Source organism: Dermacentor variabilis, chromosome 4, assembly GCF_050947875.1.
Source record: "Dermacentor variabilis isolate Ectoservices chromosome 4, ASM5094787v1, whole genome shotgun sequence".
NCBI classification, from domain to species: domain Eukaryota; kingdom Metazoa; phylum Arthropoda; class Arachnida; order Ixodida; family Ixodidae; genus Dermacentor; species Dermacentor variabilis.
In genome coordinates, this window is record NC_134571.1 from 109172151 (window position 1) to 109436176 (window position 264026).

A 264026-nucleotide genomic window follows, 5' to 3' on the forward strand; every position below is an offset into this window, starting at 1 on the left:
TGTATACATACAATTATAATAATTAATTGAATTGCGTACAGCCTCATAATTCAATTAAAGCTTAACACTTCTGCAACGATGCGATGTCCCATGCGAGGCAATGATAATGGATAATGGATAATCCCTCTCAGGGATTATGAAGAATGATGCACAACAACGCCTCAAGCAAAGACGTCTCCCTGTATGTTCTGCAGGCTACGCAGACAAACAGCAGTGACGCACGTAAGGTAACGTTTAGCATCAACTCACCACTTTCGTATTGGATTAAAGGCTAAAGAAATTACACATTCGCAGCCAAGATCACCGCTAGTTATCGTCAATCAAAGCAAACAGCATACAAAGCTTCGCTTACACCGATTCCCACAGTGCGTGGGATTCGCAGGTTTTATGCAAATAAAGCACAGAAGGAACAGGAAGACCCATGTATTTCTCCGTCACTCCGGTTTCCCATTTTTCTCCCTTTCTGGTTTACAAAAACTTACATTTCGTTATTATAGAAGCTTTCTTCTTCAATCTAGCTCGAATTAATAGTTTTGTTTGGTGTCTCTTTACTGAACATGGTAATCGTAACAATTTCAGGCGGAAGTTCACTATGGCTTCAAGCTCTTTAATAGCGTGTTCCTTACGCCATTCCATTGTCACGTCTGGACAAGCTCTTTACTACAGCGAATACTGGAACCGTCCCTAGACAGAGAATATCAACAGTCACTGCAGATTCATAAAGTATTTTACAGTGTATACACTCTAACACGTTCCAGTTCCTTTCCCGCATTTTTCCTGCAAAAATTACGGCAATATGCCTGTACTCAGAGAAAACGGCGAAATCCCATTTATAAAGTTTGTGTCTTCGTCAGCCAAGCAGCTACTGATGTGTGACTATACTTTAAGTTTGATGACGTTTTGAGAGTGGCGCTTATTTTAGAAACTTCGGCGCAAGTGAAGTTAGAAGCGGTACTTTGCCTTTGTAGTTCAGCGCACGTGCTCGCCGAACTGGGTGTTGGTTTTGCGTGCCCCGAGCACATGTAGGCAGTGATGCGGCATATCGTTGGCGTTATCTGACTGCTATGCTATCGTTTTGATTGTTCGCGTAGAATAGCGCAAATGTTTAGCATTATATTATTTCTTTTAGTTCTGTCAAACTGCACCAATATGTGTCTTCGCGCCCATTTCATTGTTTTGTGCAGCGCTGTGCGTAAATCCGAGCATGCTTCAATGATTTCTTGTATTTGCGCTTTATGTCACGCAGGGGAACTTTGTGTGTGAGAATTTGCAAGTTTCAAGCAGCCACACTTGTGGGGCTATATGCTCGTCAGTTCGATAACGAGAGCAGTTCCACGAAAATATTTTGCATTTTTGCATTCATCTGCTCTCGCGAAAGTGTGGCTTATGCGCTGCAGGGGCGCGGTCATATTTTTGACATTTACAAAAACGAAGTTCACGAATGCAGTTGTTCAGGCTTGGCCATGTCTGATCGAGTGTGGTAATAATGATAAAGCGCCTATGTTATCGAAATTTTTTTCAGCAGAAGGGAGTTTCGAATTTTGTTCGTCTCATATGAGAAATCTCAACTTCTCTGCACCAATGGGAGGTAAACTAGGCCCCTCACTGTAGCTTTAGCAACAGTTCAGCGTAAGTGTATTTAGCGCAAATGCAGAGGACATTGCAATCTTCACAGCATCAGCTGTCTGTCTTTTTTCCGACGAAGCGTTGTTTCTTTCCTGCGCATTGTTCTCTTTCGTTGGGCTTGCTACAAAGAGCTGAAATATTAACATGTTGCGGCGTATATAACAAATTTAAGAGCTTTGGCTTCAAGATTCTTTTCTGTTTCGTTTAACTCCTGGCAGAGCACTTCTTGGCATCAACCCAGGTCGTGGAACAATATCAACAGCAGAAGGCACCTGGTCGCAAAAAGCTGCTAAACCTTCAGCATAGAATCTTAGAAATTACTTGGACATTTTGGTACGATATATTTTTTCGATATCAAGCATCATTGTTCGAGTGTCAGAACTCAAGTGCGTCGTGAGGTAGTGAGAGCTCACTGCGCAAAAATAATTTTCGTTAGCGAGAACGTAAAGCCTGTGTTCATTTTCTGCCCCACAGCTCAAGCATCCTCTCATTCTCCGGGGTGCATTTCACCAGTATTGAAACTGCAGCCTTAAAAGCGCTTCTTTCCTCAGCATTTCCAGCAAGCTGTTTTGTGCACTAAACCAGTTACTCTCTACCTTCTCACTAAATTCATGTCGTATTTCATGTCAACAGCCTTTCTGCTGATGCAAACGTCACTCTTCAGTATTCCAGAATTAACTGCTTGTTCATCCTTTGTTCATGTCCATGATTCCTGCATACCAAGCTTGCTGTCTACCTTTATTCTAGTCTATATTATAGGGTATTAAACATCTAGAATTACTGCCAAGAAAGACCAGTAAAGTAAGGCGTTTTGTATTACGTGGTTTTGGTGCGTATACAGACACATTAACCAGCGTTCTAAGTGCATACTCGAACATAGTTTGCCAAGCAGAGGTATTAGTATTTATTAGTTCACAGTAGCCTCTCACTGGACAATAGCACTTGTTCAATATTTTTTCAATAGATTTGCTTTGTTTATTTGTTTACGTGGCTTCCTGTCTTCTTCTTTGAGCTACAATGACTTCTATGTACTTGAAATAAGGGCTAATATGCATTCATGTTGAAATCAGCTATGGCGTTGGTTTTCATGCCAGCCACTTTTTTCCGGGTGCTTTCAATTTTTCTTGCTTCATATGAAATGTATAACTAGTATGCTACAAAGTACCTTGTAATACAGGAGGACTCTGCAGCAAGGCCAATAAAGGAAACTGTTCGAGTAAACGTAATACTCAAATAATGATGAATGTGGCAGGTCCGTTCTTTATCGAATAGAACAGTACGAGAATTTGCACATCTGCTGAAAGTGGCCTAAATATGGCGGCATGTTATCGTGACACCGTGCAATTAAATTACAGAGGCCCGTATTTTTAACGGGAAATTGATGTAAATATGACGGCCTGTTATTGCGGTGTCATAGAACGAAATTACGGACGTTTGTATGTTTTACGGGAAACAGTTGGCAGCCGATGCCGCTAGGAAAAGCCCAATAAAAACAACAGCGTATTTTCTGCAGTGCATCTGAATACAGTTTCAAGTTGCACATTGTTCATCATGCTTGCGGCACATCCGCGCTTGTGAACGGAGAAGATTTCACCAATGCGGGACAAGTATTTAACCTGACAGGGTCCGGTCTCGGGACTTCTGCATGATATTCGGGACAGCCTTTGAACAATCTCAGAAGGCTTCATCATCAGATAGACAGAATGGATGGAATTCTCGTACAGTGGCCATATTCAGTGCTGGCGCTATTCACATATTAATGAAGTTCTTAGAGTATACACCAGCTTCAGCGACGATTTGTATAATCCTGCTGTGCGTCCTCTTGCGTGATCGCAGTGTCCGTTCTCTCCCACTTTTCTGCTTCCCTTTTCCCTTTTCTTTTGCCCCCTTGTAGGGTTTCAGACCGGGCGCTTAGTTGTCTGGTTGATCTCATCGTCGTTGCGTTCCACGCTTTCTTTCTCTCCCTCTAAACAGTCTCGCGAACTCCAGAACGGTTGGCGAAACCCTTGGGCCGGTGGCGATCGAAGAAAAGTCGGCAGACATGGAAAGAATATGGAAGGCGCCCAAAAAACGGTAGTGAAAGCACGCCTATGACGTTCACGTTGGATGTGACATTTAAATGAAGGCACCAAATTTTCTACGCTGTGCCTTGATAATCCGACGCTGTCAGCCGGCATCCATGGTGAAGTAAAGTGATGGCCGTGCGGCGTACGCGTGACGCACTTAATAACACTTGACATTCTGGACAGAAACCACGCCGCCAATATTTTTCAAAAAAAAAAAAAAGAAAAAGAAAACCGCACGTTCCGTTTACACTCGGAAACTTCTTTCTCGTAGCACCGCTCCCACACCTGTTACGCTGTATACGTATACAAGACCGCGGTAACTTTTTTCACCAGTCTGCAATCGCAACCAAGTGCACGCATCGATGTGGCCCAGCCAGGTCGCCATATCGACTCGATCTAGAGTACGCAAGCTTCCGTCGCCCACCGCGTGGTTCAAACTTGCTTCAAGCGCACCCCGTTAATAATCAATGCAGCATCAATCGGCGCCGGTAATAGCCGTCTCCTTTAATGAAGGTGCACGCAGGGAATGGAGAATCCTGTCAGGTATACCCGGACGCTTGCATATTATTCCGCGTACACCTGGTACACACGCATGCAGCAAACCGCAGCTCCCTCCCGCCGCACCGTGTGCATCGGTTCATCCTTGCTCGCATCCCGACCCGCGCTTCCCTAATCCCGACGGTTTCATTAGCGCTCTCGTGCCGCAGGTGCCCAGCGCGCGCTCCAGCGCTTGCGTGTATTTTGATTGCCACCTCGGAGATACGTGCTGCACTAACCGCGCCAAGCGGCAGCCGCTTTGCATCTAAGCGGCTCGCACGTGGCTGAGCCGGGGCATTTGAGGAAACGATGCCCTCGGGGAGGTGGGGGGGGGTGCACCTGAGCGCAACCACGGGAACCAGCTAATTATTTCTGAGCTTGGAAGGGACCACGTTGCTTTGCTTTGTGCATATATGCATGCTTCATATGAAGTGTACACTTTCCCCATGTCTCTTGGGGTTTGGCTTACTGAAGAAAGCAGCGAAGTTTACTTCCAACGAGATCCATATGCTACAGACGATTCTGGAAAGGATGGCAACTATACTGATTCTTCTGAGCGAAAAAAAAAAACAATAAACTGAATCTAGCACTTTACATGCTAGAGAGAGAGAGAGAGAAAAAAAATAATGCAGAGAAAGGCAGGGAGGTTAACCAGAGGTAGTTCCGGTTGGCTACCCTGCGCAGGGGGAAGGGTTAAGGGGGATAAAAAGAGAAACAGAGTGGAAGGGGGAGATAGAAAGGAAGACAAGCACGCACAAAGCGCGTACACTACAGATCGGTAGGGGGCGGCATTCTTAGAGTCTGTCGTGAAGCCCCGTAGACCGCAAGAACCTTAATAGCGCGAGTAAGGCCTTCAACGCGGATGTTCTTTCGGAGCATTTGCCTAAAGCTTTTAGTTCTGAAAGTGGACGATTGTCCAACTGGTCCAGCACTCTGCACATCACTTGACTCTGAGCACTGTATCGCGGGCAGACACAGATAATATGTGCGAGCGTCTCGTCGATGTTACATGTGTCGCACGCGGGGCTGTTGGCCATTCCAATGAGGAAAGCATATGAGTTCGTAAAGGCAACGCCGAGCTACCGACGGTAGAGCATGGTCTGTTCACGTCGTGGTAACCCAGGCGGGAGGTGAATCCGTATGTCCGGAGACAACGAACCCAACCGACACATGGTGAAAACATTTGAGTCCCATAGGGGCAAAGTACAGTCACGGGACATCAATCGCAGCCACGATCTGGTTATGAGGCACGCCGTAGTGAGGGATTCACGATTAAGTTTAAGAACCTGGCTTTCTTTAACGTGCAGCTAAATAAAAGTGCACGAGTGTTTTTGTTTTTCTTTTCACCCCCTTCAGAGCCTCGAACTGAGCACTCTTTTAAATGTGTAGGCGAAGTTCAATTGACTATCACGACGTGATCGTCTTGGCTGGCATAATCGGCAGTGTGTGCTTGCACAACTGTCGCTATGCGCACTATGAATTAGTTACAGCTATTACGCAAAGAAAAAAAGTGCAGGGAGAGAAAGAAAGAATTTATAAGCTTAACGTTCTTGAAAGGTTAAAGCTGGCAATGAATAATTGCATTTTTATGGCGTAGCGGCCGTGAAGGCCCTTATTAATCTTGGTGCAGGTTATAACGGGGACGAACACTCTTTATATGTGATAACGGCGAATCGCCCTCCGCGAGACATGAACCAGGTGTCTCAGGTGGGAGTAAAGTCACTTTGGGCTATGGGTTTCACACACGTAATGCTCTCAGACGTACGCGAAATTAAAACCGTCTCTGACATTTTAACGGTCTCGGTTGCTCTGTGTTCATGTGCCTCCGACCAAATAAATAAATAAATAAATAAATAAATAAATAAATAAATAAATAAATAAATAAATAAATAAAGGATGGAAGGAGGACGACAATCTAAGCGGACGTAGTCTCATCGTTTGTATTATCCCTACGCCCACCAACCGTCATAGGCCAGTGATTCAGCCAATACCAGTGTTCTCAAACCGGGCATTTGCTTAAAGCATGTTGTATTCGTCTGTATCACCGTAATACTGGTTCCAAATCAGCTGGCGGCAGCGACGCGAACGTTTAGCTGTTTGTCTAAATCACTGATGATGCGTCCATTTGTTTAATTAATGCGCACAGCAGTCATGAGTCTGGACGTGGGCTGAACATGTCGAAGAAAATACATATGTTTGGAAATAGGTTCACGGCAAGCACTGACAGACCGTAGTTTTCGCAATTTATCGAGCAGCGAAGGTTAGGTGTGCATATGCCGCCACGCCGAAGCTCGTCACCTTCGGGGTTTGCTCCACGTCTACGACATTGCCCTGTACCGCGTCTTCGCTGCATCATTGCACGCTCTGCAGTGAACACGTAAAACGAAGCAAGTTTGGATAGCCGACAGCGAAGAGCCCGTTACAAGAACCCAATTGAGTGGACCTGTCCACTATATCGTCCCTTAGCAGCAATAGTCCCTTTTGACACGGCACTGAGGCTTCTCACGTCGGAGGCGTGCCGTCTGGTGCAAAAAAAAAAGAAGTTTTTCTCTTGGTTTAGGACGATGAGTCTTAAATATAATCCGCAGCTAGTCTTCAGAGATTCCTTCGACTCTGAACTTCCGAAGGAATCGCTGAAACCGTAGGAATCTGAGGGATTTCTTCCTCTCAGGGCAAGGTTTCGCTCTTGGGAAAGTTCTTAGTTGGTCATTGCTAAGCTGTTGGTCTCGAGCTGTCGCTTGAGGCATCAAATGAGTGACGGGTCCGAGGCGATCTGGACCTGAAATAAAATGTTCTGAACATGCGCATTATGAAACCGATGGTACGAAATCTATCCGGTTTACGCTGCGAACCTCAATGTCACCGTTGGTCTTCATACGTTAGAAATAAGGCCAGCTGAAAGTGCTTGAACCGACAGAAATTATTTGCAACTAAGAAGGAGGAGGAGGAGAAGGATGATGCAAGCTCCGAGTGGATCTGGCCTTGCAGAGGCACTCCGGGAATTTCTCCATGTGAGCCTCTCCTGTTACCGTGCGCGCATAAGTATGCACATGAGCGCGCAGTTCACCGCAGCGTACACTTCACTCCGTGTCCAATGAGGCTATCAACTGCATTGCGCGATTGGTAAAGCTTAGCGTTAATTGGTAAGCTTCACAATTAGTTGAATAAGGTGGTGTCCGTAAAAAACTTTAGGAGGTGAAAGACCTCTCTCCCGTAAATCCGGTATCCTTGCTGGAAGACCAATTCATCCGCGGTAGCCTGCGGTTACACTTTATGTTTCATTACGTCAAGTAGAGTCTAGCGCTTTTGCAGGAATTCTGGGAATTCTATCAAAAAATGTTTCTTCATCACCATGGACGTGGCAGAACGAACACATTGGTGCGGGCGACATGCTATCTTGTGTCGCCACGCCGGCGTTCTTGCTGACCGCGTGCGAAAGACAGTTTAGTAAGGACGAATCCGATAGGCTAAGTCAAGCATGAATGATATGGTGGGTACCCTAATGTGTGAAAGGGTGGAAGAGGAAGACGACGCTGTTCGAGCTGTTGTCACCTCAGCTCTGTAATTTTTGCATAGGTTTTGCTATTGATTAAGTGAGTTATTTATATCCTTGGAAGACGGCCGCATTCTTAAGGCGGTACTGTCCCTGTGGGAAGGGTACGGCTGCACCAGCGCCGGCATCTTTAAAGGGACAGCGCCATCCGAAGGAAGCCAGCGTGGCAGAGGCGGCCATGGCCTCGCAAGGTGTGGAGCTGCCAGACATCAGGGACGATAAGCAGTCCAGTGCGTCATCATCGCTCAGTGGGGACGACACAACTATCGTAGGCCCTGACGAGGAAGTGGCTGATATGGCGGAAGTGGACAGCGACGGCTTCAAGGTGGTCAGTCATCAGAAGCAAAGAAAGGTCGGAATCCCAGTGATAGTTTTGCCAACAGAGAAAGGTGTTGATTTGAGAGAGCGGAGCCCTATCAGGCTCTTCGAAGCCATTAAAGTACTGCTGGGATCTGCCCCGATTCGTAGCCGCTTCACAACGCAAGGTGCTCTTTATTTAGATATCGCAACGGAAGAGCAAGTTGACATTCTTCTCCGGTGCTCTCAGATTGGTGACATAGGAGTTAAAGCCCGGCTGCCCCACTCCTACATGGCTAACACATGTGTTATTAGGGGAGTACCAGTGTGGTATTCGGAAAGCGACCTTCTTGACTACTTGAAACCGCAAGGTGTTCTGCACGTGAAACGTCTGATGCGCCGGGTGGAGACTCAAGAAAAAGAATGGGCAGCGAAACCTACTAACTCTGTTGTGGTAACGTTTGCTCCCAACACCGAGCGCCCCGAAAAAATTGACCTCGGTTTTACCAAGCATGCAGTTAAAGAGTTCGTTGAACCTCCTCCCCAATGCTTTAGGTGCCAACGCTTTGGGCATGTGGCAAAAGTTTGCATCAAAGATCAACGTTGCAAACGATGCGGTGGCGCCCACGATTACAAAGCCTGCAAGGCTGATTTTGCTTGCGCTAATTGTGGTGGTGACCATCCAGCGAGTTTCGGTGGCTGCCCCTTCCGTGTAAGCGCCTTACACCCCGTCGATTGTCCTTCATTAGTGGTCCCAAACCACAACCTACTGAGAAGCGGATACCTGGAAGTGACGAGTTCCCGGTGTTAGATTCGGAAGTTGAGTTCCCTGCGTTAGAGTCGGAAGTTCGTAGCGTGGTAACAAGCAACGTCAGTGAGCGACCTGAGCCTAGCAAGACGGTAACGTCCTCTGTGGGTGAGTCGGTTGTTCGATCTGCTGCAGCAAAAAGTGTCCAAGATTCTCAGCGACCAGATCACAGCCAGACTCGACAACATGGAGGACATTCCCTCGCCTCAAAAGTGAAGAAGAAACCAGCTGCAGTGGCCAAGAGTGGATCCCAGTCCGCAACTTTTGTTGAAGTCGTGAGACAGTGTGTACAGCAAAATAAGGAGCTCAAAAATCAGGACCTGTCCGACCTTCTGCGAGTTTCTTTTTTTGAAGTCCTGCGTTCATATGTTCAAGCGATGCAGACTGGCACCCTGAAAAACTTTCTACAGCTCGTTCTTTCCTTTGAGTCCATGATTACCACCTTCGCAGCGACCTTTACCTTATAATATGGCCACTCCTCTTCAACCTCGCGCAACTAAATATCACCGAAAAGTGCCGTTTATTATGCAATAGAACTGCGCTGGGATTATAAGTCGATTAGCAGAACTTAAGTTATTGCTGAAAGATACGCGTGTTCCAGTATTGGCCCTCTCGGAAGCTGGCCTACCAAGCGGGAGATCTTTGACTGGATATGTCGCCCATAAGAATTGCAACATAAAGTCATTTCCCGCGGGAAGTGCCGCCCTTTACGTACGAAGAGAGATTCCTCATGTGGCTTTGAACGTCACCGATCTTTGCACCGAGAGTATTGAGGTAGCGGCTGTGAGGATACGGCTTGGCTTCCGAACACTTCCTGTTGCATCCGTATACGTGGCTCCACGGTAGAAGGTAGCAATGTACTTGTTTCTCCAGCAGCTTTGTGACCGTTGCCCAGCGCCCCGAATTATCTGCGGGGACTTCAACGCCCATCACTCTGTCTGGGGTGACAGGAACACAGATTCCCGCGGACGCAAGCTTGTAGAAGTTATCGACAGTTTTGGCCTGTGCGTGGCCAATGACGGAAGTACGATTTTCTTCCGGCCCCCAGCCTCAGCCACATCTATAGACCTAACCTTGCATTCACCTGACGTCCGCGAGAAGTGGTCAACTGCACCTGACCGCATGGGAAGTGATCACTATCCAATTTTAGTGTTTACTGCCGACTTCCATATATGCGCGGTTCTAAAATTAGCCATGTTGTTAATTGGGACAAATACAGGGAGCAACTTGCATGAGTTTCTGGTGATGCGATAGACAAAATATTTTGACAAAAAAACTTGACCGCTGCTACCACAGCGGTCAAGTTGCCTAATCATTTTCCGACTCCGGATTTAAAACTCAGGAACCTTTGTGCAGCACGCAGAAGGGCGGAGCGACAACTGATGCCGAAGAAGGACGACAGATCCTTGAAAACGACCTTCAACAGGCTTAACTCTGCCATTCGACGCCATACGAACAAGCTCTGTAGGTCGCAGTGGGCGTTCTTCTGCGCTAGCTTGACGGTTTTCTCACCGATGACGAGAATTTGGCGAGTCATTGGCAGTCTTGCTGGTGATTCTCGTCCTAGTAAACATTTCGAAGCGCTTGCACTGCGCAAGCAGAACCTCTCGTCTGCTTGGCAGAGGAATTTACAGATGCATTTGTAAGTGCGAGTTCAGGAGTTCATCCCTACGCTCTGCCTGCAACATCTACGTCTGTGATGGACGCCCCGTTTACACTTCGAGAGCTAGACAGCACTCATCAGCCTGCGGCGTCGATGTGCACCAGGTCCTGACGGCATCACCAACCAGATGATGCAGAATCTACCTCTGGAACACCGGAAGGTGCTCCTGAGCTATCTCAATCGAGTGTGGGAGACTGGCGACGTTCCTCCTTCATGGAAGGTGGCTTGTGTTGTCCCACTGCTGAAGCCCGGCAAAGAAATGACAGACTTAGCCTCGTATCGTCCTGTATCACTGATGTCGTGCGTGGCTAAGCTCATGGAGAAGCTGGCAAGTAAGCGTTATTTTGGTGGCTCGAAGATAGAAGGGCTCTGCCAACATGCATGACTGGATTCCGAACAGTTTTAAGCGCGCAAGATAGCATCTTGGACTTGATAAGCCATATTGAACATCATAGAGCTTTCGGCCTTTCAACACTAGTTATTTTCCTCGACGTATCAAAGACTTCCTTCATAGCGTCCTTCAGAGCTCAATACTAAATAGTTTGCAGGCCATGGGCGTACAGGGCTATCTTCTGCGATTCATTCACTCACTTATCAGTGATCGTAAAATTCAAGTGCGGTTAGGAAGTACCATAAGCACCGAAAGGGCGGTATCGAGATGTGTGCCTCAGGGAAGTGTTCTTTCCCCGAAGCTGTTTAATGTTGTAATGGCTGGTCTTCCCGCTGAAGTGCAAAAACACTGCAGGCATGTCCATATGTCGATATACATGGACGACATTTGTCTTTGGTTAACCAAATATCAACACAAGCGTTTAGCTCTGATTGCTCGACAGGGATTACTTTCAGTTCAAAATTACCTTCAAGGTGTTGGGTTGACTCTCTCGGAAGAAAAATCTGGCTTCATCATGTTTCCAGGTAGAGGAAGAAGGTATGCGCGGCTGAAGATAGACCTTGATCAATCTTGCCTTCAACAATTGAAACACAAGCGCTTTTTGGGCGTCATTATTGACTACCGCCTACAGTGGCGACAAGCTGTGGACTCGGTTGTGGCATCGATATCTTCGCGCCTCAATGTGATCCGTAGAGTTGCAAGTGAGCAATGGGGAAATCACCCGTTTTCAATGATCAGGTTGCACGATGCACTAGTGACGAGTCGAATAATGTATCAGCTCCCTTTAATTTCCCCCTCGATATCACAGCTGGAACGACTTGAGGTTCTGCACAGTAAGGGCCTAAGAAGGGCTCTTGGCGTTCCGCAGTCTGCTCCTAACAATGCAGTACTTTATGAATTTCTATCGAGACCTCTTAGCCTAGTCGCTTCACAAAGGTTATTGGTGCGAATTGGCCGCCTCAAACAGACGGCAGCCGGCCGAGCTCTTCTACAGCGCCTTCGAAAGAGATCTGAGTCCCGAGCGTACTTGGCACTAAATGCTCTTGGTTACATGGGTCTTGACGCTAGAGGTCGAACTAAGAGGTTGAAACCACCTTGGTCATTCGCGAGCCTCAATTGTTCGTTGACAATTCCTCACGTACGCGCTAAGCGGAGTTCTCCTCTGGCGGCAACGCGTTCGCTGGTACTGGAAAATCTCGAGACTGAATATGCACTTCATCTTCAAATCTTTACTGATTGCTCTGTGGACAAGGTCAAATGATCTAGTGCAGCTGCTTTTCACATTCTCTCTTTGAAGTATGATTTTTCTGTTCGTTTCAATGCAGTCGTGTCCTCCACAACAGCCGAAAGCGTTGCCATTGAGGCAGCTCTAAAGAAACTACGGTTTTGTACGCCTCAACCCGTTGTCATTCTTACAGATTCAAAATCTGTCCTTCAACGGTTAGAGCACGGGCTCCCTACTGATGCCTTATGTCTTAGCTCCCTACGCTCGGTGCACAATCTCCATACCAAAGGCTTCTCCATACGATCCCAATGGGTGCCCTCGCACATAGGTATCATAGGCAACGAGATGGCGGACAGCCTCGACCATAGAGCGCTGTCCGGGAATCCATTGAGAAGAGTGCCTCAAGAGGACAACAGACTCTTCAGAGAACCGGTGTTGTGTCACTTCAGTTCTTTGTGGAGCTCACCTCACTAGCCATCAAGGGTCTCAAAAGAAACCAAGCCACCTTACTGCTCCGCATTCGCACGGGCTCTGCTCGTACCCCTGCGTGGATGTATGAGACTAGCCTGGCGTTATCACCATTATGTTCAACGTGTGGTGTGTGCGGTGACAGAACATTACCTAATGTGCTGTACTGTGCATAACGCGGAAAAGAGGGTGTTATTCGGGTCCCTCAAGAAGACAGGAGTATCTGACAGTTCTCTTCAGGACATTGCTTTCCCGCGCGGGAACCGGTTGTGTAAGAAGGAGGTCTCTCGCCTTCTTTTAAATTACCTACAGGACACGGATTTGGCCTCCACATGGTGAACTGAGGAGTGACCATTTGTAATTGTGAGGTCTGTGGCTGGTCATGTGATTTATTTATTTTAAATGTCGCTACGGTGGAGCAATTACCGGCGGCAACTGCAAGGCTAATCCCACCAGTAGCCTACAACAACTCAACTCAACTCAACTCAGCAACAACCCCTAAGGTGTGAAAGTGGTTCAAAATGATCAACACAGCTAGTTGGGTCGATTGTTTCAGCCTTGTAGGCATGTAGGCACTTAAATGCGCCTAACAGACAAGTATAGTGAAAAAAGAAAAGACAACACACACTTAGAGCATCGGCTCACAACGGTCGCCTTTGATACCCGCTGGATTTCTTGTGATACTCTCACCGTCAGTCTGTACGTGTGTGCCTTGCGTGAAAGACCGTCAGCATGTTCATTTCCGGATACGCCTATGTGCGATAGAAGCCACTGAAAGTCCAGGTGAAATCCTAAACTGCGTAGGTGCTTGATGTTGCGTAAAGTCCGCTGTGCGGAAGTCCTCGCTGGAACAGCTGGAACCATAAACAACATACTGGCATAAACTGTCGAACTCTAGTTGCCTGAAGCCTTGGAAACTGGAGGAATAAATCGCCAGAACGACGGCAAGTCACAAAAGCACCATTGGCGCTCACAGCTGACGCTGGAAAACAACGTCTGCGCGCACACGCCACATGGAGGAGAAGTGTGGCATGCCGGGCTATGATTCTTCGAGTTCAATTAAGTATATACTCTTCTCACGGCGAAAACCGCCCTGACGTTTCGTGTTTGCCAATTTTGATAAACTCGCGCATAAGATGCGCACTCATAACCTGAGCGCATCTAGAGTCAATATTTTTATTTCGGTGCAAAGATCCAGTTAGATTACGTTCACGCATTATGCAAAAGTGTAGCGTGATTGCCATCGCAGTGATATTAAGACAGCATTCGTTATTCATTAGACTTTCCCAAGCATAGTGCTTCAAGTTCCTTGGTTATGCATCGGCAGTTACAACAGACTAAAAATTTCGAAATCTCTTAATTTTTCTCCTCTAAGGGAATCCGCAGTAAAAGAAAAAAAATGAAAATGAGCGACTTAAAGAGCGGTCTCTGCCGCGATGAACCGCAGATGTTGGAAAGTATAGTAGACATATAGGGAAAAAAAATGAAAGCCGTTTAACGGCTTTAGTGAACAACATGACGTATACGCGCCGTTTGCGAATTTGTGGGCGAGAAAATTACCGTTGCTCAATGCACGCAACGTGTGAAAAAGCAAGCTCCGGGGAGCACCGCACTCATCTTTTCTACTACGTCCATAGCTCAAAAACTTGGCCAGCCTTCCGCAGGGCGTTGATGAGCATGACCACACTAGGGTGGGAAGATGCTCCCACTCGTTGGCTGCCGTAGCGATGGCGCACATGCGTTGGCAGACAACGCGCATTACCGAGCTCGAAATCCAGCAAACGCACGCACCGCGGCGTCGGATTTGGCGAAAGTAGGGGCGGAAACACCGCGCGCAAATGGATGGCGCTTTCGAAATTGATTTGATGGCGTTCCAAATGCCGTGCGTCTCTTAAATGTCCATCTAATCTGCTGTATATTAAGCGTTTCTTTTTTTCAGTTTTGTTTAACACTTACGAATACCTGAGGCCAAATATACCTTAAAACTATTTCATTATGTTTTTATTCCAATCTCCTGACGTCAAATTTGCGTAACCGCCGACGCAAGCATCGGGCGGTGACCCCCAGGGTTGTCTGAACAGACCAGTCAAACGCTGTCCTAGTTTATGGATGTCACTTATGTTTGGTTTAAAATGAATAACATTGCCTACACTGAGAGGCTTGTCTTATCTAATGGGCTGACAAGGCGATGAGCACGCTCAAGTGGAGAGGCATTCGATGGGGCTGAGCCAGCGCACTGAAAATCGATAACCAGATGAAGAGGGTGATGCCGACGTCTGCGATTAGTCCGCTTTCCCTTACTTAGCTTGCGGTGGCTGGTCGAAAATCGCGGCGGCATGCAACGGAAGTTAAGAAGGCCGCCAAAAAGGATCCTCAGTAAAGAAGAGTTGGCAGAGCGAGATCCTAAACGTGCTGAAAGTGCTCGAAAATGCTACACTGCCACGCAGAAAGTTTTAATGTACGTGAATAAAGCCCAAGCTCTCCGGCAGGTGCGAGTAGCCAGTGCCTGAGTGATTGGCGGCAGCAATCTCTTATTCCTTTCAGAACGGGGCAGCCTGCGGCTATTCAGAAAAAAATTCAGTTTTGTTCGGCATATTAGCGCATCTTTAACACGTACACGTAACTTTGACGTGGTGAGTTTTCGCGCTTTTGTGACGTCGCGCGACAGGCAGGTGAAGTGGGTGCAGCCCGAAATCTTTTGACCAATAGCCGAGGGCTAATGGCGAAGAGGCGTCGAATCAGAAATAACTATTTTTCTTTCGTTCGGTCCAGTCAAGCATAATCAGTCTGGACACATCATATCAGATGGGGAACTATCGTGGTTTTCGTGACGTAGCGTGACCGACAGGCGAAGTGGGGGTGGTCCAAAAAAGTTTTCACCAATCGCGCAGGGCTGATTGCAGAATTGAAATAGAAAAGTTTGGAATAGCTTTATGTTATAGGCGCCCCTGTTAACATTTGACAGCTACACGGCTTTCTGATCACCGTGTTCCGACACTCTGTGCCTGCGTTACGATATGTCATGCACTGCGGCCACCGCATTTGGATAGAGGCGAAAAGGAAACGCACTCGTGCACTTTACTTATATTTGGACGCACGATACGGAACCCCTGGTGGTCAAAATTTAATACGGATTGCCGCACTATATATCGTGCCTCACAACCAGATCGCGCTGCTGAGCACAAGGTCGCGGGATCGAATCCCGGCCACGGCGGCCGCATTTCGATGGGGGCGAAATGCGAAAATACCCGTGTGCTTAGATTTAGGTGCACGTTAAAGAACCCCAGGTGGTCAAAATTTCCGGAGACCTCCACTACGGCGTGCCTCATAATCAGAAAGTGGTTTTGGCACGTAAAACCCCAAATATTATTATTATTACAACCAGATCGCGGTTCTGGCGCGTAAAATTCGTGAATTTAAACAAATAATTTAGCGATAAATTGGAGATTGGCGCCGGTGAGTTGCCTGAGCGGCCTGATGGATCCGCAGGATACGATTATATACAAGGTTACACACAGGTGGTGCAAGCGAATTTCATCGCGCAAATTATTCTAATTTCTCCTTGCTGAAACCTTCGATGTGCACTCCAATAATTCCGTATGCTTTCCATACGATTGTTATGAAAATCAATAAGAATTATGCAATAATTACACGAAGGTCATACTGAACTATTGGAATGGCATACGGAACGTTATATTAGGACAATTGGTCAATTTCCTACCAATACCGAAGAGAGAGAGAGGGAGAGAGAGAAAGAGAAACCTTTTTGACAAGCACGAAATGGTGTGTGCAGATCGACAAGAGCGTTATATTTTGGCACTGCATGAATACATTTTCCAACATGGATTTCAGCGGGGGTCTCAGCAGGTTGTCTCGCGCCAACACTGGCTCAGTTCGCACGTGATGCATTCGAAGTGGTCCATGTTACCAGATATCAGGGAAGAGTACTATAAGGTACGCTTCTGTGTATACCATCGCATCCCGCTGGGGTAGAGAGAGAGATAGCAAAGAGAGGAAAGGCAGGGAGGTCAACCAGACGAGCGTCCAGTTTGCTACCCGACACTGGGGGTGAGGGAGGAGGAATAGAAAGAAGAAAAGAGGAAGTGATAACTGTGTGCAATGAAGCACCGTCACACCAAAGTGGTGTTCCATAGGTGGTGATCTGCGCTGCTGACATCTGGGACGACCAAAGGGCCAGTGGTCGTTGCGCGAATAGGAGGCTACGGGTGAGCTATGGCGCTTACTCGATAGTTGCAAGCACTGGATTAAGAGCATCCAGTACTTGCACTGCACTTCCCGCTGACGGAGTACGCAACTTGCTGAAAAGTACACGAGCGGTATTTATGAGGGACCGAAGCATCACAACCACTTGCTGGTCTTCTTCGGACAATTTATCGGGAGTTGGCGCTGTGGACTCTACCGCCGTGCGCTATATCTCTTGATGCCATCGGAGCCACGACTGATGCCACAGCCGATGCCACAGCCGATGCCACAGCCGATGCCACAGCCGGTACCACAGCCGGAGCCACAGCGGGAGTCACAGCCACTGCGGTACGTATTCGGAAAAAGAACCTGCTAATAATGCTCCTGCGATTTCAGCACGAACCTTGACTTCTCTGTCAATACCGTACGTGTGCAAATTCCGTGAGGCTCGGTTACTTATATGGCACCACCCGCAACGCCTCACACCCGTAAACAGAAATTTCTGGACATTGCCACGAAAGAACGCTAGAGTTCAAGGTGCTCGCATCGGGTGCGGTAATGCGCCACATGCATCGCCAGCACCGGCAAGGTACTTCGGGTTTCGCTTGTGGGTTCTGCAGTGAAAACCTTGAGCACGCGCTTTTGAAATCCTCGCTTTCGGCATGTCATCGCTTTGCAGTGCTTTGTAAGCTCGAAGAACTTGGCCTGACACGACCTTCATCCCATTTCTATTTCCAAAAGATTGAGGCTTAGGTTATACAGGGTATCCCTACTGTCGTGCACAAAGAGTTAAAAATATGCATATGCCACGTAGCTGGACAAAAGAGGGCTAATGTTGTTTGCCTTCGCCTGGAGATACGGTGTTTTCCCATTCCGCCTATTTACATAATTAGTCTGAATTAATTCATTAATTTCTCAAATATTTTAATTCAAAGAAAAGTGTCAATGAGAAACTTCTAGAGCAACATGAAAAACTCCCGGTACACCTTTCTGTTGCTCAGTACGGGCTACATAAAAGTGTTTTCCGAGTGTGAAAAAAGTCCGCGAGTACACGCAAAGCGCCTGTAGCGGCCAGTTGCACGGCAATCTTGCGTGTATTGGCGGCCTTCTCTCTTTATGCCTTGCTAGGTTGAGTGATTGATGAAGCTGAACTTGCCGCTGTGCTTCCCAGAATTGGTGGGGACGCTGGAATTGGCGGACCTTTAGTGTTAAGCTCAGTTGTCACTCTGGCTGATATCGTGTTCGATGGCTGCAAAGTCGAAGACTGTTTCACAGCAACCCTTGTGGGTGTAACAGATTGCGGGGCCTTTGAGGCATCCCCTAGCGTGCTCTTTCTGGCATATTTAGTGCTGTTGCTAGACGCACTTGGAAGCGCAGTACCAGCTGTAGCAGACGGTACCGCACGCTTCTGGAGACCCAGCAAGCGCTGTTGACGTCGCACAAACTTTGCGCTGTCAAAGTGCCGAAAAAACACACGAGGGCTGGCAGGACGGTTTCTTTCGAGGTCAATGGGGACCTCCTCGGTCCACAGCCGACGAGTCTCGTCGTCCTGGGGAATCGGAAACAACAACAGGCCGTCCAGATTACTCAGGCCCCGCGACGCACAGTTCCGTACACAGCAGATGTACCTGGACCCGTGAGTGGTGGGCGTGTGCTGTGTTATGTTTGAATCTTCCATCAAACTGAAGCCTGGCTTCACCACCGTGTTTATGGTCCCCGAATATGGTTTTCCAGCTTGTTTGAGTGGGACAGCAGCCTTCTTTGGTGGTTTGGCTGATAAGTCGGAATCATTAGACGTGCTTGAGCTGCCTGAAGAAGGCCGACGTAATCTCTTAGTCGGTGTGCGCTGTGGCTTGTGGTGACTCTAAGGCTTCAACATGGAGTCAGGGTCATCAGGGTCATCCATGCTGTCGGAAAGGTCATCCAACATGCCACTGATGGCCTCTTGGGAGAGTCGCCGCACTGAAACAAGATCAGCGCATTTCCGGTGTGGCCTTGAGGACGCATTTCCTTCCTCCATGGTATCCATGGCAAAACGCACTAAAAGGGCACCTGCACAACCCGCACACAAAAAGCGCGCACTAGCGCGCACTCTCATGCTTGGAAAAACAATTTTACTTAGCACGTATTGAGCAACAGAAAACTTTCCTACTTTTCAAGCGGGCGGGTGTGGTGCCCTTTGGAGGCAGCAGTTGTCAGCTTGCTTCTCCCTTTTTCGTGGTGTTTGTATGTTAACACTAACGCCACATCTCTCAGATGTTGTAAAAGCCAGGTGAGCTGCCCTTCAATGTGTTCGCGAAAATACCACTTCCCGATATTTCCCTAGTATTAGCTTCATCCCCTTCTCTCTTGAGCTTATATTAGCTAGAACTTGTATTCTCTTGAGCGTGCAAGTACCAGCAGGCAGTAAGCCAGTCTGCGAGTATTGTCGCAGTTGCAGCAAGAGGTCCTTGAGCTGTAGTACATAGAACTGTGCGCTGTCAGTAAAAGAAAGGAATATATTTCTTGCGAGTTTTTGCTGCCATGTATGTGTATATTATAAGCGCCGAAAAACAAACTGAAATAATCTAGTCGAACATAACGCCCCATCTTGTACATCAATGGTACGATTTCTTCTTCACTGAATATATTCCAATAACAAAACCGTTAGCTGACCCGACTACTACGATGACGTCAGCTCATGGCTCCACAGGATCAATCCGGTGCATTCTTTGTTGCAGTGTTATTTAGATGGCATTTGACGTTGCCACAGGAAACATTATTTAAAGCTATTATTTCTTTCTTTCTTTTGGTTCAGCGTGCAGCGACGTACACGTCTAAAGTTGGAAGGGAACGTAAGTGCTACCACTGTGATGAAAAACGTCGTTCATTCTCCATAACAGGGTTATAAAATCGAAATAAGGATGATTTGATGGAAGTGCTCCGTGGGGAGCGGGGGGGGGGGGGGGAGGGGTAGAGGAGAACGTGACTGTGTTACAGGCGGAGTTCATGCCGGCGCAACGAGATGCGAGTGGTAGCCTTTATATATGTGGTACGTTGCGCACGAAACTTGTCGCTTTATATTTCTTGGGATAGAATGAGAAAGCTCCTCCTTTATTTTTTTAATCTTTGAACACAGTGATGTATTTTTATAAATATTTATGTAAGCGTCAATGGGCGCTATAGCGTAAAGCGATTCCAAACTGCTTTTATATCATTTATCTAATCAGCCCTCCACGATTGGTCAAAACTTTTTCGGGCTACCTCCGCCGCGCGCCTGTCTGTCACACGACGGCACCAAAACCGCGCAAGCTGCCAATCTCATATGACGTGCTCACACTGATTATGCATGATCCGGCCAAACAACACAAAATATTTCTTTTTGATTCGAAACTTTTTTTGGCCGTTATCCAATTCTTGCCAAAATTTTCGGGAAGCTCCCACTTGACTTTTCTGTCAGCGACATCACAACACCGCAATAACTCACCGCGTCAAGGTGACTTGCACGCATTAAAGATGTATTAATATGCCGAACAAAACTGAGGATTAGCCGGAGACTGTCCCGTTGCGAAAGGAAATAGAAGACGTTTGCCTACCAAACGCTCTGAAACTGGCTGGTCGGAGCTCCTGGAGAGAAAGTATTTATGTGCGTATATTATTTTTTTACGTTGCCGTTATAAGGTTGTCGAGCCCTTTCGACAGGTACACAACGCCACTCTGTTAACTATTCTACTCCGAGGAACCGTTTTAGCGACATTTTTACAACGAAGCTGTTAGTCTCTAGTTGGTCGGGATTTTTCGCGGCGTCTTCCTCCGGAAAAAGAAAGACCTTCAGCAGTTGAAGCGAAATATGCATACATTCTTTGAGATCACGTGTTCAGCATACAGAACATCATTCGTTTCAATAAAGAACAAGCAGAAAACAAGCACTGAACCACATAATTGATGATAAGGTGCTCCTGTTAACACTGCGAAGCACGTAGCGCTCCCAGCATACGTTTCCCGGTAAAGATTACGGTAGTGTAAGCTGCCGCGGCGACGGCTGCTTGCGACTTGAGGGGTGACGTCACTAGCCATTCATATATAAAATAACCAGCCTAGCAACTGATTTCATTGTGCTGCATCATCGCTTTGGGTAGGCAACGCATACTTAGGACTCCCGAGGAGCAGCGTGAGTACGAGAAGCGACAAAGGGAAAATAAATGGCAATACGAGGAACAGTGGCGTGCTGCCGCTGGTCGTTTTGTCGTGGAATTTCAGCACAGGGGAGTACTGCCCGACCATATTCTCCTGTAGGTGAATAATGCGCCGGAGGAGGAATTGAGCAATAAAGCATTGCATACCCTCCGGAACAGTTGTAGTGGTAGTTTTCAACAGCTTCGCTGGACACCCACTTTTTAACCTTCCGTTGCACGCCGCCAAAATTTTCGAGCAGCCACCGCAAGCTAAACAAGGGGAAGCGGACCAATCCCAGACGCCGGCACCACCTTCCTCATCTGGTTATCCGCTTTCCCTGCGCTCGCTCGACCCCACCGAAACCCTCTCCCTTTCTGCGTGCTCCTCGCCTTTTGTCAGTCAATTAGATAAGAAAAATCTATAAAAGGTGGCAATGCTATTGGCTTTAAAATAAAACGAAGGTGACCTGTTGTAAACGAGAAGAGCGGTAATATTATTGGTTGGTTCAAACAACGTGCCGAGTCAGCGCACAATACTTACGTTGCCGGTTACGCAATTATGACTTCAGGAGATGGGAGTAGCTTTACGTTAAGGGGCTCATTTACAGAGTGGAACGGTGCACTGCGAAAACTTTAATGAATTTTTTCCAAGTAGCTAACTTTTGTGATTGCTTATTTCTTAGTTGGCCACAAATATGACTCCCGAAATGAAAATTCTAAGTAGCCGGGCTTAATCACAAGACATCCACTGGAGAGATGATAGATAGGCCATTTAGAAGCTGCAAAGAATTCGTTCCTGTAGAACACTCGAGCACTCATTTTAAAAATGAGGTAGACATTCAGCGAGGTCATATTACAAGCTCCGCATTCAAGTTATTAGCCTGTTAGAGCACATTGGTTTTCACTTCGTGTAAGTATGGGGCTATTTCGGGGAGATGAAACATTTCCAAGAAGTATGAGTTGCTTAAACAAATAGTTATTATCTGGCCCTTGCGCCATTAAATACTATACATCATTATCAGAAAGAGTACTTCTCGCGTTTTCTCCCAGGTAAATTGAAAATTTAGAAAAAAAGTTAGGAGCCTGACAAAACCTGCATACACCTCATGTATTCGTGTGCTCCAACGACACGAATAGTTCAGCAGACTTCAGTGCTTCATTTCGCACTGAACTTGTTGACGGCGACAGCAGCAGCCGCTCGAGAAGAACTTGTCGAGAACAACTTATTCGCGACGCACACAGCCTCGTGCTATCCCTCTATGGCATCGAGTGTTATGGCCCCCAAATACATGTGGAGACACCATCACTCTCATAGGCCGCGTCGGACTCAAGACTTTGCACAAATTCTCAAGTACAAATGTCGCATGGTAGCGCATTAGTTAGCGCGCTCATTACCGCAGGCCAATGACGACAACCGTCATCGATCACGCCAACTCGTTGCCCTCGTCAGCGTAACGGAAAGCTTTGATGGACGGCGGAGGGCAACAGCTTCAAGCTTATAACTTCTGTCCATCTTCGTAGCCCGAAAATCTCTTCTCCGACGGAACGTGCATGGGCTATAATCTGCCTTCCCCCCCCCTCACCTCCCATGTGTCTTCTCCCTTCCACGTGATCTAACTAGGGTGGAGGAAGTCTGTCTCAAGAGATATCGGGCTGCTAGGGGCCCTTACTTCTTCCGTAACCTGTGCCTGGGGCCCATCACCTGAAGACCCTGTGAAGTGTAGTGCCTCAAGTGTCCTTTGCCAGCGTCTGCAGCAGATGTTCGACATCAGCTGTGATTCTGTCCGGGGACGAAGGCCACAAGAGAGAGTGCTTAAGGGTGCCGGGATACGGACAGACCAGCCAAGAGACTACGAACAGTTACTTGCGGACCATATAAGCTACACAGGCTACTTATGAAGCTTCTTCACGAAGGATTGCACTTATTTATTTGCCGCTTGTAATCCTTATGGGCAACAGTGAGATTAAATTGAAACTTCTTTCGCAGTAAGATAAATCGACACCAGTAAGGATGCCAAATTAGTGCATGGAATGAATGGCTGGTTCTGTCGCAACAAACAAAATAAATGTGGAAATTATCCAAGAAATAACTTCGTATCGCATTCGTCGTCACTTGATGGGGCAAGACGGCCAGAAGCGTTGGTTGAAGCCGTCTCAACATTCATGTGCACGTTACATGGCACATATCTGGCCTTCGTAGTCGCTCACCTGAGGCCCTGTTGAGCAGCTTTGAATGTTTATTTCCGAATTCAGAACAGTTCAGTAAACTGGCAGATGATGGCGATACTACTTGCGGTAGCCGACATGCCTAAGGTAGGGGCGGTTCACTGGAGCAAGAGCCTCGCCAGCAGATCGATGCTGGGACATGCGTTGCCAAGTCCCCCATATTACATTCCTGGACTATATTCGTGTGAAGTTTGGTCCGGTACAGAACTATGGGAAATAATCATAAAACTTAAATAGGCTGGTTCTAAAACGCAACAAAAATTTTGTCACCGATCATTCGCATATCCCGTCCGCGTATCGTTAACGTTAGCGTAATGCGTTGGTGCCCACCAGTATTTGGGAGTCCATTCTTAGGCCGGCGCGCCTTACAACTACACTCTAAGAAACGTTTACACCCTTTGGAGTGTATATTTGCCACACAGCAATAATCGTCATCTGTCTTGCCCGCATTTCCTTTCTTGAAAACGCTGTGCTCGTTGCTTTCCTGTCGGGAATGCTATGTCATGCTGATAACGCGCATGCCGTTCGTTACTGGAAAGTACCGGGCTCGCCGCATTAAAGAAAGCAAATGCGGACGAGACAGATGGCGATTATTGTTGTGCGGCCTGCATACACCCCAAAGGGTGCAACTGTTTTTATAGTGTAGGTATTAAACAAATGCAGCATAACTATGTCTACTATTTCCGTGTATTTCAGCTAGTACATGCCGCGTTAAGCTTTTCTGATAAGTGGTGACGACAGCAGTATGCCAAAACTATTCGTTCAGAAACTGGCGCGGCGCGCTGCTTGGTGCCAGAGGCCGTACACAACTGTTGCGCATGCAGAGCTTCGCCGTAGTGTTATAACGTCGACCCGTGCTTGGTAAACAAAAAGTGATTGTTTGCGTGCAGCTTTTAAATTACTTTAGTACTATGCCCAAGCCTGGCACTAAAGCAACAGATGCACCAAGCAAGAGCTGAGCTGAGCAAGAGCTGTACCAACTTTTTTGTTGCTCCTTTTGAGTGCTACGTGCCATTGGCTTCCTTTACTTGAGAGAACAGTTGCTCAGAGGTCCAGATGGCAACAAAATCAGTCTATAAAACTTTAAAATTGCATCAGAAAATTGCGAATATTTTTTTTGTTTTTATTGTTTACTGCAAAAAAAATTGTTCTTTTGAAATCTTTTCTTCTTTTTTTGCATGTCTACATGTAGTGACCAACTTTGGTGTACGTAAAAACTGCGCACTTGATGAGCTCTCTCAAACCACCTCGTGCCTGCTGCCACTGGTAGCACAAAGACCACAAGCAGACGCCTTGAAGAATGGGTGTTCTTTGATTTTAACCAACATCACGTAGGTCACAAAACAGGTACACATACGATGAATCGCTATACATAATATTATATCGCGTGTCGTTCCAACAACCAAACGCACCGACACGCACATACATCGTGTTCAAGCGTGCCTCACAACATGGCAAGACGTTTATCACGGCCAATTAAAGCTCGGCTCCCGGAAGGAAGCAAAGCAGTGCCTTCTTTTCTATTATTTTTTTTTTTTGGGGGGGGGGGCTTTAAGACCTAAGCCCACCAAGAAAAGGGAACGGATTCATGCCCCGTAGCGTGATGCGCTAAGGCATTTTTTGGCTTGGTCAGTGTCAGACGCGAGAATTCTCCGCAAATTCGCACTCCCGGTACGCTCGAAAGACATAAAGTAATACCACGCACGCACGCACGCACGCACGCAAACACAGCATGTGTTTCACGAATTCAGACGACAGCAGTCGAGGCAGCTGTACTCCAGGAACGGTATTTCTCAGGAGGCACCACAAAAGTTCACCACGCTTCCACAAGGGTACACAGATGTCGGCCGGTGTGACTTCGTCTGTCACCAGTGTTTTATTTTTGGCATCCTGTAACATCGGACGGTAGTCACCGCCCAGCGTTTTCTGATACGGCCTCGGCCAAGAACTTCTAAGTATTTGAAGAAGCTTCACGTTCCACGGTCAACCTTTGCATTTCATCTTGATAGTGCCGCGCATTCTGGAAGGCCCTCTTGTCAGTTTTGGTTTCCTCTGGCATCTTACAGTATATTATTTACTCCAAATGAACGTGGCATTTCAGACCAACAAGGTCGCAGTTGTGCAACAGGTGTGTCACGACAATGGAGAGGCGTACAGCAGACCTCTTTGCGGGAGAATCTTGAGACCTATTTATTTTTATGCCTGTAGTTTGGCTTAAACTCTTCTAGCTCACCGGAGGATTGCTGCCTTCTATAAGCACTTCGTGGTCAGCTGTTTCCTCCATTTGGATATTTAATGCCCACGGCCATATCCTCATCTCCCACTTCCCACATAAGTGGCTGTAACGGTGAATGGTAAGTCTTTGATACTGACAACGACGCATCAATGAAAATCAAACGTTTACCGACGGTCCAGACCGGTGTTGCAGTCTGGAAAGAACCCTAAATGTTCGTGAGGCACAAGTCACCTGCGCTGCAGTTTTGTTTCATCAATGACTTTCCTGGCTTTGTTCGTGGTACACTAAGCAGATCGCTTTGTTCAATAGGGCTCGTCAGGGTTTCCTTTAAGTTGATCACTTTCACCTGGTAGCCACTGGCGTTCATTCATTCTTTTCTTGACAGATTGTACACGTTGCGGCATAATTGTCTTCGCTATACTGCTATGCTAGGTAGGTATGGTCCAAAAGAAGCAAGTGTATGCGACACCGAGTGAATATTTCAAAATATGGATCCGCTGAGTTTACTGAAACTTCTTTGGTCTCTGAAAGAACGTGTGGAACATTCACCATGCACCTAAGGATGCAGGTTCGAAATTTCTCGCGACCTGCTTAATAGTTAGCATGAAACATCAAGTTGTGCCTTCTTTCTGTGTTAAGAAAACCTGACTTTGCCCGTCAAGTTAAATATCTTTTCTGAAGACCCCAGGAATCATGCAGCATGCCGTACTTCAAGTTAATGCGCGAGTCGGACTAGCGTTTAGCCTCATGGACGCTGAATAATTTTGCCTAATAACTCAGTCAAACTTCTGCAGCCGCGTCTGCGAGGACGCGGAGCCAGGCAGTTACTTCCCGTTCACAAAAGTGAAGCCGGATTCGCAACGGCACGCAACTTTCGAAAAACTTGATTAGCAGGTGGTGTTGACCTTTCAGCATTATGTCAGTAATCACCTCGCCTTAGAGAACGGCTACGCGTCTGATGCTAGCTGAGAAGCGAAACTATAACCCGCACAACCAGCATGACCGCGTCGAGAAGGAACAGGAACACCAGAATACCCAAATGGATCGTCAAGCCTCAGAGCCGCTGGGAAAAATGTAATGTACATAGCATCTAGAAATCTATTAACAAGCCTCAACAGGCGAGCTTAGGGAGGATGGCACCCGTAGCTAGCATCCTCCTCTTCCTCCTTTAGGCGAGTTTGATCGATGCGGTGATGCATTATATATACTAAAGAACCTAATACGCTGACAGAAAAATAATTTGTTGCACAAGACATACAAGCTGGCTAAAGATGCTTCCCAAACTGGCCGCTGTATTTATGTGCATCTCCGCCAAACAGCTCGAAAACGGAAGCTCGCTGAAAAACAGGTCAATGATGGCTTCCCTTATTCTGTCCGAACAGCGTCTAGATGTGGACCCATGATAGCGTGGGTAAGCGCGACTGAACGAGAACGCAGAAAGAAGTGGATACACAGAGACAGTGCTGTAATCTGTTTCTTTCTACGTCCTCGTTCAGTCGCACTTACACACTCTATCATAGATTCAAACCAAGTAGCCCGCCAACGTGTTTTAGATGTGGACCGTTAGTCAATGAACCGTACGAACTCCCCCTGTGCTTTCTGCCCGGCTTCGTAAACGCCAGCACTTAGCAGCTGTAGGTGTCAGCCATCTGCCGTAGCATGCTAGTCATGACAAGAAAGACTCTCCTCCCCACTTCGATATGGATTACGACGCAGCAAACGCTCTCAGGCTGCCTTTGCTGGCTGCTTGTTGTTGTAGGCGCCGCGGTAGAAGCGCACAAACATGCCGAAAAACAACACAGACTCGGAGAGCACGATGAACGTGTGCGGTCGCGGGTATCCGCAGTCCTTGAATAGCGGTATGGTGCTGTGCACAAAGATGGCAATGAACTGCGCCAGCTGCAGCTGTGTCAGGTAGCGCTTCCACCAGAGGTGCTTCTGGACGCGTGGACCCAACAGTGACAGGAAGTAGTAGGTATACATGATGACGTGCACGAAGCTGTTCAGGCAGATGCAGAACATCACCTGACCGTCAGGCCCGTACGAGAGGCCGAACCAGCCGTTGAAGACCACCAGGACGTGGTGGACAACGTGCAGGAAGGAGACGTGCGAGTCCTTCTTGCGCAGCACGAAGAACACGGTGTCTAGGAAGTCGGCGATGCGCACCAGCAGGTACCACCAGCACAGCGACACCAACTCGAGGGTGCGAGGGTCGGCGTCGAAGCGAATGCCCTGGCAGAGCACGTTGTAGCCGCCGCCCAAGTACGAACGCGACAAAAAGTTGACCACGAAGTAGGCGTTGAGGAGAACCATGGTCGCGTTGTAAAGGAGGATGACGCGGCGCAAGTTGTACGGCTTGCGGTCGCGCATGAAACGCGGCCCGCCCACCTTGACGAGGTACACGTAGCTCAGCAGGAGGGCGCCGATGAGCGGCGGGTTGCCGGCGAGCGGCCATCTTGCGGTGCGCGGGTCCCGGGCCAAGGTGGCGTTGGAGAGGGCGCCGGCATTTGCCGGGGCGGTGGCCGCCACGGCTCTACTCGGTGCACCGGTCAGCAGGTCGACGGCGGCTTCCATTTTCGTTGGCGGGCGCTGGTGTGCCCGGCACTGTGCGCTGCCGGCAGCGGAACGCAGCAGCCGCCGCCTCAGCGAACCTCTCGGAGCTGGCTGCTCGTAGCGGCAACGCTGGCGGTGTATATCGAGTCTGTCGCGACGGCGCACTCTGCCTCCCTTTTCTTTTTTCGTACGAACCGGGACGACTTCATTGATCGAACGCCGCCGCCGGCAACCGTTGCTGCCTTCTCTCCCGTTAGGGAGAGGGAAAAGGAAATCGTGGCCAGTCAGCTCGCTGTTCGGACATGGAAAGAGGCTTTTTCGATTGCAGGAGGGAGTGAGGAACGTGAAGGAGGGAAATAAGGTGGAATTGTCGGTCAGAGGGAAAGCCCCTTGGGAGGGCCGAGGAAAGAGAAGGGAAGCGGCCTCTCACTATTTGTGAACCACCGACGAAGGTTGCATATTCGTGGTGAAGGGAAAGCAGGCGAAATATGCGGGAGGAAGCACTCGCAGCCGCCGAGGCCGTTGTCGTCCGAGGGTGGAGCAGGGAAGAGCGAGACGGTAACGGGAAAGGGTAGCCGCCGTTCTTCGCCACAAGCGCCAGAGCGCGCTGGCGTCTGAGCTCCGGGCCGGTTGGGGTCCACCGGCTCGATCTGCGAGCAAACCCTGTTTCACCATCCTTTCCCACTCCCGAACACTTCGCCGCTCCCTGCTTATACTTTCTGCCCGTTCGATCATTTTCCTGTCCGTGGTGGCGGGAACACCGAGACGACGTCGGCATGCGTGACGTGCCCATCGTCTCGTGTTGCTTACGTTCGCCAGTGGCAACAGCGGGTGGCTTTGCGTGCACAGCGTCGGTTACAGTGGTACATGCATTGATATGTTTCTTTATTTTCTTTATCTACATTAAAGTGGAGGGACGACGCAATGAGCGTGTGGGGTGGTTGGAGGTGTCTAAGGCTTTGGCGAGCCCACCGGCTAGAAAAGCGGAAATTGCGAAGTGGGCGATGTGTGGTTTATTCTAGACGACATTGTCGCTCTCTCTCCTTGTCTCTCTCTCTCTTCGCGCCCCCTGGCGTAGCTGCCGCTGTCCCTGATTAATTGCAATGAGAGACGGCGCCGTGGTTCTGTCTATAGTGCGGCGGGCGTGAGTGGTTTCAAGGCCACGTGCCCACCGATCCTAGCGTTGAGAGACTGGCGGGCTCGGAAACCTGGCGGCACGTCGGAAAGAAACGAAGGAGAAAGAAAGAAAAAAAATTACCGACGATTACGTTACTTCCTAATGCGAAATTTGAGCGCAGCAAATAAGCTGTTTCACCTTTTCGATAGATTGAGGCAAAGAAATCGAGCAACACATGTATGCGCTATCACAGAATTTTTTTTTTATTTTTCACACGTATTCCTTTAACAAAGACTCCACTAACAGTTCTTGACAGTCATGAAGGAAGCTTTGTGGTCGGAGAAATAGACTGATATATGTTCGACTTGGTACACCAATGCTTGATTCTCAAAGACGAGGTCTATACAAGTGCCTCGCGAGGTTGTCACAGCCGTGGGACGCGTTACGAGCGAGAGGAACGGGATGTTCTCCCGCATAAGTGTTAGGAAATTGCTGTTTGTCTTTATGTCAAGCCGCCACCGATCTGGCTCTCTGATTGCCACCGCACAGGGCGAACGGCAGCGGCAATTTCGGCTCGGGCGGTGCACATATACAGATCCGCCGCCACCGATCTGGCTCTCTGATTGCCACCGCACAGGGGTTGCATTGGAGGAGGAGCGAAGAAAGGAATTAAGTTCGAGCCGGCGCTTTGACAACCGGAGACTCGCAGGAAGAGGGGGGAGGGGGGCGGCGTGTATACCCAGCGGCAAACGATGGGGGCAGAAGCGCGCGCAGCAAGCGGACAACACGATAAAGGGAGGAGGGAAGGGATAGCAGCGACTGACTGATGCAACTGAAGAGCACCCTATCCGCCACACAAGAACAGGGGGGGGGGACCCTTTCCTCCTCTTTCTGCATGGCGGCGACGGTGTTCTATGCAGTCACGTTATCTTGACTCTCTAGCGGCGACAGCGGCATCCAGCGGTATCAGTCGGTCGCTGCTAGCGCTGGGGGGATGAAAGGGGGGCGGAGCTGGTTACGAGGCCGACGCCGACGACGACGCGAAACCCAGGAACGGACGCCAAAGAGCTACGCTCTAAAACAACAACAAGGCATGAGAGACATTGATGGCAGCCCGTTCTTCTACGAAAATTAGATGAACCGGAAGCTGAGTTGTGACTAGTGAAGAAAAAGCAAGGCATAATTCACGAGAGTATAGATGCATGCTTAAAATGGAATGAGAAGCACTCATAATGACCATTGTTATGCACATCTATATAGCCTCATTTTAGCCCTGCTTTGTTCATTATTTCATGATGAATCGAAGAGTGAGTGAGTGAGTGAGTGAGTGAGTGAGTGAGTGAGTGAGTGAGTGAGTGAGTGAGTGAGTGAGTGAGTGAGTGAGTGAGTGAGTGAGTGAGTGAGTGAGTGAGTGAGTGAGTGAGTGAGTTTTAATAACAAAGCGAGGAAGTTCGCCACTTGGCCTTATGAGAAACGCTGGCTGCTATCTACCTGTTAGTTGGAAGGACTAAAGGCAAGAATCTAAGAGAAATACGGCTTCGCGATTAGCTGGTGCTTTTTGGCGCAGAAAAATGCTTTTGCAAGAAAATTAGATCGGGTATAAGTATGCAAATAGCTTTAGCATAGGCTGCTGTTAATCGGCAGGCAGTTTGAAGTAGTTTATTTTTCTCCTTCTTTTCTCGCCAGGGAAGGGCTACGTTATTGTGCCAAGTGTTATCTGCATGGTCGCTCATCAACTGCTTTGCGTCTTCAGAAGCGACATTTCCTAGATAAGAAAATATGCGCTGTACCGAAGAAGGCATGCGCGCGCATTGGGCGTATTGTCAACACTTCCCTTGAGAACAGAGCTCACGCGCTCGCTGTTTGACACTAGATCAACATGCCTTGCCTGCGTATGTTCTGGCCCTTGGTTCTGGCATGGTAATTAAACCGTGTTACATACTTGATGGAGGTTGCTAGGCTTTCCCCAACCCTGGAACTCCCCAGTTGGAAGGTGCCGCCCATCATGCCTGACGTCAAACACCACAGCCGGCCTCGCCCACACTTCCATGTTCCGACTCGCTGCTTCAGCGGGATCTAGCTATCTTCAGGGGGTCCGGCCAAACGGCGTCGAAGATTGGCTCTCATCCTACGAACGGGCAAGTGGCCACAACAGATTGGACGATGCTCATCATTTGAAGAACGCGGCCTTCTATACCTCGCAGGTGTCGTGAACGTGTGGTTCCGCAACCAGGAATCTGACTTCCGCACCTAGTCCGACTTCGCGACGAGCTCCACGAAAGTTTGCGGTCGCTCCGCAGTGCGAAGACTTGCCGAAGAGCACTTGCGCAACCGTTCCCCACAGCCCGGTGAGAACTTCACCAACTGCATATAGAAGACGTCGTCGACATTAGCAAGCGCGCCAATGCGTCGATGACCGAATCCGATAACAACCATCATATCTTGAAGTGCATCGAAAATGACGCCTTTCAAATGTTCCTGTATTGAAAAACCCACAAACCTTCGTCAAAGTCACTGACCTTAGTCAGAGTTATGATCAATTCTGCAGACAACGTCTCCTAAGATGCGTCCGTTTCGGTCTTGACCGCTGTTGCCGAACATGACCCTGTGCTTGGCGAGGTCAAGAAGTTCATTCGTGCCGAAGTCGCTCGGCATCTGTCTTTACTCATTGCCGTTCCGAGCCCTACGCCAGGTGGTACAGGAGCAAGTATCTGAGGCTCTTCCGACCACGCGTGCACTGCCGCCGGTGCTTGCCCGGAATTACGCCAAGGTGTTAGCGCGGACCCTGCCGCCGATGTTCTCGCCACCACTGCCCGCTGTACCATTCCGTCCACTTCCTCCCGTGTTTCACGCGAGGTTTGGAACATTGCCCACGCCCGACAATCGCACATTATACTTCTACTGGGGCATCCCTGGTGATGTGGTACGCTTCTGTCGAAGTCGCTTATGGCTTCACCGAGCTGACCAACCTGCACCCTCCTACGCCCTTCCAGTTCCCTCCTTCTCGTCGCCTCCTGAATCACATCCGACTTTCCACACACCCCCAATCCTTCTGCCCAAGATTGCCGCTCGCTATCTCCATGACGCCGTTCGCTTTCCCCAATGCGTCGTCGTCCCACTGCGACCGAAGAAGAAAACTAGTCGCCGCAGTTCCCGAGACAAGAACTGCGTCTGTGTCAAGCGGCACAAGGCACCGCTCTTCTCCGACAAACGTTATCGAAGTATTTGTAGACGGAATTGTTGCACTTGCACTAGTCGACACAGGGGCCGCAGTTTCTGTAATTACGAAGAACTTTCTCGCTCACTCAGAAAAGTAATCCCGCCCTTGTCTGCGATGTCGCTCTGTACAGCAAGCGCACAGCTCATTACCCCTGTTACTTCATGCACTACCCGCATCACCATTCAAAGACTCAAGTACACAATGAATGAATGTGTGGTGTTTACTGGCGCAAGGGCCAGGTATGGCCAAAGAGCGCCAAGACGCTCAAGTACACAGTCGAATTTGTTGTTCTGTATTCCTTCTCAGAGGACATCATCTTGGAGTCGGACTTCCTTGCTGATCACAAGGCCGTCATTGACCGTCCTCGCAGAGAAGTCGAATTTTCGCCGCTTCCTGATGTCCAATTATATGATGATGATGGTTGCGGTGAAAAACTGCTCGTTGCTGATGGCACTACGATACCTCCGCACTCATCTGGGATTGCGACTGCCTGCTCCAACTGTGTTAGAGATACCATTACCATTTTTACGCCGCCGCATATTTTTCTTCATCCATGATGTTATCTTCTCTTCTCCGCCATCACTGTCAACGGTAGCTTCACTCACATCGTCATCTGCAACGATTATTCCTCGCCCCTCACTTTACATCGCGTTGAGTGCCTTGGACGTCTTGAGCCAATCCATTCGACGACCATCCATTCGACAACCACCTGCTCCGAGTTCAGCACATTGGCTTGTTGCCCTACTTGCTCCCTGTCTGCGCCGGACATTTCGGACAGCGCTATGAATTCCTTCCTCAGCCATACACAACGTTGCCAGCTCGTCAACCTGCTTCGCAAGTACTCTTCTACATTCGATTGTCAACAAGCGACATTGAACCGTACATTGACGGTGTATTATGCCCCAACCACTGGTACGCGTCGGAAAGCTTCGGCACGCGCCGAAGCGTCAAAAGCATAGGTCGGAAACACGGCGAAGCGTGACGACGCGCAGCGATTATGTCTACTGCCGATGCTCGAAGTTTGCCGATGCGAAGCGGAGCTTCGCCGGCGTGCACCAATGAGAGGCTGCGACGCGTCGCAGGCGTCAACCAATCGGAGGCTGCGAAGCCTCCGGCTGCTATGCCTATGATGGCCGCCTATGCGAAGGCGCCGGCACCAACGATCGTCCGAGTTCTTTGGACGCACGACGTGCGCGACAGTGTTCCTTAATAGACAGTGTTGTACGAGAAGGCCAACAACGACACCAACGACGACCGTGGGTTGTGGCAGTGTGACGTGGATCCGAAGCGACTTCGAACGATGCCGACTAATCCAACCTGCCCACTGGGTTCCGCCGGGCTCAGTGCGATCGCCTGCTAAAACAGCCAACCGAATCACGGTTGCCGCAACGTCTCTGCTTTTGTATGTGTATTTTGTTGTGCTCAAAATAAATGGAAACATGTTTACGAGCTTCGAAGTCTGGATAATCAGCACTCGCCTATCGCCGATGTTGTTTACGTTACGTGTAGGCCTAGCGCGTCCATCGAGTTCGTAACTGGCGAGTGAACGAGCCCAGCTGAGACACTGTGTCGAAGGAAAGGAATTTTCAGTTCCGTTAGGTGCTGCAGTGATTTAAAATATGGCACTCCTGACTTCGTGTGATGTGTGATGGGGTGAATGAACCGTGTGGAACTTGAGGTGGTCAACCACGGCGTGTTTCGTGTGGTGTCGGGTTACTCAAGTTTAACGGGCAAGCTCTGCGCTGTTTCCAGGGGCAAAGATAATTTTAGAAAGCGAAAGACACTAGTAGCCCAACTATAGGAAGTACTTACATAATCAGCCATGCCGCCCGTTTCAGCTGACAGTGCGCTCTTCTATTAGACATGTGAAACCAGTTCAGTACAAGTTTACTGCATTCCTTCACTCACTCCTTTCAAGTGCATCCGTTTTTTGGGCTAGTTGGGGATAAATCGCTCGTGCAGCACTCAAGAACACTGACGCACTGAAGCATACGTGACAGCGCAGTCATGGGGCCGTATAACGTAAAACTATTCCAATTTTATTTTAATACCGAACTCCTGATGTCAAATTTGCGTAACCACCGACGCAAGTATCGGGCGGAGATTCGCAGCGTTGTCTGAACAAACCAATCAAATGCTCCCCTCGTTCATAGGAGGTCACGTTTGTTTGCTTGAAAAACGAATAACATTGCCTGCACTGAGCGGATTGTTTTATCTAATTGGCTCACAAGAGGCGAGGAGCACGATCAAGTGAAGAGGGATGCTATGGGGCCGAGCCACTGCACTGAATATCGATAACCGGATTAAGAGGGTGGTGCTGGTGTCTGCGATTGGTCCGCTTTCTCTTACTTAGCTTGCGGTGGCTCGTCGACAATCGCGGCGGCATGCAACGGAAGCTTAAGAATGACGCTAAAACGGATCCTCAGCAAAAAAGGAGTTGGTAGAACGAGGTCGTAAACGTGCCAAAACTTCTCGAAAACGTTACACGGCCACGCAAAAAGTTTTATTACACGCAAATAAACCCATGCTCTCCGGCAGGGGCGAGTAGCCAGTGCCTGAGTGACCGGCGGCAGCCATCTTTTATTCCTTTTGGAACGGGGCAGCCTGCGGCTATTCAGAAGAAAATTCACTTTTGTTCGGCATATTAATGCATCTTTAATGCGTACACGTCACTTTGACGCGGTAAGTTTTCGCGGTTTTGGGACGTCGCGTGAGAGGCAGGTGAAGTGGGTGCAGCCCGAAAGCTTTTCACCAATAGCCGACGGCTAATGGCGAAAAGGCGACGAATCAGAAATAACTATTTTTGTTTTGTTCGGTCAAAGTATGCATAATCAGTGTGTACACGTCACATCTGATGGGGAGGTTGTAATGGTTTAGCAGCATGGGTCGTGCTTTCTACCCAAGATTGCCGAGCTCCGCTCAAGCAACGCCGTCCGGCCCAGGTGACGAAGTGCGTCTGCAAGTCGCCAGTGCCACTTCAAGCTCCTCCACCGAAAACATTGCATTCATGCGGGAATCCCGTGGCACAGGAGTGGCACATGGTGTAAGTGCGCATTGGGGCTGCAAGCTGGCAAGTCTTGAGCAAAATTCTTCAGCAAATGTCAATTTCTCTGCGGCCTTCGTGCAAAATTAAGCGAGAGATTTGAAAGGAACACACTGTTGCGGTGATACGAGAAGTCCACGCACGGTTCTCCATATCAGAGATAAGCGCTGACGTGGATCCAACGGCTCATAGAAACGTTTCCATCTTTGAGATTGTAGTGCATCAATGCGGCGTTGAATCTTCTTTTGCATCCGCCTTGCCTCTCTGAGATCGTGGATGGATTTAGTTCTCTTGTATCTTCTTTCAGCCCGCCGGCGAATCGTTCGTAGTCGCTGCAGTTCGGCTTCAAGTTCTTCATATTTCGGGAAAGGCTGAAAACCGCGCGTAGCCTCTTGCATGGCTTTTTGAATTTCGTGTTCCAAACTTGAATGGTTCTCTTGCTGACATACTTTCTCCTTGTGTGACCTAAACGCCGTCCAATCAATTCGCCGGAGGGTCGTGGAGGAGTAGTTAAATAGTCCCTTGATCTTCAGGTATGTGAGAATATGCTCGCTTCCATGTGATTCGATGTCTGGGAACCATGGCACATTTCTTTCAAGACGCCGAGAAACGACGGTAAAGCCTAGGCAGCTGCTGTATTAAGCCCCCGTAAATATGTCGGGCTACCATCGTTGTGGCAGTAAAGGTCGTGCTGTGTGGAAAGGGATGCTAGTCTCCTTCCCCTGGAGTCCATCTTCAACCTCCCCCGAAGCGGATGGTGAGCATTAAAATTTTTGGTGAGAATCGTAGGGCCGAGTGTTGCTGAGAGCACGTCGTGCAGCCGTTTAGAGTCGAAGCAACTTGAAGGAGCAATGTAAAGAGCGACAACAGTGAACGTAAGCTTCTTCGTTTATATAGTTAAACATACGTGCTGGTTGTCGTCGTGAGGTGGGACTGGGTGCAACACGTATGTCAGATCACATCTAATATATGCATGACTTGATGAAGCATGAATGGCATTGCCGATTTTTTCTTTGACATTCGTGCTCTTAGTGGAGACAGATCGAACAGGAGGCGGCGTTACCGGACGAGACATCTCCCTTGAACCCGAAGAGCATTTCGTACACTTTTGTTTCCGGAGCGATGTCGCCTTATCGCAGCAGCAGCATCTCTGTGTGATGATCAGTCTCTAACCATATTTCTCAAGATTTTTTGCTCTTTCTTTAGGCGTGGACAGTCTTTTGAGGATGCAGCGTGCGAGCCTTGACAATTTGGACACTTGAGTTCTGTTGCACGGCAAGTATCAGTGTCGTGTTGTTCGGAGCGTCGTGGACATATTGTTGTATTTCGGCAGACAGCACTCACGTGTCCAATTATTTGACAACTTCTGCCCTGAAGTGGTTTGGATGATACAAAAGGCCGTACCCCATGCCGAAAGTGTCCGACCTTTACATTTGATGGTAGGCAGTAACCTTTAAACACGAACCTTACACAGGTCGACTTGCCAAGGCGCCGAGCTTGCAGTAAGGCAAAATCATCTGTCGCAGGTTTGGTTAAAATTGTAGGTCGCTGCCGCTAATCGATGTGGCAATATCATAACACCTGCCATGGTTTCGTTGTCCTGCGGAATGAGGTAGTGGGCACTGATGTTGTCCAGGAGCTTTACTGCCATCAAAGCATTGATTGCACTTCGGTTATGGACATCAATAGCCAGGACGTTTTTTCGATTATTATTGCTGGTATCCTTGATTTCTCCTAGGACAAGAGCCTCCAGAGAAATGGAAATCGCTTGTCGATTAAGGCGGTTGAGGTTGATGCCAGGTGTGTCCGCCTCAAAAAGAATTGTGTGCGCCGATGATCTTCGCTTAGGCATGACGGTTGACTTACTTGACCAAGACCGTCCACTGATGTTTCTTCTCTTGGCCTTCTGGTGTATCACTCTTTTGAAGCATTCGTCATCTGAGGCGCCATCGCTTGAGCAGGAGTACAACACAGTGTCGTCGCTGTCACCTTGACTTGGAGGGCAATTTCTGCTTCTCGGGCCGGTTACTGCCGAACTACTCACGTCGCGTCGGCATTCTGCCGAGTCCACTCCCATCGCCGTGGCAATGGGAGTGGCGTCTCCCAGTAAAACACGGGAAAAAGCCGAAAATACTGCAGCGCGGAGGAATAGTGATCTCTACCTTTGAACGGATGATGGTGGGATAATATATGATACGCGGGAGTGAGAAACATAAACATATGAAGGTAGTGAGCCGTGCGGTGGTGAAGAGGACGCCGACTCTTGGCAAATACCCGCGAGTGGGTACACACACGATGCAGGCCTCGTTCAATAATCAGATTAAGCGACTTAAAGAAGCACGCTTCCCTGACTCGTTGGTGACCTCAGTCACCGAAAGCCTTTTGCGGAAGGTTAAAGGTACCAGCGCCACAAGGGAGGAAGATAGAGCCACAACCGTAAGACCTGCAGTGATTCCTTATGTTCATAAGGTTTCCGATAACCTCAAGAAGGTGGCAGGCCGGTATGGTGTACCCATTGCCTTTTCTGCCCCCGTCAAACTGGGTCGACTCTGTTCGAAAACCACACGCGAGGAGACCGGTTCGCAAGGCTGTGGCAAGAAGCATAGCACGTCCTACGGGAGATGCGCTACAGGCGTGGTGTATGAAATTCCCCTTCAGTGTGGCAAGTCCTACATAGGACAGACTGGACGCTGCATAAATGAACGAGCCAGGGAACACGAACTAAATCTAATGAAAGATGGCGTGGCACATTTGCCTGCGCACTGCAAGGCCTGCATGTGCAAACCACCGTTTTCTGAGATTAGGATTCTTGGCAGAAGTAGATTTCAAACAGCACGTGAGCTGATGGAAGCCTGCTATATAAGAAAAGGTACAAATTGCATTAGCGATACATCTATCGTGCTCTATAAATCAGAAACTAGATTGTTTGACCGCTGGGTTACGTAGACCTGTGAACAGCCAGCGCATGCGTGTATGTATATATATATTCTTGGGTCACAGCCCAAAATAAATCAGTCGGAAGTGCCGCCCGTGTTGTCTTTATGTGTCTTCCTTTTGTGAGTGTTCAATTGCGGCACAAAACATGTCTTTTATATGTGCTACCAATTGAACTGCTGCGGCGCCGTTTCCCCATCCACTTTCTTGAGTATTTATGTGTCTTAGTAGAACCCTGGGAGTGTTAGCCAGCGCCACCACTCCCAGACCTTGGCGGCGGACGTGAAACGTCCTTTCTACCGCAGGCGTCACGAGAACGTAATCTTTTTGGGTGAAGGCAACTGGTCAAAAAACTCACACATGCTACCTGAAGGCATCAATGTTGCCGGATTCGAGACCCTCCTTTTGTAGTAAACGAGAAGAAAGGGGGTTAACCGAGTGGCCCTATTTTTATTAGTCATATCATAAGAAGTCCACAAACTCTGACACCAAGGACAGCATAGGGGAAAATACTTGTGCTTAATGAATGAACTAAAGAAACGATAAAGTATTGGAAATGAAAATGGATGAAAAAAACAACTTGCCGCAAGTGGGAACCGAACCCACAACCTTTGCACTTCGCGTGCGATGCTCTACCAATTGTCTACCGCGGCGCCGTTTCCCATCCACTTTCTTGGGTATTTATGTGCACTGGGCTGGACGCACGCCTTTAGAGATACCACAACTCTGTGAATTTGTATATACGCATCTCTTCCTTATACCATCATCATTCATCAGCCCTTTCCCTCCCCGTCCCTTTTCCCCAGAGTAGAGTAGCAGGCCAGAGCAAGTTATAGCTCAGGCCGACCTCTCTGCCTTTCTGTAAATAAATTTCTCTCTCTCTCTCTTATGTGCACTGGGGTGGGTAGGAGCCATACGTGTGACAGTCTACAACAACAAAAACACCTCAGCGATATTTTGAACTCATTTACACTGACAGCAGCACGCTTTCACAGCGGACGCTGGGTATCTTCGGAACAACTTTGCGGCGCACACGAAGCTTCACCTTCGTTTCGGTATTGCCTCTCGTGGCTTTCGAAATTCAGTATAGTCGCCACAATTCTCAGAGCCCCGAGCAAATTACCAAGCGCCAAAACTGCGCGGCAGCGCGTTGCAATAGAAACAACTGATCACTGCTTCGTAAACTTTTTTCAATTCAATTCAATTTCTTTATTCACCAGAAAATATTCTGGCTGGACTTCTGGGCTAAAAGCTGCAAGAAAACAGCTTGACGGGGTCCAGGAGACCATACATACATGGCGACATGTGACAGGTAAACTGATAACAGATCTTTACAAGCATCACAAACGAAAGTTATTTACACAGCTAGTAGAACAGACTGTATACGGATGCTGCGTTTTTCTGGGAAAGTGGACAGAAAACGATGAAAGTAAGCATACCCGTACGCATCGCCCTTAGTTGTGTATAATGTAATTACCCGGTTCACTAAAGCTTCGCTTCAAGTAAGCTTCAATATGTTCGTTGGATCTGCGTGATTTTCTTTCATTGCCGTTGTGACACGCTTTGAAGTCATAACGACTGTACGCTTTCGTTGTGGAGAGAAAGCCTATCTTATGGTCAATCCGTTAGTGACTGCATAAAGCTGCCAGGTGCGTCTTCTATTGGTCACTTTCGCGCGTCGTCAATAAGCAGTGAGGCAACGATGTCAGTTATGCGGTCGCACTTGATGATCATGAGAAGCCTCAACAAGCAGGAAAAAAATTAAAATGATTGTCATGATCCGAAAGGCAGTGGCGCTTAGCCATTAAGAAAATTTAACCAATGCCTGGGTGGCGCTTTTAAATGTATTAGAGAAATCAAGTTGTGTGTCTGCGCCAGTGCAACCACTTAGTCGCTCGTCCTTCTGTCGTTTCTGTTCTTTTTCTTTTGTTTTCGTTGTGTTGGCTTAGCACCGTTATGATGCTTCAGTGATGGCAACTGTTCGGCAGTCGGCCCTTCGCGGCATAAGCGAAGCAGTGCTGAACTTTTATTACCTAGTAACGTCTTATCGTTCTGGTTATATACTACGGAGTGCACGGTCACCGGTTTCGTTATACTCTCAGCACGTAAGTTTAGTTAACAAATTCGCCGGTCTATAGAGCTTTCTTTCAAGCTGTCATTCTTCTGTTTATTGGGATACTTTCGGACACGTATTCGTTTGTAATTAGAGTGACCTGAACTGTTTTTTCCTTCTTCTTCTTTTTTTTTTATTACTGCGTATTTTTCTGTTTCTGTTCCTGCACTCGGCCTCAATTCTTTGTCGTTGCGTCACCTTAACCTTTGTGACCGGCCATCTGGCTGGTTCTTTCCTCTTCCCTTGCACCTTCCTCTCCTCTACTTCTGTTTCTACCCCCTCCTTCCTAAAGAGTAGGCAAGGGCTGTGCTGCTCTCGGTGGGCAGTTGGCAGCCTGCTCCCTCCATATTTCCCCTCTCTGTCCATTGTATATGTGTATTTTCATACCAAACAACACGAGCGCCGGGGAAAGCTTCCCACGACTGGCTGACATGAATGCGAAGGGGATTTTGCCCCTTTCTTTTGCCACATATAAGGTGCAGAATCTGCGTAATATACATGCTTTTCGTACTCCAACATGATCATTACGTTCACTTTATCACAAAAAAGAAAAAGAAAGAAAAAGAAAGTTCCGGCATCCCCGGGCCTTACTTTTCTGTGGCAGGGTAATCGCAGCGTCTCGCGCCACACGCAGTGCGGCGGAAACATGCGCACTCAGTGAGTAACTCAGTGAGAACCGAAAAAGCTAAAGTGAGCGTGAAACCTGGGACATGTACCTGCAGCGAGTGAGTGGAACGGGCCGCTTCGAAAGAGGAGTGTGTGCACACGCCGATCGATCAGGATTCGGGAGATGCCGATTTCATTAGCGTATACACGCGTGCTGACTCGGCGCAGGTCTGGATGCGGTAGGCCGTTCCCTTCGTGCGCGTTCCGATTAGCTCGGAACAGGCCGGAAGTGAAGGCCCACTCAAACCCTAGGCGCATGCAGGTTTCGCTTTTCTATTGTAGGCTTAAAGAGAGCTTTGCATTCGCCGCAAATTTGCGTGCTGCGCGTTCGTGTAACGCGCTTTTTCGGAGTGAAGTTAGAGAGGGTGACCTCGTTATGCCCTCGATTCCTTTACTAGGATGGCATTTACAACCTAGCAAAATTAGATTGCCACACTGCGAGATTGGCCTATCCGTCCATCCTTCTGTTACGCCGTCGTCCTAATGGCATTAACATCGTCGTAGTGCCGTTGCCGTCAGGCCACCTCCCCTGCTTTAGAGATTTTGCTTGAAAAATAAACAGGCAATTACGGGGTAATGTTTTTTTTATCGTTTCTTCCCAGACATTAAAAGCTGAAAGAAGAAGTGGTCAAAATTTAGCCCATTTTTATTCTTCTATGAATTTACTTCTAAAAATCAGGATTCCCTGTGATTAGTTGACCTAGTTAAATGTACTCCTTCACAAACTCTAGAGGCTGACTGGCTATATCCTGAACTCTCGTTCCCTTGCCCGGCCATTCATCATTATCTCTGTCTTCTGCATATTAATCTTTAACCCCACTCTTACGCTCTCTCTGTTTGTGTCCTCATTCGTTTGTTGTAATTCGTCTGCATTGTTGCTGAACAGAACAATGTCATCGGCAAATCGGAGGTTGCTGAGATATTCGCCGTCGATTCTTACACCTAAGCCTTCCCAGCTTAATAGCTTGAATACTTCTTCCAACCACGCAGTAAATAACATTTGAGAGATTGTGTCTCCCTGTCTGACCCCTTTCTTTATAGGTATCCTCCTGCCTTTTTTCTGTAGAATTGAGGTAGCTGTAGAACTTCTGTAGATACTTTCCAAGGTATTTAAGTAAGCGTTCTGTAGTCCTTGATTACGCAATGCCTCTATGACTGCTGGTATCTCTACTAAATCAAATGCTTTTTCGTAATCTATGAAAGACATAGAGAGAGGCTTATTGTACTCCGCGAATTTCTCGATAACCTGTAATGACATGGATGTGGTCCATTGTAGAGTATCAATTCCTGAAGCCAGCTTGTTCCTTTGGTTGACTAAATTCCAGTGTTGACCTTATTCTATTGGAGATTATTTTGGTAAATATTTTATATATAATTCTGAGAGTAAGCTAATGAGTCTATCATTTTGCAATTACTTAACGTCTCCCTTTTGTGGTTTAGTATAATGTTTGCATCTTCCACTTTTCTGGGAACTTTGCGGTTGATAGACACTTCGTATAAAGAGCCACCAGTTTTCTAAGCATTATGTCTCCTCCATCTTTGATTAAGTCGACTGTTATTACATCTTCTCCTGCCGCTCTTCCTCGTTTCATGTCTTGCAATGCCCTTCTGACCTCATCTCTAGCTATAGGAGGAGTTTCTGTATCCTGTTCATTATAGTTCTCAATTGTGGTATCCTGACTCCTCTGTGTATTGTGCAGTTCGGTACAGAATTCTTCTGCTGCATTTATTATACATTCGAGATTGCTGATGATATTACCCTGCTTATCTTTCAGTGCATACGTCTTGGTTTGCCCTATGCCCAAGTTTCTTTCTCACTGATTTCAGGCTGCGTCCATTGTTTACCGCTTGTTCGGCATTTCTCACGTTACAGTTTCGAATATCACTTATTTTAGACTTTTTTATCAGTTTTGACAGTTCCGCAAATCCTATCTTGTCTCTTGAGTTGGCCACTCTCATTCTTTGTCGTTTCTTTATTTGGTCCTTTGCTACTTGGGAGAGCTTGCCTACTGTTTGCCTTGGAGCCTTGCCTCCCACTGCAATAGCTGCCTCTGAAGCCGGCCTAGTTACCGGTTTCATTCATTACTTCTATGTCATCTTGATATCTCTTTTCTAAGGCTGCCTATTTGTTTGCAAATACCAGCCTGAATTTATCTGCTTTTACCCTTACTGCTTCTAGGTTGACCGGTTTCTTCTTGACCAATTTTACTCTTTCTCTCTTCAAATTGAGGTGAATCCTGACTTCACTAACCTATCTATTATCAAGGTATTTCACCCCGCCTAACACTTCTACATCCTGCACTATGCTGGCATCAGCAGAAAGCATGAAATCTATTTCATTTCTTGTTTCACTATTAGGACTTTTCCAGGTCGACTTTCTGTTGCACTACGCTTCCTGAAGAAGGCGTTCATTATTTGCAGCTTATTCCTTACCACAAATTTTACCAACCTCTCTCCTTTAGCGTTCCTAGAATCGACACCATAGTTGCCGATTGCTTGTTCACCAGCCTGCTTTCCTCCCACTTTTGCACTGAAGTCGCACAGGACTACAGTATATCATAAGAAGCCAACAAACACTGACACCAAGGACAACATAGGGGAAATTACTTGTGCTTAATAAATGAAGTAATGAAACGATAAATTAATGGAAATTAAAGTGGATGAAAAAACAACTTGCCGCAGGTGGGAAACGAACCCACAACCTTCGTATTTCGCGTGCGATGCTCTACCAATTGAGCTACCGCGGCGCTGTTTTCCCATCCACTTTCTTGGGTATTTATGTGTCCTAGTAGAACCCTGGGAGTGTTAGCCAGCGCCACCATCACAGACCTTGGCGGCGGACGTGGAACGTCCTTCAAGCCGCAGGCGTCACGAGAACGTGATCTTTTTGGGTGAAGGCAACTGGTCAATAAACTCACATATGCTACCTAAAGCCATCAATGTTGCCGGATTCGGGACCCTCGTTATGTAATCAACGAGAAGAAAGGGGGTTAACCGAGGGGCCCGATTTTTATTAGTCATATCATAAGAAGCCAACAAACACTGACACCAAGGACAACATAGGGGAAATTACTTGTGCTTAATAAATGAAGTAATGAAATGATAAATTAATGGAAATTAAAGTGGATGAAGAAACAACTTGCCGCAGGTGGGAAACTAAATGCGAAGGTTGTGGGTTCGTTTCCCACCTGCGGCAAGTTATTTCCCACCTGCGGCAAGTTGGACAGGCCAAATTAGGTGTATGGCAGATAACAGGTGGTCTATTAAACTTACAGAATGGCTGCCAAGCGAAGGAAAGTGCATTTGAGGACTGCAGAGAAGTAGGCGGTGTGATGAAATGGGGAAGTTTTCAGGCACAACTTGGAATCTGCTAGCGCAGGTCAGAGGTAGTTAAATATCGCTAGAAGAGGCCTTCGTCTTGCTGTGAACATAAATATTGGCCACTGCTGATGATAATGCGTAAATATAGTAGAATATATTTACAATCCGTAAATGTTTGTAAAACACTTTTTTTTCGGAGTCTCAGCAGATCTGCAACCTACGTTTTAGCAGACGACACGCGTGAATTCTAGTTTGTGTGACGTAATAGTTCTGCGGAAACCCGCAAGGTGGAGAGAAGTAACTAATTAGTGGAAATTTGACGTCCACCCAAACGTAGCTAAGTGCTACAAAGGAAACCCATACGGGTTCTTCGAAAGAAAAGCCGCGCAGTTGAAGAAAAATTCGTCCTTGTCCGGGACTCGAACCCGGGACCACCGCTTTCCGGGGAAGCTGCTCTACCATCTGAGCTAACCAAGCGGCTAGCAGATGGCAGGGCGAAGTCGAAGTTGTCGACAACTCGAGGCAAAGGCAAAGGTTTGACGTAATAGTTCCGCGGGAACCCGCAAGGTGGCGAGAAGTCGAATTTGTGTGTCATCTGCTGCACGTGCTGTTGTAAAATGCTGTTTCTTTCTTCATCCGAGTATGCACATACCGGGCCTATATTTAGCACTACGTGCTGTAGCTGTCACTGTTCCGCCCTTGGGCCGGAAATGAAGTATGCTTTGTCAAATGAATCACTAGAAATTATTACAAATATATTTCATTACCGCCCTCTTTCTGACGCTTTCTTCTTGCAACGTAACTGCAGAAGCTTCCGTTGCTTGCGAATGTATGTCTCGATGCTGGAATGTTTACGCCAGCGGCACTTTAGCGTCCGTACCATTCGCTCGTTCACATTTTCAAAAGCACGGCATGCTACGGGCATCCTCAGCCATATTTCATCAAAAGTCTTTACGAACATCCGTGATATGCTAGCGATCGAAAAACGATCCGCTACAGTTCGCCATGCTATTATGCATAAGAAAAACTCCGAAATATTGCTTGTTCCGACGCCGATCAGCTCACGTGTCTAATAGCCGAACGCTTCTATAGAAAGTTATCCGCTTCAGTAAAGTCGATGCGCTTGAAATTGTGTAGTTGCTGCAATGAGTCGTGTTTGTTGCTTCATTGCGTATTTACCTGGTAGCCAGAGCCATTGACCAGTACATCTGCAGCGGTAGTGTAGACTGAGTGCTCCACCACAGCACGCAAACCTTCGGACGCCCCGAAAGTTCTCGCGCGACAGCACGTGCATGTGGCGGAAACGGTTGACGTTCGGCAATGAACGGGCCCCGCAATTCGGTTAGACACATTTGTATGTAGAGCACAACGGATAGACGCATTTGCATCGCTGGTGAACGTCCCACCACCGACCGCAACAGTAATGTACGAAACAGCCAACGAAAGCTATTCGCCTTAAACGAAAAAGAAAACGAAGAGCAGAAAGAAAGAAAGAACGAAGCGAACGTCCCAGAGAAGAAATGTCAAAACTCGTAGAAACTGCACGCGTTGTGAAGCGCGAGAGGCGTGTTATGTGAAGCTGCACGCCGCGTTAATACGTGTCTGGTATGCCTCGGAAGCTGAACGCCGCACCGCGCTATGTACTGCGGCGCGCTCTTTCCCTGTCGTTTTTGACGCACCTCGCGGGAGACCAATTTCCCGGCGAGGGCCACGCATGGGCGCAGACGCGCCAAACTTGTCCCGATGAAGTATACCGTCACCAGCAGCACAACGTGGAATGGGTATTGATCACACGCACATGCGGTGCGCGGCGGCAACAAAGCAAAATTCCGTTCGCTTATAGAGGAAAGCCTTACCAAGCTCGAAGGGCCGGCTTACTTCTTTTATTTGTGAAATGAGGAAGGGAAGAACGGGAGATGGACTTTCTTTCACGGGTGGGTTATCGCGTAGATGAGTTGGTAATAAGAAACACGAGCCTGTACACTTCCTTGCGTTCGACTTTCCATCACACAACTACGTATAGGGAGCGTTCACGTGATACGTCCTGGACGTCATATTGTTGTCCTCTTGGCACGCTTTCCTCTGAAGCTGTGGATGTAAGCTGATAGACATAACTCTCAGAGAGAAAAAGAGAGAGAGAGAAACAGGAAGGAAAGGCTAGGAGTTCAACGAGACGTGTTTTCTGTTTGTTATCCTACGCAGGGGGAAGGGGATTATGGAGGAAAAAGAAAAAGGATAAAACTCGGGGTGTTGTTACGGCTCACTTCCCGGAGGGACGTTCGTTTCACGCGGTCGAAAAACTATATCATTTCTAACTATCACCCTGGCCTGATGAGCGAGTAATGCAGTAATGCTCGTACACTTATATTCAGGTGCCGGTTAAAGAATCTCAGGTGGTCAAAATGAATGCGAATTCCTCCACTACGGCGCGCGTCTCATATTCATATCGTAGCTTTTGCCGCGTACAGCCCCAGAACTTAAATTTAATTGCTCGAAACACGAAGGCATGTCGAACACTTCAAAACGCGGAAATACCCGTGTGGTGTCCGACTCAGGCCGGATGCATGACACCGGACTACACAAGCGCTGCATGTACGTCCATCTTTATTTGTCGCACTCAAGCCGCTTATATGACAAAACATATTGAATGGGAATGACTATATGTACACGGAAATAAACGAAATTGAAACAATAAAGAACGATACAGCATCGTCTCGCGCTTGAAAATGTAAAATAGTAACTCGTAATAATACAGTAACTCGAACAAAGCGCTTATTGCTCAGGTCAAGAGAACCCACATCTTACAGGTCGGCGTACTCTATAGCGTGCCCTATAGCGCTGCGACGCAATGTTTGAGCCACCGCATACTCCAAAGGAGCCGCCAATTCTTTATAAACTTGAGCCCTCATGTCCAGAGGTAGCAACATTTCACGCTGTTCAGCGCCTGCGCCCTTTGTGCAGCTTTCAACCCCAGTGGTACCCGAGTAACCAGGACGAGGTAATTCCAATGCCCCATGTCTTCTTGCTGCCTCTGATTAGTTGCATGGAACCTGAACTACTTTTAGACGCATTCCGGCAACGAACATCGCTCATCAAAAAGTTACTTTTGCCTTTTTTTCCTACAATCTCGAAAAGTCCCATATAGCTTACCAATGCTTTCCCAACGCCTGCTGGCTTGCACATACGAACAAGGTCCCTCGTCGGCTCTTGACACGCCACCATTACCGTGCTTTGCGAAGCGGGGCAGTACAACAGACAAAATATGCAGTGCCTTGCACGTGGACCAAAGTGAACGATTTGATTCAGTCACGAGCCATGTTATAGCATAATTCTGTAAACAGACTTTTCCCCTTCTTTCTACAGTATCCTTCATGCAATCTCTCTCTTTCTGTTCTTTACCCCCATACCACATTCCGATAGCTGGCCGCCGCTACGCTGTCAACAGACTAAGCTACACAGTCAGTTACAGTGCTGCCAGCAGTAATTTTTCAATCCTAAAACCAATTCAATTCAATTATGAGGTTTTACGTTTCAAAAACACTTTCTGATTATGAGGCACGCCGTAGTGGAGGACTCTGGAAATGCGACCACCTGGGGTTGTTTAACGTGCACGTAAATCTAAGTACACGGGTGTTTTCACATTTGGCCCCCATCGAAATGCGGCCGCCGTGGCCGGGATTCGAGCCCGCGACCTCGTGCTCAGCAGCCCAACACCATAGCCACTGAGCAACCACGGTGGATCATCGTAAAACCAATAAGCAACCAACTACAACTACAGTCTTACATATTGTGAGCTCGTCCAGCCGTCTATTCTTCTCACCCATCTAAAGATGTCAGTGGCACCTCAGCTAGTGATCTACAGCGTCGTAATTAAATAAAATGCCTCAGAAATGAACTCAGTCATTCAAAAGAGGAAACAAGAAGGGAAGGAAAGCTTCTATTCTGCTCTTGTAACAATTCAAATCAAGCATATCATAAGGCTTTTGTTTGGGTAGTGCAGTCCAACGCGTGCCCTACGAACGCCACTACAACGAAATGTTCTGTATAACGAAGGATTTGGTATGTCCCGGCCAAATTTCCATCGGCCATGGGTATTGTGAGCAGGTGCAGAAAGGAAGACGGCTACAACGAATTCGCCCGTACAACGAAGGAATATAGGTGTCTCCTAGGGCTGATTTGTTGCTTTACACTGAAGGCGCGCACTGGCGCGCCGCCATTTCCCGCCGTATATAGGTGCCCCAGAGTGGTGGGAAGCATAGGAAAGGCCGGTCGGCAACACAACAAAGACCATGCTGGATGGCCCGGACACCAGTAGCTTTAGACACCTGCCGCTAGTATCGGCATGGTAGATGACGAGTGTCAGCTTAGGTTGAGATATATATGGACATTGTCACAAAAAAGAAACCTACAGCGCGTGACACCTTTGACCTTGTGAGCCTGATGTGGTCTTTGCATCTCGCGTACTCAAAAAACACTACACCAAGAAATTTAAAGGGACCTACAACTTCATTAACCGAATTATTCGGTATCACTGTTTGGTTTAACATAATAATTTGGTCAATGGAACGAAAAATTCGTATCAGTACCAGGCCAAGTATCAAGCGCAATCGGAGAGGTGATCAGCTCCATTTGCGAGCTTTTCTTCTGATGGATCACTTAGAAAAAGACTGTTGTAGTCTGGTTAGAAGGCATATGTTAATTTACTGGCTGTAATCAGAATGTCGTTCGAAAATACATTAAAAAGAAATGGCCCCAGAAGCCTGTCTTATTGAACGCCACATTGGAATAAACGCATGTCGAATATGCAGGCATCAATACTGGCGAGTTGTCTTCAGCAGCTTAAACAGGGGTTTAAAAGTGATAGAGGGATCCCACGAATGTCATATTTATGAAGCTTATACATTATTCTCGTGACATTATTATCTATACATTGTTTTCTCATGATTCAGCAAGTCAAGCGCTTTTTTTTTGGCGTCCACGAATATTCCCAGTAATTAGTTTCTTTTCTTTATTGTTAACTTATATATATATATATATATATATATATATATATATATATATATATATATATATATATATATATATATATATATATATATATATATATATATATATATATTAATTATATATTATATTATATATATATATATATATTAATTGTAATGAAGAAGAAGAGCACAAGAACAAGGCCAGCCAGATCGTCTCTCCCATGCCTGCTGCGCAAGCAGTGGGCCAGCCGGATCACCAGTGCTTGGCACGAGTGTGAGCCGTTCGGGCAACCAGCTGTTCCTGCCCTGCGTCACCTGCCTCCTCGGTTACGAAGAGGCGTTACCCTCGGAACTGTTCAGTGCACCCATTACAATTGGTGGAGGTGCGGGGTACTCAAGAACATCTACAACCTGGAACTCCGGTATCGGACTCTGCCTCCCGTCATGCCTGACTCTCCCCAGCCGACGCCGCCGCCACCTCCCGTTGCCTGCTCTGGCGCTGTCCCGCAACGCCATCGAGCAGTTTTCAGCGGTACGGATGAACAGGACGTCAATGACTGGTTGGCTACGTACGAACGGGTGAGCTTGCACAATCGATGGGATGATGCCGCCAAGTTAAATGCCGTCATATTCTACCTTGCGGGAGTGGCTCACCTGTGGTTTAAAAATCACGAAGCCGACTTTCAGTCCTGGTCCGCGTTCAAGACCAGTTCCGCTGCAGTTTTCGGCCGCCCTGCCGTCCACAAGTTGCGCGCCGAGCAGCGGTTACGAGAGCGAGGGCAACAACCCGGTGAAACATTCACCTGTTATATTGAAGAGGTTCTCGACCTATGCAAACGTGTGGATGCGTCTATGCCGGAAAATGACAAATTGAAGCACATTTTGAAGGGCATCGCCGATGACATTTTCCAAATGTTGATCGCCAAGAGCCCGCGCACCGAACAGAGCTTATAAACCTGTGCCAAAGCTACGACGAGTTGAGGAGGCAGCGCGAGTTGACTAGGCGCCCCTCAGTGGCTGACGAGGCCCTCTCTTCCATGACAGCCTTCTCTGATCGTTCCTCCTTGCTCACACAAATCCAAGCTTTCGTGCGGGAGGAAGTTGCTAGTCAGCTTTCTCTGCTACCCTTCGCTGAGCTACAGCAGCCGCTACCGCAACAGCCTCCTACACAGCTCGCTCCTACGCTCCGGCGGTTTATTGAAGACCAAGTTACTGAGGCTCTACCAATGCAGCATCAGCAGTACCCTGCCGCCGCGCCACTTACTTACGCATCCGTCGCCGCGCAGCCCCCTCGTCGACCACTCGTTGCGGTACATCCTCGGCCGCCACCACCCGTTCATAGACCTTTTCATCGACCTGCTCCTGCCTTTACTAATCCTTGGCGCACGCAAGACAACAGGCCCATATGTTATGCCTGCGGTATTCCCGGCCACGTTGCACGACTCTGCCGCCGCCGCATGCTGCACTCTGATGAGTTTGTGCAGTCGCCTCCCTACGCCAACGTGCAGCCTTTCCACGACACTTATTTTAGTCGGCAGTCGAACAGGCCACCAGCCGAGCGCCCGGTCCTTACACGTCGTTCACCTTCCCCGCGTCGCCGCTCGTTGTCCCCTATGCGTCGGCGCCCTTCGCCCACGCAAGAGGAAAACTAAGCGCCGCAGTTCAGGAGGCAAGAACTGCGTCGCCATCGATCTGTACAAGTTCTCCATTGTCGCCTTCGAACGTTGTCTATCTTACTGTTGACGGCGTCCCTACCGTTGCGCTAATTGATACTGGAGCAGCCGTTTCTGTCCTAAACGAACGCCTCTCTCGCGCTTTACGAAAAGTTATGACGCCACTTTCTGGGTTTTCTCTTCGCACAGCAAGCGCCCAGCCAGTTCAGCCTTCAGCAGCATGCACAGCTAGAGTTGTTATTCAGGGCGTTCTCTATATTGTGGAGTTTGTGGTTCTCCAGTCCTGTTCTCACGACGTGATACTTGGGTGGGACTTTCTTTCGCGAAATAACGCCGTCATCAATTGTGCACGTGCTGAAGCCGAATTATCGCCTCTGTGTGACGTGCCCCTCGTCGGCGCCACTTCCCGCTAAGCTAGTTCTTCGAGAAGACATCGCCATACCGCCGTACTCGTCTGCCGTTGTTCCCGTCTTCTGTGGCGCTGTCTCTGAAGGTGCTGTCTTCTTCACTCCTTCAGAATTCTTCATGACCCGCAAAGACGTTCGCCGCGCTTGACATTTCAGCTGGACTCAGCGCCATCGTTGTCTGCAATCCGCTTCCTACAGCCCTGATGGCTCTTCGCGGCGAAGCACTTGGCCATGTTCAGCCTATTGATGACATGTTTATAACCGATGTACCAGATGCTTCGTATGCAGAGCTCACCGACTTCTGTGCACTTTCCACTTCTGCTCCGCCATCACCTGACTTATTTACACCTTTCATTGCCGATGACCTTACTTCCGAGCAGCGCTCCCAGCTTCTTCACCTGCTTGCCCAGTTCCGCTCTTCTTTTGATGTCGCTCAGCCTACTCTGGTTCGCTCGTCACACGTCAGCCACCACATCGACACTGGCTCCAACGCGCCATTGCGGCAGCGCCCGTACCGCGTATCCGCCAAGGAGCGTCAGGTGATCAGTGAGCACGTGGATGACATGCTTCAGCGCGGCATCATTCGACCTTCCAATAGCCCGTGGGCATCACCGGTGGTTCTCGTCACAAAAAAAGATGGTTCCATTCGGTTCTGCGTCCATTATCGCCGTCTCAATAAGATAACGCGCAAAGACGTCTACCCTCTACCGCGCATTGACGACGCTCTGGACAGCTTGCAAGGCGCTAAATTCTTCTCTTCGTTGGAGTTACGCTCGGGCTACTGGCAGGTCCCGATGTTAGCAGTTGATCGCCCTAAAACTGCAGTCATTACGCCAGATGGTTTATACGAATTTAATGTGATGCCATTTGGCCTATGCAATGCGCCTGCTATACCTTTGAACGAATGATGGACAATATCTTGCGCGGCCTAAAATGGAGCATGTGTTTGTGCTATCTCGACGACATCGTTGTGTTCGCCCCTGATTTCAGCACGCATCTTCTTCGCCTTAGGTAAGTGTTGACGTCCATGACCAACGCAGGCCTGCAACTGAACCTGAAAAAGTGCCAGTTCGCCGCGCGCAAGCTCATGATTCTAGGTAACGTCGTATCACAAGAAGGTATTTGCCCCGACCCATCAAAACTTCGCGCCGTGGCAGAATTTCCGAAACCTAAGACACTCAAAGAACTCCGCGCCTTCATCGGCCTCTGTTCTTACTTCCGACGCTTTGCGCGCAATTTTGCCTCGATAATACCACCTCTGACACAACTCCTAAGTGGCGCCAACGACCTATCCTCCTGGTATCCTGCATGCGACACCGCTTTCTTGACCTTACGCCGTCTCCTGACGTCTCCGCCTATACTGCGACACTACGACCCCACCGCCCCAACTGAAGTGCATACCGATGCGAGTGGTATTGGCCTTGGCGCTGTCCTTGCGCAGCGCAAGTCTGGCTACTCCGAGTACGTCGTTGCTTACGCCAGTCGTGCGCTGACCAAAGCGGAACGCAATTATAGCGTCACAGAAAAAGAATGCCTGGCCATCGTTTGGGCACTCGGGAAGTTTCGCCCCTATTTATACGGCAGGCCTTTCAATGCGGTTACTGACAATCACGCCCTTTGTTGGTTATCCTCTTTAAAAGATCCGTCTGCACGCCTTGCCCGCTGGGCTCTGCGCATTCAAGAATACGACATACACGTCATATACCGCTCAGGTCGCAAGTACACTGACACTGACGCTCTGTCCCGCTCTCCGCTGCCAGCCGACATGGCCTCTCTCTCCACCATTACAACGGTATCCTCGGTCGACATCGACACCTTCGCATCAGAACAGCGCAAGGATCCTTGGGTGGCCTCTCTTTTGGATCTCCTTTCTGGCTCGCCTGCATCTCCCATCTCCCGCTCCCTGCGTCGCCAGGCTGTCCATTTTGCTGTCCGGGATAAACTCTTGTATCGACGGAACTACCAGCCCGATGGTCGCAAGTGGCTCCTGGTTATCCCTAGGACTTTGCGTCCCGACATGTGCGCGTCTTTCCATACTGACCCACAATGTGCACACGCAGGCGTTTTGGAGACGTATGCGCGCCTGCGGCAGCGTTACTACTGGCAAGGAATATTTACTTTTGTCGAAAAGTTTGTCCGCTCGCGCCCACAATGCCAACGCCGCAAATCTCCGCCTCATCCGGCCCACGGATTATTACAGCCGCTTCCGTGCCCTGCTCGCCCCTTCGACCGTGTGGGAATTGACCTGTACGGGCCGCTACCACTAATACCCGCAGGAAAACGATGGATTATTGTCGCAGTTGATCACCTTACACGCTATGCCGAAACCGCTGTTCTACCTGCAGCGGCCGCCGGTGACGTTGCATCCTTTCTGCTCCATCGTTTCATTCTTCGTCATGGCCCACCTCGGGGGCTGCTGAGTGATAGAGGCCGTGTGTTTCTGTCGCAGGTGGTTGAAGCTCTGCTTGCTCAATGCCGCATAGTTCACCAGACCACCACGACGTATCATCCTCAAACCAACGGACTTACAGAGCGTTTCAATCGTACCCTTGGTGATATGCTCGCCATGTACGTTTCATCGGAGCATAAAAACTGGAACATATCCTCCCATTTGTCACATACGCATATAATACGGCTACACAAAGTACCACAGGATTTTCTCCATACTTTCTTCTCTACGGTCGCGATCCTTCCCATACCATCGATACGGTTTTGCCTTATACACCAAACCCATCAGAATGTGCTCCCGTTTCAGCCGTCGCCCGATACGCCGAGGAATGCAGTCAATTAGCCCGAAAGTTCACCTCCGCCGACCAACAACGACAAAAAGCCAATCGTGATGGCGACGCTACGAATCCGAACTTCGCTCCCAGCACCCTTGTCTTGTTGTCCGTGCCTTCTACCACGCCTGAACTTTTGACAAAACTTCTCTCGCAGTATGATGGACCATACCGCATCGTCGATTGGACCTCTCCGGTCAACCATGTCATAGAGCTGCTTACATCGACATCCGACAAGCGCCGCCGTGGACGGGATGTTCACGTGCGCCGCCTGAAACAATTCTATGACCCGCTCGTCTCCACGTCGTAAGTCGCCAGGATGACTCCGCTTTAGTGCAGAGGATTGGATTGGATTGGATTGGAGAAACTTTAATTATGCCTGCAGTTGGGCGCTCGCGCGCCCCGACGAGGGCCTACGTCATCCTCGAAGGTGCCGTTACTCGGCGCGGGTCTCCGCTCGCCGTTGCCGGCTCGCTGGGTCCGTGCCTTTCGAGCGCCTCGAGGACCTGCTGGACGGCCCAGAGCTGATCGTCTCGGTCGTAGCTCTTCGCGGCTGCCTCGAGCCGCGGTGGGAGTGCTCTTGAGTTAGCGTCTTCTGGATATTTAATGCAGTCCCACAAGATGTGCGTGTAGTCTGCGGTCCCCCTCCGGCAGACTCTGCACATATCTGTCGGATATGTCTCGGGGTACATGCGATTTAACAGTTTCGGGCTCGGTAGCGATCCGGTCTGGAGCTGTCTCAGTACTACCGCCTCCGCTCGACTCAGTCTCGGGTGCGGGGGTGGAAGAGTCCTGCGAGCCAAGCGGTAGGCCTTCGTGATTTCATTGTAATCCGTCATGCGGTCCTTGGTTCCGAACCATGTCGGACGGTCTGTCGCCGGGGCGCGGTTGGTTAGCGCTCGCGCCGCGGCGTGTGCCGTCTCGTTATGGTTCTCATTGCGTTCCGACGCGTCGCCCGCGTGCGCCGGGAACCACTTGAGTCGTACTTTTCGTTCATCTAGTTTTACCGCTCGCAGTACGCGCTCAGCCTCCCTGCAGATTCGCCCTTTGGCGAAGTTTCGCACCGCCTGTCTTGAGTCACTCAGCACCGTGTGGCAGTCTGCGTCGGCGATGGCCAGGGCGATGGCTACCTCCTCCGCTTGCTCCGCTTCGGTGCTTCTCACGCTCGCTGCCGTCCTCGTGGCGCCGGTTGACGCCTCTATGACGACCGCTGCGAAGGCGTTCCGTTGGTATTCGGCCGCGTCCACGTACCGCGCGTGTTCGTCGTTGGCATGCTGGTCGATGAGAGCCTTGGCCCTCGCCGCTCTTCTTCCCTTGTTGAACTCGGGATTCATGTTCCTCGGTATGGGGTCGATTCTGGTCTGGCGTCGGACCTCTTCGGGGACGGGGAGCTTCATCTCCACCTCGTTCGAGCGTCTTATTCCCAGATCGTCCAGTATCTTCCTCCCGGCTTTGGTCATGGACAGCCGCTCCAGTTGAGAGGTCCGTTGCGCTTCGGCTATTTCGTCGAGCGTATTGTGTAGCCCGAGTTGTAACAAGCGGGCCGTGCTTGTGGACTCGAACAGGCCCAGCGCTGTCTTGTACGCTCTTCTGATGAGCACGTTGATTTTGTTTCGTTCGTGTTGCAGCCATCTGTGGTAGGCTGCAACGTACGCGACGTGGCCGATGATGAAAGATTGGACGAGCCTAATTAGGCTCTCCTCTCTCATGCCAGCCTTTCTGGAAGTGACTCGTTTGAGGAGTCGAATCGCGTTGGCTGTTTTTGCCTTGAGACGGGTGATGGTTTCGCCGTTCCTTCCGTGCTTTTCGATGACCATGCCTAGGATCCTAATTTTGCCGACCTCGGGGATTACGTTGCCGGATTTGGTCACGATTCTGATTTTTTCGTTTTCGCGTTGTCTAGTCTTGCCTCTGCTGTATTTGGTAGGTGGGAGTATGAGAAGCTCCGATTTGCTCGGCGAACATCTCAGTCCGGTGCCTTCCAGCTGGTCTTCTATTGCGTCGACGGCGGCTTGCAGCGCGCCCTCGATGTGGGCGTCGCTGCCACCGGTCACCCATATCGTGATATCGTCCGCGTAGATGGTGTGCCTGACGTCTTCGATGCACCCGAGCTTTTCGGCCACTCCGATCATTACCAGGTTGAACAGTGTGCAACCAGTGGGCCAGCCGGATCGCCAGTGCTTGGTACGAGTGTGAGCCGTTCGGGCAACCAGCTGTTCCTGCTCTGCGTCACCTAGCTGCCTCCTCGGTTACGAAGAGGCGTTACCCTCGGATCGGTTCAGTGCACCCATTACAACATATATATATATATATATATATATATATATATATATATATATATATATATATATATATATATATATATATACAGTAAACTCTCAGTTTTACGAACGTCGGTTTATCGAATATTTCAGAATAACGAACTATTTGAAAATCCCCGGCAGTTTTCTTATAGATTCTATGCAAAAATGTTTCACTTAAACGAATTTCGGAACAGTTAATATTTCAGTTAAACGAACTTGCTCAGAGGACCAAGGCTTATTTTTGTCATCAGCTGGAGGTCGATAGCAATACTTTGTGTGAAGACTATGCAGAGTGTGACAGCGCACTGATTACCTGTGCTGGACAGACGGATCTGGAGATTGTTTCCAGTGTTCCTCCTGAAGAAGAAGAGTGCGACGAAGAAGAGGAAGCTGTCGAGCCAGTTTCAAGCCCTATAACTCTAGCTGAGGTTGTAGGGTACATCGGAAATTTGAGAGACTTTGCGTCTCAACAGCAAGCTGTGCCAGAAGAAGTGTACAAAAACATTGGCTCTTTGGACAGTTTTGTTACTTCCTGTGCTTTAAAAGTACAAGGGCAGAAGAAGATTACAGATCTTTTTCCAAGTGAGAAAGGCAGCATTATAACTCTTATGAACCTTGCACTTGTTGATATGTACAAAATTCCATTTCACACATTTCTAACACTATGGATGTCATGTCTTTTGCTCCATGAATTGTACTTCTATCTTTTCATTCTGCATGCCATGCCTTATGTTGGTCTAGTGAATATTCAGTTTAGTGAACTTTCAGTTAAGTGAACTATTTCCTTCGGTCCCTCGAAGTTCACTCAAGTGAGAGTTCCCTATATATATATATATATATATATTGCACTAGCACAACTTATTCAGTTGATTTCCGTTTAGTAAACTCAAACTGACACTCTTATAAGTTATGCTAGAAACCTTTCTAATTTTGTTAACATAAATATGCCTCGGCGCATTGCCCTCTGAACATATTACGGACTAGATATCCCACGGTGAAGCCGCTTTTCTTTTCCATCTGTGAGCGTAATTTGAGATATTGAGGGTGGCCGTCCAGACTTGGCAATGCCAACTTTACAATGCACTCGTTAATTTAAGTTCGAGCTTTTGAGCTACGGATGAGTTGTTTGTACTGTTCTTTTTTTTTCGGCCGGCTTTTGGCTCGTACGCTTTTCCTCACGAATGTATGCATCGTCTTGCCTGCTTGCTTTTGTCGTTTTGTCATTTTTTAGATGAATCTCTGATGTTTCTTTCTTGTGTTGAATATTTGCATTGTGTGGCCACGCATGTATGCATCGTTTATTACACTTGCACCGCTGTGCACGAACAGTCTGCTATTCTGTGCTAATTCTTGTACACCACGACGACTTTCTGTATCATCTATTACACATAAATGCAATGTTGTTCTTCACAATGTTTCCGAACATCATACGAAGCATAGCGGCTTGCTTCGCCGCCGTGATTAGCCCGCAGGAGCTCATGTTCTAAGACGATCACTTTGATTGCGTGACGTTTTGTCGTTGCAGGACGACCACTAGTAGGTTTGGTTCGCCATCTATGGGATCAAAAACGAACTGAATGCAGTCATTCGTGCGCGGGTTTCTTAAATGCGCAGGCGGGCTGGTAAACCGGGGGGAGGGGAGCGGCCAACTGCCCAATTTCTTTCGTCTCCACCTCCTCTCCACCCCCACCCCTTCGCTCCGCCTTCAAACCTCTCTCACCCTCTCACATGCTCTGCTTTCATTCCCTCCCCCTCCCCCTTGTGCAGCGCAGTTGAGGCGTCCTCTGCTGAGAGACAGTTGCTGCCCTGCTTTCTACAGAAATTAGCACAGAAGGTTTCCACAGACATTCCTACCGAGTTTTGAAATGGAATGGCTCCTTGCTCCTCGATGGTCTCTCTCAGTACATTCATCAAATCCGCATGCGGTGTTGAATAATACATGTCTTCGATGTCAATCGAGAACTCGTACCAATCATTCCTTTCGTACATTCTTATCTCGGAGGTTAGTTCTTCAGAGTTCCTAATCATGAACGGATCTTCTACCCGAACTTAGGCAATTTGCCTGAAAAGGTGTGCCGAAAGCAGCGATGGCCACTTGTCTGGTTCCGATAAAATGGCGTGCAAGGGGGCACCATTTTTATGGCTTTTTTCACTGAACAACACCGACAGCATGGTAGTTTTTGCTGCTTTAACCTTGCTCCAGAGCTGGCTACCATTACTTGTTTCTCCTATAAGCATCTCGACCTTTCTTTTCGCTTCCTTTACGTCTTTATTTTCTACCTTGCGGAAGTTCTTCTTGATGGCTTCTAATGTTCTTGTATTGCAGCTGCTGGCATCGAATACTACAAATCGCCCCTTTGTCTGAAAATCACAATATGAAGTTTTCTTTTTTCAATTCCTTTAGAGTTTTAACGAAACTGTGCACATGGCGTTTGCATTCTTTTGAACGAGCCAGTGTATTTACTGCTTCAGCCACAAGTCTGCTAGCGCCCTCTTCATTGGCTTTTGCTGCGACTCGTCTGATAATAGCAAGCTTCCCTGCTGAATCTAGTCTCGGGGGAAGCGCAAATTTTGGACCGAGTTCCAATACTTCCTTAGAAGGTTTGAGCGCTGCACCTGTCCTACTGTCACCATTGCGTTCTTGCTTATCTTCTCGTACTCTTTTTGACCTTGTATTGTTGACTTAAAAATTGGCAGGAACCACTTACTCCACATGTATTCAGTTCTAGAACTGCCGCTGGCCAAGTAAAGACGATATGATTTTTTGCCAGAGGATCTCACCTTAAAAGAGTCGGTGAGTAGGCGAATCTGTTTCCACATTTCAGTGCGCAGTATCTTCATAATTCTTCTTGCATGTCCTTGAGAAGGCGACAACATCCAGAGCAGCAACCTAACGTCTTCCACGAAAACATTCTTCTTGATGCAACATGAGAATAAGCAGGCCCGACAAGTCAAAAAGGCAATGTGATGACATATTTGTAGTGAGTCAAGCAGATGCAGGAAACAAGTACAAATGCTCAGAGTGCTGAAAATGAATGTCAAAAAGGTGTTTAACTGGGCTAGTTGTTTCATTCTTTGAGAATTGTAGCAGTAGAACTTAAGGAACACGGACACAGAAAGAACGACTGGATGAAGATGCAGCTGTACTGTCGATTGATTTCTTTATTGAAATTCCCTCTTACTTTTTTCATCGCCATATCTCTTATATATCTGAGGCTGTCTCAAAAAGGTGACTTTCTTTCTTGTCAAGGTCACTGACGGTGTGCTTACACATTGCGCTCCTGTTTTACTTATCTCAAATGCCTCAAACATATCCCGAGTTAGCCTATCATCATTCCTTTTCAGGACTTGCATTTCACGAAATTAGGGGGTGCACATGCTTACTTGACTATCTTGTGTTCATTTTGATTTGACTGCGATTGCATCAGAGGAGTAGTGTTCGCCATCCCCCTGTCCTGTGGAAAACAATAGATAGGGCAAACAGGAAGATGCCTTAATGATCGAACAAGAGAGCACGCACCATCACTTTCAGGGACCCGTGGCAGCAATCTGGCCTCGCATTGCAAACGTGAAATGAACAAGAAGGGACGAGATGGCTAAATAAGCACGTGTACCCCCAAATTTCATGAAGCGCAAGTCCTGAAAAGGAACAACGATAGGCTAACTCGGGAGATTCTTGAGACATTTGAGATAAGTAAAACAGGAGTGCAATGTGTAAGCACACCGTCAGTCGCCTTGACAAGCAAGAAAGTCACCTTTTTGAGACAGCCTCAGATAGATAAGAGAAGAGATATGATGACAAAATAAACAAGAGTGGGGAATTCAATAAAAGAAATCAGTTGACAGTGCAGCTGGGTACTCGTCTAGTCGTTCCTTCTGTGTTCATGTTCCTCAAATTCTGCTGCTACAATCCTCGAAGAATGAACCAACTAGCCCAGTTAAACACCCTTTTGTAAATATAAGATGTTCTGTTGGCTGCTGGAGCATGTAGTGTGTATGTGAGTGTCGAAACCATTATTTGAAGCTGTTGGTATTGCATAGGGATGTGCAAATATTTGGAACTTTGTAATTATGCACCGAATAGTGCCCTATTCGATTTGGTGGTCACTTTTTGTAATTGTGAATATTTTTTCATACCTTTCGGGTATTTCAAAATGGCAACCACACCCACATAAACATTAAATTGGAGAAAAGTATGGCAAATTTGCACCACGACAGGCATACTACAGCCATAAAACATGAGAACTTACGTAGTGGAGCAGGCTAGGTCACTCAGGCAGCCACACTTTATAGGCTCTACAGTGGTCATTTGCATCCTCTGAAGAACCCTGTGTATGCGAATAAAGTACTTGTTTGCTCGTAATGCTCGATTTGTGTTTTTACATTTTGCATTTTTACAAAGCCGACGCTTCAAACATGGCAAAAGATATGCCCACCAAGAAGAAGAAGACCGCATCTGGAATCTGCCGCTTCACCAAGATAACTTCCTGCGTTACACTGACCCAGAAATAAGGCCGAAAATTCCACGACCCCTTCCTCGACACTTAGAGACATTGTACCATCGTCTTTGACTGAACGTGGCGTACACAAACAATTATCTGTACCGCATAGGGCCTACCACTAACCCATACTGTGATAACTGTCGCAATTTAGAGACAATGCAGCACATATTACTAGAATGCCCCGCGTACCGCAATGAGATACAATTTTTTGAGCAACAAATAGACATGATTTGCCACGAACCGTTAATGTTACCGAGCATCCAAGGCCCAATGCCCGGCCCTTTAAAACAGCGACTGGTTTTGGATTTATTGTTCAAATACCTGTCAGAAATTGGTCTAATAAGAAAGCTTTAAAAATTGCACACTTCATATACAAAAGCCTAAATTTACCCGCCATGTCACCTGTAAATATTAGTATCAGGTCCACTCCGACATTTCATATTTATTTTTATTCTCTTGTTCTCCCACTCTCCTCTGGAATCTTTTAATCCCATTCCCCATCCCTATACAGAGTATCATGCCAGCAGTTATATACGCGCCGGCAAAATTATCTGTTTTTCTAATAAAGAGCCCTCTCTCTCTCTTGTGTTCTTCAAATACAATACTTAATAAGGTACTATATGATGACAGAAAGATTCTAACTTCAAAAATACCGGGATGTAAACATCAGGTTGTATTAATTATGATAATGGCTATTCATATTTAAAAAATTATTCCATTCAATATGCTTCTGGTATTATTCTATTCGGTTCCAAAAAATTCCTATTTGCTCACCTCGAATATTGCATCTTTTTTGTGCTGTCTTTCACATGTGCATTGCAAACAAGACTCACATAAATGTGCACTCGGAGCATATTACATATAATTAAAGAAAATTTCCCAGTGGGCTAGTTGGTTCGACATAACACTGTTGCGCAAAGTGACGAAGGGACAGGACTTAAGAGAGAAAAACAATGCACGACACCCAAGTGCAAATTAACAACTGTTTTATTTTTCGGAAAATGAGGCCTTCATATAGCCTACTCGCATGTGCAGGGATGCTCTTACTAATCGAGCGATGCCATCTATTGTCAGTCATTAAGCTAATCTCTTTGCTGAGTGATACAGATGGCACATGGGGTCATCTTGATGTTGTAGGCTTCCATGACTTCTTTTTCTATAGTTACTACATTTCAGCAAGATCAGGTCCCCATCCTGTGGAAGATATGGCATGAAGCGCAATATATGGCAAGGTCTCTGGGTGCTTGTATCAGACTGCAGTTGTATCGATGTTCGCACAGTCAATCATTTACGCACCTGTTTATCTGACCCACGTAATCAGCCCCATGTGTCAAAGGTATCTTGTAGACCACGTCTATCGTGCATTCAATCAATCCTTTAACGTGACTTATAGTGCATGCATTCAGGGTATTCCTATCGCTGGTTTCCCTTTAGCTTTTGTCGTGCTGTGAGGACCACTCTTTCGCTCATTTAACCAAGCGAACGAGTTCAGCAAATGATGAGAGCGAACGCAGCATGCAGTGGGAGATAAAAAAAGTGGCAAGTGAGAAGAGGCACGAGGAGGAAAGCGGAGAGGGAGGTGCAGCAGAACCATGAGACTGTAAGCAGAGGAGTGTGTGTCGAAAGCGTGCGAATAAAAGCGAAGTGCAGTGATGGTAGCTACGAGATGGTTCCAGAGTAGCACGCGATGTCTGGGACGTTTGTTGGCGGTGGCTTTTGTGAATCATGCCCACACGTCACCCATGCGCTGGCTCACGCGATCTCCAGATTAGCAAGGTAGTGGCGCCACACTTCGCTCCGTTTGCAACATGCCATACGAGACTAATTGTCCACACCAGCGAAATGACAACACGTGTAGAGCTGCACTAAAATTTCGTATTAGGGAGTATCGTAATCGTCTGTGATTTCTTTCTGTCAGTTGCGTGGACTCTGAAGTAATAAACATTGCAGAAGCATCGCTGGTCGCTTATGCTCTTATGCATATCAATATAGGTATTGTATCAAAGCAGATTCCTTGCTTTGTACACGTTTGTTTCCAGAGCTGTCTCTGCACATTTTACACTTTATGAAGAGGGGAGGCTAGGGAACAGCTTAGAAGTTGTATCACTGCAGACACCCAGCAGACGGCACAGCGCGATGAACACTTCTTGAAGGGCGTTCAACCTTCCTATTAGCTAAGGAGCCCAGCAGCTTCTCCAGTGCTGCAAGGAAGTAGTGAGATGGAGTACAGCTCACAGAACACATTGTATTGCAATTATTTGTGCTAGGTGTCATCTGCTGTAATGTAAGCTATGTAAATGCTCCTTATGTAATTTTTTACACGTATGACAACACAGCAAATCACCTTCTCTGCCACTGCACAACTGTCGCAATCTGCACACGTGTACATGTGTGATAGCGTTTCCTTTCTGTCACGTGGGTCATATTGTAATCACATCACCCTCGCCCACTATGTGTATATAATCGCTCTGTGTATACGCATCTCTTGACCTAGCAGATTTATCTTTTATGCGACAAATCTGTGCTGTTTTTTCTTGCAAGAAGTCCTTTTACATGTGTCCGCGAAACATTGGCCCTTCATTAAGTTTATTTTTTCTACTACTTTCATGTTTCTTGGTAACAATGTATTGTGCATTTTTGAAGCTCTTCAACAGCAGCCATTATTTCTTGGAAAGCTTCTTTGCAACGACACTCTAAAGTTGTTGATAGACTATGCTAGTAGTTTTTTAATATAACAATTAGTAGCCTTTCATTTAAAACTTATCCTTTGTCCCCAATAGTTAGCTATCTTTTGCATTAGTTGGTTAAGAGGTAGTACCTAAATCTATGGAAATAAATATTGCTAGTAGAAGTACTTACGTCGTCGTGTCACTATTCAATATTTGATGCTTCCTATTTTTGTTCAATTTGTGTTTGAAAATAATTAACATTCGCCCACCTTTTCTTATAAAATGCACAAAGATGCACCCAATCCATATTTATGCTTTCTGAAGTCTTACTTTGCTGCATATAATAGTGGCAACAAGTAGCTTTTCAGAGAAAACTTAATTTTGTTGTTTTGTGTATTCTGTTCTTCTGCCGCAAGTGTTGTGAATCGATAGCTATATCGCACCCAAATACACAGCCTCTCAATGGAACAGACATTTATTTGATACACATGAATTCGCACCCTGTTCATCTAGATTTCAAGATTGTGCTGATTGTGGCCAGCCTCTAGTATCTATATACGCATGTCTACGATGTGGTCTGAGAATACATGTGCAGTGCTATTGTGAAGCTAGTTATAGTTCTCACAGCAATGCACCAAGTAAGATTGTTGCTTAATTGTTATAAAAAAAGACAGCATCAGCTAGGCTGCAAGGGCGACAAAAATGATTTGTGCAAGTCACCAAACATGCAAACAGAATATAATATGGCTACATGTCATGTGCTAGTTTGTATTTCAAGTAATTAGGAGAATGATATAAGGGCTGTTGGGCTAATCAGGCTTATTTGTCGTGTTAAAAAATAGGCTCTGAAGTTAACTTCAACATGTCTAAGTCGTCAACATGTCTAAGTATTTACGAAATTAGGGAGGTGGCAGTGGGACTCCCTGGGGAAGCAATACGCTAGTTGTACTAATGGTATGGCTTGACTATATAGTTTCATCATTGCTTGTTTAGAAATACGACGGTGAGTTAGAACCTATGAAATGCCACAACAGCAAGGCTGAACATCCATCCTTACTTCCCAGATGCTTAAAGAATGATAAACAGCTATGCTTCAGAGAATATTTTGGTAACAAATACATGCCATGTTCATTTCAGTGGAATGTGGAATGGAAAGAGGTGATTGAGCACAGCCATGCTATGCTAGCATGCGTGAAGGAATAGAGGAGAGCCTGGGGGCTAACGTATATTAATAGAGTGAACAGGTAGCTGTGACTTGCAAGATTTTACTCCACAGAGGACGTTGCAGTAAGGTTCGTGCAACTGTAAGCAATACGAGAACGAGTGAAAGATTGCTTGTAATATATGGATTTGTATGACAGATGAGAATCTGCACCCAATTTGCCACTACGCATTTTTTCTATCTTATGTTCAGCACAGAGTGCGAGTCACTATGGCTTCTTAACTGCAAATTTCTGCATTCCGTTTCACAGAGCTTATGGGGTTATCTGCATTCATTTGACTACTTAAGTGATTGGATAATAGAACATGTCCACATTGCAGATTTAGACAGAACATATTATGAATTCGTCACAAAGCTCCACCCAAGAAACTGTCTGTTGGTTATGAAAATAAATATGGAAATAAACATTCCCTTACTTTCTTGTGCTGCCATGCACACGGTGTTAATGAACTAATGTCTACAATGTAGACATTCTGTGCTTTCATTAGAGGTAGGCGCAAGTTGCGCTGACACAATGAATATGCATTCATTGCCTACAGGCTACTCCATGTTGGAATTGGTGTTATAGCAGGCATGGCAAATGTTTTCCCCTACTTGTGTCTTGTGCACCATATGAGCCAGCATTTCATTTCACTGTCGTGTACCTGTTTAAGCTGTTACTGATTAAGAAAGGCACATATAAAACGACTTACCACGCCAACCATTTCACATGCAAGATCAGGGGGATGCAATCGTTGAGGCCCCAAGTACTATGAGGCCTCAACGCTTGTGCCCCCTTAATCTAGATCTCTATAGTCGCTTGATAATCTTGGTTTGCTTTGAGATGAAGTACAGTTACTGTGCACCTGTTCCTCAGCCTATGCACTTTTCTTTTTAATGCGGCTGTGCATTAACTAGCTAGGTTGTCACTACATGAATGGACCATTGAGCCATGCCCAACACAATCAAATAACATTGCTTTGCTATAGCTCACTGACTGTGCAAGCTTCTTTGTTATCTAGGGAAAAGAATAAAAGGGAATGCATGCATAAATGATGTTGACAGCAGCAAACGGTCTCAAGGCTATCGTCCTTGATTGTCACCATTGCTGAGAGAGCAAGCATGCCTGTATTTACTTTGACCACAGGATGTACATTGTTTAAATGCTGATAGAGGTATGGATAAATAATGAAGGAGCAGCAGATTGGCCATCCAGGCCTTTATGCATGGGCATTGCTGCCTTGTGTGCCCCCATAGACCTCTGTCATCTCTTAAGGCATGAATGACATAACACTTCTATTTGCAGGGACATCTTTAGCACCAGCAAGAAATGGAAACGTTACGTGAATTCATGCCTATATGGGGTGTCTTTTCAGCAATATGAATTAATATTTGTTTTCATGCAAACATTCTTCTCTTGAAAATATCTCACAAGCATCTCTGCCTGAAGAAGTAACTATGATATGTACATATCACTTTTATGTCTGTCATAATTGTAAACAATTGCTTAAGTATTATTGGTGGGCTAGTTGGTTAGTCATGACTTAATATGGCAGTGCACTTTGAAACAATGACGTAGCATAGAATGAACAAATACTAGCTCTGTGTGTGTCGCACAGTGCTCCTATAGGTTCGCTAGGTGTTACATCATTGTTCCGAAGTGCGATGCCATATTACATCATGTAATCAATTGTAGGCTCACTATTGACAGCTACTAAAAAGACCTCAGCAGCAAAGTGCAACTTAATCAACAGGCCATTGTTAATGACTCACACGTGTTCTCAGTGATGAAGTGACTTGTCGATCAACACAGCTGTATTCCGTGATAATATGACCATCTGTATAGGAGTATGTTAACAGATAACGCTGCGTCACTTCAGCGTGCTACACTGTTGCTGCGACAGATCCCTTATTCATTGGCTTAGATACACCTGTGTGTTCGTGTATGCGCATTCTTGCAGGCTGTTACGTACAGTGTCTGACCCAATTCGTGAAAGGAATTGCGCATTGGTTGGTGGCAGAAAACAGACCGAGCTTACTTTCTACAAGAGACGCAGATGAGAGCCGCATGTATTCGAGGGGGCAAACTCTCGGTCCCTGTCCAGTGGCCGAGACGCTGGGGGTGATAGAGAATTCGTGGAACTCGACTCGGGGTGGGGTCGCTTCCTGTTTCGTTCGCACTGGTGCTTTGTCCAGCCAAGGAGCGGTGGTGCGTCGCTTGTACACAACACTTTCCTCCCTTAGATGGAGTCACCGTAGTGATCGGGAGGGCGTCGTTCCCGCTGCGGGCATGACTCTGCAGTCGTGTTTGGCAGGGTCTCAGGGGCAGTGCCAATCTCTGGTTTGTTCACCGATGATTGCGAAGGCTCCAGCGTTCCTGCGAGAGTGGCCTCTAACGACGTGGAGTTATCTGCTTTTATCCCAAGCATAAATGGGAGCAGGACACTGCTCGCCGTTACTGTGTCGCCGAATCTTCTGTGGAGTGTCTCAAAGCACCGGGCTCGATGTGGTCACATTGTCATCGCACTAACCTGTTAGGGCTTTTAATGAGCCGCGATCTGTGGCCTAGCTTTTCCAAAACAATTCCCTCCGTCCAGATCAGATTCCCTCCGAAGTTTCGAAAAAGAACTGCTTGTCCGACAGCCACTACTCTCGACTTTGCGTCCCTGTTGCAGTTGGTATGTATTTTGTTCGCTTTTGCTTGGGGCAGAATGCACGTGAGAGTTGTATCCAGCTCACGCCGGAACACAAGTGCAGCTGTCATTTCGCCCGTTGATGTGCAGATGGTGGTGTGTTGCTTTAGCAAAAACTGGGCCAGCCATGACACGAATGTTCCGTCCTTGTTTTCGGCTAATGCTTGTTTTGTTTCAAAAACCATCCTTTCTACGGTGCACTTGTTACATGGGTCAGCCCATTTTTCTTTAGGAAGCTCTCAACTTCTACTGAAACGAAGGATGGTCCGCTATCAGTCACAAGCATTTTGGGGAGCCCAAAAACTGCGAACAGGTTCCGGAGTTCCTCAATCAATGTCGCAGACTGTGTATTGCGCATGGAGCACACTTCTAACCATTTGCTGTATGCGTCCACAACAATTAGCCAGTATTCTGCCTTCTACGGGACCAACAAAGTCTGCGTGAACTGCGTCCCAAGGCGTTCTTGTGCCTTCCCATTTGGGAACTAGTGCCCTTTGGTCTTGACAACAAGTTGCACAGTTTCTAGCGAGCCGTTCGATATCTGCGCCAATGCCTGGCCACCAAAAGTACCTTCGTGCGCATGCCTTCATGGCCACACTTATGTGGTAGTTTGCAGGTGCGAGTTTAAGAAGGTAATTTTCCGCCTTTTTTGGAGTTACCATCCGGGAGCCTATAACAAGGCACCCTTCCTGTGCTGAAAGCTCAGTCTCCAGTTTCCTGCACGATGAAAACTTCTTTTGGCAGTTTATGAACTTCACCGTTTGAGACAGCCTCTAGCACTTGGGACAACACAGAGTCCTCTCGAGTCAATCGTGCTAGTTGACGCGGTGAAAGCTCAAAGCTGGGCATGGTAGCCAACATGAGCATGACTCCTGGTGGATAAGGCTCATCAACTTGTGTCGGTAGTGGAAGTCAGCTTAGACTGTCCGCATTTTGGTGCAGTAGGCCAGGCCAGTACAGCAACTTGTAATCGTACGTTGCTAGTTTAAGGCACCATCGCGTCATCCTTGATGAAAAGACCCGGGGTACTTGTTTTGTTTCACTCACGATTCCAGTCAATGCCTGGCGATCTGTTATTATGGTCACATGCCGGCCAGCTATGTACTTATGAACATGACTGATGCCGTAGATTACTGCTACACTTTCTTTGTTGAGCTGGAAGTAACTCCTTTCGGCACTTCCCAGTGTTCATGAACCGAATGCAATGGACGCCTCTAGGCAAACAGCATCTTCCCGGGCGAGGACGGCATCAACGCCGTACGGCGATGCATCCATGGACAAAAGAAGGGGCTTCGTCTCATCGTAGTGAGCGCGCATTGTAGATGCACAGATCATCTCCTTAAGCACCTCGAAATTGGCTTGATGCTTGCTCTTCCACTTCCATGGCGTGTTTTTCTCTAGGAGCCTATACAATTCCACCACAATCATCGATCTGTTCTTCAAACCGCAGTCGTTGAATGAAATAAGGCCCAGAAAAGCCCTTAGGGATGTCTTGTCAGATGGCTTGGGTGCTTGAAGTATAGCCTCAACCTTTTTCTCCGTGTTGCGAACACTATTGCTGTCAATTCGATGTCCCAGAAACTCAACTGACGTAATTCCGAACCTGCATTTTTCTTTCTTGAGGCGTAAGCCTTTCTCAGTTAGCCTCGACAGAACCTGATTCAGACGCTGTGCATGTTCATTTGCACTATTCCCGTTGGCAATCATGTCGTCAAGGTGAACACTCACCCCTGGAATTTTAGGTATCTTTGTCTCCCTCATGCACTGGAAGATAGCTGGTGCAGCAGAAATTCAGAACGGGAGGCATTCACCCTGAATAGTCGTTTTGTGGTGTTCACTGTGAGCAGTGCTGCAGTTTTTTCATCAACTTTCAGTTGTCGATATGCTTGATAAACATCCAACATTGAGAAGAGCGTTCCACCATGAAGGTTTGCGAACACTTAATCTGTAGTTGGTAGCGGGTACGATGCCTTCTTCGCTGCTGCATTAACAGTACTCCTGCAGTCACCACAGACACTGAATGTACCGTCGGTCTTCCAAACAAGTACCAATGGGGCTGCCCATTTGGTATGCTGCATTGGTTTTAGGATTCTTTGGCGGTGTAGATGATCAACCTTATGTTCCATAAGCGCCTGCAGCGCTGTTGAAATCGGACGAGCCTTGCAAAACTTTGCTGTCACATCGTCTTCGAGTTCCAGGTGAACTAAAGGACCTGTATAGCTTCCAATGCCTTCCTTGAAAACATCTGGGTTTCATCTCAGGACCTCTGTAATTTCTAGTGCTGGCTCTCCAACGTGGTTGATCCCCTTCACCTGAATGTGAAGTGCCAAAAACCAATATCTTCCTAGGAGGTTGCACCCGGTGCCCTTCATAACCAACAACGGCAGCAGATAGTCCTTTGATCTCAACCTCACACAAACTTGTGCGAAGCCCAGGACGTGTACTTCTTTACCTGACCGTGTGCGCAAATCGAGCGGCTCGCATGAAAGCCATGCAGTGTTTTTCTTCCACATTCTGTAGTCCATGTCCTCGCTTATCAAGGAGCATGCCGTACCTGTGTCCACCACAAACTGGACTGGCTTTCCCTCCACTCAAGTCCATGAGGAACTCGGGGCAGTGTGTACGTACGCTCACTGTGTGCAGCTTGCAGCAGGATTTGCTGACACATGGTGGGTTGGCACTGTGTGCCCGTAGCTGCTAGTTGCCCGAGTGTGGTTCCGTGTTTTTCTTTTTCTTTGAGATGCAGGCACGCTCGATGTGACCTTCCTTGTAGCAGAAACGGCACTCGGCTGTCTTGAATTTGCATGTTTCAGGGTCGTGCGAGCCGTCACATCGATATCAATGTCGTGCTGAAGTACGCTTGGCCTCCTGGCTTGATTTGCGACGTCCTGTTAATTTCCCCCGAGTTTTCCAATCCCTTGATATCTCGCTGATGCCTTGACGCGCTTTCCGCTGACAGGGCTAAGTCCACAGCGCGTTGAAATGTCAGGCTTTCTCTACGAACAGTCTCTGTGGAAGATGTTCGTCTCAGACGCCTCGGACGAACCTGTCCCGGAGCATCACATCTTGGGGCGGCATAGTTGGGTTCGCTGCTGAAGCGGTCGTTTGGGTGTCAGGTGACGTTGTCGATATTGTAGCCGAAGGCAGCGCTCCGAAGTTGCAGTTGGCTGTCAAGGTTCCGAGGGTTCCATGCGATTCATGGAACCCTCGGTTCAAGGTTCCATGCGATTTCAGCGTAAATGCAATATTGTGACCGATCGCAACGACCGCCCGTTTTTCACGAACCACCTGCGGCGTGCGGCGATGGGCGGTTTGAGCGGAAATCGGCGCTAGACACATTTCCGCACAGGTTTCACTGACCACGCCGAGGTGAGTGGGTTCTTCCAGACACAGTGCTTGACCCGAGAAGGCGTCTCTTCATCCTAGTGTTGACTCCGCAGACAATGGCCGCCGCGTCTGTCCATGACGTCTAAGCACCGTGAGACGGCCTCAAAATATCTTTTCCCATGATTTCCACCGCTTCTAAGAAGCCGTGGAGGCCACGGCGAATCCATAAATACTTGGACCGCCGATCGCGTTTAGTCATAGCGGCGCAGAGGGGGTGTTGATGCGGCAAACCGTCGTACCTACAATACGAGTCGCCGCGGCAGGTGGGGAATGCTTCCATGGTCGCTTCTGAGACGCTCGCCACCCTCGCAGCTGCGGCTGGCTGGGAAAATTTTGTAGGTCGGTACCCTTGCAGGCTGTTCGTAACAACGTCAGTTCAACAGAAATGCTATATGGTGGCCTGCGCACAACGCTCATGTCAGTAGCGAGAACGCTGCCTTAGCTCCACCACGGAGGTCATTGAGCGTAGTTTTTATGGTACGTCGACTTCGCTTCGTCGACGTTGCAGCCAAACACATTCCGCGCATCTCTGGAGCAAGGAGGTGACAGAATTATGGAGTGGAGGTGGTTCTCTAAAAGTGAAGCCGTGGTCACCGCTATCTTGCTAGAGGCAAAAAGCCCGAACAGGAGTAGCCGCGGCAGCACAGCGTGGTGTGCGTTTGTCGTGCTTTTTGTTGAACTGATTGTGGTATGCTTTCCGAAGGCGTTACATCATCTCAGTAGGTTCATTGTAAGGTTCGTAACAACGCAACACAAGACACGGACATAAGGAACGTAAAAACGACAACACGGTGCTGTGTTGTCGTTTGTTGGAAGAAATGTTGGAAATACCTTTGTTGGAAGAAATTAATTGGCAACATTTAGCGGCCAGCGTAAAGGAAGTAAACATTTTGGATCTACACGTTTTTCTTCACGGCGAAATCGCACAAAGTTGACATGCCGTTCCGGGTCATAGTCTCGGAAAAAGGCAGCTGGCAGTTAATTGTTTCGCGATTTCTACAGGGCAATCTTGTTCGCTTTATAGTTGACCCTTTCTGGATAGCAAATTGGGATACTGTGAGCAATTACCTGAAAGACAGCTCGTTAAACATCCGGTGCGGCTTCAGCGTAGATGTGGGAAACTTATATTACTCGCTTCCACATGCCCGGGTCATGAAATGCGTTAACAGCACCGTATTGTCGTTTTTACTTTCCTTTTGTCCGTATCTTGTGTTGTGCTATCACGAACCTTACAATGAAACCTAACCAACTCGCCCAACTTGCCGTCTTGATCTCAGCACGTCATTCGTCTGCGCCAATCACGTAAACACCCCTGGTTCCCTGTAACCTTCCCCCTTACAACATAAGCTCTCGTTGATGTTCACGACAGTATGACTTGCGTATGGTTGCTTCAGTAGGGAACTGTTAGGAAGGTGCTCGTACGGACACCTATGAAATTTACGCTTCAAGTAGACGCTGGCACGTCACTGCGTGCGGTGTTATACAAGGTGTCCCAGCTAACTTTAGCCAGAGTTTAAAGATATGTGAATGCCATATAGCTGATCAGAATCAAGGTAATGTTTGCAGTCGCTTGGAAATACTCAAATTATTTCTTTGTATTCTGCTTAATTAGCTATTTTTAATTAATTGATCAACTACTCAAATGATGAACACTGTAATAAACTTCTCTTAGATGAACACTGTAAGTGAGGAAATTGTAAAGCGACATGAACAATTCCCGATACAGCTTTCTGTTGCTCAATACGTGCTACATAAAGTGTTTTTCCGAGCGTCAAAGAAGCCCGCAAACGCACGCAAGGTTGCCGCGCGACTGGTCGCTTGAGGCAGACTTTAGTGCCGGGCGCGCTGAGCTTGTACGAGCCGCAGCGTTCTGGCACTCTTCCAGCTGTGCTAAGACAGCGTGCCAGGAACGGCGCTATAGACTCGTGAAATCTCGCGGAAGGGAAAGTATATCTGAAAGTGATCGCCCGAGAATACCGCTCCTGTTTAAGTCGGAAAGGTTTGGCGATGTTTCCCGACAACGCAAGTTGGAACCGTTGTGAGGATCAAGTGCTGCACTCGGTAACACCTAAATTCTTTCTTCACAAATTCGCAAAGCAATGTGGTATTTCTGCGACGGGCACCGCCGGACACCTGTGCCAGCGGCGGACATCAAAACGACCAGGTGAGATGAGCGCATAACAGCTATCGATGTTAACTGTTTCGCAGCCTAAACGTTGAGCACACAAATCGAGTTGGCACGCAACACGCGTGTGGGCTCGTGCATTGACCAGCACAATTCCTGCCCCAACTACGCGCCGCGACTAACAGTCACCACGTTGACCGCATTTATTTCAACCAGCGAGCTTTTTGTGGCTCTCCAGAGGCACTAAGCGGCCGCCTGGCCGATAGCGCATTGGTATGGCTCCAGTCAAGAGCTCTTCCAGCGTGACGGTGGAGGCCGCGTTCAAAGCAATCTGTGGCACGGACAGCAGGAGCCGGGACCTAGGCTCGTTGTCCGGGGCTTCCGGCCCGATGATGACCGCCCACTTTCGCGCGGCACTGATGTGATGAATTGCCGTGAGCGTCATGGACGACGACCACGGTACCGTCAGCGGAACTGGACCCGCTTTAGCCGCTGTGGCTGGCGCGCAGGTTGTGGTGTCAGCCCAGGATTGTTTGCCGTCGCTGCAAGAGTCGAGGACACGTATACAGAAGGCTAGCCCCCTCAATGAGACGATCATTGTGTGTGTATATATATATATAACAGACGAGAAGAAACGGGGTTAACCGAGGGACCCGATTTTAATAATCATGTCATAAGAAGCCACCAAAGACACCAAGGACAACATAGGGAATATTACTTGTACTTAATAATTGAATTAAAGAAATGAAAAATAATGGTACTTGTGACACACGACTTGTCGTTGGTATACTGTCGTGCAGACAAATTCGTGCTCAGATAAGTTTGAGCGTAGTGAACCCTCCTTATTCCCCTAGAACGGTCCATGACACAGTTGGAAGTTCTTCGCAGCATTTTGTCTCAGAACTAACCGTTTCGTAATGGAATTGATCTTCAAAATTAAATACACTGCATTACCTCATCGCAGTCGCAATCTAGTGCTACTCATTCGTCATTTCACGCAATAAATGGGGTTTCCACTGCTCCCGTAGCCATCTTTTTCGGTAGTGTATGATACATCGGTAGCGTTTTTCTTTCTTTTTTTTTTGTCGCTTTCAGATAACTGAAATGTGCCTGATTATGACTAACTGTGACAGGACTGAACTAAAGGGAACTGAATGGAACTGAAGTGAATGGAACTGAACTAAATTGAACTGAACTGAACTGAGCAGAACTGAACTGAACAGGACTGGACTGGACTGGTATGGACTGAACTGGACTGGACTGACATCTGGGATTGGCTGGTTGTGACTGACTGTCACTGGCTGGCTGTGGTTGGTTGTGACTAGCTGGCTGGCTGGCGGACTGGCGGGCTGGCTCGCTGGCTGGTTTCAATGTTTCGAGCACTAGGGCTATGAGAGACGGCGTGGGCATAGAGGAGACTGAGCACAAGCTTTGATTTATGTCGGACCACGAGGGGTAGGATTCTAATAGCCAAGTGTAATAGCGTTTTCGCGCGCAGTTTCTATCGGAGTGCAACGGCCACAGCCGCGAATGAAACCCTCGACCTTGTGCTCCAAGGTATCGACCGGCACTTACCGATACCACCCGACACCTTGTGTGGGTGTGGGCCACAGGCTCCGCAGGGAAGCCCATTCCTCTGCGCTGAAGCACTCTCGCAGCCAGCTGAGTTCCTCGAAAGAACCATAGTGAGCTCTGTGGCGGGACAGCTCATTCTGAGAAATACAGGGGGAAAAAAACAAGCATGTTGTAGACGCGGGCGGCTAACGGGTGTACTCCGACATAGGAGCGCATTTTCCGGAACATCATCATCGTCGTCGTCATCATCATTTTGAGCAAGACAACATCAGCCTTAATTTCATAAACGCGCTTTGTTGTTCTTGTTGCTGTTGTCGTCGTCGTCATCGCCGTATTTGTTGTTGTTGTTGTTGTTGTTGTTGTTGTTGTTGTTGTTGTTGTTGTTGTTGTTGTTGTTGTTGTTGTTGTTGTTGTTGTTGTTGTTGTTGTTGTTGTTGTTGTTGTTGTTGTTGTTGTTGTTGTTGTTGTTGTTGTTGTTGTTGTTGTTGTTGTCGTCGTCGTCGAATGTGACCAGCTCTTGCACGATATGCGCACGGTAAGGTAAGGTGTAAGGTAAGGTGCACGTACAGCTCAGTGCAATGTTTGCATCAAACTCTAAAATGATATCTATGCGTTGTAAGGATAGTAAGAATGTCCAGCTATATAAAGCTACCGTAAAATTGAAAGTAAAAACTAAAAAACGAAAGGCGCACTACATGTACTGAAGTGAATTGTCCGTTACCACTGTTTCTTCGCTTCGGCCAAAATAACTGTTGCTTTTTTCTGCTAATTGACAATTTTACACGAGTATGCACTTGCTTATACAGGGTATCTACCACTTTTCAAATGTTTCATTTGTTATCATGTTGAATTGTTGTTACAAGATGTACCCCACCCCTTATGTTACACGCCTGCCCTGATAAAGGGGCCTTTAAGGAAATAAACTGACCTGACCTGACCTGACCTGACCTGACTGGAGTGCTTTTCCCAGGCAGTTAGACAGTCGGACTGGTGAACTCCGTGTCTAAAGACTGTATATAACGTGCGCGTGTGTGGTGCAGCGGATGACCAGTGGCACTAAAAGTAGAAAAATAACGGTTGGATTTGGCGCGAGCTCGCAGCGCATGGCATTTGGGCCAACAGCAAATTACGTATTCTTGAGGACAGAGAAGAGAAGGAAAAAAAAATCAAGGTCATTCCGTCCTGCGAAGGTGGATGACCAGCGGAGCTGCAAACGTCGTGATAAGAAAACTTGTGGTAGAGACTTTAATGCATCACTCATGGTCACTTAGTAACGACGGTCACAATGGTTTTGTGGTCGCAATGATATACACTGATCGGCATGATTGCAAATGCAGACACATTCTTTGAGAATGTCAAATCGATGCATGTACGCCGCTGGGTGTCCGGTTGGGCCGGATCGGTGTGGCATCGCAAGCGATATGTCTGCAACACGAAACGCGTAAACCACTCCCTTTTCGATCCCGACTATGGCGGCATCACGATCACGAGCAGATTCCCTACTAGACAACTAGGGCCGGGCCATTGGGGTAGTGTAAGCGGCTAGCTAAGCTAATACCCCTGCCACACGGGCACCCGCGAACTCCGTTGACATGAAACTCCCTAATGGAGATTTGCGGCAATGGAGTTGTGGCCGTGCTGCACGGCACAGGGCGAACTTTCGACGAGCACCGCATGGGACAGGAACGGCGCTGCTGCGCTTACTTTTGCGTGCAACTACTCTCTTATAAAGCCTCCGTTAAAGTCAGTGTTTTTTTTCTTTTTTTAGCGCAGTATGTACTCTAACAAAATCACAGCGAGAAAGTTTGCTGTACGTTACCGCAAGATTTGTTTTCCAAGCATACCGAAGTTGAAAGCGATGCTGGCCACACTGCGATCCTGCTTTCGTGCGTGGGCAGCGTAGGTATGGTCCCTAGATTCTAGGGACCATAGCGTGGGGTCACGTTGTTCGACCTGTGCGCTTCGAGTTGTGATTATGTGCTGTGTAATCGTGCTTGTGCGTGTGTTCGCGGTGAGCTCAACTGCTTCCAGATGAGTGACAAAGCGGATAAAAAAAAGAAATGCCGGGACAACATTTCCCCATGCGGCTTGGCGAAACATTGGTGTGGAAGGTACAGGCACTATGTCCTTAAAAACAAATTAACAACTGCCGTTACTGAGCGTATAAACCAAGGCGAAAAATCGGCTGTAGTTTAGCTCTGGTTAAACCTGGTTGAATTGCGAAAGCTAGCCTTTCGGCTACACAGTTTAGCGGAGGCAAACCTGGTGGCATAGGGGGGTACTCATAACCATTAGACACACTGTACAGTGGAATCTTCTCTCAGACTAGAATTACAAGTATTGCACACCTTGACAGTTTCTATAGCCACTACAGCCCAATCTGGGAAGGCTTCACGAAGAGTCACATACATGTTCTCAGTCACCGCTTGCGAATCCCGCTTATGCCACAGTCGATTACATACACAACACACACCTTCAAACGGGTTCTCGGTGAACCTGCGATGGAATTCGCGTGTAGCTGATGCAAACTGAGCCACTCCTTCGATGTAGTCACTTATTTGCACAGGTTCTTCAGTAGAAACACACACATTTTTCCTCCTCCGCTTTTCAAGACGTTCGGCCCGTTGTTGTTCTGTTTTCTGGGCACGTCGTCGTCTCATAGTTTCCTTCCGTCTAGCACGACTAGACTCACCTTCGAAAACGGCTCGCTTAGCTGCTTCGGCTTCTCGTCGTTTTCGCAATCGTTCTTCTCGTTGTTCCCCTGTTTCCTGGGCACGTTGCAACCTCTTTCTCTCTAGAACTGGTACAGCGCAACATACAAAGGAAGAAACAAGCCGAGTCGGCTAGATAAAGGAACAGAGCGCTGAGAGAGGAAGAGCGCTCTGTTCCTTTATCTAGCCGGCTCGGCTTGTTTCTTCCTTTGTATGTTGCGCTGTACCAGTTCTAGAATGCAATACCAAATCGCCCAATCCTCAACCCTAGTGAACTCTTTCTCTCATTCTTCCTAGCTTGCTTAGCTTTCGCCTTAAAATTTAACTGTTCCGAAGCAGTAGAGCAACTAGATTCAGATACAGACTCTTCGTCGGTAACTTCCATGGCGATACTGATCAACCAACGCGTGGCGCACCGCTATATATTCCAGTGAAGCCGCCACGCAGCGAGCGCAAGGCGAGGAGGTCATCATATCAACGGAGAGACTAACCACCTGTTAGGCGCGGCGCCGTCTCTGGGGCCACGGCACACGCGATGAGCGGCTCCCTTCTAGCTGCGGCGGGGAGCAAGCTGACACCGCGCGTCGTCATAGCAAAGGAGAGAGCTGGCGTCACGGCATACGCGACGAGCGGTTAGACCTGGTGTAGTATTGCTTTCGCAATAAAAAAATAACAATGCTAAAATTTGTAAGCGAGCCCGTTAGGGCGATTTTATTAGCGTGTTCTTTGTTTTGTTTTTTTTTTTCGTAGCGCTATCTTCCATCCAGCCGTAATGGTCATTGCCGAACTCCCTTCACCAAAATCTCCACTGAACTTCCTTTGCGCAAGGGAGACCGTGTGACATGGAGCGCAACTCCCTTCCCGTAAAGACGAATGAGTTAAATGGAGTTCGCCCAAACGGCGACGAGGCCCGACATAGACAGTGACGCGCGCAAACAAAGGAGCACACTTCGAGGCGACAACTCGGCAGCCACCCTCCGTGTAGGCGGTAATTGCCGCGAAGACCCCTCTAGCTGAACCTGACCCTGACAAGCTGAACTAATAGATGAAAGGGGCCAACGTCTAAGGCTACCGTGAGAACAGCGTCGACTTGAGTTTCTGAGATTGTGACGTGGTTGCCTCGTATGGTAACATAGGAGGTGGAATGATGCGTCAACATGGGAGGGATATTTAGACCGATTCGACGATTGTGATTGGCCGAGATACTGTCATCAGATTCCCTAGTCTAGTCTCCTAGGGAAGACGACTGTTTTAAAAGCGGATACCTTTGGTGTGTGAGTGTGTGCCGACATGTCCTGATGCGAGTTCAGACGTTTAATATGCTCCTACATGGAGGGGGCTCGCGCATCTGGCGCCAGTGTGAATGATGTCAAACAAACTCTTTTTCCCTCATTCCTACTACCGGACTTACTCATTCCTGCGCCGGTTGGATTCCTGGCCTAAACGCTACCACGAGCCGCAACAATAGATATATGCTCAAAACGGCTGAAGTAGGCAAACAATGCTAATCGCATAAAAAGACAGTTTAGTAGAACCTGCAGACGAAGTGATCAACGCCATGGAACGAATAGAAACCTTTCGCCTCTACATCTACAGCTCTCGCTTCTCTTTCTCGAGTAGTACTGATAAGATAATCTGAACGCAGTTTCCTCCTAGTTACTGCGTCTATAAAAGTAGATGTGAAGACTTCAAGGTATAAAACCAATTTGAATTAGTACTTTCACGATGCTCTGCGTTTCGTGTAGTTTCGAGTGTACAGATTTCTGATGAACGATTTCTCACTGGGAATGTTGAGGCCGTTGTGCGTACGCACGAGAAACAAAAAAAAACATGCGTTCGCTCAAGGACACAACCAAATACAAGCCACATAAAACAAACTATAGCCTATGCTTCCACAAGAAGGTTCAAAGACCGCATACAACGGGTAGCAAAACTGTCACCGTATCAGGGAACAAATTGCCAGAAACAGTGCAGTACTTGCGGAAGTACCAACGACGGTGGTGGACGCTGCTGTAGTTCCATGTCACATCGACTGTCGACACCGGTGTAACGCGTCGGGCTGGATGCAGACGGGCAACCATCGGACGCCCTTTCGGCGTTTGCCAGGCGAATCTCGGTAAAGGACCTCTGGAGTCTGGGACAGGCAGGGTTGGACGCCCTTATGACGTTCGCCAACCTCGGGCTGCCGGAGGGAGCGTGAGGTGACGTCTGTACCAAGGTGACAGCCTGCGGCGACATTGAGCCAGGAACTTGGCAGGCCGCTACTTTTGTGTCCAGGACGCCATCATCTCCGTTCTGCCACGTCTGCAACGCTTGCCGTCTGCTTCCGTATCTTTCCTCACACACTTGCGGGAGAAATAGGTTATGTAGCATTACGTCGCGCCTTACTGAGGTCCCGGATACATGATTTAAGCCACATTCACCACACTGCAAACTGTTGTTCAGGGTCCCACACGACACACGCCTTGCCAGAGGAGCGAAGTGTAACTGACCGTGGTCCGGAGCAGATCACCGTCAATTGTCTTTTACACAATTCGTAGAAAATACAACGTACGTCGTACCCGTCCCTGAATTTGTTCAGAGAAGGGTACGACGATATATATATATATATATATATATATATATATATATATATATATATATATATATATATATATGCCCTAAAGTGTAAACGTAAGGTTCAAGATTAATATGCAGAAGAGAAAGGTAATGTTCAATAGCCTGGCAGGGGTAGAAGAATTTCTGATCACCAGCCAGCCTCTAAAGTCTGTGCAGGATTAAGTTTATCAAAGTCAATTACTCACAAGGTACTCTGATCATGCGAAGGAAATATACAGAATAATAAAAATGAGCTGGAGTGCATACGGCGAGCGTTACCAAATCCTGACTGAGAGCCTACCACTGAAAAGTGTCCAATCATTGCAATTCTACCGGTGCTAACATATGGGGCAGAAACTTGGAGGTTAACAAAGATGCTCAAGAACAAATTAAGGACTGTGGTAAGAGCGATTTAACCAAAAATTTTAGGCTTAAAGTTAAGAGACAGGAAGAAAGTGATGTGGATCAGTGAGCAAACGGGGATAGCTGATATTCTAGTTGACATTAGGAGAAAGAAAGATGGAGCTTGGCTACTAATGTCTGGGAAAGATAAGTCATGGACCATTGCAGTTACAGCATGAGTGCCAAGGCGAAGAAAAGCGCAGTCGAGGACCGCAGAAAATTAGGTTAGGTGACGAAATTAAGAAATTTGCAGGCGCAAGATGGAATGCGCTGGGAGCTTGTTCGTCCTGCAGGAGACACAAAAATACGCTGATAATGACATATATCGTCATACACACCTACATGCTCTTTCTTCCCCTATCTGTCTCTACCGCGTGATTGGCTTCCCACATTTCACACGCATACACTTTCAATGCGTAAGTATTCCTAGGCGACTCACCCAGTAAATCTGTCCGTTGGTCTGTCGGTCTGTCCGTAACGCGTAATGCGATGGACTCCATAAAGAAAACCATAATAAATTTGAAATGAAAATGTTCATGCAGGAACTCCTCTCGGAGTTGTCTAAGTATGCGTTAGCATTGTGCCACTTGCGCATCTCAACACACTCCGGTGTCATTATCAACCCTTATCAAACTTATCGGACATGATCTGACCCTTACCAACCCTTATCGTTCTTTATCAATGTTATCGAACTTGATCCTACCCTTATCAACGCTTGTCCGTGCCTATTAACTTTATCAGAATTTCTCTGGGCATTATAAACCTTTATCGCTACTTAGGACCTTATCTATCCACGGCGAACCATTATGAACCGTGATGACAATTATATAACCCCTTATCACTCCTTATCATCCTTATCAACACATTGACTGCTTACCTGTTTGTTGCGCGGCGTGAATCGTATGAGCCCTCAGAGACCGGCTGCATTTCGCTCGGTGAAGGAACGCCTCAACATAAGGCGCATCCTGCGACCACCGAAGTGCATCGGGGAAGGGGCGTGCTTGGCATTAAACTTACGCAAAATCAGAATTTCCCTGATCTCTACAGTGCTCCAAGTCGGCTCTGCATGTGGCCCTAGAGATGGCTTTAAATATTCAACTTCTTCAACCATGGGTGTTTATAGCGCAATGAGTAAGACGCTGCTTCTCAGCGTGGGGTCGTAAGTTCAAAACTCATCGAAGTCAACCTGTTGCAGCGGAGTTGCATATGTCAACCCTCCCAAACATCTTTCAATGTCCGTGCCTCAAAACTCCCGTGCCCTCTATGAAGAGGCAAAGCAAACAAGTAAGGCATGTGCTGACACCTGGTGTAGCAAGAGTAAAGCTAAGAAACAACCCAATCCATAGTTTCATACAATAATTACTAGAGGGAACTCTGGCGCTAGCGTCTGCGGGAGCTGTGATCGGTGTGGTTCAGCCAACATAGGAATTATGGGAAGTGTACAAGGATTTGCCTAAACTTCATCTTTCTGGCCTTAAGCGTCTCTTCGATTTTGTAAATTCGCCATTTTCAACAAAGCATACTATGTAATAAATAATTAAATCAATGTTATTAAAATCATGCGATGGCAAGATTCGAAAACGGGACCTATTTCATTTTGAATTAATTAATGCGAACGCATTATATGCCCCATTAGGCGAAAACTCGTCGGCGTCGACGTGACCGAAAGATGGTACCAAAAATGGCCGATGGCGCAAAGAGTAAAAACACGTCAAAAGATGCTCTGATTGACGACAAGTTTTTCAGGAAGGTTCCTCTAACCAAAGTAAATTAATGGCTTAGAAAGAAAATTAAGTAAATTTCAGCCTGGGTGAGAATCGAACCCGGGCCTCTGGTGTGCGAGACGAGCAGGTTTCACCGACGCCACCGCGGCTCCTTATTTCTGGGTGGACGGAGTGCGTATACGCCAATACCATACGTCACCTCGCAGCCGTCTGCCTGAGTAAAGGCATTGCCTTGTGTGTGCGTCATTGGGCCCGTCACGGTTCAGCCAATGGGGACGAGGTGGCGCCACGTCATGAGTGAATAAAATATAAAAACCAATAATGTCCGATTGAAGGCGCTGAGCGGTCCTCCAATTTATGAACTCGTCGCAAGTGAGCGCGTTGAGACGCTTGGCGCGTTTTGATTTGGCCTTACCGAGGCGCAGTTAGAACGCAGGTATAAGTGCCTCTGCTGAATTTGTTTGTTTAAAACATTGTTTCTTTTAGCCATTCGTCTCACGCGACAGACGGACGGGTTTCCTCGTTGAGTGGCATGGAGATGCTTACGCATTTAAAATTCGAAGAAAAACGTTGGTGGTGGTGAGTTTGAAACTTACGACCACACATTCAGAAGCCGCGTCTCTTACTTACCCACTGGGCAAACCAAACGCCCCTGCTTGCCGAAGGCGAATATATCTGAATCGGCCGTCGGAGCGATTCCAATAAGGTTGATAACGACCGATAAGGGTTGATAAGAGTCGGATTAAGAGCCGAAACAGATTACAAGGCCAATAATGCACAGGAACCGTCTACAATAGCGGTAAACAACAAACAACATACGTCGCGCCGTATGCGTGGAGATCAGATATATATATATATATATATATATATATATATATATATATATATATATATATATATATATATATATATATACACACACTTTTATTGCGTTAGCATTCGGAGTGGGAAGGAAAGTGGGGAAGAATTATGCAGGAACTCCACTGGAATTGTCCATGCGTAAGCATTGTTCCACTTGCTCATCTCCACGCATACGACGCAACGTATGTTTACCGCTATTGACGAAGCAGTAGACGCTTCCTGTACTTGATTGTCCTTGTAATCTGTTTACTTAAACTAGTAAGTTAAAACTGAAAAGCTCGAGGGTTAGAATTGTGCTGGCTGCCACAGGCAATTTTTTTTTAAATTGGTGCAGCTAACGAAACCACTAAGAAACGTACATCCTTGTTAAAGCCTTCTTGTCCGGTGAGTGCTAGGAGTTTGTCTGCGTGGTGCAGAACCGCCACACACACACACACACACACACACACGCACACACACACATATATATATATATATATATATATATATATATATATATATATATATATATATATATATATATATATATACACACACACACACACACACACACACATATATATATATATATATATATATATATATATATATATATATATATATATGTGTGTGTGTGTGTGTATATATATATATATATATATATATATATATATATAATGTCTTAATTAATATCTCAATATCTATATAATTATCTTAATTATTCAATTAAGGATTTTGATTTCTCCTAGAAGTAATGGCCACCTCATTGAGTAACTTAAAAGCTCGAGGGTTAGAATTGCGCAATTTTTAAAAAATGGTGCAGGCAAAGAAACCACATGGTGTATATATATATATTTCTACGAGAAATCAAAATCCTTAATTGAATAATTAAGATAATTAACCAATGACTGTTCATTACATTACGGCACATATATTCAATCTACGAAGTATAACCAGCGGGTTCGCAAGGCCTATCCACTTAGAACAAATTCTCAGGAGTACAGTAGTTCCGAGATATTAATTTTCAAAGTGTCCGGCAAAATGCGTTGTCATAGTTACTTTTGTGCTTGAATGCATTACACAGCGTTTTCGCAAGAAAAAGTAAGTGGAACAAAAGTGCATGTTTACCGCTAGTTTGACGGCGCGTTTCTCGAAACCGGTTCCATCTTCATAATCCGTTCTAAATCGATATAAGCCGATATGCTTTGCATACTCACTTGCTAAAGGTAGTAAATAAAAATGTGTGCCTTAAATTTATTAGTTAAGGAGTTCTTTATTGTGACTATGTTCATTATTCAATTAACAATTTTGATTTCTCGTAGAACGAATGGCCACCTCCAGTGGCGCAGCCAGCAATTTATTTCAGGGGAGGGGGGGTGTTCCGGCGACAACTATCATTCCTTCCCCTCGTTCAGATCTCTCTCTCTCTCTCTCTCCATCCATATATATATATATATATATATATATATATATATATATATATATATATATATATATATATATATATATATATATATATATATATATATATATATATATATATATATATATATGGCGGTTCTACACCACGCAGAGGAACTCCTAGCACTCCCCGGACAAGAATGCTTTAACAAGGATGTACGTTTTGCAGCCACTTTGCATCAAATGATGATATCAGCCTTATGTTTAAAAATGACGATATTAAAGAAACTAAAATTTCGTCTACGAATTGATGCATTATGGAACGCATGTCGATGACCTAGCTGGTACATGATTTGGAAAAATGAGCAGCCCTAAAAACGGCGCCATACAGGGAAATGCAGCGCACTTTCTTGTCTTCTCGTTTGCAGGCCAGGCTTGTTTCATCCCAGGTTCCAGCCGGACCTTCTAGAGAATGGTACGGCCACGGCTACGTACGAGAAAGGGCGGGCACTATTTTGCAAGTGTGCTGTCACTCAATCGCGCTTCCGGCGTTGTGGGCATGTTATATTATTCTAGACTTGAAAATCCTAAAAAATCCGGATCATCCTTAAAAGCAGACTACAATTTATCAACTCTTTGGTATCGCCGTTGCATCGCCAGCTTATCATTATTTCACAAATTTTTTTGCAGTCCGCTCGCCATCGCACCACACATTTCACCGCCGGCACGAACATCACGCTGTACTGGTCATTCATTAAGTGTCGCTCGCCCCAAAACGCGCGCTGTCACTTTTTCGTCCTCGTTTTTCCCTCGTGTAGTTGTAGACTGGAATGGCTTTCCTTACGACATCGCTGCCATCACCAGTTCATCTGCATTCACTGAAGTGTCATCGATTATCTCACCTTAACTAATATTGTTTTAACTATTGTTGTAATCTCACCCCTTATGTAATATACCCGTGTGGGGTCTTTAAAGAAAGAAAGAAAGAAAGAAAGCTTTGCGATAGAACTTTGACAGTATCATTCACTAACTTTTGGTGACCTGCTGTCCGACTTATTTGGAGACATGTTTGTAAGTAATTTGCAATCATGGTATTGCAGTCATCACGCGACGCATATACATGTTAGGAGAGATGTTTGTAAGTAACTTGCAATCATGGTATTGCAGTCATCACGCGACGCATATAGATGGGAGAAACTCGTTTGGACCTTTGCACCGCGTCAAATGTGCAATTTGCACCGCGTCATTACCCTCTGGAGCTCCCTGGGCGTCGATCGCCTCATTAGCCTCTTGACAGCTGCAATTATCCGTGACACCCCGCAAAACCACTGCAGAAATTGCAGAGGAAAGCTAGATAGTTTGATAGAGAGGAGGGGGGACAGGAGGCAGAAAAGTGGTAGAACCGACGCAGTCGCGAGACGGAACAGCCTTGCCACTCTTCGCTAGCAGTCCCCATAAAAGGGTGCGGGGGAGGTGTGGGGATAGGGAAAAGGTGACGCGAGAAGGCAAGGAAACGCTACTACTATAGACACGGCAGCGATTGCAGGGAAACTGGATGACCTTAAGTTCTAGGTACGGTGACATGACAACCCCTTCCTCTCCCTTCACGCCGCGGCTATCCCTCGCCTTGCTTTCACATCCAAGCTTTGGCTTTCATACATGTGGCTCTTTCGAAGCCCACCTCCTGAAGCTTTCTGTTCCGTGGGAAAGGGGGTTGGCGATAAAATTTGGGGGGGAGTTGTCGACCCTCCCCCACACCTTCCACCCTCTGGCTACGTCAATGGCCACCTCATAGAGTAATTTAGCTATCTGCCACAGGTAATATTAAAATAATTGGCGCAGCTGAAAAAAATCAGAAACATGCGAGCCTTGATATATATATATATATATATATATATATATATATATATATATATATATATATATATATATATATATATATATATATATATAGCGATGACTACGTGTTTGGTCCCCGCATGCAACAAGTTATCTTTGCAACTACTTAGATTTCCCTTTTCAATGTTTGCTTCATTTCAATTTCAACTACAACTAATTACCTCTAGGCTTCCGTTGTCTTCATTGGCTGTTGGCGTTATATGCTAGTGATCAACAAAACAATTGAACTCCTCTGTTTCCCTTCTTGTTGTTCATTCACAGCGAGGAACTCGAACCTGGCAGCCTTGATGCCATTAGTTAGCACACGAGTGTTTATTAGCCACGTGCCTGACCTCTTAAAGGGCAGCTCCGGCGTTTCTCTAACCATATTATGATATTGTCATTTTCAAATTGCATTGCCAGTCCTGTCACCAGTAAAGTGGTTAAATTTGCTTAGAAATTCATCAATAATTTCAAATAACCAATAAACGAGATACCAAAACCGAAACGGGTAGCTGCTTCGTGTGACGTTACGATGAGTCAAAGACGTCAAATCCTACCCTACCACAATGTAAACACGCAGAACGCGTGCTAAAGACGCAGAACGCGTGGCGCTAACGCCAAAGAAGGGAAGCTGATTATGTCTCCTGACGACACAGGGAGCTTTCACAGAGTTCCCGAACTAGACAGCGGCAGTTTAGGCGACGATTTCAGCGACAGCGGAGATGTAGTTTCTGACGTCGCAAACACAGGGTGGCCAGTAGAAAGCCATGAGTCATGAACGCAACCAATCTATAAAATTAAATTTTCAGGAAAACTAGATGACTTGCAGCCATATAGTTTGGCACGGATAATCAAAGTGCAATAGAGAACCTATATTCAAAATTTTGTCCAGATCAGTGGACAATGAAAAATCGCCGGAGTTGCCCTTTAAGTTCACACGTTACAGCATTGCACGAAAAGGGTATTCCACATCCGCCCACCATGGCTTTGAGTGGCACTGGCTAACACTCCCAGTCCTAGGTCTAGTACTATGGACGTCTTAGTAGTACAACTTGTAGCGCATCGCACTCGTAGAGGGAAGGTTGTGAGTGCCGTTCAGTTTCATTTCCTTTTTAAGGCGAAAGCCTTATATACCTATGTTTCAAGGTCGCGTTGTGAGGTACAGAAAAAACTCGCAGTTTCGCCCAAAAGGCGAAGCACCGATTGCGAAATCAAATTAGTAGATAGCTATGCGAAGTAAGGATAGTGGCTTTATCAGCCGTAAAAGCTTCTAAACATTTGCTCACTAATTTAGCAATGACATAATGTGTAAGCTCTACTTAACGAAGACGTAGAAAGAAACACATACAGAAAGAGCGCTATCTCTGCGTATCTGTTTCCACATCCTCATTCAGTCGCGCTTACACATTCTATCATAGATTCAAACCAACTATCCAGTCAAAATGTTGTAACTAAATTAACAAGCATGGTGTCACGCTCATACAGGTAAACATGATGGGCGCGGAAACTCGTTGTCAAAATGCTGGAGTAAGGAATCGCGGCAGCAGCAGCGATCGAATGGACCTTCGTGCCTATCTCACTTCTACGTAAACCAAACGTCGAAAGCACAGCGGATACGAAGCTACCGGCCCTATGCGAACTCTGCACACATCGCATATTGCTTTGAAGGTGAAGCCTGCGTAGGCACTCACTTTGGCTATGTCGCACATCACCTTCAAGATACGGCGCCCGCACGGCCGCGCCGTAAGCAGCAGCCGTCGCAGAAGAACGCCTCCCCCTTCCTCGTCTCACCTCCGTGAATCGCACGCGACAGGAGAGAGCGCGCATCCAGCCCGCCTTCCTCTCTCGCACACCCGAGAATGAGCCCCGTTCGCCGGCTCATCCTCGCACGCTTTTACTAGCACATACAGCATACAGCGCGCGGCGACAATTTTAACGCCTTTGGACTATATACGGAACCTCACGGCGACGCCGACGGCTGAAATGCGCCTGGAGGGGTCCATATAACTGCTATCGCAATAAAACGAAGGGCGCCGGGAAAGGGAAACAGCTGCGCTTGAGAAGGGCTCTGAGAAAGGGCGATGAAGCGGAGTCGGAGAGTTGGGGAAAATGACAGCGCGGCGCCGGAGGGGAAATGGTAACAGCGGCGCCCGTAGAACGAACTGGAAACGGCGGTAGTACGCTCGCAGCGCGCTCGCCCGCCTTGCGTGCGTTGCCGCGTGGACTCAGAGCTTCATTCCACATCGCTATGTGGGATTACGCACCAGCTCCTAGTCTCCGGCGGAGAAGACCGAGAAAGTACGCCACGGCGGAAGAGGCTAGAGCAGCTCGAAATGCCGCTCGTCTTAACCGCCGTCGGAAGAAAGCGGCTACGGATGAAGCTGCGGCAGCGGCCCGACGAGAGCAACATGTGGCCCTAATGCAACGCAGGCGTTCCGGGAATGCAGAAGTGCTGGAGAGAGAGGTCGCTGCCGCGCGTGCGAGAACAAATTTCACAAGACGTGCACGTGCGGTTGCGGCCTTCCTCTCCACCCATTCTGCATTCCCAGAACGTCTGCGTCGCATTAGGGCCGCATGTTGGTGAATGGGAACAACAAAGCCGAACCAGATCAGCAGAAAGTTCAATTAGCAGAAAGTACAACACAAAGTTTAGCAGCAGGTCAACAGAAGGTTGAACTAGGCTTTTCGCATTCGCATTCTTAGAAAATTTTAAGCCTCTCCCGTAATTCTTGTTCATTTTCTACATTTTAATTTCAACCACAGCGAATTACATCTACGCCATAGACTGTGGCTTCATACGCTATAGCTGTAGGTGATACCCTTGCGCCCTTTTGGGGTATAAGGGTGTGACTAATAGACAGATTTACGCCATTCTTCACTTTTATGGGCATAATTTATCTTATGATGTATGATTGAGATTAAGCGGCAGTTTCACTTCCCTCCTCGAAGAGGCAGGACGTCTGTCAAGTGCACTTCTTATCAACGCTTTGCTACGTGGTGAATGCGGTTTAAAACATGAATCCGGGACCCTCAGAAAGGTGCGAATGTAAGGCTATTTAACGCATTTATAGCATTTACCGCTAAGTCACCACTGATATTTCCCTCACTTCGACACTCCTAATGCTAACGCATTAAAAGAAGCACTCGCAAGCGTGCGAGGGAGGATTCGGGTGGAGACGGCGAGCGTGGCAGACGTGGCGGGACGGAGACGGCGTCCAGAGCGCCCTGGGCTACAGGCTCCCCCGTGGACATAGACGCCATTTCAAGCCTCTTTCTGCAGCTCGCGGTTGGCGAACGCCACAAGGGCGTCCAACCCTGTTCGTCCCACAGTCTACAGAGCCTTTCTTGAGCTCCTCCAGGCGAAGACCGAAGCGGTGCAGGCCGTCAATTGCCTGTCCGCATCCAGTCCGGCACGCTACACCGGTGTCGAGCGTCGATGCTGCTTGTAACCACACCAGTGTAGAGCATCGCCGTTGGTACCTCCGCAAGTACTGCATTGTTTTTGGCAATTTGTTCCCTGTTACGGTGACTGTTCTCTCACCAGTCGCATATGGGCCTTTTTAACCTGATTGTGAAAGCGTAGTGTTGTTTGTTTTACGTGCCTTGTATTTAGTTGTGTCCTTGAGCGAGTGTTTCTTTTTTTTTTTTGTCGTGCGCGCGTACAAACGCCCTCGTCATTATCAATGACAAATCGGTCCTCACAATTCTGTAAACACGAAGCGTATAACATCGTGAGAGCACCAATTCAAATACGACGACAGAGGTATAGAAATGAGTTAGCAGGACAAGCGCTTTTCTGTAATTGCTTTATTTTGAGGTCATCGCATCGAAATTTATAGACGCATTACTCAGGAATAAACTGCGTTCAGACAATGCGATCAGTAGTAGTCAAGAAGCTTCCGAATTATTCCGCATTGGTACCGTCATGTGATCAGCAGTACTCGAGAGGCTAAAGCATGCAATTTGTTCCGCGCTGTTGATAACTTCCAACTCTCCAGCTTCTACTAAACTATGTTCCTTTGTTTTTCCCTTCTTGTTCTCTCATATATAAATCTATATAGCGTTCAGATACAGCGATCAACATTTATGTTTTATTTGTATACGGGAACATACTGTCCTGTGCTTAAGCAGTGTTGTCCTCTCTTACCGCGGCGGAATATTGCGATTTCACGCGCTGTTTTTCTATTCTCATTATAGAACCACAGGTCCCTGAAGTAAAGGCAGACAGTGGCAATCTTTTCAGAGAGGCGTACCCTATTGAACCTATTTTTTAGAGACGTTCCATTTAATCCATGTCAGTAGTTATACCCCAAGTTGCTGTACATCGTCTGACTCCCCCCCCCCCCCCCCCTTGAATCAAGACCTACCGCACGCATTACACAAACCTTAAATGTTGGGCCTCCATGAATAATCACTAGTGCTTTCGGCACTGACCAGTTGTGTCCTATTCTTTTTTTTGTCAGTTTCGGACATCTTGGTGCCCTGTTTGCCTTCTTAGGCACTCACACCCGCCTCATTCTGGGCTTTTCTGAGTTGCGTACCCGGCTCCGAGTATACAGCTGTCTCATCGAAGCTTGTCGCACACCTATTACTCCTCGCGCAGCCGCAGCTTCGCTTCCAATGCTATGGTGAACTCCCACGTTCTCAGCTCGATACAACTACGCGTGAAAGCCAGACAAACGCAACAGAGTTCGGTACTCCTTGCACTACCCCTCTCCCTCCATCGCAACGCCTCGCGTATACAGCTCCACTGTAAAGCTGGCTAACTTCTCGTGGACATTAATTCACGATTCTCTCTGAACGTAATCATGAAGACTGCTAACCTTTCGCTGCCTCCGTACGCGGCTTCTGAGCAGCTCGCGCTCGCGGTACTCGGCGTCAGCTCTGAGTCGCCGCTGTCGCTGTGCGTTGCGCGCCCTCTCGGCTGCCCGGTAGGACTCGTCCAGACGTCGGATCCGCTGCCGTTGGGCGTTCAGCGACCTCCTCAATGCGGCGGCCGCCGCAGCCTTTTCCGCGCAGCACTGCTGCCGGCACAGTCGTCTACGACGAGGCCGCGGCTGCTGCTGCAGCAGCAACATAGGGCATGACGCCGGAACGTCGGGCAACGTTTCCACTTTTACCGCGGAATCAGCATGATGAGAAGCAACGAAGGTGCTGGTGCTATTAAGGGTACAATGTTTCGTGGGGAGCGGGCAGTACTTGCAGGCGTGTACCGTTCCCTCGAGGCAGTCGTTGGGGTTGCCGCCGTTTGGGTCGGCGCATCCGCTGTCGCCACAAGAGGAGTTGAGCCACATCAGGAACGCAGCAGGTAGTGTGCACGACCTTCACGATAATAGCGTAAGCAGGCAATGCACCGCCGGCGGCCTGGTTGCTTTCCCGCTGCAGATGCGCCAGAGATTTTTCGGCGAGACCCGATGGCCGGGAGTAACTGCGTTATAGGAACATTTACCGCGGGTAGCAGGCGTACGATTCTTGGATCTGGAGCCGACAGTCGTGGACGCGAACTTGCGGACCAACTAACGCAGCTCGCGGTGATTTGACGACGGCCTTTGAGCGCAGGGCGCTGCCAACAGCCGGAGCTAGGAAGCTGAGCAGATTCAAGAGCATGTAAGCCTGGCTGCTGCAGTTCGAGCCGTGTGCTGCGCGCGTGTGGGCGCGAGCTGTGGTTGGCAGCGTTCATCTTTCGCGCCTTGCAGCGAGCAAGACGGGCGGGAATCTGTCGGTTCCTTCTTGGCGCGGAGACACCAAGGAACAGCACGAACATTGGCGGTTGCATTAGCAGTTGTCTATGACATTGTAAACCTAGAGAGAGAGAGGGATAATAAACTTTAATCGAAACAACAGGCAAGCGCAGCTAGCATGAGTAGCTCCTCAGCTCTGCGGGGGGGGGGGGGGGGGGTCCCTCAGTACAGGAATCCAGTGGCCCTAGCTTCCTTTCTCGCTCGCTCGACCAGTTCTAGCCATGGTCCGCCGAGTCGGAGCTGGACAGCGCTGCCTCGCGTTGCCGTATGATAGAATCTGTTATGAGTGTGAGCTCAGATGTGCTTCCGCGTGCCACGTCATGTGGTAGAGCGTGGCGAATTCGTCGCAGTATGGGCATTTATTTATTAGAACACATTGCAAGGTTGATAGCGTGGCAGAGACTCAAATGTGAATACGTTTTTGTAGTTTCCGCCATACTACGGCTTCCACTAGCGCGAGAGCGTGGTGCATCGGCGGTAGTGTTCTTCGTGACAGGTGGTATGGTGCTGTAGTGTGCCTGTGTATACACAAGCATACTACAGATACCGATACCCCTAACCTATATAGGTTAGCAGTATCGGGTCGGGATGGAACTCCTCCTCGCGTCCCTCTCACGGCTCCCGGCGTGCGTGCACTCGCGCACAGGCATGTGCCTGCTGATTGCTGCCTAAGAACTCATGCCCCGGAGTTCACGATATGTGTACGTATAAGGGGGGAGTTGGTGCGCTACAATCAGAAGGCGACGTGCGGTGCTGTAAATTTTGGGACTGCAATAAATTCTAGATGCCGCACGAGAGTCCTTCAATACTATGGTCCATTCCCTGTGCAGTCTGGTCGTGATGACTAACGCTATCGCTAGTTTCTCCGCCTCCGCAGCACTGGTCCCGGGAATAATATCAATGCGTCATCGTGAACGTATGCTCAGTTGTCGTGGCGAAGGCTTGTTGTTGTTGTTGTTGTTGTTGTTGTTGTCAGTGGGCCCACGTTGCAGAGGATACCTCGCGAACTAACATCGTCTTTCCAAGGTAGGTCTTGATTCTCTCTGGAAGTGTGTATACAAAGCTTTAGATGAAATACACCATGAGTCGCTAAGAAGCTAACGTCCATTTACCACGTACAAAGTTGTTCGCAACAAGCTATGAGCTTAAAATTGATGTTTCCTTTATGACATAACACGTACCCGCGAGGGGAAATCGGCCTAGGTTCACCCTGTAAACGTAACATGGTCCCTTCGTACTCGCTAACTTAATGGACTGTATAATCAAGGTAAAAATAATATTAATTACAAATAGAAAGAAAAAGTTTAAATAACGCCACGATGCCACTTCGTCCGAGTCAGCGCCGACTAATCAGGAGCCTCATGCGACCATCGCGTGCGGAGCGTGTGACGCTCAGATTAGCTGGTTTCAGTCACCACGTCCAGTTTTGCCAAATATAAATTTTTTTAAAAAATCGGCACACACACTTAAGACTGCTTACGTGTGGGAATGCGAAAGCATCATAGTCGCTTTGGTGAAATGACTTTTTTTTCTGCGCGTTCCTTGTCCGCGTAAGCTCTCGCAGGCGTTTTAACTGCGCCTCGGCAATGCCAAACGAAAACGAGCCAGGCACCCGAACGCCGTCGCTTGCCCACGAGCGGCGATTTTTGGTGCCACCATTCGGTCACGCCGCCGACTGCAGCGCCGGATTTTTGCGTAATGGGGCATGTAATAACGCGCTAACTTAGGCTCATTCATAACTTCGAAGGACTGCTCAGCGGAATTCAAGTTGACATCAATGCTTTTTCTTTTTTTTATTTTATACTCATTTTATACACTCATGACGTGGCACCACCTTCCACGCATTGGCTGCGCCATCACGTGCCCAACGACGCCACACGTTTAGTCAGTCAGATTATACTGCAACGCGACGGGCGCAGTGGCGCACACACTAAGGAGGCATTTTATTCAACCAGCCACCATGGTGAGGTGCCTATCCTTACCACCCTTCTAAAGTGAAACCAACATTTCTACCCACAGTATGAACGATACTTTTTTTTTCTGTGTGACTTTCGTTGTGCCTCCATTCTCTGAATATACGCAACTAGTGAATGTCGGGTTGAATGCAACTGTAATAAATACCATGAAAGAACAAAAAAAAAGCAAGCGTGCTCGTCACGCACCCCGGAGGCCCGCGTTCGATTCCCACCCATACCGAAATTTACCTAATATTCGTCTAGTAGGCAATAATTTACTTTGTTTACAGGAACAACCGTGAGAAATTTGACGGCGTTTCACGTATTCGTTTACGTGGTTGTACTCCTTCCCACCGGCAATTTTTTGTCAAATCGTTCGGTCACGCCGCCGACTGCAACGCCGTAATAGGGCGTGTAATAACGCGCTATCTTGGGTTGGCTGGTACATGCCCCGAAGAAAACGAGTTATAACGCTGGACAACGCGACGTGACTAAGAGAGACGAAGCGCTTCGTCTGTTTCATTCATGTACCGTCATCCAGCGCTGTTACTCGTTTTCTTCGGGGCATGTAATACTTTCGCATTAATAAATAAAAGCAAGTCGACAACCCGAAAAACTCCAATGACCGCGATACGAGCACCCAAAGAGTGCTAAAAACCTGCTAGGTGCACAAAAGAATCAGAATCAGGTGCAAATGCTGGTGTATGGCAACTACGTAAAACACGGTCGAAAAATGTTACACTGTACAGAAAGGTAGGTTTCTCTTCGTCCATAATGGATTAGAAGATAAACTTAAATAATCCATATTAATAGGCGCTTTCGTGCGCGAATGTGAACTGCGGGAACTAGTTGCGAAACAAAACTAAAAAAAAGATGCTTACAATCACTGGCCAGAAAACAAGTTGAACTATTGGGTAGTGATTACGATTACAGAAAAGATGTCACCTGTTTCATCTTGGTAAGGTCGCGCGTCCTCTGTGTTATTTCTTCGCTGGCGCGGCTACGCAGTTTGTGCTCGTAGCCACCACTGAGCCTGTAGACCTTCGTACCGATCGTGGGAACAACATGCTCAGGCAGCGTGTAAGTGAAGCAAGGTTTATCAACAATACCTTGATTTGGGGCGAGTTGGTTCAACTTGACAGTGTTCTTAAAGGGACACTAAAGTGAAGAATGATTTCTTCTGCATCAGTAAATTACCTTTCTACAACACCAAAAGCACCATTCTTACACCGATAAGGCGTTTGGTAAGCCAGAAAAAGCGCAAAAACGAAATACGGGTGGCGACGCCTACTTAAGTTCCCGCACCTGGAGGCTGTGACGTCATGGATTTTTATGGCATCTTCTAGGGCCTACTAATTATGTATAGCGGTACAGATTGACTACATTGTGTTCTGAAGGAACCAAATATTAAACATGACAAGTTTCGGGAACCTTTACTAAGCCAACGCTGCCCAAATGGGAAAACATACTTTGGTATCCCTGACGTCACGCTGACGTACCGGCGCTGGGATTTCAGCGCGAAATTCAAATACTGATACTTGGACCTTCATTTTCTCATTTAATAATCAAACTATATTTTTAATAATAATAATATTTGGGGTTTTACGTGCCAAAACCACTTTCTGATTATGAGGCACGCCGTAGTGGAGGATTCCGGAAATTTTGACCACCTGGGGTTCTTTAACGTGCACCTAAATCTAAGCACACGGGTGTTTTCGCATTTCGCCCCCATCGAAATGCGGCCGCCGTGGCCGGGATTCGATCCCGCGACCTCGTGCTCAGCAGCCCAACACCATAGCCACTGAGCAACCACGGCGGGTAAAAAACTATATTTTTGAAATGACTGCCTGCAGGGTTCTGAAACAATGCTTCATTAGTCTAAACTGATTTATTGTTTCACTTTAGTGTCCCTTTAAAGCAGCGCAATAGGCAAGGGCGAAAAGTACACAAACGTTCAGCGCCCGTCCTGCCGTTTGCGTATTTTTCGTATCTCGGTTCATAGCGCTGCTTTGAGAACATTGTCAGCATTTATCGTTCAACGCTCAGGTGGTCCGACAGAGTGGGCGCTCACAAACGTGGCGAGGCGCATTCTTTAGCAGCGGATGACGTCCGAGACTTATTCTGTGGTTCCTGCGGTGCTGTTTGCCTACCGGAAGAAAATGTTCAAGCAGCTCGTAATATGTTTCTTCATAGCAGCGTGCGCGACTAAATTTCCCGAGCTTTGCATAAAGATCTGCTTTGAGATAGCGGCCCTTGGCTCGTCTGGTGTCCCCTGGAACTTCCATCAACCTGCCTCGTACTGCTGGTTCCTCTAACAGTTCCATTCGCAATTTTTAGATGCATTTCACGAGAGCTGTTTAACGAGGCAAACTCCACTTAAGTGCGCGCCTGCGAAAATGGCGAAAAGTGAAACTGCTAAGAACTGCCGAAACTGCTAAAGCTATGCGGTATAGTTGAGAAGAGGCACTGAGGCATGGAAGAAGAAATGCGAAGCGCTGTGTTTGTGGTTGAAGATGATAATTCGCTTTAACTTCCCGACCCTTCATTACGTAGGCTGAGAGAGGTATATAGGTATATTGACGAAAGAAAAAACACGTGAGGAGCTAAAAAACATTAATCTGTGATTTTACTTGCGAAATCCACGACATGAATGAGACACACCGTACAGTGGCGTACAACCGAATTAATTTTGGCCATCTGGGGTCTTTTGGCGTGCACCCAATTCACTGTGCACGAGCGTTCTTGCATTTTGCCCCCCCCCCCCCCAATATGCGGCGGCGGCGACATAGAAATCGAACCCGCGACCTGGAGTTAACAAAAAAGGAACTCGTAAAGCAAATAATGAAGGCCCCTGAAAGTGGCAGGTTCTCAAAGCCCGTGTTTTCTGCATTGTCCGATTCACGAGTAAGCCCTCTGTGGGAAATACGTAGCCACACATTGTGTTTTGAAACACGTTGTTTGAGCAGGTAATGTCGTGAAGTGTCATGGGCTCGACCACCGTTATAGTTCCGCAAGTTTCTAAGGGCGACATAATTTGAGTTCTTTGACGTGGCGTATCACACAGCAGCGCGATGCATGCTGAGCTGCGCAAATGTTTAGTCTCATTTCTTAAATAAGGTCTCGTTTCTTTGTCTCGTTTCCTAAATGAAGAGTTCCTTGCACAGAACAATCATCCCTAGCCACTACACTGACCAGTCACGGGTGGCTTTGGAAATTGGCTGTTTGCGTCGACTTAGCGATCAGCAAGAGTAAGCTGAATTTGAAGGTTCAAGCAGTGGCGCACATCCTTGATGCGGTTCAATGGACATAAATTGCTTCAGAACGAAACTGCTTTTTTTCTCTTTCTTTAGAAGCTGCAGGGGGCAGAATCGGAAGAGAGCATTTCCGCTGCTGTTCAAGGAATATTGCGGAGACTAACACGCCATTTCATTTCCTTTTTGCGACGACAATCGCCGGCTATGTGCACCCCGTTAATATACTTAAAGCTACACACCTATTGCGTCACATTGGCCCATCCATTCCGAGGGATTGGCGAAGAAAGCATGGGCACGTGTCATTATGACATACGCTGTGCAGAAGTTGTCTATTCGGGCACGCACCCAGTTGTCCGATCGGCAAGACAGCAGCCGGCACACACCTTGTGGCCCAAGCTATACAACATGGGTCACTGGGTGAGAGGTTATAGATTCGAACACACTGGAAGGTTGGTAAAGTCGCTGAAGAATGGTTACCGCATTAAAAGGACATCTGAAAAGAACTGCAAGCCTTGCTTTTCGTCCTGTATACACGCTGTTCTTCACCTTCCGCCTCTGCAAAGATGTGTTTAATTGCCAGAATTGTGGCGCACTAAAAGAAGAGAGGCTACAGAAGCAACAGGGACAGGCGCATTGTTGTCCGTCGGTCTTCTGTAGTACCTCGTAATTTGCTGCGACAGTATTGTGGCAATTAATCACGCACCAACTATCGTCCAGAAACAGGTTTTATGTAACTACAAGATGTGTTTCTTTAGGCTGGCGCAATACAATAAAAGTTTACCTGAGGCAACGGTTGGCTCGCTGGATGTATGAATTACGCCACTATGGAAAAAGCTGGGCATCACTACACATCAGGTAGTCACAAGCTGCAATTTTGAACACGCGCTACATGTCCGCTTTCCGCATCTTGTTCCTGTTCCGCTGTAAGCAAAAGCGAATGTCAACCAAATTGCCGAACGTTCCACCTTGTACGGAAGTAGCATTTCAGCGGTGCAGTTAAGTTTGAACAGGGCTAAACGGTGCGAGTTCATGACAATGACGCAGACAGTGATAAAAAAAAGAACCTTTATATCAATTTATATACATAGACACATAATGTAAACACGGCGAATATGTACAGGAAGATGCACGCGCTCGCAACACAAAGACGCGAGACATTCTTGCATTGATTCAACACAGTTTGCAGTACAGTAACAAGTGAACAGTAAACTTCGGGGCGCAATCACAGTTCACCGCCTTAGCAATTACAACCGATCGTCACACATCGAAGCGTTCGTTTTTGTTGCATTCCTGCGGCTTTTACGCGAGAAATAGAGCAATGGTGCTTCTTCGCGAGCTAGAAATTCTAAGTAGTCACGGCAAATATGACCCTACAAAAAAAGAATACAAGTCACTGCTAAACGGTGAACGAATGCCCACACTTCAAAGCCGGCACGAAAACACGAAACGAATTGTGATAAGGATCGTCTCGAGACTTCAGAGAGTTGATCTCATGCACGCAACGCCGTAAGCCTTCACAAGGGGTGCAAGGCTGTAGTCGTACGGAGTTAAAACCAAGTTCGGCCGCAGGGGTCGCGGATCGAAATTTTACGCACGGGAAATGACAAGCAACCTATATGACCTTGACAGCAGTAACTATTCTGACAGGAGTTACGCACGGCGTCAGTCTTCAACCAGAGCCTCAGTGTACCGTGAGACTGGAACAGCGATTTACTGACATTGACTACGACGTTATGGCTCAAGCTAGGCATGTATTGTTAATCGATAACCTAATCTTCTTTTTTTTGCATTTCGGAGATAGAAAGCTAATTCAAGGAGTGTTCAAGTTTTACTAGGATAAGCATTGCGTCCTAATTCCAATGACCAAAAAAAGTTCACTGCAGAGCTGGTCATGTGACTGGAACTGCCGTCTCTTATTCAGCAGCACAGTACAGCAGCCCCACAGCTTATGACGAATACTGAGAAATGCAGGGAATGCTTCTACTTTCAGGATATCGCAATGAGCGCACCAGCTGTATAAAAAAGAAGAAAAAAACCTGACGAAATTTTTGTATCTTTTTATTCTAGGCTTTTATACCGTTCACTAACCACCGAGCAGACTACCATTAGTAGGCAGAGTATGTTTCGTCAAGTTTAACACCGTGTCTGCAGCAAATCCTGTGGGTATATAGAACTCTTCTAGGTGCACCACGATCTTATTTTTGTAACGAGTAAGTTCAAGCCGCAACATCTATCACATTGAGACACAGCTTCGTTTTATCGTAAGCCAACACGATTCAGATGACTGGCGCAGACAGAGATCAGGCTAAACAAATGCCTCGCACGTCGTGAATAACTTTTGATAGCACTGAAGGGCTACTACTGACTGCTGTAAAGCAGTGTTCGAAACGCAAGTGGTAAGGCAAAGCGACCTCCGAACTCCCCTCCTTGCATTGTGACATGACTGGCCCGAACAGCCCAGGAAAGGACAAAGCTACATGCTGTGCCCTCTGAAACTAGCTTCGCTGCACAACGGTAGACACACAAGAAGCGCACGAAACACTGTGTGCAGCATTGCGTCCCGTCTGTTTTTCGTTCAGGTTGCGCGCTTTTAGCGTTAGTTACTATGTCCCAATCCTGAAATAAGTACCAACAGCCTTAACTTATTCGCTAGCTCTGCCACCCGCGGCAGTGTCGAGGCCAGGTTGAAACTCGAACAGCGATGAATAATCCAACAACGTTGCGATTAAAAAAAAAAGTAAGATAAAATTCCTAAACACATCGCATAAGCCACACTGAACTTTGTGAACATTCTTCTGGTCCGCACTTTTTCAATCCGTGCTCGAAGATGGCACTTTTAGAAGCGGCACACTACCGTACCGGTCCAATGTCACAGGCGCATCTCTTTGACCGCTACCCGCAAAAGAGGTATTGGCGAATTACGCCCGGATTTTGGACGAGAGTATGAACGCTTCAGTTCCGGAGGTCGTTACACTTGGCGCAATCGTCCATGACCTCGTGGTACTCCTCGATCTGCAGTGTCAGCTCGAAGATGTCGTAATTGGAGCGGATCATGCGAGAGCACGACTTCAGCACTTGCATGGCGTCTTCGTTCGGCCCTGCACAGGTGTAAACGAAAAAGAGGTGCAACGGAGGCACACAGCGTGCGTTCTGAGGAAAACTATGCCAATCTGAAGACTAATGAAAGATTGACAGGCTTGTTTTACTTATTTATGAAATTGTGGAAGTTGTGCAGGTAAAGCAGGGAGGGACAGGAAAATGCGCAAGTAAATACAAATAGCGGCGCAGTCAGCCATGCTGCAGTGGATAATGAAAAGACCTCAAATCGTAGGTGGCGCTTGTGCATGTGCGCGCTATGTGGTGTCTACGCCTGATGACAAGTGGGCATTATATTGGAGTTTAGTGATAAGTTCATGGTTTTGTAACCTTTAACAACGAAATCAACTATGTTCAATTATATGTTGTTAACAGAGCTTTTATTTTAATCATTACTGAAAATAAATTACGTTTAACGTCCAAAAGCAGCATCCCAATGAGAGACGCCGTAGTGAAATTGAATTGAATTCTGAGGTGTTACGTGCCAAAACCACGATTTGATTACGACGCACGCGTAGTGGGGGGGACTCCGGGTTAAGTTTGACCACCAGGGGATCTTTAACGTACGCCGCAGAGGAGGGCTCTGAATGAGCTTCCATCAGCTGTGGTTTTCTTATAGCATCCAGCAAACCTCATTCACGTGAGTGTTATGTATTCCGCCCCCATCGGAATGCAGTCGCCGTGGCCAGGAGTGCATCCCCCGACCTCGTGTCGAGTGGATGAAGGTCGTAAAGACGGTGAGCCCCTCGTGACATGTCACTTGATCTCGATTAACATGCTTATCACCAGTTTTACCGCACATTTTATGCATAACCTGACGAAATGAGTACTAAAACGACACGCGCCATATTTCTTTAGGGAAGTGGTTATGCTGTCTCTGCTTGGCTACTCGTACATGTGCACAGTTGCACGCAACGTTAATAAGGCATGCGCATTCGTTATATCTACACGTACGTAGCGACCGCTATCAGCATGGCGACATCGTGACGCGCGAATCGAGGACAAATGTACTCACGGATGACGATGTGCGCGGAGAGCGCGATCTTGTCCATGGACAGGGCCCAGATGCGCAGGTTGTGCACCATGTGCACTCCGGGCTGCTGGGCGAGCAGCGTGAGCACCTCGCGGAAGTCGATGCCGCTCGGCTTGCCTTCCATGAGCACGGTCAGGGCTTCGCGCAGGATCGCCATCGTCGACAACAGCACCAGCACCGAGAACAGGAACGTGCACAGCGGGTCCGCGATGCGGTAGTCGGGCTGCGCAAGCACATTCAACGCTTAGCTGGCTGGTACGATATATCCAAGAGGGGTAAACGGGCAACCCGTCGGAAAGAGGGGCTTTTATTCGTTGCGTATTGCAATCACTCAGTTCAGCCCTTAGGCGCGGCCGGGCAGCCACCATTGACCTTTAGCGCAACCACGTGACGTGACGTCACTACAGCCGGAGGAAAAGCTGGGCCCCAACTCGCGCGGTCGCGCGCGGCCGCAGCCACCACCTGACTCCCACTCCTCCCGCTAGGGGCGCTGCGCCGGCGCGTGACGTCACGAAGGAAAAGCTGGGCCCCAACTCGCGCGGTCGCGCGCAGCCGCAGCCACCACCTGACCGCGCAATATGCAACGCATTCTTGGCTTAACCAAGCTAAGCCTGGCAATTTTTTCGGATTGTCGGAAGCAATTGAAAAGTTTTCTCTGGAACCTTGGTGGTTATCTCGTCGGTATAATAAGACCAGATATGCACGACAAATCGGGCGATTTCGGCATACCGCGCGGACCACTGTTAACGGGAACACACACGTGTCGATTGGCCCCGGCTTTGCAGCAGGCACCGGCACCTTTCTCCGCCCCTGTGCAGTGCACTGACATAATTTCGGCCAGTACTTGCAGCTAGAGCGCAAACTAAGTGAGAACCGCGCAAGAATGGTCCCATTAACAGCGGCCAGGACTGTACGTGTGGTTTTGCGAGGCACAGCAACGAGGCATAGCACGAATGAAGGAGACAGAAGAACGCACTACACCCAGCGCGTGTTTCGTTTGCGTCACTGTTCTGGGCCGGTATTTTGTAGCGATGCCTTTTCTGATTGTATGCCTTTTCAGGCTTTTCGCGCTTGGCCAGTGGTCAGAGCGACGGTCTGCCCACATTATCAACGGGATCAGGCGGCCGTGTGTGGTGGATGATAAGAATAGCATAGAATAAGGCATAAGGCATCGCTACAAAATAGCGGCCCTGGGTCTGTTGGTTTTCCAGCGTTCGCTGCTACGGGTTCGTTCGGCGGATCGTAATTTTCACGTTGCGTCATACTGCAAATAACAGAGATACCGAACTGAGATCCAGATACTCAACGAAACGAAATAGTGCGACTTCCTCGCGCAAACGAACAGAGATAAAGAAAGCAGCATTTCGTGTCTGTCGTTAGAAGCTGAAAACAACACATTTGTAGACTGATAGCAAAGTGCGCCAGAAACCAATAGCTTGGCGGCCGATAAACCATACGTTATAGTCTCAATGTCTCCTTATACTTTAGTTTTGGGAGCATTTCCTTGTTTCCATGCCTCATCATGCGTAAATTTCCACGTTTTGTGACATGCATTCATTGATCTGTCATACTCCAAGCCTACACGTTGATACCATCCATGAATATGTATAGTGTTTATGCGTAATTAATCGCGCAGCACGCAGGAGTTAAAGTTAGGAAAAGTTGTTGCCTGCGTAGTACTAATTCCCGACAAATATTTTAAGTATCCTGCAGTATAGTTAGCAGAGCGAAATAATGAATACGCTGCTCTGAGTCGATCACGGCGATTCATTATTAGGAACATAAATGCTGGCAAATTTTGTCAACCCAGCCATCTTGCGATGAGTTACAGAACATGAAGGCAGAACTCTGCGCGAGCTAAGCTCCGAAACAGATGAGATAGAATAGAATGCCCAACGCGAGCAACACGCGTTCGCTTCGTTTCACCTCGCTTCGCTTACACTCTTTCAGTGAAAGAAGCGTCTTTATCCTTGGCATTATGACATTGCCATCCACAAAATACTGAATGGGCGGACACATTCAGGGTTCGCACATTCGGCCTCCTAGTTTGGTGTACTACTTAGGCGTAATATTTGACGATCGCTAAATTTACAACTTATATATACGTCGACAAAATACTATCTTGACCCAAGTCAACCGAACAACCCCACAGTCTCCTCCGTGAAACGAGGGAGAAAAAAATACGTCTAACGTTATAGAACAGAAATCGGTGCCTCAATCAGAGCTGCGTGTGTGTGTGTGCACTTTCCTGCGGGCCGCTGGCGTCTTTCCACTTGCCCATGAAGCGCGCCTTATCACGGGTGTCCCACGCGGTGCACTCACCCTGAAGAAGATGATGAGCGCGGCCACGAAGACGCCCAGACTCTGCAGGAAGTCGCCGATGACGTGGATGAGAGCCGCGCGGACGTTGATGTTGCCCGAGCCGCGGCCCCCGGTGCCGGCCGAGCCGGGACGCGAGCCGCCGTTCTCGAGAACGGCCACGCCGTTGGCGCGGTCCTTCAGGTGGGCGTCGTCGTCGTCGGCCGCGTGGTGCGCGCCGTGCGAGTGACCGTGCGGCACGCCGCCCACTTGCAGCGCCACGCCCATGCTGCGTCGAGAAGGCGAACGATTAATTGGCACGTGCAGGGGCTGTATTCTCAAGTAAAACTCTTGCTTGGGCTAGTTGGTTCATGCTTGAAGTAGTAAAGGCAAGGCGCGAAGACCGCCGGTCCTGTCGTTTGTGTTCTTCGTCTTGAGTCCTGGTCTTCTGCGCCTTGCCTTTACTACTTCAACCAGGGGCTGTACAACCACACGGAGCGTATTTCCAACGTATTTTCTGCGTTGCGTCGCCCAAATAGCGTCGACGCGTCCAGTTCGGCCGCTATGTTACAACCCAAAAAATACGTGCGGTATACAGTGTGCACGCGTTAATCGGTAGCCGAACGGTTACCGAATGTCGGCCTCTATAGACAACGCAGTCGCCGAAAAGCGTCTGTAATGCACGCGCCTATACATAAGGTGATGCCACCGCTTCGAAAGTGCGTCGCAAATACGTTCCATCGTGGTTTGCCGCTGAATGAGGTCACTGGCGCGCTTTCAAACGTTGTATAGTTAAGCCGCCGTGCTATCTACAAAACCTCTGCGTCATGCTGTTACGATGTATCACTATAACGGGAGAAGAAAAGAAACATCGATGGGTTGAAGAGAACGACGTTTGGTTCACGGGCGTTTAGTTATCTCGCTATAGAAAAGAAGTCGGGACACTTTTGGGCACGCTGCAGGTGCATACCGTTTACACCGCAGAGCTGGAACAAGCGTGCCCCCTCTGGACTATTTTGCAACCAGCTGCAAAAAGCTATACTGCTATAACCTGCCCAATATGGTTTAGAGCAGGCACTCAAGACGCCCAGTAAGGCTATCTTCGAAAGTTCCGTAGACTAAAATTTGCTCTCTAACCCGCGTTTACAGCAAACCCACTCAATCTCGGCTCCATCATCATCATCTGTCCTCACGACCGCGCGCGCAGGGACTTTGGGTGCGATGACGAGGCGCAGCCGACGACAAGGCCATGACAAGCGATCGCTGCGACGGCAAACACGCGAGAGGAACAGGTTGAGTGCGATCTCGGCCATTGGTTCCACCATTTCCCACAGTATACCCGACGAAATATGGCTACCACCTAAGATGGCCGCAGATTATCTTCTAGAGACGCCCAACCCGATAAAAAATAAGTTAATTGGGTTTTAACGTCCCGACAGTGCATAGTGTGGCAGCCACGACCTGGAATCGAACCCTCAAATTCGTGCTCGGCAGCGTTACGTCATAACCACTGAACCCACACGGTGGGTACACACATTACAAGGTCGCCTGTGGTTATGGCGAAACAACGCCAGCGGCTGCAGAGAATACGCTGCGGCGGCAAAAACAAACTGCCGAGCGATGCAAGGTGCAAAGAATATATAAATATGCCGCGCGTTCTTTCCGCCTCGCGTGCAACGAACCGTGACTGGCAGGCGACGCAGGTTGGGCCGGCTGCGTGCTCTCAACTGTTTACTTTTCATTTGCACTCCGAGTCTGTCAGCTAGGCTGCATGTCTGTGTACTTTTCTGTGGTCGCGTTAAAAAAAGCACGCGGCCTTGACGTTGCCGGAAAGATCAGTGGTAGCCGCCACAAGTGGCTACGGGAATGCAGCTGACTTCGTCATCCATGTGGGTTTTTTTTCTTCTTTCTTTTTAGAAAAGCGAGCTCGCCTCACTCACAGTCAATCAAGCGCCTTTTGAAGTAATGGGCCACGAAGTTGTGCTTCGAATGTTATTCTATATAGGAAAAGCTAGGACAGCTGTGCATCGCAAGAGCGAACATATAGATATTGCATTAAACAAAAAGATAAGTTTCTATAATTATCTTTTTTTTTATTCTCTCTGTAATAAGCATATTACATTCTGTGGGTTATCTTTGCGACAACTGTCAGTTTTCATCCCGATAACAGCTCAAATTATTAGTATGGTGTGCGTCACATGGCGCCTTTACTCTTCTTTTTTTTTTCCGCTGAGTGACAAGTGGTACAGTGACAACCTCTTCAACAGCTTACAGAATATCTCGAGCTCGTTTGTACATGTGTATTATACTGCGTACACCTTCGGCCTGTGGCCAAGACATGCACAAAGGATTCGGGACACGAATAGTTCATGACAGGGCCACATACACACAATTATATTCCATACTACGGCCCAAAAAATATTTACTGACGGCACGGGAAGCCATAACATGTTTTCGTGTTCATCACTGAGCGCATTTAGGCGCTGACGAGAGAAAAAAAATGTGCTGTCAAAGCCCCATTCCTTTCTCAGCCTTGACATTCATTTCACATTCCTATCTGCATGTTATGTGCCCTGCCTTTATTAAGGTCTGGATTGCCGACGATATGCCGTTGTCGTATTTCGTACCTCAAGCGTCAGACCGTAGGCATATATGCTGCACACCGAAATAGTTGGAATTGCGGTTGTTAAACGCTTTTGCACGGGGACAGGCCTCGCGCCGACTCACATGATGTTGACGAGTATTCCGATGCCGGCAGTGATGAGCATAATGGTGGCGTTGATCTCGTACTCCTGCAGGACTATCCGCTGCACGGCCATGTAGACGAGAACGCCGGTCACCACCCAGATAAGGAGCACTGACGTCACCGCACCGATCACCTCTGCGCGGAGAGGAGGCGGCAACAAGAGAAGCTTATCACGGTCCCCCCGTGCGCTTCTCTCCACAGACTTCAGAGCGCTGCAAGCAGCTATTGTGAAGCGGAAGAACTGAACAAGCTCTCACTAGCAGCTAATACCTCGCCAAAAACGTGGACCATGTATGCATCGACTAAAGAAGTTAAACGCTGGACGCTGCCTTGTCCTGGACGCGAGGACGCTGCCTTGTCCGTGGCTTATTTTTTGTCACAATAGAGAAAGGACACGTCCCGTTAGGTAGAGAAAAAATAAATCGAGAGGTGTAAGGGCACATTCACACCGGCGACTTGAGGAGGTCGCGCGACCATTTGCGACTCGCAATCAAAAAGCGACCGAAGGCGACTGATGTTCACACCGGCAAGCCCGGCTGAGCGCGACCCGCAAGTCGCAATCCCGGAGATTATCGTTCTCAGCGAGAACTCTTGGAATCTACGCGGAATTTGAACGCGACGCCAAAGGAGGACGGATATAGACACACGAAAGATCACTTCCGGTGCACCGCTGATTGGTTTATCAGTTTTGCGACCACGGTCGCGCGACTGAAAAATCGCGCAGAGAGCGACTGGCCCAAAATGGTCGCTTTTCAAGAAAGGCGACCGTTTGCGACCAGTTGCGACTGGTCGCTTTGCGACCAACTTGGTCGCGCGACCACTGTCAGTCGCCGGTGTGAATGTGCCCTAAGGGATGCACCTGCGCGACTCAAGTTGTTAAAATTATTGAGTCGACAAGAACACCACAGAAATAGCTCAGCAAAGATCTCCTTAACTGACGGAGAACGTCATACTCGTAGATGACAGGCTACCAGCGCGTTCGATAATGCGTTTACCTTCATTTCGTCCCAGTGGATTCCAATGTTCAAACACATTTCTTTACTTCTATTGCAGCGTTAGCATTAGGAATGTCGAAGGGTTAAAAAGTATGTGGGTGAAGTGTGGGAAGCTTGTCATGTGGTACAAGAATTATATTTGACTGAGTGAGTGAGTGAGTGAGTGAGTGAGTGAGTGAGTGAGTGAGTGAGTGAGTGAGTGAGTGAGTGAGTGAGTGAGTGAGTGAGTGAGTGAGTGAGTGAGTGAGTGAGTGAGTGAGTGAGTGAGTGAGTGAGTGAGTGAGTGAGTGAGTGGGCTCGCTTGAGTGAGTGAGTGTGCGCGCACGCGATTAAATTTAAAATTAAATTATGAGGTCTTACGTGCCAAAACCACTTTCTGATTATGAGGCACGCCGTAGTAGACTCCGGAAACTTAGACCACCTGGGGTACATTAACGTGCACTTAAATCTAAGTACACGAGTGTTTTCGCATTTCGCCCCCATCGAAATGCGGCCGCCGTGGCCGGGATTCGATCCCGCCACCTTGTGCTCAGCAGCCTAACACCACAGCCACTGAGCAACCACGGCGGGTTGCGTGCGTGTGAGTGAGTGTGCGCGCGTGTTAGTGAGTGAGTGTGCGCGCGTGACTGAGTGAGTGTGCGCGCGTGACTGAGTGCGCGCGTGAGTACGTGAGTGAGCGTGCGCGAGTGAGTGAGAGAATGTGGGCGAGTGAGTGAGTGGGTGAGTGAGTGCGTGTGTGGCGCAATGAAGGTAATCTGCTCAGGCCCATCGTCAGTTGCACTTTGGGCCTCGAAGAGACAGGAAGTGTGTCGAGTGAGCTCCTGGACAGCATTTTCTAATGTGGTGAACGTGGTTTAAGCCATGCATCCGACATCTCAAAGAGGTGAAACATAATGCTCACGCATTTCTCTCGCTTTTACCGCTAAATTGTCAGTGAAATTTTATTTATTTATTTATTTTTGCATAGAGAAGCACGCCGGCTTTCCTTTCTTTTTCACGTTGAACAAACCATTCCAAAACGTTTTTTCTTTTTTTTTTTCATGAGACTGTCCTTATGCTGTGTACCTACTTTGTCCCATAGCAACGAAAATTTCACGGGGGAAAAATAAGAAATGGGTTCAGTGGAACAGCTCTTCGGTTCACTTTGAGAGTACAGATTTGTTATAGTGTATTCGCGCTTCAAGTTCTCGATCGATTTGAACGCCTACTGCCATCTGCTAGCCTGCTAGTTAGTTTAGATGGTAGAGCAACCGCACCAAAAGACGCTGTAGCGGCGGGCTCGATCACCTCGGAGCAGGACGGATTTAGATTCATCTGCAAAGCTTTCTGTCCCAGAAACGCGTCGGCCTTTGCGATTCTTTGCAGCTTCAGGCTACTGAAGGGTGGGTTAGTTTTAACGTTACAGCATTAAGGATCCAGTGTCCTAGAAAATCCGGTGTCGGTGGAGTTGTCCGTGGGCGAAAATTTTCGCATATATTTAGGTATATGTGTATGCCACGCCTTGCTGTATGACATGCAGTATATGCTGGTTAAAGTTGCTCATACCTTGTCTACAAAGTTACAAAGTTATGCCTCGTAAATTTACAGCCCACAAACAAATGTCATGAAACAAAACACCGACAGCACATACCTTTTATGTTAAATCTTCTACGACTTAATAGTGCGAAGCAACAACAGAAACCTGAAAATGACGTAATATTTTCCGGCGCGGCTGTGCACAACCTCCGGGATTGGCCCACGCAAGAGGCCGCGTTTCTACCAGAAAGCTCGCCTCCGTGCATAGCGTTCGCCGCCAGCGTTTCCCGGTAACCATTATGGTTACATAAGCTGCATTTACCGAGAAGCGTGAGAAGCAGTCAGGGATCTTTGAATGTTATCGCGTTACACTCTTAAAAGCGAAGCTTAAACGTCCTCCATGCTTCTTTATTTTCTTTTTTGTGAACAGCATGCGGACTACCACCAGCCCGTTGAAGGTCACACTATCACAAAGACAGAGAATTGTAAACAGACAAACAAACAAATTTTTCGCGAGAAATACGCACCCGCTCGGTACCAGCCGAAGCTCATGCGCTTGGTGGGCGGCCGGTGCGCCAGCCAGATGGAGAACAGGCTGATCATGAAGCTGGCGAAGTCTGTGAGCAGGTGCGCCGCGTCGGTCGCCACGGCCAAGCTGTTGGCCAGAAGGCCGCCTGCGGCAAGCACAAAATGGCAACGGTTATCCGAGAGTAAAGAATGCCGCTTAAAAGATGGTCGAACAGCTATAGGTGGAGCGAAGAGCACCAGCGTTTGCTTACAGCTAAGCATTCGCAAGGCAAGGCAGTTTCTCCCGCATGCTGAAGCAGTGTGAAATTACGAAAGTTATTCTCCTCTTCGTGCTTTTTTTTCTATAGTAAATTTTGCAGAAAATCGTGCTTTATCGTGTGTTTAATGCACGCGACGCCACATTTAAGTTTTTAATAAATACAAAACGCGGGTCATGAAGCGCTGGTATCCACAGTTTCTCATGCATTGAAAGAAGGTAATTTATATAATTGTGATCAGTTGCAAATGAAAAGTGCTGGCCATCTGCAACTTTCTGCATGCTGCAACCTGCATGCTCAACTTCGTAGGCTATTTCAATGGACACTATTTGCGAACGACGAAAGGTTTTTGTCTGAGTGATCCCGAATCGGTGGCGGTGCCATAACGATACTCTAAAACTATGTTGATTGACCCATTGACTCACTCGTCTCACTTCCTTCTTACTCCCGCATTCCCTCCTTCAACCGTCCGCGCGTACCCACCTACGATTTCGAGGATCATGAAGACTAGGCAGAGGATGCTGGCGAAGATGAGCTTCTTTCGTGCCAGGTGGTCGACCTCGACGCCATCTGGTGAGTGACAGTGTTCCTCCTGGCTCGCCTGTGAAGCAACGGAAATCTAAACGCCCGAAAGGTACACTATCGCGGACAAAGTGACTGGCAAATCGCAGACATGCGGCACTGTCATAGCAGATGCCACACCTGCTCAGTAAAGTTTTAATATTATATGTATCTTATATGATGGACGTCTCAAGACAATTCCTGACCAAACGGAACAAAAATACCACGATGAAGCACTTCGGAGCAAGTTCGGCCATTTTGGTTTTGTTGCTATAGCAATCATATGGACACTACAGGCGCACTCCTGCCGCCATTGTAGGCGTCGTCGTCGTCGTGATGTTCCGTATAAAGTCAAAGTGCGATAACACCATGGCCACGCGCCCTATGCTGTACGTGCGAGTGAAATCGTGCGAGTGAGAGCGTGCCATGGTGAGCCGATAATGGTGGCTTGATCTCGCGCGTGCAAGGAAGGATGGCGGGGAGGAAGCACACCATCTTCCACCGCGCGCAAGACACCGGAGGGGGAGGGCTTCGCGTTCTGCTACGGCGTCGGCTGCGTGTGACGCGGCTGAGCGCGGCCGCACGGGCCCCATCTTGAAAGCGGCCTGCGATGAGAACAGAGTCTGGGTGCGCCGAGGGCTCACAGCTTCGTGCGCGCTGTGTTCTCCCCGCTTAGTTCGCGTTGAAGCGAGAGGCAGCACGAAGGTCAATTCGCTCGCTGCTGCTGCTGCTTCTTTTCCTCATGCCAGCATTTTAGCAGCCAGTGTCCACGGTCATTGAGTGAGATGTGTTTCTGCTTGCCGGTGCCCGCGTGACACAATGCTAGCGAATTTAGTTAGTAAGCGAATGTTTACGAGTTTATACGGCCGACAAAACTACTATCCTTACTCCGTATAGTTGTCTACTAATTTTTTATCGCAATGGATGCTTCGCCAGGCGAAACTGCGACATTTTTTGTTTAACGCTGCGCCGAAAACTCAGCAAGCGGGCCCTCGCTTATGGCTTTCTTCGGTGCGCCACCGCTCCGTGACGATGCAACTGCCGCATTCGGGAGTCAAACCTGCGGTCGCGCCATCTGTAGTCGCACTGTGTAAGATCTTGCAGTCGTAGTCGTAGGGATGAACTTGACTCTTCGTCGGGACTTAGGCGAGCAGGATTTATTTACATTATTTACAGTTTAAACAAGACATACATCGACAGTCTAGCGTGACTCCCAAATGGAGCCCGCAAGACTAAGCATACAGCAAACGAGCACACAGCTCACGAGTACATTTCGAGCACAGGGCACGACGACGAGCACACTCTAGCAGCCGACAATCGCTGCTTATAAGCACTTGGTCCCCCCCTTGATTCCAAGGGGACGGAAACGTTCGTCCAGTCATTGTAAACACGCCGCCTCTCGCCGGAACGGTTTACACGCGCGCGCGCGCGCGCGCGCACGCACGCACACACGCACACACACACACACGCACACACGCACGCACACACACACACACACACACACACACACACACACACACACACACACACACACACACACACACACACACACACACGCACGCACGCACACACACACGCACACACACACACGCACACACACGCACACACACGCACGCACGCACGCAGGCGCATGGCCCGGAGCCGACGTCAGAGGGGCTTCGTAGAACTCGGAGCCGACCCGGGTAGCGCGCCCGAGTAGCACATTGTCTTGCGTCTTGGTCGGCGCGTGGGAAGGAGCCTACGACGACGTTCCCGCGGCAGCTCCCCCACCCGTAGCAGATCAGGTCCGCGTTGGGGAGTTCGGTAACAATAGTTGGCCCGCCGAACTCATTCCGTCACAACGGCGACGAGGCTAGAGCGTAACGGTGGCGGTTTCAGCACAAAGCCTGCTTCGTCAAACGCATCCTAGCTGAAGCAACGGAGAGTGGAGGACGTGCGTATTGTTTCCGACACAAAGTCGACTTAGTCACGCCGTGGCTAGAGGTTGGCGGCGGCGTTCCAAGATGAGGTTGCCACCGCTGGCGTAAATGGCTGGCAAACTTGCACTGCAGCTAGCCGTTCTTAACAACCGCTGAGCCACTCTGGCGAACAGAATGCTGGGCTTAACTATGAGAGTAGATTTTCTTTTTAATCAAAAATGCGCGTGCTCTTAGAAATGGCCGCTGCGCGGGGTCGGTGGATGCACATTGCAAAGAAAGGTCCCCAGTGAGAACACTTGCACGGGACAGCAAGAAAGGACCAACACGACACACTGCAGGGGATAGTTTAATATTCGTTTCGACACACAATGTCCAATGCTGTACAATTTTTGCTTGTAACGCTGACAGTCTGTTTCTTAACCTGACCGGCTGGTTTGCACAGGTCAACTTTTTTTTCAGTCAGTAGAACTGATAGTGCACCGATGCATGATTGCCCGCTCCCGTCAATGACCATGGGTTCTCGAATTTCGCCCGTCAGCTTGTTTATATTCTAAAAACGTTGACGTCTTGAAATTGCACAGTGCAACGGGAAAAGAGCATCAATGAAAAGCGGGATGGCCGGCGGGAGGGCCAGGTAAAGAAGCTGCGCGTTCTCTGGTCCTGTTCTTTAGGTCACCTGCCTGTTTGTCCGGTGCATCGTCGGCATCATGATGATGCTGCTACATCGTAAATCGCCCCTTTCTTGCAGGTACCTTTCTTGTAATTTTCTGTACATTTGCCGCTTTTATTGGCATTATACTGAGCCGTTTGCACACTGAATAATCATTGTTTGGTGTCGCTGTGGTTGCCTGTGCCATAATTTGTAGGGTAACTTCTTCCCTGCTGTCTAACTCAGCATTTTCTTCTGGACCTTTTTTGTTTGTTTTTGTTTTGTTTTTTGAGCGTTCTTGAACATGGAAAAGTACCTACGCCTCGGGTATAGCGTTAAATCCGTATTCGAGCTCTAGGGAACGTGGAACGCATACACGTGGTGGTTAAAAAAACTGCGGCTAAGTATAGAGCGACGAAAAACTGAGCAAGTTGGTAAAAGCATTCGGGCTTTGAATGCGGAAAATGCGGAAACTTGAATGCGGGAAATGCGTAGAAAATGCGGAAACACGGGGAACCGCGGGGAAATTATTAGGAGCGAGCTGTTTTCTGTCCGTGGCTGTACGCCTGTACGTGTGTCCGTGGCTCACGGGTTGGCGACCATGCCTTCGCCAGAGCATGCACAGGTAGTCTTTTTTTTGTGCATCTGTAGTTTAGTTCTTTTTCGAAGCCTTTGTGCGACCTTCCACGTTCATATACGGTGTTTGCGCTATTCTTTTGACGCCCGTTTCCCACACGTGGCTTTCCCACACCATGGAGCCGTTTGCTCAAAGTATACGCATTGGAAACATCAAAGAAACAGGGTGGGACGAAGTAAAACCACGCAAAAAAGCAGACTAAGTGTAGCAAACGACAGGACAGAGCGCTGACTCTCAGCTCAACTTTATCGGAAAAAATAACAGATATAGCCCTTCAACCCCGTCACCTAATGGTTAGAAAACACACTGAGAAAATGCAAACGAGGCCAACATTCATATCAACCGCAAGACAAAGCATGTGTTCACATTGTCGCATGCCGTCATGATTGAGGTCCGCAAGAAAACGAAAAGGTTATCTATTTGCTCACTTGCTAATGTGACATGCTGTATGCATAACAGCAGTCTTCTTGAAAGGATGCACCGTTAATGTCGTCATTCTCCCGGCTCAATGCGATGCGAGGCGGGTTTGAGAGGTCAGTGAATTGGTTAGAAAGCGAACACGGGTTTACAACTCTGTTTAATTTGAGCGCTTGACTCGACCAAACGCGATCCAATTATGCCCCCGCCGGTCACGGTGCGCACATTTGCGTAAGCCACTTGTTTCTGCCAGTTCAGTTCAGTCGTACAGTCTAAGAACAGTTTACACCCTTTGGCGTGCCCCTTCTGCCACACACCAATAATCGTCATCTGCCTTGATGCGTTTCCTTTCTTGAAAACGCCGCGCCCGCTACTTTCCTGTCGGGAATGCTATCATGCTGATAACGCGCATGCCGTTCGTTACCGGAAAGTACCGGGCTCGCAGAGTTAAAGAAAGGGAACGCGTCAAGGTAGATGACGATTATCGTTGTGTGGCAGAAGGGGCACTCCAAAGGGTGTAAATTCTTCTTAGAGTGTAGCAAGAAAAAGAAGAACGAGGGGCATTAAGCTGAAACATCTTTCCAAACTCCGCTTTTAACTAAACATTGTGAAGAATATACATTACTACACATGACTTCTTTACCGATATTACTATCGGTAAAGGATTGACAGGAAGTGCAGTAATGCGGAAAGTTGGGCTAGTTGGTGATTGATCATCATACCTTGCTGGTGAAGCAGCGCGCTGACACGGATACAGAGAAGACACGCAGCGAGTGTCGTCTTGTGCGTCTTCTCTGTGTCCGTGCGCTGCTTCAGCAGCAAGGTATGATGACAGGAAGTGAACGAATAATTAATTTGCGCCGTTGGTTTGATCTTATTGTTCTATCTTTCTATGAAGAAAAATTTTACGCTTGATCCACATTTAATTCTGTAATTACGAAGACTCACTATAAAGAAAACAAAAAAAATCCTATACCACCTTGACTTTCAGTTTACTCGACCTGCAGCACCTTGGGATAAAATAATGTGACTGACACATTTCCCTGACAGCCCATCGTAATTTCCGACTGAAAAATATGTACGAAAATCTGACGTCGTTCGCCGCAAGTTCCACCTAACGCGATCGGTACGTGCAAAACCATATGCGCGCGCTTTGTGTGCGTATACTGCGATAGCACACAGCAACGTGACTGCCGCTAGGTCCGAAACACAATCAAGGTGTATACATAAGAGCACCGCACGTTAGTGCAGAGTGTTGCACATACGGTTTCTCAACGTAGCCCGACGTTTCCCATTTCACGCGTGCAGAAAAGGGGCGAGCGGCTGTTGCCATGCGGATAAAAATGCGCCAAAGCACGTCGAGTGTTCGCAGGTAAACACGAAAACAGACAGTGCGCGATTCTGACCGTTTTGCCGGAGGAGACTCGAAGGATCGCCCTCGTGGCGCGACACGGCATAAGCAAATGCGCAGGTTTTTGCTCCCCGAAGTGCGACGCTTAGACTTTTTTTCTTTTTTTTTACCTTCGATACCTTGCGTGCGGAATCAACAGCTTTTATAGCAGCGCCTTGTACCATTGTCATTGCGCGCGTTGCTAGGAAACAAATCACTAATTGCGATCCGTGGACCGTGATACACGTGACTGCGGGGTTTCCTTACGGGGTTTCCAGAGCTCGTCCCCGCACGGCGCAGACCGATGAGGCATTGGTGCAGTTTTTTTTTTAAATTAAGGATTCTCGATGGGGACTCTGGGCCCGCACAGGCGGCCAATGGAAACTGACCTTGGCCACTTACAATGCACGACCGCTCACGAGTGAAGCTAGCTGAGCAGGACTCTTTGAGGAACTACCAGGCATTGTTTGGGATATGATTGGCCTTAGTGAAGTTAGAACTGGTTAGGCTCATACAGTGCTGACTAACGGCCACGTCCTCTGCTATAGAGGTGTCCCAAATAAGAAGAAATACGGGTTAGGATTCCTAATCCATAATGACATTGCGGGTAACATTGACGAATTCTGCAGCTTTAATGAGATGGTAGCAGTTATCGTAATAAAGCTAAATAACGGGTATAGGACAAAGGTAGTACACGCCTACGCTCCAACCTACCGTCACGATGGTGATGAAGTAGAAAAGTTTTACGAAGATGTTGAATTAGGGATGAGAAAAGGGCAAACTCAATATACTGTAGTCATGCGCGACTTCAGTGCAAAAGTGAGGGGAACGCATGCTGGTGAACAAGAAATTGGCAGCTATGATGTCGATTCTAGGAACGCTAGAGAAGAGATGTTGGTAGAATTCGTGGAAAGGAATGAGCTGAAAATAATGAACGCCTTCTTCAGGAAGCGTAGCGCAACAGAAAGTGGACCTGGAAAAGTCTTAATAGTGAATCAAGAAGTGAAATAGATTTCACACTTTATGCCAATGCCAGCATAGTGCAGGATGTAGAAGTGTTAGGCGGGGTAAAATGCCGTGATCATAGATAGGTTAGTGAGGTCAGGATTAACCTCAATATGAAGAAAGAAAGAGTAAAATTGGTCGAGAAGAAACAGGCCAACCTAGACGTCGTAAGGGTAAAAGCAGACCAATTTAAGCTGGTACTTTCAAACAAATATTCAGCCTTAGAACAGAGGGATGAAGATGACATAGAGGTAATGAACGAAACCGCAACTATACTGGCTTCAGAAGCAGCAATTGAAGTAGGAAGTAAGGCACCAATGCAACCAGTAGGTAAGCTCTCCTAAGTAACGAAATACATCACAAAGAAACGACAAATGATTAAAGTCTCCAACTCAAGAGATCAGGTCGAATTGGAAGAATTGTCGAACCTGACCACCAAGGAGAAAGTATGGGATATTCGAAATTATAACGTAAGAAAGACTGAGGGAGCAGTAAAAGATGGACGCAGCATGAAGTCAGCGAAAAGGAAACTTGTAATAGGACAGGCCAAGATGTATGTACTGAAAGATAAGCAGGGTGATATCATTAGCAATTTCGAAGATGTAGTAAAAGCAGCGGAATAATTCTATACTGACCTGTTCAGTACCCCAAGCAGCCGCGATACCTCCATTCGAAGGCGTAATGAACAGGTTAGAGAGGCCACTTCTATAGCTAGCGATGAAGTTAGAAGACATGAAAGACATTGGCATTAGAATTAGAAGGTATTGCAAGACATGAATCGGGGAAATGCGGCAGAGAAGATGGAATAAGAGTCGATTTAATGAAAGATGGAGGAGACATCGTGCTTGAAAAGCTTGCGTTTCTTTATACGAAATGTCTAACGACTTCAAGGGTTGCAGAGAACTCGAGAAATGCCAACATTATGCTAATCCACAAAAAGGGAGACGTTAAAGAATTGAAAAGTTAGACCCATTAGCTTACTTCCAGTATTGTATAAAATATTCACTTAGATAATTTCCAATAGAATAAGGGAAACACTTGACCTCAGTCAACCAGGAGAACAGATTGGCTTCAGGAAAGGAAACTCCAGAATGGACTTATTCACGTCATTAATCAGGTAATCGAGAAATCTGCAGAGAACAATCAGCCTCTCTATATGGCTTTCATAGATTACGAAAATGCCGTTGATTCAGTTGAGGTAGCAGCAGTCGTAGAGGCATTACGTAATCAAGGAGTACAGGAGTCTTACGTAAATGTCATGGAAAATATCTACAAAGATTACACAGCTACCTTGACTCACCACCACAAGTAGAAATATACATGTAAAGAAATGGCTCAGGCAAGGAGACAATCTCTGCATTGCGTGCTTGGAAGAAGTATTCAAGCTTTTAAACTGGGAAGGCTTACGAGTGAGGATCAACGGCGAATATATCAGCAACCTTCGGTTGGCAGATGACATTGCTCTGTTCAACACTGGGGACCAGTTACAACAAATGATTGACCTTAACAGAGAGTTAACAAAGAATGGAGTTGAAGATTAATATGAAGAAAAGAAAGATAATGATCAATAGCCTGGCAAGGAAACAAGAGTTCAGGATCGCCAGTCAGCCTCTATAGTCTGAAGGAGTATGTTTACCTAGGTCAATTAATTACAGGGAATCCTGGCCATAAGAAGGAAATTCACAGAAGAATAAAAATGGGTTGGATCGCATACGGCAGACATCGTAAGCACCTGACTGAAAGCTTACCGTTATCATTGAAAAGGAAGGTATACAATCAGTGCATTTTACCGGTGCTTACATACGGCGCAGTGACTTGGCGGCTGACAAAGAAGCTTGGGAACAAGTTAAGGACCGCGCAAAGAGCGATGGAACGAAGAATGTTAGGTATAACTTTGAAAGACCGAAAGAGAGCAGTTTGGATCAGAGAGCAAACGGGCACAGACGATATTCTAATAGACATTAAGAGAAAAAAATGGCGCTGGGCAGGTCATGTAATGCGAAGAGTAGATAACCGTTGGACCATTAGGGTGACAGAATGGTTACCAAGAGAAGGGAAGCGCAGTAGAGGACGACAGAAAACTAGGTGGTGCGACGAAATTAGAAAATTTGCGGGTGCTAGTTGGAATCGGTTGGTGCAGGAGAGGGGTAATTGGAGATCGCGGGGAGAGGCCTTCGTCCTGCAGTGGACATAAAATGGGCTGATGATGATGATTAGAATTGCGCTATCCGCCACAGGTATCTCTCAAAAATTATATCTCATCTAAAGAAGAAACTCACCCGCTACATGTTCTTCTGTCTGTTTTCTTTTTTCTTTTTTTTTCAGCTAAGCTTAGTTGCAGACCAGCGCTTTGCATGGTCGCCTTTTTCTGTCCGGTATTCAACCATGTTGCTCTCAGTATTACTTTCACAATAAGTGATAGGCCTCGTTCAGCGAAATATTCTGTAGACCAAATGACTCCGGTCTTGGCATATATAGATAACCGTATTCGCGACGAGAAACCGTGACTTCGCCTTCCTCAGATTTGCGTCACAAAGCATGCCGGAGTGGTTCAACCAATCGGGCGCTTTCTCGTTTGCGGAGAAGAATTCCTTCGAGGAAAATGAAGGAGAACACGCAAACAGCTTCCAAGACGCCGTGGCGACTAAACGAACACGCCCCGCATAATAGTGTTCATCCACACTTAAAAAAAAAATGATCAGCGGGAAAGGTCACTTGCAACGTATTTACATGCCATATTAGAATACACGCATCCCTAGTAATCGCTGGTTAGTCCCTCAACGCCCACTGTATAACTTTTTTTTTAACGCTGAGCTCGCTACCTTAACATGCTGCTTTAAGAGCAGGAAACTTTACGCAAGACCCATATAGTAGCCTTTCCGACACACTGAAGCAGAATTTCAGTTGGGCAGAGTGCACGAAACAAGCAACTGCCTAATTAATTCGTACCCTAATTATGTTTTGAAGAACAAAATTTCATGATTTTGGTACCAAAACAAAGCTGAACGAATTTGGTGTAATTTTCATTTATGTGGAATGACGTGTTGGGTTTCTGGGGTTCAAATGAATTCGATGTTCCCTCTTACACTGCCAACGACATACAGAGTTGCATGGGTAGCAAAGAAAAACAGACAAAGGAATCAGAAAAGTGGACTCACGGCAGTCATGGTCGCGGGGCTATGCCGACGGACGGCTTTCGGACAGAAGACAAATCGCACTTGATTTCGCTAGACAAAAAAAACAAAACAAAAACGTTGCTGACGCAACAGCCAGTAAAAATTATCTATAGTGTAGAAACGCACCGCTTCACAAAACTACGGACTGTCCGTGGGGTCGACGCGAGCAGTTACGCAAAACTACGGCGCGGCCGCGTGCCGGACCCCTTCCTCGCCCCTTCGGTCTCGAAGCATCTATGAGGCCGGAGTCGCGCACGGCGCCGTTCTGCGGTCCACGTCCGTCGCCCGATGTGACGCACGGCAACGCGATGCCTCCGGTGCGGGCGCTATGCGCGGCCGAGCATGTGAAGAGACCCGCGCCGGCGTAACGGGACACGCCGTCATTGTGTGCGCGCGCACGCGTGCACCGTTACGCGACACCGCCCTCTCCCTCTCCACGCACGAGGGCATCGGAGTTCCTTATTGAATTCACTAGAGCAAACTGGAGGGCGCTACGATTGGTCAGCTGCCACGGGAACGGTGGTTAGAACAGCTGGATGCCTTTACAACGAAGTGCTTTGGACTCGTTACATAGGTCGCTTCGTTGAAAAAAAAAATCGCGCGCCGTGCTGCTCACTACAGAGCAGGCAAAGCACGGTATATGAAAATAACTGTTTAATGTGAATTTTTGGGGAGACGAAATAAAATGAGCAGGGTTTCTTTTTCCTTTGTTATTTTCGCGCGCACGTCATCCGACGAAATGTGCGACTGCAGCCGACCTTCTTTCACCGAGATATCACGGCGTGCTCCGCAGCCAAACGTGGCAGCGACGCAAGGTAGAGCTGCAGAACGTCGAATTCCGCTATCACCTCATTTGCCCTCGAAAGTTTTGGTTCGTTCACAGCCTTTCTATAATCGCTGCCTCATCGTTGATAACTTGAGTCCTTTCCGCTCTGTAGATTGCTTTTTAGGACGTCGTCGGTGGTCTGTTCTTATACACCGTCATCACATCGTCATTACGGTGACGCATTGGTCAGCAGTCGACACATACGAGTTCAACGCCTCCTCGAGCAGAGCAGGAGGACTGCGACACTCGCTGACATCGGTACATGTTCGTCAAGTGTGTCGCTAGCGCAGCTCAATGGCACCTGCAAAGGGCAGTGGACATGGCCGCTATATATACGTATGGAGTTCGTTGCTTTGTAAAGCAACAAATCAGTTGGCGGGACGGCTAAACTCATTCGTCGTGCATGCAATTTCGTTGCAGGGGTCTTGGTTGTAGAGACTCTCACAATGCATGTGAAGGATATATGAATTATGCCGGAAAATAATTAGCCCTTCGTTATACATGTCTTTATTTTTTATGTAGGCGTCCGTTGTAGAGGCGTTTGACTGTACATGGATGTGTCTGGTCATCGCGCTTGTGGCTTTGTTTACTATACGTTTTATATGCGTTTATTGGCCCAAATATCGACGCAATCCTACTTTTCTAAGTGCTGAAGGCCACAAAGTTCTGTTCACGTATAAGAAAGAAAAAAGCAGAATAAGAAAGTAGCATAGTGGCGCCATAACGCAATGTCTTGCTAAAAGTGATCACGTTGCAATATTGCAAATCTCTGAAGCTAGAACAGCAAAATTTAACCATATGCTTGCAGCTCATGCAGAAACCAGTGCCAGAGTTCCTTGTAGTAATTTTTGTTGGAAACTGTATACATAAGACAGCCTTCTCCACCGTTTTACGTGGTTGGGCACGTATTTGCGTTCCAGACAAGCACCAAGGAGAACCGGACCGAAATGAAACGCGTCTTATATTTCACCTCTGTTCTCATTCAGGCTTCTTTTTTACTTCCGCGTTTACATATATGACATTCTGCAACGCACGAAACTCCGCTATAGCACGAAGTGGCTTCCGCCGAGGTCTGTATATCTATCGCAAATCGGGTGGACCGGCGCAAAAGCACGTTTACCTACACGGCGGGAGCAGATCATACGGAACACAAGGGAAAGACGACGAGCGCGCCTCATGTTCCGATTTGCTCGCGCTTCAGGCAAACATGGCATAGCACAGAGTCAGCGTTGCGTTTTACGAATGGACGACTGAAGCGAACGAAAACCCACAAGAAGTACTTTTGCGTGCGTTTGTATGCGCAGGTGTACACGTCTCCTTTTGTCTTGATTGTGGCGCTATCCGTGGCCAAGACGCTACACCGATCCTCGCCCAAGCTTCGACATTTATAAAGTTGGAAACGCAAGGGAGTCCGTGTACACGCTTCATGCCAGCCATGGGCAAGCATGCACGCTCACACGCGCGCAGCGCACGCTTAATATCGTTCCACATAGGCTTAACGAAGCAAGCGAAGCATTGCGCAGACGTGTTCCATTCGCTTAGTGAAACATACGCGTGGAACAATACCAAAGGCACTGCAGAGAGTGTGCAAGCATCTGACCTGCGAGCCGGAGTTGACGGGGATGTGTACGGACGGCTGTCCCGCACCAGGCTCATCGCGATCGCCGCGGGCCGAGCAGTAGATGATGGACGAGCCGGCGTTGACGATGGACTCGTAGTGCCGCGGCGCTCCGGCGGTGCCCAGGGTGGCGGTCGGCTGGTGCTTCCTGCAAGACGGCAAAGGCGCGTAACCGGCTGAGGACGAGGAAACGGAGCTGAGCCCGCGGCTCGAATTACAAGGAGACGCCGCACCACCGGCGACTGCAGCCGCCAAGTCGCGCCCCAGCCATCGCACGCACAAATCGTCCCGCGACCCGAACGGCATCGTCCAAGCCGTCGTCGCGTGGGACGACTTCGAGCGGCGCGGTCGGCTGCGCTTCGGCGGCGGTGACTGGAAAGCGCGTCACACCGTGAACAACCCCGCGGCCCTCGTAGGGGCCCGGGGCCCCTTCTGTGCGATGATGCCAATTTTTATCATTATTATGATGATGATAATGACCTCGAATACAATGGTGCATACCCACTAAGGGGGCCGTTGGTGCGCACCCACCACATTCGGCGCTGCTTGCCCTGTATTGTATTGACACCAGAACAACAAGTTGCTGGGCCATAGGTGCTCCCTAACAATATCCGCGAAGAAGGTTTAATTCACGCTATTCAGAGTCTCGAGGCCTACGGACCTTCATAATATATAGACTCCGCCCGCTACCGCTCTGTAGTGCACATGGTTACTTGATTCGTGATTGTCTCTCTCTCTCTCTATCTCTCTCTCTATCTCTCTCTCTCTCTCCTTCCGCTCTTTCTCTTTATCTCCCCTACTCTTTCCCCAGTGCAGGGTAGACAACCGGAGCTACCTCTGCTGGTTAAGCTACCTACCTTCCTATTCACCCTTTATCTCTCTATTCTTTATTGTTCATTCATTTTTTCTATTTTTAGTGTTCTGATATTTCTTTTTTATATATAATGTTTAGTTATTCACTTCATATCTGTACCACTAAAGCTTTATTTCACAATTTTGCTTTAGTAATTTTCTTTCAAATTTGTCTCAAAGTTTTCCTTTCCTTGGACCGTGGTACCACCCGATTTATGGCCGATACTGCACAATGGGTTGCGCCAATTCATTGAGGAATAACCAACCACAAGAAGTGGCGAGCAATATTGCCCATGTGACCATATAAGGTTTCAAATTAAGGCAATGTAATGAAAATGTGGCTCTGCGGTCGTTAAATCTCCAGGGGCATCGTTACTAGCGCACAGGTTTCTGCACGATCTGGCTCGGTTATACACAGAGAAAACGGATCGCGGCTTCCTTTGTTCTTCCTTCTGGTTCAGTTCTATTGAATATCAGTCTTGCATCATTTTACTAGAGTGAGTAAGCGTGACATTCAAAGCCAATTCGATTCATCGCGTAGTTATAGTTAAGTACGCGACGAGAAACACACGTCAACACCATCGCGATCCTGCCTACGCACTTCATAAAAGCTGTTCTATACTTACGCTTTGTAAGTGAGCAAAAAACGATGAAAAAAAAAAAGACGCATGACTATAGCATGATAGACCTACACGTGTCGTTCCTTATTGCAGATGTCAAGCTCTTCGTGCTCAGTCTACTACTCCGTTTGCGAGCTTTAGTGGTTTATTTTCCCTAATGTTGCTGCAAACGTTGCTCACATTCCTTCCGTATTATCAACAAAAAAAGGAGATATCGGCCGTCGTCTCGGGGTGAGCAACACCCGTCTTCCAGAACGTGACTCAACCAGACGCGATTATCGACCCCGCCAGTTAGAAAGCCTTCATAAACACCGTCCACGTGCCAAGGGTTTCTACATCCGGCGTGTAGAGAAGCGTTGTACCTGAAGTGATGGGTCACGGCGATTGAATAAAGCTTCTCGAAGATTTATGAGGCAAAACGTTGTAACCGAATACTGTCGACGGCCTACTCGAAAACGCTGAATTCCATAGATGTTCTCAAGCAATCTCTCCTCGCGGAAATCGCCGGCCGACGAGCGTTATGAGATAAAGAAAGGTGCAAAGAAAGGATAAAGAAAGGGAAAAAGAAAGATAAAGAAAGGTGCACCACACCGCTGCTCTCTTCCTGTTGCCCGTCTTCTCCGCGTTGCTCACGGTGCAAGTACAAATGTCATTCCAGCGCGATATCGCGGGGCACACGCAACTCTTGATTCTATGATCACAAAGAGCAACTAAGTGCATTATATACTATACGATGCAACAAAGTGCCTGTCTATATACGACATATATGTGCTTACTATGCTTTACGTTGTTAGAGATCGGGATAGTTAGTATCCCATAATGTAACTTCGTAGCGCGGCAACAAACGACGAGACAGGAGGGAACGGCATGCTCTGCTTGCACGAGAGAAACTAAACAGGTAGTACGCGCTTATGACGAGCTTTCTTTTTTTTTTTTTGAGGGGAGGGGGTAGGGGGAGGGTGACTTCGTTTATAGGCGATAGCCCGCCATGTGTGGGTCCAGACACACAGGTAATAGCGTTACCCGATATCGTATCTGCCTCCACAGTCACTCAGGCACAGCAGAAAGGGCCGCATTCCTCCTCGCGCATTGCTGTGGCCCTCTGCTACAACTAACAAGGTCGTGCGTGCATAGTTTATGCGCAGTTTAAATGAAATCTGTATCGAAGCAGAATGCACATATGCAAGAGTACCGACATATTGGACAAAGGTATAAAGAATTACTAGGTGGCCTATAACAACCATGCGGCTCCCTGTGTGCCGACTGTCCAGCGAACGCCTTTGACTTCGCGGCGCCGCTCGCCACGTGTACACGTGTTCACCTTTATCCCTCTCTGGTCTCCTTATTCACCCGGTGCTTTAACGCTGCTTGAAGGCGACGAAACAGGACTCTCAAAAGCATGCCATCCCTGCCTTCTCTCTCTCCTCTCCTCCTCTCTCACAGCATTTCTTATGGCGCAAGCTGAGTTTTGAGAAGCTGCACAAACAATTCGATCCTCGAACTACATTCTTTTAGAATAACTGAACCAGATTTAAACACTCCATTACTTGAATCCCTCAAAATGCTTCGAAATGCAAGTACATCGAAGGGTAGGCTGATTAGCCTTAACGTACCGAAATTGCGTATACGCCGATACGAACGTCTATTTTGACTAATTCTAGATGAGCAATGTGCAATACATTAGGACAACTAAATTTCATCACGAATGCGATGCGCTTACCAACAACGTCACGTGAAAATATTCCGGATGGAAGGACTTCGTCGATTCTGCCTATATATAGGATTTAGAAAAGAGGTGCATGGTGGTGGTGGTGGTGGTGATGCTATTACAGGCGGTTTCTAGCCTAGCAGACGAGGCCGGCAATTTGTCTGCCTGTGGCGTCTCTTTCGGGAAACAGCTGCGCTGCGTCATCTATACAAGTGCACGCCAGCAAATCGTACGCGTTCGTCGTTTCATCCTCAATACATGCAGCACCAGGCGAGGTCAACAAGCAAACCTAAATTCAAACGAACGTCTATCACGTTACCTCCATGAAACTCCTGCCAGCCAGGTTGTAAATCCCACTCGTTCACACGACTATCACATTCGTTGCTAATGAGCTGCTCTGGCGCAACACATGCATGGGTTGCTAATAAAGAACGGCATGCGCGAGATGGGTTGAAGCGCCTTTGCCACTAGCTCTCACAGGTCCTAGTGCCGGTCTCCTCGAAAACAAGCCCATAATCAATGCAGTCCGTCCCTGCTGACTCATAGTTGAAATAGTGGAGAGATAACGAAGAAAATTCAGACGAACGGCGCAACGAGACAGGAGGGCAGCGGATCGGGCGAGTTGGTGTTCCATGGTAACAATGAAATTCAAACAGCGCTAGACGGCAGGACCAGAAAGAGGAGGAGACAAACACGGCGCTGACAAACAAGCGCCGTGTTTGTCTCCTCTTTCTGGTGCTGTCGTCTAGGGCTGCTTGAATTTTATAGTTACCATGCAACGAGACAGGAAGAGGCCGCGTGTCCGCGTGGTTTAGAATAAAGCGCGTGTTGCCGATATCTTAATCTATATTTAAGACAGTGCGTGGGGTGGGGCAGGCCATGTAACGCGTCTTGTAAAATCTCTATTAACAGTGCAAGAAAACACTCGCACAAACGCACGCACTAACAAGCACAAAGGCAAATTAGCCCCGCGAGACGCGCGTAGAATAGGAATGCGGTGTGGCTGGCCATGTTGACGTGTTACAAACATGTTTTGGTTCCCAGCACAACGGAAGGCGCAAACACGCTTTGCTTTCTAAACTGTTCGCCCGTCAGTCACTCGTCGAGGGAACGCGACAGTGTGCAAGGGTGCACAGGCCAACGGAATGCTTATTTTGACGACGGTGTCGCTTTGCCCTTCTATAGAAGACCTCGTATACGAATTTGTATACAGTACGCTTTAGCGTCAAGGGTGCGCGGCCTCGCGCGCGCTGCATAACGCCATAGGAAATCCGATATCTTTTGCTGGCGCGCTGATGCATTCTCCGTAGGAGTGTTACAGCGCGTACAAAAGAAGGAAAAGGAAAGCACAAGAGCGGACCCTTGTTCTGACCCCTCTTGTTTTCTTGTTACGTTTTGTGCGTGCTCTAAACACTGTTACGTAAAACGTGAGGTATTCGCTGCAACGATCCCTTGTTCCGAACGCCATTCAAGCTGTATGCAGCGAACGAACGTACTACTCTTTTTTTTCAACGTGAACACAAGAGCGCGTGGGTTCAGTACTGCCAGCACAGCCTGATGGCCCCTCAGAATCATTGTACGCATGTGCGGAAAGAGTAGACTTCATCTGCGTTCATTACGTCATCGGAGCGCTCACGTGTCGTCTGCTAGGCGGCTATTTTTTTTTTCTTTCAGCGCAGGTCAGTTAGCTAATAAGCGACGCTAGGCTGCTGCAAGATAAAAAAAATAACGGTGTGTTCCTTGCCATTCGTATCTGGGCTAAAAATCGTATACCCACTTTTCGCTGTCAGCTCTGCCTGAGGTTGAATTTGTTTATTGATATTTAATATCGCAATTAAATATATTGACTCACCCTCCCGGCCCTGCGAAAGTGAATCTCCAGCGAAGCTGTTGAAAACCCCCGCTACTACTGCTGAGGTGGTATCCAATGCTTTATTGCTTTAGAGTAATGACAGTAATGGGATTAATGGTTTTTTGACAGCACGCCGCCGCTGGTCGTACTGTCGATTCTTTTTCCCTTTGCCGCTCCTCGTATTCACGCTGCTCCTCCGGAGTCCTAACTATGCGTGGCCTATACCATAGTGGTGCTGCAGCAACAATGAAATCAGTTGCTAGGCTGGTTTATATATGAAAGGCCAGTGACGTCATTCCCACGTCGCAAGCTGCCGTCGCCGAGGCAGCTTGCGCTACAGCAATCTTTACTGGGAAACGTATGCGGGGTAGCGCTCCGTGCTTCGCGCCTTATAACTTACGCGGTTCGGTGTTTGTTTTACGCTTGCTCTTTATTGAAATAAATGCTGTTCTATATGTTGTACGTGTGATCCCAAAGAATACATGCACGTTTCGCTTCACTTTACTGAGTGCGTGAAGTCTGTTTCACCTCCGCCACGGGTCGGCCCGGTACTGCACAACTGCCGGGATCGGCCCACATTTTTTTGCCCACGGACGACGACACGAAAAATGCCGACCAACGAGAGGCTAACAGCTTCGCTGTATAAGACGAGCGGTGTCAAGGAAGTGGCAAAACATTTTGTTCACGCTTGGCCAAATATTTGAAGGCGCCCTTATGGGCCCTCAATAGCTGCTAACTACAATTTACCGCTGCTAAAATTGCAATGAATACTCGGTCATACGTGCTTCTGCCGCAGCCACTGCTACCATTCTAGACGGCAGTTAATTGTAGAAATCGGGCGCCAAGTTTACGCCAACTATCGGATTCACCCGCTCTTTGCAAACAGATGCTCATCGCTCGCACGCAGTGGCAGCGTAAATTCCCTTTTCTCCCTTTCTTCCTCTTTCTATTCCCCTTTCCCCCACCCCCAGTGTAGGGTAGCAAACCGGATGCTGTCCTGGTTGACCTCCCTGCCTTTCCTATCCTTGTTTTCTTCTCTCTCTCTCTCTCTCTCTCTCTCTCTCTCTCTCTCTCTCTCTGGCTGCATTCGTGCGCCCCTGTAAAATATCCAGTCGCAATCGCAAACGGTTTCCGACCAGCAAAGGCGCAAGAAAAAGTTCGCGCTGCTTCGCAGTTGTCTTGCAATTTAGGGGTGTGACGTAGTGGCCTCATAGAAAAGTGAACGCATGCTTCCACTTTCGCTGCACTACCTGCCGCAATACTTGATCCTTTCAGAAAACATTGGTACCTAAATGAATGTTAAACTGGCCGAGTTGATATACGTATTCAAGTTGAAATTTCATGGCCAATATAAGCCAGGACGAAATGGTTATTACACGACACGAGTGCGGACGGACGAAGCGCTTCGTCTGTCCGCGTCCTTGATCTTTTTTTTTTGCCGGCGTAAAACTCCGCGCAACGTAATCATGAACGCAACCTTTGTTTGAATGGATGGGTTAAGTTAAACGTAGTAATTTTTTTTTTTACTTTATCCCATCTTTTGAAGTAAGCGCTCAATCGCTAGGCGGCGTTCCTGTCGTGTGGTGGTCTTCCTTTCGTCATTGTCTATTATTCTTGGCGCTGAAACTTCATCATTCTCAAGAAGCACACCATAGCGTTTTTTTTTTTGCAATCCCTCTTCGAAGGAAAGCAAAATCCATGGCTGACAATCGAACTTGCGACCTCGCACAGATCGCTTGAGCGCAAAGGAAGAGAGATCCTGCTGCAAAGGCGGGGCACGATATCTGACTAGCTAGGCTAAGAGCTGTTTGTACAGGTTCTTTCACGTAACTTGAACCAATGATTGAAAAAAAAGTGGTTAACCGCAGCCGAGTGAAAGCAACGATGAATGGTTTGCCGTCATGTGGCGCTCCTCAAAGTATGTTTTTATATTCTGCTTAATTGGTTGATTAACTGAGATAAATTAGTCAAACTATTTAGTATTCAGTTTACGGACAAGTGCGTTTCGTTAAGTTGTAGAGGCAATTCAGAAACGACCGATCCAACTTTTTGTGGCAACATACAGGCTGCTTGGTGATATTTTTTTTCGGTGAAAAATAGTCCTCGAAATATGAAATAAAACCACGTGACTGCGCTCATGCCCTAGCGTATTGCAGCGCTTTAAACCGTCCTTCGAGCCCATCGGTTGTCAGGGACGACGGCGCTTCCTTTCCGTGCGTCACCGTCAAAGATGCTTCCGCAGTATGAAGGCAGTGTGAAGGCGCGGTGTGACGTCATACGGAGCCGCGGCCGCTCACTTCTGCACAGTCTGCGCGCGCGGTTCTTTTGCTCCACTCACGGTTAAGAGCGCTGCAATACAATAGCGTATGAGCGCAGTCACGTGGTTTTATTTCATATTTCGCGGGCTCTTGAAGAGCGAAAAACCAACTACTCACAGCAGCACCTTTTCGTCATCCGCAACCATGGCAACGTGCGGAGGGTTCGGTGCGCTCCTGCAAAAGTGAAGAGAAAACATCGAACACGAACGTCAACTTACGAGCCCGTATAGAGAACCTCACGACAAAACAAATATTACTGCAACTACAGATTAACTTGACAGAAAAGCAACAGACTTCGATTTCTAAAACGTTGTTAGGAGACCGACTGCTCGGCACTTGAGCGCTTAGACTTGAATGAACATAAAACAGTGCAGCAGCGCTGCTGGGTAACGATGGCGTCCTTGCTTGACGTCCTTGCCACGATGTAACCATGGTTAACCGTGATTTCCTTGATTTTTCTTTCAGGCGGTGCATAGCCCGCTTTGTGAACATGGGCTTCAAATTAGTCGCACTCTTTGAAGCCGATTTGTCCACGGTAACGGGTTCCGCTGGGAGAAGACCACTTTTCTTATTTGCCTTGGTTTTATAGCCGATAACCATAATATTGAGAGTATTTATTGCAGCTGCGATAGTGCTACATGACATATAACGATGAAAATGATGATTAACGATGACTACGATGACAGTCAACAATAAACGCTATCCTTAATTGAAATTAAAGAAAAGTAAGTACAGATGTGTCAATCGAATTGAAACCTGAGCCTCTCGCGACTTCTATACTGGCGGTCCGCCGAATTCGCCACGTTAGGTTGAAGCCCGTCCCACTGCGGTGACGAAAACGAGGGCACACTGCCAACGCAGACATTCTTTCTTCTCCGGCACTGCTGAACTGAACGGTATACCTTCCAACTGTCACGCTATTCAGCAATGCATTTGAATTAATTTATTGCCATTCAGTAATGATATAAAAGAAAAGGCAGAAGGAAAAAGACGTTGACGATTACTAAGAGCGATAGTGTTTCTTTTCTTTCCTGGTGGCGAAGAACACAGCCAGTTGTCCGTGGTATCTCAGCCATTGCACTTAGTCAGCCACCTAAGCATTGTATATAGCAAAAACCGCGTTACGTCAACTCCTGAGCAACCATTACCGAGACAGCCATGGAGGCACCGTGGCGTTGAACTCTTGTGCCCTTTCCACCCGAACGTGAACTACGTTTGGTTCCGAACTTCCGCACCCCGAAGACAATAAAAATTAACGCCCTCTATGTATATTACAGATGTCTATAGCTACTTATATCTGCGGGTACCCCAGCATGTCAGTGTTACTCATTCCTTTGCAGATCTCAAACCTGAACCACCTGTAATGGGACAGGCAAACAGTGTAAAGACAATAGACCATCGGCTTGCATGACGCCTACGTATATCTGCTTGGTGCAGTTCAGACTACACGAGTGTCAGAAACCGCGAATAAGGGCCCAAAAGCGGTTCGCGATTGGCTACGAGGCTGTATGACATATGTCACTACTGTCAGAGCAGTGCTCCTCCGCGCTGTACTCACTCTTCATTTCGTCGTAGCTCCGCGCGCCATCAGTCATAGAAAGGTACACGAACAAGAGAGGCGAGCCATTTCCTTGATCCAACTGCAGTGCGACAAGTTACGGCGCGTCGCGCACGCTGCTCAGTGACCGCGGAGACTTCCGCATGGAAAGGGAGCGGAGTAAGGTGCACATTTCGAGACGCAAAGGACGCCCATGACTGGGGCAGGGAAGAGTTCAATGAGCTCCTCTGGCCATGCAAACCGATTAAAGGGCACCCCTCGCCTTACCTCAGTGGGAGAAATGGACTGAATACTTTCAGATGGCGTGCTTAAGTGCGCCGCCTGTGTCTAATGCAATGAAAGGGGACGCCACGCTGCAGTGCACTCATCCGTGCGAATGAGATGCGGACAAAGGAGGTTTGAACTACATAAACTCGAAACCAAAATCAGACAAACTGACTTCATCTATAAGAAAAGAATACGACGACTTTTTTTTTTTTTAGAAGTTAGGAAGAATACAAAAGAACAACCGCCACAGTTGTTCTTCCAAGCGTTCATAAAGACCAAAACGACTTCTCCGATAAGCTACTTGATTCGGATGACGCACGACAGCTATAGAGCAGCTTCATACGCTTCTTCCATCCAGCATGCAGCTGCGCAGACATTGTGGGCCACTACTAACACGGCCTTATAACCTATGCAGATGACGGAAGTTTTACGGTGCACATTAGTTACAGTTCTCACAAAGGCCACGTCAATCGACGTCTTGGTTGATATACACAGCTTACGGACCCGGTCGGATCGTCGAGAAAGTTCACAAACGTATCTTTCGAAACCTTTATAGGAAACATATGTTCTCCGGTTTCTAAATGATAACGTTCAGCTCACTGGTGATCTTGATCGGCGTGACGAACGAGCCGACGTTTCTGAAAGAAACGACGATGCGAGACGCCTTGCGAGAAACGCCGAAGCCGCTTTCGTTCGACAAATAGCGCGTTGTCTGCGGGCGGCAAATTTGGTGATTTGCATGCAAAAACCAGGTGAATAATAACAAGCCTGTCCTTTGACGACGGCGGCAACGTGCTCAAACGGACCCTAAAATCATTTCGACGATTGTGTCCGAAGTTACTGAATCAACCGGGTAGGTATTTATCATTTAGAGACATACGTGAGCGCTCCGCGTAAAGCATGTAATTTATTATAAGGTTTTAAAAATGTGCGTCGCTGCCGATCGCCGCGGCGCCGCTACCCCGAATTTTGAGCCGCCCCTTTTGACGCTATGTAGCGTGGGTGTGTGTTGTCACTCGGGTGAGCAATCCGATTGGCTACCCACACATCGTCATCCGCAGTGCTAGGAACATGTAGCTTCATTAAAGTTATTTTTAATACAATACGTATGTTAAGCCGCTCATCTCTCAAACGTGCAGAGTAGGCGACATGGCGCACTAAACTATGCACGCACTCTCTAGGCTTCCTCCCTACCCTTGAATGTGAGAGCGTTGACACCATCACCAAAGGTAGGGGGGAGGGAAGGAGAGGGGCGAGAAGGTAGGGGCTATGATTTCGCACGCCCCTTTTGCCAGGTCGAAATGCCTACGATAAAGAATCCAAATCGCCAAGCACTTTTCACGCGGTCTACGACCTGCGCGGAGATGGGGCCGAGGAAACAGCCCAGTCGTCGAAAGCTCATAGAGGCCAGCATAGTGACAGCGTAAGATCCGATAAAAACACTCCTTAGAAGCACTGCTTGTCAACTGCCGGTGCGCGTGTCAATTCTGGTGTTCTACGAGAGCGGCCCGTGCGGACAAATTATGCAGAAACGTGACGACAGAAATTAGAGGCACTCATGCAGCGAGGAATCGCTAAGCGCGTAGAAATAGGAGAGAGAGAGATAGAGAGCGAGTCATGATGGGATAGGGTGACGGATGCTTGCCCAAAGCCTGACAACTCTTCTGAAGAGATTAGGCACAACCCAGTAGGTGGTGGCTTAAGTTCAGTTGTAACCTCATTGGATAGGGGAATGACGAGGCGGGCCCAGCAGTTGCACCCTCCCTCTCCATTTGTTTACTAAAATGTATTTAAAGGCTGCATAGAACCCATTCATTTCAGTCTAGGCCACAATCATTAAACTGATATATCACTAAGACTCCGTACGGTGCAACGCTAATCTGGGCCGTAACGACTTGGTGGTCGAACAGTGAGGCTAAGTCGGTCATATGAAAGCACAGTCGTCCTATAGGCTCTAAATGAGGAAAAGTAGATGAGTAAGGCGCAGCTTACTTCTGTGTTTATCAGTGTTGTTCTGGAAACTCTGCATTTGACTGTGTAAATATTTTCGGTGCAATATCCTACCTTCAACCTGCCTCCTGCTTCATCAACGCCGATTATCACTTTCAAGAGACTTGCTCAATTTCAAGGAGAAAGAACAGCCTTTACTACGTTTTCATAGTGATTCGCGTAATCTTGAAAATAAGTACACAAGGGTAATAAATCTAGGAGCTTCTTTAAACCAATGGTTCACTTCCGTTTGAAAACATGGACCGTTTGCTACAGCTCAGGCAATGGGGCAGCCTACGAGGCACGGAGGGTTCCTTGCATGAAAACAGGAGCAAGGAAGTCTTCGTTGGCGGCAAAAACATGAATGGCACCAGCGCTTCACTTACCTGGTATATCTTACAACGTGAGAAAACTTCCGCCAGAACGCCGCCGTCTTGAGTTAGACATTAGCGGTAGGGTATGTCTTTAAGTGAAAAATGTGGGCTGGATTAACATCTTTATAAATATTATAAAATAAATGAAACTTCATAAAATAGTTCATTTTAACCCATCCACAAGTCGTTGTTTTGTTGTGTTGTGTTGTTGAGTGAAAACGGTGCCACGGCCTGAGTGGCCGTGGCACATACCCACAGTGGGGGATTGGCCAAGAATCGGGTGGTTCAATTGGGTGCGCTCTAGCCTAGCTCTGGAAGCGCTTTTTCGTTCTTTCTTTTTTTTCTTTTTGCCGCTGAAGGCTACAGAGAAGTCTTGGGAGCGTAATACATTGAGAATGGTAAACGTATGTGTTTAATATTTACATGTTATTAGTCTATTATCAAACCGAAATAATCATAAACGGTGCGGCTGGAGGGGAGGGAACTGTTTATCTACTCGTACCTGTGTTATTAGAGCGCGCTGAAACGAAATGCTTGAGAAAACACTCTTTGAGAGATACCCTCGTTGTCTTGGCGGGCGACAAGAACAGTTTAAGGGACCCTTTAACAAACGGGCGCTGTATACTTCCTACGACGCTATGCGGGGTTTAACATTTGTGCGCAGGGTTAATCAATAAAGCCACAAAATGAATTAATACAGCGCTCGCTAACACAAAGCCAGCCGTGTAGCCTAAGTAAGCAAGGTATTTCTGATAAGCAAATCCGCCAGAAGGCTTCCTTTCTTTCTCTTCCGTGTGCAGCTATCTATGCCATCTGTCATTATTTAGTATGAACATTTTGTTTTTCTCTTTTAAGTCGCACAGAGCATACATCGCAATTTGGCCCGTTCAGTTGGGCTACCTGAAGAGGGGGACGGACGTTCGTTGCTCAACATATTGTAATGTGCAGGTGGGTAATTAAAGAAGATTCGCTGATTAACATTTTTATTGATTCACTTTGAACACGTTTTTTATTATTTAAATGAAAATAAGAAAGAGACGTTGTCACCTTATAATGGTGACGGCTACTCCTTTTCTCATAGCGGAAACAATATAAAAAATATATAGGAAAATGAAAAGAAATCACTTCATGCGGTCAGAAATTCACAGCACAGTCCTATACGCCCACGAACATAACAGTATAAAAGTCAAATGCAAGTTGCACCACAATGAGTTCGTAAACGGTTACACACACACACAAACGGCCGTAATGTAGACTTCGATGAGCATATAAGCAGATGAGGAATTACGCAGTGTTAAAATAATTCACGCACAGAAAGAAAATTATAACACGTAATGTACAAGCACTAATAACTACAAATAATAGAAGAACGTTGTAGTAACATCGTGTGATTATTCAGTGCAACACCTAGTACTTGTTAAGGATGCCTGTTTCTTCATAAAAATGTTCAAGTGCGTTCAATGCTTTTCGCTGTGCTATTTTCGATGGCCATGGGCCCAGCAATATTGCGAGTGAGAAAGGCCGGTGAGGATCAATGGAGTGTAGCTCTTGTTCTAGCTGCCGTCTTTGCATCTGGTATATGGGGCATTCGAGGAGTAGATGGCGAACATCCTCACCGGCGCGGCCACAGGAGCAAGCCGGGGAAGGAGCCCGTTTGATTCGATGTAGGAAATGCTTGGTGTATGCTATCCCAAGGCGCAGTCGAATTAGTGTTTCGGTACTCTTAGAAAGTTGTACATCCAGCTGGTATTTGAGTTGAGGGTCCACTTCGTAAAGAATTGATTCCTTAGTGTTTTCATTAAACCATGCTGACATACACAAGTCTTTCTGTAGTACTCTCAATATCCGTCTTGTGTCCATTGGTGATAAAGGGATGAGTTGAATTTCTGCATCTTTATGGGCCGATTTTGCCAATGAGTCCGCCAGTTTGTTACCTGCTATACTAGCATGGCCCGGGACCCACTGTAATATCACCTCAGGTTTCCTTTCATTAACCTAAGTTAAACTCTTCAGTACTGCGTATGTTATTCGTGCGTGTGGTTGGCTATTATCAATATTTTCAAGACATGCTAAAGCCGATAAGGAGTCCGTTCAAATTACCTGCTTTGTTGGTGTCTCATATATTTTGATAAAATTAGTGGCTTGGAGAATTTCCACTAATTCCGCTATTGTTGGTGACGACATGCGCCCTAGTCGACAAGCGTACTCTACCTCTGAGGATGGTATAACATAAGCTGCAGTCCCCCTTTCTTTGATTACAGAACCGTCCGTGTAGACGTGAATAGATTCCTGGTACTTGTCAAATAGGTCATGTAACGGTAATTGTAGTGGAGCCAGGACTGCTTTGCAGAAGTCTTGACATTAGCGCTCCTTACGATATATATATATATATATATATATATATATATATATATATATATATAACCAAAATGTACTACAAATGCATTTGCGCGATTGATTAAGATCATCCCGAACTGCATAGCATTGGCAGAAGCGCGAAATTAAGCGCAAAAGTGTCGCCCAGTTCGGCGCTGTGTCGGTCGAAGTAAACAGTAACAGATCCGGGCAGTACATCCTCTTGTCGAGAACAGAAAGAAAAAATATTCGCGGTGGAAGTTCCATAATTCTTCTATTCATCCTTTCATTTTATTTTTTGATTAAGCTCTTCTTTTTTACCTCGAAATTTATTATCGCTTTCATCACATTCCTGCATTCGTTTTTTTTTTCTCTAACCCACGCTCTATTTAGTTTCATTTTCGTTAACATCTTATTAAAAACACTTGTAAAACCGGCTATTTCTAGGCCAATCCCCCGTAGTGAGTGTGGGGTATTGTTGAGAAACATAGCATTCCCTGACCGTCGAAGAACCGATGACCGAAGAGAGAAAGAGAAAAATTTGTTTGCAGGAAAGCAGAGAAGTCGGTCTGATCCACAGGTTGCTCTGGCCTGCTATGATGATGATATGAAGGGGAAGTGCTCATATAGACGTTCATAAGGTTGTGGCATCTCTAAAGCCGTGTGTCTAGCCCACTGGCTTGTAGAAAGTCTAAGCGGCACTTGCAATCAAGTTTCCGCTGTTTGCATCAATGACCTTAAAGAGAAACAGAATGGACAAGTGGGCTCGTTGATCTACTTTCATCTTGAAATTGTGAAAGCGCACAAAGCCGAGAACGAAGAGAGAGAGAGAGAGAGAGAAAGAGCTCTTTATTGAAAATGCAGTCTTTAGCAAGCGTATTTTCGCCTACATGCTACTCTGCAGGGAATGTAACGAAGGAGAAGACCCTAGAAGAAGGTGGGCAGAAGAAAAAAGGAAAATAAAATTTAATAAATGCAGGTCGTGTGATGTTATCATTAGCAGGGTAAGTGTCCGATGCGACGCATGTAGACGGTAAATGCAAAAGAAAATAAAATCAGTCTTGATGAGACGACGAGCGTGACTCATAGTTTAGACAGTAAACCGATTGACCCAACGTATGAGCACAAGACGTCCAGGACTTGGCGCTGTGTTGAAGTGCAAGGCCACGGACCCAGCATACGTGTCAATGCCAATGGGCCTTGGTCGAGCTTTTCCGTGCTTATCTTATATTGATGTCGCTCGTCTCTAAATTGGGCACTCAAGCAACATGTGCTCTGGAGATCCTACCGCGCCACAGTTGTCACAACATAGATTTGTGGTCTGACCATTGCGGAAAAGACGATTATTCCTGTATGCAACGTTCAATAAAAGCCGGTGATAAAGGGTCTCCAGATGCCATGGCAGACATTGTAGTAGCCTTGATTGGAGTTCTTGGGCGATGTTCAATAAAAACTTGTAATTGCCTGAAGCTGAAGACCATGTTATACGCCGTTCACCGAGTACATATCGCTTCGACAAAGCTTCAGCTTCACTTTTAGTGAAAAACACTTTTATAAAATTTATGCGATCATGACCTTTACGGGCTGTCTCATCCGCCTTTTCATTACCTATTAGACCGCAATGCCCCGGAAGTCACTGAAATACTATCGCATGTCCAGTGTTAGATGCCAAGTAGTGTAGGTATAGTATGTCCTGGACCAAAATGTAATTTCTTGATTTAGTGCTTTTCGTGCAAAGGCTTTGCGCTGCTGCTTTCGAGTCTGCGAAGAGTGTCCATTGTTGGTGAAGTTGCCGCAGTACGTATCTTAGCGCCTGTTTCATTACGTACATCTCAGACAATGATGATGCCGTTACTCGCTCTAAACGCTATGAAAATGTCTGGCCTGTGGAAGGAACGAAAATACCACAGAAAGGACTATGTTGCATAGAGGAGCCGTCAGTAAATATGTGCTTCGTAGTGGAGTGCTTTTCGCTCTTAAAGGCCAGTGCTGTCTGTAAAATAGCGGCTTGAGGCATGTTCTTCTTGGACTCAATTCCAGGTATGTGCTTTCGAATATGTAGAGGAGATAACATCCACGGAGGGAACTGTAGTGGCATGATCTGTGGTACCTATTTGGGGATAGTGAGCTTGCCCGAAACCGGAATGGTTTTGCATTTTTATATTTCTCAAGAAATGATTGTTTTGGACCACGTGCCTTATATGTATACGGCTGGTTTCCCAAATTCGGAGCAGGACAACTTTAACAGTAGGCCTCGGCTACTGCCCCTATACAAGAAGACCCTTTCGCAAGACCGAGACAAATACGCAGGCTATTATTACGTGCTGCTTCCAAGCTTTTCTTATTAGTTGGGGACAGTCACTGCAGGATAGGAAGGCTATAGCGCAGGAGGCCATCAACATAAGCATTATGAAGAATCGCCATCGGCCGGCAGTCGCTACCCCACCGGGGTCCAGCAAGAAAACTAATTTGGGATGCGCCGGAGATTCTCCCCCTTAACATTTTCACTTCCGGTGTCCAGGAGAGGTTACGATCGATCAAGACACCGAGAAAGCGATGTGTCCGCACGTAGGGAAGGGCTCGATCAAGTATCAGCGGGTAGCCGCCATCCATACGCTTGCGAGTAAAGGCCACAGCAACGCCCTTCTCTGGTGATAGATGTAGCCCCCCGATGTGAGATACGACGACATGTTGAAAAGCGCTTGCAGCAGTCACTGCTGAGTTACTCGACGAGATCGTGACGCACTCCATATACAGACATCAGCGTACAGCATGATACGTATCGCAGTTGGTAGACTCTTTTTCAAGTGAACGAGAGTGATGTTGAACAGCAAAGGGCTAAGGACTGCCCTTTGTAAAACTCCTTTTTCAGAAGCATAGCAAGATGTCAGACCTTCTGGAGTTACCATACAAACCTGCCGTCCTTCGAGATAGCTGGATAGTCATGTATAAAGGTGTCCTTCAAGGCCTGCAGCTTCAAAGGCCTCAAGAAGTGAGGGATGTAAAACCGAATCGAAGGTGGCTTTGATGTCAAGGAAGATGACGATTGGAATATGTCTAGTAGTTAGATGCTCTTCTATGGAGGAAATCAGGGATATTATATTACCCAGTGCTGATCTAGTCTGCCGAAAGCCACTCATTTCTTTAGGATAGATGCCACGCGTTTGAAGGAACCATATCATTCGCTTATAAATCATTTTTTCCATTAGTTTCCCAACCCAGCTGAGTAGGGCGATAGGTCGAAAAGATGCGCAGCTGGTCGGCTGTTTCCCAGGCTTGATGACAGATACAATTTTAGCGAGTTTCCATTCGGCAGGCACTGTACCACTTGTCCACGAGGTATTGTACATTTCCAGCAGTCAGAGACGGCATTGGCAGGAAAGGTGCGCTAAAGCGTGATAGCCAACTTCGTCGAGGCCGGGAGAAGACTTTGTTGGTGTCAGCTATAGCCGCTAAAAGTTATTCCATGGTGAAGGGGAGGTCCCTTGCATCCACAGACGTTCACGAAGGTTGTCTGTCAGCTGGAGACGCGCTGCATGTACAACGACGCCCAGATCCTGAAATAAGCCTACAGTATCCTTCTGTAATTTATATCACGGTTAGTCCTTCGGGTAACGAAAGCGCTATGAAAGGGTATAACTGCTGGGCTGGCATGCGCAATCGTCTGGTGACGCGCCAGCTAATAGCCATGGGTTTACGCACATTAAGCGTCGCGAAGAAATCTCTTCACCATTGTCGACACAATTTCGTGAGATAGCGTCTTATTCGATGCTGTGCTCGTCGAGAAGCACGCAGATCTTCAAGATCTTTAGTACGCAATGCTTTTCACTCCGCACGTCTTCAGATAGCGCGAAGGTACTCATATTCTTCATCATTAGCTGGAATATCCGGGTACCGAAATGTAGTACGCGATGTATTCTTCAGGCAATGGGCACAAGATGGCTGTCTCGAGTTGCAGCTGTGATAGCTCGGCGAGAGGTATCTCTACAAGCATCCCAGTCTGTGCATTTCATTTTTACTTTTAGTGAAGACATTTGCAAACCAGAAGCCGATATCAGAATCGGGTATTGGTCACTGCCCCTTGTCTCGAAGTCAGCGCACCAGTTAAAGCTTTGAACAAAATATGTTGACACAAGAGATATATCAATGCAGCTGGTGACTCATGGCCCCTTCAGGTAAGTAATGTTACCATCGTTCAATGGTTCTATGCGATGGTCCGAGAGTAGATTAGCCAGCCTATAACCTCGCCCACAGATGCGCATATTGCCCCAAATTAAGCTATGGGCGTTAAAATAGCCACAGATAATGTGTGGACCAGCTGTTGAGATAAAATTTTCCAGTCTTGGCGTATCGAATACTGCCCCTGGCTCGAAGTAGGCAGCTATTAGAGTAAACATCTGCTTTCCAATGATTGTCTTGGCACAGAAGTACTCATTCATGTTATGTAGGGAGACAACGGTCTCGGCTACAGGAACGTCGTTGCGGAAGCCGCCCAGTAGCCGGCTGATACCCTTCGTCCACTGCGAATGGAGGAAATGATAACCATTTATCCGGAAGGTCTGGTCTACACGGGCCTCTGATATTACCACAAAAGTAAATTTGTAGGTACGTATAAGGTGCTGAAAATCAGAGTTTAGAATGCATACCTCGGGCATCCACTGAAAAATAGTACGCGATTTTAGACGACTGTTTGTGGTAACCGCTGGATTTGAGGCACCTCAAGAAGTCATTGTTGGTTCAACTAAGAAATGTGGTCTGAGGCGCAAGAGGCTGTCACTAGGAGCTCAAGAGCCATGACAGCCTCAACCTCAGGGAGATTACTAACTGCAGGATTAGCACAAAGAAGAGCTTTGATTGCACCGAATAGCATAGGTACAATGAAATTTGCGATATTAATTTCACTTGTTGTCGAGGGCGCGGCTTGTATATGAGCTTCCCTGGTGTTCCGGAGTGCGGTGGTAGGTTGACTATAGATGTTAGGTCTTGTGAAGTCTCGTGCACTGACTTGGTAGGTTGTCGAGATTCCCGAACAGATGAAGCTTAGATCTTTTTTGGCGTTTGTCCACGTTGTGGTGTGTCAGAATCGACAAAGCTCTTTTTCTGTGTCGCTCCGCGGTGGGACGCGTTGTGGTCGGCAGACGTCGGGCTCGTAAATACAAGCTCTGGATTCGGCGGGGGCCCTCGCAGCGATGGGGGTCTTTCTTGTACTTGTTCAACTGCATGTGCAAGTGTAGCTGCCCTTTTCATCGGGCATCGTTCGTACGACGCCGGATGAATTCCCCTGCAGTTAGCACATCGTGGTTGAGCCCGAGAAACGCAATTTTTGTGTGAATGGGGTCCAGCACATACCCTGCAGCGGATAGTACCTTTGCAGTATTTTGCAATATGACCATGCCTTTGGCATTTGTAACATTGCGTTGCAGGTCCCATGCAGTTAGTCACAGGGTAGCTGCTGAATCCAAGTAACAAGTTTTGGCATGGGAGAATCCTTGGTAAATTCTAGAATCGCTGATCTTCGACGTGCTTCTGTGATGATTTCTTCCTCATTAGGGATGTAGGGAACTTGCCTACGAGCTGACAGGACGCCTTGTCCTGAGAGGTATTCCTGCAACTTTTTGTCAGAGTACTCAACAGGAACTCCTTGAATACGTCCATAAGTGGCCGAGTACTAAGAGAGAGAAAATTATGCATAGAAAGGCATTGAGGTTAACCAGAGGCAGTTCCGGTCGGCTACCCGAGTACGAAGATGGGACGCGAGCTTGCACGGCTGTCCCTCCTAACGTAGTGACAGCGAGCAGGCGATTAGCGGCGGTGTGAGCGACAACACTCTCACCACGAGGCTGCCGTCCTTATTGAGGCGATGACTGAGGACTTTCTTGTGCCGTCGACACGATTGATGATGCTAGAATGTTCGGGTTTACTTTCCACTGCGTACACTCGTGTACACGAGGATCCAAGGTTCCAATCCTTTTCTTAACCTTTGTGTGTCGAACCCGGCTACGCTGGCTTCAGTAATGCGCTTCGTCCTGTCTTGTCTCTTCGTTCTCGTCTGCGTGCTTTCACAGTTTCAAGACCCTAAATAGACTCGTCTGATAGGGGCCTCTTATCGACGTTTGCGATGCAAAAGACCTTTTCCCATTATTCTCGCGCGTACGCGGGACAAATGGAAAATATGTGATCAGCTTCGCTTGAAGGTATGTCAACACGAAACGAAGCATGTCGGACAGAAATTCCTTACGTAAGGATGCAGCGACAAGGACCATCTAGTTTGCCGTGAGACATCTAATGAATGCGGACGAAGACGCGGTGGAGCCTTGGACTGTCTTGATGCCATACAGCTGTACCCGAAGCCGTCTCAATCGGCGAGGGGAGACCGATGCTATGATAATAGCTGCCCGCTCACAACAACCTCGCACAGGCGGCTTGCCGAAAAACTTCCAATACCATCACGTCCAACAAGTAACTCGCTTCCCCACTATCCATGTCCGTCAAGTCTTTCCCCAAATGACTAGAAGCTACGTTGTTCAGTGAGAGCGAAACCAGCATTCCGTATACAGCAGGTGTTCCGCGAAGGGCATAGTAAATGGGAGACAAAGGGAAAAAAATAAAGAGAGAGAGAGAGAGAGAGAGCTACCACCCCACCGTGCGCTCTATTCGTGACCCTAACCAAAATACAAAAAGACATACAACCACAAACCAAAATCTGAACTACGCAGCATACGTTCACATTTACGAACAGTGTTGAACCGTTCATTTCGCGCAGTTGTGAGCTTTGTTTGCGACAGCGTTTCAACATCCTGGCCACGTTTACGGCACTGAAGTGCACACTGAGTTGCTCGACCTTCTGCCTTCGTATATTCGCATAGAAGCTATGCTGTTATGCTCTGCAGAATTTCCCAAGAATATCACGCAAACATGCAGAATGTCATGCTGTACGTTAAAAAGACAGAATTCGCAGAGCCGCCCGAAAGGCGAAGCACCGATTGCGATAGCAAATTAGTAGATAGCTGTACGAAGTAAGGATAGTAGTTGTATCGGCTGCATAAACTTGTAAACATTCGCTTACTAACTAAATTAACCGTGATAGAATCTGTAAGCGTGACTCAATGAGGACGTAGAAAGAAACAGGCACACAGAGACAACGCTGTCTTTGCGTTTCCGTTTCTTTCTACGTCCTTGGTCAGTCGCGCTTGTAGATGCGCTGTCAAACGCTGCGATTGTAGAACCTGTCAAAGTTCAAAGTTCATGACGTCGATAGCGCGCAGGGGGGCATGGGTCCGAAACATGCACCTTCTGTAATTTCTGGTCGAGCCACTTCAATTCGTGGCCGCAACAATGTGAGGCTTAGGCAGTTTGCCTACATATCCCAAAATTATGCGCCCGCGGCCAGTTACTGCGTTTCTTTAGTGTGCTATTTAAGAGTGCGCAGCGCAATATAAACAGGACATGAAGGAACACAGAGCAGCGCCTGTTTACGCCGTTGTGTGTTGCTTCATGTGCTGTTTGTATTGCGCTGCGCAAACTTAGTATGGAAATAAATGCCGATATACGAAGTATAAAGGCAACGGCAGGCACCTATACTAAGTCATAGCCTGCAGGAGTTCTATTAGGAAAAGTCTAAAGAAAAGAAGAAACCCCAGGTCCCTGTGGCAAAATGAGCCTGAGTGCAGCCATCACTGACAAGAAACTTAGAATAAAGGCAGCCGCAACTATATTTATTTCACCACGATCCTTCCGAAGTTCATAAAAAAGCTCCTGTACTGTTTAGCAATATATGAACCCGAAGAAACACCAAACGGCCCAAGCAACACGTGAAGAAAGTGCGAATTCTGCCTGTAAATAGTTTAAATAACTACTTTGTCTGTTTTACTGCAGATGAGGGATATCAGCCAAACGTCAAAAACAGGATGGAAATGTGGATCAAGGGCAAATGGAGCTTATTTTGCTGGACTTTTCCAAAGCCTTTGACCAGGTCTCGCATAGAAAATATTAAAAAACTAATTTATCCTGAGCGAGGGATAAGTTTCTAGACTGGATCTGCAAGTTCCTTACAGGCATAACACATTTCGTAGAAATAAACAAAGTGAGGTCCTTTTTCCTACCTCTGGCTTCCCGAGTACCACAAGGCAGTATTTTGGTGCCGGTGTTATTTCTACATTTTGTCAACAATCTGCCCTAAAATATCAGTTGCACGTTATTCGCAAGCGACTGTCTTTTGTACGAAGAAAGAAATTCCCGCGATGACCCCGCCACAATAAACGCTGCTTTGGAAGCAGTTTTCAGACAGTGTACTGCTTGGCATATAGGCATTAATGTTAAGAAACCCGCCTTGATTATTGAAACCAGAAAAGAAAGCATTCATCCGACTTCAAAAATTCTGTTGATTCAATTGCCCTCGCTAAAGTTAAAGAGCACAAATACCTTGGAGTAGCATTAGCGCAAGACTTGCGATGGGATTCTCCCATTCAGCTTTTATTAGATCATTTGTGTTAAAGAAATCACTCTTTTCGAAAAGAAGCTCGCAAGTTACACCACCGGAAACAATGTTACTTGCCTATAACACATTTATCAGATCCATACTGTATTATCCCAGCGTTGTTTGCTTTCCCTTCTCTAAAGATCTAACCAACAAGCTCGAAGAAGTTCGAAGTGTTATACCCCTTCATTCGGGCGTCCGCGAACTCCATTTAACTCCGTGTTTACGTCAAGGGAGTTGCACTCCGCGTCACACGGTTTCCCTTGCGTTGTTAGATACGGGACCTTTTCCTGAGCCTACTTCGAGTTCACCAAACCGCATCAAATCGTGCCACACTTAAGTAAGGAAAGCAGAAGCACATCTACCACGTTCCCGAGGCGCAGCACGTCCAAACAAATTGGCGTCCCCCACCTCGTGCGCCGCATGTGGAGCTATTCACTACTTGACTCTTCCCGAAGGTGTAGCGGGAGCCTGGCACGGTTCCAGGTGACGTAGGTCTCGAGCAACGCTGCTTTGCGGCTCTGAAAGTTCGCTCGAGAACAAACCGCCTGGCCCCTCTGAGCGCTTGCAAGCCGCGAGGCAAGGCGGCTGCAATGCACCCTGAAGCCCTGGCAGCAATCCCCCGTCCGTCCGCCTTTGTGACGCCAGTTGCAGACCATACCGCAGACAAGTAATCCCTTTAATTAGAGCCCAATTACTTGGGCTACAAGTAATTAGTGCCCAAGGAGCGACCCTCTGATCCGGGTGTGACTTACATTCGCACGGGCGCCTACCATTGCCTGAAAATGACGCCACCTGAGCGGGCTCGCCGATTAACCGAAAACGACACCTGAGCGGGCTCGACGATTGGCCGAACGGGACGTGACTTCGAGACACCGAAGGGTTTATAAGCCAGAGACCGAGAGCAGCAAGAGAGCATTCCTTCATTCATCTCCTTCGAGCTCGCCACGGGCCGCAGCGTTCGAGTTGCTGCCGGCCCGTAATAACTTTATGACTGCTAATTTCTTTGTACTCTCACTGTAAATAATGTAAGTAAACCTCCAGTTTTCATCTCAAAGCCCTACTCAACCTCGGCCAACTCCCGCACCCAACGGCAAGTTCCAAAACCTGGGGGACAGCAATTGGGATTGTCCTCCAGATCCAACAGCGCCAATGAATTAAGTTTAAGAGCACTTCTTGCTGGACAATTTGCTTGGCAAGTTGCTGGGCAAGCGAGTTGGGCAATGACCCCGTAGCTTGCAGGACCTTTGAGTAAAGTTATCCCATCCATCCATTACGGCTGGATGGAGTACTCTCGTTCCCAGATAGCTATAGCTGCGAAGAAAACCATACTAATGAAATCGTCGCCACCGGCTCACTCACATATTTTAGCATTATTATTGTTTGGCTTGGCTTATACGCCGCATAATGGAAATTCGCAATTTGTTTTAAGGACCTAGCGCCTGTACCCTCTACACCAATGCTTCGCCATGTCGCATGGGGACACGTCCTTCCGCCATTTCGTTTGTTCATCCGCTTCGTTTGGAAGTAGTGATAATCTGGAAGCAGTTGCGCTCACCGCGAGCACACGCACGATTACACAGCGCAGAATCACAACTCGAAGCGCACTGGTCGAACAACGTGACCCACGCTGCCCACGCACGAAAGAAAGAGCGCAGTGTGGCCAGCATCGCTTTCAACTTCGCTATGCCTAGAAAACAAGTCTTGCGGTAACGTACAGCAAGCTTCCTCGCTGTGATTTTGTTAGACTATATAGCGCGCTAGAAAAAAAAAGAAAAAAGCTACCTTTAAAGGCGACTTTATAAGTGAGCAGTAGCACGCTAAAGTAAGCGTAGCAGCGCCGTTTCTGTCCCATGCGGCGCCCGTCTAAAGCTCACCATGTGCGGCGTAGCACGGCAGCAACTCCAATACCGCAAATCTCCGTCAGAGAGTTGCATGTCAACAGAGTTCGCGGGTGCCCGTTGTAATGATCGTGGGGCTCAATCCCACCACTCGTAACCAGTTGTCAAGATTGGAGTCGTGCATGAATTAGGTGGTAGCTGGCCCATGCCGTCGTCCAACTTATCCACGCTGAGGACGTTGTTGAAGGGAAGGACTGCTTCTCATCGAGAACGAGGAATATGGGTTTATTTACACTATCTACATAAGGACGTTGCAGATCATCAGTCTAGCATGACTGCGAGAAAATGTACACTGAGCAGTCGCACAACAGCGGTTTATAAACACTCGGTCCCCCCCTCGATCCCAAGGTGAGGGAAACGTTCGACCAGGCACCGTAGACGAGGGCTTACACACACACACACACACACCTCTTTGCGCGAGGTTCACGGTCCCCAACCGACGTCAGACGGTCTTCGCAGAACTCGGAACTGACGTCAGGAACGGCACATCCGATTCCCCGAGCTGACCTCCGCAGCGCGGCCGCCGGTTGTCCATTGTCTTGCGTCTTGAATGGCGCGTGGGAAGGGGCCTCCGGAGACGTTCCCTCGGCAACTCTCCCGCTCATAGCAGATCAGGTCGGCGGTGACGGTTTCAGTAACAATAGTTGGTCCGCCGATCGCGCTTAGTCACAACGGCGCCGAGGCTAGAGCGTAACGGTGGCTTTCCAAGAAAAGTTGACGCCACTGTCGCAACTAGCTGGCAAAACTTGCACCTCAGCGGGCCGTTCTTAACAGCGAAAGCTGACGCCGCTATCGCAACTGGCTGGTAAAACTTGCACCTCAGCGGGCCGTTCTTAACACCGTGTGACAGGGGTGTAAGAGTTATTTCCAAGAACTGCAACCCAATAGATTCCCCCCACAGGATTACCAAAGAAGGCTTACCATAAAGGATATGGCGCAATTGACGTGTCTAAGCGTTGTGCACAAATTACAACATAAGTTAAATATAAACATATCGTTATATTACAAAATATGAATCATCACCCACGCGCAAAAAAAAAAGACCCTGCCATGCTCTTATTTCTTATACCTGTTCAACATGAATGCGTTCAAATGCAAGTTTTCTTCATCTGTATATATATTTTTTTTATTTGGCGACCACAGAATGGTACGATCTGACTCCTTGCACTGTCCGTAGAGCGTCTTTAGATTTCTCTTCGGTACTTCAAACTGATTTTCTAGCCTTGCAATTTTAAACTAGTATGTAGGACTCGTTTCTTCTTTGTCGTCATTGATATCCAGTTTACTATACAAGTGACAGTAAGTGTTTTATTCTTGTTTGACAATGAGTTAATTTCATTGCTTGCAGCCGGAAATTGGCAGCCCTTTGCCATGTAATGTTTTCCCGGCTTCATCCTAGTCTCTAGGTTGCAGCTTTTACTATCGTATTACTGTGTACATCTATAGAAAACGTTTCTGTTCAAGCCGACTTAACTGCACCGCTTATTACAGAATGCAGTCATTGACTTTTTTTTTACTGTTCGTCCTTGTGTTACAATGTGCATTTCAGTGACGAATTCAATGCCATTCCACTCTGTGAAGGTGGACGACCTGCGAAGTTGTTTATAGTGATGACTATATTGATGTAATGTATGGTGCTTACTATATTGATTGAATAAAGACACATACGCGCGACTTCTTAATTTTGCCGTCTTATTTTATTTTGTTACCGTAGTGTTCATCGCTTTATCGTTACTATGACCATGGGTTGAATGACGATGCTAGAAAGATTTTTAGCAAACGTCAAGTCTATACAGGACCTGTGTATAGACACCATTTGGTACCTGTGCATAGCATTGAATGCCGAACCTATCCAGCAGGAACGACACTAACCACTTGCCGTCCGGTGTGGTCAGATCGACGTTAAAAGCGCCTACAATGACGATGGACATACAGTCGACAGAAGTGAACCAACCAAACACGTCGGTCAGAAAGATCTCAATGTTTCTTTCGTACGTAAGGTGGTGGGATGTACACCGTTGAAATGACGCTCCCATCCTCCGTCTGGGCGCCGATCTTCACGGGCACGCCGCTGTTCTTCGTCGGACGCAAGGCGGCTACGCGACGGTCCAGGACCGTCGACCAACGCGCGCTTGGCGTTAGCGGCTTCCCGCCGCCTTCGCGCCTATTCCCGCTTCTGCTCACGCCGTCGCTCCTAGAGCTGCTCTTCCTCAATGCGCACAATACGCGTCCTACCCATAGCACCGCCAGAATGCAACTGCTTAAACGTCGCATAGGGGACGTTGACGTTACAGTAAAGAGAGGCACACATCATTGGACTTTTACAGAATATCTTCCCCTACCCCCCCCCCCCCCCCGTTTGCTGTCCTGGCTCTACCACGGAACCGAATAAGCAGAGCTATATCAATTTCTTGGCCTACGCGAACCTCTTCTAGGCACGCAGAAAAAAAAAACGGAAACCTAGCCATACACAGCTTTGTTGTAATGAATGAATTTATCTAATCAGGAAAAATAGAAATCAGGAGCGTCTTACGCATCTCCACTCTTTTGCCTTTCGTCGCCCAGGCCCCTGTCTTGCGAAGAGGAACAAGCCGGTCCTGGGTCTGACATTGACGAAAGGACACGGACGCTCGGAACCGGCGCCCGCAGCTTGTGTGCGTCAGCAAACGCGTCGCGGTTGGCACGGATGAAAACTTCGGTGTCGAAGACACGCTTTGGTCAGGGCGCGTACAACAGGGCCCGTGCGGCCGTGCGATTCTCAAGTGGTTCGAATGAAGGGCGGGCGGGGCGGTACCGCACGGGACGCACAGTAAAAAAACAGAACTCAACAAATGCGACAGAATATAATGGCGGCCCGAGCGAGCATTCAGCGAGCTTTTCAGACCAGGTGGAAGAGTACGGAGGTATGTAAACGGTTTGTAGATGCGCCGGCTGCTTCGGCATACAGCTGGACGCTGCGCACGACACTACATACATTGCGCCATTCCGCCGCCGGAAACGCGCGGACGACCCGGTTGGGGGGGAGTCGAATTGTGGAGGGACGAGTGCGCGTGTTTGGTTTTTTCACTTCTGCACGAGAGCCATTCGCGTGTTCTACGGGCATATAATTGCCCGAGTCCGCTCTCTATACAAACGAGTGATCTGAAGTTTGTTACGCCTGCTTCGTATGTAGCACAACCGTAAACACACTCGAGTTTAAAGCCACCAACACAGGTACGTAGTATAGCGTCACCGTGCTGGCAGCTGTGCTTTGCTGTGGCCTCTGCGCGCACGTGCCACCTACCCTCTCCCCCCCCCCCATTTCTCTCTCTGTTTCCTTGTAATTCGGCATACCGCTGCACACGGCACGCCCCAGAGGTGCCGACACGAGCGCTTTACATGTCACGCAGCCTAGTATTCTTGTTTTGCCTCGTTCGAGTTCATTTACTCTTTGTTGTTAGCTCGCAAAAGTAACGAAATATGCGATGGCATAAAAGGAGCGCATCGACAGGCCTGACTGCTGCAGAGCTAGCTATAAGTAAGCGATGTCCTCGAGAGAGCACTAAAATAGAGGGTGAAACCGCTAAGCCGAGGCTATAGACTCCCCTTAGTTTGAGTTGCGATGAACGTGTGGAATGCGGCGAACTTGTTATTCGGCGAGCTGGTTCTTGTTTGCGAGGAAAAGATAATTAATTTTGATGGCTCAGTAGCTTAAGAACTTAGCATGGGTGAGGGTCAAAATTGGCGATCATAAAATAAAAAGCAAGGAAACATAAGAAACTACACTTTCTTAACCCGCCGGTCAAGCCAGCCACAAAGTCTTATAAAGAGGTCATATATTTCGCCGGGCGCCGGCCTGAGGGGGTGGCGTGGTCCATGGCTCCGGTGAGATAATGCCGTTGCCCTTGTATCAGCTAGGTAAAGAAATGCAAAGAATTGGAGCAGGATAAAAGGCTCCAGGACTGTTCCTCGAGCAACCTCTTCACGAGCAATTAGCACGTGCATACCGTCACATTATACACCGGCGACGAAGCCTTCCCATGACCTGTGGTTTCTGCGCGGCCTCAAGCGAAACTTACTATTCCCGGAATCACAAAGAAGGTCAATCATCCGTCGCCGGCTCTGAAGCAACTGACGCTCCTATTAATGCACCAGACGTACGACCGCATACACATACAGGCTGCCCCACGTAACTTTACCCAAACATTAAAAATATGCAAATGCAACGTAGCTGCACAGAACCAACGTAATGTTGTTTGTCGTCGCTTCTAGATATTAAGATCTCTTTTTGCATTCCGCCTAATCGCACAATTATTCTTATTACTTCAACTTCTCAAATGTTATAGTTAGACGAAAAGTGTCAATGATAAAATTGTAGAGTAACACAAACTCCCGATACAGCTTCCTGATGCTCAACACGTCCTACGTAAAAGTGTTTTCCGAGCGGGGAAGAAGCCCGCGAATACACGTAAAACTGCCGCGCGACCGGCCCCTCCGCGCACTCAGGCCACTGCAGTCGCACGTTTAATGCAGTTGCCTAGCTCGACAAACAGTTCTTTGGTATTTGAAAAAAAAAGTGAAACAAAGAAAGAACATGGGTATACGACACCGAGAGAAAAGGCGGGCGCGACCGGTCGCGTTATGATAAAGTCAACTGCATACACGATTGTATAGCCCATGTGCCAGGCCTTTCGCTAGGCTAGAGTCTCCAGATATTATTAAACTTTCACTGTCCCTCTCTATCTATCTATCTATCTATCTATCTATCTATCTATCTATCTATCTATCTATCTATCTCTCTCTCTCTCTATATATATATATATATATATATATATATATATATATATATAAGCGAAGAGGCTGTTCGTAGCAGCAGTTCATGGATCTCGAGCCTTAGAAAACACGTACGCAGACAATACTTAGTGGTGAAAGAGTCACTGACTTCGACTGCCTGTATGAATGAGTTGAGAAAGTGAAGTTGCGTAAAGAGCCTTGCGTGTCCAAAGGAGCGCTAGCTGGCCCGAGGATAAAGGCGATGGCAACGAGCATGACGACTAACATGATGACAGCACAATGACCGCGACGTTAGAGCAGCATGACGGTGTCATGACAATGACGCTCCGAAATAATGCATCAAGATTTCTCGGCCGCTGCGGAGCCAGGACAGAACATTGGGTACGGACAAATTTGCCGGCGACTGTTTTAATAAACGTTAAAAGGGCATTATTATACTTACCCACTGGCCTGAACTTCCTGCGCTGCCCGCAGCGTCTGTCATTGCAGTGTTGATCTCCATCGCTTCCGTCAGGATGGCGCGCAGGTATACCCTTGAAATAACCGCCCTGTCACCAGTATTCCGCTCTAACGAGCTTCGCAATCCTACGTGTGTAGCCCCAGGAATGAATGAACGTGCGATGTTTAATTGTGCAAGGGCCAGGCACGGCCAAAGTGCGCCATGCTAGTGTTAATGAGTTCGCGGTGGACTGATGAGTTCTGCGAGGCTGATTTGACGTGACTGTAAATGGGCCTAAAATAGTTGCTGTAAATTGCATAAAATCTACGTGTAATAAGATTACGGCAATGACTAGTGACGTGTACTATGAGCATTCAAATGCATTGCGCAAGAATGATGCAACATACAAAATGTGTGAGCTAAAATTGGCTAGAGCACTACTGCCTCGCCAGAGCCCTTGAAGCTCAAGGCCCTAGAGGCATGTGCTATATAAAAAAAACTATCATAGCGGCATCCTCTGGAAAGAGGATGCGCTACGAATTTAATGGGCTTATAACATGTAGCACATCATCATTCAACAAAGCGAAGACTGCTTTGATCTTAAAAAGCGCTGCTTCACCAAGAACCATAGCCGGATGAAGAGGGACACAATAGCGGTATGCGAGAGGAAAATGTTTCTTCCTGTCTCTTTCGGCTTCCCAGCACTCCAGGAAGACAGGGAGGACGGTCGGCCTCTCACCACATCTATCGCAGGTTGGAGGCTCGTTACCAGTCAAGAGAAAGTTGAGTGCCAAATGTGTGTCCGATTCTGAGTCTAGTGAATAGGACATTTGTTCGTGTTTTCGTAGTTGGGGGCCAGAAGCCAAACAGCGGCTTTACCACGTGAAGCTTATTGCTCGTTTCAGCATCCCACAAGCGTTGCCACAGGCTTCTCAGTTTGTTTCGTAGTAAATGTTTCATGTCTGCAGCAGGGACAGCAGCAGAAAGAATACTCTGCGATGCTATTGATTTGGCGATTTCGTCGGCGCGCACATTACCCTTGATTCCTCTATGGCCAGAAACCCAGCATATTACTACACCTCTACGTGGTAAATTAATGTTGCATAAGCGTGATTAAAGTTCAATAAAAACAGGATTTCTATGCTGTTGTAAAGACATTAACGCTTTTACAAGACTTAACGAATCTGTGAATATGATTTCTTTATCAAGTTTTAATTTCTTTATATGTTTTATCGCAGACAGTACTGCATAGGCTTCTGCAGTCAAGATGCTCGTTAGGGGGTTCAATACGTCAGATTCAGAAAAAGAGGGACCAACAGCAGCGTAAGATACGCCAGCAGGAGCGTAGCCAGGAGGGGGGGGTGGCTTATGGGGCTTCAGCCTCTCCCCCCCCCTCAAATTTTTTCGTGCTGTCATGCACCACCGACCAAAACAACCCCGGGTGCCAGAAATCATTCTGGATTTTGTCTAGAGCGTCCCTTCACACTCGAAAGACATTTCAGCGCGAACATTGCCAAATCCAGCTGGATTTCGCGGCAGCACCCGTGCACCTCGAGTCACATAACTCAAAGAGCCACATCCGAGCACAAAGTTTCAAGGCCGTTTTGATGTCGAGCGGTCTCGTCGCGGCATCTCGCGGAGGCCGCGGAATCTACGGAGCGCATGAATTTCAATTCGGAAACTTTATGGGTATAGAGTTCTCATAATCTGTTGATGCGAAAGGCGCATTGACATTTCCAAGGTCGTGCTTTAGAGTTTCAGTTCGGGAACTTCGTGAGTTTAATGTCCTTATGAATATTTGACGTCAAAAGTGCATTGACTTTTCTAAAGTCCTGCATCGGACCGTACAACGAGGCAAGCCAAATCAACACACTATCAGACAAGTTGACAAAGCGCGCAGCAAGGTCCGATGAGACGAAGCGTTATGGTGGTTTATTTGAGCCGTCCTGTCACAAAAGAATATGAACACTTTTTTCACCTGCGCCAAAGCATCCACATCAAGACACTAAAGCCAGATGTCTACATTCTTATTCATTTTTTCTACTTTGGCTTTTATTCGCGAGGACCACATTGAGTCTCTTCAATTTTCTTGTTCTCGCTACCCGCGGTCTGCCAGAGCCAGCCAGAGCGCATGCGTTTTTCTCGCGTTGCGTCACCACCGCGCGGCGAACGTCGATGCGCGTTCGTTTTTCTCTGGCCGAGGGAATTTTCGCCTGGCAGAGTTTTCGACGCTTTCTAGCTAGCAGACGAGTAAACAAACAATGGTCGCTCGCCGGCATCACTGCGAGGACTCGACGGATTGCAACGCGTTCGCTTGAGCGCAACCTTTCCGGCAAGTCCTACCTCGCCGGCGTATACCTTGCAGAACTCCTTTGTATATGGGCTCTTTGTTTCGACTATATATATAATTTCGGTGCAATTACTTACAATACACGACCGGTGACGGCTGCTCCAGTACAATACATTGTAACAAAGGACAGCGTCATTGAGGTTTTCCACTGGCCGTTCAATATGTACGAGAATGTGAACAAGGCTCTTGAATGAAAAAGTTTCATTAGAATATTTCTTAATATTTTTCATACCAGCGGCATGCACTCCTTTGCTGGTTTCAAACTGATATAGTTCTAAAGTTCGTGTTATATTTTCTTATTAAGTAGACAGAAAACATGGAAGCACTGATATCAGTTATTTCGGACACTATCTTTGAGAAATACGAGTATATGAAAAAAATACATATTTTACTTGTCTTGACAGTGCGTAGCGTTCAATAATTCGTTCGCAGCGTATTTTCCAACGACAATGTAGTTGTTATTCATGTGCTTGATCCCTTGTCAAATTCTTTGACGAGGCCCAGCTGCAACGTGAGCCCCTACCGAACGAAATTTCTGGCTACGTCACTGTATGCTAGCATGTGATCTTGACGCGTCTGTGTAGAATTCGGGGCAGGAGTACTTCGATTGAAGCTCACGGAAATGCATAGCAATTTCAAGCTCAACAGCGTGCTTTATGTCCTCTAAAAGGATACATCACATTCTATCACCTGCCACTCCCAGGGCAGTAATAGCTTAGCTGGAGGCATTAGGTGATGTTCGAGAATCGGGACATCCATTTCATCGCTAAGGTCTCTCACACGAAGTGAGAAAGGTAGTCTCATAGAGGGTCTATTACAAAAAAGTGTTGCGCACGTCAAGTCGATAACAGTTGAAGAACACGGTTGTTCCTGATTAGAGTGTACTTTTAAAAAATAGGTGAAGCTGATGTATGTTCTCTGAAAGTGGAGTGACCACTCATCTGACTCCACGTATAGGCTTTCGACAGGGCTCGTTCTAAATGCACCAGTGGCCAGACGGATACCCAGATGGTGGACAGGATCTAGCATGTTTAGCGCGCTCGGAGCGGCAGAGTGATATACCACGGTACCATAGTCCAATCGCGATCGAATTAAGCTCCTGTAAAGATTCAACAAACACTTTCTGCCGCTACCTCATGTTGTGTGGGATTGGATTTTAAGTAAGTGTATTGTTTTAGACATCTTGCTTTAATATACTTTATGTGTGAAATGAAAGTAAGCCTGGAGTCAAGTATAACACCTAGAAACTTGTGCTCTTTGTTCACAGGTATTTGTTGCCAATACATTTGGACAGTGGGATCTGCAGCAAGACCTTTCTTCCTGGTGAAGAAAACGCAAGAACTTTTGTCGGGGTTCACTTTGAACCCGTTTTCGGCCGCCCACTTAGCGACTTTTTTCAGGTACTGTTGTACTTGTCTCTCACAGACCGTTAAACTGCAGGATTTGAAACTTATATGTATGTAGCCTGCGTAGACGAAATAAAGAATAGCTGGTGGTAATGAGGCACGGAGTGCGTTCATTTTAATGATAAAGAGTGGGCATCTGAGTACGCCTCCCTGAGGTACACCAGTTTCCTCTATAAATGGGCGTGACAGCGCATTACCTATATTCACCCGGAATGTACGATTGTGTTGGTAGCTTTTTATAATCTTGAACATATTGCCGCGAATGCCCAGCGTCGACAGGCCGCGCACGATTCCGTAAAGCCAAGTTGTATTGTACGCCTTTTCCATATCGAGAGACACGGATAAGAAGGATTGTTTATGTACGAAGGCGTCGCGGATGTTTACTTCACTGCACACCAAACGGTCGGTTGTGGACCGTGCTTCTCTAACACCGCACTGATATGGATCAAGAAGTTTGACTCAAGGAAGTGTAAAAGGCGACGGTTTACCATTGTTTCAAAAAGTTTGCATATGCAACTTGTGAGGTGATTGGGTGGTAGCTCCTTACTAATGTGGGGTCTTTGCCTTGTTTCAGAATCGGAAGGACAAGGGATTCTTTCCATGCAGTAGGAAGGCACGCGGCAGTCCATATAACACTGAAAAGTGAGAGTAGCATTATTTGAGTGTCGCTGTGGGGATGTTTAAGCATGTCGTACATGACCCTGTCAGGTCCAGGCGCAGAGTTCTGACATGCAGCCAAGGAGGCTGTCAACTCGGCAATGTTAAAAGGCAGCTTATAAGATTAGTTCTGTCTGCATTTGCGGTTGATGGCCTCCTGTTCTGCTATTGGTTTGTGCTTTAGGAATGCCTCGGAATAATGATTAGAACTGGAAACGCGCTCAAAATCTTTCCCAAGAGCGTCAGCTTGATCTTCCAAGCTGTTCCATTCATCGTTTACTAGGGGCAACGGATTAATTTCTTGTCCATTTAGCCTTCTAAGCCCGTCCCCTACTTTTGACTCTTGAGTATATGAATTTATAGCTGAAAGAAATATCTGCCAGCTTGCCCTTCTTGCCTGTCGTCGCGTTCTTCTTCCCTGGAAGTTAGCCTGTTTAAATTCTAATAAATTTTCGCCTGTAGGGCATTCACGTAGTTTGCCCCAAGCTTTATTTTGTCTCCTCCGTGCCTCTCTACAATCGTCAATCCAGCAGGGGACCCGTCTTTTCAATGAAGTGCCACTTGTTTGAGGGATGAACTTTTCTGCTGCGTTAACGATAAAAGCGGTAAAATATGATACGGCATGATCTATACTAAAATTACTTGTAAAATCTGGTGATATGTAGCTGGATTCCTTAAAACATTTCTAATTAGCCTCGGCTAGTTTCCAGCGAGGCACAGCTGGAGGGGAGCCATGTTTACTAGGTTTAGAGTTACTGGAAAGTGACCACTTCCAAATGGATATTTTATTTGGCAAAAAAATATTCATTTCCAAATATCCAAATGGATTTTTTAACATACGAAGCATAAAGAAAAGCTGGGACCAGTTATGTGCTTATGTAAACACTCGGCAGACAAGAGAAGATGTAATCGTCTTGACAGAGGTTGATCTCGATGAGACTCGACTAAGCTTTTACAGCCTTTCTGGGCACTCTCGGCACGCTTGGTGTCGAGAAAACAGAAAAGGAGGAGGGGTGGTCGTGTTTGTTAGCGATACCTGGTTGTCATATGAAATTCAGGTATCCATAGAAAACGAAGAAATGGTGGTTGTCTCTCTTAGCAAGATGGATACAACTTACATTGTATGTGCAATATACAGACCACCTAGCCCGAACATTCCTTTATTCCTCAAATAACTAAGCTCACTCCTAAAAAAATATATGAATGAGAAGCAGTTTATTTTAGCGGGAGACCTAAATATAGATATAATGCTAAACTCAAGGAGGGCAGTTAGAGACTGCTTAGACCTACTGGCTGAATTTGGCTTAGTTAACCTTATTAATAACTGTGCAAGAGCGGAATATTTAGGTTCCAAGATAACTACATCATGCATCGACCACATAATTGTCCGCATAGCAAACAAACATTGTTCGTCAGGAGCCATTAAATTGAAACTTGCAGACCATTACTTCGTGGCACTTGTAACCATGAAAGAAACTTGTAACCATGAAGACAATGCGAACATCAGACCTAGAATCAAGAACATTTTAGACAACAGGAGTATAGACAAAACTATTCAGAACACAAACGGGGATGGTACATTATCTCTGGATCACATGAGCCTATATAATATATTTCTCGATAAGTTGTACCTCATATACGAGACCGTCCTCCAAAGCTATAAAAATAAAGCAAAAGAAACGGACAACAATTGGATAACGCAGGATATCATGGAGTTTTGTTACTTAAAGGATAAAGCTTGGCAGAACTGTAGAAAGGACCCTGAAAATGTAGCACTTAGGCAGGAATTTCGCATATTGCGAAATCTTGTAACAGCCAAAACGCTACAGGCAAAAAGAAGATACCTATCCCACCAGTTTGCGCTAAACAGGAATGATGGAAGAAAAACATGGAAATTGGCAAACAGTTTAATGGGCCGCGTCAAACAGGCAACGACTGAGGAGGTCATTGACAAAAACTTTCCAAAAGAAGAAACGCAGTCATTGTGTGAACTGTTTAACGAGACTTTCATTCACGCAACAGATACGCTGCGCATTGCTCATGGTACGAATCGTCTCGAATATAAGCCAACACTTTCATGCACACAGACAGCGTACCTTCCTAACAGAAACTGAGCTATGGAATATAATAGGTAGAATGAAGGTGTTCAAACCACCAGGTTTTGATAACATCCGCGTACGAGATCTGTACTACAACTTTAACAAACTAAAAGATGTGATTCTCAAAATACTAAACGTAATATAAGAAACCGGAATGATGCCCAAAGAATTGAAAATTTCGATAGTGAGACCTGTGTACAAAAGTGGAAAGAAAGGTGACTGCGCAAACTATAGACCGATTTTTATTATACCTGCCCCGGCTCATATTTTGGAAAAGCACATGGTTTCCGTTATGCAGTCTTTCTGCGATAAATGTTCATTAAACAACCAGGCACAATATGGGTTCACAAAGGACCGGAACGCAACTACGCTCTTAGAAGAATTCTCGGATTACATTAACACTGCGATAGAAAACAATCGCCTTATGCAAGCATTGTTTTTAGACCTATCAAAGGCATTTGATATTATTGATCACGCCTTAGTGTTGCAAAAGCTGGACAACCTAGGTTTCAGGGGCCGATTTCATCAATTCCTTGAGGGATATTTCACAGACAGATCACAGTCTTTTATATATCTTTTATATTTCACATCAAATACAGTGAATTTAAAGCAATAAAATTCGGTGTTCTGCAAGGAAGTACTCTGGCCCCCATTACTATTTAATATCTACGTCTCTGAACTGGGCTTTTTTTTAATTTAAGATCAAGAATCTTCCAATATGCAGATGACACAGCATTAGCACTAGAAGTCACTGATCTAGATCCTGGGTGCAAAGTGTTTCTACAGTATGTGTGCAGGGTAATATACTGGCTGACGCAAAATTCAATTAAATCGGCAAAAACAAAGCTTATCTGTTTTAGAAACCCACACAAACGAATGCTCCTAAGGGAGTCTCTCTTTTTACATAACTTGTATTGCGCTCCGTGCACATGTAATGCAATAGCATTTGAACATGAAATCAAGTATCTCGGAATAATATTTGATGAGCATATAACATGGAATGATCATGTGCAGTATATATGTAACAGGCTTAGAGCTGTGTCTGCGATGATGTACAACCTAAGAGGTGAAACTTCGATGCACTTGAGGCGCACCATATACATGGCGCTGGCTGAATCTATTATAACCTACGGTATTACATTGTATGGAACTTGTTCTGATCACAAAATGGGAGCCATAAACCGCATAATTAAACTAATAGTAAACAGTGTAACCTACGGAACTATGCTGCAACAGGCTGACAAGGAGAAACAATACAATAAGCTTGGCATACTGGAAATGCGTGAACTGTTTTATTACACTGTGCTCACACGTCATTACTATGCAAAGGATTTCAAAGTACCTGTCAAGAAAAACGTTGCCCTAAGAAAGACAGAAACATACATTAAGCCACGATGCTTTACACATTACGGGAAAAAAGTAAGGCGATATTACGTGCCACAGATATTTAAGGAACTTTGAGAAGCGCTTGGAAATTTCAAAACTAAACGAAAAATGACTAAATCAATAAGGAAATGGTGCTCATCATTGCAGATAAATCACTGATGGCCTCTTGCATGTGGAAGGTTGCTTTCCTGGATTTGCTCCTTAGATGTTCTGTGAGTTGTGATATGGCTCATTGTCAAGCTATTATGATGTCCTTTATTTATTTACTTAGTTTGATTTTGCTCAAGTTGTACTCATTATGTCTCTATAATTTTGTATAATATGGTTAGTATGTACTAGTATACCTTGCTTCATCGTTTTGTGGTACACGTTCGATGATTCACTGTGCTGCCTGAACAACCAACAAGCACGCTGTGCTTAGGTTGGACCGGAAATGAAAACCTATGTATCAACTGAAGATGAATAAAATTTTGATTTGATTTGATTACACACCACTCTAAATCAGGAAAGATAGAAGAAGAGCCGATAGACAGGTCTATTGACGAGTATTAACTATGATGCGCATTATAATACATCGGTTCCTTCGTATTGAAGAGGGACACACTGGAGGTTAAAAGGAAATTTTCAGTAAGTCGACCTCTCGCGTCGCATCGCGAGTTCCCCCACATCGTGCTATGAGCTTTAAAATTTCCCACGAGTATGTAAGGCTCGGGAAACTGATCGATGAGGTTATGAAAGTGTTTTAGAGATGCTGGTTCGGGGGTATATTAATGGAACATACAGCTGGTAATTCATTAAAAAGAATGGCCCGAACTTACACGGCCTCAACGGGCGTGTTAAGGGCGACGGGTCGACAAGCATCAGACTTGACGGCTACTATTGCTACACCGCCAGAGGCGGTAGCCTCGTCGCAGTCTTTCCGGAAGACGATGTAATTACGAAGGAAATTGGTGTTAGTAGGTTTCAGATGTGTCTTGAACACATAGCAACTTTGGATTTGTGTTTGTGTAGTTCTGTAATGTCGTCGAGATTATGAAGAAGTTCTCTGACATTCCATTGTAGTATCTGTCTCCATTGTGATAAATGTGTTCTGTGTTGTGCGTTTCAGAGACGAGGATTAGCTCACGTGCCCTTTCCACGCGCCGTGACGCGCGGTTTGTCCTTTTTGGTGCGATCGCGAGAATCTCGCCGCTCCTTAATTTTTAGGCGCTGACGGCGCCGCCTCGCTGGTAGTTGCGTCCATCGCCTCTTCCTAGCGCTGAGTTTGACGTAAAGGCCTCGACACGTTCGACGAGACTTTTGAGGCCACCTGCCCGGAGGTCGATTGCCCCTTGTGCTGGGGTGGCGGAGCAGCGCTAGCTGCAACCGCCGGGGTGAGGGGGATGGAGGGGGGTGGCGATGGTGTCACTGCCGATGGTGTGGGCCGAACAGCTGCCGGAAGCTGATGTGTCGCTACCCCCTGACGCATCACATGGGCAAAGATGTTCTTTGGCAGGTAGAATACCCGCCTGCGTGCCTCCTAGAAATGTGTTTTCTTTTACTTTAATTGTCACAATTTCCTTTTTTTTTCTTCCAAGAAAGAAATGCGCCCGCGAGTATGTGGCGTGCATCCCAGCACAGTTTACACAGTGGAGAGGGTTCTCACAAGATTCAGAGGTATGTTCATGGGCACTGCATTTCGCACAGGTTTGGCGGCCTCGGCAGCTCTGTGAACTGTGACCGAAACGCTGGCATTTGAAACATTGCACGGGATTGCTCATTGAAACATTCACGTTTTGCTCATTGCACGGGATTTGGCACATATGGTCGAACACGAAGCTTGATGTTCCCGGCCTTGATGGACTCGGGCAAAACACTTGTGCCAAAAGTAAGTATCAGGTGTTGGTCTGAATTTCTTTATTGTCACGCCTCATCTTTATTCGTTTTACGCTGAAGACGTTCTACTGACTGAAGCCCTCCAGGAGTTCCGCTTCAGTCAGCTCCAAGAGACCACCATCTGAGACTACGCCACGGGTGGTATTGATGGTACGGTGCGACGTTACTGTTACTTGGGTGTCCCCGAATGGCCCTCGTTTCGGCCGTTTCTCATATTGCTTCTGGTCGCTGAGCTCCAAGAGGAGATCACTGCTTGCCATCCTCGACGCCTTATAACCTGAACCAAAAACGCCAGTCAAAGATTTTGATACAAGGAATGGTTAAATGGTTCGCGCCGGTTTGTCGGGTTTTTCCGAGTGAATTGTGAATTGCATGAAAATGGGGGAAGTTGTGAACTTGGCGTCCGCAAAACTGAAAGGCATCTTCGGTGTGCCCTCGTTTCTGAGGGCGATCAGGGAGTTTAAGAAAAGCATTCTCCAGAAGTATTGATGGGGTTTTCGGCAGCGATGCCAACCACCCACCATGCATCCCAACAGGGGGACGTGACAGAAGTTCCAGCAAGAGAAACCCTGCCAATGCCAGCCGTACATCGCTGCTATAACCAAATGCAGCATAACCAGGACTGGCTAGCCGCACAAGGTTAACCGTTGCCGCCGGGGGACTCGGAAGTGATAAGAAGTGAAGAGAGGACAGGAAATATTAAAAGTGAGAGAGAAAGACGAAGATTGAAGAGGAGAACAAGAAAAGGCGACTGCCGACTTCCACCAGGCGGGTCAATCTGGAGGTGCCGTCTATGTGAAGCCGAGGCCAAAGAGGTCTATTGCCTCCGCCGGGGGGACTTAAAGGTCCAAACACCCGGCATCAGCTCAACCCACAGGGTCCCCCTTTACCCAGACACGGCTAAGCCGCGCACGGCTACACGCGAGAGGTTCCAACCCTCGTGTGCTCGCGTATGTGGTGTCGCAACACACCAAACGCCTGCTGACGCAGACGCTCCTGCGGGGTGTGTGACTCCACGAAGGGCTGGCGACTCCAGAGAACACCTGTGCTTCCAAAATGATTGATTTCCGCTTCAAGTGGAAAGCCACGACCCAGGACCGACACGTTGCAACAGTGATGAGGTTAACGAGGCTGATGGCGCTGTTGTGCTTGGCTTCTTGCGACAATAAAATGCCCAATGTAGGCGAAATGCGAGTTAGTAAAACGTTTCCTTCGTCGAGTTGGTTCACGATGAACTAGGATAATACAGCAGCACGGAATAAACGAGGCCGAGACGAGTCCACAGAAGTGACGCTTAATTACTTGATTCTCGGCCTCCTTCAATCCGCGCTGCTGTGTTATCCGACTTTGTTGCGAACCAATTCGCCCACGAATTTTTTTTATCTGAACTTTGTGAAGACACTATGGTAGATTCGACATTACCTGGAAAAAAAATCGGAAAGAACAAAAGCCTAGGCTCACATTCCTCACACCATCAACAGCTCGATAGAAGAATATCCAAATATATTAAGCTGGCTAGGCCGTAGGTACATTTAGAATAAGTTTCATATCTGACAAAACTACCCAATTATCTGCCCCTTCCAACAGCGTTTACCTCAAATCCGCATTCATTCTGCTAGTCTGAACAGGGCAATCCGAACGAATTAGGCGCTTTGGGCGATGGCCTGGCAGACTTAAAATTTCAATCGTTTACTTTATCGACTTGATGAAAACTGGCGGCCCTTTATACGAACTGTGTATCGACTTCAATGGTTCCAGAGAACTGGAAGAATGCCAACATTATACTAATCTACAAAAAGGGAAACATTAAAGAAGTGAAAAATTATAGGCCCATTAGCTACTTCCAGTGCTATATGAAATATTCACCAAGATAACTTCCAATAGAGTAACTGCAACACTGGACTTCAGTCAAATAAGTGAACAGGCTGGCTTCAGGAAGGAACACTCCACAATGGATCGCATTCATGTCATCAATCAGGTGATCGAGAAATCCGTAAAGTACAATCAGCCTCTCTATATGGCTTTCATATATTGCGAAAAGACATTTTATTAAGTAGAGATACCAGCATTCATAGAGGCATTAGGTATTCAAGGAATACAGGACGCTTACGTAAATATCTTGTAAGATATCCACCCAAGATTCCACAGCTACCTTAATTCTCCACAAGTAGGAAGATAGCCATAAAGAAAGGGGTCAGACAAGGAGACACAATCTCTCCAATGCTATTCATTGTGTGCCTGGAAGAAGTATTCAAGCTATTAAACTAGAAAGGCTTAGGAGTGAGGATCAACGGCGAATATATCTGCAACCTTCAGTTTGCAGATGACATTGTCCTGTTCAGCAACACTGGGGACGAGTTACAACAAATGATGGAGGACCTTAACAGAGAGACTGCAAGAGTTGTGCTGAAGATTAATATGCAGAAGGCAAAGATAATGATGAATAGCCGGGCAAGGGAACAAGATTTCAGGATCGCCAGTCAGTGACGAGAGTCTTTAAAGGAGTACGTTTACCTAGGTCAATTAATCACAGAGAACCCTGATCATGAGAAGGAAATTCATAGAAGAATAAGAATAAGAAGGTCAGCTCCTGACTGGAAGCTTACCATTATCATTGAAGAGGAAGGTGTACAACCAATGCATTCTGCCGGTGCTAACACATGGGGCAGAAACTTGGAGATTGGCAAAGAAGCTCGAGAACAAGCGAAGGACCGCGCAAAGGGCGATGGAACGAAGAATGTTACGCGTAACGTTAAGAGACAGAAATATAGCGACGTGGATTAAGAGAGCGAAGAGGGATAGCCGATAGTTTCACTGATATTAAGAAAAAAAAATCGAGCTGGGCAGGTTATGTAATGCGTGGATTAGATAACCGGTGGACTATTAGGGTTGCAGAATTGGTGGCAAGACAAAAGAAGCTAAGTCGAGGACGGCAGAAGACTAGGTCGTGCGATGAAATTAGGAAATTCGCAGGCGCTAGTTGGAATCGGTTGGCGCAGGACAGGGGTAATTGGAGGTCGCAGGGAGAGGCCTTCATCCTGCATTGGACATAAAATATGATGATGACTTCGTCCAGAATCACGCTGCCTATCGCACATCTCACTCATTGAGAGAGAAGTCGGGGCAATCGAGCGGCTAGATCTGTGGTAACGTCCATATGAGGCTGGGTAATACCATTGTAAATTAAGTTTTTTAATGCAAGCTTCTTTGTCAGCTATACCTTGAGGGGCCTGGCATGCAGTGAGGGCATGCATGTGTATTTCTCGCCGAGTAGAAATCGGCACTGTCGCGAGGCAAACAAGTCGGTTTGTATATATGGCTTGCACTGACGTCATCGTCACTGTCATGCTGTTGCACAGGCACAGTGATAAGCTGAGTCTGTGACGTCGCACGAAAGCCACCAATATGATGGCTTGCACTGACATCATCACAGCCGCCATGCAGGTGTGACGGGACGGTGATAAGTAGGGTCCGTGGAGTCAGGTGAAAGGTTTCCATATCACTTGATATTATGGCCCTAACATAAGGGCCAGTGATCAGATCAGTTCTCTACGGAATGGCGCAGCGAAGCAGCAAGCGGTACCTCACTGCAACAACTGCACACCTGCAGCTCTCCATGCCGCTATCGCGTACATCACCGAAGAGCCAAGAGAGAAGTGGGTAGTATTTTGTGATTCTAAGGCAGCTCTTCAGAGTATCAAATCTTCATTACACCACAGAATTACGAGCAGATGATATCTGACATCAGGGAAGTGCACCAACATTCTCTGGAAAGAGGGCACCACATTATATTACAATGGATTCCTGCTCACTGTGGCATCGTCGGCAACAACCAAGCTGACAAGGCTTCTCGGTCGGCCCACGAAGATACCCAGACGCGTCCAACACGTTTGGCGAGGTCAGACGCTGCCAGGGAACTTCACCTACTTGCACACAAGAAGTCACAAGATCTCTGGAGTTCAAGTGCCTTCAATTGCCGATTACATAAACTGGACCCCACGCTACAGCTACAACTGCCATCTAGCCTTTCCCGCAGCGAAACAACCTTGCTGTGGCGCTTGTGCCTGGGAGTAGCGTTCACGAACGCGTACTCCTATCGTTTGGGAATGGCCGAGAGCCCGATGTGCGACTCCTGTGGCTGCGAGGAAACCATCGAGCACCTGCTGCGTAGCTGCCCTCGCTACGATGTCCAACGCATCTCTCTGCGGGCAACTTTACACCGACTGGACTCGAGAAATTTCACCGAGTCAAAGATACTCGGACCATGGCCACACCCATCACTGGCTCGAAAAGCTATTCGTGCACTATAGTGCAATAATTGAAGTTCACCGGCTTAAGAGACCATTTATAGTGTCCCTGTGTATAGTGGCCCTCCCACACGTACTATGTGCTTACTCTCTCCCTTTCTTCCTCTTTGTATTCCCCTTTCCCACACTCCCAGTGTAGGGTAGCAAACCGGATGCTCTTCTGGTTGACCTCCCTGCCTTTCCTGCCCTTGTTTTTTATCTCTCTCTTCAACCACATTAATTCCTTCATTGAAACGAAGCTTTGACTACATCCCGTGGTTTAGCGTGGCTGCTGTGTCGGTTCCTCGCCAGTATGCGGTGACAGTGACCGATTGTGATTGTGTGTCTATGCTCCCTTCTTCCTTTATCCCCACTTTGTTATCACTTTACCTCCCCTCCCCTCTTTCCCCAGCGTAGGGTAGCAAACCGGATCTTCCCCTGTGGTTAACCTCCCTGCCTTTCCCCTTTCCTCTGTCTCTCTCTCGCCAGGTAAACTATGTGGATCACGGAGGCAGTGCGATAGTAAATGGGCCATGTCTCGGAGGCACAGCAATGGCAGACTGTGCCGATCTCCGAGACTAATCCACAGTTACGTGTACCACATGTGTCGCGAAAGCGTGGACAGAGATGAGCTTACAAAAATAAACACATTGCGGAAGTATGTCATTTGCACCTTGCGTCGTGGAGCCGAAGCGCATTCTCAGAGCCAAGAAAAGTGCCTTGCCGAGCAGGAACGTGCTCGCCTGTGCTTCAAAACGCGGTTCGGAACGTGAAGTGTCATGTGAGCGGTACCGCGAAGGCACACGACGCATTTGACGCAAGCGATAGGAGAACGTGGACAGTTAGCTGCGCGCAGTTGAAAATAAAATTGCAAACATCGTGTGTACTTGCCTAGAACTTACTTCAGCGTTTCAAAAATGCTTCACTTAGCCTAGATTGCAAAAGAAGAAGTGCATTGGATGCAACATACCTTCTTTATTTAAAAGACTGTTAGATATGAATGAAGCGCACATTTGTAATCAATGTTATATACGTAAACAAGAAGTGGAAATAAAAACGCAAGAAAGGCTACTGTGACTTTTATTTCCGCCTTTCCCTTATTAAGAATCATTAAATAATTATTAAGCAAATCTAAGCCTCATTCACATGCAGTTCTACACTTACAGTTAAGGAAGGAAAGAAAGAAGGAAGGAAGGAAGGAAGGAAGGAAGGAACACAAGAGGTGAGTGGCCGAGAGGCTAACCAGTTTAAGTATGCTAATTAACCTATATTTGCTTCTGTCGACTTCATATGAAAGTTATACTTTTGGCGCTTTCTAGGGTTGCCTATCATTCTTTTGGTTGATAAAAAAGTGCGAACTTCTTTTATGTCTTATTTGGATTCACAGTGTGTTGGATTCATGAATAAATTATGTTGCTTTAGATTTGGCCACCTGAATTTTCGAAGGCTCGACTTACTCGCTCAGAAAAGGCTGTGCTGTTTCGAACTTGGCACGTCCCAGCGAAGACCCGTGACTAACAGCTGCGCACTCGGAAGGAGCGCGGACGGCGATGCTGAGCGGCACGGTGCTCTTCGCCAGCCACGAAACACCCAGCATGCGTCGCCCCATGGCGCGGATAGGGTCGTAGCGCATGCCGCGCCGTGAAGTCGCCATTCACCATCTCCCGACCCCGTGTTACCGGCCTCTGCTCCGATTTCGGTGCGTTTGATAGCCTCCACAAGTCGAGGAGAAAAAGAAAAGAGAAAAGCTACGACGCGGCTGACTCAGTTGCGAACGTGTCCTATGCTGCGGAAGAGCATTGTTCAGGCGGAGGGAACCTTTGAATAGGAGGCCGGGCACAAAAGGGAAGTGAAAGATTCATGCACGCGCTGGACTAGAACTGCGTCGCGATTTCTTTTCTTTTATCTGCCGCTATAGCTTCAGCTGCTTTATCTGTGCTAACGACATCTGTGCTGACTGCCTATAGACAGAAAGAAAGAGCTTTGCCTCATACTTACGCGAAAGTTGCAAAATGAGCATGAAGTGAACACAATTGTGACGAAAAGAAAAATCTTTAGGGAATGGCACTGCGACCGCAACTTCTTGCTCAGTTTATTATCTTGCAATGCTCTTTCCTTGTTGGTCTTCTAATCCGTTTTGCGTCCCATTGAGGTGAGCTTAGGTCAAGTTGCACATACATGTGCGTCCAGTCTTCACAGGTCTTGCCCTGTCATTACTAGGGTGCCACGATGCGCTCCCTCTCCCCGCACATGTAGCGGGGGAGGAGGAACGTGGTGAGGCATCTTATAAGTCGTTGAGCCTCCGGCTTATGTAATTTCTTTAGGGTGCAGTTTCTGCGTCGCGATTTCAAATAGAAAGGTTTGTGCGTGCGCAGTTACCGTCTACGTCTGCATGCACAGCTGCACCCGCTTAGAAATTTTCAATGGAGCGCTCGTTCGTGCCAGGTTCTAATGCGCATGCCGGCCGTTCTCGCTGACTTCATTTGCATAAAAAATGAGTCGCGGTGTCTGCTCCGCTTACTGCCCGTTGTAGATAGACGTCACTGCAGTGTGACATAGAAAGTTAGCCTCCACGTTTACTTTTATGCGTTTACCATACCTCGGCTAATAAAATTCAAATTCGAACTTTAATCTAGCATGCAGCTACGAAGGGAACCGATACATCATTTCTTATATAATTAAGCTTCGAAGTTATACAACATACGTCCTGGTTCGGGAGTATAAGGACTGGTTGCGCTGAATTTGCGGAGCCATCATCTTAAACAAAAGTAACCTAGGGACTAGCAGATAGCACGGTAATAGCAAGTTAATTGACAGCTTGCAGCACGAAAATATTGAACCAAAGTAGTTCCACGGAAAACATTTCTGAACTGCCGAGTATTTTGAAAGCCAGTACCTGTATTGAATTTCTTAGAACTGCAGTAAATTATCCAGTTACTTAATTGAAACCATTACGGAACCATTACGGACTAGAAGAACCGTAAACTACTTTCGCTTCACAGATGGTTACGTACTAATGAAAATAACTGCGACGTCATTTTAGAAAAGTGGCAAACCAGTCGAATTGAGCGTTAGCTTTTTACGCGTGAACGCACGTTCAAAATACATCCACGGACGAAACATCGTATCCCTAATACTACGCGACTGTGTTGCGGTGCTGGGATGACACAAAAGGCTATTGATTACTGGCGCCTCCTAAATTCTGGAAGTAAATTATTGCGACAACGATGATGATGCGCTGTTCGTCCTCCACTCTCGACGTCCGGCACGCAATGGTCTTGCACAGGTTGGTTAACGGGTGACACCGGCTCGAAGGACGCAGACGCTGATATATGGACGAAGAAAGCTCGTATTTACGAATACCTTACAAAGCTCGGTTACCCGGTTTCATGGTTGCAATGTTACATCGATTACAAACAGTTACAACATTGGATCGGGCAGCATAGGGCAACCCCATTTCAGCAGAGCCGATGGTGCTTAGCACTCGAAGTCAGGTCCACAACGACTATCGTAACGCTGGAACCACATTTTCTAGACCCAACGCTCCGCCCCAGATGTTTGCTGACGAATCAATGCTATTGGTTTTATGACTGGACAGTCCGTTCGGCAACTCTTAGGTTTGTTAAAACATCATTGCCCGATTGGTCGGTGCGTGATATACGTGTTCGCAGCGTGCGCAAATAATTCTGTTCACAACCGCCGGGAAAACCTTGCTCTCCAATTCGTCGTTGGCGTAGATATATAGGGGAAAACGTGAATTTCAAAAGAAGGCTTCGGAAAGATGCTAATGGATGCGACGAAGAATAAAATGTCGTCTAACGCTCTTGCAGAGCACGCTGCGGCTACTGGGCGCGTGATCAACTGGGACGACGCGTGCATCATCGCCGCCGAAAGAAAACCGGTCCCATGCTGGCAGTTGGGATCATTAGTCATTCGAACTACTAAGCAGGCGCGCTTAATAGGGATACTGGCATTTTAATCCCGCGGCCTTGTGCTTAGCAGCACAACCATGGCTGCTAAGCCATTGCGGCGGGTCTCGCATCGCGGGTCACTCGTAGTAAAATGAACCACTGCAAGCTAATGCTGCCTGTCAAAAAAAAAATCAAATTGTGGGATTTTACGTGCCAAAACCACTTTCTGATTATGAGGCACGCCGTAGTAGAGGACTCCGGAAATTTTGACCACCTGGGGTTCTTTAGCGCGCACCTAAATCTAAAATGCTGCCTGTCGCCTTACTTCACATGCAGAAAATTGGTATATTCGGTAACGCCGTCCTCGTACAAACTATGAACCTCAAACTCTTCGTTTCCATCTTCCAAATGTACACACAACGCAACAAAATTAACAGCCGAGAATTTACGTGTTCTGTCTAAAACTGCGTTATTTAAAAGCCAGGTGATCAAGCCAGTGAAGGTGCGCCGCAACGCAGCTTTTATTTTATTTTTTTTCTCCCAATAGGCCCACACGACTTCTGTAGATTTACTTCTTCGTATACCGCGTGGTTAAATAAACTCAAATTCAGACTGCGTTCTCCTTGTAATGCTGCTAGTGTATTATGAAGTAGCCGAATACCATTAAGCTATTGTATGCATTCAGTTGCAAATACCCGGTTACTTCGCAGGTCTTGTGCGCATCTACTACGAGGCCATGGATTCAATAGCTTGCGTGCCTCGCGGGCCGAAGTTCAATGGCGACAGGTCGAAACAAAAAAGAAAATGTGTATAGAGAGAGAAAGCGCATAGCTGCGACCAACAACGTCAATCTCCGAAACAAATCATTTACACTGCCAGTAGTAAATTACCCCAACACGTATCACTTTCGAGAAGAAGTCACAACAGCTTTCAGGTGTGTCCGGTTTTCTGTACAGTCAAGAAAAAAAATAAATTATGAGGTTTTTACGTGCCAGAACGACGATTTGTAGAGTCAAGAAACGCGATAGTGTGCCAATTTATGACGCACTGGGTGCAAGCCTACCTGCGGAAACGATGGCCGGTCCTCTGGGAATTGTTCCACGAGTACCGCCCGCACTAGTGCATCGAGGATGAGCGATGACGAAGCTTCAGCGGCGCATAACCGTTTGTGCCCGGTCTCTCTGCCGTTCCTATAGACTAATTCACCGCGTGGCCTTTGTAGTGCATAAACGATAATGCACAAAGCATGATTTGAGAATGAAATGAGCCAGGTAGCTGCGAGAAGGTCATATATGCCCTAGAACGAAAACTAACTGCAGTACGTGCTGTCGCCAACAGTATATTTTAAGGCACTACGGACAAATACGAAGTTATGAAAACTCCACAGCACCCCTTTTCATGCGTAAAAAGGTGACAGTTAAGAATTACTAATGTTGGGAAACACTGGTACGATATTTTAACACTGAAGTTGTCTCGAAATGCCGGGCCTGGCGTCATCGACACCGTCCTGACGTCAAGACAGAGCAAAAATTTGGTTTTGCGGACGTCGTTTAAGAACAGCGCTTTGTACGGTGGCGCTGCTCATAAAAAAAAAAAAAAGAAGAAAGATGAAAATATATCTACTGCGCGCGTTCACTGTTAAGGCGGAACCGCATGGCGCGATTTCAGGCGCGATTGAAAGTGGAACCGCATGGCGCGTTTTTCGCGAGCGAAAAACGCGACGGGCGGCAAACGCCCGCGTTGCCGCCGACGCGCGAGCATCCCGTACGAAAAAAAGGAGCGGCGCTTTCGCGCCGCGTTATCCGGGTTGCCAGACAACATAACTCTCAACGACATGTATTGTCTCTGTTACCGCATATATAATATGCCCTTAAACTTACAGAACGCAACAATAAAAATAATCTGAGTGTAATTAGACAGCGACATTTCTTTCCGAAGTGTATTTATCAAGCTTAATTTCAAGCAGCAATATCGTGTGCGAAACTGCGACTAATGTACCTTCCGCATGCTGAGAAGCCGCTGCTTGTTTAGAACTTCACATATAAAAAGGAGGGTCAGCCGCTTACTACCGAGCAGAAGAGGCGATTGCTACTATTAAGGGGGATGCTGATACTGAAGCACGAAAAAATGCGGGTCAGGAGGTACATGTCGGTGCGGCCTGCCTGGTTGAGAAGAGAGCGAGCACCATACACTGGTAATATTATTAGCAAATTGTCTTGCCAGTATTAGCGATGAGACGCGACCTTTCTCCACTTCAGTCATTAGGGCCTCGTTGAAGGTTGCTTTGTTCATTTTAGGTGAACATGATGCGCGAACGAAATCACGGTAGCACACGTTTTCCTTGACGCGCGCGCCAGTTCTGCCGAGAAAAAAAAAAAATTCCGCCAAGGAGGTACCGTCGAGATGCGCAGAGAGCACGGCCATCTGGTGGCAAAAAAAGAACCAAAATGCCACGTGACCAAATGCCACGTGACCAAATGCCACGTGACCAAATGCCACGTGACTTACTTGAACTCTGATTGGTGGACGCGCCGCGCGACGCGATTTTTTCTACTCCGAGCAGCAGCACGCGGCGGCGCGATTTCGTGACGGATCATGCTGGGCACGCGTCAAAATGACGCGCGCGTCCCACCATCCGCGCGTCAATCGCGCCTGAAATCGCGCCTGAAATCGCGCCATGCGGTTCCGCCTTGACGCGCGGATGGTGGGACGCGCGCGTCATTTTGACGCGTGCCCAGCATGATCCGTCAAGGCGGAACCGCATGGCGCGATTTCAGGCGCGATTGACGCGCGGATGGTGGGACGCGCGATTGGGCACGCGTGTGGTGGACGCAGCGGTCACAGGAACGGAAGCAGCCAATGTATCGTGAGGTCAAGACGCATACGCCTGCCTGGCACTGAAACAGATACTGCTTAGTGTAAACAAGTATTTTAGTGAATTAGTTAGGGCGTTCTGGAGCTTGACGGTACCGTTCTTTGAGGTTTACAGCGCTTCATTTGACGCAAGAAATATGACGTCAGAAATGTCACGCCAATTATGCGTCAAGCCGACAAGTTTTACCCAAATGGACCCGACCAACACCTAGTGTCATCGTTCCTCTATGAAATCTTAAGAAGCGCTATATTGAACATCCGGGATCTCCGACAGTGAATAACACTTCAACTCAGAGGAAAAATGGAAGAAAAGACCGCAGCGCTCGCGCAGTGCGACGAACGCTTCGTGCGCGTAATTTTTCGCGTTTAAAAACGACGTTTTTGCGACTTCACACATGAATAGCGGAAATTTAGAGCTATCTAATGATATATCACGTATATTTTTAGCCGACCCCCAAAGCTACTTTTTTACCTTGAAAACGAATCTCCACTGCAAAAAAAGAAAAAAATATTTAAAACTTTAAAGCTTTTTTTCAGGCGATCTACTGAACCTTCAAGCTTCAAATATTTTTCGGCTATACTATGTCAACCGAGATACCATCCTATTTCACTTTGTTGCGTCTGGATTTTCCCGCGTTCCGATAAAAACGGAATACCTTGCGATTTTACCGGCTTTTCCTGGTGCCAAGAGCGCTCGAAGAATTCTAGTACCCGAAATACAGTGAACTCTCACTTGAGTGAACTTCAAGGGACCGAAGGAAATAGTTCACTTAACTGAAAGTTCACTAAACTGAATATTCACTAGACCAACATAATATACCCCTGTCAAGCGGGCAAGTTAAGTGCACTTACTGGGAGTGCACTTCGGGACCTTGAGTCACACTTTAGGCAACGCGCTTCTTAACGGGAAAACAGAGTGCACTCCCAGTAAAACAAAAAAAAATGGCGACAGACTAAGAGCGCGTTTTTAAAGGTGTAAATTAACAAGAGAAAGCTGCTAAAAAGCGATTGTTTTAAGTAGAATTATATATAAAAACAAACTTCATCTATTTGTCTCAACAAAAAACGAAGACGTTTTTATTATAAATCTGTTGCAAGTCAATGCTGGCCAAGACGAATGCCTAGCAAATCCAAAACAACATGGCGGCGTGCGGCCAGGCGGCAGTTGATCCTGCTAGAACAGAATATGAGCAGTTATATATGAGCAAAGACGGCGAGTTCGATATTTAGCTACACTGCAAAATGCCACGCACACGGCTCAAAGCACGACCGGCACGGTCCCCCCCCCCCCACCCCCCAGCACGCTTTCACACCAAAATAAACACGAACTGAATGAACCTGGCGGCGCCGCAGTGCCGGATCATTCTGGCGCCGTTAGTTGCGTACATGATAAATTCGTTTCTTTATTGTGCTATTTCGCTTTTCGCTAAACACAAATTATATTGTTAAAAGCTGTTCACTAACTGAAATGAACTTCTGTGTCCTTTTTCTATGCATCACATTTTGCGTCGTTGAAAGCGTTGGCGGCGAGGCTACGTACTCGGCCAGCAAAGTGCGTTCCGTGAACGTACTCCGACTTGAGTGCACTCATCTGAGAGTACACTCCGCTGCGACGTTAAGATTTGGGAAAGTGCACTTAAAAACTGAGTGCACTCGCCGTAAGGGCACTTAACTTGCCCGCTTGACAGGGGTATTAGAAATGTGTGAAATGGAATTTGTACATATCGACAAGTACAAGGTTCATAACAGTTATAATGCTGCCTTTCTCACTTAGAAAAAAATCTGTAATCTTCTTCTGCACTTGTACTTTTAAAGCACAGGAAGTAACAAAACTCTCCAAAGAGTCGATGTTTTTGTACACTTCTTCTGGCACAGCTTGCTGTTGAGACACGAAGTCTGTCAACTTTCCAATGCACCCTACAACCTCAGCTAGAGTTATAGGGCTTGAAACTGGCTCGACAATTGCCTCTTCTTCGTCTTCTTCGCCTCTTCTTCGAAAGCAAAAGACGACGACAATGCCACGACTAGCCGGTCAGAAAAAACACACCACGTGGTTTGTGATGTGACAGATCGCCGCTTTGCTCTGGTGTCGTTGTAAGCACCAGCGATGTTACTTTGTTTATGGCCACCGATATTGCATGCTTGTTCGTTTTGTGCGGGCGATCTCAGAGGCCATGACTCGTTGCCGTTCGTTTTCCGCGCCGCCGCTTTGCCCCAGGGGCGCTGTAGCGCCAGCGACATTACATTACCGCTGGAGCGGTGGTTTGATGAGGGCGGGCATCGCTTCTGATCGTAAAAATAAGCCTTGGTCCTCTGAGCGAGTTCGTTAAACTGAAATATTGACTGTTCCGAAATTCGTTGAATGAAACATTTTTGCATAGAATCTATAAGAAAACTGCCGGGGATTTTTAAAAAGTTCGTTATTCTGAAATATTCGATAAACCGACGTTCGTACAGCTGAGAGTTTACTGTATTGGTTATTTTGACAGTCACATCACTTCATTGCCTTGCCATACACAGCATTTGAATGAATGAATCATACAACTGCCTTTAACAAAAAGGTTTGATACCTTCTGGCTCAGCTGGGCAGGAAAAGTAAGCCTGTCGCCAAAATGCTACAAAATTTTTGGCAAAAAGAAACGTTTACACCAGTTCTGTATTCCAACGAACATGTGTAATTTTTTTTCAGCGATATCTGAAACGTTCCAAAAGAAGAAACGCTCGATTTTGCGTGGAATGACCATGAGGCGACATCGAAGTATCTTGCGTTGTCCGTGTCTGTTACATCCCCACTTGACCGTGTGGAAGAAGAATTATCAGCAACGAGCCCTTGACCGCGTTATCGTTTCAATACTCGCGGTCAGGGCGCGCTGTGGCTGTACTGTCGTCTGCGAGAAGGCAACACGAATGCCGACAGAGTTCCTTGCATCACCTGGTTTAAGCATAGACATCAGAGCCTTATCATGTGCTGAAACCTGCTGAAAACACGGGATTGCCTCGTTTGCTATCGGGCGTGCAATTAGCCCTCGTCATGAGTATCATACGCTGCAGAGTTAGCTAGTGTGAACGCGTAATCCAATGCATAACAAAAGAATTACTCGAACCGTAAAAACAAGTTCGTTTCATTTACGGAAATCGAGGTCCCGGTAGCCTGGTCTTGCCATTCATCAGCAGCCCCTTGAACACTTACGCCGTAACTAAACGGAAACGAAATTGCTCACCTCTGTAAGGGTGCTGCTTTGCAAAGCTCCGTTGATCCCAAGGATCTCTTGCCAGAGTTATCGGGGTAAAATGCTGCTGCGGCTGTCATGCTTTCTCCGGTGTATATTGGGGATATTTTTTTTTATTTCTGCACGCGTACTACGAAAATGGGGTGCTGTCGCGGCTTTGTGGTGTTTGCCACTTCGAGGCAGCATTTCCCAGGGACGAGGTTGCAGCTAATGTTTTCCGCTCAAGCGATCCCAGCACAAAGCGCGGGCAAGGCAGCCAGAGACGGTTCAGAGCTCAAAGGGGCCAAAACGCGACATCGCACACTTTTCGCTTTCAGTGCACAAATTGGACTTGAGGACGAGGGTTTCTGGGCAACTGTGGAGCTCTGCGGGGCGGCCGACTTACAGGGATGGGGAAAATCTCCATTGAATTTCCAGCACATGCGATCAGTCTAAACTCCTGTCTCTTTCGCTTCTTCACCCCCTTGCCGGTAGCCAAAATGACAGTCCATAGCGTGTGACATGTTAAGACTGCAACCTTCCCACAAGTGTATAGGGTAGGCAAAAGGCCAGTCTATAGACTGGCATGCTAAGAGTGCCGGACAGGATTCTTCCAGGGAAGTGTGATGCGCCTGACCTCCGCCCCTTTAAGACACACAGTTCATTCACAAATATGCTATGAACATGGAAAGGAGTTACCCCAGTTGCTTAGCAATAGCGAGAGGGCCACATATGCGAACATGCAAAGTTGTCAGTGGTGACGAAGAGCACAGATCCCAGCACGCCCATGTTTTCAACAACGCCAACAAAATAATAATGACGGGAGAGATCTGTCCAAAGTGCTTGCTCGCCGTCCTTGTGTTCTGTGCGTGGACTACCAAAGCGGTGCACCATGAAAGAAACATCTCGATTGCTCGTTTCGCGGGTTGCGTAGCTGGCGTGCATGCGAAGTAGGTACTCGCCAAAAAAAAAACATTCTTAAGCAAATGCCCGATGGCGTTATATGTGGACAAAGTTGCAAACGCGCGAGGCATATATGAGAGCAATGTTTTAAAATGTCTGGTTTAATTACAGGAGTAACTGAAGTTTTCAATGAGGCTGCTCGAAAGTAACAGTTTCGCTAGAAATTGCGCTGTGGTTCTTCAGACTTGCACAAGTCTGAGGTCTTTCTTTTTCCCGGAGTGACAGTGCCTCTTTCTTTCTCTTTGTATTCTTTTCTAATTAGTAGGTCCTGCAATGATGTTTTTATATTTGTCTACGGCCACAGCACTCAAACTTTTTCGTTGTTTTTCTTTAGTCCTTAAAATTTATAATTATCTTTCTTCCTCCTTACTTCCCTTCTTCAATTTAGGTTTTTATATTATTTTTTCTGAAAAGTGGGCAGGCATTGTAACCTTTTCGCTGGCAGTTGGCTGGGCGCTACTGATTTGCCGCTCTGTGCGCTGTGTATGTCTTTTTTTTTCGAATAGTATTATAATGCCATTAGCCTTCTTTGGATACTTCCAACCCTTTTCGGTTTGCCGCTGTCAAACCAAAAATAAGGACCAATCTCGAAGGTAATGCATTCTAAAAATGCGGGCTTAACCTCTTTCTCGGCGCTCTACAATGAAAAAAGGAATCCATTAAAATTTATCCGGTGCTGGGCGGAAACGAGCACGTGCAACACGGGGTCCTCAAGCGCCGCAATCCTAAGCTTTATCGCGCTGCGCTACGAATGCCAGAGGGGACGGAGTAATTCGTCCGCAATGTTAGCAAGCCCCAGCGCGTCACACATCTCGGAGACCATGCGAGGGCTGAGCGGTCACCCCGCTAAATAGATAGTGCAAAGTGTCCATAGGGAAACGCGAGAGGAAACCATTCCGCAACGCACCTCTCATACGCCCTAGCGCGACACCGGTGCAATCTCGGAGGCCACGCAAAAGACTTGGAGGCGGCGGCGCTAGATGGCACACCGTGTTCAGATAGAAGCGCGAGAAAGGAGCCCGCCTGCATCACGCGACTCATACGCGAAGCCCATCGGCGTTGACTATACGGTGTGTCGCTACACTGTTTTACTGGTGATAGCATTAACTTCGACATTCATAGTGAGGTGAATTCTGCGTTGTTATTATTACTGTTATTACTGTTACTATTATTACGATATTATCGGTAGATACCCGAGAGACGAGCCGCCGCGAGAACGACGACGAAGTGGGTCTTTGCCCTTGGCGCGAGAAAATGTCGGCCTCGTGCTCTGGCTCCAGTCCAGTGTAAATAGCTTGTAAATAGCCTCTTCCGTCTATCTTTCTACACGGAACATTCGGGTGGAGGTGAGCGATCCTCGTCCTCGCCACGGAACTCCGGAGTGGTCGGTATATCGAGCTCGTCACCACGCCTCCCGGTGACGAGACCACCTCTGCAACGGCTTCGGCTTGTCCGACTGCTCCCGTCGTCACGGTTGCCCAACATCGCGACCCTGGTGTGTTCTCTGGCCTGGAGGGACAGGACGTTGACGAATGGATCAAGCTATATAAACATGCCAGCGCTAATAACAGGTGGGACCCAACGATCATGCTCGCCAATGTCATCTTTTATCTCGGCGGCACCCCACGCGTGTGGCACCAGACGCATGACAACGAGATGACCAGTTGGGACAATTTCAAAGAAAAGCTCAGGGAACTGTTCGGCGACCCCATTGGCCGCCAGGTTGCCGCGAGAAAGGATCTTGCGTCTCGTGTTCAGACATCTACAGAGCCGTACGTTTCATACATCCTCGACGTCTTGGCTCTATGCCGAAAAGCTGACGACGCAATGTCTGAAGCTGATAAAGTGTCACATGTCCTAAAAGGCATCGCCGACGACGCTTTCAATTTGCTTGTTTTCGGCAACGTCTCGACAATCGACGCCATCATTAAAGAATGCCGTCGCCTTGAACAGGCTAAGAGCCGCCGTATCACACACCACATCACGCGGCTACCCAACACTGCTGCTAGGTCGACATGTGAGGGTCGACCACGTTAGGCTACCACCTGTGACGACGTCACCCGTATTGTTCGCCGCGAGCTCGAGGCCGCCTGTCCGCCAGCTTTCGCCGCGACGCCTCCAGATCCACCAGCAACCACGATTGTGATGATCCAGGCCGTAGTCAGACAGGAATTTGAGAACATGGGTCTGAATTCCGTGTGTACAACGTCTCCAACCCAACGTTCCCCAGTTCTCTACCGGCCCTCCTCGTCCCCGACAGTCCTTTTCTGCCATATCTCGCCGCAACCCGTCCGAATGGAGTACCCCTGATGACAGGCCGATCTGCTTCCACTGCTGTCGCATTGGCCACGTCGCTCGTCACTGCCGCAACCGATGGCCACCACCTCCTCGGACATACGCCGCCACTTATTCCCGCACTTTTGGACCTTCTGTTCCCTATGCCATCCGCCATGAACCCACTGTTGCTGATGCCCCTGCTCCGAACCTTCGCTACAGCCGCTCGCCCTCACCTCGACGCCATCAGTCTCGTTCGCCCCAACCCCGCCGCTTCTCTTCGCCGCCTATCGCCTCCCGGACCCAACCGGAAAACTTGGCACTGCAGCTTCTGGAGGTGAAGCTGCGTTGTCGACCCTGCCCTCAAGTCCTCTGCTCACGTTACCAACGAACCAAAACCTTCTTGACGTTGACGTTGACGGCTATCGTGTCACTGCACTCGATACAGGCGCACATCTTTCTATTATGAGTGCTGCCTTCCGACGACGGCTCAAAAAGCTCCTCACCCCAGCGTCGGCATGCGTCGTTCGTGTTGCGGATGGCGGTACTGTGCCTATTATCGGCATGTGTACGGCACGAGTCAGCATTGCCGGCCGCCGCACCCCTGTCCTCTTCACCGCGATTGCTCATTGCCCCCATGACCTAATTGTCGGCCTCGACTTTCTCTCCGCGCATTCTGCCCTTATTGACTGCTCTGCCAGTACCCTTCGCCTTGAGTTGCCGATTCTCGCAGAACCTTCCGACTCACCCCAGTGCCGCCTACGCCCCACCAGCATTATTCGCCTACCGCCAAAATCAATAGCCTATATTGAACTCTTGTCTTCCCCACCAGTCCTTGATGGCGAGTACCTCGTCACTCCTCTGCCAGACATTCCACTACAGTATGACGTTCCCGTGCCTCACAGTTTACTTGCTATTACTGCGAACTGCACTCGCATACCCATCTTTAACTTTGGATTGGCAAAGCAAATTCTACCGCAAGGTATTTGCCTTGCCAACGCTGATTGTCTTGGCGACCATCACGTGGCAGCGTTATCACCCGACGCTTCTTGCGAGCTTAGCAGGCCCATCGTGCCCGCCTCGGCCGCCGATCCCAAGATACAGAAAATGATTGCGACGGACCCGTCTTCGGCGCAGGCTGAAGACCTTTACCACGTATTATCGTCCTACAGAGATTTTCGACTTCGACGATCGCCCTTTAGGCCAGACGCTCGCGGTCAAGCACCGGCTTCTTACTGGCGATGCTACTCCTATTCACCGACAACCGTATCGAGTTTCTGCGTCGGAACGCAGAGTAATTCAAAGCGAAGTCAACAAAATGCTAAACAAAAACATCATTGAGCCTTCTTTGAGTCCCTGGGCGTCACCTGTAGTGTTGGTTAAGAAGAAGGATGGCACGTGGCGCTTCTGTGTAGACTACCGCCATCTGAACAACATTACTAAGAAGAACGTCTACCCGCTCCCACGTATAGACGACGCCCTTGACTGCCTCCACGGTTCCAGCTATTTCTCTTCTATCGATCTTCGTTCTGGATACTTGCAGATTGCTGTTGACGATATGGACAGAGAAAAAACCGCGTTCATCACACCTGATGGCCTATACCAATTTAAAGTAATGCCGTTTGGATTATGCAATGCCCCTGCCACCTTTGAGCGTATGATGGACTCCTTGCTCCGTGGTTTCAAATGGTCCACATGTCTCTGCTACCTCGACGACCGTCACCGTCTTCTCGCTCACGTTCGACACTCACCTTGAGAGTCTAACAGCTATACTTGATGTATTTCGAAAGGCGAAGCTGCAACTTAACTCGTCGAAAGTCGTTTCGGCCACCGCCAAATTACTGTTCTGGGCCACCTCGTTTATGCTTCCGGAGTACAGCCTGATCCCGACAAAACTCGCTCTGTCCGAGACTTTCCGGTCCCGAAGACAGCCGCAGACGTTCGAAGTTTTGTCGGGCTATGGTCGTACTTTCGTCGTTTTGTTCAAGATTTTGCGGCAATTGCTAGACCCCTCACTAACCTTTTGAAGAAAGGCGTACAATTCTCGTAGGGTACTGCAGAAGCCGCCGCCTTCTCTCGTCTCGTCACTATTCTCTCCTCACCACCCATTCATGCCCACTTCGACCCTGATGCCCCTACAGAATTGCGTACAGATGTCAGCGGTCATGGCGTAGCTGCCGTCTTAGCCCAGCGTCAGCGTGGCCAGGATTGCGTTATTGCTTATGCAAGCCGCCTCCTCACACCATCAGAGCGCAACTATTCCATTACGGAACGAGAATGCCTTGCTGTAGTCTGGGCGGTTGCGAAGTTCCGTCTTTACCTCTACGGTCGCCCTTTTTCCGTAGTCACTGACCATCATGCTTTCTGCTGGCTCTCATCCCTGAAAGATCCTATAGGCCGGCTTGGTCAGTGGGCTTTGAGACTACAAGAATTTTCGTATTCTGTGGTCTACAAGTCTGGCCGCCTGCACCAAGACGCTGACAGCCTGTCGCGTTACCCTGTTGACGACCCTGACTCCTCCAATATTACCAGTGCTGCTTCTGTATTCTCTGTGTCACAGCTGCTTCATTCCGCCGACGAGCAACGTCGTGACGCCAACATCAGAGGACTCATCGACCGCTTTGAACACTCTCCGGCAGACGCCACTCTACGCCTCTACGTCCTCCGCGACGGTACTCTGTACCGTCGTAACCTTCATCCGGGCGGCTCTGAGTTCCTACATGTAATACCTAAACACCTCCGCTCAACCGTTCTAGAAGAGCTCCACGACGCACCAACGGCAGGACACCTCGGCGTATCTCGAACCTATGACCGTGTACGTCGCCGTTTTTTTCTGGCCGGGCCTTGCCCGTTCCGTACGACGTTACGTCGCCGCTTGTGAACTTTGCCAACGACGCAAGAAGCCTTCCTAGCCCCCCGCTGTTTACCTGGAGCCGCTCGACATCCCTGCCGAGCCCTTCCATCGTGTTGGCTTAGAGCTTCTCGGACCACTTCCGGAATCTACATCAGGAAACAAGTGGGTTGCAGTCGCGGCTGACTACGCGACCCGCTACGCCGTAACCCGCTCTCTTCCGACCAGTTGCGCAACTGACATTGCGGACTTCCTTCTCCATGATATCATTTGGATGCATGGTGCTCTGCGTCAATTGCTAACAGACCATGGCCGTACGTTTTTGGCGAAAGTCATTGACGACATCATGCGGACCTGCTCCATTCAGCATAAATTTACTACCTCCTACCACCCTCAAACGAACGGCCTCACTGAGCGTTTGAACCGCACTCTTACAGACGTGCTATCCAAATACGTTTCAGACGACCACCGTGACTGGGACCTGGCTCTACCCTACATTATACCCTTTGCATACAACTCTTCCCGTCTCGGAACTGCCGGCTTTTCCCCGTTTTACCTCTTGTATGGCCGCGAACCGACGCCACTACTAGACACCGCGATTCCGTCCACCACAGCTTCAACTAGCGCTTATGCCCGTGATGCAATCGCCCGTGCTGACCACGTGCGTCAACTTGCCCGCGTTCATCTACAAGTCTCTCAAGACAAACAGAAGCGACGCTACGACCTCCGTCACCGTGATGTCCATTTTGCGCCCGGCACCCTCGTGTTGCTTTGGTCACCATCGCGTAAAGTTGGCCTTTGCGAGAAACTACTTTCCTGTTATACCGGCCCATATCGCGTGCTCCGCCAAGTGACCGATGTCGCCTATGAAATTGTTCTAGCCACGCCCACTACTTCCTCCGGTGTGACAACCAGTGACATTGTACACGTCACCCGACTCAAACCCTACAACTCCACGTGCTTTGGATATTTAAAAGCACCGTGACGGCGCTTTTGCCGCCGGGGGGTAGTATTACGATATTATCGGTAGATACCCGAGAGACGAGCCGCCGCGAGAACGACGACGAAGTGGGTCTGTGCCCTTGGCGCGAGAAAATGTCGGCCTGGTGCTCTGGCTCCAGTCCAGTGTAAATAGCTTGTAGATAGCCTCTTCTGTCTGTATCTTTCTACACGTAACACTATTATCAATACCATTACCATCATTATAATTATCATTACCATCATTATCACTATTATTATTATTATTACTATAATTATCATCATCATTATTATTGTTATTATACATGCCTTACCTTCTCTCCTCACTCATTTACTCACTCTCGGACCGGTCAACGCTGCTAGTGCTGAGTGGCAGAGCGGCCGCTCTCCCGCTCTTTTCTCGCTGCTCTCAGCCGCTCTACATAAGCGACCGGCCTTGCCTCCTCAGGCACCGCGCACCATTATCAGCGAGCGTCGATATACCCAAAATATCTCGCACATCCTAGCTGCACCTACCACCTTGTTACAACAGCAACGGCGACGGCCCATGCGACGAACCGCGTGCGCTTGGGCGTGTCTGAACGCTAGTCACAGGAACACCTGTGCGCCGCGGATACATTCAATGGGCCCTGATGGGATGACTTCACAGCAGGTTGCTTAGCTCAATACATTCTGTAACAACAGCAGAACAGTGAGGCCATGCTGGGGGCCCTAACGTTGCCGCCACAGCTGCGTATAGATCCCGTCGTTGCGAATCAGTTGTTTCGCATTTCTTCAGGGCGCTGGTGAACAAAGAGACATCTGTTTTGCTCGTCAGCCAGGGACCGATTGATCGATGTAGTTTAGCTTTGGTACCAAAGTGACACAAGGGGGATGCGAGAAACGCATAGTGAAGTGTTTCGGGTTAATTTATAGACCTTCTCTGATTCTCGAACGGGCACTCGTAGCTCAGTACACGAGCGCGTTCCGCCTCCATCGAAATGCGGCCACCGCATTTAGAAATAAATCCTGTCTTCGCGCTTAGCTACAAAACGTCATTGCTACTTAGCCAACATGTACTTCACTAACATACCAGCTTCTTCAAACGGTATTACCATTTCGTCCTGTTACCGGGTGGCTTCGTCTGTAACCCCACCAAACGTTGAATGCGATTTGTCAGTCTATCATTTGTGAACCTATATATATCATCATCATCATCATCATCAGCCTGGTTACGCCCACTGCAGGGCAAAGGCCTCTCCCATACTTCTCCAACAACCCCGGTCATGTACTAATTGTGGCCATGCCGTCCCTGCAAACTTCTTAATCTCATCCGCCCACCTAACTTTCTGCCGCCCCCTGCTACGCTTCCCTTCCCTTGGGATCCAGTCCGTAACCCTTAATGACCATCGGTTATCTTCCCTCCTCATTACATGTCCTGCCCATGCCCATTTCTTTTTCTTGATTTCAACTAAGATGTCATTAACTCGCGTTTGTTCCCTCACCCAATCTGCTCTTTTCTTATCCCTTAACGTTACACCTATCATTCTTCTTTCCATAGCTCGTTGTGTCGTCCTCAATTTGAGTAGAACCCTTTTCGTAAGCCTCCAAGTTTCTGCCCCGTAGGTGAGTACTGGTAAGACACAGCTATTATATACTTTTCTCTTGAGGGATAACGGCAACCTGCTGTTCATGATTTGGGAATGCCTGCCAAACGCACTCCAGCCCATTCTTATTCTTCTGATTATTTCCGTCTCATGATCCGGATCCGCCGTCACTACCTGCCCTAAGTAGATGTATTCCCTTACGACTTCCAGTGCCTCGCTGCCTATTGTAAATTGCTGTTCTCTCCCGAGACTGTTAAGCATTACTTTAGTTTTCTGCAGATTAATTTTTAGACCCACTCTTCTGCTTTGCCTCTCCAGGTCAGTGAGCATGCATTGCAATTGGTCCCCTGAGTTACTAAGCAAGGCAATATCATCAGCGAATCGCAAGTTACTAAGGTATTCTCCATTAACTTTTATCCCCAATTCTTCCCAATCCAGGTCTCTGAATACCTATATATATATCATCTATGAAATTATCATCTGTCTATTTTATACCGACTTACGTGCCCACATATTCTTGTAGAGTGTGCAGCAACTTCATAGCGGTGCCGTCAGCATTCGAGCCACGCGAACCTGGCGGTGAATGCCCGATGAGCAACAAGCGCCGGTGCAATCTTGAAACGAGGACGCTTATCTTCGGCCTACCATTGTCCGTGGCCGTGACCACATGAAAGGCCCTCGTTGCACTTTGACTTATTGCTCCGAGCTCCTTCGGTAAATGAAAGAGCTTGGACTGAAATCCTTTGAGACAGATCCTTTGAAAATCGCCCCTGCGCGCACTGAACAGCAGACGGAACGCGAACGCGGTTCGTGAGGTGCTACAACAGTTGACGCTGCAATAGACGACTACGTGTAGCCGGCCGACATCGAGGTGACGCGAGCGGGGACATTCGTTTCAGCCGGCAATATAGCATGACCCTGAAATGTGCGCGCTGTCCAGATGTGCGGAAACTAGCCTGAAACAGCTGTAACGAATATCGCTCCGAGGCTACATGCAAAATGCCGCTTTCTCGAAAAGTGCTCGCGCACTTTTTTTTTTTTTTTCATGCGAACATCAGTAACAGCTTCCATAGGAGGCGATACCCACGCGGGGAGAAATTACCAATGTATCACCGCTGAAAGCAAGCGTTATCTTTTTCTAACAAAAAAAAAGCAATGCCGTATTTGCCGACTTAACCATCGAACGCCAATCTTAATTCGCGACCGAAGGAACCGAGCTTAGGTACGCACGGTGAAAAAGGAGAAAATTGGGCGAGTTGGTGCTTAACTGAGAAAACAAACCGAAACAGCTTCTTGACAGGGTTAAATTAAATTCTGTGGTTTTGCGTTTCGAAACCACTATCTGATTATGATGCACGCCGTATTGTTCGAGGCTCCATATTAATTTTGAACAACCGGTGTTCTTTAACGGACACCCAATGCACGGGTGTCTTTTTTTTTTTGCATTTCGTTCCCCCCTCCCCCATCAAAAGCCTCCGTGGTCGGCAATTGAACCCTCGACCTCGCGTGCTTAGCAGCAGCACGTCTCAAGTCACCGAGCCACGGCGGCGGGTTAAACCGAAACAAGTCCAAAAGCGATTACCGTTGCAGCCGGCTCGATGAGGATGCTGTTTTGAGTTTCATAGCCAGTGCGGCTCACAGCCCTGCAAACGTCTTAACAGGAGCACGGGGCACAGAACCTCGTCTCGAGTGTACCGCCTGCTGCCTTTCTGTTTAAGTAACTGGTATTCAGCGACGTCTTCATAGCTACGCGAAACGCAATTAACGTGATCTCCAGCTGCGCTGAACGGATATTACATATATATATATATATATATATATATATATATATATGCCACGGCAACGAGGGAATCATCGGCATGGTCGCTTACCGCTGACATGTGTCGTGTACCCGACCTTTCGATGAGGTTGCAAGCCGCGTAAGACGGAGAGCGTACGACCTGCAGCCGCACTTATCGTGCCAAGTCGAGCGATGGGCGCAATTTCCTTAAGGCATCGGGAGGAAAGCTGCGTTTAACAAGCCGAATAAAACGTCGGATTCCTTTTGTTGAAAAATGCCAGTGTTTGAAAAGTGTCAATGAGAAAATTGTGGAGCGATGTGAGTAACTCGCGATACAGCTTTCTGTTGCTCCAGTACGTGCTACATAAAAGTCTTTTTTCCGAGAGTGTCCGCGAATACACGCAAAGTGCCTCGAGCGGCAATTTCGCGTGCATTTGCGGGCTTCTATCACGCTCGGAAAAACACCTCTATGTAGCACGTATGGAGCAACAGAAAGCTATATCGGGAGTTTTTCCATGTCACTCTACAATTTTCAATTTTCGCATTGACACTTTTCATCTAATTATAATATTTGAGAAGTTGATTCAACAAGACTAATTATCTCATTAGGCGGAATAAAAATGATTTGAGTATCTCCAAGAGACGGCGAACATTATCTTTGTTCTGTCCAGCTACGTGGAATTTGCATATCTTTTAAACTCTGGCTAAAGTTAGCTGGGACACCCCGTATACTTGCTTTCTTCACACTGTTCTTTTCAGGTACTTACGCGATAAATGCTGCTTTAAATGCAATAAGCAATACTGGATGTTTCTATTAGCGGCATGAGCATCGAATGACACTCTTGTTTCTTGTGGAGCTCTTCCGGTTCACCTTCTGAGACGACCGGGGACGAAATTCAAAATAAATCAGAAAAAAAAAATGTTAAACATACAGCAGAACAAAATTCATGGGTTTCATTATAGATATGATATCAGAGCATAAGTTTAGTTACAAGGTCAGTTACTAAAGTGTCTGGAATAATTCGAATCAACTAGAAATCACAGATGACCGCACAGCAAAGCACGGAATCGTAAACTAGAGACCCGCCACATGAGCATGATTTGGCGAAATTCCTGGAAACCCGGAAGTAGAAAGCGGAAGTAATGACGGCACACACAAGAAGGGGTGGCATGATATTTAATTGGCCAATTCATGGAAAACAGTTGACCGGCATAGACCCATCATCTGCCGAGCAGGGCGGACGTGACGTCACGCCCTTCTCTTTCCTGTCGCGGCGCTCACGTGCGCGCGCTGCAAACGGAACGCTTTTTCTCCTTGACTCCCGCGGACGGGCCGCAGTACTCGATGGAGGCGCATGATTTTGTGCCACTTGGGCACGCCAGTGCTGTAGAAAATTATGAAAAATGGTGATAAGTGCATCGAGAAAGCTGGAGGTAACGTTTATGAGATGTTAGGATGGATAGTTGGGAGTGTTGGTTAAGCATGATCTGAAGTGAAGGTGCGACAACGACGGTGGACGAAGAGGGAACACATACACACACGCGGCGCCACTTCCAACAATGTTTAATCGGGAAAAAATGCGACTATTTTATACAGGGAGCGCAATCGCAGTTTCTCAGTGCGCATTCACGTTCAGGTAAAGCAGTTCTTTGGGTGATAGTGATGTTGATGCAACACTTTCGCACTTATCACCTGCTTCAATTATTTTTTCGGCCTCAATTATTAATTGAAACCATTTGTCATTTCTTCTGGCAACTACAGCACATGCGTGGAAGTCTGGCATGCATTTGCAATTTCTTCAATGAATCGACAGGCGCCGTGTGCGTGTGTGAGAGTGTGTGCGTGTGTGCATGTGTGAGAGTGTGTACGTGTGTGCATGTGTGAGAGTGTGTGCGTGTGTGCATGTGTGAGAGTGTGTGCGTGTGTGCATGTGTGAGAGTGTGTGCGCGTGCGCGCGTGCGTATGCGTGTGTGTGTGCGTGCGCGCGTGCGCGCGTGCGTATGCGTGTGTGTGTGTGTGCGTGCGCGCGTGCGTATGCGTGTGTGTGTGCGTGCGCGCGTGCGTATGCGTGTGTGTGCGTGCGTGCGCGCGTGCGTATGCGTGTGTGTGCGTGCGTGCGCGCGTGCGTATGCGTGTGTGTGTGCGTGCGCGCGTGCGTATGCGTGTGTGTGTGCGTGCGCGCGTGCGTATGCGTGCGTGCGTGCGTGTGCGTGCGCGCGTGTGCGTGCGTGCGCGTGCGTGCGTGCGTGCGCGCGTGTGCGTGCGTGTGCGTGCGTGTATCCAACGTCATTGTCGCGCCTTCACTTCAGATCATGTTTATGAGGAGGTTGGTTTGTTCTTAAAGCCGTATGAATGGGGCATACTGTTGTAAAAGGAGCTTTGAGGCGATCTCTATACTCCAGACATTTTTCAGCCACATAATACGATGCTTTACTTTGTGGGTGGATCTGGTCTAGTATTGCTTGTGGCACATCCCTGTGTGTCTGGCTTTTTTTTTTCTTGCCTGTGTGCGCTTGTGTACCGCAGCTATTATATTCAGCGTGCTTTCTTATAATGAATTAGTCGTGAGTGCATCGTCCGTCCTTATGTTTGTCTTCTCATTGTGAAAGTAGCTTTTTGCGCTGTGATCTCTAAACTAAATAGGACGGTTGTGCAATTTCAGTGTGAACAAGCGTGCCCGATCATGTGAATACACCCTGCACATTGCCTGTATCCGTGAGAAAGCCAAATAATAATCGTCACCCACACATGCAAGTGCGGCGGCCCAATTCAAAGCAAATTCAATAACTGAAGAACAATGCGGAAGTTCTACTGGAGTTGTCTAAGTATGCGTAAGCGTACTTCGGTATCTCAGTTAGCCCACCCCCAAATGTAAGTTGGACCACACCCAAATTTCAACTTGGTCCTTGTCCAAATTTCAACTTGGCTTATCCCCTAATTTAATTTGGCCAACCACCAAATTTCAAGTTGGCCAAACCCCAAATTTCAAGTTGACCCACCCACAAATTTCAGTTGGCCCACCCCTACTATAAGCTTCCCCATGCAAGTATCTTTTTTCTTCTTTCTTTTTTTTTGGGGGGGGGGGGGAGGGGAGGTGTTTAAATTGTTCCTTATCGTTTATGAAGCTACCAGTCATCTACATTTACACTATCATAACGATTGAATGTCCTAACTATGTAAATTGCGCATTTTTGAGCAGGTACAAGGCATTACACTAATCGCGTGACGGGGCCGGGGTACTCATTAAAGAATGCATGAGCATTAAAAAAAAGCACTGTATAGGCTAGCTGGCATTCGTCACCCGCAATGTCACGGGTATACTTGCCACTAAATTTTTCAGGGCCTGCATTCATTGTATCTAAGTGAATGACGCACACATCGAAGTAAGCTGCAAAGAAAGCTCCTCTACCAGCCGCTATTTTGATTTTCAGTAATACAGGCAACGAGTCCTACCAATCACGACAAGTGCGATCGAGAAGCCGTATATTCGCACATAATTTTTCACAGCGGAAAGAGAACCCATAGTGCTTCATTTCCGACTGTATTACAGTTGATAACATGCGAGGTGATGAGTCCCAGGAGAACATTCAGCATACTGAGGACACCCCCATTCTTGTGTAACGTACAAATTGTCGTGGTAAAACGCTGATGAGCAGGCCGGAAAAATGAAAAAGAAGTGAAGCATTAGGGGATGCTTTGATGCTATCAGTAAGAAAGGCGCCTTGCCTCGCAAACAACGCTGTTCTTTGTCGGAACAAAGTTCTTTTGGCCAATGTTGTGCTTCTTGCGCAAGCCGTCACGCTTTCCTTGTGGCATCGTAAAAACTCCATAACCGTCTTCAGGGTTCTTGCTGCAGTTATATGCGGAACAGCACGGCATAGCGCTAGCACAGAGAGCAGGAAGCACAGCGTACAACCTTCGCTACGCCAAGCTAAAGAGCCGAGCCAGCGCCTTTACTTCTTTTTTGCTGAGATAAGGGGAAATATGGTGAAAAAGGAGAAAAGGAAAGCAAGCAAAATGCAAAATCCACGCGTTTCCAACGGCAACGGCAAGGAGACCAATTGTCGTGCAGGTAAACGGGGGCAAAACTGGTTCCAGCAGAGAGGAAGAGCAAGGGGCGAGGAGGAGGCGAGGAGGTCGCGCAGCGGCGACGGCAGAATTCAAAGAATCAAGGGACTTTACGTAAGGTGCACCGCTCACTAGGGGGCTAAGTCCCGCCAGGTGGCACACGCTGCGCGTCCTCCTCGCCTGCATATCGTGTCGGGGAAAAGGCGTTCGCTCGCTTAACTTGAAGAACGCGAACGCCGAGGTACGAGTGCCACTAAGAGACACCTAAGTAAAAAATTAGGGTGGCCTACCATTTTTAAAGCGCCACTCTTAGGCGCCCGTTCCTGAATTGAGCGTCGGTGTGCCTCGGCGCTGTTGTACCTCGTCACCGAGCAAACGTGCACAGCGATAGGTGAAAGAGCGCACAAGGAGGAAAGTGAGGGAAAAATACACAGTGAAAGCACGAGGCGGAAAGCGGAGGAGGAGCGGAGGAAGAGACGGCCTGCGCATGCGCTGAGTTGCCAGCGGCCACGGCAAATGCAGCCGCGTGGGCGATCTCATCTGCGCTTCCAAAAGGGGGTAGGGCGGCCTGGGTGACGTGAGACGGGGAGGGCTACGCTTGTTTGCGGTGTGATTTGCTAAAGTCAGTCCACGGTACCAGCGTGTGTGATGGGGATCACTGGGGACGATGGCGAGCAGCTACGACCAAGGCTCGATGTGACGCTCCCTTGGGTGTTGTCGCCGCTGACACTGGTGGCAAGATTCCACCGCGACGAAAGGCCGTTCTCGTCGTTGGTGAAATTAAAGCGTGCGAAGAAAAACGTAGTGCCGCGCAAGACGGGCTGTGCGGCGACGATGGCTACGATATGACGCCAGCGTAGCACGCGTCGTCGAAACAAAGCGCTGTATGGCGGCTGCTGTGAATCGCGCCCACGCGTTGGATTCGAGAAAGATTATCCGCACCAGTCAATATATCGCGAAATGAAAACACGTACACAGCAGCGCTGAAGTTTTGCACTAGAGAGTATCGTAATCATCGGTGAGTGAGTGAGTGAGTGAGTGAGTGAGTGAGTGAGTGAGTGAGTGAGTGAGTGAGTGAGTGAGTGAGTGAGTGAGTGAGTGAGTGAGTGAGTGAGTGAGTGAGTGAGTGAGTGAGTGAGTGAGTGAGTGAGTGAGTGAGTGAGTGAGTGAGTGAGTGAGTGAGTGAGTGAGTGAGTGAGCGAGCGAGCGAGCGAGCCGGTCCACAATCGTCGGTAATATTTTAATCCAATGTTTTAATCCAATGGGAGAGGAGAAGACGAGGAGGCGTGCGGACGTGTCTTGCGTGCGCTCCTAGGTTTTTCGATGTTCCTGGAGGATTTATGCTTGTGCTCAAGCCAACTTCGATTGGAATCATCAGCGGAAGTCACCAGTATCACCTGGATACCGAAATTGCGGCAAGTGGACCCAATTTCCGGCTATTTTTCGACTTTGACGCGTTGTCCCGGCGGCTGCGTTCGACCTAGCGTCGACTCAGACCACTGCCCGCCGGCCAAGCGTCGGTGCGCCTCGCCGCCGACCCCTGGGGCTTAGCACGTCTGGATATTTTCGGCGAAAATGGAGGTTGTTGTTCAAGGAGAGGATATTTCTCCTGAAGAATTTTCCGAAAAAGTCGGTTGGTTCACGATCAACACAAACCAGCAGCGCGGCAGCCAAGATGGCGGCCGCGAAGGAGGAAGCCAAGATGTCGGCTCGGATCGAGGAAGGAGACAAGATGGCGGCCACGGCCATGTGAGCCCCAAATCAATCAAGATGGCGGGGAGGAAACTGGCGCTGCGCTACGTGGCGTCACAGCAACCACGCCTACCTACTGGCCTGCATAAGGTGATAATCCGACCGAGCGGAGGATCGAAAGCTCTATCTTTGGGTGGAGACGTGAAGATATATGAGATTGTTCGAGCCGCTGCGGGCGTGAATTTGAACGAGGCTAAGGAAGACATTATTCAACTTAACACCAAGCAAAACACCATTTTGGTGGGCATCATGAGTGAAGAAAGAATGCACCGGAACCTGAAGATAAAAATGCTTCAGGTTGATCAGGTAAAATACGAAGTAAACGCCTACCTGTCAGCCCCCGAAGGTAGTGGCAAAGGAGTTATTCATGAGATCCCGGTGGAACACACGGAAGCACAGATTCTGTACAGCCTGGATTGTTCAAGGAACACCAAAATCAGAGGGGTCAGAAGAATGGGGAAGACATCGACCTCAGTTCTGATACTCTTCGTCAATGAGAATGTGCCGTTTTGAATTTATTATGGAGGCGGGCTCCTCAAGTGCTTCCTCTACAAAAAGAAGTTTGAGGTGTGCAACGCATGCGGCAATCTTGGGCACCGCTCTGATGTGTGTCCGGACCCGGACGACGTCAAGTGCCGCGGCTGCGGTACGGTGAAGCCACCGGATGGACACGTGCGCGATCCCAAATGTGCTCTTTGTGGAAAGGGACGTGAACTGGGCAACAAGAAGTGCCGCGAGATCTACCGAACTCCGTACATCGTCAGGAAACGACGGTGGGAGCGGAAACTCCAAGAAGAGGAGGCGAAAAAAAAACACCCTCCTCTGGGCCGAAAAGCCGCTCAAGAAGCCGGCAGGGCTTCCGGAGCCGCTCCAACTCCTTCCCTCGCCTCGATCACGCGGGCCGTTCCAGCTCCAGGGGCTGCTCCAGCTCCAGGGATCGTTCCGACTCCGGGGTCCACTCCGGCTCCAGGGCAAGATCGTCAAGGCCGAGGAATGAAGCCAACAAGCAAAGGGAGGTGAGCTGGGTAGATAAGGTCTCCCCAAAAAATACGGAGTCCGAGGAACTCGCCAAGATGAGAGTCATGGTAGAGAAACTCATTAAAAGAGTAGATGACCTCGAAAAGGAAAACGCTATGCTAAAAAGGGAGAAGAAAGTAGCTAACGCAGTCAAAACAGCTAACACGATTGGAACCCACCCAACCGTTGAAAGCACTGTGGCGATGCAGGTAGATGACACCCCCTCCCCACCTCTGGAAAGGAAACCAGGCGCGAACGCGCCACAAGAACCCACAATGGCAGATCTATGCAAGAAAATGGACGACTTCCAGGCGAGCTGGGAGGCAAAGTTCGCATCAGTCATCCAAGCCATCCAGGCGCTATCGGAAGAAAGCCAGAAGCACAGGGCCGCGTTGGTGAACATTAATAACTGGCAGAGGCAAACAGAGCAGAAGGTACATGGTGGTTCTCAGACGGCTGCGACCCTAATACCACTGGATGATAATCCACAATTCAATCATGGCCAGTCACAATAAACACACGATTTGGCAATGGAATTGCCGCGGGTACCGTCGCAAAAGGGCGGTCCTGCAGCAGCTCCTTCTTGGCAAAGACAATCCGGACGTAATCGCTTTACAAGAAACTGCGGGGATGGCAAAATTATCGGGCTACATATCATTTAGTACAGATGATGGAAGATCCGGGGTAACCACCCTGTTCAGGAGAAACTTGGCAGTCGTTAAGCACGACACGGAGGTTATCAACGTAGACCACGTCCTTGTTGAACTCATTCCAGCAAAAAAGAAAGAAGGCAGCCTCTTTGTTTAACGCCCACTTTAACGCCCAACACGCTGCCTGGGGGTACAGAAAAGAAGGAGTTAAGGGAAGGAACTCTGGCTGGATGCACAGCAAGAGGGTCTCACCTTAATGACCGACCCCCAAACCCCCACTAGAACGGGGAATAGTGTCAGCGTAGAAACCTCACCCAACCTCACATTCGTCAAAAACGTGGGAGATGCAACCTGGGTTAATACCCAGGAAAACCTAGGTAGCGATCACTTTATTCTCGAAACAATGGTGAGCGCAGGCCCTGCCAGGAGAAAAGGCAGAAATCAGCTAATTGTTGAATGGGATGCCTTTCGCGAAATAAGAAGCAAGGCGGCAGTGAGTGAGATAAGGGATATTGATGAATGGGCTAAGAAACTGGGCCAGGACGTTAAAAACGCAACCAATGAGATAACGGAGGACTCTGCACTGGAGATAGCGGACAGCCACCTCCTCCATATGTGGGAAGCTAAGCTCAGCATGGAAAAACGGCTCAGGAGGCAAAGGTGGAACCGCAATCTCAGAAGACGGATCGCTAGGCTCAATAAAGGTATAGAAGATTACGCGCTCAAACTAACCAGGCAGAACTGGGAGTCCACCTGCGATAGGATGGACGGAAATATAGGCCTAGCTAGGACATGGAATCTACTCCGCTACCTGCTAGATACACAGGGCTGCAAAACAGCGCAGCGACAGAACCTTCAAAAAATTCTTCACTTGTACTTAGGTACGGAGGTGGATCTAATGAAGGACATACAGGAGAGATACATAGGGGACACTAGCAGGGAACCCCTACCTAACTATGAAGGCGTAGGCAACTCCAGCCTAAACGAACTCATCAGCGAGGTGGAGGTCTGGGCGGAGACTGCCAAGCTCAAAACCAAATCAGCTTCAGGCCCGGATGGCGTTAGCAATAAAATGCTTCGAAATCTAGACGATAACTCTATAACTGCATTAACTAACTTTATGCAGAAGTGCTGGGAAGAGGGTAAACTACCAAATCAGTGGAAAACCGCTAAGGTGGAGATGATCCCAAAACCAGGCAAGAAACTCCAGATAGAGAACTTAAGACCTATCTCTCTAACCTCTTGTGCAGGCAAGCTTTTGGAGCACGTTATTCAAACGCGGCTCAATAACTACATGGAGGATAATGACCTCTATCCGCATTCGATGGTGGGCTTTAGGCCCAGGCTCTCCACCCAGGACGGGATGCTGCAACTAAAACACCAAATCATCGATGCGGAAACGGGGGACGCAAAGGCAATCCTAGGGCTTGACCTAGCGAAGGCCTTTGATAACATCACACATAAAGCCATTCTTGAGAACCTTCAGGACTTGGGAGTAGGTGTACGAACCTACAATTACATTAGGGACTTCTTGTCAGACCGAGAAGCAAAAATCCAGATTGGAGAATGCCAATCGGATGACATTAAATTAGGCAGCAAAGGGACCCCACAGGGCTCTGTGCTCTCGCCCTTTCTTTTCAATGTGGCCATTATCAAACTTCCTGAAAGACTGGAGGCTATTGAAGGACTAAACCACAGCATGTACGCTGATGACATCACGTTGTGGATAGCTAGGGGCAGCGATGCCCCAATAGAGGAAACCCTCCAAAGGGCTATCCAGGCAGTTGAAGGTTACGTCGGACCTAGGGGACTTAAATGTTCACTGCAAAAATCGGAACTGCTTCTATACCAGCCGAAAGGCAGGGCCAGTAAGGAGGAACCGCAAATCTCCCTCACAGCTGGGGGGATCCCCATTCCAAAAGTGGACAAAATCTGAGTTCTGGGACTTTAATTCAGGCCAACAGCTTTAATGGCGAAACAATAAGGAAACTAGACGGCTGCGCAGTGCAGACCATTAGGCTGATCCGCAGGATTGCCAACAGGCGGTCCGGGATGAAAGAAGCGAATCTAGTTAGGCTAGTCCAGGCCTTTGTTATAGGTAGAATAGCTTATGTTGCCCCCTTCCTCAGTTTTAGGTCATTCGAGAAGAAGAAGATTAAGGGCATCATACGTAAAAGTATAAAACAGGCGCTGGGGCTTCCCATCCGCACTGCAAATGAAAAGCTTTTAGCTCTAGGGCTCCACAACACTCTTGAGGAGATTATTGAAGCAGTGAGGATCTCGCAGTATGAGAGACTTGCGGGAAGCCCTACGGGCAGGAAAATCCTAGCTAGGCTAGGCATAGACTATGAGGGGCAGGAAGGCATCAAAGTCGACCTGCCGCGAAGCGTGCGGAACCGACTAATAATCCCACCACTACCTCAAAACATGCACCCAATCCATCACAAGGAACGCAGAGAGAAACGGGCCGAGGCTCTTGAGAAGCGTTTCAAAAACTCGAAGGACGTGCTCTACGTTGATGCTGCAGACCATGGCAACGGCCGCATGGCAACGGCCGCATGGCCCTAGCTGTAGCGAGCGCTGAAACTAGATTGATAGCCAGTGGCACAGTTCCAACGGATTGCTCTCAGATTGGAGAAGAATCTGCCATAGCACTTGCAATTGCAAATACTTCAGCCAAAATTATAGTCAGCGACTCTAAGGTTGCGGTGATGAACTTTGCCAGAGGCAGAATTTCTCCCGAGGCGAACAGAATCCTGCAGACCTGCAGAGATAGCAGGAAAATTGAAATAATCTGGGCACCTGCGCACGCCTCCCTCGCTGGGAACGAGGCGGCCCACGATTTAGCTCGAGGACTTACATTCCGAGCTGGTGGGCTAGCCGAATGCTTCACGCGGCGGGACCGCTTAGTGTATTACAGAGAGATCACACAATACTACAGACTAGGGCGGGTTAAATATCCTCCGGCTGATATATCCTTAAACAAGAGCCAGGCCTCCACTTGGCGTCGCCTGCAGACCAACTCGTTTCCAAGCCCGGTGTCGTGCAGCCTCTACTACCCGGGTCAGTACTCCAGCCAGTGTAAGCTATGTAAAGCCAGGGCTAATCTTAATCACATTCTGTGGGAATGCCCACAGGCTCCCTCTGAGGGAAGAATAAAGTATTTAGAACAATGGGAGACCTTATTACTCAGCTCCGATCCCGAGATTCAACTGAAGACCGTCCGACTGGCCGAAAACGCCGCTAGGGTCCAAGGACTCCTGGCCGTCGTCTAGGTGGGAAGGCTTAAAGCCTTCCCTACATCTGTTGGACAAATAAAGTTTTACAATCCAATCCAATGTTATGAACGCTGCTACTATTAAATGTGTGCGAAATTAAAAATAATATAGAAAGGTGTCGCATCTGTGTCGGAGCCTCGATAAGCTCGAAGCGGGAAAATACTACTTCACTAACAGGCAGCCGTCAAATGTGAGCTTTCACAATTGCTTTATTAATGTCCGTGGGATGCCCTTAGGGCTCTAACGTGTGATCAATGAAAGTCACCATACACGTCAATGCGAAATAAAAAGTTCTTGCGTGGAAAGCGAAAGAATGAACAGAAAGGCCCATTCGATAACATGCACAAATTTTTAAAAAGAAAGGGAGGAAGGAAGACGCGCGTAAACTATCGGACGCACAAATAAAACTTAATCATCATACATATACGCTGCGCGTCTTAAATAAAATGGCAGAAATCAATGACTGAATCTGGAGCTAATTAATGAGAACGCTCAAACTGCTATATACAAATGCAGGAAGTGCGATCGCTCGCACCGAAAACAAAGTTCAGCGCGGGGGCACTGGTGAAGCGGGAGTCTTCGCATCGCCTTATTGACTGCGTTTAAACTTTACTACCAGCCTTTGTAGGCACTGTTATTTACAGGGATGGAAAAGTCAAAACCGTTGGCTGAAGAGACATGGCACTCCGAGTATAAAGACTGTTCGAAGAAACTTTTTTTTTCTTGAAGCGAAGTTTTGCAAATCTCGCCAGGCTTCGTGACCGCAGCTGCGGCCTAGATATTTGTTCCCTTGCCGAATAGGCCAACCAGTGACAGCGGGGTAAGCGATCCGCGCGCGCCGCTGGTTTCCTTGCAACACCCCCAGATGGCGCTCGCGTCCGCGGCTGCCGGGTAATGAGGAAGTAAACGCATCTTGCGGACAGAATGGATTAGAATGGCGCCACGTACGTATGTGCATGCTGCCTCTGAAACCATGATGCGTTCAAGGCGTCCATCGTACTATCTATACCGCTCAACAAAAGGTTCGGTCTAATTTGTGCACAACCAGGCTTGTGTGTGTGTGCGCGTGCTTGCTCTCGTGTTTCGACTCTTCATGCACTCACACAAACCTTCGCTTTTTAAAGATTACAACTCGTTGGATCTGCAGCGTTTTTATTTTCTCGAAAGTACACAAAAGAAAGAATGAGAAGTTTGATAAATTATGTTTGTTTGTTTTTTTCATAAGGAGAGCTGCCATTCTCATTGCGATAGGAAACTTGGTAAGACAGAGAAGATGCAAAAAAGGAAAAGAAAAATTATGCAGATCCCACGCACTGTGGGAATCGATGTAAGCGAAGCTTTCTGGGCTGTTCGCTTTGTTTGACGATAATTAGCGGTGATGTTGACGGCAAACGTTTAATTTCGTCAACGTTTCGTCCAACACGAGAGCTGTGAGTTGAGGTTAAATGTTACCTTGCGTGCACTACTGCTGTTTGTCTGCGAAGTACACAAAACAAAAGGGAGAGGAGGTGTTTGCTTGAGGCGTTGGTGTGCGCCGTATTTCATAACCTCTGAGAGGGTTGAGCATTGTCATTGCCTCACATGGCACATCGCATCGTGGCAGAATCATTCAACTTGAATTGGGTCATGGGTCTGTATACGTGTCAAACCCACAGTCGAATTATGAGGCAGGCCGTAGTGGCGCGCTCCGGATAAATTTTCGCACCGTGGTGTTCTTTAGCGTGTTCCTAAATCCAAGAATGCGAGCGTTTTTTTTTTTTTATTTCGCCTTCGTCAAAATGTGGCTGTCTCGTTCAAATGCGTGACCTCGAGCAATGCCATAGCCGCAAAACTATGGGGGTGAGCACAGAAGCGTTGATTTGACGTGCGACCGCTTCCGTTGTGTCGCCTAGACCCTGCGGTGTGTTTTAATTAATGCGGCTCTGCTTTTGCACGCGTTGCGTAAGTTGTCCGCTAGACATATTTGCATGGTTTTATTTTTCAGAAATAGCGGAAACCCTACCTTGAACTTAAGTTTGTCCAGCGTTTCTTTGCCTCCTCACGTCACATTTTCGCTGTCACCCCCCCCCCCCCTTGTATTTTCATGGGAACTGCGAGCAAAGAGTGGCAAGGCTGTTATTCACTCGTTTCGAGACTGCGGCGGTTCTACCCATTCTCTGCCTCCTCTCCCTCTCCTCTCCTATTCTATCTAGCTTCCATCTGGACTTGCACGTTGGTAGAAAGGTAAGCGCTTGCGGGGGAGGGGGGGGGGCATGGATAATTACAGCTGTCAAGAGACTAATGTGGCGACGACCCGGGAGCTCCAGAGGTTATTGTGCACATTCGACGTGATGCGGTCTAAACGAGTTTGTCGTGTCTTTTCTTCTCTGCCACGCTCTGAACCACCCCCAGGACGCGGCGGGCCGGACAGCAGCAGTAGTGGGAAAGTTGAAGAAAAGGGGCAAAGAAAGCTTCGCTTTAAAACTGGTGGTGACGCTGCTTAAGCGCCCGCAACAGCTCGTAATGACGTCACTTATTTTTTCCAGCGTCTGCCGGGTTCTGTCGATAGTTTATCGTCCAGAAAAGAAATCTGCAATGCCATGCTGACGTAACGGCGCCGATATGTCCGGCGCAAAAGAAAAAAACAGAAGAAACAGAACATGCACTTATTATTCTCCTTGCGATAAGTCCTTGTCCGCCAAATAAATAAAAATATAGTTCTCCGACAATGCATTACCGGTCTAAACTGATCTATTGTAGCTCGTTAGTGTCCCTTTGAATTGTAGAAGAAGCATTGCAGGGTGTCATCTACTAGAGCCCCACTGTTCACTTTCACTTAAAAGATTACTGACATAACAACCACTTTGTTTATTTCTTGTTTTAAATGAAGGTTTTTGGCTTCAAAGCTCTACAGAAATACAGCGAAAGCTCAGCGCGCCTATATAAATTACCTTAATCGTTTTTCTCGAACCACTTCTGGTTTCGTTTCCTAGGAGGCGTATGTGGTATGACGTCATGATGAGAAGTTGGTCACGTGAGTGCGGAACATCGCGACGATTCAGCATTCCCTCCAGCTCGCGCGGTGGGCCTCGCAACAAGTATCGATTCGCACAGGAGAGAAGCGACGTAGTGCTAAAACGTCACAATGTCGACCACCACCTCATGACGTCATGCCACATACGCATCCTATAGGAAACGAAACCAAAATGCATAAAAGCTATTATGGTAAATTATTTAGGGCGCTGAGGCTTGCCAGAACTTTCTGGAGTTTCGTCCTGAGTAGCTTTAATTTCAAGCAAAAAAGTAACATTGTAAGAAATTTACGTCAGTATTCCTTGAACGGGCTATGAAATCTCGAGATAATTTTGTTGAAAACGAATAGATGGCCCCAAAGTATTCACATCAAGGAAGGAAGGAAGGAAGGAAGGAAGGAAGGAAAAAGTAGATAAGGAAAGGCATGGAGGTTAACCAGTTTAGATTAACCGGTTTACTACCCTACACATGGGAGAGGGATCAAAGGAGTAAAGCTAGTAACCACGCAGATTTACAAGTGGCAGAGTTCTAATTGCATCCTAACAGACTAAATGGGCACCAGCTACGGTGTGCCACGTAACTACACCGTTGCAAATACACGACAGGGCGGATATGACCTTAATCCCAGCTACGCACGTTCCGCAATGGAAGCTGTCCCTGTGGATATCTTACCCTTGGCGTACGAGCTAGTTGCCCCACGTAATTCGAGCCAAACTTTAAAAACATGCAAATGCCACGCAGCTGGACAAAACCAAGGTAATGTTATTTGCCGTCGCTTAGAGGTACTCAGATTATTGTTTCTTTTTGTATTCCGACTAACTACATTATTAGTCTTAATGAATGATTGAACTTCTCAAATATTACGGTGTGAAAAGCTCCGATGAGAAACTTGTAGATCAACATGAAAAACTTGAGATGCAGCATTCTGTATCTCAATATGTGCTACATAAAAACGTTTTTCCAAGCATGAGAGAAGGCCGCCAATACACGCAAAATTGCCGCGCTACTGGCCGCTCGAGGCACTTTTCATTTGATTCGTGTTTCTTTTTCCCGGTATTCGCGGTTAATTCGTTATTATAATATATAATATTCCAAACTTTGCTTAATTAAGTAAGACTAATTATATAGTCAGGCGGTACGCAAAAAGTAACCTTTCTCCTAGCGACGGCAAACGACACTACCTTGGTTTTGTCCAGCTACGTGGCATTCGCATATTTTTTAAGGTTTGGCTCAAGTTACGTGCGACACCCCATATAAGAGAACGCCTTGCAAATGCAGCCGCACAGTGTGGACCTTGCGTGCGAAGCAACGGGCAGGCACTTCAGTTCAGGTCAGGCAGTGCTAGGGCTCACTGCTACACTTCCGGCCAACTGTAATGGCGCCGGGTCTTAACGCAAAAGCATTACACCCCCCATAATGCGCAAATCCGGCTCTGTAGTCTGTGGTGTGACCGAATGATCGTATCAAGAATGGCCGACGGATAAGAGTAAAAACGCGTCAAAAAAAAATGCTCGGATTGAGCTCAGATTTCTGAAGGCGGTCCCTGTAAACAAAGTAAACCAATGCCGTTGTAAAGAGCACTAGGTGAACTTCGGTTTCTGGGTGGGAATCGAACCCCCGAGGCAACAGGGTGCGAGGCGAGCCCGCTTCCGCGATGTCACGGCACCTCCACGGTTCTGGCTGACTAAAGGTGTGCCGCGTACGTCATTGGGCACGTGGCGGCGCAGCCAATGGGTAGGAAGTGGCGCCACGGCATGAGTGTACAAAATAAAAAAAGCATTAATGTCCAGTCGAACGCCCCTGACCTGTCCTTCCAATTATTAGCTCCTCGCAGGCAAGCGAGCTCGCTGAGACGCTTGGCGCTTCTTCATGTGGCCTTACCGGAGCGCAGTTAAAACGCAGGCGAGAGCTCGTGCAGAGAAGGAGCGTACAGAAAGACAAACATTTCACCAGAACTATAATGCTTTCGCATTCAGACACGCAAGCAATCATACGTATACCCCTGCCTCATTTTTTTTTCTTTCTTCTTTCAGTTGCACTACGGAAATTATCGATGTATGCGAGTCGTTTCTGACGCAACCGTGGAAATGTCACATATAATTTTGCACTGAGCATGTATTTTTGCGCGATGCAACATTTCGCTGCACTTGACCTTGGTAAATCTTTGATCGATCAGCTGATGAAATAAGCCGTTGCGGAAATCGTTTGACCTCTTTATGTTTACCATCCATCAAATTCTCTCTACACATGCGATTTTACCGCAAGATAAAGTAACCGTGGTCAAGAATCAGATGAGTGACTTCGCGATTGGTCGATAAGCCACCACGGCAAGTCACATCCTCGAGCACAGTTCAAATTATAAACATCTTAACAGGTAAGAACTGTTAGGACCGTCGAAGGCGTATTAAAATTTTTCCACGATATTTATTATTCTAAAACAGGCATAAACCATGAACAATATATCCAGGCACTATACTATATATCAAAGCGATTGGACCACTGTTTGAAGGTCAGGGAATAACTCTTGTACGGTTGATGTCTTGCCTTAATTCTTTGTTAGAACTGTTCGAGGTTGGAACGGTATGATATCGAGCATTGGTGTATATCACATCAAATGATGCCTTTTTCCACGCATTAAAATAACTGTTCATGTACCTACAGCAAAGTCTGTAACCTCCCTGATGTAATGCCCTACGAGGCGATACAGGTAACCTATAAATAAATAAATAAATACTAGTAGACGAGTGTTCTTTTACGTGACTCGGTCGAGGCTATGGTATACAGTGCTGCGACTGGGACTTGTTGATAAGCGATCATTTCATAAACCGCTTCTTTACGGAGGGGGAAGAAATCAAGAAATGTCTAGTAAGAAGACGATACGTTCAAGACACAATGCGTGCTCAATTGTTTATTTTCTTTCAGACTATGTCGTAAATGAACAAATAACAGAAAGACAAATGTATATTCGACAGGTGGAATTGCATAGGCTGTATCGTGGACCATGAAAAGCTTTCATTCAAATATCGGGATGCCACAATTCTTCCCGGCACACAAGCGAACACAAAACGTTTGCAGGGTTCTTTTGTGTTTTTGGACACCTTGGGTTGTTTTCATTGCCATCGACAGATGCAGGTCGCTTGTTCTTTTAACGATAAGGTCTATCTGCGCTTTCACAGGGTCATTCAGGGAGCACTTGCTTCACAATCGGTTTATCACTGAGACACGCTTCGACCTCTCCTCCGAATTTTCCACTGATCGGTAAAGCTGCGGAGTCACCCGATTAGATCAGACATGCGAGCCTCGAACCAGCCATGCGGTTCTCTTATCCGATCACAGGACAGCCCAGAGAACGATATCTTATCTGCACTATATACGCTAAAGCGTGCGGCCACCTCGAGCATTACCGCGCGTTGGGCAACCTCCCGTCAGACGAAGTGTCAGGGGGAAAGGAAACGGTCATGCAACGCAAAACTCGGAACACCCATTATACATACGTTCATTATGCAAATAAAAGTACATTATACATACGTTCTACTTCTGCGGTTCAAACGTCTCAGGGCGCGGGTTCAACCAAATGCCTGCTACAAGCTCATCTGCACGGGAAGGGGCCCTCGTCGCTTCATACCAGGGTAATAGCGCCGGGCTGGGTTCGCGTGGGAAAAGGGATTATGCAAACGTGCAGCGCCTCGGGAGTAACCTCAGCTTCGACAGAAGAGGCAGGAAGCACATCGAGCTCGAAGCATTTGCGCAACGTGCTGAATGCGCAAATATACGAAGCAAAGGAGGACACTGGCATGTTAGCAAAACAAATAGCTCAAAGTAATTCACCGCACTTTCATCATTCTTCAAGATAGGCCAGCTTCGTAGCTGCGGTAACAAAAGTTATCGCTGCAAGAATCCGGCTCATAATCCGGCACCTTGACAACCTATGTAGCTGCACACACAAAACCACGCGCACACGCAATCATTAAGTTCATTGCGCCTCCCAGACCCCGTCAGATTGCTCGTAAATATGTTGGCCCTCGTGAGTTGTTAACCGCAGCACCTCTAGGGCAGGAAGAAGAAGAAAAAAAAAGCTTATCTTGAGATGTGGCAAGTTGGTCGTACTAAGATGCAGGAAAGCGGCAAGGCACGTTATCGGGTCCGCAACATTTTCGTGCCGTGCGCACGGACGTATATCTCACAAGAGAACAAGCAGAGCAAGGGTGACAGAAAGGCCGTATATCTGCCGCAAGGTGGAAACCGCAGACCCATTCAAATGTCCCGACTAATATCACACGAGGACGACACCCTTGCTTCCGTGCTCGTAGCAATACGCGAGCTGCTAGTCTCTCCGGGTCGCGGCACGCTCTGCATGCTTGCAGACATTTGCCACGATCTCGCAAACGCTTCTCCCACCGACGTTGCTCTTGACGCTGTCTCGACGCTTTGACAAAGAGAAGCGCGCTACACAGCATGCGACCGGATATCGGCCCAGATAAATGGCGTGGCGTGCTTGCTCAGAGCCAGAGGCGCCGAACACAGAGAGGGACCTTCTTTCATTTTTCCCCTTTAACCGCACCAACGATCGCAACGCGTTGTTTTCCGGGATATTGTTTTTTTTTTTTTCTCCTCATATGCGGCGCGCGGCAGCTGTCACGTCGGCTAGCTGTCGACATGCAGGCAAAGGAAGCAGAATGCTCTCACCAGCTGCGAGTCGCCGATCCCTCTCTGCCAGAGCCCCGCTTCGAATCAGCGGCGGCGTCTCGTCGTTGGGCCACGGTGGAGCAGGAGTACGGGGCTAAGACGTCGCCGCCCGTTGTGCCCGATGAATGCGAGGGAGGTGTAGCACTACGGAGCGTCGGCGAACTCGGCGAAGTAGCGGAGCAATGACGGCCGGTTGGCTTGGTTTGCTACTATACTCAACCGCGCCGTGTCTCAGCAGATAAGTGCGCTGCTGCACACGGGACTCAGGTCGCTGCACCCGGCTCCCAAGGAGCTCCCGCACAGAGGCCGCAGCGACGAGCGCCGTCGTGGACGACTCGCAATCGCCGGGCGGGTCACAGCGAGGGCGTGCCAGCCCTTTGCGCACGGGCTGGTGGCTGCGCACGGTTCACGGCGCGGTTACAGTTGGTTTCAGTCAACCATGTATGCCTGGACGGGCGACGATGCAGACGTTAGGGAAAGGGCAGCCGTGAACGGCTGGATGTCCGCTGTTGCTGCTGCTGCACCACAAGGTGCAGCGCGGCGAAAGAAATGCGAGGAGGGAGGAGTAGAGGAGGAAGGAGTGCGCCAGGCGCAGTAGCAGCAGCTGCAAGCGAAAAAAGAAACGACCAGGCGTGCTCTCCCTCCTCACCGTTCACGTGCATGCGCAGCAGGAAGGACGCGAGCTCGGCAATGCCAATCGTCGCGGCTTGACACGTCTGTAAATGATGCGCTGTCTGGGGAGTACGCGGCAGTGGCTTTGTTTTGCTTGCGCGCAAGCGGTGTTGAAACATGAACGTAACGTGAAAGCTGAAGATCGAAATGATCGCGCGACTTCGCGGAATCTGGGCGACAAGCGTTGTTCGGGAGTGAGGGATGTGGCATCTACGAGCTTGTTACGCCTTGAAAGGCCAAAAGTGGCTAGTAGCGAAAGTTCTTGCGAACGAAAGGCTTTGTGAATTTGGCCAGTTAGTTAGTTAGTTAGTTAATTTATTCCGTGAGCAATTATGCGGACATACTATAGGTGTGTTCACTCCACCACGACGCTGTCCCGGATGCGACGTCGCATGCGCTGCCCGCAAGACGTGCGTTAGGGGTCACGTGATCTGCTGCAGTGCCAAGGCGATCCTAGTAGAAGGCTGGTGTCTCGATGCAATCCCAGTGTTGGCGGTCACGTGATGTGATGAGTCTCGAAGGAACGGCAAAGTTGAAACTGTAAAAGGGAGCGGCAGCGTGGAACGTTCGCTTCGGGACAACTACACGTGCTCCTCTGTCGGCGCTCCCCATCACACCAGCGTTTAGACCATCAATACCTGCACGAAGCTTTCAGGTGAATCAAGGGGCGCATGCAAGCGTAGTACTTGACCTGTATATTAAAGATCACGCAATTGCCATCACCGTGGTAACACTACACTATACACGATAGCTTGTCACTACTTTAGTTTCGGCTATGTACTCTAATCTAATGTGCACACCACTTGTTGAGCAATGTAACACGGAAAAAAGTACTCATTAGAATGGAGTAAGCACGGTGATTAGCAATCATCATTAATTGATTGGTTATATAATTCATAATTACCACACATTTAGCGACGTCCGCCAACCGCCACGGGTAATGCACCGGCGAAAAACGGCGCAGCGTTTAAACATTTTAGCTCTGTCCCATTTGGAGCACATCGTGTGCTACACATCACGATGTGCGGGACGCGCGCAACGACAAACACAACACTAACGCGCCGTTGTACCTAATTAAGCGGGGCGCTAACTATACGGTGCGCGGCCTAACCGGTGCCCCTGTGATCTACACCGAGAATCTAACGAGGCAGCTACGAAAGCAGGCCTAATCGCACCTATACGCACACACAGACATGTGAAGGGCAGGCATGCACACGTACGCGAACGCACTTCTGACGAGACAACGCGTCCTGCACACCCGCCTAGCCATTCGTTCGATATCCACAAGTACGCTTCGGAACAACGTGCGACTGAGCGCGTGTCTCCGAATTTAGTGCGCCTTTCCCGAGCGCCAAGAACTAAAAATCTTGCAAAAATAATGTGGAGCAAGTACCGTTCCGTGCTAGAAAAATACGTCTAGCCGCGTTTTCTTTTTCTTTCTTTTTTTTTATTGCACTGGAATTGAAGTTTTACAATAACACAGGCTTTCAGCTGCGACAGTCACTGTTTTCTAAATAAATTATTAAAGTGAAAGCCTTCTGTACCCAACGCCGGTAAATTTACTGTTTATCACTCGAGAAACCCCAGACTCATGCACGCCATGTATCCAGACATGTACACTACAAACAGATGCACATCGTGTGGCGAGGTTGCCACACTTAATCACATGTTATGGGAGTGTCAGGAGTTAACAAACAAGTCGGGCAGTGCCGACCTGCTCTTCCACCGCCAGCCTCCGCTCATGCTGGAAGACCGCACTGCTCAGCTCGAACCTGACAGCACAACTCTGGGCCGTCCAGCGAGCCGAGGAGGCCGCTTCGAGACAAGGTCTCGGAACCGCGTCCGCGGTGGGTGCCCAGACCCGCTAAAACACGCCGGACTCAAATCATGTTGATTTGAAAAAGTAAAGTTTACGCTCTCTCTTATCGTGAACCTAGACGAACATTTGAAGTATAACATAGGAGCCAGTGGCGTAGCCAGAAATTTCGTTCGGGGGGGGGGGGGGGGGGGGGGTTGAGGCTCACGTTGCAGCTCGGCCTCCTCCTCATATTTGTCGAGGGATCAAATTCATGAATAATAACTGCATTGCCATTGCCAAAGATGCTTCAAACGAATTCTCGAACGCATCGCACGGTCAAGGCAAGCACAATATGTAATTTTTTTATAAAAGAATATACTCGTATGTCTCAAAAATTGTGCCCAAAATAACTGATATCAATGCTTCCATGTTTTCTGTAAAAAAATTATCACACGACCTTTAGAACTATGTCAGTTTGAAGCCGGCAAAGCAGTGCATGCCGCTGAAATCAAAATGTAAAAGCCATGAAATGAACAGGTTCAGGACAAATATTTTAATGAAGCTTTGTCATTCAAGAACCATGTTTACATTTTTCTACATATGCAACGACCATGGAAAACTCTCAATGACACTGTCTTTTGTTACAATGTATTGCGCAGGAGCAGTTGTCACTGGCCGTGTATTGTGAGTAATTGCACCGAAATTACAGTCGCAACGGAGAACACATATAAAAAGCAGAAGTTCTGCAAAATTTACGAGGGCGAGCCAAATGAAAGGGAGTCAATGCGAATATATGACAAACAGGGTACCTTATTTTAAAATAGTCTCCATGAGCATTTAGACATTTGTCCCCCTGACTACCGAGTCGCGCGATTCCCATCTCATAATATTCCTTGGGTTGCTGCTTCAAAAAGTCTGTAACTGACTCTTTCGCGTCATCGTCCCACACGAATCTGGTTCCCTTGAGCTGTTTCTTCAAGTGCCTCAAAATGTGGAAGTCTCAAGGTGACAAGTCTGGGCTGTGTGGTGGATGTTGCAGCGTTTCCCACTTGAGCTTTGACAGTTTTGTATTAACCACATCAGAGACGTGTGGACGGGCGTTGTCGTGGAGCAAGATGACCCAATTCTTCAATTTTCCACGTCGTTTGTTCTTGATTGCGACACGCGCCTATCCGGTGCTTCACAATATCGGAAAAGATTGATAGTCTCTCTAGGTTTAGCAAATTTGATCAATAGTGGCCCCTGACGATCGAAAAAGAAAGTCAACGACACCTTTCCGGCAGAAATGAAAAGTTTTGATTTCTTTGAGGGTGGTGAATTCAAATGTTTCCGCTGTAAGCTTTGCCGTCGTGTTTCAGGCTCGTAGTAGTGGCACCATGATTCGTCCCCGGTCACAACTGCAGGCAAACAATCATCACCCTCATTGTAGTACCGGATTAGATGAGTCAAGGCAGCGCCGAACCTATCCGTCTCCTGGTGGTGGTTCAAATCCTTGGGCAACCATTGCGCACATAAGAGCCGATAACCGCGATGTTCGTGAATTATGGTGTGACCCGAACTGGGTCTGATGTTCACACGCCCTGCCAATTTATCGATGCTTGTCTTCCCTTCTCGTCTAATCAGCTAACCAGCCTTAGCAGTCGTGCTTGGGGTGACTGCACGGTGGCTTTGGCCCGGTCTTGGATCGTCTTTGCAACTTTAACGTCCTTCTTTGAACTGTTTGCTCCAACGTTTTACAGTGGCCTATGAAATGCAATGTTCAACGTACACGGCAGCCATACGGCGACTAATAACTTATTGGAAAACACCTTCACCTGTCAAAAATCTCACGACACCACGCTGTTCAACTTTTGGAGCCTTCATTATGTCATGCAACCATGTTCAACCCAGTGAATGAGAGCATTAAAGAATATATATCCTCACATCTACGTGTCGCTTTTGTATATGAGAGATCACTGTGTACTACGCGCATGCCTCGCAGATAATGAAACGATCCATTATTGCGCGGAGTGGGTTGGCTCACTTTCATTTGACTCGCCCTCATACATTACAAATGCGAAGATACACAATATACAAATGCGAAGATACAGCTTGATAAAGAGCAAGAAAGTGTCGCTGGAAAGAAAGTTCACTGCACGTATACACAAAATTTCGCAGCAAGGTATTTAAATATGTCCATAAGTCTCCAATAAATATACGTAGAACATTTATCATGTTTGGAATACCGCAATCTCTTCCGTGTTAATGTTTAGTAACGTCTGCTGCCGGGCTAGTTGGTACAGGGCATTTAGAAATGGTTTTAGGCGCAAGAGATAGGACACAGAACACAGAATAAAAGGCATGGATTTCAAAAACTAGGACACGGACAGCAAAATAAAAGACACGGGTTCAACAAATCCCGACTGGTCAGTCGGTAGTTGTTGGAGAAGTTTGACAGTCTTGTATTAGACGCCCGGTTTCCAGCAAAAAATTCTCGTGACATAATTGCGTTCTTAGGGGACAATCGCTCTGCGGGGTTTTTTTTTCGATTAACCTTGAAGAGCTGTTTTACTCTATACCTCACAGGGAGGTCTTTATCGCTGTGCGGTCATGTATTGAAAAAAAAAGGCGGGACATGTCCTTTCAGAACAAGGCTGAAGCTCCGGTAGAAAGCAGCTCTTTTGAAGTTTTATCTTGGGGCAACGTTCATTTCTGTTGAAGATGAGCTGTTTTGTGCAGAGGAATGGTATATGTATAGGGTCATGTGTGGCGCCTGTGTTATGCAACATTTTTCTTGCGATCATTAACCACGACTTGGAAACTGCTTTGTTAAAGGACAAGGCTCTGCAGATCTTTAGGCATGTAGGTGACTTTTTTATTGTTTTGGACAAACACCAGGATTGTGCCTACACAGAGTGTCTTAAGAACGTATTAGACGCTCTTAAAGTGCTTGGACAAGGGCTCCAGTTTACCCATGAGCTTCCTACATTTCACAAGCTGCAATTTTTTAGACCTTCATCTCACCCTTCATAAAAACCCATGTTTATGTGATATACTAACCCCGTGCACATAACGAATTCTTGCCGTTTAATTCTGCCCATTCGAAGACAGTAAAACGAGCTATTGCCATTACTAGCTTACAGTTGTCTATAGGTCTTGCCCCCCCCCCCCCCCCCGTGATTTAGGAAAGCTTTAATTTGCAGGTGTCTAGGCTTGGCTCGGCGGGCTTCCCTGCTTCTTTGTTAGTTTCGGTGAGCGAAGCTTTGTTGAAGCAGTTTAGGCTTGAGCCTAACAATGCTTCAGAATAATGCGAAAAGAAACGGAAAACGCGTCCTGTTCTCATTCTGTATATAAACAAAGTTGCTCACTCGTTAAACAATGTTGCTTCTAGGTATGATGTACCGATAGCGTTTTCGGCTCCTCGGAAACTTTCTCGCATTTGTGCGCGCCTGTCTTCCGTAAGAAGGCCCGAGTGTGTAAAGAACCACGTAAAGTGTGTCTTGAAAAAATGTTCCGCTGGCGTCGTGCATAAAATTCTTTTAGACTGCGGTAAGGTATACATCGGCCAAACTGGGCGTTGTACAGATGATCGCCTTCGAGAGCATGCGCTATCAATGAAGAAGGCGACTGACTCGCATTTGCCGTATCACTGCGATGTGTGCAAGTGTGAACTATGCTGGAAAACACTTGCATATTACGAAAAAGTAAGGATACAGTGTCACGGGAATTAGCAGAGGCGATGCATATCAGAAAGTTTGGTGACCAGTGTATCAGCGTTCCGTCATTGTCTGTTCTCGAGAATAGGTTTAATTTCCTGGCTGATAGGATATGATTAGGTTTAGTTTCTAACTCATGTGACCTCACCTGTGTATCTTCTTGTTCGCATGCCTGAGGGTATATAAGTGAAGCACCGGGGAAAGTAAAAATCAGTTGCGAGTGCGCGCCTGTCAATGTCTATTATTCTGTTGTCTGTGTCCTATTTTCTTGCGCCTATGGCGATTTCTAAAATTCCATGTTAATCAAGCAGCAACACGGAAAATCGACGTTGACATCTTATTTCACAGCTAACCAGGCGAAAGTAAAGGCGACGAAGGATACAGTGCCAAAGGATGGTTTCTTGAGGCTGCTCCATTCTTCTAAAATCTCGCTTCCCGCTGTCGCCACTATAGGCCCTAGAGGGATCCCCAGAACGTGTTTATTTCCGTGATCCCAAAGCCGGGGCAAATCATGTTCTATCTACACATCCCTGCACATTACCGACATCATTTGCCTGCCCATCGTCGTTTTTGAACTGCCGCAACCGAGCACTTATGTATTTCAGGACCGCTTGCGATATTTGTTTCGTTCTCTCTACGCCCCACCCCTTATGTTATACCCACTTTTTAGGGGGTCCTCAAGGTAATAAAATCAACTGAAATAAAATTCCCAATGTCAAGTCCTGGCAGCCGAGACTAGCGCTGCATACGTGACGTACACGGAGGTCAAACCCTGCTGGGGGACTCACTCAGCAGCACGAGATTTCTTCCACGGAAGACGCCACCCGCCATATTGGTATCCCGATCACCGCTGTTCTTCGGGCGGTTACATGGAAAACCCATCCTTCTTTGTATTACTGTTTACCTCCTAATCTGCTTTAGGACTTCTTCATCGCCACCACCAACAGCAGCCTCTTCAAGTTAAGAGAGGTCAAATAAAGATAACATTCCAGCGCAACCACTACAACACGTTCAGTCCAAGCAAGCAGTCAACAATATATGTGCATTATGGTCTACTGTTAAAGGTAACATTCATTTAGTATTTCGCTACAAATTATGCCTGTATTATTTCATCACGGCGAGCAGCCTATGCGTATAGAGTCGTCCTACACGAGCCGTAGTATAGCATTTTCTTTTTCTCTATAGGTTACATTTGTTTCGGTCATGCTGTCTTTATTACCCGCTACAACCAAGATCCTTTTAGGAAGTAATTTTATGTTGCATTCGCATTGGGCACACATACATTAATCACAACTTTTCTTTATTATTGAGAAATGAAGAAAAACCGGTGCGTAATGCATGCGAGCATTCCCTGACCGTGAATCACATTCTAATAACATGTCCAGCTTTGGAGAGGAAAACACAGAATCACTCTCACGAATTTCACAGAGCACTAACACCCCTGCATTACGCTGTGATGCCATTTGAAAACGCGCTTGTGTCCCCCTGACGATGTTCTGAAAGCTTTAGAGGCAACGGTTTTCTTGAACAAACTGCGACAATCATTTATCTGCTCTACAGATGCTTAATACAAAATCTCACCTTGTGGTTCACGCATCATGGGCTCAGTTGCTTTTGCGCCATAAAGCTCTACGTAACGGCCTTTCTTGCCCGCTAAGTGTTTCTTTTAAGGGTGGACCGTACTGTGCTTGATACAGCACAAGCTATAACAAGTTTTTATTCCTATCTGGTAATGTCACACATCATTTCTTGAGAAGAAGCCCAATAAGCTCTTTCTCAAGCGCGGCGTGGAGGATAACTCCACGTTTCAGACCCATAGGTTACTGATGGTACATAGTATAGAATACACTGATATTATACTTCCGTCTTCGAAAATATAGATAAGCTACCGTTCGTAGTTTGAGAGTGACTATGATACGAGCTCTAAACCGTCAGGATCACAGGCCCCCTAGCTGAGACTGATTGGCCCATAGATAACTGTGCTGTTGCACAACTTCGAGAAGCTGACTACATTTATCACGAACCCTCATTTTCTCGCCGAGCTATGAATCCCTTCGAATATTAGCATTAAAACCTGCCCTTCGGCTTCACCCGGTTCAGGTCATAATTGCATTTTTGCAAGTCATTTCCAATGTTGCTGAACAGGACAATGTCATCTGCAAACAGCAAGTCACTGACATATCTCCTGTTGATCCCCACACCTTATGTTTCCCAGACTAAATGTTGAATGTTTATGTATAGCATTGTAGAGATTGTGCCTCCTTCTCTGATCGACATCCTTCTTTACGTACTGATAAGCGAAATACAGCAAATAAGGGGAGTACTCTGCCCCCGTTTGCCACTGTTTGCTTCACATGTAGGACCAGCGTTACTGTATCAATCCCGCTGATCATTGCGAACGGAGCGAAAGTACAATCCCTTGAAGACACTAAGTTACACGCGTCTCCGTTCGCGTCATTCTTGATTATCGTCCAGCTCCGGCGTCCCTTCTTAGTCGAGCCGCGCCGCTCATCACGCCTCTCGAAGATACTTCCCACTATTGTCAAACACAGACGACTGGCGATAGACGCGTCTTGGCAAGAGATGTCGGCCAGCGGGGCAATCGATATCAATGGGGCGGACTACAATTCTCACTATCCATTCCATTCGATCGCATTCTGTCCAACACTACACGACTACACAAAAAGCCGGCAAATACCACGCGCTTTGGGAATCGATGTTATGCGAAGCAGTGCATGTGCGGGAAGCCTACCAAGTTAACGAAACGACCATGAGAGCACCAAGACTTAGGCGGCTGTTTCATGACACTCATGACACGCATGCCATGACATTCATGTCATGACCTACCATTTATGTTCGTAATACAGCCTTGTCATAATATGCAAATTTTTGTACATGCCAAGGCGTAGGTGGCTGTTTCATCCCCTACATGACACGCATGTCGTCACCTATCATCTTCCGTCACACATTCTTCTCATACTATGCTAATTTTCGTACATACCAACACGTAGGCGGCTGTTTCATGAACTACATGACACGCATGTCATGATATTCCTCCGATGACCTATCGTTTATGTTCGCCATACACTCATGTCTTACTATGAAAATTTTGGTACATTCCAAGCCGAGCGGCAGACCACACCGTTCTTCAGCCCCCGACAGAACGACGAGCCACCCACGAGTTAACCACAAGTCAACAAATACTACAGGACCAACGCCTCGAAAGAACACAATACGCTCCCCCACACAAAGCTCTCAATAAACTCCAGGCAAAGGACTGGCGCTGCCTGCAAACGAACACATACCCACACTTGTCTCGTCTACACGCAATCTCCCCAGATAGATATTCGTCCCGGACATGTCCCTGGTGTAGCAACCACACAGCGACACTCGCACACATAACACACGAATGCACCGACCGGCTGGGCGACGCAATTTCGCCACGAGTCACAACACACACACTCACTACGTGGTCTTGGGAGGCGAGACTCTCCGAACTGGACCTGGGAAGCCAACTGGAGACCCTCGACCAGGCCCGACAAGCCGCGATAGCCAGTGGAGCCCTGTCAGAGGGAACCACCCAGGAATAAACCGCGCAATGGTTTCTGCAATAATAAGGTTCCGTCCACCTCCTCCAAGTTAACAAAACGACTATAAGAGAACCAAGACATATGCGGCTGGATAGATAATGTCAAAGTGTCAATGTTTGCCAAGAAATGCTTCGCATTCAAAAAGAAAAAAAAGAATTGCAGTTTTGCTTGTAATGCGAATCAGTGAAGCGATAGCTGGCGGGCTATTGCGCGCAGCATGTCTCTGACTGTTTCGTGTGATATTGTGTGTCTGAAGTCTTTATCTCTTTTGGCAGACAGCGAGATGCAGCTTCTCGCTGGTTTACTTCACGATGCCCTTCTAATAAAATGCGTGCGCAGGTGGCGTTTTGTTTCATGCGTTATGGCTCCTATTAATATCCAGCTATTAGACAGCGCTCATTCTGTGCCCATATATCCTGCCGGTTGTCGTTATTTTTTTTCTGCGGCATGCCATGCATGCATGCATCCTTTCCAACTAACCCAGCTTTCTACCTACACGTAACTACGACAAGATATCGGCGAGTCCAGTCATATACTCAACTCCAGTCATATAGAAGTCAGTCAAGAACCCAGAACGTCCATCGCTGAGAAAGCGAAAGATATTGCCTATGAGGAAAGTGCTACGTAACAAGATTACATGGGCCAAGAAAAGTATGCCTACAGCGTGAATCCGACGCAGTGTTTTCTTGTTCTTTTTTCTTTTTTTTTTCTTTTTTCTGCGCCACTCAGCGCACGCTCCCCCGAAAAGACGAGCGCGGCTGACGCACTCGCATGTTGCAACGAATGTATGTACACCCGTGAGAAAAAGTATACGAACCACAGGGAGGTCGCCGAAAAAACAGAATTTCTTCGTAATTAACAGGCATAAACGGAAACTGACGAGTGCGCTAGAAAATCCGCAACTCCAATTTTCGGCTGCAGTCTTTACTTTCATGTACACTCACAGGAAAAGGAGAAAACCAGGTTTATCGCGAAATTCCCGGTCCGTGTACTTTTGCTCACGAGTGCACATAATTATTTTATTTATAGTTGCTGCTATTCCAATGTACTGGGACATTGCAGGAGCGTGCACAGTTTGGAGAACACAACATCGCAGTAATAATTCGACATCGTTGGCATTACCTACGCGCACAATGCGATTACTTCGTTATACAGATCGTCAGAAAATTCACGAGAAAATAAAGTTAACAACGAATGTGGTTATTACAGAATGCGAGTACCTTATAATATGCAGTCTTTTGCTATAAGATCACGGGAATAAAGTTAGCAATGAAAGAGGTTAGGAACATCTCGCACAAGTTCCACATAAGGCAATGAGCCGTCAAAGCTATTCCAAAATTCAACAGTAAACGGCAAAAAAAAAAATGTTTGAAGCAGTTTTAGAAAAGCATATACGGCCTTTTATTCAACGGATGAGTGCAACGTGTAGCTCTGGCTGAAAGTAGCAGTTTCTTTTTCTTTTATTCTTTCCTTCTTTCTTTTTTTTTATGATGACCGTTTACAAACAGTTGACCTTTCAATTTTGCTTCTGAGGAACAGAATGGTAATGAGTTCGCTCAGTTTATCTTTGACTCAATGGTCTCGAACGCACTTGCAAACGGCTTTTACCTTAGTGAAATTCGTGTGCATATTTATCAGGATCATACATAACGACCTTCTTTTTTTTTCGAAATAATTGTGATTGGAATGGGGGGGGGGGGGGGGAGTCCGTTGATAGCCTTATGGAGCTAGCGAGACATCGTTCGCCTTTTGGCGCTTGCATTGCGACACATTGGTATTTGTTTTTGTTTTGTTTCGGATATTGTGTTGCAGTATAGCACGTGCCATACTCGGATGCCCCTCCATAAGCCAAATGAATATCCGTGGTGCATAATCAAGGATATCGACAAGGAGAACGTCAAGCGCATGTAAGAAATGAAACTGTGGTGGTCTGTAAATTTATACGCGACTGATTAGATTCGAGAAGGCTCACTACCTTTACCGACGTGTAGAGCAGGTGACTGCAATACGGATCTTTGCACGAGTTAAATCCACGGAGTGCCCAGTTCGTTATTCCATCTGACCAAACACACGCGCACGATACATACATACATACATACATACATACATACATACATACATACATACATACATACATACATACATACATACATACATACATACATACATACATACATACATACATACATACATACATACATACATACATACATACATACATACATACATACATACATACATACATACGTACGTACATACGTACATACATACATACATACATACATACGTACATACATACATACGTACGTACATACATACATACATACATACATACATACATACATACATACATACATACATACATACATACATACATACATACATACATACATACATACATACATATAGTGATAATCACGATAATTTCCGAATTGCATGTTGCGTATTGGATCTTAATACAAGAAGCCTCACGAGTAAATAGTCGAGCTTTACTTTGGTTTCCTCGCTTTCTCTGCAAGTAGTTGGCGTCACTGGTTGCACAGTGCTAGCTATAACTGCGAAACCACCTCCTCCCCCCTCCCATTATGTAACGTTGTGAGAGCAGAACAGAAAGTGGGCAGAGGTGGAGATATTGCTATGCTTTTGTGCTCAGTTATATTATTCTGTAGTACAGGCTCCTGCAGAAATAAAGCCGAGCTGCTGAAAGATGCACACTGCCAAAAAGTTTTATTAGCGTGTTTTATCACCCCTCAGATGAACTAGTGATCCTTAATACGTTTATAGAAGAGCGTGGCTTTTACTCGGCAGATTTAATCTGTATGGGCCATTTCACTGCACCCGGCATTTCGTGGCCCTCATTATCAGCGTAGGTCACGGCGCTTCGCTTTGCAGAGAGTTTCTTGAATTTTCACTAACCCCTCGACCGAATCAAATTGTATCTGACCCTACTAGGGAATCCGCTACACTAGACTTGATTTTTCTAAGCGCACCACTCTTCAAAAATGGCTTCGGGCGTGAAGTTACCGACGGCATCTCCGACAACAAAGCAGTTCTAGTTTCTGTTCGTTCTTCAGTTCCAAGGCACCTCTATGAATTCACAAGAGAGAGAGAGAGAGAGTGAGAGAGAGGCAGGGAGGTTAACCAGAGGTAGTTCCAGTTGGCTACCCTGCACGGGGGAAGGGCTAATGGGGATAAAAAGAGAAAGAGATTGAAAGGGGAAGATAGAGAGAAAGAGAGATGAGCACGAACAAACTTCGTACACTATAGAGCGGTAGGTGGCGGCGTTCTTAAAGTCTATCGTGAGCCCAGTAGACCGCAGGAACCTTAATAGCGCAAGGCCTTCAGCGCGGATGTTCTTTGGGAGCATTGACCTAAAGCTTTGAGTTCTGACAGGGGACGATTGTCCAAATGGTCCAGTACTCTGCACATCACTTGTCTCTGGGCACTATATCGCGAGCAGACACAGATACTATGTGTGTGCGTCTCACCGCTGTTGCATGTGCCGCACGTGGGGCTGTTGGCCATTCCAATAAGAAAAATATATGAGTTCGCAAATGTAACGCCTAGCCACAAACGGTACAGGGGAAGAAGCAGTCTGTTCACGTCGTGGTAACCGAGGCGGCAGGTTCTCACAGTTATGCCTTTCCGGTGACATCAATGACTTATAGTGTCCTACTTTGAAATCAATGTTCAAACAATTCCATTGAGCGCTTCATGTAATTCAAGAGAAACATAGATAGACCCTGAATTACAAGGAATATATTGCATTTGAAGCGTCACGTTCCTAGAGTACGCCGGACGTGACTTGATGATAACGCAAAATTAAGAGCTCAGTTTCACTCGATTAAGGAGGTACTTCGTCAAAGAATTGACGCAGCGGAGAACTTCTGCTTCCAGATCACTTTACCTATATATAGTCTGTCTAAATACAACCCACGAAAGTTTTGGTGTTCGATTTCGCCAACCCAAGATAGCACCAAGAAATTTATTTTAAGCGAATCGGAAATATAAGAGAACCTATTCTTATTGCCAAAGCATTCCGCTACTATCTTAAGTCAGTATTTACGCAGGACAATTGCAAAATTCCCTCTTGCTCTTCAGCAACTAACATTCTCCTTCAAATTGACAATGTTGTTATATCTCAGCTACATGTGCTGAACCTTATCTGAAATGCTTGACCCCAAGAAAAGGCTCTACTACGGGAAACATCAATAATGTATTTCTTTATCGATATGCTGCTTCGACGAGCCAATGTCTGGCTTTAATTTTCGATAAAACATTTTCTACTTGCACGGTGCCTTCTTCGTGGAAACGGGCAAGAGTCTTCCCTTTGTGCAAATCCGGGCAGAAACAATCATCTCTAAATTATACACTCATTTCACTAACTTCACATACCTGCAAACTATTAGAACACATAATCTATAAGCACATTATGAACTTAGTTGAGTCTAATAACATTTAGTGCAGCGCTCAGCATGATTTTCGTCGTGGATTTAGCAACATAACTCAGATAACTGAATTCAAATATGATATGAGTCTTGCCCTTGATTTGGACCAACAACTAAATGCTTTATTCATAAATTTTTCACAAGCGTTTGATACTGTAACACACTCTAAGCTATTGCATAAACTCAAATTTATTCTTAATAACTCTTTTCTTGTAGAATAGGTCCGTAGCTTTCTTTGCGATCACTCGCAATATGTTTCATTTAATTCATGCACTTCCCCGGACGCATCAGTACCTTCCGGTGTACCCCAGGTTTCTGTCCTTAAGCCTTTGCTTTTCTGTCTTTACATTAATGATACGTGCATGTCACACTCTGTTTCGGTAAAGAATCGCCTTTACGCAGACGACTGCGTTCCCTACCATGTCATTACCATGCCTAACGTTCGTAACACTTTGAATAACTCATTTCCAGATTTTCGCAGATGGTGGGAGCACTGGCAAATTAACATTACCTTCTAAAAACAGTTGTGATGCCCTTTCATAATCGTACTAATTGCTCCTATTTCAATTACTCTTATCACTCTACTTTTCTACAACGCGGCCCAGAATATAAGTACTTAGGCCTCCTTTTCGCTTCCACAAAAGCCTGGTCGGAAGATATGTTGACACCTCGCAACAAAGCATTGAAAAAACTTAATTACCTAGGGCGAACACTACGTGTTGCTCCAAAAGAAACTAACTTTAGGTTTTGGCACCGTTAACATATAAAACGCTAGTCATTATGCCGCTACTATATGGGATCTTTACAAAATTTTATTGACCAAATTGAATCTGTTCAGAAGAAAGTCACTCACTTCATATACCGCCGCCATGATCGAAACTTTTCATCGTCGTCTCATCTGGTTGTACTTGGTTTAGCTCCTCCTTTCCACCGACGTCACATAGAGTATCTCAAACTCCTGAACTCCCTAGTTTGCTCACCACCTTATACATATCCTAACACATATTTGTCACGTGCAACGTTCCTAGCCCCAAGAAAAAAATAATCAGCTCAACTTTTCTGTCTTTGACGCTCGCACTAACAGTTTATACTTAAATACGGTTTCTTTTTCCCTAGGACTATTCGACATTGGAATGATCTGCTTGGTACGACCCGCTGTTTACCTTTGAAAGAATTCCTGAACGCTATTGAATGTTCCTTCTAACCACCTTATATGCTTTGTATTTTGGTATTTTGTACCTCTTTTTATTACTTGTATCGTATGCTCATATGTTTCCCCAACGCCCAAAATAAATAAATAAAATAAATAAATTTGAGGAACAGCGGAAGCAATTAAAGCTAGGAAAAAGTAAAAAATGTGCAAAGCGTTCTGCAACATATGTATACACAATTCATCATGACGTCATGTTGACGTGTACAATGCCCGAAGGTACCATGGAATTATTTACAGTGAAATATATTCCTACCCATCAATTCATAATTCTTCGAGAGTGTCCTAAATTGAGGCAAAGCGTGAGGACCATTCTCCAGCCCTCTACCCATCTTGTTGGACAGTAGTAAAATGACCAGATTACGCAAACTCATCATTTTTGCTTTATTTTAAGCTTCAATATTATGATGTAGGGATCATTACACTTGGTCTATATACAGAAGTGTTTGGCGACTGTTGCGACGAGAAAAGAAATCTAAGCTTGAAAGAGAAAACGAAACTTGGTGTGATAAAATGTTCTCAGCAACAAAAAACACATCAAACTTGAACTATATTAACACCTGCGATTGACCCGGATCATGCCCTTAACATGTTAGCTCTGTTGTCTGTACCACACGAGGCAGATGTACACGAATAACGCACGTTATACTGCGACCAAGCGATGTCTCCTTTATCATGAATGCTTGCAGGGCGAGTTGGCGTGCTGTCAGGATGGCCGAGCGGTCTAAGGCGCCAGACTCAAGGTTCGACCTTTCCTCTGATAGAGGACACGAGGCTTCTGGTCCACGAATGTGGGCGTGGGTTCGAATCCCACTTCTGACAGAAAAGTTTTTTTTTCGTTTCCGTTGTGAATGGGCACAAGCAACTTTGTTAGCACAAAGGAATTTCACCTCGTCGTGCCAAAACAACGATGTCAGAAGTTCGAATCCCACTTTGAACATTACAATCAAAATTTTATTTTTTTTCTTGTCCTTTTTTTGCATACAAAACTTCTAATAATAATAATATTTGGGGTTTTACGTGCCAAAACCACTTTCTGATTATGAGGCACGCCGTAGTGGAGGACTCCGGAAATTTTGACCACCTGGGGTTCTTTAACGTGCACCTAAATCTAAGCACACGGGTGTTTTCGCATTTCGCCCCCATCGAAATGCGGCCGCCGTGGCCGGGATTCGATCCCGCGACCTCGTGCTCAGCAGCCCAACACCATACAAAACTTCTAGGATTGTTGCTTTATGAAGGGGTTCTGAGATGGCCAAAGACACGTATCCTCACAGAAATACTGCCTATTACCTGATAATTTTCTGCCTTCGCGTACAACATGAGGCTTTCAGATGTTGCGACTTTATCGAAAAGGTTGGTATTGGCGTTTTATTTTTCCATAGTTAGAATAAATCGTAGATATTAGAAAATTGGAGTTACGCGCAAACCTGGTATTATTGTTATTGATGAGGTTCCTGGAATCAATGAATTGGTATGAGAGCTGTTTAGTAAGTAATTTATAAAACATAGTTATTAGATGATAGCTGAACAAGTTCGTTACAACAAGGATGTTATTTTCACGAAGTAGTAGAGTAGCACTCGTGAAAAACCCACTGTTAGTGACAATGCGTATTGCTTGGTTTTGTAAGTGCTGAATAGACGAGATAGGCCAGTTATATGTGTTTCCGCAGGAAACAATGCCATAATTATTGTGACTGTGAATGAAGGCAAAGTGTAATGCTAATAATGAGTCTTTAGAGAAATATGTTCTTGATTTGATTAATGCTCTAATACCGAAGGTACACTTATGCTTAATGAAGTCAATGTGTTGAGAAAACTTAAGGTTAGAATCTAATTTGATGCCCAAAAATGATACACAGTCAGAGACGGGAATGTGATGACCATCTAGATTTCTCTCAGACAAACCACGTAGTATTCTTTGGCTAGAACGTAAAATCATAAACTGAGTTTTAGAAGGATTCATAATTAAATGATTGGACAAACTCCAAGCAACAATATGGTCAAGCTCATTGCTTAGTTTAATAATTAAGGTTGTTAAACAGTTGTCACGCATCGAGATAGTAGTATCGTCTGCGTATAGTACACAATGTGCCGACTTAAGACACGCGGGAAAATGATTAATATAAATAGAAAATAGTAAGGGATCTAATATGGAGCCTTGCGGTACACCTTGGTAAATAACTTTAGTATCAGAATAAGCACCTCCAAAAGAAACTGTTTGTTCTCTATCATGTAGGTAACTTTTCAGGAGGTTTAGTACTGGACCGGTAATTTCCAGGGCTTCTAGCTTAGTAAAAAAGTATGTTATGATTAATTGTATCAAAAGCTTTTGTGAAGTTCAAGAATACCGAACCAACGAAGTTACCCGTATCAATCGAGTGACAAATGTAGTCCGTTGGGGGTATTAAAGCCAAGTTAGTCGAACTGCCAGCGCGAAAACCAAATTGAGAAGATCGCAGCAAATTAAGTTTGTTTAAGTAATTATTTAGGCGCTTACAATATAACTTCTCGACAGCTTTACTAATCAACGAAAGAATAGAAATAGGACGATAGTTAAACACCTCCGTTTTATCACCTTCCTTATATATGTACAGGAATAGTCTTAGCCCTTTTAAGCGAAAGGGCTAAAAATATTATTAATTATAATACAATGTGTATCAGAAATAAGCAGTGCAACAAGTTTTAGATGAAATTCAGAAATGTTATCTAAACCAGGGCTAGTATTCTTTAAAGCTAATACCATGGAACATACCTCATCTGAAGTTACGGGAAAGAGAAAAAAAGAATGAGTGCAGCAATAAATGGGATAAGTAGTAGTCATATGACAACTGCTGTATATATTATAGAAGTAGTCATTGAATCTATTTGCTATGCTAGAAGAATCAGTATGAGTTTTATTGTTGTAGTTTATTTTATCAGCAGTATTACCGGATTTAGGTAAGCTCATGAACGCATTAAGAAGTTGCCATTGTTTTTTTTAGGATTGTTCTTGTGTTTTGTAAATTCATTTTCGTAATACTGTCGTTTAGACTTTTTTAAAAGTTATTCAGAATGTTACAATAATTTTATAGCGTGCCGCTAAGTGAACATTAAAAGGTTTCTTTTTAATCTTCTTGTATAGGTTTTTTTTCTCATGCTAGTCAGTAAACCTCTCGTTACCCAAGGGTTACCGGGAAACTTAAAATGTTTCTTGCATCTGACGGTAGTGGTGTTAGCGCGAACGGCTTGTAAAAAAATGGAACAAAAATTTTCAAGAGCTTGATCGGGATCGTGCGGGGAGTTAATTACACACCAATCAGTATATTTTATAGTGTTAACAAAACTATCTCGGTCAAAATTGGATAAAAAGTAGCCAGGCTCGGGCTGAGATATTTCGGACTAAAAGGAGACGAATATTGGGAGATGGTCTGTGATCTGAGTATCTATGACACCAGAGTTTGGAGTTGGCGCAATGTTACTTAGAACATCGTCAAGAAGCGTGCTGGTATCATGAGTAGAACACCTAGTCGGAGAGATAATTAATTATTCCAGTCCAAAACCAGCAAGACAGTCTGTATAAGCTGTTACACTTCCGCAATCAAGTAAGTTGATATTAATATGACCGATAATTAGGGGTTGCTTATTTTCAAGAAATTTTTTTAGAAACTATGGAGAGTTCACGCAGAAAATCATAGATAGATGAAGAAGGGGAGCGGTATAGACAACCAAGAATAAAACTGTTACTATTATGAAGATTCAGCTGTAAGTCAGTTTCAATCTATACCAATTCACACTGATTTACATTAAGAAAAAGATCAAGCCTAAGTTTTTATTTAATATGAGGCCAAACAAATATAGCGGAACCACCGTATCGATTCGAAATACGATGTCAGTATTCTGCTTGGTATGGACAAAAACCGTATAAATTGCTATCCTCATTATCAAGCCATGTTTCCGAAATACAAATAAATGAAAACGAATGATTAAGTGAATCAGTAAATGCAGAAATGGTATCATGGTTTTTGCGCAAACTTCGCGCATTGATATGAAGAATAGAGATATTAGAAGACGTAAGCAATGGTTTGACTTCCACTGGTGATAGCAAAGACATAATGAAAAGAATTCGGGGACGTGTGTTCAATCAGTCCACAGGACAGGAAATGTAGCAATAAGCAACGCCTGCGCAAAGATGCCAAAATCAGTCTCCGAGTTTATTCGGAAGACCCTGCTATCCGTTGATTTACGAGCTTTAATCTCACAATTTTCAATTCATAAATACTGCCAACTGTTCTCTTTTTTCAGTGTTAAAGCCTTGCTGAATAAACCTTTGTTGTCGACTGTGAGGTGTTCGTTAATGTAAATGGAACTATCTGTAGCACCAGAAAATCCAATCTGGGAGCATCGCAGACGAGCTTTGCGACCCTTGCGAAGAAATTCATTCTTCTTGTCACGTGAACAAAAGCGAACAAAGATGTTCCTGTCCGACATCTTGCTGGCCACACGATGAACTACGTCAATGTCTCCAGAAGAAATTGGGCACTCAGTTGCATCGGCAACCTTCTTCAAAATCGCAGAGCATTCCTCCCCTGTGATGATGGAATGCCTTTAATTTCGATGTTATTCATTCTGCTGTACTGTTCTATGTCTGCGATTCTCTTTGTTAATGCTTGATTCTGAGAAGTCAGAGCTTTGTTAGTAGTTACCAGTTCATTGAATGTCTCTTTGAATGTTTCATACTGCTCACTCATCAAACGCACGATTTCAGCTAGAGAAGCAAGGTCGCCAATTCCATTATCATCAACCTCTTCCCAATCATGGCAGCCAGACTGTCAACAAGTGCATCAAGCTTATCGTTAAGCAGCGATTCCAGATACTCAATTTTATTAGCGAGTTCAGCTTTGGTGGGCATCGCAGAAAACAGATCTAAAACAAGAGACACACTTGTGAACAGCAGCCGCAGCAATAGCATAGGACGCAGTGAAAAGTATAAAATATCGGATGGCTAGACTGCGTCCTGTTTCGTTGCAGCCGCTGCTCAGTAGTGAAGCCGGTGCCGAGATGGTCCCCTGTATGTGGCTCTCCAGCCGAGCAAGCGCAGGCGCCGTAGGTCCGACTCCAGGAAAGCACAGTCAGCATGCTGAGTGTGCGCAGTATACTCTGCAAGGCAGGATGAGGCCGTATGCTGCTTCAGAGGGGAGGCACGGATGCCCCACGAATGTCTACAATATGTATCTTTGCACGACTTAAACCCATGGAGTGGCTAATTCGTTATTCTATTTGACCAAACGCACAGGCGCAGTACCTTACATACATACATACATACATACATACATACATACATACATACATACATACATACATACATACATACATACATACATACATACATACATACATACATACATACATACATACATACATACATACATACATACATACATACATACATACATACATACATACATACATACATACATACATACATACATACATACATACATACATACATACATACATACGTACAAACAAAGCGTTAGGGACATTCTCCGGCCTTCTCCCCATCTTGTTGGACAGTAGTAAAATGACCAGATTACACAAATTCATCGTTTTTGCTTTATTTTAAACTTCAATTTTATGAGGGATCATTACACTTGGTCTATATACAGAAGTGTTTGGCGACTGTTGCGACGAGAAAAGAAATCTGAGCTTGAAAGAGAAAAAAGAAACTTCGTGCGATAAAAATGTTCTCAACAACAAAAAAACACATCAAACTTGAAATATATTAACACCTGCGATTGACCCGGATTACGCCCTTCACACGTTAGTTGGGCTGTCTGTCCCACACGAGGCAGATGTACACGAATAACGCACGTTATACTGCGACCAAGCGACGTCTCCTTTATCAGGAATGCTTGCAGGGCGAGTTGGCGTGCTGTCAGGATGGCCGAGCGGTCTAAGGCGCCAGACTCAAGGTTTGACCTTTCCTCTGATAGAGGACTCGAGGCTTCTGGTCCACGAATGTGGGCGTGGGTTCGAATCCCACTTCTGACAGAGAAGTTTTTTTGTTTCCCTTGTGAATGGGCACACGCAACTTTTGTTAGCACAAAGGAATTTCACCTCGTCGTGCCAAAAACAGCAATGTCAGAAGTTCGAATCCAGCTTTTTGAGCATTAGAATCAAAATTTCGTTAACTCTTTTTTTTCTTTTTTATGCAAAACTTCTAGGGTTGTTGCTTTAGGAAAAGGTTCTAAGACGTACAAGACATGTGTCCTCACAGACATAATGCCTATTACCTGAAAGTTTTCTGCCTTCGCGTAAAACATGAGGCTTTCAGATGTTACAATTTAATCGGAAGGGTTGGTATTGGTGTTTCATTTTAACACTTCTTTTTTACTTTCTATCACATAAAAAGTACAAACTGCTAACAATTCCTGTAACAAGTGTCTCCTCCACACTTCTAGAAATTTTCACTCTGAGGTTTCTTTCTTTATGACTATGCAAACGAAACGCCTCATATATGTAGTCTAGAAAAACTTACGGAATGCAGCATTTGTTATCAGCAAGATAAGAGGGCAGTAAAAAAATATGAGCAAAGGAAGGAGCTGGGAATGGAACAACCTGGAAGCCTATGTGCAGAAACATTTCTCTTAGCCTTTTTTTTTCAGCTGCACGCGCCGCACGCGAAATGCGAAGGTTGTGGGTTCGGCTCCCAACTGCGGCAAGTTGTTTTTTCATCCACTTTAATTTCCAATAATTTATCGTTTCTTTATTTCATATATTAAGCACAAGTAATTTCCCCTGTGTTGTCCTTGGTGTCAGTGCTTGTTGGCTTCTTATGATATGATTAATAAAAATCGGGCCCCTCGGTTAACCCCCTTTCTGCTGTTCCATGCTGTCATTTGCCGGGTTAGCCACCCCATCAAGTTGTTTGTTTTAGCAGCTTTTATGCGGCCACTCTTGCCTTTGTAATGAAGGAAAAAATACATTTGATTCGAATGTTAGATTTATCTAATCGCTTCTGAGAGCATGCTGCGGTTCACAAATTACGCGCCAGTTTTGTATCGAGGCACATCTTTTGAATCTTGAAGCTGTAGTACCAGTTCTGAGATAGGCGCCTTAAAACTTGCGGCAAAATGCTCTGCTCCACTTACTTCGATAACAAAACGCATTTTTAAGCAGGCAGGTCAAATTTAACTGCAGAACGACTAGGACTTGTGGGAACGCATATCTCCAAACTGGCAACAGCATCGAAATTCCTTCAGAAAAGAGCTGGCGGTAGGGGGAGGCCAGATAACTCTTGGGGTGAGGGTGGTGATGAGCGTTGTGTATAAAACACTATCGGCGACAAGTCGATGTCTGTTTAAGGTAGACCGTGTTGCAACGCCGGTCAGCGTATGCCAGCAAAGGTGAGAGGACCTTCGACTTGATCCCGTACTAGGATGACCCAGTCTCCACTACTGACAACTTTCGCCCAACGGCTGATTACGGTGGGCCATGACTATCCCGTCTTTTTAGCAGCCACGGGCATTCATGGAGTACGTTATATTATGAAAGTTATCTTTGATGTCTTCCCGTTCTTTATCCACGTGCAGAAGCTGCTGCTTAGAATTAAGGCCAGTGGATGGAGTTCTTTCCTGTGCACACAAAGCACCGGTACACGAGCGTTCTTTCATTCCGCCCCCTCCCCCTTTAGAATGCGGCCGGGAATCGCACTTGCGACCTCGTGCTCATCAGCTCAACACCGTAGCCACTGAGACATCACGGCGTGTTGCAGCTTGAGTTCAAACTCACAGGTGCTTTCCTCTCTATTGAACCCAATCCGTTATTCCTCGCTATTGGAACGCATTCCAACTTGCGCCTGCAAATTTCCTAATTTCATCCCCCCACGTAATTTTTTGTCGTCCTTGGCTGCGCTTCTCCTCCCTTCACACCCATTCTGCAACTCTAACTGTCTATCCGCAACTATACCTTATGCTTCACATGACCTGTTCAGCTCCATGTTTTTTCTCTTAATGTCAACTAGAATATCGGCTATTTCAGTTTGCTCTCTGATTCACACCGCTCTCTTCCTTACACTTTAAGTTACACCTAACATTTTTCGTGGCATCCCTCTTCGCGCGGTCCTTAACTTGTTCGCGAGCTTCTTTGCTAACCTCCGAGTTTCTGCCCCATATGTTAGCTCCGGTAAAATGCAATAATTGTACCATTTTCTATTCGACTACAGGGGCAATAAGCCCCCAGTCAGGATTTGGTAATGTCTGCCTTATGCACTCCAACGAATTTTTATTCTTCTGTTAATTACCTTATCGTGTTCAAGGTCCCCTGTGAGTAATTAACCTAGATAAACGTACTCCTTTACAGACTGCAGAGGTTGACTGTCGGTCCTGAATTCTTGATCCCTTGCCAGGCTAATGAACATTGGCCTTCTACATACTAATCTTCAACCCTACTCTCATAGGTTCTCGATTAAGGTCCTCAATGATTTGTCGTAGTTTGTCCCCAGTGTTCTTGAATTGGAAAATGTCATCTACAAATCGAAGGTTGCTGAGATATTCGCCGTTGATCCTCACTGCTAAGCCTTCCCAGTGTAATAGCTTGAATACTTCTTCTAAGCATGCATATAATAGCATTAGACAAATTGTGTCTCCTTGCCTGACCCCTCTCTTGACACGTAACTTTCTACTTTTCTTGGGTAGGACGAAGGTACAGCTGTGGAATCTTTGTAGATATTTCCCAATGTATTCCCGTATGCCTCCTGTATGCCTTGATTACGCAATACCTCCATGACTGCTGGTATCCCTATTGAATCAAATACCTTTTCATAATCCATGATAGCAATACAGAAAGATTGGTTGTACTTCGCAGATTTCCCAGTTACCTGACTGATGACATGGATGTATTCTATTGTTGAATATCGATCGCTTCCTGAAGCTAGCCTGTTCTCTTATTTGAATGAAGTCAAGTGCTGCCCTGATTTTGTTGGAAATTATTTCGGTGAATATTTTATACAATACTGAAAGGAAGCTAATATGTCTATAATTATTCGATAATGAAACGTCTCCCTTATGTATTATAATGTTGGCATTCTTCCAGCTCTCTGGTACTCTTGAAATCGCGAGGCATTGCGAATAAAGGGCTCCAAGCTTTTCAAGCATGATAGCTCCTCCATCTTTAGTTAAATCGACATTTAAGGCGGAAGCCCTTAATGGCTCATTGTCAAGGTCATCTGCGGTTAGCAGAAACTGTCACAGCTTTCCAGCCTCCTGATTGGTCTCCTCTGTGTCCTGACGTCACTGTCGCTAGGCACAGGTGTGCGCCTCCTGATTGGCTCGCGTGCGTGACGTCACTGTCGTCAAGTGCGGGTGTCAGGGTGGTTCGGTGCCGCGCGGGATGACTCATCACATCGGCACGCGTGGCAGCCGTGTGTTAGATGGTGCGCCCTGACGTCACTGTCATCAGGCGCTTGAGGTGGCCTCCCGACTGGGCGCTGTGTGGCCTGACGTCACTGTCGCGAGGCGCGCGTGGCGACCGTCTGCTTGGGTGTGGTGTGGCGGCGGAGGTGGCGGCAGTTTACTTTGAGGTATCGTGTGGGAAGGATGCCTCGTCTCGCCAAGCCAGTGTCTCTCAACACGCGACGTGCGACAGCCGCTGAACGCAAGCGGCGCTGAAGAGAGGCTGAGCGTATACGTCGCATGCACCAGGGCGGCGAGGCGCGTCCGACACCACAGAGTCCAGGCACGCGACGGGCCAACGCAAGAGAGGCAATGCGTTTGAAGCGACTCGCTGCATCTTCGGGCAATGCTCTGGGTACCAAGGCAAATGAAGCTTGGAAGCGTCGTGACCGCCATCTTGCCGCGGCAAGCCGAGCAAGTACAAGCCAATCGTGCGAAGTGAATGATGATCCTGGATGTGGACCCACTAAAGCACAAGGAGTTCACCGGCGTTGCAAGCCGACATCCTCCCAGATGACAGCTTTGAAATAAATGACTCAGAAGACATCGGCATAAACGACGTTGCAGGCACTTAATAAACAAACAAATATTCACATAACAGTGTACGAGTTGTGTTCCTCCGTGGTGTTTCCGACGCAACAAATCGCCATTGGCAATGGTGTCAGGCTTCCGCCGTTTCCCACTTTAGTCTCGACAAAGTGTCTTCCGTTTTTTTATTACATCTTCTCCTGCCGATTTTCCGCGTTTCATGTCTTGCAAAGCCCTTCTGACCTCATCGCTAGTTATAGGAGGAGTTTCTGCAACCTGTTCATTACTGCTTCAAATGGAGGTATTATGGCTTCTCTGGGTACTGTACAGGTGAGTATAGAATTATTTCGCTGTTTTTACTATACCTTCGAGATTGCTTATGATATTACCCTGCTTATCGTTCAGTGCATAAATTTTGGTTTGTCCTATGCAAAATTTCCTTCTCACTGATTTCAGGCTGCGTCCATTTTTTACGGCTTCTTCAGTCTTTCTCACGGTATAATTTCGAATATCCCTTATTTGCTCCTTGTTGATGAGTTTTGACAGTTCCGCGAATTCTATATAATCTCTTGAGTTGGACACTCATTCTCTGTCGTTTTTTTATTAGGTCCTCTGTTGCTTAGGAGAGCTTACCTACTGGTTGCCTTGCTGAAGGCACCAAGGCACCAAGGAAATGCTGCCTCTGAAGCCAGTCTAGTTACGGTTTCAATCATCCCCTCTATGTCACCTTCATCCCTCTTTTCTAAGGCTGCATATTTACTTGTAAGTAGCAGCCTGAATTGGTCTGATTTTACCCTTACTACGTCTAGGTTGGCCTGTTCCTTCCTGACAAATTTTTCTCTTTCTCTCTTCAAATTGAGGTGAATCCTAGACCTCTCCAACCTATGATCAGTGCACATCACTCTACCTAACACTTTTACATCCTGCACTATGCTGGGATCGGCAGAAAGCATGAAAGCTTTTTTTTTTCATTACTTGTTTTTTTTTTGGGGGGGGGGGAAGGGGGGCTCTTCCAAGTCCACTTCCTGTTACTGCACTTGCTGAAGAAGGTATTCATTATTCGGAGCCTATTTGTTTCCGCGAATTCTACCAACATCGCTCCTCTAGTGTTCCTAGAACCGATGTCGTAATTACCAATTGCTTGTTCTCAAGCCTGCTCTTCTCCCACTTGTGCATTGAATTCGCCCATGACTGTATACAGTATAGTAGTTTGCGCCTTTCTCATTGCTGATTCAACATCTTCATAAAACTGATCTATTTCATCACCGTCATGACTAGGCTTGTAGTACCTTTAATCTACACCTCTTATTAAGTTTTATTACGACTACTGCTACCCTATCATTAATGCTGCAGAATTCGTCAATGTTGCCCACTATGTCCTTATGCATTAGAAATCCTACCCCATAATGCTTCTTATCTGGGAGTCCTCTTAGCAGAGGACGTGACCGCTATTCAGCAATATATAACCCTCACCAGTTCTTCTAACCTCACCAACGTCAGTAATATCCCAAGTAATGGCTGATATATAACTCCTCAAAGAGCCCTGCTAAGCTAGCCTCACTCGAGAGAGTTCGCGTGTCAAACGTTGACAGGTCGTTTCCAGTGGTGACCCGTCCGGATCCTAAGCACCCTCTGCTGCGTGGTAAGTCTGACCGCCGCCTTGGTCAGCTGTTGTGCATCCACTAGAGACCTAGGGCTATGGGTTCTGACGCGTTCCGCAGCCTCGACAACGTGAACATGACATCGTGCAGTGCACCTGTGTCATGCCATGCATATTAGGGAGTTTTTGAACAAGGAAATCGCGTCAGCGCCACTGCGCATGCGCGAGGCGCAAAGAGGGCTCTGCGTTTGCGTCGGCGACGCTATTTCGCCGACACAGCGCAGCGACTCTGACTCGACGCAATAGTTTTGCGTCAACAAACGCGCCGGCAGACAGCGAAGTAGTGGCGCTCGCCGTGTGCCACATTCGACCTCAGTCTTCGTAAATCTGCGGCTATCAAATGCAACAACCTTCGTGTCGTAGGTTCTCGCTTTCTCTCGTTTGATTCAATAAAGTACGGCGCAACATAAAAAAAAAAGTTGTGCCAACAAATTTTATTTTTGCACCATTGAAATTTGTGCATTAAAAGCGTTCTTGCATCTCTTCTTCATCAGTCTGCGGCCGCTGCAGCCGCAAGCACACACGCAATCTCGAGCTCAGCAGCGCAACGACATAGCCTCTGTACAGGCTGCCCCGACGGGTCACTTCGGGGCGCCCTGATAGCTAAGTCGCAAGTACGAAATGACGTTGCGAATGTCAGTCGCAATGTATGGTCATGGGAAATAAGTTCAAGAATGCATACAAAACGTCACTGCAGGACGCACATAGGCCAGCGAGGAATACCTGCTCGGTTCTCTTTTTCTTTCTTTCTCAACGGCCTCCATGTGTTCACGCTGAGCGCTTATACGTAATGCCGTAAAGCAACCTGGCCCATATCCATGCGAGCAGTGAAACTGATGGTACTATTATAAGTTATAATCTATAATCTATTCATTAACAAACATGCGAAAGCCGACATGCGCTGACTAATACCATTCTAAACTATGCACAATGTGCGATTCTGATCGCAGTGGTTCTTTTACAAAACCCTGCTATCGCCCATAAACATCGAAAAAGCTAACCTTTAATCCTAGAAGGTGACATCCTCCTTCGGCAAATAACATGTCGAACCACGCGGGTTCGATAAACAACGAAATAAAGCGCCAGCAAGGCGGTACAGCGCCACTTCAGCGAACGTCTGTTCGAGTCATGGTTCGCGTGATGTCTGTCACAGAAAGATGTGGGAGCGACGAACCGGACGACTCCGAGGGGCCTCTGCTTCCTTTTACGCTGAGGATGGCAGTGTGCTGTTGGCTTTGATTTCATTTTTGCTATCTGCGAAGCATCGACGGAAGGAACGTTTCTTTCGTGTGCTTGATTTGGCGCAGGCTCGGCGCAATTTTTCGCTAAAATGCCCTTTGCGCGCAGGATGGCGCAAAGGCCCACTCTCGGCGCAGTTTGGCGCAGTTGGCGCAGCTGTCCCCCCTGCTACTAGGAGGTTCCCCCGACAGTTCTTACTTCGGGACTTCTGAGTCTGTATTTATACTGCAACGCGTGCTATTATGTATCGTACTAATGAAAATCATTATTTCAATCAATAAATTAAATGTATGGAGAGGGATATAATAGGGCTCAGTGAGGTTAGGAGGACAAAAAAAGCATATACAGTCCGAAAAAGCGGGCACCTCCTTGATACCGGGGCTTAGCGGAGAGACGAGAACGAGGAGTCAGATTCCTGATTAATAAGGATTTAGCTGGTAACATACAGGAGTTCTATAGCATTAACGAGAGGGTGACAGGTCCTGTTGTGAAACTTAATAATAGGTACAAATTAAAGGTCGTACAGGCCTACGCCCCTACATCCAGTCATGATGACCAGGAAGTCGAAAGCTTCTACGAAGAAGTGGAATCGGTGATGGGTAAAGTCAAAACCAAATACGCTATACTGATGGGCGACTTCAATGTCAAGGTAGGCATGAAGCAGGCTGGAGACAGTCAGTGGGGGAATATGGCATAGGTTCTACGAATAGCAGGGGAGAGTTATTAGTAGAGTTTGCAGAACGGAATAATATTTCGGATAATGAATACCGTCTTCCTCAAGCGGGATAGACGAAAGTGGGCGTGGAGGAGCCCGAATGGCGAGACTAGAAATGAAATAGACTTCATACTCTGCGCTAACCCTGGCATCATACAAGATGTGGACGTGCTCGGCAAGGTGCGCTGCCGTGAATATAAGACGGTAAGAATTCAAATTAGCCTACACTTGAGGAGGGAACGGAATAAACTGGTACATAAGAAGCCGATCAATGAGTTAGTGGTAAGAGGGAAAATAGAGGAATTCCGGATCAAGCTACAGAACAGATATTCGGCTTTAACTGAGGAAGAGGACCTCAGTGTTGAAGCAATGAACGACAATCTTATGGGCATCATTAAGGAGTGTGCAATAGAAGTCGGTGGTAACTTCGTTAGGCAGGATACCAGTAAGCTATCGCAGGAGACGAAATATTGAGAAACGATAATGTATGAAAGCCTCTAACACTACAGCTAGAATAGAACTGGCAGAACTTTCGCAGTTAATCAACAAGCGTAAGACAGTTGACATAAGGAAGTATAATATGGATAGAATTGAACATGCTTTCAGGAATAGAGGAAGCCTAAAAGCAGTGAAGAAAAAACTAGGAATAGGCAAGAATCAGATGTGTGCGTTAAGAGACAAAGCCGGCAATATCATTACTAATATGGAAGAGATAGTTCAAATGGCTGAGGATTTCTATAGAGATATATACAGTATCAGTGGCACCCACGACGATAATGGAAGGGAGAATAGTCTAAAGGAATTTGACATCCCACAGCTAACGCCGGAAGAAGTACAAAAAAGTCTTTGGAGCTATGCGAAGAGGGAAGGCAGCTGGGGAGGATCAGGTAACAGCAGATTTGTTGAAGGATCGTGGGCAGATTGTTCTAGAGAAATTGGCCACCCTGCATGCGCAATGCCTCGTGACCTCGATTGTACCGGAATCTTGGAAGAACGCCAACATGATCTTAACGCATAAGAAAGGGGACACCAACCACTTGAAAAATTATAGACCGATCAGCTTACTGTCCGTTGCCTGCAAAGTATTTGTTAAGGTAATCGCAAATAGAATCAGGAACACCTTAGACTTCTGTCAACCAAAGGACCAGGTAGGATTTCGTAAAGGCTACTCAACAATAGACCATTTTCACACTATCAATCATGTGATAGAAAATGTGCAGAATATAACCAACCCTTATATATAGCTTTCATTGATTACGAGAAAGCGTTTCATTCAGTCGAAACCTCAGCAATCATGCAGGCATTACGGAATCAGGGTGTAGACGAGCCGTATGTAAAACTACTGAAAGATATCTATAGCGACTCCACAGCCACCGTAGTCCTCCATAAAGAAAGCAACAAAATCCCAGTAAAGAAAGGCGTCAGGTAGGAATATACGATCTCTCCAATGCTATTCACAGCGTGTTTACAGGAGGTATTCAGAGTCCTGGATTGTGTTGCGTTTCGCCTGCGACACGTGGTTTTGCCGGCGCGACTGCGGCGGGGCGGCAGACATTTTGGCCCGATCGTCGTCGCCGCAACACTCATCGCCAGGTGTTTCCAGGCGCGACTGCGGCGATGCGACCGCCTAGGGATCATCCTCGCATTCCAGTCATTGTGCCCGAAACAGGCGATGCCAAAGCAGGGATCTCATTCCAGTTATTGGGCCCGAAACAGGCGATGCCAAAGCAGGGATCTCGTTCCAGTCATTGTGCCCGAAACAGGCGATGCCAAAGCAGGGATCTCATTCCAGTTATTGGGCCCGAAACAGGCGATGCCAAAGCAGGGATCTCGTTCCAGTCATTGTGCCCGAAACAGGCGATGCCAAAGCAGGGACCATCCTCTCATTACAGTCATTGTGTCCGACCGGCAGCGCCACGACAGGGTGCTACGAGATCGTGCTCGACATGGTGCTACGGCATCGCTACGACAGTGTGCGTCACCATTAGCCCATTGTACATTCACGTGCTCGTCTTTTGAGGGGTTCCTTCTTGCCCTCAACTGCGAGAGTATAAAAACAGCTGCCCCCGGACGCCAAAAGGAGGGCTCCGATTTCTTCTGTTGAGTGAAGTGCTCTCCCGTCTCTCTACTTCGGTCAAACCTGACCACCAACTCTTTGCGATGTTAAAATAAACAAGTTGTTTCGTTGTTACCAGTCGACTCATGCTTTGCCGGGACCTTCGGATGCTTCCAGTTGTACCCCAGGCCGCCAGGCCAACGCTACCCTTGGGGCTTGCGACCCAGGTACAACCACGGGCGTCAGCGCCGAGTTCCCAACAGATCGTACCAGCAGTCCGATCCAAACATCTGGTTGGCAGCGGTGAGATCGCCTACGACTTCAAACAACTGTCTGCCAGCGGCGAGATCGCGACAACGGAGGCCAGCAGCAAAGAGATGCAGTTGACTGTATGCTGAGCAGCTCAACGACGATCCGGGAGCAGTGCAACGAGCCCTGTGTGACGACTGGTTGCCTGCAGCGGAACGACTGCGCGGAATTCCTGCCTGCGAGGTTTGGTGAGTGCGGGACTTTCTTCTTCTGAGCTTTGCCAGGCTTTTTGTTAGTGTCAGAAACAGAGCTGGTAATTGTGGTTGTCGTTGCTGCCGGGTTAGTTTGCGGCAAGACAATAGTAAGCAGTAGAGAAAGCAGCATTCAGAGCAGCCATGGATTTGAAGTCGTTGCGCAAACCGAAATTGTTGGAGCTTGCAAGAGAGTTGGGTCTGGATGTCTCAGACAAACTAAGAAAACCTGAACTGCTAAAGGCTATTCTTGAGTTAGAGGCTGAGGATGACGAGCTGTCGGAATGCCTTGAGACTATTGAAGAGAGGGAGACTGCAAAAAGACAGGAGCGCGAACTTAAAGAACAAAAAGAGAAAGAAAAAGAAGAGCGTGACCATCAACACGCTTTGGAAATGAAGCGTCTCGAGATAGAGATGGAACGCGCTCGTAATGGAAGTCAGGCACACGGTGCAGGAGAACGCGTATTGTTCAAAATGACTGACCTAATGCGGCCGTTTAAGCTTGGAGAGGACATTGGTTTGTTCCTGGTTAACTTTGAGCGAGTGTGCGAGAAGCAGGGGTTCTCTCGGGAAACGTGGCCACAGCGCTTGCTCACTTTGTTACCCGGCGAGGCGGCCGACGTAGTCGCTCGCTTGGATAGAGAGGAAGCAGAGGATTTCGACAAAGTAAAATCGAGTCTGCTAAAAAAGTACCGGCTGTCTGCGGAGGCGTTCCGTCGGAAGTTTCGGGAAAATGAGAAAGGCAGAAGTGAGTCATATACAGAGTTTGCGTATAGGCTTATGTCGAACATGCAGGAGTGGCTCAAAGAAGAGAAAGCGTTTGGTGACCACGATAAAGTTCTGCAGTGCTTCGGGCTAGAACAGTTTTATAGTCGGTTACCGGAGAACGTGCGATACTGGGTCTTGGATAGGCCAGACGTTTGTACGGTGGCTAAAGCCGCTGAGCTAGCCGAGGAGTTTGTGACGCGTCGAGCTCGCGGAGCTAAGGATGGTCAAAAGGGTGAATTTGGCTCGAAGTTCGAGAGGCCGAAGTTCACACCCATGAGAGCAAAGGGGAACACGCGTAGTGCGGATGCGAGTGGAAGCAGTGCGACCGAACCTAAGGAGACGGCGGCAGCCGAAGCCGAACGCAGAAAGCGGTTCGAGATGAGGCGAGCGGGCGTTTGTTATACGTGCCAGAAGCCGGGTCACTTTTCGGCGCAGTGTCCGGAAACAACACCAAAAGTTGTGTTTTTTTCAATAGGCAGCACTGACGAGAACATGAAGCTTCTCGAGCCTTACATGCGAGACCTCCTCGTGAACGGGAAAGAGTGCCGAGTGCTTCGCGATTCCGCAGCAACGATGGATGTAGTTCACCCATCTTACGTAGAATCCCATATGTTCACGGGCGAGTGCGCGTGGATCAAGCAAGCCGTGGAAGCTCATAGCGTGTGTCTGCCAGTAGCAAAGGTGCTTATTGAAGGACCTTTCGGAGCGCTTGAGACAGAGGCGGCAGTGTCATCTACGCTGCCCCCCCAGTACCCGTACCTATTTTCAAACAGGTCCGATCACCTCCTGCGCGAGAAGGGGCTTTTGTTTGGTGAAGCTAGTGTTCAGGCCTTAACCAGATCGAAGGTTCGGGAGCTCGCTGCAAAGGCGGTAGTTGCGGGGCCGACGTTATCAAACAACGAAAAAGGGTCAGAGGCGCAGCAAGCTGATATTCAGAGCACGCCCGAACTGAATAAACTTGAGTCTGTAACGTTAAAGGCGCCAGATACTGGAGAGGAAATGCCCGACACGGGAAAGTTAGAAGAGCTATCTACTGATTTGCTCATCGCGCCTACGTCAGACGGACTTGATAGGTTGCTAAAAGTCAGCCGGTCGGCTTTGATAGCCGAGCAAAAAAAGGATGGCAGCCTGGAAAACGTGCGCTGCAATGTCAAAGAAGGTATCGCCAGGAAAACTGCGCGTTTTGTGGAAAGGGGTGGAGTCCTGTACCGGAAGTATCTAGACCGCAGAGGAGTGGAGTTCGATCAGCTGGTCGTGCCTCAATGCTATCGTCAGGATCTGTTGCGCTTGTCACACGGGGGTTCGTGGTCCGGACACCTAGGAGTTAAGAAAACTAAGGACCGTCTCTTGCAAGAGTACTATTGGCCAGGGTGTTTTCGGGACGCAGACCATTTCGTGAGGACATGTGACACTTGTCAGCGGGTGGGCAAACCAGGGGACAAATCAAGGGCGCCGTTGAAATTGGTACCTATCATAACGGAGCCTTTTAGACGGCTCGTTATTGATACAGTGGGACCTCTGCCGGTAACAGCCACGGGGTACAGACACATTTTGACTGTGATCTGCCCAGCGACAAAGTTCCCTGAAGCAGTGCCGCTTAAAGAACTCAGCTCAGTTGAGATAGTCAATGCACTACTGTCCATATTTGCGCGAGTTGGTTTTCCTGCGGAAATCCAATCAGATCAGGGCACAGTGTTTACTAGCGCTTTGACGACAACTTTTCTCGAAAGGTGTGGGGTAAAGCTGTTACACAGCTCAGTGTACCACCCACAGCCGAATTCCGTTGAGAAGCTCCACTCCGTCATGAAGCGCGTGTTGAGAGCGTTGTGTTTTGAACATCGAACTGACTGGGAGCTGTGTCTGCCTGGGGTGATGTTTGCTTTAAGGACCGCGCCGCATGCGGCTACGGGGTTTTCGCCAGCTGAACTGGTGTACGGTCGCTCGCTTCGATCTCCGCTTCGCATGCTTCGAGAATCATGGGAAGGTAGGGGCGACGACCCAGTCGTGGTGGAGTACGTGCTTAAGCTCCTCGAACGCTTAAGAAGGGCACAGGAGTTGTCAGGTGAAGCAATGGCAAAGGCCCAGCAGAGGGCCAAGGTTTATTATGATCGGACAGCCAGGGCCCGTCGTTTTGAGGTTGGCGATGAGGTCATGATATTGCGCACATCGCTAAACAACAAACTAGACGTGCAGTGGGAGGGCCCAGCACGAATTGTTCAGAAACTGTCGGACGTTAACTACGTGGTAAGTCTGCCAGGAAAGCGGAAAGCACAGCAAGTTTACCACTGTAATCTGCTCAAACCTTATAGACAAAGGGAAGCAGTGGTGTGCATGATGGTAAACGTTCCTGAAGAGCTTCCGGTCGAGCTTCCAGGACTAGGCTCAGTGACGAACAGGGAAGACACCGGTCAAGTCATTAGTGACCTTATCAGTAAAGCACCGCTGTCGCCCGAGCAGAAAACCGAACTACACCAGCTATTACAAGAGTTTCAAGGTCTGTTCTCTGAGAGGCCTGGTAGGACTTCTGTACTTACTCATGATATAGAACTTACCTCCCCAGAGCCAGTACGATCCAAGGCGTATCGGGTGTCACCCCGCCAGAGCGATATTATGGAGGCTGAGGTAAAGAAAATGCTACAGCTCGGTGTTATTGAGGCAGGTGAGAGTGATTATACCTCCCCTTTGATTTTAGTTGAGGTACCGGGCAAGGAACCTCGTCCTTGCGTCGACTACCGCAGGCTTAATTCCATCACTAAGGATCAAATTTATCCGATCCCTAACATCGAGGAGCGCCTTGAGAAAGTTAGTAGCGCTCAGTTTATTTCCACCCTAGATCTTGTCAGGGGATATTGGCAGGTTCCACTTACAGAAGAGGCTAGTAGGTATGCGGCGTTCATTTCACCAATGGGAACATTCCGTCCTAAAGTGTTGAGTTTTGGTTTGAAGAACGCGCCATACTGTTTTTCAAGCCTCATGGATAAAGTGTTGCGGGGACAGCAAGAATTCGCTTTACCGTATCTAGACGACGTAGCGATATTCTCCGCATCCTGGTCTGAGCATATGACACACTTGCGGGCAGTGCTAACCCGCCTGCGCGAAGCAGGCTTGACAGTAAAGGCTCCTAAGTGCCAGTTAGCACAGGCCGAGGTTGTCTACCTCGGTCACGTGATTGGTCAGGGTCGTCGCCGCCCCTCTGAAATAAAAGTGGCCGCTGTGCGAGACTTTCCGCAACCGCGCACAAAGACCGATATTCGGTCGTTCTTAGGTGTCGCCGGCTACTATCAGAGGTACATCCCTAGGTACTCTGATATCGCGGCTCCCCTGACGGATGCTCTAAGAAAAACAGAGCCTCAAACAGTCGTCTGGGACGAGACAAAGGAAAGAGCTTTTAGCGCCCTAAAGAGTGCCCTAACAAACCAGCCTGTGCTACGATCGCCAGACTATACAAAAGGGTTCATTGTTCAGTGCGATGCTAGTGAGCGAGGCATGGGCGTTGTACTGTGCCAACGGGAAAAGGGAGAAGTAGAACACCCCGTCCTGTATGCTAGTCGTAAGCTGACCAGTCGTGAGCAGGCGTATAGCGCCACCGAGAAAGAGTGTGCATGTCTCGTGTGGGCCGTTCAGAAATTGTCATGCTATCTAGCCGGCTCGAGGTTTATCATTGAGACGGATCACTGCCCTCTCCAATGGCTGCAGACCATCTCTCCCAAAAATGGCCGCCTCCTGCGCTGGAGCCTCGCTTTACAACAATATTCCTTTGAGGTGCGTTACAAAAAGGGGAGTCTCAACGGTAACGCCGATGGCTTAAGTCGAAGCCCCTAACGTAGGAATCAGCCTCAAAATTGTTTGTTACTGATGTTTTTCTTGCTGAGGCAGGATTTTTTTTTTAACATATTGCTTTTGTTTAGTGTTTCAAAGTGATGATATGCTTTCTAGTGCAATTTTTCAATTTGTGGACGCGTTCTGAGTGATGCTAGACTACTGTAAGGAACTAGGCAGTGGTATAAAAAGGGGAAAGAGCCTGGCAGGGCTTAGTGAGGGTTGTGCCGTGCTTGCTGACTGAACGGTTGAGTTTCAGCGTAGTTCTAACGCTTGCCGGGAACGAGAACAAAAATGTGAACTCTCCCGAAGTCACTTTGCAGTGTCCCGTGCGAACCTGAACGAGAGAACAAGGCCTTCTCTGTGCGCTGCGCTCAAGAAACGTCGAGGGACGCCCGACTTCGGTTATGAGCATCATCGAGCGACATCCCTCCGGACAGCGGATGCAGTCCCCTGTCCATCGGGATCTCCTTCCCCCGGCGGGGCGGTCTGTTGCGTTTCGCCTGCGACACGTGGTTTTGCCGGCGCGACTGCGGCGGGGCGGCAGACATTTTGGCCCGATCGTCGTCGCCGCAACACTCATCGCCAGGTGTTTCCAGGCGCGACTGCGGCGATGCGACCGCCTAGGGATCATCCTCGCATTCCAGTCATTGTGCCCGAAACAGGCGATGCCAAAGCAGGGATCTCATTCCAGTTATTGGGCCCGAAACAGGCGATGCCAAAGCAGGGATCTCGTTCCAGTCATTGTGCCCGAAACAGGCGATGCCAAAGCAGGGATCTCATTCCAGTTATTGGGCCCGAAACAGGCGATGCCAAAGCAGGGATCTCGTTCCAGTCATTGTGCCCGAAACAGGCGATGCCAAAGCAGGGACCATCCTCTCATTACAGTCATTGTGTCCGACCGGCAGCGCCACGACAGGGTGCTACGAGATCGTGCTCGACATGGTGCTACGGCATCGCTACGACAGTGTGCGTCACCATTAGCCCATTGTACATTCACGTGCTCGTCTTTTGAGGGGTTCCTTCTTGCCCTCAACTGCGAGAGTATAAAAACAGCTGCCCCCGGACGCCAAAAGGAGGGCTCCGATTTCTTCTGTTGAGTGAAGTGCTCTCCCGTCTCTCTACTTCGGTCAAACCTGACCACCAACTCTTTGCGATGTTAAAATAAACAAGTTGTTTCGTTGTTACCAGTCGACTCATGCTTTGCCGGGACCTTCGGATGCTTCCAGTTGTACCCCAGGCCGCCAGGCCAACGCTACCCTTGGGGCTTGCGACCCAGGTACAACCACGGGCGTCAGCGCCGAGTTCCCAACAGATCGTACCAGCAGTCCGATCCAAACAATTGGGAAGAATCGGGGATAAGAGTTAAGGGAGAATACCTTAGTAACTTGCGATTCACTGATGATATTGCCTTGCTTAGTAACTCAGGGGACCAATTGCATTGCATGCTCACTGACCTGGAGAGGCAAAGCAGAAGGGTGGGTCTAAAAATTAATCTGCGGAAAACTACAGTAATGTTTAACAGTCTCGGTAGAGAACAGCAGTTTATAATAGGTAGCGAGGCACTGGAAGTGGTAAGGGAATACATCCACTTAGGGCAGATAGTGACTCCGAATCTGGATCATGAGACCAAAATAACCAGAAGAAAATAAGAATGGGCTGGGGTGCGTTTGGCAGACATTCTCAGATCACGAACAGCAGGTTGCCATTATCCCTCAAGAGAAAAGTGTAAAAAAGCTGTGTCTTACCAGTACTCACCTACGGGGCAAAAACCTGGAGGTTTACAACAAGGTTCTACTTAAAGTGAGGACGACGCAACGAGCTATGGAAAGAAGAATGGGTGTAACATTAAAAGATAAGAAGAGAGCAGATTGGGGGAGGGAACAAACGCGAGTTAATGACATCTTAGTTGAAATCAAGAAAAAGAAATGGGGGGGGGGGGGGGCATGGGCAGGGCATGTAATGGCAAGAGAGAGTGACAGAAACGAAAAGGGAAAGACAGGGAGGTTAACCAAAGACGTGCCCGGTTGGCTACTCTACACATGGGAAGGGTGAAAAGGGAAGAGCAGATAAGGGGAGAAAAGAAAAATAATAGTCAGTAATTCACAGTCAGTCGCAGAGGAATCTGCCCTGTCACAAGCGTTGATACAGTCCAGTATCCTTCAAGAAACACAGAATAGCTTATGTGGCCTTTTTCATGCAAGAACGCATAGCCCTTGGCCGAGGGATCTTTTCTTCTGAGAGCGCTCTGTTGTCTAGCAGGTTGAGTTTTGCTTGTAAAGTACGTCGTTGAGTGTCAAAGGATGGGCAGCAACACACAAGGTGCTCTAGAGTCTCATCGCACGCGCACAAATTGCACGTCACACTGTTGGCCATTCCTATCAGGAAACAGTAAATGCGTCGCCCAACCACATGCGACACAGTAAAGTTATTTCACGACGGGAGAGTCCAGGTGGCAGGCGAAGTCGCATGTTAGGGTCCAGAGAGTACGAGCGTGGGTTGGTCAAAGCCGGTGAATTCCATCGTAGAAGTGATTGAAGTTGTCGCACAGCCTCAGTTCTTCAAAGTGGTATAGGAACCTGATGATGTTTTTGGTGAGCCGAACGCGCAGCTTCATCTGCGCTGTCGTTGCCAATAATTCAGCAATGGCTTGGCCACTATTGAAATACAATGTCGTGGCCTTCCTCGAGCACGTGATTATGAGCATGCCTTGTTTCGTAGACTAGCTTCTCGTGTAATCCATGACATCGTGTAATCTGCTCGTGTAATTCATGAAACTGCAGAGTTTGAAGGGCTGCTTTTAAACCGCAGAAAATGGCCCAATGATTTAGTGGGTGTTGGAGCACGTACTTGAGTGCCTCTTGAAGAGCCGCAAGTTCTGCTGCTGTCAACGTGGTATTGTGCGAATATTCAAACTGCAAAGAGACAGCGTCTGATGGAAAAACTACTGCTCCGGTAGAGCTGTTTGAGTTGGTGGAACCGTCCCTGTAAATGTGAATGCGGTCAAAATAAGACTCGTTGAGGAGAAGCAGAGACAACTGCTTCAAGGCTAGAGGTGACAAGTCTGCCTTGTTAGCAATCCCAGGAATTGAGTGGCACACGTGAACTTGCCGGAGGCAATGGCGATGGCTGCGTCTTCGGCTTCTGTGATCGTCGTGTGACGGGTGCCAGACGTTTCGAGTTCGTCACCGTCGTGGGTGACCACTGAGGCAACGTGATCTTCTTGACAGAGCGACAAAAATGTGTTGCTCATGCCGAGAACATCTCTCTCTCTCTCTCTCTCTCTCTCTCTCTCTCTCTCTCTCTCTCTCTCTCTCTCTATCTATCTATCTATCTATCTATCTATCTATCTACCTATCTATCTCTCTCTCTCTCTGAAACCTGGCTAACATTTAGGTTGAAGGTGCGGACGATTTCTGAATCCCATTCGTATATGGCAGAGCCCGTTGCCTGGCAGCACACAGCAAGGACGCCTTCGACGCGATAAACTTCCGTCATGTACCGACATCTATAGAAGGCAAATAGGCCCTCGACACGCAACTGCCGTGCCAGCGGAAGTAATCAGTGCAAGGACAGATTGAGCTGTATGCTATACGGCGGCCGCAAGGAGCGCGGCATCTTTTGAAAAAGATAGCACGTTCGAGTGCTCTCTTTCGAAGTAAGCATCGATCGCGTGCCACTGTTTTTCTTTTCATGATGGATAGTGGGGATGTGCGCGGATAGAGAATTTTTTCGCTGACTTGCTACAAGCGATTTCGCGCGAGTCTAGAGGTGTCCGCGGTGAAGGCGCGCTCTCTTTAAGATACGCAAAACATGACCACCGCTATAACGAAAGGACTACGTCCAGGAGCGTGTGGAGAAATTCCCTAGATGAGCCCTGACTGAGGACTCCATAAGCTATAGTGGAATTTCTTTGATGCGTTAGCCTTCTCAGGGTACTTAACGCACTTTCCGGGGGCTAGCTATCTACGTTTATATGTATACTAGTTTATATCTAACCGTTTTCCCGCCGACCTGAGTAACTGGGTAGTCCTTTGTCGAATGGGTAGCGCATCGGGCTGCTGTGCTTAGGAAATAGGGTTCGAAACCAACCATCAGACCAACTTAGGTCACTGAGTATGTAGCAATGTGTACATATGTGCCGCACTCCAACGAACCTTTTTTCATGCCGACACGGGCCGCTGTAAGATGCGGGACTTGGTGGGTACCGCTGTTCGAAGAAACCCTTTGACGCCAACTTGGGCCACTGAGCATGTGCGGGTAGCTGCGTGCCGCTCTTCAATGAACGTATTTGAGGGCAACTTAATTGGGTAACTATAGGTATGTGCCAATAGGAATGTGCCGCTCTACAATGATGATAAAGGTCCTTAAATGTATCCGATGTTGAGACTAATCAAACCCACATCTCAATGGTTTCTTACGGACGGCAATCCGATACTTTAGCAGGCTGCGCCACAAATGCAGTGGATATGTGCCGCTTTTCAATGAACGTCTGTTGTGCCAACGCTTTAGCGGGCTGCACCATGAATGCACTGGTTATGTGCCGCTCTTCAATGAACCTTTCGACAACTTAGGTCACTGAGTATGTGCCACTGAGTGCGCGATCAAGCGAGGGAACAAGTCGCAGCGTTCGCAGGCACCGGCACGCCACGCTTCTCGTCTTGGAGGCGACGCGCGGACTTCTCGGCCGCGCCACTAGATGGCGCAGCGTGTTCATAAGGAAGTGCGAAAGGGGAGCGAGGTTGCCGCATGACGCGTTTCTCAGAGTTCGCATGCACCGGCGCGTCGTGCATTTCGCAGGCCACGCGCAGGCTTCGCGGTGGCAGCGCCAGATGGCGCCAAGTGTTTTTAGGGAAACGTGACAAGGAGTCTCTGCTACAGTACACACCACACGCATAACTCGGTTCGACGGTGGCAGTACGTTATGTTGCTATCTTGATACAATGCGAACATATTACCGTCGAGTCAGCGTCAGTAAGGTTCTGTGACATCTTTTTTAATAGCTTAAATTTCTGTCATTCCATCATTCTGGTGCCCCTTTGACGAGCAGTGCCTGCCTAAAAGTTAATTGTGAGTTAATTGTGAGTAAAAGTTAATTGCAGTGGTACTATGGCAATGACAATGGTCCCTGCAACGGTACAAAAACTGGCCTGCTTCACAATGTGTTTTTCTCTGTCACTAGAATCAAATAACAAAAAAGAAACAGTGGTCGTTCATATTTAATCATATTTAATTTTCTGTCGAGCTCGATGATGCAAGCTCCAGTTCCCGGCATATGTACACACTTTATTCCAGATATAGCAGATACGAATAAGATGGCACACGAGGCATAAATGTGGGCTACTGCGACATGTCTTTAGTTATTACAGCGACGCTGTATATGGCTAGGTTCCGTGCATTTTTCTTCTCCGTGAACAAAAACTATCATCATCAGTGGCTCATACCTCGATAAGCAAGCAAAAAGTGCAATGGCTCATAGCCCCGTAAGGCACAGGCTACAAGCACTCAGCCAAGTAAAGCGAATAGTGCTTGCATTCGTTCTAATCACGCATACGACATACAGAACAGCATATCGAAAACTGTCATGATCAATGGTTCATACCCCCGTAAGCAATGGCTCGTACCCCCCTAAGCAAGCAAAAAACGTAATGGCTCACAGCCCCGTAGGGTTCATGGCTACTCACTTTGCGTGGGTTAGTTGCGATGACACTGCCCCTGTTATCATTGTCGGTGATTTCAATGTGGATGAGTCGGGACCGAAAAGGGAGTGGTTTACGAGTTTCGTGTTGCAGACATATCGCTTGCGATGCCACACCGATCCGGCCCAACCAACCACCCAGCGCCGTATGTGCATCGATTTCGTATTATCAAAGAATGTGTTTGCAGTTGCGAGTCAAATAATGACCACCGATCAAGACAATAAATGAGTTCGTACCTTTGTTCGAAATTCTGTCTCAGCTCTGTGTCGTGTGCTAAACAGCTTCGCGGCTCATCCACCTTCATAGAGTGGATTGACTCATGATTTTTTTTTATGCTTTAGTTCTTGGTACCTTGCGAGTGCTTGCAACGACAAAGGGACGAGCCAAGGACGGGAACCGTGATGAAGGTTGATTTACTGGAAAACTCTTCTCATGCTCTTTTCTAGTCGCCTCATTTCGTTTTCATTGTTGGCTACTACTAAGCGGGTGAACCTGAAGTTCGCTTTGAAGGATTGTGGAGATTGAGGGACAGGAAAGCGACATCGATGAGAGCAGAAAAAAAAAAAGCGGCAGAAATGGTGGCGATATCCACTGTGGTAGCTTTGGCATTTCACTGCTAAGCCCGAGTGCACGTGATCAAAGTCTGGCCACTGCGGCAGCATTGCCATGCATGGAGGTGAAAAGCAAAAAGGCCCGTCTGCACTGAATTGGAGGGCCACTTTAATTAAAGAACTACGGGCGGTCAAAATTAATTCGGAGTTTCTCACCAAGACGCGCCACATAATCAGATCGTGATTTTGGCAAGTAAAACGCCACGATTTAACATTTTAAATAGTAGTGGTTTCGGCACCGTCTAAGGCCATGACGTCTGCCCGACCATTAAAGTCAGCCGTGGTGCGTCGTGGGCTCCAAACTTTGAAGGTTTCCGTGTGCGGAGACTCGAGCTCTTTATTGACCTGAGTAATCGCACGAAAGCGTGCCTGCTTGTAGACAGGTCCTCCCGCAACAAAAAAAAAAAAAACTGCATGAGAGGTGGGAAGGACGGGTAGGGACGGGCCGCGCATGCGCGGCGTTGCGAAATTTCGTGACAGTCGGGAGAATCACGGCTGCGGTTCGAGGTTGCGACGAACTATCCCGGGGGACTTAACGCGTATCCGTGGACTAGTTCCGCTGAACTAACAACTAATAAATTTAAATGCAGCTTTTTCCCAAGTACTACTGAATTCTGGAACTTAATTCCCGGAACAATTAGGTCATTGCCACTAAACGATTTCATGTTAAAAGTTAACTACACCTGATTTTATGTATTTTCTTGTTGTTACAGTGTATTGACTCATTCTCGTTTTTGTACTGACTCTCAGTGTTGCTGTTATTTTGAGTTTCATTTGTGTCATCTGCCTTGTTTCTTGTGAATATTTAATATGTTACTCTTTACTTGTTTTTTGTATGACTTCTTTTTGTTTAACCCACTCCCGCAATAGCCCCATAAAGGGGCTGCAGTATGCATAAATAAATAAAAATAACATAAATAAACAGCAAACGCACGTGTTTGCTCTTTGAGTCCAGTTTCCTCTGTTCTGGACCGCCGACGCTGGCCTCAATACCGGCCGAAGCGCGTTTTACTACGCGACGGATTACGTCTGACCAGCCGCGTTACTGCCCCGTCGTGTCCAATTTGCCTACCGACGTCATAACCGAAGTTTGCGACCTTATTGCCCCTCCATCGTCCGAGGCCCCTTACACGCACCTTGAAAGAACGTGAAAAAAAAAACTTCAATTTCCGAGCAGAAGTGCCTTCAGCAGCTTCTCGCTACCGATGAGCTTGGCCAGCACACACCAACGCAAGATGATGATGAGGTTTATGGTGATGGTGACCTCATGGCGCATTCCAGCAAGAGAGGTTGGTCAATAATCGAGAGGCGCATGCAAAAATGATTTAATCGCATGAACATTTTAATCTGAATAGATGAAGACTGCAAAAGAGCACAACATAAATCGAGGCAAAGCGCAAGAAAAGCACGACGACAACAGAAAGGAACGAAGAAACAACGCTGTCTCTTCGTTCCCTTCTGTTGTGCTTTTTTTTTGCGCTTCGCTTCAAGTTATGTAGTACCAACTATAGCCCACCAGTCTGTTCTCTTGAACAAAATAAAATAAATCGTGTACTTGTAGAGTCGGAACAATTTCTATGTTTTGGCCAAAGTTATATAGGGAAAGAAAATATATGTGGATCGTATACGCGCTGGGGGACCACACGACGAATTAGGATACGTTTTCCACCGTGAGACGCGCACCGTGCGACGTAGTTACTTGTGACGCTGCAACTCCTTTTACACGTTGCATGCCGAACCGAACGTGTCCTGCACGAAGTCCGCTTTCGCTGCTACCTTAATCACCACTGCGTATCAACGCCAGTAGGCTTCGCGTTTCTGGCCGAAATCATAGTTCTACGTTGCCTATAAAATACGTCGATGCTCCGCTTAATTAGAACTGAGGTGAAACAGCGCGAAAAAGACGAGGACACAAGGAACAAATACCACAGACAAGCGCTGACTGCCAACTGGCTGCCAACTGGTTGTCCGCTTGTCTGTAGTATTTGTTTCCTTGTATCCTCGTCTTTTTCGCGCTGTTTCACCTCAGTTCTAAGTATGAACCAATTAGCCCTCATCAATATCTTACTCCGCTTAATGCTTTTCATAGAACCTATATGGCCTCGTCCGCCCTCAGTATACGCACGCCTCGGCCCCACATTGCTATACGTTGTGTAGTTGCTTTCACCCGCCAAGTGACGGAGAAGAGATAAAGAAAGGGCCGAATTGCCTGAAAGTGAGAAGATGAGGCCCGGGGCGCCTAAAAGTTCGAAAATCACTACTATACTAGCGATTTTGACAGCATCGAACAGACATGGTGGCCGCATCACAGGACATTTGCGAGGTGAGCATATGCCTACATGCTGCAATTCGTTACTGGACGATTGAACGCATGGCGCAGAACAATTAAGCACTTTGTTGACGTTATCAGACGGCATGCAGACGGAACCACATGTCATAAAGGCTCACGTGTGTCTTATTGCCGAGAGCTAGTCGCGAGCCAAAATACCACGCATCGAAGACGAGCAATACACAGATGTACTGAGGTGCCAATGAACCGCTATAGCTATCGCTGCCTCGCACATGTGGCGAAACTGCGTTCTTTTTTCTGTAAAACGGAGGTATGAAGTGATCATTCTGCATAGGCCCGATTATCGCCTCTAAAGCAGGCGAAGATGGGCTCACGTGCAGGTAGCGCGAGAATAGAACACGCTACGCAGGAATTGAGACTAGAGTTCTGGCTTATGCAGATGGCGTGGCAATTTTTTGCCGTGATACAGAAAACGTGAATAACGCTGTGAAAGAGGTTGTTTCCTTTTGCGCCGCAAGTGGAAGTGTTGTCAGCTGGACTAAGTGCCTAGGTTTATGGCACGGCAGCTGGCCACAGGTACCCTAGTTTTTTTGCAACATGAACTGGAGCGTTACCCCTGGAAAATTTTATCGTGACAGTGCCGCGTATTGGATCGAAGAAGTAAAAAGAGTTAAAGATCAGACAGAAAAGTGGGGCGGGCATAATTTTTCGATGCTTTCAAGAGCTAGTGTTTGCAAGTTGTATTTAGTTACAAAGGTGTATTATGTACTACAAGTGTTATGCATGGCAAGGATTTCGGTGCAGAAACTTCACAGAGTGTTTGCGGTATATATATGGGGATCCACTCGGGAGAGAACTAGCCGGTGTAACTTGTTTCATTCGGTGAAGAATGGAGGACTAGGATTAACACATTTGTTTTTGAATTAGTAGGTTCTTTTTCTTAAGGGACCAAAGTGATATATTTCTGCTTACTGTTATTCAAGTGAGATTGAGTTCTTCCTTGCCTGAGTGGGTTGCCTCATCAACAAATGAACGTACTCGAACACCAAAAGGCTTTCTGAGGGAAGTTGTTATGGCCTTTTCTTTACTGAAAGCGCATTTTTCGAATGAATTTTTGACTTCAGTGACGCGTAAGAAACTTTATAGTGATCTGGTTGATGTTTTCTTGCCGCATCCTGTTTACCGTATGATGTATAACTTAGGAGCTGAACGCAATGGGCTGAAACGCGTTAGAAAAATGCCGGTTAGATCTTCAGCGAATACCTTCTTTTTTCAATTGCATTCGGGCACTCTCCTTGTGAAGCCATGGCTGCAAAGCAAGGGCTTCTTTGTTCCATGGTCTGTTAACTGCACCATATGTAAGAAACCTGAAAATATTGAGCACATTTTCTTGGATTGCCATGACTCAGTTTTCTTGTGGGATGTTCTCAAACGAGCTCTGAAGAAAGAACTGCCGTTAAGTCCTTTCGGTATTCGGTTCTTACCGTGCGCAGACACAGGGGGAGTGCCGGCTGACTTGATAATGCTTTTGTGTATGAGCCGCGTGTGGAAGACGCGCATGGATGTCAGGAATGCCCGTGTAGATGAAAGGTCTGCGAGGGAACACCTAAGTGAAAGTCTTAGGTACACGCGTGATGCCCTCAAGCACATGATTGAACAGCCAGAGTGGTTTCAGGAGCTTAACACTTTGGTGTCTGTGATACCCTCTTTGAGTGCCTTTTAAATATGTGCAGTCTCTCGAAGTGATGTAATATTACTTTTCTGCACCAAGTGACCTACTTTGTACGCGTTTGAGTGGTGTTCAAATCAAGGTAATAAAGAAAAAAAAGCTAGCGCGCTCGACCTGAGCAGCCGCGGTGTCAGCCGCTCCCGAGATTCCACTGCACCATGGCTGGCATGCAGGCTTAAATAAACCATGGCTACAGCGGCTAACTCTTCGCGCCGCCTTCCACAATTCTATTCCCTTCCGCTTTAAGAACAAGAACAATTACGTGTTCAGATTAAACGAGGTCAGTGCGGACTGTTGGAGCGTGACAATAAACACAAAATTTAACTGCGGCGACGTTGATACAAGCATAAGGGTGCAAACTGGCTGCGCACAACGCGCCTGGTCTGACCACACATTCATTTCAATAGGAAAAGGGGGAAGTGCCAAAAGTTTACATTGCATCGAACGTTACAAGCAGTTTAATTGCAAGGTTCGACTTCTCAACGCCCTGGTGTAACAAACTTGACAACACGACGACGAGCAATCGCGAAATATATTTACAGAGGCAAAGTAATATATAACTGCAAATGCACAATAAGAGTTCGTACGCAACAAACATTACGCTTAGAAAAGCAAAGAAGCAGACGGATGCGCATAAGCAAAACAAATAATACACCCAACATTGGTGGGTCACAAATGACCCTGACACCGATTGTCGGCCTAAACGCGCTCGCCTCGCCGCTGTCAAAACGCACTAAGGAAGCAGTGTTTAGTGCAATCACCATATACAGGGGCCTTCAAGGCCGCAAACTGTTCGGCAAGACGCGCACAGGCCCTTCCCGTTGCGTCACCACTTTAACCCGCAGGACGTCCATCGTTCGGGCCATCGAGTGGCCCGTAGCGTGACATGGGGCGAGTAGCCCGCTGCCTCCGCAGGGCAGACGGAGTAAGCTGCACGCTGCCGCTCCGGAGGACGTCGCACGACATTCCAGGGGCCAGTGCCATGTGATCCGCGGGGCTGCAGTTGAACGCCTCGGCAAACTGACGCACGTGCCGCAGCGGCAGGTTGACACGAAGCTTTGCCGGCACGCCGGCGCCCTCGACCGTCTGGATGGGCTCGCAGTTGTCCAGCGCCAGGTAGACGAAGAACAACTTCTGCGCCGTCACGGCGGGCAGTTCGGCGAGCCGGTAGTCAGCCTTCCAGATGCGACGTACGTGCAGAAATTCGTCTAACGCCCTCAAGGCCAACAATAACGCAGATGCCTGTTCCAGTAGCGGCTTCCCCACAGAAGACCACCGCCTCTGCGCGCCCGGAGAATTCCACGGGCCCCTGACGTCGCTAGGGCTGCGCTGGGCGTCCGCCACAAAGCAGGAGGCCAGGTCGCTCAGCCGCCGACGCGACTCGTCCGTGAATCTGAGCGGGACCTCGCGATCGAACGGGTTTTCGTAGAGCGCTTGGACCAGGCCCCTGTAGAAGCGGACGGCGACTCGGGCCAGCTGGAAGACGAAGAAGGAGCTATTGGTGGGCACTGAGAGGTTGAACAGGGCCGCGGGAACGTGCAGCCTGTGCAAGGCGTGGTCGAACGTGGCCTCGGTGCGCAGCTCGGATCCCGCATCGACACTGCCGCGCCGGCGCAGAACGGTGGTGTTGGTCAGCAGGCCGCGAAGCCTCCTGTCCGGTCGGTGTGTGGACACGTTCAGGTAGAAGCGTAGCGGATGGTCGGCTGTCGCGTTTAACGGGATCTCCGGTGCGCAGGCCTCTTGAAAAGAGCCGCCACCGAAATGTGTCACCGGACGTCGTTTAAAGCGGTAGCGGACCAGGAGCGCAGAGAGGTTGGTCATCCAGGCGAAATCCGGCACGTTCGCGAGAAACACGGATTCTAGATGGCTCAGCCACTGTCGCAGCGCCTCTTGGTGCCCGTGCTGCTGTAGCCACTTGTGCGAGGCCTTGGAGAAACAGCCAGGAAGCGAGTGGTCCACCAGCCACAGGCATAGTCGCGCTGTGTTTGCGACGTCGAAAACAGCGTGGCCGATGACTATATTGTCGAACATCGTCCGCAGAGCTTGAAGGCGTTCGGGAAGAAACGGCGCCAAGCGCACAACGACCAGAAACCCCATATAGTTCAGCGCGTCCAGAGGAGGAACCGAGAGCAGCGCATTCTGTAGATCAGCGATGACGTACTTCGGTGACTTGGCAGTCACTTTCATCGAGCTGCCATGCGCGCCACCTGGAACGTTGGCAAGGAGCGTTTCGATGAAGTGCCGGACGCCTTGGCCCAGTTCTCTCATATGAAGCACAGCGAAGTCTTCCTCCGCCGCAGATTGAAGGGTGGCCGATCTAAGGACGCCCGACACATTTAGTAGGCGATCTGTGAAGTCGTCGAGGTTTACCGAACTCGTAGCGTTAAGCGATGTCATGGCTTCCCGGATGGCGCTCCTATAAATGTCGGCCGCGTGCTCGAACTCTCTGTCACTGTCACTAAACAGCGACCGGAGTGAGTCCAACTCCAGTATCGTCGCTCCTATATCGTTGGGATCAACACCCACCGTGATTGAAAAGAGAGTCGCAAGGTCCAAGTCGCGAGCAAGCTCCGCAGCAAAACGCCAGACGCTAATGTTCGACACATTTTCACGGTCAGTACGCGGCCATGAGCGAATCTCCCAACGTTGGAACATGGTCTTCAGGGCCACCTTGTCCTCGGAAGTCACGTTGTCGCGTCTGCCGACAGCGCAGGAGGAGTACAGCTTCGCCGCGGTCCGCAAATCTGGCTCACTCGAGTGCTGGACCAAAGTGAGCAACTGACGCGCCAGAGAACTCAGCAGGACGGTGTCCCGCGATAGCGGTGACTCGGCACCCGATAGGCGTTTGTTCTGCTGGTTTAGCCACTCGTCACAGACGTGCTCGTAAAAGCTGACGCACGGTCCCTGGCCCGACCTGATGACTGTTTCTACGTAGCGTGCTTCTTGAGAGCAGAAGGCCGTTTCGCAGTAGTTTACTACACGCGTCACCTCTGGGTCTAGGGATGTGTAACCAGTCTCACGCGTCGATAACGTGTAAGTCACCGTTTCAGTTTCGCCGTGCTGCAAGGGCTGTGACGCTGCCGGGCTGGGTGACAATGCGTAGTATAGCGCTGTAAAGCCAAGGAGCATTAGAAATGTCAATGAAGCGCCCGCAAAAAGGAAACAGCACAAATATCCTTGCGGCCGCTCAAGGTAAGTTTCCGCGATTTGGTCAATGCTCCGAACTTTCACCTCTCGCCGGTCTCGTCCACCTCCGCCGCCTTCTTGACGTAGGGAACTAACAGGCTGCTCCCGCCTCTCGCCCCTTCGATGCTTGTCCCCGCGTTGCCTGCGTTTCGTTTTGAGCCGTCTCTGCCGGCTTTTTCTGTGCGACGGACGTCGGTGGCGAGACGAGGTGGCGCGGCTATCTGACTTGGTGACACTCATCGTGCTCTCCCGACTCGTGCTCGTTGACGTCGTAGCTTCGGACGTGCGCTCGGACGATGTCCCTTTCGACTTGTCGGTTCTGGACGCGCTGCTAGGTTCTGCCACCGTCCTACCGTTGCTCGTGGGCTCTGAAGATCCGGTTTTAGAAGGCTGGCTTGTCGCCACTGTATCGCATGGTCCGGTTCCAGAAACGTATCGACTACTCGCAGAGTTCAACGTCTTAGTTTGTTCGCTTTCTGATGTTTCCCTTGTGTCATTAGTGGCGGTGGGGCTCCCGCTACGTTGCTTCCCGCTGCTTTTGTTGCCTGGCGTTTTGTACTCCAGGCTTTTGCTTTCTGGACTTCCGCTTTTCCGGTTATAGTCTCTCACGTCCTTGGTTCTCTTGATCTTGCTCGCCCGGTACCGGCTGCTCTGCGTCTTTTTTTCCCGGCCTTTGCGAGTACGACTGCTTCTTGCGCGACTTTCATTGGCATCGCCGCCGATTTTTAAGCTTTTGTTCCGAGGTCTTCCGTTGCCAGGAGCGCTTGCATCAGGAACTAACAAATTGGTGCTCCTCGCTTCGGAGCTATCCATTTTTAGCACGTTCGTGGCAGGGTCCTTTGGTTCGGGACTGCCGTTACCTCGTCCAATCTGTTCGGATTTTCTGTTCCCAAGATGCTTTCCGTTCGAACGATGTTCTCCCTTGCGACTCCAGTACTTCCCGGATTTCTCGTTTCCCTTGTGTCGTTCCGATCGATTCCGAGATTTCCCATCATGATTTCGTGTCACAGCTGCCTTCCCTCGAGCCGTGTCGGGTCGCGAACCTGGAGGCGATCCGCCGGAACTTCCTTCATTCTTTCCGTTTTCATATCCCGTGCTCGGAGGGGAGACTGCTTCATCTGGGCTGGGTTTAGCAGCGGTCGTGGTGAGAGATTCCGCCAACAAATTCGTCGTCTCTGCCTCGGTGCTGGCCTCGGTGTGAGTTCCCGCGTTCTTCATTAGTTCTTCCAGGCTTCTCGTTCTGGGTTTAGTCGTGGTGAGAAAATCCGCCAAGCAAACCGCCATCTGTGCTACTTCGCCGCCCTCGGTGGGAGTACCTGTTTCTTTAACTGGTGACTCGGGTGACACTGAACTGACCGAGAACGTAGCTGAATTCAGAGGCGCCGAAGGTCGACGTGCCTTTTGTTTCAAGAGCGCGCTCTTTCCCTCCGTGTTCCCTGGGCTATTTGGCGCTCGCGCTGCTGACAGACGGGGTGCTTCCAACGGCGGTGCAAGCCTGGTACTCGCGTCTCCTTTGCTGGCGTCGGTAGCGCTGACCGTGGGAGGAGGCGGACTATCTCCCTGTGCCTGCTCGTTGCGCGACAGGGCGCCGCGCACGACTCTGTCTAGGCCGACGGTGAAGCGAAAGTCGCAGAAGCGCCGGTCTCCGCACTCCAGCATGACGGCCGAAGTCTCTGGCTCGGAAACGACGAAAGAAGTCTGTGTATCTGCTGCCTTTTTCTCCACTTTCTTCTTCTCCTTCTTCTTCTTCTTGTGCTGCTTCTTTTCTGTGGACTTGCGCTTGCTCTTGTCAGCTTCGTGACGTTTTGTGAGATCACCCTCTTGTGCCGACTTCCTCTCTCTGATCTCGTTCATCAACTCCTGCATTGTCATCACGTTGCCTTCCCCCTTCAGGTTGGAACGCGATGTTTTCAGCACCCCTTTCCTTTTCTTACGCGACCGTTTCCTCCTCGGAGATGTTTCGCCGCTCGTCATTAGCCAGGCCTTCTGCGCGGCCGGAGAGCGGTCACCCGGCGAGCTCCTTCCAGGCGCGTCGCCTTGATTGGACGCAACCATCGCGGGTGCGTCACGCATTGGCTCACTCTTTTGCTTCTGTTTCTTCTCTTCCGGGGTCGCATACGATAGCGCGCTGGACATTGGACTTAACGGCTGCGGTGTGCTTCCTCCACTGGGCGTGCTCGCACCAGATCCACATTCAAAAATGGGTTTGTGCAGCACCGGAATCACTTCCGTTCGCGGCACCTCGGGGGACAGCTTGATGCGAGAGAACTTTATCTTTTCGGGAGCAATTCCCTTGGACGCCGAGTCACCGACGGCGTACGGACTCTTGCGCGGGCGCTTGCGACGCCGCGGCATGCGTCCTCGCATGTCCATCGTGCCCACAAGTGGCATCGACCCAAGTGGCATGCCACCAGGCACACCGCCAGGTCCCGGAAACCTCGGCATCGCACTTCCCATCGGAGGAGGAAGGGTGCCCATTTGCAAATTCGGTGGCATAGGCCCGACCCTGTAGTCCTGCAGCGCGACAACAGGACGTGGCGATTCTTCATCAGGGCAGCCCTCTGGACTTCCCGGGAAATGACTGTTCCGCGGTCGTTCCGTCGGAGCGACGCCACGCCCACCGCGGTCGCTCATCTTGCGGCGGCCCATCTTGTGCGGCTGGCCGGCAGGCTTCGGCGAAAAATCGAAATCCGGAACAGTTCCTGTTTCTAGTAGCTGCCCGTCTTCCGCTGGCTTCGCTCCGCCGTCAAAGTTGGGCTGCCTGTCGCGGGCAGCATCCAACTTTGCCAATCGCGCTTCTTTCTTTATGGCGAGCTTAACGGGTGATAAGCCGTGCTTTCCTAATTGCAGCGCCGTCGGCTCGTCTTCGGCATCTGGTCGCTTTACTTTGTTCTTCTTCTGTACAGTGCGGTGAACAGCAATGGAATCCCTGTTACGCATTAGCGCGCGCCGCAACGCCCCGTCATCTTCGTCGTCGTCCTTGTCGTTGTCCCCGGGAACTTCAGCGCCCTGCGCCAACACTGCTGCTGTCTCCGTCTTTTCCCGGCTTAATCGCAGCACATCCTCCGAGACAGGCGCCGTGCTTCTGCCCAAGTTGTCGGTCGCTATGCCCTCTTCGGTCGTTTGGCCCTTTGCCTTCTTTAGGCCGCCCTTTCGTGTAGCCTTCTTTTCGCGTCCATCAGCTTCTCCGGCGCCCTGCGTCGGCGTTGCTGCTGCTGCTGTTTTCTCTTCTTTTGCCAGGCTGCCTTTTAGCGGACTCTCCGGGCCGGGAGCCACACTTTTCTCTAATTCTTCTGTCGTTTTGTCTCCTTCGGCCGCGTGGTGCTTCGGTTTTGCTTTCTTCCTACCCCTCTTCTTCGAGCCCTTTTGGTGGCCTCCCCTCGAACTTTTCCTGGTTCCTTTCAGTCGCGAGCCTCCGGTTTCCGTGAGTTTTTCGCGCTCGGCGGTCTTGCTTAGAGCTGGCAGTTTCGCGGGTATCTTACTCCCTTTGGCCTCTAGCGGTACGTCGGACGTGAGAGCCATTTCTGCTGTTTCCCTTTGATCGCCACCAATGACCGGAGCCTCTTTTCCCTCCTTTCGCCGCGCTGTACGTGCGGTCTCCGCATCCTCTCTCACCTCTCCTCCCTTTGTCCCAAGCTCGCCAGTCGCTCCTTCGTGCTGCTCACCCTGATCGAGAGCTTGCGGCACCCGAAGTTTATCTGCTTCACGAGATACGGCAGCTGCCCCAGCGTCGCCAGTGTCGACGTCTTCTGGCGACCTCTGCTCCACTTTCACGGCTGTACTCTTGGCCTCCTCGTTGCCACCAAGGTGAGCCGTCTGCTCGTCGATGTCTTTAACACCATCGTCCGGGCTTCCAGCGGCTTCCCCGTCGTCGCGAAGCCCTTTCTTTGAGCCCTCTTTCGCCGGTGGTTCTTCAGCCTTGAGATTACTGCCGGCGCTTTTCACATCGGCCTGGCTCTTCTTGCGGTGAGATGCCTTAGTCTTCGCTTTGCGGGAACCTCTGTGTGTCGTGGTGAGCTCGCTCTCCGTTCGAGAATGACTGGTGGTCTTCTCAGTTGCAATCTCGCTCTTGTCTCCTGGTGCAGACTTTCGCCTTTTCCGGGATCTCTTGTCACGTACTTTTTTGTGCCGCTTGTCTTTAATACGTTTGTGGACGGATATCTCACTGCCGCTCTCCATGAAAGATTTCGTCTTGTCTTCGGGAAGAGAGACCGCTTGCGCCTCTTTGGCAGGTGTTTTCGATGTCCGACATTTATCACCGCGTTCCTCTCCTTTGCCGGCGCCTGCCACTCCCTCCGTCGCAACCCCCTTGTCCCTGAGCGCTTCTTCCGCTGGCTCGGGAGATGTGGGAAATATGGGAACGACACTTTCCTTCCTTAATTTTTTCCGTTTGTACTCGGCGGCTGCTTGCCTCGATACTTTTTCTGCTGCTTCTGGAGATGTGGGAGATTTAGAAACGACGCTTTCCTTTCTCAATTCTTTGTCTTTGTCCTTGGTGGCTTCCTTCGCGCCTTCTTTGGTTAATACTTCTTCTGTTACTTCTGGTGATGTAGGTGCGACGCTTTCCTTCCTCGACGACTTCGTTTTGCCTTTCTTTGACTTTTTCTTTGATTTTCTCGTCGACAGATCTGCAGTTGTTTCTGAAGAGACAAAGGCTCTGCTTTTCTTCCTCGAAGTCTTTTTTCTACCCGTGACACTTTTCTTAGCTTCTTTAGTTGGCGATTCTTTCGCCGCTTCTGGAGACGCAGGAGACGCAGGAGATACAGGCGATGTGAGGACCACACTTTCCTTTCTTAAAGCCTCCTTGCCCTCTTTGACCTTTTTCGTGGTTTTTTCTGTCAGCACCTCTAGCGCTCCTTCTGGAGGAGACGTGGGAGAGACGCTTCTTCTGCCCATTTCGGCCTTTCTCTCTGCATCGCTTACCTTGGAGTACTCGTGCAGAATTTCGGAAATGTGCTCTATTGAGGACTCCCTTTTCAGTGAGCTCTTTGGCGTCCCCTTCATTGCACCCTGATGCGTGTCCTTTACGTCCAGCTCGTCGAGGTGCACATCACCGTGCTTTTCTGCGTCCTTCGCAGTTTCCTTCGGTTCAGTCTTGCTCGCCTTTACAGCGACAGACGAAGCTCTCCTCGATACCCTTTCCTTCGCTCCGTGGAACGCTTCCTCCTCTGGTGGTGACACAGGCGACAGGACCGTTGCCACCGAGGAACGACGCCTTGCGGCGGAAACCCTGGCTTCGCGGGATGATCTTCTGGCCGACGTCTTGCGCATCGACGATGGGCGTCGTTGCCCAAGCGTCTCCCACGCCCACGGCGCTTCTGCCAGTCTTTCGATGGGGGCCCTCTCGGACGGGCGCTTCGTCCTGCGACGTCCCGTTCCGGACATTTCCCCGTCCTTCACTCTCCTCCGAGAGCTTTTGCGAGCGGACTTGACGGTCACGACGTGCGTCAGGGACAACACCTTGGGAGCCCTTGATATAACCTCCTCAGTTTTGGACAAGGCTACGTCGCTATCCTGTAAGGTTGTCGGGGCGGTAGCAGACGGGACCGAAGCGGTCGATCCCGGCGGTGGACGCACATTTGGGCACGCCCTTGGGCGCACTTCTATATCCACAAATACTTCGCGTGGATTTCGTCCGCGCATGGTAGAACCCGTCTCTCCGGTACCCGTCGATAGCGCCTGGTGGCGGCCCGAGCCCCTTCCGTAAAGCCGGCTCACGATGGTTCCGACTGTCGTCGAGATGCTCCTGAGAACGGACGAGTCCCGTCGGTGCTGAACGCCGCTGCCGCCTTCCACCGCAGCACATGTCGCAGAAGAAAGCTCGCCGACTCCTACAGACGTTTCGATCGTCGCCGGAGGCATCCTGGCGGCCGGTACAGGAGGCAGAGTCGGCAGCGACGTGTCTTGAACGGCTCCTTTCCTAACGCTCAGATCATGCACTTGTCTTCCAATGTCTTTCGGTAATTCGATGATGATGTCTAATTCCGTCTTTGGGCCACCCTTCGAAGGTGACTTTTCCCTCACGGCAAATGGCGGGCCTGCCCGTGATTGACGCCTAGGTGCCCTATTCATGGCTTCGACGGCGACGTAAGTCGAGTCTCCCATGGCCTTCTGCAAGTGGCCTGGAGCCCCAAGATATCCCTTGCTCGTGGACGGCCAGGCCGCAGCACCGGAAAAAACTCGCTGCCTAGGGACAGGGGAGCTTCCGCGATTTGGACGGTCGTCGGCTTCCAGTTCGGCGCGCGCTAAACTCGCACGACGACGCGACGAGGCGCGCGGACGCTCGGCCGCGTCGTCAGGCACACGCGTTCCGATGGGAGCCGTCCGGTTCAGCCAGCGCGGCGCGGCCTGCGGTGTGGCCGCGCTCCGTGTCGGAAGTCGCGGAGGCGGACTCGGCGTCTTGGACCGGAGGCCAGAGCTGGTGCCTAGTTCGGCGTTGCGCGAATCCATCGGGAGGGTCCGGAGTGAGCGGCACCAGGGGAGACGTCAGCGAAACCAGATTAAGGGGCCTTCGACGGCACGCAGAGGGCGCGCGCTCGACCGCTGCTGATGGTTCGTCTTCTTTTGCGTCTTCTCACTGGTGACACAGTACGTGCCCGCAGCACGCGGGCATGCCCGGCATTTGCGACGGTGAAAAATAATTACTTCTTTTTTTTTTACCTTCAACGGATCTAAGTTAAAGTCTTTTCCCTAGCTGTTCTTCAGCTAACAGCTACTGGTCAAATCTTGCCGTACAACCCCATTATAGTACCACGCAGAGGATCGAGCTATACTTCAGGTGGAAGTCTGCCGAAGAAACAAAATTTGTGAAAGAGAGAGGGAGATGATGCATAGAAAGACAGCTAGGAGATCAACCAGAAGTAGTTCCTGTTGGCTTCCCTGCACGTGGGGAAGAAGTAGGAGGATAAACATTTAGTCAATTTTGCCCGCTTTAGGTGTATTAATTAAATTACGGTGTTTTACGTGCCAAAACCACTTTCTGATTATGAAGCACGCCGTAGTGGATGACTCCGGAAATTTCGACCGCCTGGGGTTCTTTAACGTGCACCCAAATCTAAGTACACGGGCGTTTTCGCATTTCGCCGCCATCGAAATGCGGCCGCCGTGGCCGGGATTCGATCCCGCGACCTCGTGCTCAGCAGCCTAACACCATAGCCACTGAGCAACCACGGCAGGTGCTTTAGGTGTATTATTAGGCGCAGAACGCAGAATTGTGATATCGTTTTTCATTGCTGAGTTAGCGTTGTAAACTTTATAGTTTCGTTTTCTGAAATATTGCAGTTTTCAACAATTATTACTTCAAGATTTTATGGCATAAATAAAGTATTGCTTGCTACAGATACTAGATTGTAACGTGTTTATTTTATTTTAAGTAACCTTTATCCAGACCGGTGTAGTGGTTGCCGAGAACAGCGATTAACTCCGTTACTGTATGCGTTTATAAATACGAGTCCCCTAGATAAAGCTTCCTCTTAACCAAGTACACGTCCGGTTGGTCCCTGCACTGGGAGAGAGGAGATATGCACACAAGAAGAGAGAGGAGAAGCGAAAGAACACCACTTGCGCGCGCACGTACGTGAAGATGTGCAGCTATAGTCTGCACATACGGTCGCCGAGCTTTGCAGAGTTTGGGTTTTGCGTACATTGGAAACAGCATTTTACCTCCTTTTAGACAAAGTGGTAGCAACGAGACGTGAATGCCACAATTCAGTGAATTGCCACGATGTGTCGGTAACTCCGCAATCTCTGCGATACCGTGAAACATGAGCAGCGTGCGTGGCATGAACATCACTCGGCAGTAGAAAAAAGAAGTTCGTAAGAATGTAATGAGTTTGATATATCGCGTCATGCGCTTTACATCAGGACAAATGCATTATGACAACTAAGGTAATTGCATGACTAGATCTCGCTTAGTTTTACGCGGCCAAAGATGTTCTTTAATATGCGGCTATTATGCCACTACGGTGAATTCATTTCGTCTCACAATTAAATCGTCGGCCTTCGTACTTTGATTCGACGCCACATAACGGAATCTAAAATAGGTTATTATATATGAGGGTCATGTGTAACTCAGCACTCTCTAGACGCAAGTCATAAGACTGAGTTGAAAGGCGGCTATCATTATTTACTTTCGTTATTCGCAGTGGTTTTAGCTTGACACAAAACAGTGAGCCACTATTAACTGAAGTAAAACAACCCAATGATTTTAGCTCCTCAAGTAATTACAAGTTTGCCGCATCGCTATCGTGCCAGTAACTGCACCAGGGCACTAAAAAAATTCTGGCTCTCCCGTAATTGAGAGCAGACGTAAGTAAGCATGAAATGGCTACCAGCAAAGCAGATTGTTCGGAGATGATACTAGCCACAATCTTAAAACGGTATAGTGCATGTTCGCAACGGCACACCACACCGCACCACGCCCTACTGGGCACTGGTCCACATGGACGCAATAGTTTCCTGTCACAGACAAAATCTCACTACAAGCCTCGTCTCCGTCAAACAGCCATTCGCGGAGCGCCGGACACGCCGCGGGGCTCGTGGACCGCTGGCACTGAAAAGGGCACTCGGCGCCGAAAGATGACAATCAAGTATATAGTGCCGTGTATCCGCTTTTTGAACGTCGCTATTGGAAATGACAATTAAAACTTCAGATTACTAGAAGTTACAGCTTGAGTGATATTGTGAACAAACCTTGGGAGGAACTCAGAAGCAATATTTTCTGTAGCTTTTTAGGGAAGTAACCAGCGTATGTAATGCGTTCTTGTCTGGTTGCCAGAATGATCTCGCCTCGTTGGGTGGCTAGCCTTCTAGCCACCCTACCTCGTTCTCGCAACTTGCCCGGATGTTTGAGTTTTTGGATAACGGCTCTGGCTTTTGGCTCAAGGTAACTTGAAGTTCGCCGACAGCGGCAGCTAAACGCATTTCATGCTTAATAACCTCGTCTGATGCAACCTGCTAATCCTATTAACGTACTGTCACTCACAGTGGCCTAACTTGATGAATTGAACTCCTTGGCTGTTTGCATTTCAGGTTGAATGAAAAGAAACCGAAGTGCAGGGCTGTGCGTACAGAGAGTGCTCATCAACTTGCTAATTTACCTTCATTTTATAGAAGTACAGACATCTTTAAACCACTGAGATATTCTCAGAGAATGCGGTATTAACTTGTACCACAATATTAACAGGGATAGGCGGAAAGCAAAGAAAACATACACAAAGAGCCCCAAAGAAGTGCCGAAACAGACTGTGTCACTGAGCACCAGCCCCCTACTCAATGACACAGCTTGTGTTACCTTTAATTAAATAGAAATTTTCTGCACATTCCCTGCAAAATGTGCCATTGGAGGCTAATATAATATCACTTCCCTGCAGCCAGCGCATATCATTACCAGAAAAAAAGCCTAACTCGTTCACAGCCGAACGCCACTGTGTATACATATCAATGAGCGCCGTCGACTGCTAATCCAAACTAACGCGGCCAGGGTGCTGCCACCTGTGGTTCGATCTCTTGGCAAATAGACAAAGGGAGCGTTGCTGGCAACTTCTTTTCCAGCAGCAGCAGTAACGTTACTACCACAGAAGGACCTCCCTTTGCTATTTGAGTGTAGTACAGCAATATCAGACCTTCACAGGCCTGTTTCGGAATCAGGCGCCACTCAATGACTAAATGTAGTGGCATGAGGGAGATTCGAACCTAGAACCTTAAGTACAGGAACTTGATGTGGTACATAGCTGAAAGTGGAGTTGGCCATGTCATGGCCATGTGTATCATAGAAATTTGGTAAGCCACGCATATTGTTGAGTTTGGTAGGCCATGTATATCATACAACATGTAACTGGTGGTATAACTGATTGGGTGTCAAACGAAGGGTATATGCAGTCAAGAGTGGCACGTTACTTGGCACCTCTTTGAGACCTTTCATTAGCTGATGTGCGATGCAGTAGTCATTTGCTGCATCACGCAGTCAGTCATATTTCACTCCAACAGGAATATACATTTCAGTGCCTCTAGTACGACCCCCGCAAACCTAAATCTGGATCGCGTTGACACAT

At 47.7% G+C, this 264026-nt stretch overlaps 2 protein-coding genes, 2 non-coding genes and 1 pseudogene across 9 annotated transcripts; 2 read left to right on the top strand and 3 right to left on the bottom strand.

The window, feature by feature from the left end:
• Positions 1 to 24405: 24405 nt before the first annotated feature.
• Positions 24406 to 28138, bottom strand: LOC142579601 (very long chain fatty acid elongase AAEL008004 pseudogene; annotated as a pseudogene).
• A 45036-nt stretch (positions 28139 to 73174) lies between these two features.
• On the bottom strand, positions 73175 to 81032 carry LOC142577876 (uncharacterized). The gene is made up of 4 exons (XM_075687307.1): positions 80874 to 81032; positions 79412 to 79779; positions 74724 to 74860; positions 73175 to 73690 (listed from the first exon to the last, which is right to left on the bottom strand). Exons 1-4 carry the CDS (start codon positions 80944 to 80946, stop codon positions 73357 to 73359), a joined length of 912 nt encoding a protein of 303 aa, XP_075543422.1. The 5' UTR covers positions 80947 to 81032; the 3' UTR covers positions 73175 to 73356.
• A 17245-nt stretch (positions 81033 to 98277) lies between these two features.
• On the bottom strand, positions 98278 to 204884 carry LOC142579602 (proton-coupled zinc antiporter SLC30A2-like). Of its 6 annotated transcripts, none has more exons than XM_075689986.1 (10): positions 204328 to 204884; positions 129364 to 129420; positions 121879 to 122044; positions 119435 to 119503; positions 110182 to 110299; positions 109441 to 109587; positions 106385 to 106538; positions 103682 to 103946; positions 101342 to 101582; positions 98278 to 100328 (listed from the first exon to the last, which is right to left on the bottom strand). In XM_075689986.1, the coding sequence occupies exons 2-10, from the start codon at positions 129390 to 129392 to the stop codon at positions 100183 to 100185; spliced, it is 1335 nt and encodes a 444-aa protein (XP_075546101.1). In that variant the 5' UTR covers positions 129393 to 129420; positions 204328 to 204884; the 3' UTR covers positions 98278 to 100182. The 6 variants fall into 6 exon arrangements, with proteins under 6 accessions (XP_075546101.1, XP_075546102.1, XP_075546103.1 ...); XM_075689987.1 differs by lacking the exon at positions 204328 to 204884 and adding an exon at positions 203723 to 203860 and having other exon boundaries at positions 129364 to 129428; XM_075689988.1 differs by lacking the exon at positions 204328 to 204884 and adding an exon at positions 203749 to 203827.
• Positions 204885 to 220445: 15561 nt separating this feature from the next.
• Positions 220446 to 220562, top strand: TRNAL-CAA (transfer RNA leucine (anticodon CAA)). The gene is made up of 2 exons: positions 220446 to 220483; positions 220517 to 220562. It is a non-coding gene; the product is annotated as a tRNA-Leu (tRNA).
• Positions 220563 to 225656: 5094 nt separating this feature from the next.
• On the top strand, positions 225657 to 225773 carry TRNAL-CAA (transfer RNA leucine (anticodon CAA)). The gene is made up of 2 exons: positions 225657 to 225694; positions 225728 to 225773. It is a non-coding gene; the product is annotated as a tRNA-Leu (tRNA).
• Positions 225774 to 264026: the final 38253 nt, after the last annotated feature.

Coding starts and splice junctions, on each gene's coding strand:
- LOC142577876 (XM_075687307.1), bottom strand. CDS start 80,946: ATGGTTTTCTTTATGGAGTCCATCGCATTACGCGTTACGGACAGACCG. Junction 79,780..80,873: donor CCAACGGACAGATTTACTGG/GTGAGTCGCCTA, acceptor TTCTCCCGCAAG/TGTGTGAGGAAAGATACGGA. Junction 73,691..74,723: donor CAAGGTGTCGGGTGGTATCG/GTAAGTGCCGGT, acceptor CGACTCTTGCAG/CGACGGCAAACAATCCTGGG.
- LOC142579602 (XM_075689983.1), bottom strand. CDS start 167,091: ATGGCGACTTCACGGCGCGGCATGCGCTACGACCCTATCCGCGCCATG. Junction 101,583..103,681: donor CGCTCATCATCTTCTTCAGG/GTGAGTGCACCG, acceptor GTGCTTGCGCAG/CCCGACTACCGCATCGCGGA. Junction 100,329..101,341: donor CTCCGCGCACATCGTCATCC/GTGAGTACATTT, acceptor ACACCTGTGCAG/GGCCGAACGAAGACGCCATG.